Source organism: Neopsephotus bourkii, unplaced genomic scaffold (genome assembly GCF_033783945.1).
Source record: "Neopsephotus bourkii isolate Nb327-2 ecotype Australia unplaced genomic scaffold, CSIRO-AGI_Nbou_v1 NB_580, whole genome shotgun sequence".
In the NCBI taxonomy this organism is placed as follows: Eukaryota; Metazoa; Chordata; class Aves; order Psittaciformes; family Psittacidae; genus Neopsephotus; species Neopsephotus bourkii.
Window position 1 is genome coordinate 1,204,349 of NW_026901081.1, and position 220,961 is coordinate 1,425,309.

The 220,961-nt window shown below is 47.9% G+C and overlaps 2 protein-coding genes across 6 annotated transcripts; both read left to right on the forward strand.

Annotated features, from left to right (window-relative positions):
- The first annotated feature begins 3,990 nt into the window (after positions 1-3,990).
- GDPD5 (glycerophosphodiester phosphodiesterase domain containing 5) lies at positions 3,991-172,360 on the forward strand. Of its 5 annotated transcripts, none has more exons than XM_061351406.1 (17): positions 3,991-4,068; positions 63,932-64,106; positions 122,273-122,376; positions 127,818-127,911; positions 128,636-128,695; positions 131,966-132,064; positions 133,238-133,331; positions 137,377-137,522; positions 148,665-148,747; positions 151,785-151,935; positions 152,732-152,950; positions 155,001-155,158; positions 157,895-158,042; positions 161,842-161,924; positions 165,044-165,058; positions 168,677-168,789; positions 169,898-172,360. In XM_061351406.1, exons 2-17 carry the CDS (start codon positions 63,990-63,992, stop codon positions 170,011-170,013), a joined length of 1,800 nt encoding a protein of 599 aa, XP_061207390.1. In that variant the 5' UTR covers positions 3,991-4,068; positions 63,932-63,989; the 3' UTR covers positions 170,014-172,360. The 5 variants fall into 5 exon arrangements, with proteins under 5 accessions (XP_061207390.1, XP_061207391.1, XP_061207389.1 ...); XM_061351407.1 differs by lacking the exon at positions 3,991-4,068 and adding an exon at positions 6,409-6,510; XM_061351405.1 differs by lacking the exon at positions 3,991-4,068 and adding an exon at positions 6,805-6,913.
- A 5,163-nt stretch (positions 172,361-177,523) lies between these two features.
- On the forward strand, positions 177,524-187,152 carry KLHL35 (kelch like family member 35). The gene is made up of 7 exons (XM_061351363.1): positions 177,524-177,693; positions 179,553-180,443; positions 182,570-182,754; positions 183,268-183,386; positions 183,892-184,080; positions 184,703-184,891; positions 185,898-187,152. Exons 2-7 carry the CDS (start codon positions 179,554-179,556, stop codon positions 186,084-186,086), a joined length of 1,761 nt encoding a protein of 586 aa, XP_061207347.1. The 5' UTR covers positions 177,524-177,693; position 179,553; the 3' UTR covers positions 186,087-187,152.
- Positions 187,153-220,961: the final 33,809 nt, after the last annotated feature.

Sequence of the window (220,961 nt, forward strand, 5' to 3'; positions counted from 1 at the left end):
GATAGACGCATGGATGGGTCATCAGATGGCCTTAGGCAGGTGATTCTCCAGGGAAGCCGTCCCTCCTATGAGCCTGGAAGTAGGAAAAGGAGGTTTCCCCTACCTACTTCTGTAACTTCTGTACTTCTGAAACCCCACTTTTTCTTAGAGGATGCTGATGCTGTGGTCAAAGACTGTTCATTCCTTTCCCTCTGTTTCCACCCCCTGCAGCATCTCCTTCACCATCCCCATACCCCAAATAGCTCCGCACCGCCTCCTCTAAGACTCTGCACGTGATGCCCTTTGCATTCCCACATCTCCAGTCTCGTATTTCCCTGCCAGAACACAAAAATATTCCCTTCTGGACCCATTTCTCCTTTCTATAAGTGTGTAACGAAAAACGCTTTCAGGACGCGGTGTGAAATCTGCCTACGCCTGGTTTAAAGCATCAGCGCTGAGCTGGGTCCTCATGGAGCGGCTTAGAAAGTGATCACACACTGGGAATGTCACAGGAGTACAAAGGGGTTTAAGGAGGGGTTTAGAGGTGCATCGAATGTGGCTGGGGATACACAGTGAGGAATGAGCACAGCAGAAATCCCAACCGTGCCAGACGGAGGCATTTAAAATAGCTTTGAGCATTCAAGGCTCTGAGCACGATAAAGCGCTTTTAAACCTGAAAACAGCATTCCCAATCCAAAATTCCATCTGTTTTCCTAGAAGCTGCCTCAAAATTCCAATGGAATTTGCTTCCATCGGCTGCTCCATGACTATCTCCATCGGCTGCACAGGGGGCATGGGCAGCCTGCTCTTCATTCCTCTCCTCACAGCTGCTTGGAGATGGCTTGAAAAGGAAACCATCCCCATCCCTGCATCCCTGCAGGAGCCTGCGTGGGATTCAACAGGCCAAGTGGAAGAAGTACGCTGAAAATGTGCAGACTCTGGTCCTTTGTGGAGGCATTTTGCTCAGCAAATGGATGCTAAAAAGCAAATCCCTGCCTGACTCCCCTGCTTCTGGAACCTCACGACTTAGAGGAGGGTTTCCTCCTGGTGCCAGAAGAAGGTATTTTTCCCTTGATACTCCCAATGGCTGGACTATTTCTGCTTGGAATGAAAAGGAGACGATCCCTAGGCAGACACCCAAGCCTGTACAACTTCATCCCTGCTGTCTAAAGTCACAGGGAGTCATGACTTTGTTATGTGCATCAAGCCCATACCCCCCCTGTACATCCACCTGTGGGCAGATACAGCCTGAAGCTCTGCCATGGCCCCAGCAAGCAGGCGAGCAACTAAAATGCTCCCATGGGATGTATTTCCATCAGGATTTCAGATAACCACAGCTCTGAGGGACTCTGGAGTTTGAAATGCCTGCTGTCAGCAACACTGTAAGGAAAAGCAGCTAGCAGCACCACTGCCTGTAAGGCAGCCCTGCATCTCTTCTGCTTAGGGATGGGAATCTCTACTTCAGATCAGGCTTTAGACATTGATTTTTCAGCTCCTCTTTTCCTTCAGGGGGGGTTTCCTGATGGTGGATGCAGTTTCTTGGGTTGTTTCTATGTCTCTTAGGAAAAGAGAGACAGCGAGCCGTTGGATAAGGATGAGCCTGGATCTGTCTCTTGCTTATTTTGAGGGCACATCCCCTCCTTTTCAACCTTCTCAGGGCTGGCTCCATGCACAGGCCCAAATGGTGGAAAATGGCCAGTTTCCATGGAAAAGAAGAGATTTATTGCCACCTCGCATCAAGAAGGGCAAAAGATTCATGTCAAGGAGACAGTTCACTTTTGCCCATGGTACTGGGTGGCCCTGGACATCCTTCGTGCCCTGATTCACCTGTGATGTTAGTGTGCAGAAAACAGGTCCTGAGCGTGGTGTAGACACAACAAAACGCATCCTTTTACCCCAACTTTCCAAGCTTTCCTTTGTCCCATCTTTCCCCCCCACCTTTCCCAAGGCCAGGTTAGACACAGGGGCTTGGAGCAAGCTGCTCCAGTGGAAGGGGTCCCTGCCCGTGGCAGGGGTTGGAGCTGGAGGAGCTTTAAGGTCCCTTCCAACACAACCCATTCTATGATTCTCTGACTGCATGAAGCTGCTACAACTCAAGGACCCTGCACCAGGATGGCCACAGTGTGCAGATCAGGTCCAGAGGGGTCCCATCCATCCAAGCGGGAACCCCTGCTGTGTAAAACATCCCTCCTAGCGGGCTTTGAGACACAACTGCCTCCGATATGGTGCTGAGGCACTGGAATGGGTTGCTCAGGGAGATTGTGAATGCTCCATCCCTGGCAGTGCTCAAGGCCAGGTTGGACAGAGCCTTGGGTGCCATGGTTTAGTGTGAGGTGTCCCTGCCCATGGCAGGGGGGTTGGAACTGGGTGGTCTTAAGGTCCTTTCCAACCCTAACTATTCTATGATCCTATAAGTACCCCAAAACTAGAAATGTGAATGATGTATTTACCCTCCTGACCACTCTGCTCCCTGCTGCCAAGCAGGGATTTACTGGTGCCCAGTTAAGAGCAGCTCGGGGTGTACAGAGCCATATATTCACTTGTGGAGGTTTTCCAGGTTAGCTTTTTATTTCAGCTACACCCTCTGTGTGTGTATGTACACCCCGTGTGTGTGTGCATCCTATGTGTGAATATGTACACCCTGTGTGTGTGTGTACATCCTATGTGTGAATATGTACACCCTGTGTGTGTGTGCATCCTATGTGTGAATATGTACACCCTGTGTGTGTGTGCATCCTATGTGTGAATATGTACACCCTGTGTGTGTGTGCATCCTATGTGTGAATATGTACACCCTGTGTGTGTGCATCCTATGTGTGAATATGTACACCCTGTGTGTGTGTGTACATCCTATGTGTGAATATGTACACCCTGTGTGTGTGTGCATCCTATGTGTGAATATGTACACCCTGTGTGTGTGTGCATCCTATGTGTGAATATGTACACCCTGTGTGTGTGTGCATCCTATGTGTGAATATGTACACCCTGTGTGTGTGCATCCTATGTGTGAATATGTACACCCTGTGTGTGTGTGCATCCTATGTGTGAATATGTACACCCTGTGTGTGTGTGCATCCTATGTGTGAATATGTACACCCTGTGTGTGTGTGCATCCTATGTGTGAATATGTACACCCTGTGTGTGTGTGCATCCTATGTGTGTGTATGTACACCCTGTGTGTGTGTGCATCCTATGTGTGAATATGTACACCCTGTGTGTGTGTGCATCCTATGTGTGAGTATATACACCCTGTGTGTGTGTGTGTGCATCCTATGTGTGAATATGTACACCCTGTGTGTGTGTGCATCCTATGTGTGAATATGTACACCCTGTGTGTGTGTATGTACATGCTGCTCCTCGGGGTGAACAACTTCCAGACATCGCGATTCAGAGGAGGAGGACGGTGGTGCTGTGTGACAAAGGCCAGGCTGGACACAAGGGCTTGGAGCAAGCTGCTCTAGTGGAAGGTGTCCCTTTGGAACTGGATGAGCTTTAAGGTCCCTTCCAACCCAAACCATTCTATGCCTCTATGTGTGATGCAGCCGGGGGTTCGCTGCCCTTTTGGGGCTCATCATTTCCAAACCCCACAGTACATTACCAAGCCCCCCCCGGCTTTCCCACCCCTTCAGGGCTCCCAGCGCCGAGCTTTGGGGCATCACCCCCATGTGGTTCAGTTACCCCCTTAGCAGGGATGCCCCAACCCGTGCAACCCCCAAACACGAACCCTTGTGGCTTAGCTCGCACCCCCGCACGGACACCCCAGGACTCCCCTTTGGGTGCATCCTGCTTCTCCTCCTCTTCCTCCTCCTCCTCCTCCTCCTCCTCCTGCCGCCGCTGTCCGGGGCGGAGCCGCCCGCCCGAGCCCCCGCCCCGCACCCGGGAGCGGGCGGCAGAGCCGAGCCGAGCCGAGCCGAGCCGTGCTGCAGGACCGGGGACACGGGCACGGTGGTGCCGGCTCCATCCCTCCCTTCGCTGTCCCTATCGCACCCCTGCCACCGGGAGGGGGGGTAAGGGAGCAGCAGGGGTGCCCCCTCCGCCCCGATCCCATCCCGGGGCTTAGAGACCTGGAGGCTTTCCCAGCGGCGGCAGGTAAAGGGTCGGAGCGGTTGGACGGGGAGGAAGGGGTGGCCCTTAGCATCCCGCATCCCCCCTGTCCCCCGGGGTGGGGGGGGTGATGCTGAGCAGGGGTGTGTGTATTGTGATATTCCGGGTTTGACCCCCGAAAGGTGCTCTTGTTGTCCGAAAAGGTGGTTCTTTACCCCAAAAGATCGTTCTTTGCCCTCTGTGCCCCCCCCCAAGAAACGGTGCTCCCCACCCTCATGGGTGGCACCCCTAGCAGGGAGCATCCCAAGCAAAGTTATGATGTGGTGGGATGCTGCTGTGCGATGGGGGATATGAGTGGGCGCCCACCCTAAGGACAGGTCTCAGGGTACCCCCTTGGGGCTCCAGGATCCCCCAAGTTTCCAGGGTACGGATCCAGCCACCCCCTTTCTCCCCATTAAACCCTGCTTGTTTTACAGGTAAGGCTTCATTTTTATACATGGCTTTCAAAAGAATGGCATCTGCAGTGTCCCACAGCCCCAGGGCTTTCCACTGGGATTGTCCAGCGTTGTAAAACCCTGAGACAGCAAAATCCCAAAGGAATTTATTGCTCCTTGCCCTGCTGCGTGAGCACCCTGTGCCTATCCAACACCCAAACTTCCCTCGCACGCTCTGAGGATGCGATAGGGATGTCCTGGATGGCTCTTAGGGACAAAGCCCCATGTTAAGGTCCCCTATTTCTTCCCAGCCCTGAGCAGAGAAGGTGAATATAAAGGGTATTATTTTGTCTGGATGCTTGGCAAAGGAATTGCTTGGAAAAAGGAATAATTCAGGAAAAAGAGGGGGGAAAAAAAGAATCCATCTCATTGCTGTTTTATAGAAGCTCTCTCCCAAGTCCTGTCTGTTCACTGCTTGGAAAACTGGGCTTGGAGGAGTTGCAGTGGAAATGTGAGCCTTTCCTCTGGAAAAGCTCTGGTGTAGCAATTCCTCATGTTGGAAGCTGTGAAATTTCACCCCATGCGAGATGGAAACGGGGATTCTTCAGCCAGGCTAAAACCCTGCCTGTGTCAAACTCTCCGTGTGCTGGGTGTTTGGGGTGGGTCTGTGTTATTGCTGCTCATCGTGTTGGCTTGCGGGTTATTTTGGGGCTGGGAAGGGATTACGGGTAGATAATGGGAACGGTGGTGACCGTGCTGCATGTGAAATGAAGCAGATATTGAGTTATGGTTCTCTTTGCTGGCTCTTTGTCCCTCTGTGAAGGGAAATGAGTGTTTGCTCAGTAAGCCCATGTGGGTTTTCCTCTGGTAGAAAGTTAGGCTGTGTGTGGAGAACGTTAAACCCTATTGCGCTGCTCGGATGCTGTGTTCTCATTGGGGTGCTCCCAGCAGCCAGGGCATTTTGACTTGTGTATTAGGGAGCAAAGTTAGACCAGTGCTTAGCCCTAAACAGCTTGTTTAGGGGTTGGATTCACACAGTGGTGTAGGATAAATGCCTTTTACCTTTGTTCCTTCATATCTATTGCCAGCTTGCGCTTGGCAGGTGGGGCTGGGGAAAGCTGAACTAAATGGATTTCCTGCCTTGCATTTTGCCTGTGTTCACCAGTCATCAGATTGCTACGGGAAATGGTCCATTAATACATTATACAGCCTTCATCCACCTGAAGCGATGATGCATCCTGAATCCTTAATCCTGCTATTTTAACCCCTTTTCCTCCATCATGACGTCTTCACACCAATATCCCAGCACTGTTTAGCTCCGGAATATCTCTCTTTGCTTTAGAAGGTGTCAAATATAAGCTCTGCTTTAAGGCAGAGTTAATTTTAGAGTGGGTGTCTCTGTCAAGCTGTACTTTCTCTATCAAATCAGTGCATTCCTCTCTTCCCTGGGATGAATCCTGTACTTGAATGCGAAGCATGACAACAAGCAATGAAATGAGTTCTGCTTGGATCCATCTATTTGGTGTCAAGTTGTAGGCTCAGCGACTGCTGGCTTGGAATTAATGATAAAGGGGCTTGGTTTTGCAAGGCAACAAATTGCTTTTATGAAGCAGGGAGATCATAGCAAGATGCTGAGCCGGTTGCAGAGGGCAGGGACTATTTGTTGTAGTTTTATCCATGGGAATTCGATCCTGCATTAAAACTGATGCAGTTTTTCATGCTGTTCAATGCCAAAATCAGTATGTTTAGGGTTTTGATGTGTGTTTTCTTAAGGTACGGGTGACAGTAACTCAGTTCCAAATGGTCTCCCAGGTTGAGCTGAAGATGCTGGTAGCAGATGGCTCCTTCACCCTGTTGTTTGCTATGAGGCACTTTGATGCTCGCAGGTGGTGGAAGTTAGAGCTAGGTCCCCTTTTAACAGCTACACCTACAGGGGATATTGTCCTTTAACTCACTTTGGAAGGCTTCCTGAGGGTGAAGATGCAAGGATGTGGTTGTACCTTTGAAATCCTCATGGCATTGCTGCTGTAGAGCTGCGGGCTGCTGTGTGAAGGTGTGGTTATCACTGACATTAAGGGTGTTGTGGTTGGATGGAGGTGGGTGCTTAGGGCTCCTCCTGAGAGCAGCTTTCCTACAAACATGGGGTGTAGGAAGATGCTTTCCCTGGAGGCTGGTTTGGAACTCCTTTCTCTTGAGAAGATGCACCCAGAAAGGCTGTTGCCCTATCCACAACCCCTTTAATGGGATGCTTTGCACCTTCGTGATATTGAGATGAAGGAATGGGATCCACCTGGGAGCCACTTGGCTGTGGCCATAAAGAGGCTTTGGAAGGCTGCAGCAGCTGATAATTAAGCATTAAGGAGACCAAGTGGTGGTTGCTTACCCTTGGGCAGAACGAAGCTAAGTCCTTTTGGTGTGAGGAGGCTGCTCTGGGCTCTGCTGGTGCCGGTTGTGGGGTGAGTGATGTTTGCTCCCCAGTAATCATTGTATGGAGCTGGGTGTGAAGCTGAGCAGCTCCTTCTGCTCAGGAGAGGGCAGTGTCACACCAACGAGCTGCTTCCTTACCCATGCTGGAATACATGGAGGGGAAAGCTTTGCCCACCCAGGGGTCCAAGAGGCTCTTGTAGGGGTGCAGTGTTAGTGTGTATGTGGGACCCAGGCACCTCATTCCTTCTCCATCCCTCCTCAAGCCAAACCTTCCTCTTCCAGCTCTTCTCCCTGATGGTTTTCCCTTACCCTGAGTATGCTGCTGGTGTTTAAGAGACCTTTGTAGGGATACTCTAAGAGTGATGCTGGGAAAAGGGATTTAAAAGGCTGTTTATAGCAGTTGCTTTCGCCTGCCAGCCCCTCTATAAACAGTGATTAGATACAGCTACTTTAATGCATGCCTCGACTTTCCAAACCTATGCAGAAGCTGAACGCTGGTGGTTTTGCCTTTGCTGCTTTTCCCTCTTTAGCTCACCACGGCGTTCTCCTCTCTTCCTCCCCAAATACCCACAGATAGTGGCAGGCCACTGTGTGTGTGTTGGTTCAATAGCTTGTCATTGCTCAATAACCTGAGAGAAAAGCCTTATTCTTATAGGGAATGAAACAGTTGGGGAAGCTCTCTGCCAAGGAGGGGTTTCAAGGTCCACAGTGCTCCCCTGAAGGGTATTCAGTGCAAACAAGGACTTTCATGGGTGGTAGAGGGGAGTTCTTCCATGCTCACGTCTATCTCCATGCATCGTGTGTTGTCACATACTGAATCCGTTGCGCATCGTGATTGAGCTCTGCCTCTTGCTCGCTTTGTCTTTGGGCAGATTCAGCTTTCTAAAACTGGGGGGTTTGGTGAATATTTCTTGCACTGATTTATTGGGTTTTGTGGCTGCTGCTCCAGGTGTTGCTGATGTGGGCTGTTGTTTCCTTCCCGCTGGATAAAGGGTGGGATGGGGATAGGAGGGAGGCAAAAAGCCCCTTTCTTTGAGTGATGCACAAATCTGGGCTCCCACATCTGTGCTGCTGGCAGCTGATCTCCGTCTTGGAAATAGCTTGTCCTGGTTTTACTGTAATTCCTTAGTCATGACAGAACTGAATCCTCCTGTTCCCGAACCACTGCATCTCTGGCTGCTTGGGAGCCAGCTTTTGGGTCCAGGCTGCTGGATCCCAGAGTACTTGGAGGTGATGGGCTGGAAGTTTCTGCTGCTGCTGGATGGGAAGGCTCAGGATGTGTTTCACTTTCGGATTTACCATGTGGCACTGTGCTAAAGCAGCTTTTATCTTGTGCTTTTCCCCCTTCAAACAAGCTTGCCTTTGGTTCTTAATCTTTATTTTCTTTATATCTTGCCATTTCTCTTAAAACTGCTGTCATTTGTACAACCTCTTTATAAATGTCTGATCCCCACGTTTTTGCCTCCCTTTCTGAGCTGAAATGAAACTTCTCCCTCCCCCAACCTGAGGTTAGATGCAGTTTTGGGCTCCTATTTACACAGCTTGCTCAGGGGAAGCATCTCGCATCTGACTTAAATAGCACAAAGCGAAGATGAGTATTTCCTTTAGTAGGTATTTTGGGTGTAGCATTTAAAGGGATGTAATGGACTGGCTGTACCCTTCAATGTCCAAGTGTTGTTCGGAGCCACTCTAATAGATTATATCTTGGGCCACTTAACCTCATATTGATGAATCTCTTGAGTTGACAGTCACCTCATCATAAATCAAATTGCCCGAGTCTCAAGTCAATGGGCCTGTTGCCTACTGCAGAATTGCAGCAAAGCAAATAAAATAGATTACATTCTCAAGCTTGGAGATGGCTACAGCACTGTGGATGCTGGTTGGGAGTTGGTACCCGAAGCTGATGGGGTGATGCACTGAGGGCTCTATGAGGGTGTTGGGAGGTAGGTGTAATCCTGGAGCAGGTCATTGAGGAGCAGGGGGAGGGTTTGAGGCTTGTACATAGGGTTCCTTCTTGGATCCTGTGCTCAGCTCTGGGCCCCTCACTGCAAGAGAGACATTGAGGGGCTGGAGCGGGGCCAGAGAAGGGAATGGAGCTGGTGCAGGGCCTGGAGCCCAAGTGTGATGGGGAAGGGCTGAGGGACCTGGGGGTTCAGATGGAGAAGAGAAGGCTCAGGGGGGACCTGATGGCTGCCTCCAAGTGCCTGAGAGGAGGATGGAGCCAGGAGGGGCTGGGCTCTGCTCCCAAGGAACAAGGGATGGGACAAGAGGAACCGGCCTCAAGCTGCACCAGGGCAGGTTTAGATGGAGCTGAGATCTGTGAGCTTCCTGGATCACAGTAACTGGAGGCTCCACTGGTGCCTAAACCCTGTCTCTGAGAGGGATGGGGAGGGTTGAGGCTTGTTTACAGGGACTTACCATGGTGGTGAGGTCACTCCTGGATATTTGGGTGGATTTAGCATGTTTGCTTTTTATTTAAGAGGTAATTAATGCTTTCCTTGGGATTAAAATGCTTCCTGCATGTCTCAGCTGCTGATGTAGGAAGGAGTCATCCAACCCATTGACCTTTCTCGGAGACAAGAAAGGCCTCTTGGAGAAGAGGTCTATGCACAAACCCAGCCTCTCTTCCTCACTCAACTATTTCCTTGTATGAAGAAGCCCCATAAAGAAGTTCCTTGAGGCTGAGATCTCTTGTAGGCAGTGGCCTGATACAGCAGTGATTGTTTGCAGGTATTGTGGGCATGTCGGTGTCAACCTACCCCCTGATTATTCATGGGTCTTGTCAATGAGGCTTGAAACTGCCAGTTAAACCTATTGCAGATGGAAAGGGAGCAAACAGGCAGTGATTGCGGCTTGGGCTGGGTGTCCAGGCAGGAATCCAGCTGAGTGATTCGCTCCATTTCTCTCCAGCTTTTTGGGTTATGATTTTTCCATCTGTGGCTATTGCTTGAGCTTGGAGAGTCGCACTGTAATGATGGCTGAACAGGCTTTGTAATCTGTGGCTGGGTTTGGAGCCCTGCAATCCATCAAGCCAAGAGGTAAGGTGAGACCCGTGGCTTCTCAAAAGGTCTATTTTTAGCCGTGTTCCTGTTCACATGCAAATGATGTTTATCATGAAGGACTGCTCTGCACTTCATACCCTCAACTTGGGGGCTGTTTCCCAGCTTTCACCCAATAGCAATGTATGGATATTATTGTCTCATCTTTCCCTATGCTCCCAAGCTGAGTCCTGTGAGCTCCTGAACCACTTGCTGTGTTGCATTTGATGCTCTGTAAGTATATAGTGGTGGGTGGCTCTTATCTTAGGGGTGCGTTACCCCACTCCTTGTCCTTTGTCATTAGCCTCAAGAGTTGCTGGTGCCCGAGAGCCTGCAAGCTCCTTGTAGTTCTTGTCTCCTGTTTCTGCTCCTGCCTGAAACCTGGAAGCAGAATGGGTGTTAAAGAAGCAACTCAACTCATTTAGCTCCAAGTTAATCACTGGAATGCAGAGTGCTTATGGCCCTCATTAAAAGCCTAATTTAAAGCACGAGGTTGACAGCTCGGCTGGAGATACTTTCCCTTATCACAAGTGTTTCCTAATCTGTCTCCTTTGCATAAGGATTCTGTATGTGTGTGTGGATCTCCAGCCTCTTGCTGTCGGAGAGCTGTGTGTTAAAGGAATGTGGTGTATCTGTGGGGAGGACAGCTGTATATGTTAAAACGTTAATGTGATGGGAATAAGTGGGCTCTGGTGTGTCAGGAAAGCCTTTGTGCCTTGCAAGGTCACGCCGCTGTGTGGATGCTTGTTGCTGAAACACAGACTGTGTGGGTTCTCCTTATACAGCTTTGCTTTGCAAAGGGAAACAAAGCTGCTTGGGGGTTTATAGCAACAGAGATGCTGTCCCTGGGAACTCGGGCAGGAGCGATGCTGCTGAAGGCCAGCGGGTGAAGAAATGTCCTTCCTTGAGTTGGTACCCGGGCACGCAGCAGCCCTGCAGCGTGCTGTGATTGGAGCTGTGCTCCTGAGCTTGCATGGGGTATGGGAAGTAACAGGGGTAGTGAGGAGCTTAAAACTTACCCTGTGGCGTGCTAGGCCTCTAGGCTGGAAGGGAGGCTCTGGATGCAAGAAGGTCTTGGTGCAAACCATTCCAGAAAGCCCCTCTGGGAAGGGTGAGCATCACTCCTGCTGTCACAGGAGCAGCGTGAAGGCAGGGGCCTGATGCTTTAACGTGCTCAACACATCTAACTTGGAACCTTTAAACCCCAAACTGAGTAGCCCACCCAGAGCACCTTGTTTTGGTGATTGGGGTTTAGCATCCACCAGACCCCTTCTTGTGCTTTGCTTAAGGCAGAAGTATGTAACTGAAGCAGTTGGAAGCTGTGAGCATTGTCTGAAGTGAGATCGCAGCATTGGAGTGGTTGTGTTGGAAGGGAGCTTAAAGCTCATCCAGTTCCAACCCCTGCCACAGGTAAAGCCATTCCCCTTGTCCCAAGCCTCTCTCCACGTTTCCTGTAGCCCCTTTAGGCACTGGAGCTGCTCTAAGGTCTCCTCTTAAGGAGCCTTCTCTCTCCAGTCCTTAAATCCAAGCTTCTTGTGTAATAGTCTGGCTGTAGCGAGTGCTGTATTGGACCCCTGAGGCCATCATTCTGCTCTCTTGGCTTCTTCCCCCAGCTCAGGCAAAACGTTGGCTTCTTCCCTATTTCCATGAACTTTGTATCGTGGCTGCATGTTCCCTGGAGGGACGTATCGGGATGACCCACTGAAGGTCTGGAGTCCGCTCTGCTCCTGACGCAGTCTATGGGGTGGATGTAGGGCTGTCCTTGTCTAGGGGCTGTGGAGCCTCCGAGGCTACATGGGGTGATGAACAGGGAGCCCCTGAGGTCATGAGCGTGGTCAAATGGGGTCAGAAGATGACGTGTCCACTTGTATTTGTGCGCCTTCCCTCCCCAGGCATTACGTGCTTCTCCCTATCTGCTGTTATTTGCAGCAGTGATAAGGGAGGTTCAGAGCACACAAGTGTGCTCTGCTGCAGATAAAACTGTGTGCCAGAGCCTTTCCAGCTGAGAGCTCATCAGCCCCATTGAAACCATCAGAAAGCTGGAGAGATGGAGGTGTTTTGGGTCCTTTAGTGCGGAAACATCCACCAGGGAATGGTGCTGGAAGTGCTGCTGCTCCGTAAGTCCCTCTCAAATGTGCTTTTCATAAAGGAAATGGGCAATTTGGGGGTTGAGACTTGTGAACTGGTCAAGCATGCGTCTGAAATGCTTCTGTGCTGTGTGAGCGTGCATGTGATGAGCTGGGGATGCTTAGTGAAGGTGGCAGTTGGTCTCAGCGTGGCTTGAAATGGAGGGGTCTGCCTTCTTGCATCTTTCCAGGTTGCCCTTTGCTTGGAGAAAGGGTTCTTAGAGCTTCTATACAGCTATTGAACACTAGTGCAGGGAGGACAGTTCTCCTCTTTGATGCTCTTTTAGGGCACTGGCTTTTGGAAGGATAACAGAAACATGGGTTGAAAGTGGTAAAGGGTGCAGTGGTGTAGATCTGGGCCGGGAATCATCTTAATTTGGAGGGGTGTAATTCCCAGGAGCTCCCATGTGTCACCTGAATGCACTGAGATGAATGGAGGGGATGCTCCAGTGTGAGTGTGGGCATGTCTTGTCCCCCTCAAATTGGGGCAGCTGACTCCATGCTTACGCAGGCATCCCCATCCTCTTGGGATCTGCAACACGGAGCCTTCTCCAGACGATGGATGCCCACAGCTTCTCTCTGAAAGTGTGACCAGGGTTTATTGTGCTGAACTCCCCAGGAGGGAGATGTGGTGATGCCTGCTTCACAGGAGGGTGGTGTGATCAGAAACTGCCTTTCCTTTTGGCATGAGGAAATGAATCTCGATGGAATGGAATCTTCAGTCTCTATAAAGCTCATTCCCCATAAGTGATGCAGTGTGGAGGTTGAAACCAGGCAGCCAATAGCAAGACAAGGGACCTGGAAAGGGGAACCTGTTTCTTTGGCTGCTCTCACTAGGAAGTGGAGCCAGGATGGGAAGGGACGTTCCTTGTTTGCTTCCTTGTTGTTATTCATGACTCCTGCCAGAAATGTACAGAAAGTCATGGGAAAAGAGGGTCAAACCTGATGTTCATCTGCTTTGGTTATGGCAGGAAGGTCCTTTTAGGTTGTTGCCTTCTTGCATGAGCGTCCTCTCTGCTGTGAACACAGGACAAATTGGTCCTCATTCTTGCCATGTGTATTAGGCCAAGTGATGGCATGGCAGGTGATGGAGGAGGAAGGAGCTGGGACTTGGCAAGAGGGATACTTGTATAGCATGATATATAGCAGAAATATTCCCACCTCTGCAAAGCCATGCTCCAGGCTTTAGTCTGGTTGAACCAGGGTTGGCATGAGGAGCATCAGCCCTCGTTGTGCTGCAGATAGGCTGAGCTGTTGAAAGAGATGGCTTTTGACAAGAGCGGGAGCAAACACCCATTGCTGTTATGTGCTGCTGTACACAAGGTCACTGTGACCGTCTGGCTCCCAAACTGGGCAGTTGGGTTCACTCTTTGAGCAAACAATTGCTGCTGCTCAGCCGTGTAATCAGCTAATAGGATTAAACACAGCATCCAGTGCTCCGAACGTGGCTTTGTGATAGCAGCATCATCCCAAGAAGCCAGAGATAAAGTGGAAATGGGAGCTCCTGGGGTTATCCAATTGCAGTACTTCATGTAGCAAAGCCATCTGACTCCTACCAGAGTTGATACCCCAATCGTTATACCTGAATTGACTCGCAGTGTTGTGAAGCTGGGGAGAAGGAGCATCTCTAGGTACTGATTATGGCTCAAACACGCTGTGCTTGAGGCAGTGTCTCCTGGGAAGTTTCTCTTGGTTAAATACTGCAGTTGGGAAACGCAAACCAACCTTTTGCATTGAGAGAATGTGATTGCAGTGATCCCAAACCCTCTTTTTTACCTTGAGAGCTGTTATCGGGATCCCTGACCCATTTCATGCTACTTATAAGAAGTTCTCTGCCTCAGGTTGAAAGTGAAATACAGTCATGGTGGGGCCTGGGGTTAGATCTAGGAGGAGTGTAGCAAGTGCTAGTAGGAGGAGGCAGCAAGAACAGCTTAAATCCTGTTCCATGCATGCCATCTCGCCTTTAACCTTTCAGGCTCTGGCATCAGCTCTGGACCTCGTGCTCATTTATTTGCTCATGCGGGATTGTTTTTCCAACCCTTTATTACGCTCCAGAAGAGGATTGTTCATAAACATAGTGGTAGGACAAGGAGTAATGGGTTAAAACTTAAACAGGGGAAGTTTAGATTGGATCTAAGGAGGAAATTCTTTCCTGTGAGGGTGCTGAGGCACTGGAATGGGTGCCCAGGGAGGTTGTGAATGCTTCATCCCTGGCAGTGCTCAAGGCTAGGTTGGACGAGGCCTTGAGTAATATGGTTTAGTGTGAGGTGTCCCTGTCCATGGCAGGGGGTTGGAACTTGACGATCTTAAGGTCCTTTCCAATCCTAACTATGATTCTATGACTATATAAAGGCAAGAGGGGCATCTGGGAGAGAGCAAAACTTGCCTGAGTGCTGCTGCTCCAAGTGCTTGGTCAAGAAGCTGAATGTTGCATCCTCCTTGTACATGTCCCAGGCACTGTTGCCTTCTGGTTGCTTTTGCCTGGCCACCTAAATCTTACTGGTAGGGACAGGCCAAGGGGAATGGCTTGAACCTGCCCGAGGGGAGACTGAGCTGAGCTCTTAGGCAGAAGCTCTTCCCTGTGAGGGTGCTGAGGCGCTGGCACAGGGTGCCCAGAGAAGCTGTGGCTGCCCCATCCCTGGCAGTGCTCAAGGCCAGGTTGGACACAGGGGCTTGGAGCAAGCTGCTCCAGTGGAAGGGGTCCCTGCCCGTGGCAGGGGTTGGGGCTGGTTGAGCTTTAAGGTCCTTTCCAACCCAAACCATTCTATTATTATTGCTCTGTTTCAGCATTGCTTGAAGCTGATAGGATGTCCTGCAGCCAAACTGGCATTTTTTTTCCTGACGGGCCCCCCTATAGTTTGGGCCCCCCCTATAGTTTGGGCCCCCCCTATAGTTTGGGCCCCCCCTATAGTTTGGGCCCCCCCTATAGTTTGGGCCCCCCCTATAGTTTGGGCCCCCCCTATAGTTTGGGCCCCCCCTATAGTTTGGGCCCCCCAACCCCCCAACCCCCAACCCCCCAACCCCCCACCCCCCCAACCCCCCCACCCCCCCAACCCCCCCAACCCCCCCAACCCCCCCAACCCCCCCATAGTTTGGGCTTTCTTTGGAACTAAAGGTATGAGACAAATATTACCTAAACCACTTGTGGCTGCCAGCTCTCCTGAGCCAGCTCTTGGACAGGGGTGTGAATAAAACCCTGTTGTGTCTCATGCACCATCAGGTTTATTGCTTGTAACATGGCAGAGCTGTGGAGAGGAATCATTGGGCCGAGACGATGTAGCTGGTATTAAAAGAACAAATATAGCAGGGAATGGCTGAGCTTGGAGATAAATTAGGCTGTGGCTGTTTGAGGGGATCTGCAGGGATTGCTGAGGTGTCTGGATTCCCCAGGCTCATTGTTACTTGGGATGCTTGGGAATTTGGCCCCAGTGCTGATCCCTGGGAGCATGACTTATGACTGGTCACCAACTGCTTTCCATTAACCCACGCTGACTGGGCCTGGTCTGCTTATAGAGTGCTTCATCTGCCTCTTCATCCTGGTTGGGTGGTCTAGAACAGATTCCCACCATGACATCTGCCTTGTTGGCCTTCCCCATGATTATTATCCATAATCTCTCAACCCTATCATAGAATAGTTTGGGTTGAAAGGACCTTAAAGCCCCTCCAGCCCCAACCCCTGCCACGGGCAGGGACCCCTTCCACTGGAGCAGCTTGCTCCAAGCCCCTGTGTCCAACCTGGCCTTGAGCACTGCCAGGGATGGGGCAGCCACAGCTTCTCTGGGCACCCTGTGCCAGCGCCTCAGCACCCTCACAGGGAAGAGCTTCTGCCTTATCTCCAACCTGAACTTCCCCTGTTTCAGTCTGAACCCATCACCCCTTGTCCTATCACTGCAGTCCCTAATGAAGAGTCCCTCTCCAGCATCCTTGCAGCCCCCTTCAGACACTGGAAGCTGCTCTGAGGTCTCCACACAGCTTCTCTTCTCCAGGCTCAACAGCCCCAATGTTCTCAGCCTGGCTCCATACAGGAGCTGCTCCAGCCCCTGAGCATCCTCGTGGCCTCCTCTGGACTTGTTCCAACAGCTCCATGTCCTTCTGATGTTGAGGACCCCAGAGCTGCACATAGTGCTGCAAGTGGGGTCTCACGAGAGCAGAGCAGAGGGGCAGGATCATCTCCTTCAGCCATCATTAAGCTGTAGATAGTCAAAGCACTGTCTAACACACAGGGGTACCCCACCACCTCTCTTTCCTTGCCTGTCCCTTCTGATGAGTTTATAGCCATCCATAGCTGCATTTCAGTAAACTCAGTTTTCAGGTGCCTGCTCCAACGGGTGAGAGTCTAACTCCAGTGACAAGTTCCCAGTACTTTTAGCAGCTCAACTGATGGGAAGGCAACAGCCCCTCCTGCAGAGCAGAGCTGCAGCTCACTGTTGGCAGCCCTTCAGATGTGGGTGCCTTTTGAATTGCAGACACAAGGCACTCAACCACACAGCATCCTCTTTTCTCTCTGTCAGGGTGAGATGTTTAAACCAAATCTACCCAAGTATCTGTACCACTGAGCTTGTGATGAAGCTGAGATTTAAAGCCTTGTCTTGCAGTCCCTGTCCCCAAGTGCATTCTGCAGGTATGCTTTCCTCTTCCATTAGGCACAGATGTTCTCCAAGATCTGACATGGAGAGCTTGGGGGGTGGTTGAAGGATGCTATGGAAGGATCTGGGTGGCCTTTGTGGGAATGGAGGTGATTTGATGGAGGTTCTTCTTTGGTGATGGGCTGGAATGGGTAGATGGCAATGCTTGCATGGAGGTGGTGGGTCATGCATGGGAGCTGGGAAGTAGTGTAGGCTGAGATGGTAGAATCAGCTAGGTTGGAAAAGGCCTTTATGATCATCAGGTCTGACCATTACAGTGAGAGAGGGTCTGGTAAATGCTGTGTAGGAGCTTTTGCCTGGCTCCAACATTTTAGTACATAGTTTTTGTTCCACTATGATGATAACCTCAGTGTAGTGTCACTGTTTCACATGAGCAGCTGTACGGATCTGATGGAAAGAATGGAATACGGGGGATGGGACAAGGAAAGGGAATCTGCAACGGGTTTTTTCTCCTTCCCTTTTCCTTTCTAACAGCTTTTCTCCAGTGCAATAGCCAAATAATGAGCGCTTGATTTGTGATTCACACACACCCCAGTGATGGATAGTAACTACATACCATAAATACCTTCAGCTTTGGACATAACCTGCCCAAAACAGCTGGGAGCTCTGAGGGTGCTCGCACTTGGCAAAGGGATCTGCTCACTTTATCCCGATCATGCCAATGGGATGAGTTCACGGAGCATCTTTGGAGTCTGCAGGGTGTAAAGGTGATAACGGGAAAACCTTCCTGCAGTGACACAGGGACTGTTTCATCTCATGGGATGCTCATGGTTTGTGGCTGCAAACCATTACCCAGGCTTTTCATTCCAAGTGCTTTTTGGTACTCGGGGATTGGACTGGGAATATAACGGAGCTCTTCAACGGCAGCATCTCCCTGCAAAAGCAAGCTTGTGATGATTTTGATGTGTAGAGGAGGCATCTATCCCAGTAACATCAGCTGGGGTGGGAGTGAGTTCCCAGTCGTATGGGTCTGATTACAGGACTTGAGCTATCTTTAGCTGCTTTTCCCCTAGAGAAGCATTTGCACATGGTGCAGAAGTGTCTGGCAGCTGAACCTGTCTCGGTTTCACCCCCACCAGCCTGGCTTAAAAGAGACTCTGTGGGTTGCTCTGTGAATAGTCTGGAAGGGGGGCAGCAGGGAATGTGTTGGCTCCTTGTGTGCAATATGGAAATGGCACTTTCCCATGTGGAGGTGGGAATCTGGGGGGGGTATCACTGCATGGGCGGTCTGCTTAGCTCTGGAGGCCCAGCTTTGTGCTGGTGCTCACAGGCGGATCTTAAGGTTGATGTAATAAGCATCATTTTCATGGTGCTTATTCACACACGTTCCCAGTGGAGGTGGGAGCAGCATGGGGGTTGCTGTGAATGGTATGACTTGGTTTCTCCCAATACTGCTGGCAGAAGCGTGGTTTTCTGACTCAACATGGGTCGTTTTAGGACAGCTCCTGAGCTGTGATGGGGTCAAACGCAGAACAAAGTGAGAACTGGTTTAATCAGGGAGAGTTTGAAGCAGTTCTGCACCCTTACCTTGACCCATTGCTACTGACCTGAAGGGGCTGTGAACCTGGTGAGTACCCCCATAGCATAATACACAGTGTTGTAAAATACAATGTGATGCTGATGGGTTAGGGTTAGGGTGGGATGAGAATGGGAAGTGAGGGGCTGCTGAGGGAATATTCAAAGTCCTTGAAGTACTTGGTCCATCTGGAGCAAAAGGGGTGAAGAAAGTAAATCTTCTCTAAGATGCCATTTTCCAAAGGGCTTCCTTGTTCAGGAATTGATGTGCTGGCACACGGGATGTTAGTGGGATTTGTCTGCTGTGAGATATGGGGAACTTTGTTACTCAGACTTGTGGTTTTCTGGCAATGCAAGAGCTTGCATTGCTGATGCCTCACTCCTTTTGACAAGGAGTCCTATGGGAAAGGTGGGGGGTGATGGGCACAAGTTAATCCTGGGGAGATTCCCAATGGACACAAGAGGAAAATGTTTCCTATTAAGAATAACTAGGCATTGGAATAATGTCCCCAGGGAAGTGGTGACTCCCCAGCATTGGACGCTGTTAAGATTGGGGTGCACAGGGTGCTGAGCATCCAGTCTAGGTCATGTTTTGCCTGGAAAGGTTGGACCAGATGACGTTTGAGGTCCATTCCAACCTGGGTTTCCATGATTCTATCACTGTATCCTGGGTCTGATGCTGCACAGCTCACAGATCAAAGCCAGTTGATGGGGCAGTGGTTACCTAAATGGGGTGGCTGCTGAAAACATGGTTACAAATGTCAGTGGTTATTCTGGCTTGAAAGAATCAAGTGTACAACACAACTTCCCATGCAGTGTCTGCCTGGTTGACTGGGGCTGAGGAAGACACTGGTGACCATTCCAGTCTTGGTGGCCCTGTTCCTGCCCATTGGCTGTAATGGAGACAGCATCAAACTGCATCCAAGCTGTCACTCAGCGCAATCACTCTGCAGTCAGTCACTGGCCTCCTCATGCTACTTTTGGCAGTGGGGTAACTTGGCTTCATAGCCTTTATTCAGCATGAACAGATTTGTCACCCAGGAGCTTAATCACTCATAATTACAGTGTTGAATATCACATTTCTGATTTCCTGCAGGCCTGCCTGCTTGATGTTTGCCTTTCCATCCTCCTCCAGCTCACTAATGCAGCCTCTCTGCTTTGAAGACTACTGATAGTGCTCTAGTATTCCTCATAGCACTTCTTTAGGGGTGAAAGGATCAATGCAGATGTGGCTTTTGCTCTCCCACCCTGGATATTAGTTGTGGATGCTTGAATTTCCCTCTTTATTCCAGATGTTTAAGACTCTTACTTAGTGATGAGACCCTTAGTGACATGGGTTAGTGATGGACCTGGCAGTCCTGGGGTAATGGTTTGACTTAATGATATTAAAGGTCTTTTCCAACCTGATTGCTTCTGTGGTGCTGTGGATCACACTGGACTTGCTGCATGGGTCTGAGCACCTGAATAGCACAAGGATATTGCCTTGCACCCAGCTCAGAGTAACCCTGAGCAAATCCAGGCACTGGTTTTGCCATCATTTACCTCTGTGCTCCTGGTGTGGGAGAGCTGTGCTGCAAGGCAGAGCAGCAAAGTCGCAGGTACTGAGCAGAGGGACCTTGGAGGAGTCTTTATCTGAGTGGAAACAGATGGAGTTTGACTTTGTTCCAACGATGAGACTGGAATAGCTCAGTTCCACAGCAGAGGAAGTGGAAAGGTCCAGCGCTGCCACAGCCTGGATGCTGCCGAGCAGGAATTGAGCTCGGAGGAGAGCCAAGCTGCACATGTCATGTACTGTCTGGGCATCCATTCTGGAATGTGCTAAGCAGGGCATTATAAAGCATCTTAATGAATGTCTACCTGGTGACAGATCCCATAGCTGAAGGCTTCCCTTGGAGAAAGGATGTCGCAGCTAGGGTTTGAGTGAGGATCTAAAGGATAAGCCTTAAGAGGTCCCCTCTTCCCGTGTCACTTGCTCATTATTAATGCACAGCACTTGGCCAGTTGTCTATTTGGGGTTGAGTGTGGAAGTGGTATATTTTATGTGGTCTCTTTGTCTTTTTTCTTCCTGCATAGTTAGAGCATTCTGCTCACCATGTATTTTGGACAGGGGGGTTCTGGAGTTCTCACACAGTCACTACTGCCTCTATTTAGCCCCTTTGTACCACTTGCCCTGTAATTTCCAGTCTCTCCCCTTCTTTTCTCTGCTTGATGGATGAAGTTTGTTTTGCAGAAGGGTCAGAGCTTGGCTCTTCAGAGCACCATTGCATCCAGGGCATCCAGCAGTCACTTAGACTTCAGTGGTCTTCAGAGGTCTCAGCTTTATGCCTGGGTGAAGGATCACAGTGCTTTGGGTCATGGTTAGATAGTGGCAATCCATTGTATTGTGGCCAGAAAGCTGCCTGTTGCTATTTAATCACAGAACACCAGGTTGGAAATGACCTCAAGGATCATCTGCTTCAACCTTTGCAGGTGAAGCATGACTGAGACTGGATGCCCAGCACCCTGTGCAGCCCAGTTTTAACAGTGTCCAACACTGGGGAGTCACTGCTTCCATGGGGAGATTATTCCAGTGGCTGCTTGTTCTCATTGGGAAACATGTCCCTCTTGTGTCCAGTGGGAATCTCACTTGTGCCCATCACCCTTTGGCTTTCGCATGGGACTCCTTGTCCAAAGGGAATCTCCATCTTCTTTGTGGCAGTGTTCAAGACCAGGTTGGACACAGGGGCTTGGAGCAAGCTGCTCCAGTGGAAGGGGTCCCTGCCCATGGCAGGGGTTGGGACTGGATGGGCTTTAAGCTCCTTTCCAACACAAGCCACTCTGAGATTCTATGAAATAAAGACGTGACTTGAAGATTGCTACCACATGTGGCTGGATCTCAATAGCCCCTTAATATGCTGCAACTATTAACTAGTATTAAATCCAGGTCTCCTGCATCAGCAAGTGTGGGCCTCTCCCAAGCAATAATTAATGTTTAACCCCAGTAATCCTGCTAATGTTTGCCTTTTGCCTTAGAGGAAGGAAATGTGATCCTAATCTTTAGATCAAATGGCATCTGTCCTTCCATTGACAAAAGTAAATTTGTAATGTGCTTAATGAAGCCTAGGAAAGATGTTTGTGATAATGGGCAGAAAAGATCTGCCTTTATAGAAGTTTTGCTTCCCAAAGTTATTGTAAGAGTTCCTGTTATGCTTCATAATTGTTTTGTCATCCTTTGAGCTTTCAGAAGAAAAAATACCCTTGGAAAGCAGATGTCAGAATTGAATTCATAGAATCACAGAATGGTTTGGGTTGGAAAGGACCTTAAGTTAATCCAATTCCAACCCCCTGCCATGGGCAGGGACACCTCACACTAAACCATGGCACCCAAGGCTCTGTCCAACCTGGCCTTGAACACTGCCAGGGATGGAGCATTCACAGCTTCCTTGGGCAACCCATTCCAGTGTCTCAGCACCCTCACAGGGAAGAGCTTCTGCCTTATCTCCAACCTAAACTTCCCCTGTTCCAGTTTGAACCCATCACCCCTTGTCCTGTCACTACAGTCCCTAATGAAGAGTCCCTTCCCAGCATTCCTGTAGCCCCCTTCAGACACTGGAAGCTGCTCTGAGGTCTCCACGCAGCTTCTCTTCTCCAGGCTCAACAGCCCCAATGTTCTCAGCCTGGCTCCATACAGGAGCCTCTTCCCTTAGCATTTGGGTTCAAAGTGTTCCCTTCATACCCGTCTCTGGCTCCGTGGGAGCTGCCAATGAAAAGCTGCAGGTCAAAGAATTGGAGGGTATTTTGCCTTTCCTTTTCAAACCTTGGTTGTCATCCTCTATAACTCGAGACCTGGGCTGTGTTTGCTTGCATGGGAAGCTGGTTGCTATAATGGGATTCTCAGATTCCTCTAGGACTTACCCTGGTTACAATACTCCAACTTGGAGCAGTGGGTGCTGGAGAACAGCTTCTCTGGCAGCTCTGTTGCTCCTGGGTTTGGGTTGTGTGTGTGTGCTGCAGGAATAGCTTTTAAATACAACTGTCTGTTGGTAACTGGGGTGGAGGTACCTGGATGCTGGAGAGGGACTCTTCATTGGGGAGTGTAGTGATGGGACAAGGGGTGATGGGTTCAGACTGAAGCAGGGGAGATTTAGGTTAGATATAAAGAAGCTCTTTACTCTGAGGGTGCTGAGGCACTGGACAGGGTGTGCAGAGAAGTAATGAATGCTCCATCCCTCGCAGGTTTTAAAAGTTAAGGGTTTCTTCCAACCTTGTTGATTCTGTGATTTGTTCTGGCAAGATGTAAGGTGAAGCGAGGGGTTATCTAGGAGAAGAAGTTGGTAATGTGTCTGATACCCGGCTGCAAGGACAAGAAGATTAAAGGGAATATGATTGCTTCCTATCAGGCTTTTGCACTTCCAGTTTTGGGCTGAAGTCTTGGAGAACTACACAAGAGGAAGGATTTTTATCTTCATTTAGAGATAAGGTGATTTAGGTTCAGTTGCAGAACATCTTTCCATTGGTAGTGATGTGCTGGGGCATGGCTGTGGGGCCTCAGCAACACTCCAGGTTTTGAGAGCCACTTGGACAAGCCTCATGCATGACTGACAAATTAATCCCCTACGCAGAGGTGGGTGACATCTCCATGCTCTCCCCAGCATGGTGCTTCAGATGCATCCCTCTCCTTGATGCTGCCAGGACAGCTTAGATAAGTCCATCCATCTGGTGACTGCTGGCACCTTCTGCAGGGGAGATGGAATCAGATGATCCTTAACATCCCACCTAAAGCATTCTGCGACATCTCATGCCCAGAGTGTCTATAGGAACCTGTGAGAAGATATCGTTAAGGAAGGATCTCTTACTGCTTCTGTAGCATTGAAACACACAGGGGTATTTGTAGGAAAAAGCTTAAAGATAATGGGGCATGTGAAAGATAACAGCTTCCTTTGGGAAGAGATGTAAAGATGTAATGTTTCTAGCACTAAAATAGCAGATGGAGAAGGGTGCTGTGAGGCTCTTGCACCATTTGAGATCATTTAAAGTCTAAGCACACAAGTGCTTTGCCTCTGCCAGCCACCACTGGGGGGTGATTTCTTTAACCATCAGTTAAAGGCTGCCCTGAGCTGGGATTTGAGAGGGATTAGGAATGATCCAGCGTTGTGAAGCTGCACTCCTGGTTGGTGGGGTGGGACAGGGCAGAGAGCTGAGATCCAACAGTGGGTTATAACATTGTTGATAGAATCATAGAATAGTTTGGGTTGGAAGAGACCTTCAAAGCTCATCCAGTTCCAACCCCCCTCCAATGAGCAGGGACATTGTCAACTAGATCAGGTTGCCCAGAGCCATATGAGTGTCTCTAGAGATGGAGCATCCACCACCTCTCTGGGCAACCAGTGCCAGTGTCTTACCAGTAGTAAAGGGCAGGGTTGCTTTGGTGGGATTAGCACTAAATGCTGTGTACAGAAGGCTGCTTTGAGGTTTCAGATGCTTTGAACTTACATTTGAAGGAGAAGGTGTGGTAATGTCTTTGCTGAGTGTCGGTAAGAAAAGGAGCCCCAAACGTTATGGTTATTGCGTGGTTGTTATGTGCTAATAGGATTTAATTTCGGCAAAGCTTTTGATGAGAGGGGAAAAAAGTACCTCAAAGGGCCCACAGGTATTTTGGGAAAGGCTTAAGTGGAATAAAATTCAGTTGTGATTATGTTACAGCAGGGAGTTAACTGAGCCGGAGCAATGAGTTTTACTATTGCTAAATAGGATGTGCACAGCCCTGTTTCTTCTGCCTGTGTAGATATCCTTGGGGTTTTCCATGCTGGGAAGAGGGAGATCTCAATGAAATGGGGAATCATACAATCATAGGATAGTTAGGGTCGGAAAGGATCTTCAAATCGTCTAGTTCCAGCCCTATAGAATGGCAAGGAACATGTTGGGTGTGCAGATTTCCCCACTACAGCTCCTGAAAAGCCTGTGGATATCCTGGTACCCCACACTGGGGTTGGATTCATGACCCAGCAATGAGCTGCTGCCTTTTCCTCCTGTCTCCTCACACCACCAGGGCTCTTGGGAGCTATTGAGCAATGGAGCAAAAGCCTGACCCCGTTGTCCTGCGGCCTGTTTTGCTGCGGGAGGTGGAATAAGGAGCCAGGTTCAACTTGGAGGGGAAGGGGAGCATGGAAGGTTTCCTTCCTGGGGAAAAGGGCTGGGAATACAGCTTGGGAAAAATCAAACAAAGCAGCTTCTCTTCCCTCCTGGCTCCGAGCGGGAGGAGGTGATGTCAAGGTGGAGCTGAGCCTTCCCAAAGCCTGTGTTGTGGGGCTTTTCCTTCTTTATTTGAGGGTTGGGGGATTCGTGTGTATGCTTTTCTGTTGAATCTCCCAAACAATGCTGCTTCCTCTTCCTTGGAGCAATTGTTCCCTGTGCGCCTGACTTCCTTCCTTCCCCTTCCTCTCCATCGTGGGAAGCGCTTGCCTGATGATGTATGGCCTCAGCTTTAGTCTCTGGTTTACTTTCCTTTGTCCTGCTCAGGTCCCTCTTTATTATTGTATAATTGCTGTCTGGATCCTCATCACAGGGTCCACAAAAACAGATGCAGGAGTGAATGCTTCATCCCTGGCAGTGTTCAAGGCCAGGTTGGACAGTCTTGGGCAATGTGGTCTAGTGTGAAGCATCCCTGCCCATAGCAAACCTCTACTTCTGAAGTATATCAATTCTGTAAACCACCTGCTATACCCAAAACTAGTAGAATTGCCTTGAATACTATTGATAAGAAAGATATGGAGCTGTTGGAGCGAGGCCAGAGGAGGCCATGGAGCTGCTGCGAGGGCTGGAGCAGCTCTGCTCTGGAGCCAGGCTGAGAGAGCTGGGCTGGGGCAGCCTGGAGAAGAGAAGGCTCCTGAAGGGGAGACCTTAGAGCAGCTCCAGTGCCTAAAGGGGCTGCAGGAAAGCTGGAGAGGGGCTTGGGACAAGGGCCTGTAGGGCCAGGCCAAGGGGAATGGCTTGAACCTGCCCGAGGGGAGACTGAGCTGAGCTCTTAGGCAGAAGCTCTTCCCTGTGAGGGTGCTGAGGCGCTGGCACAGGGTGCCCAGAGAAGCTGTGGCTGCCCCATCCCTGGCAGTGCTCAAGGCCAGGTTGGACACAGGGGCTTGGTGCAGCTTGGTCCAGTTGAAGATGTCCCTGCTTATCACTAGGGGGGTTTGACCAGATGAATTTTAGAGGTCCTTTTGACCCAAGCTATTATTTAATAGAATCACAGAATGGTTTGGGTTGGGAAGGTCCTTAAGGCCATCAATGAAGGTAGCATTTGTTTTCCTAGGAAAAGCTGCCATCAGTCAGGCCTTGACAGAGCAGCATGAGAAGATGCTGGTCTGTTCACTGAGACTTCACTGCGGGTGCATTGATTGACTTGAACCTGCGCAATTCAGTGCCATATGCAGAAGTAATAAACCCTTGGTATTACAGGCTGAAGGATGCAAATAACCCCCTGATTATGCAGTTACTTTGCTATGACCTAATTCTTTTTCCAAATATCCCCTAAACTCCATGACACAGCAGATAAGGACTTCCAGGTCCTTGCAGCATTTATCAGAAGAGCTTCCTGCAGGGAGCTGCTGTGATTTTTGTTGGGAAGGAAGAGGAAAGGTGGCTGGTGTGACTGCTTCATGATAGGCTTTGGTTGGCTTGGCTCATGGGGTGAGCTAGGAAAGGCAGACTGGTGGGGTTTGCCCTCTTCTGTGAGGTGGAAATCACACGGGCTCATTAAGCAACAGCAGTTCTTGATAATGTGTTTGGAGGGATTATATCATGTTTCAGCAGAGCGGGGCAGGCATCCAGGACACATTCATCCGGGTGATAAGGCCAACACCCACTGTAAACACTGTTTTTAACAGTCTGAGCCTGTGCAAAGTGCTCTAATGGGAGGCTGGGAATAAGCAAGAAGCTCAGAGAAGCCCATGGTGAGTATTTAAAGGCAGTGATAAACTACCTTGTATGTTCCTTAGGGTAGAGATAAGGAAGCTCTTCCCTGTGAGGGTGCTGAGGCGCTGGCACAGGGTGCCCAGAGAAGCTGTGGCTGCCCCATCCCTGGCAGTGCTCAAGGCCAGGTTGGACACAGGGGCTTGGAGCAAGCTGCTCCAGTGTGAGGTGTCCATGGCATGGGTTGGAACTGGATGAGCTTTAAGGTCCCTTCCAACACAAACCATTCTATGGGGTAGTTTTATGGTGAGAGGTGAACCTAAGTCCTTTCAGTTGCAGCTTGTATGCAATGGAGTGATGTATTTGTGTGTTAAAGACATTGGGATGGTGTTGATCTGTCTTCTTGCATGTACGTTTTGGAGCTTGATGTTGACCTTGTGCAGTTCGTGGCTTGCTTTGTGTTCTCATTCATCAGTTTGCAGAGCAGCAGCAAAATGCTGCAGTTACACGGCTCCTTTGGTGCAGAAAACACCACTTCTAGTAAATGAGAGCCTTGGGGTTGGAATTCATAAGGAAGAAAAGTGGGAAGTGAGAGCACATCTGTACTTCCCTACTGAATATTACTAGTGCAGGGGAGGAGAGGGTGTTGTCTCCCTGGAGTGCAAAGCTGATGAGCATCTGAAAGCCTTCCCCTTGGCAGAGCTGGAGATGAAGTTATCTGGTGGGGTGGGTGAGTATTCCACTGCAGGTGATTTAGTCCAGCTCTGCTGCAGAAACTCATCTTCACGGGACTGGTTACTGCCATAGTTATGGTTTTGGATAAGGGTTTCTCTTGGAAACCTCAGATTTATGCGGGGTTTAGGAACTGGGGGTTTCTGTGGTGGAGGTTTGCACTGCTGGATGCTCTATGGGAATGTGGTCCTCTAAGGAAAATACCTCATGCACTAATGTGGAGGATGAGGCCAGTTCTTCTGGAAGTTGTTAGGATCTGGCTTGGATCCTACAGCAGATCTCAGTGCTATAACACGTGCTGAGGACTGTGATAGAGCTGTAACAAGTAATCAGCCACATCTGGGAACTTATCACTAGCTTCTGCTTCCAGTCCAGTCCAGAGGGTGAGTCTGGGATGCAGTTATCACTGCAAAGCTCCTACTTTGACGAGGAATGTGCAATTCCTGTTTTCTGGCTTCAGTGGCATTACTGATAGCTTGGTTGAGTTGTTTCTAGATCGCTTTGGTCTCATGGATGCCCTGCCAAAGCCAATGCAGCTAATGAAGAGTGGGGAGGAGTGGGGTGACTAACTAATGTAAGAGCCATCAAAACCCACCTATGGCAGAGCGCAGTGCTGTGGTGTATATACGTTTAACTCTGTATTTGTGGAGTCATCAGTTCTAGCATTTCTAAAGGAATTTGGGGGTTTGATTTAAAATGGTTCTTTTTAACCTCCTTTTTTCACACATGAAAAGAGAAAGACTAGAAATACCAAGGCACTAACCAAGGCATTGGGCAGTCCACGTAAGGTGGAACCTCACCTAAACATGATTAGTTTAATATCTTTAGAGAAGCAGATGAAAGGTTATAGGGGTGTAAATATGTTGCCTGGCCCTAATGTGACTTTCTGCATGAGTAGAGGACAAGAGACTGGACTTGCCCAGGCCATAAAGATGAGTGTAAAGACTCCTGAATGAACTGTAGTAGTTTCCCATCCCTGATCATGTTCTCTCTCATGCCCCAGGTTGTGGCCATGCTCACTACCAGGCACCCTGGATTTTGGGAATGGGGAGGAGATTATGTTTTTGGGAGATACCAATGGATGGATGCTGCATGGGGCAGGCTATAGGGAGGCAAGAACATCTCTAAGTCTTTCTGGGTCCATGGGAGTGGAAATTACATCCTAACACACGTTTTGCCCCCAAAATATTAGGTGATATTTATGTTGTAGAAATGCTACAGAGCAAATCTAATGCTTGCCCTGACCAAGGTGTTTCTTACTGTCTTATTTCTCCTTTGGGTGCTTGCCTAACTGGCCACGGGTACCATGAGGTGCAGGTGACTTCCCTCCTACATGCACAGGAATTGAGGTTGCTGTGTTGTGAAGAGTTGGAACCCATGCCCATTCTCCTCCTGACTTCTCCTGTGAGCTGTTAATGAGGCATCTGGTTTTGTTCCCATTTATTTAAGGAATAAAGGGGAAAGAAAGACCTTTTTGTGCCCTTCTCAAAGCACGTGGGGATTAGGAATTGCAAGTAATCCTCTGAAACGATTATTGACGGGGAATTGCTTGGAAATGATGCTGTTTGCTGACTTGACAGATAGGCCCCTGACACAGTGCAGTCTAAGCTGTACCTAAGGATCTGTCCTTGCTATGTCACAGTCACTGCGAGGCTTTACCTGCATCTGCAGTGGTCGAAAGCCAGATGTATTTTTAGGCAGGGTTTAAATAGACATTGTCAGAGCTGTTTAGTGCTGTCTCATGGGGACAAGAGTGATTGCACAGAGGACTTTGCTATTGTACTGAGAGCTCTTGGGCATTGTGGGAAGCACAGAGGGGATGCTGATGCAATGGGAACTGGGACTGCAGCACCTAAAATGCTAATCTTGACGGTGCTGAGAAAAGCTGTTGGGTTGTTCTTTGGTTCCTTATCACTGCTTTTAATTAAATAAGGAACATGGAGCTGTTGGAGCAAGGCCAGAGGAGGCCATGGAGGTGCTGCGAGGGCTGGAGCAGCTCTGCTCTGGAGCCAGGCTGAGAGAGCTGGGCTGGGGCAGCCTGGAGAAGAGAAGGCTCCTGAAGGGGAGACCTTAGAGCAGCTCCAGTGCCTAAAGGGGCTGCAGGAAAGCTGGAGAGGGGCTCTTAATCAGGGAATGTAGTGATGGGATGAGGAGTAACGGTTATGAAGTGAAAGAGGGTAGATATAGATGAGATATAAGACGTTCTTCCCTGTGAGGGTGCTGAGGCCCTGGCACAGGGTGCCCAGAGAAGCTGTGGCTGCCCCATCCCTGGCAGTGTTCAAGGCCAGGTTGGACACAGGGGCTTGGAGTAAGCTGCTCCAGTGGAAGGGGTTGGAACTGGAGGAGCTTTAAGGTCCTTTCCAACCCAAACCAGGCTGGGATTCTATGATTCTATGAAATGGATTGCATAGTGAGGAGCTATGCAGGTGCTTGGTTCTGTGCTAGAGAATCTCCCTGGTTCTTGCATTGACCTTGTGCTGGCCAAGCTGGACTATCTGGGGCTTAAGACACCTCTTGTTTGACTTACTCTTGGAGGTGGGCAGAGATCTCCTTCCTCTTAGGAGGTGATTACATGATGCTTATGGCATCCCTTGCTGGAGGTGGATGGCAGAAGTTGGGGGAGAAGTCCTGTAGGGATCACCTTGGGCTCTCTTCTAAGCCCTGCATGTACTGCTCTGCTTGTGTGCAAGGAGCAACCTCACTGCCTCACCCAGAAGTGTCCAAGACAAGCTCCTGTGTCATCTGTAGCGGTCCTTGGATTGCTGGAGCCTGGATTGAATCAGCAGTGCTCCATGGAGCAGCCCTGCGGAGAAGGACTTGGGGGTGCTGGTCGATGAGAAAATGAACATGAGCCAGCTTCAGTGTGCACTTGCAGCCCAGAAAGCAACAGTATCCTGGGCTGCATCAGAAGGAGCGTGACCAGCAGGGCGAAGGAGGTGATCCTGCCCCTTTATTCTGCTCTCGGGAGACCTCACCTGCAGCACTGTGTGCAGTTCTGGGGTCCTCAACATAAAAAGGACATGGAGCTGTTGGAAGGAGTCCAGAGAAGGGCCATGAGGATGCTCAGGGGACTGGAGCACCTCCCATATGAAGACAGGCTGAGAAAGTTGGGGCTGTTCAGCCTGGAGAAGAGAAGGCTGCGTGGAGACCTCATAGCAGCCTTTCAGTATCTGAAAGGGGCCTGTAGGGATGCTGGGGAGGGACTCTTCATTAGGGACTGTAGTGATAGGACAAGGAGTGATGGGTTCGAACTGAAACAGGGGAAGTTTAGATTGGGTATAAGGAGGAAATTCTTTCCTGTTAGGGTGCTGAGGCACTGGAATGGGTTGCCCAAGGAGGTTGTGAATGCTCCATCCCTGGCAGTGTTCAAAGCCAGGTTGGATGAGGCCTTGGGTGATATGGTTTAGAGCGAGGTGTCCCTGCCCTTGGCAGGGGGCTTGGAACTGGGTGATCTTAAGGTCCTTTCCAACCCAAACTATTCTATGATTCTATGGATACAGCTGTAGTAGTGGTGTTGTTTCAAAGTGCTGAGCCGCTTCCTTCCTCCCTTCCTTCCCAGTTCCTCAAAAGAAAACAAGGCAGTTGATGTAGGTTCCAGATCCGCTGCTGACTCTGCACGAGTTGTTTGCTCTTCTCCTGTGTCCTTTCTTTATTCCTTACCTCCATTGTCCCTGGAGTTTGGGCCCTCGGGAAGGTCCTTTTGGAAAGCCTTCAGTGCAAAGCGGATCCAGAGGCATAGGAAAGGGCAGAGGAACAGAGTCTATAATGCTAATATCAGATACAGATTTCCAGCCTCCATGCTTGTTGCTTGGATACCTCTTGCAGTAGTTGTATGAAACTTATATTCCTGCTTAAATACAGATGGTTTATTTATTGATTACAACAGGTCTTGGTGGAATTTGCTCTTAAAAGTATCTCCCTTGAAAGTCTATAAACTTGATCTCCCCTTGTTGTGTTTTAAGCCCTTCTGGAAACTCGGACACCCCATTTAGGTTGGATAAGCCCACTGAGATCTATGGTAAGGAGTTTTGCAGGTGAGCTGTTTGGTGTTGATCACTTCGTGTTGGACCTTCCACTCTTGGTAGAAACATGTTGTAAGGAGCCCTAGAGGCTTTTTACCTCCTTGGGTGAGCTTTGGACTGCTACATCTGTGTTTTGGTCCCCAGATGGACCATGTGCAAAAGCACCAGCCATAGATTTGTGCTGCTATGGATGCAGCTATGGATGACCTTTGTGTCATGGCATGGAATCATACAATGGGTTGGGTTGAAAAAGACCTTAAAGCTCATCCAGCTCCAACCCCTGCCATGGGCAGGGACCCCTTCCACTGGAGCAGCTTGCTCCAAGCCCCTGTGTCCAACCTGGCCTTGAACACTGCCAGGGATGGGGCAGCCACAGCTTCTCTGGGCACCCTGTGCCAGCGCCTCAGCACCCTCACAGGGAAGAGCTTCTGCCTTATCTCCAACCTGAATCCCCCTTGTTAAAGTTCAAACCCATAAACCCACGTCCCTTGGGATAGGGACTGTGGATGGTATGGATGCGGTTGGTGCGTGCTGCTGCTGCAAGCCTGCCTTCAGCTCCCGTTCAGCCTGACCTTGCTTGTCTGAGTCACCCCATTTAATCCCTGTACTTATTCCAGTCGGTGTCAACAGCCAGTGTCTGAGCAGAGATTAGCAGCGGATGAGCGAGTCTGCCTGCAAAAACAGGGGAGAGAAAATGCAAGGCTTTCCAGAGCTAAACCTTACCCCCAAGCTCTTGCTTTGAGCTTTGTGTCTGTACCAGCTACTGAGGAGAGCTGCCCCAAGTGATATCTAATACAAGGACTCCTTCATCCCGAAGTAAATCACTTCGGTTCACTGCTGACCCCTCTTGCTGGGTGCCTTTGAGGTGACAGCCATGGGGTGGCCCGGCTGTGTGTGCTGCTCCTGCTGATCCATGCTAATGCTCTGTTTGTAGAGTCCAGCCTGGCTTGCTAATAATAGGCAGCTTTGTGGGAGATAAGCACCAGACTGACCTTATCTGTGCCCATCGCCTTTGGCCTGAGGGGTGCTTGTTATAGCTTTGCGTTTCAGCCCATGGTGCCTGTGTGTGGAATAAAGAGGGAACATAAAGGTTTTAAACTATAGGAGGGACATTTGGAAGGGAAGGGCTGCTTAAGGATGCTTAAGGGTGGGTATGGCATAGCTGGAAGCACCACTGAAATGCCATGGTGGCTTGTGCTGGCCCAAGTCCTGTCCCCCTTGGGACTTTCTCACCCCTTTGGGGTAGATGGCAGTGATGTGACATGTGCTTGATTCTCTGCATCACATTGGGATCTCAGCGAAGAAATGAATCTCTGCTCTGGGGCTGTGTTGGCCAAAATGGATGGTAACAAACCCCGTTGTCTTTTAGGTTGCTCTGCATCAGAGGCTGCGCTGTAGAGTCCTGCTCATTTTAAGCACAAACAAGCTGCTGGTCCTGTGTGTTCTTCTGCATTGATCCCTGTGGCATGAGGGGTTCCTGTGTTGTACAGATGAATGGGTAGAGGGACAGAATCTGTTTTGTGCAGAATGAGATGATTTAGCCTCTGTACTACACACTAAACACTGATGCTTATAAGCACCATGTGTAGGCAGCTCTTTGCCCCCTTTATGGTGAAGAGCTGATGCTCAGCATCCAACACTATGTATTTAAAAGGGAATACTCAAAGGAGAGGCTGGTGTTGACTTCTCATTAACACCAGCTCTCTGCACCTGAGGTCATCTGCTCTTCTAAGTGCTTCCAGTGCTCCATGTGCTTGCTTTGCTCCATGTGTTCTTTCAGTGCCTGTGCCTTCTGGGTATGAATTTAGCATGAAATAGTGCTTTTCAAAGGGTTCAAAAGCTGCCTATGGAAATACTGGGAAGAAAGCTAACACGAGGACAGGCTTTGAGAGATGGGAGAGTGTTTGCTTCTGCTTTTCCTTTGGTGGAAAGGATCTGACTGTGTTTGTAAAGCTGCGTGTTGGTTTTATTAATAGAGTCGGACATCTCCTGTGCTGGTGGGATCTTACTCGTCTGCTTTCCTAGGTGTTTGAAGAAATAAAATGGGAGGATTGCAGCAAGGAAAGAAATGGATGAATATTCATCAGGAATAATGCCTTTATTCCCTAGTGCATCCTCCTTTCTGTTATCTTGTTCTTCCTCTGCTTATTCTCGCAGCAGCAGAAGGTCGCAGTGACATGTATTAAGATGCCAGCCGTCGTGTGTCTTGGTTGCACAGTGGCAGTCCTTGTAGGCTGATGCCTTGAGGAGTCTTTTATGGCTACATGCTGCTGTGACAGCAGTGGTGCCTTTGCAGCAAAGGGAATTTTGGATGTGTTTAAGGATCTTGGTGTGGTGCTTATCATGAGTGAACTGGCTTCTGTGGATGCTCTAGACAGGTGTTGGTCCAGGGATACCTTGGAAAGCATTGATCTGTATGCCTCAATGTGTTTCCTGGATGCTTGGGCTGATGGGATGCTTTACTCATGGAATCATAGAATGGTTTGTATTGGAAAGGACCGTAAAGCTCCTCCAGCTCCAACCCCTGCCATGGGCAGGGACCCCTTCCACTGGAGCAGCTTGCTCCAAGCCCCTGTGTCCAACCTGGCCTTGAACACTGCCAGGGATGGGGCAGCCACAGCTTCTCTGGGCACCCTGTGCCAGTGCCTCAGCACCCTCACAAGGAACAGCTTTTGCCTTATCTCCAACCTGAACTTCCCCTGTTTCAGTCTGAACCCATCACCCCTTGTCCTATCACTGCAGTCCCTGATGAAGAGTCCCTCCCCAGCATCCTTGCAGCCCCCTTCAGACACTGGAAGCTGCTCTGAGGTCTCCACGCAGCTTCTCTTCTCCAGGCTCAACAGCCCCAATGTTCTCAGCCTGGCTCCATACAGGAGCTGCTCCAGCCCCTGATCATCCTCATGGCCTCCTCTGGACTTGCTCCAACAGCTCCATGTCCTTTTTATGCTGGGGACCCCAGAGCTGCACACAGTGCTGCAAGTGGGGTCTCACCAGAGCAGAGCAGAGGGGCAATCCTGGTCTATTACTTGTCATAGAAGTGCTGGGAGCTGTTAGCATCAAAGACTTGTTTTTACCCTGTGAATGGAAAACTGGGGCTAGAAAGAGAGAGGTGTCACAGTTTATGTCCCCAGACTGGGAGGAGGATGGTATGAGGGGACTACAGTGGCTTCAGAAGAGGCAGCCCCCGTGTGTACCCACATGTGTACCCATGTTGTACGGCTGCCTGGCTCCCCAGAGCTCCTCCTGAGCTGTAAATGCCTGACGTCAAGTTGGGGGTCAGGCGAGGGCACTCTTTACATCCTGTCATTAACATCTGTGTGGTTAATTACTGGTGCTGGCAGACCTGGAGACGCTGGATGTGGTTGGATCCCTGTCCCAGGGATGACAGGAGCCTAAGAACAAAGATGTGTTGACTTGGACTGTCTGTGCTAATGCCGCTGCCTCCTCCTCCTCCCCCCTTTCCAGCATATGTTTGCAGTGTATAAATCAACATCTTTATAAATCAGTGCTTTGACTTTAATTTCTTCCTCCTCTTTGGCCTCTTGGAAAACAAGGTTTCTGCAACGCTGTGGCTTTTCTTTATAGTACATGGAGCTGGGAGGCAGATTAAGGCAGATCCAGAGGTAGAGCCTTGAACACAGCATCTCTGTGCAAGCCGGTGCTTGGTGGGGCATCAGAGCTGCTCACAGGAAGCCAAGCTGAGACCTTGGGAGGTTGCACAAGCATTTCTTTGACTCTTGTGGACTTGAGGATCTCTATTACTGTTCAGCGCAGCCCAAAATCTAATATTGGGCAGGTAACTGTGTTTTGAAATGCGTTAATAGCTTGCTGGTGTGATTAAACTTGCAAAGCAGGAACTGTTTGTGATGGATTGATTCCCCCCTGCCACCGCCTCTTGTTTAGTGAATGCTATTAAGGCTGCAAAACAGAACGTTGGCCCTGCCTGGTTTAATTCAACTTAAGCATTCAGAGGATGCAGTTACTGTATTTCACAGAAGGATGGAGGAAGGCAAATGGTGATGATGACTTGAGATCTGTTCTTCCATTGCGTGCACTGCAGAATGTGGACCCAAGATATCCCTGGGCTCCCTCAATCCTGTGTGAATCCCAGACACTGTTAAATGCCACTGGCTGCTGTTAGAAGTGAATCTGCCTTTGCTGTGAGGATGACTTTGCTGATATGAAGATTTAAACCCTATTTGTGTGCTTTGCTTTCTCATTTTGATTGATCGCTGTTAACCCTCCCTGGAGGTGAAGAGAAATCCATGCACTCTCTTTCATCTCTAAGCTGTGTATTAAGACTTTAATTGTGAGCCTCAAAAGAGGTGGTGAGGAACAAAATACTTCTTTTCTAGCAATATAGAAGTGATCTTGTTAAAACCAGAGGTGGTTAAGCCTCCTAAACCAGCTGGGTCTGTAAGAGCAGAGGCACAATGAATGAACACTTATCCAAATGTCCTAGGGAGCCAATTTATACCCTTATCTCATTAAAAATGTTATGAAAGGGTTGAGGTGCCCTCGTGTCCCACAGTGGTGAAGAGGAAGCAGGTTCTGGTCCAGAAGCTGTGGGGTAGGGCAGTGTTGAAGCCATTTATGAGTCCTGCTTGCCAGGGTGTATGTGACTCTTGCCACTGAAGATGGTACAGAACATCCCTGGAACAGGTTGTTGATGGCTTGTGGTGTGAGGTTTCGGGATGATGCCCCAAAGGTAGCCCATGTGCATTAGTGCATGAGCCCGTATATATTCAATGCATTAATAAAAGGTTTCTGGAAGAGGCCAGGAAAGGATCCCAGCTCAGTTATGGAGAACTGGGAGAAGAGGAAGGATGACCAAGATCTTATTTCCCACCTAACTATTTGCCTTGCCAGCATGACATTGCAGGAAGAGAGGCCAGGGGTGATATGAAAGAAGGAACAAGCGTCCAGCCTTTTGGGACACATTGAGATGTGCTCATAGCTCTAATTTCCACCTACCATTGCCCTTTTGAGCCTGATGGGGGGCTGTTGGGGTATTCTGACATCTCCAGTCTGAAGTCCACAGCAGCCTGGGAATTTGTCTTCAGAAAAAGCTCTGCCTTCAGTTATGAGGGAAAGCTTGAGGACATCAGTAGAGCAAAGTGACCCATGGTACCAGTAGTGCTTTGTTCAGTCGGCATCACAGCTTGTATGTTGGATTTCCTGTGCTTTTCCTAGAATTGCCATGTTCCTCAAAGGATGAGGGTTTTGAGACCCCACTTGTGTGTAGTTTTGGTGTCCTCAACATCAGAAGGACATGGAGCTGCTGGAGCAAGTCCAGAGGAGGCCATGAGGATGCTCAGGGGCTGGAGCAGCTCCTGTATGGAGCCAGGCTGAGAACATTGGGGCTGTTCAGCCTAGAGAAGAGAAGCTGTGTGGAGACCTCAGAGCAGCTTCCAGTGTCTGAAGGGAGCTACAGGGATGCTGGAGAGGGACTCTTCATTAGGGACTGTAGTGATAGGACGAAGGGTGATGGGTTCAAACTGAAACAAGGGAGATTTAGGTTAGAGATAAGGAAGAAGTTCTTTACTGTGAGTGTACTGAGGCACTGGAATGGGTTACCCAGGGAAGCTGTGAATGCTCCATCCCTGGCAGTGTTCAAGGCCAGGTTGGACAGAGCCTTGGGTGCCATGGTTTAGTGTGAGATGTCCCTGCCCATGGCAGGGGTTGGAACTGGATGATCTTAAGGTCCTTTCCAACCCAAACTATTCTGTGGTTCTATGAAGGATGGAGAGCAGGGTCAGCATGAACTCAGTTTGCCTGCTCCTGGGTTGTTTTGTCTGCTGTGTTCCTGCAGTAGCTATTGCTGTTACAAGAAAAAAGCCCCTCTAAGTTAAGATACATTTCTACCACTCTGCATCATAGAAAACTAAAGTTCCTCTGCTGGGCCCTCTGCAAGCACATGGGGAAAGGCCATTCTTTCTCACAAACAGCCTATGAGTGGTCTGCTGAAGACTGGGACTGGGTCCTGGAGCTGATGTGAAGCTGTGCTTGGGGCTGATAAAGGTAGAAAGTGGTGCAGGAGAGATCCTGCCTAATTTTCCTGCTGCCCATCATGCCCTTCACAAAACCAGTGCAATGTCAGAGGTGAGAATTGGGTTCCTTGACCAGTTCCTGTTGATATGTGATCAGGCATGTCTCTACTTCTTATCCCTGTGGATCTCCCACCGTCTCCTTGGAAATGGAGGCAGCAGAACATACTTATTTCTTTTGAATGTCTGCTTTTTGATTGGCCACACTAAGACTTGGGCCAGCTGCTTCATTTGTCAAGTGCTCTCCTATTCCCATTGCAGTATCTGCCATGTTCAAACCACTTGACTGCTTTTGTTACACTTCCCTCCCTCCCATTCCTCTTTATCCAGAACTTGGGTGTCTTAAATTCCTCTAGACTAAAGAATATCAGCCCTAAAGGTCCTTATTGCCCAATAGATGTCTATGGGAGCACCATGCTGAACGTCTCTGAAACAGAGGTGTCCACGTAGTGCTGGATTCTTTTCAGGGTGAACTACTTAGACCCTGATTAAAGCCTCTCATCAGCTGTGTTGACTTGCTCAGATGTGGCTTGAGACCTTGCTGCATGTATGTGACAGCAGAGGCAGCAGTGTCCTGCCTGCAGCCTTGGAGGACCTGCCAAATCCTTGTATCCATGTGAAGAACAGCCAACAGCAGCCAACAAACCTGATGGGACTCGCCTGGTTTGGTTATATGGCCAAATGGGTTTGGCAGGTGGCTGGCAGGGCAGTAGTGATGCTGGGGACAAACACTTTTGAGTGTTGAAGTATTCCTAAGTTCCCTGTCCCTGTGCTATTGGTTCGGATGAGGCGCTCTTCTAACATCCTCTTGCTACCTAAACCCAAAGCAACAGGGGCAGAATGTGCTTGGTGACTGCATCCTGGTGCTGAGAGCTCTCTGGCTCTTGGCTTGAGTAGAAATGCTGTTGCTGGACCAAGCAAGAGGCTCATATGGGTTGTGAGAGGATGACAACACAGATTTGAAAGTCTGGTGCACATCCCAGGTACCTGCCTAAACCTGTAGCCTCTTTACAGACTGCTTTTAGTGGGGAAGATTGAGTGATCCCAGCTTTTTCTTCTGTGGGGTGGGAGAGGGAGATAATTGCAAGCTGCATGCCATGAAGCTAAAGAAAGCTGTTCTGCTTGGTGTGCTGAACTGAGACACAGCCAAATATCCCTGCCTGCAGCCCTACAGGATAGAGATGGGCAAGTGAATTATCCAAGTGGTGTTTGAATATTCCGATCCCTGGGGAAGAGGCCAGAGAGAAATGATGGATTGCGTGGCAGGCTGTGCTTCAGGTGCTCTCATAGGTGGTGAGGAGCAGGATAACCCTCCAGCAGGCAGGATGTGGTGTTTGGATGCTTGGGAGGCTGGAATAACCCCAAATACCTTGGTGGTTCTTGTTTATTTAAACCTCTGAATTATACCAGAGATGCCTCCAGAGCCCAGGGTAGCAGCATCTATTAATGAGGGATGAGAACTCTGAGGACTTGTGCTGATTCACCTGCTGTCCTTCAGGATGAAACCAATCTCTCCTTAATCGGTGCTGATGAACAGACTCTTTCTTCACATCGGAGTTATCCGATTCCTCGTAAATGGTTTCCTTCCTCTGTTTTCCTGTAACGCAATTCCTGAACAACCCTTAAATCTCAGCTGCCTTTCTGCTCAATGCTCCCATGATGCTGATAATCCTCCTCTAGTTTATAGCCCTTCACCCCCAACTATTTATGTGCATATAAACAGAGGAGCAACAAATCTGACTTGCCACCGCAGGCCCCTGTGACCATTTCAAACATAAACTTGGATTAGCTCTGGGTCCTCTCTTCCTCTTAGCTGCACGGCTGGCTTTCCACATAATAAATTCCCAGCATTTATTGGTCTTCTGACACAGAGGTTTCCCAAGGGAAAGGCAGGAGATTGGCTGAACAAAGCCTTCTCTATGATGGGAGTTTGCAGTAGGCTTTGGTCAGAAACTGTGATTGCTGGCCAGGACAGCAAGGGTTTTATGGCTCTGTCTATAACCACATATATGGCAAACAAGAGGTTTGGGAGATGCTGAATAATAAACCTTGTGAAGAGATTAATGTGTATAATATATATGATAGTATAATATATATGATTCAGTTTGAAATAACTCATTAGAAACCAGTGCAGTTCTGGGGAGGCATCACTGGAGGCAGTTTTAGAATCCCAGACCAGTTTGTGTTGAAGGGACCTTAAGGCTCATCCAGTTCCAACCCCCTGCCATGGGTAGGGACACTTCCACTGGAGCAGGTTGCTCCAAGCCCCATCCAACCTGCCTTTTAGGCTGCTGTGATGTGGGACTGTCAATGCCTCTCATGTTCCCATTGCTTGGAATCTGGGAGCATCTTTACCCCCCTTGTAGGCACCATGTACCTTTGTGCTAGCACTGCAGATGTGCTGCTGGAGAACTGCTTCTCTGCTTGTCCCAAGTTCTTTCCAGCTGGTAGCAATAAGCAGGAACATCCAATAACCTGCACCCAAGCCTTGCTCTAGCAGCACTAGCACCAGATGTGGATCATTGGCGAAAGCCATCGTGTGCCCTGTGTGATTAAATGTGGCTGTATAAGATGAGCTGGACCTCTGATTGATGTGAGATTTCTAGCTCTTGCTTCCTGGTTGCATTTGTTCTGTACCACCTTGTGCTGAATGAGCTTGGTGCTTTAAGGAATATAATTTACGCTAACACATCTCAGACTCATCTAACCTATGCTGATGGTCAATCAGCTTGTGTCTGTGTGAGATCTGATGGTTTTCTTTCATCTGAAAGGTGTTCTCCCATGGAAAGGTACATGGAATAGCTTGGGAGGAAGGTTTCTCATTACTCTTAAAGGTCCTGCTTAATTTTTCTGCAGGTGCGTAGGAAACTTGAACCTTCTGAGATGGAAAGGGCTGGAGAGTGGGCCTTGTGTAAATGCCACTGCTGCTTCTTCACCTCTGGTTGCAGTAACTGGGCTGACTGGGGTGAGAAGTGGCTAGAGGTCAGTGACTTCCCTGCAGTCTGGCCTTGCAGAAGGTCGGTAGCTCAGCATGAAGACCTGATTTGGGAGCCTTATCTTGCATAGTAAAGTGAGGAAGTTCCTCCAGTGGGGAAGCTGCTGAGTGAAACTCTTCCTGTTCTGACTCCCTGTTCCTCTCCTGATATTTTCCTTGCATCATTGGCTTGTTACACTGGGAAAGTGGATGGCTTTCACGTGGATCTTGGTCAGAGAAGACACCGCTGTCTATGGGTGTCCAGTTGGTCTTGTAGTCAGGGCAATGTGCCTATCACCCCAATGGCTTTGTCCCTGTACCCCTTCCCATCTTGTAGTCAAGGCAATGTGCCTATCACCCCAATGGCTTTGTCCCTGTCCCCCTTCCCATCTTGGAGGCTGGTTTTGAGGCATGCTTTATGAAGGCATCTGACCTACCTGGAAGATGCTGCTCTTCCCCATCCTGCCTGAAGCAGAATGGAAGCAGGTGCTGGCAGAGGAATCCAGTGGGAAATACTGTTGGTATTAGAGATGAATGCAGGTCCTTAGGACCATGACTCCATCTCCTTGTGGTCTCATTGCCTGGGCAGGAGGAGGATGCAGGCTGTGTCTGGAAGAGGCATCACTGCAGAGGTTTTGGCAGGGCTCCTGCTCATCTCCTGTGCTTGCAGAGCAGCAATAGCAGCTGCCTCGTGCCCTTTCCCAGCCAGGAGGGAGAAGTAGGTCAGGATTTGCATTCTCTGCCTGGTTTCTCTGCATAACTTCCACACTTTTGTCTTTTTAGGTCCTCTTTTGAAACAAGCTGTTCCTGTATGTACGTGTTCCTTGGGCTCCCCTGAATCAGAGGGCAGAGACTTAGATTCAGATGTGTAATTGAGCTTTAATGTATAATTGGGCTTTAATGTCTGTCTTTCCTCCAAGAGCACTTCTGGGAGGCTCCAAAGGGCTGATTCCAGCATGTAAAGATCTGAAATAAATGCTTAGGGCAGTGTCTTCGTTTCTGGCTGTTGTATTGCCTGGATCAGGATTTGAACGTCCTCCTGTAGCTCTTTTTGCATGACAAGAGCAAGTAATTGGGATGAAATCATCTGTGCTGCAAATGTGATGGTGAGATTGCTGTTCAGCACTTCCCTGGGTGGTTTAGTGCTGGTTTGCAGCGTCCTGATGGTGGGGGGAAAAAGATGGAGTGCAGCAGGATTGTGGCAACCGGAGAAGCACCTGAAGTGCTGCAGGGCAGTCAAAGGGCTATTTTGTTGTGGCTTTGGGCACTGGGAGAGAAAGCTTTGTTGCAACAATCCTCTGAAAAAACAGGCGTGCTTGGGCTGATGGTGATGGGGCACCTAATGCAGAGGCTGGGACAGGAGAGGGGTTAGCTCATGGGCTGCATGGTGGGGAGCATCCTGGAGTGAAAACTGGGGCTGTTGAGCCTGGAGCAGAGAAGCTGCATGGAGACCTCAGAGCAGCTTCCAGTGTCTGAAGGGGGCTACAAGGATGCTGGAGAGGGACTCTTCATTAAGGACTGCAGTGATAGGACAAGGGGTGATGGGTTCAAACTGAAACAGGGGAAGTTCAGGTTGGAGATAAAGAAGAAGCTCTTTATTGTGAGGGTGCTGAGGTGTTGGCACAGGAATGTGCTGAAATCGGGTGATTTTTTGCATGGGGAAGGTTTCAACCTACAGTGGAAAGAAAAACCTGTTGCATGGTTCTGGTCTCTCTTCATCTGTGTAGGTGATTTATGCTGTGGACTCCTGTGCTTATAGTCTCTAGGGGCCTTGTTAGCTTTTTGTCAGTGTGGAATGAAGCCGCTGGTGTGGCCTGAGGACAGATGTATGGGTAAAAGTGATAGAAACTGTATTAATGCAACCTAATTGTTTTAATGGATTTTCATTAGAAGTAGGGATAATACTTTACTGAGACCTCAGCTTTGTATCTTTTGGAGCATGCACAGACATCTAGCCAAAAACTAACCCAAGGAAGCTTCAGGCTGGTTAACCTGCTGTATCTGCCTTATGCAAGTAAAACTGCCACCTGAATCTGTCTGGGGCTTGTGCAAATAGCAGCCGATGTCAAGTCTCTTCCTATTTGTGCCCTCCTTTGCTAATGTTCAGCTGCCAAGAAGTGTCGGCAGCTTGGAGATGTTTCTGCACAGGAGCAACCTTTTGGGAGTTGAACTTCTCCCCATCCTGCCTTGCTGTTTGATCTCTCTCCTTGAGGCTGTTGCATGTCCAAGGCTTGATAGGAGGAAGGCTGCTTGAATACGAATACAAGATAGAGTCTGAGTCTTTTTACAGGGTTGGAAGAGCTTAATTTGAGGGTGGGTTTGGGAATTGCAGTGATTGCAATGAAAGCACCTTTGATTTCTTTGTTCCCACTCATCCAGCCTGCCCTTTGCGTTAATCCGTACGGATGTCCTATTGCTCCCTCTGGGTATTAGGTTTTTGATTGTGCTGTTGTCTTTTGAAAGCAGCGTGTCTACATGCTGAGAACTGCGATTCAGTGTTGTGGGGCACGTGGGTGGATGGAAGATCATCTGGGGAGCAGAGGTGTTGCAGAAAGGAGCTATTGTCTTCTACTTGGAATACCCTCAGAGACGAATCGCATCCTGCACTTGTGCGTGCATGAACACAGCTAATCCTGCCCACTCGGGGCACTCATCTGTCCTGATTTATATGCATTTTCAAGGAAACTTGGTTTTGAGGCCGTAATATGCCTCCTCCATTACGTATTCCTGCTTCCAGCAAACAAAGGTGGGGTTGTGTGTTGGTTTTGCAACAGTGGGATGTGGATGTAGTCTCTGGATGATGCTGTGGTCAAGTAAGAGTGCTGCAAAGGTCTTATTACCTTTTGCTCAATGTCCTTGTGTCTGTAAGGAGCTGTTCTCTCCATATTATGTTGCATCTGACAAATTTACCACCAGTTGTGGTCTGCAGTTCTGGTGTGCTCAACATCAGAAGGACATGGAGCTGCTGGAGCAAGTCCAGAGGAGGCCACGAGGATGAGCAGGGGCTGGAGCAGCTCCTGTATGGAGCCAGGCTGAGAACACTGGGGCTGTTGAGCCTGGAGAAGAGAAGCTGTGTGGGGACCTCAGAGCAGCTTCCAGTGTGTGTGAAGGGGGCTGAAAGGACGCTGGAGAGGGACTCTTCATCAGGGCTGCAGTGACAGGACAAGGGGTGATGGGTTCAAACTGAAACAGGGGAAGGTCAGGTTGGGGAAAAGGAAGAAGTTCTTTACTGTGAGGGTGCTGAGGCGCTGGCACAGGGTGCCCAGAGAAGCTGTGGCTGCCCCATCCCTGGCAGTGCTCAAGGCCAGGTTGGACACAGGGGCTTGGAGCAAGCTGCTCCAGTGGAAGGGGTCCCTGCCTGTGGCAGGGATTGGAGCTGGAGGAGCTTTAAGGTCCCTTCCAACCAAAACCACTTTGTGATTCTAAATAAACCAGTATTACTCTGAGCTAAACTTCTCACTCAGCTCTGTTCAGCTGCTGATGCCCAAGTGATATTTGTACATTCAGTCAGTACCACAGAGATTGCTGCAAAGAATGACTGGGGAGTCTATGCATTAATCTGCCCTCCTTTGCCTAGATCTGGAGTCTCTTCTCTATGTTGCATGGGGAATGATGTTTGAGCTGTTGTGTAGGTGAAGTCTTGGCCACCTCCTGTTTCTAGTTTTGCAGCAAGTTTCCACTTTCTGTTGGTTTAAACCATCTTGGAAGGGGATTTCAAAGCTCTGCAATATTAAAAGATCCAATGAGTTTCTTCTGCCTCCAGGACCTGATTCAACAGGAAATCAATGACGAGCTTTGGCTTTGTTGGGCTGTCTTGTTTGCAAGTAGGGGGGTGATGAATGGATCCCATTTCAGTTCCTTGTAGGTAATAACTGCCCTTGGAAATCCTTTTAGCTAATAAACTGCATTATAAATTAAAGCAAATCTTTAGGACTGTCATAATACAAGGATAGAGACCATCAGGAATACAGCTTATGGCTGCTAAGCTGAACATAAAGAACTTGGTAGTGAGAAGCTATTCTGAAGAGTATTTGTTCCGTAAAGGAGGAGAAAAGCTGCTGACAGCTCCTGTCTTTGAGGAACAAATACTTCAGCCTCCACAGCAGAGGGTCTTCATTACAAAGTGTGAATGTGCAGCTAAAAGAGACAAATCTCAGCCTCATTGGCAAGGTTATTGACTCTTCCCTTTAAAGATCTCATTTCCTTGTGCTTCTCATGAGCGTTGCACTGGGATGTGACAGGCGAGTTACCTGTCATAGCAGTGACAAAGGTTAACGCAGTAGAGCTGGTAGGGGAGAATGATGACATTTGCCTCCTGAAACTAAATTCAGATGTGTTTGAATGGCGTTGTTGAAGCTGGGAATGTCTGTTTGGTGTTTGCACTGGATCTCCTGAAGCTCATCCTGTACCTGCTTTTTAGCTCTATGGTGAAGTGGTCAGCTTTAGTAGATGGGTTTTATTTGGCTCTTCAACAGGGCCTGTAAGGACAGGCCAAGGGGGAATGGCTTTAACCTGCCAGAGGGATTCTCACGTTTACTGTGTTGCTATGGGATGGATGTATCTTGATGTGGTCCTTCTCTATAGAAGAAGTCTCTTGGGACGGACAAAACAAGCCGCAGGGAGTTCACTTGTGGTAACATGGCAAGCAAAGCTTCCAAGCAAGCCTGGGAGATCCTATTACTCTGCATCTTGTCTAGTTCGAGTCTCTCAACAAGGGGTCAGGAGCTGAGGAAGCTGATGGGAAAACTGGTGGCACAGGGCTGGGGTTTATTAACTAAGGGTCATAGCAACTCCTTGGAGCTACAGAAGAAAGAAAACTGTTTCCCTGTATGAAATAGTGTCTGAAATATGGCATGTTCCCCTCTGTGCTTCTTGCCTTAGCAGGGTGATGCAAGCTTAGTGGCACCACCACTGAGTTTGTTCCCATCTGCAAGTGAGCAGTCTTATGTTTTGGAAACCTCCATAGATAAATGTGGAGGCAGTGACTCAAGGGTGGGGCGAGACTAAGCCAGTGTTGTGAGCATCAAATACATCCTATGGCATCCAGCTGTGTTTTGACCTCTGCTGCAATAGCGGGATAGTTGGATTAAGTTGGCCTCAATCCAGCACACAGTAGGGAGTTGCCTGTGCAGTGACTTTACAATGGGCCCTCAAGCAGCTTGTTTTGGCTGGATGTAAGGCTGGGTTTACCCTGGGTCTGGTCTGTAGACAGCAGAGTAGTGTTGAGCTGTACTTATTATCCTGAAGCTGGGTGTAATCTAGCTACGTACTGGTTGTGGAGCTCTTGTAGCCATGAGCAATCTGCCAGCCAGGGTTGTGTCCTTATACAATGGTTTGTGTAGGAAGGGACCTTAAAGCTCATCCAGTTCCAAGCCCCTGCTATGGGCAGGGACACCTTCCACTAGAGCAGGTTCCTCTTGCCACGTGGCAAAATTGTTTTAGGCAAAACTTAATGACTTTCTATGAAGCTTGAGAGCTTGAGAAACAACTTCCCTGGAGCCCTATTCGGAAAGATCCCATGCTAGGGAAAGGTGCTGCTTACTGAGCACCTCATTACCAAAGAACTGGCTCTACCCCTCTCAACCATGTCTAAAACATGTCTATATCTGTGATCGCTTTGTGTCTATACATGTGATCATTTTGGTGCTTGGCCTCCAGGCACGATGTTGGGCTTGTCAGATTTGCAGATGTTTTAGTAAAGAGCCTGGCTTTCCATCTGCAGGCTTGAAACACAACAGCTTTGCCATGTCAGTTAAGGAGAAAACCCAAGGGCTTTTCAGCGCCTGTGTTTCAGTGTCTACTGTGAACTCAAGGAGAGATTGAAGAGAAATCACTATTACATCCCCATAAAAACTGAGCAACGTGTTGTAGAGAGAGCTCTTAAGTTCGGGTGTGCCGAGCAAGCTGCATATGCTGGGTTCAAGCCCACAGTCCTAAGCGGCAACGATGCTTCTGCAGCAAAGGGAACAAAACCTTATTAAGCTGATAAAAGAAACATGAACAGCCCATTGAAAGACAGAGCTAGACAAGACATGGAGTTGCCTTTGTGCTCTCACTCGAGAGGGATGCTGTGAAGCCAAACAGATTGAGGACCGCAGCGTAGGTGGTGTGCGAAGAAGGCACTTGCGTAACGTCACCGGAATAGGAACGGATGTGTGATGCTCTGCTCTCATCCCTGGTGCTGGAAGCAGGTGGTATCAGCTGTTGGCAAAAATAAGGGAAGGTTTTAACAGGCTTTGGTCAATCAGTACTCAAGGGAAGGGATAAAGGCGGAAATGTGGAGCTCTTGAGGGCTTGGCAGAACATTGAACAGCAAACAAATCAAATTGAAAATGCTTGAAATTCAAGTTGATTTTATGAGATATTAGTAAGATCTAGGGCTTGGAGCAAGCTGCTCTAGTTGAAGGTGTCCCTGCCTATGGTAGGGGTTGGAACTGGAGGAGCTTTAAGGTCCCTTCCAACCCAAATCATTCTGTGATTGGGACAGTGTGTTTTCTACGATACTCTGAGGGCTGGAGCAGCTCTGCTCTGGAGCCAGGCTGAGAGAGCTGGGCTGGGGCAGCCTGGAGAAGAGAAGGCTCCTGAAGGGGAGACCTTAGAGCAGCTCCAGTGCCTAAAGGGGCTGCAGGAAAGCTGGAGAGGGGCTTGGGACAAGGGCCTGTAGGGACAGGCCAAGGGGAATGGCTTGAACCTGCCCGAGGGGAGACTGAGCTGAGCTCTTAGGCAGAAGCTCTTCCCTGTGAGGGTGCTGAGGCGCTGGCACAGGGTGCCCAGAGAAGCTGTGGCTGCCCCATCCCTGGCAGTGCTCAAGGCCAGGTTGGACACAGGGGCTTGGAGCAAGCTGCTCCAGTGGAAGGGGTCCCTGCCCGTGGCAGGGGTTGGACTGGATGAGCTTTGAGGTCCTTTCCAACACAAATCAGGCTGGGATTCTAGCCCAATGAAAGGCTTTCCAAGCTGAGGAAAAAGGACTTTCTGAAGTCTCACAGGCTACTCAGCAGCTTTCAATTGCTGTGCTGCTAAGGGCTAAACAGGCAGTCCTGGAAAGCAGCGTGATCCAAACCCCCAACTTGCTGGACTATCTAAAATTGCTTAGGAAGAATAACAAGGCTTAAAGAGGGAGAAAATGGCTGTTTACAGCAGCTTGGCCAGCATTGCTAGCTGAGGGGTTTATGCTGGAAAGGACATTTCCAGAGCAGCCACACTCTTTTGGAGCTCATGTGTTGGCTGTAAACCTCAGGCTGTTTTACAACGTGGTGAAGCGCTCGGTTTCTTTAAGGAAGCATTCATCTAGAAAGAGAGGAAAAAGGGAAGAATGCTCCATTGTCCTGAGTCCTATTTCCAAGTCACTTCTGAGCACAGTGTCACCTTTCCCCAGGTCCTTGTGATGTGCTCTCCATAGCCAGGAGGCAGAGACACCACTCCAAAGCTCCTTTCCCGTATGGAAGCTGCCTTAGCATGGATCCATGAAAGGAATGCAACACTTCCAGGTTTTCAGGTTCTGGAAAGCCTTTTTTGTCACCTTGGCCCATCAGCAGTGGTTTGTTCTATTTGCTTCCTCTTATACATGGAGGTGGCAGGTAGACCTGATATCGTACATCTTACTGTCCCCAGCGGAATGTTCGCCTAACTGACCTCCAGTCTGTACTGCTGAGCCTGTTGGATGCTTAGGAGCCTGTTGCCCTGCTAAAAACCTGCTTATTTTCCCTCCTGCCCTGTCACAGAGCTGCTTAAGAAAAATGAACTTTCAGCCTCTCCTTTTTCTGAGGCCTTTTCCTAGAAAGCGGAGTGTTTTACGGGAAAAGGAAGGGAAACATTGGTGCTGTTTTCATCCTGGCGTCTGGGCTCCTGTGGGGCTTGTGCTCAGCTGCTCCAGATGTTTGCATAAGCTGCTCTGGGCTGGAAGCAATGCCCACAAACTGCATAGCTATGTATTAATAGACCCCTTGGGGTCTTTCCTCAGGAGCATGGTCTCTATAGCATGAGGCTGAGGATTATATTCATTGACCTAAATGGGCATTAGTGCTTTGAGGCGTGCCCAATGGAGGACTTTCAGCCAGAATCCCCAGACCCACCCCCCTCCAGGCTCACTGTGACCTGGCCACAAGTTTCCCATATGAAGATAGGCTGAGAAAGTTGGGGCTGTTGAGCCTGGAGAAGAGAAGCTGCGTGGAGACCTCAGAGCAGCTTCCAGTGTGTGAAGGGGGCTACAAGGATGCAGGGGAGGGACTCTTCATCTGTAGTGATAGGACAAGGGGTGATGGGTTCAAACTGAAACAGGGGAAGTTTAGATTGGATCTAAGGAGGAAATTCTTTCCTGTTAGGGTGCTGAGGCACTGGAATGGGTTGCCCAAGGAGGCTGTGAATGCTCCATCCCTGTCAGTGTTCAAGGCCAGGTTGGATGAGGCCTTGGGTGCCATGGTTTAGAGCGAGGTGTCCCTGCCCATGGCAGGGGGGTTAGAACCTGATTATCTTAAGGTCCTTTCCAACCGAAACTATTCTATGGTTCTATGATAATACTTTAGCCTGACTGGTATCAATCCCCAGATGGGTGTGAATAAGGAAGGGGAAAGATGTAGCAATGGCTGTAAGGATGAAGAGTGATGCTCAGCATTCCATAGAATGGTCTGGGTTGGTAGGGACCTTAAAGCTCATCCAGCTTCAACCCTGCCACCGGCAGGGACCCCTTCCACTGGAGCAACTTGCTCCAAGCCCCTGTGTCCAACCTGGCCTTGAACACTGCCAGGGATGGGGCAGCCACAGCTTCTCTGGGCACCCTGTGCCAGTGCCTCAGCACCCTCACAGGGAAGAGCTTCTGCCTTATCTCCAACCTGAACTTCCCCTGTTTCAGTCTGAACCCATCACCCCTTGTCCTATCACTGCAGTCCCTGATGAAGAGCCCTCCCCAGCATCCTTGTAGCCCCCTTCAGATACTGGAAGGCTGGTTCAGATATTGGAAGGCTGGCAGCATGTTACAGGATACCCCTCCTCTTTATGATTTACTACCTATATAACTCCTGTTTAGCTTTGAGTAGAGTTTCACTGGAGGCTAGGTGTAGGGAACATGGCTACAGCTGTCCCTGTTCCACTCTAATGATTATTTTCTGGGGGTGCTGGGATGGAGTGGGTTAATGCTCGTTGTATTAAAAGCCCTCTGAAATGATTGAAAGCACTTTGACAAATAGGTCTTGGATTTGCATCACTAAATGAGTTTATGAATCCCATGTGACTGGTCCCTTTTATAAGGAAAACAAGATAGTAGCTGATGTAACTGGCAGATGGAGGGGTTTTGTTTTGATTAGAACAGGACTCTCCAGGCATGGGTTTGAAATGACTGAGTCCTCTGTTAACTGTGGGAGTCAACCTACGGAGGGGCAGTTTCCTTCCTGCCTTTGCCCTCTCCCCTTCCCTTGACGTGCCACTTCTAATGTCAGAGTCACAGTGACCTTGGCCGGTGTTTTGAGATGCTCATTGGAAAGCCAGGAGCATTTGAGGCTTTCAACCACTTGCCAAGTCAGTTGGGGAAAATTCCCTTTTCCTGTAAGGTTTATGCTGCTGCAAACAGAGTAAAATCCTTATTCATGTCAAACTGAAGATGAACACCACGTTGTGAAAGAGCACACATCAGCAGTCAAGACAAGTATTTACCTGGCATTGAGTAACTGTGTGATGGGGTGCCTGTAACCTGTCTCTTGCTACCAACTTCTTCCCTCCAGATGCAGTTTTCATTCACTGCTCAGTGCTGGGGTTGAGTTTGTAAACCCTCTGCGAAGGGAACTCTCCTGTCTCCCTCCTTGCATTGAACACACAGATTCATCCAGAACTGGAAAGAATCCAGTAATACTTGAAAGGATGCTTTAGGAACATGAGACAAATCTGTGTTGTATTGAGCGTCTTTGTAACAGAGGAGGGGGTAAACTGGATGTGTTAACCTTTCCTTGGTCAAAAGCCACAGTATTTGCTGTGCAATAGTGATGCAGGAAGGGATGGGGGCTGTGTATATATCATTCCTTTTGTTGCCATGTTTTTCAAGTGATCAGAAAGCTGCAGTGAAGGCGATGAAATGGAAACAGCCAGTTGTATATGTCTGCCCTGACAGCTCGTGAGAAGGGGGTTATCTTCTCAGACTGGAATAGCTGTGGGGGGTAACTGCTAAAGTTGGAATCACTTTATGGGAAGGGCTTCCAGGATGTGCTGTAGCTGCTTGCTTGAAAACACACAGATGTTCCTGTCATTGTGGAGCTGAGGCTCCTGCGGTGGGTGGCACTTGGTATTTCATTGAATCTTAGACCCATCAGGTTGCCTGGGTGCGAGGGGGCCTCAGGAAGACGCTGCTCCATCGCACCCTGCTCAAAGCAGGGTCAGCACTGAGCTCAGACCAGCTTTCTCAGAGCTTTGTCTTCATAACCTCCAAGGGTGGACTCTGTGCAGCCTGTCAGAGACGCCTCTGGCATCGAGAGCCTTCAGGAGTCGGAAGTGGTGTCTTCAGGTTTGGGGGATGCGGTGCCTGCGTCCACCATGCACCTCTTAAACTGTTTTCAGCACTCATGTCACATCTGGTGTTGATAGAATCAGAGTGGTTTGGGTTGAAGGGACCTTAAAGCTCCTCCAGCTCCACCCCCTGCCACGGGCAGGGACCCCTTCCACTGGAGCAGCTTGCTCCAAGCCCCTGTGTCCAACCTGGCCTTGAGCACTGCCAGGGATGGGGCAGCCACAGCTTCTCTGGGCACCCTGTGCCAGCGCCTCAGCACCCTCACAGGGAAGAGCTTCTGCCTAAGAGCTCAGCTCAGTCTCCCCTCGGGCAGGTTCAAGCCATTCCCCTTGGCCTGGCCCTACAGGCCCTTGTCCCAAGCCCCTCTCCAGCTTTCTTGCAGCCCCTTTAGGTCCTTCCATCTCCTAACCCAGGCCATCTTTGCTTGTTGAACTCTCCTGGGCTGCTTCAGTTAGCTCATAGCTTTTGAGAGTGCTCTATCCAAAAGGGAATACCTGTAATGCCTCCCCAATGTCAGGTAATCTGTTTAGATTGCTCTGAATCAGTCCAGTTGCAATGAGAAGGAAACGAAGCGCAAGAGTCAGAATAGCTCCGAAATCAGGGAGACAGAATTGACTTCCTGTTCTTTCACATCACCAGATCCTGCTGACTGTCTCCTTTTTGATTACTTTGGCCACAGCACATCCAGTGTGCTTATAGTAGGAAGGAGTTTACTGTGTGATTAGAGCCTTATCAAATGAATTTATGCATTCTCAGTGTAGGAAGCCAAAACAGCGTCTGGCTTGTAGAACAAGGGAGCTACAGAGGAGCCGCTAACCCTTATGGAGCAGTGAATATTTGCCTTGGAAACGGAAGGAGAAATGACATGTTGGAAGATGTGGAGGCCTTGTTGTGGGTGTGATCAGTGAGGGTACTTTAGTGCTGCGTGTGCTGCCCGTGTGCAGAATGGGAGGTAGCAGCAAGTATGTGAAAGCAAGTTCTGCTCCTTCATTAATTTGGCTTAAGAGCAATGTTTATTGAAGAATGGTTTCTTCTTGCAGCCGAATGGAAGGAATCAATCATAGGAAACAAAGAGCTTGTAATGCATTTAACTAGGACCTCTCATTAAGCTGGAGACATTCATGCTTAATTCTCTGGGTAGCAGTTGCACAGCAGATGTGCAGGGTATCGATTGTAAAATGAGGCTTGCTGGTTGTGTTCCCCCCCTCTTACTGTTTCAGTTAGCATGTGCAGGGGGTGTGGAGGCATTCTGCTCCTTCTGAGATGAGTGCTGGTGGTGTGCTTCATGCAGGTCTCCTTTCCTTGCTGGCGTGAGCCAAGTTTACAGCAGTGAAGCAGGGAAGGCGTCTTAGGGAAAGCAGATGACAAACCCTCTACAGCAACGTGTTGGACAGGCTTCTGCTTTAGCTGCTAACGCCTTCCAGAGAGGACTAAAGCTGCCCCTTGGAGGGCCAGCTAATGGAATCCATGTGTGCGTACAGTGAACTCTTCAGGGGTGTGTGTAGGAAAAGGGTCGTCAGGGAGGTGGAGCGGAGAGAAGCTTGTCTGTAAAGGAAACTGCTTGTCAGGGTGTGCATGTTGAAAACCAGCTCTGTTTCCACTTAATTCCTCAGCACAACCGCACGTAAAAAGGCAGCAGGCTCGAGGTAAACTTCTGTTTCACAGCTTGGTGAAGGAGTCTGTGGGGAGGAAAAATATTATGCAGTCCTTTTAATTTCTTATGCATCTTGCAATTCCTTGTCTGTGTTTGAGCCCCTTCAGTGCTCTTCAGCATCCAGCTGTGCTCTTCTAGGTCTTGTTGTCTCCTTCCACTTATGGCTTTTCCTTTATTCTCTCGCCTTGGCTGTGTCTGTGCTTATCCCTGCTGATGCGGTTTCATCACCCAGACCATGCCAGCATCACAGTGTGTTCTCCTTTATATGATCTTTAGGCAACAGAGGTTGAACATGGGGTCTTTTAGTCCAGACACAGCCTCTCTACCCTTCCAGTTCCTCCCAGATGTATTTGGTGCTTTTCTGCATGTCTCCCTGGTTTTGTGGTTCAGATACCTCCTCTTCCATGTCTTCTGATAAGATCAGCACCCACTCCTGGTGCTGTCGGGGTCCTTGTGTTGTCTCACCCCGGCTTTTAACTGTTGAACTGGTGTGTTCTTATCATAGAATTGTCATAGAATTATCCCACATTGGTTTGGGTTGGAGACACCTTAAAGCTTATCCGGTTCCTACCCACTGCCATGGACAGGAGCATCTTCCACTAGAGCAGGTTGCTCACCTCCCACTAGGTCACGAGCTCCTTGGGAACAGAGTGAGATGGAAATGAGCTGAGCAAAGTGTGCTGGTCGGAATGTTTCTGGCACGCTGTGACTCCACCAGGCATGGTGCCAAGGCAATGCTCATCACTGCTCCAAAGGGGTTGTGCTGTGATGATTTAGTGTCAGCCACGTGTCTTCCTCCTTGGCTTCGCTGATCATTCAGGACCAGACATGTACTGGAGCCACTGTGCCTGGGGAAGTCAGAGGCACTTGGGATAGTGCCTAGTAAAAACCCTCTGCACCCAGCCTATTTCTGTCGTTGGTGTTGGCTGGAACCCAGAGGTTCCTCCCTGTGGCCTCTCCACCGGTTACCGGCAGTAGCACAAACAGTTGACTGTTGCAACATGGAAACTCCCGACTGCTGCCCTCCCTCTTCCCAAACATCACCATCCCTGCTGGCTGGAATGCTACTTGAATGCAGGGAATCCTTAGCAGGGTGACTGGCATCTCTTGTGGTTGATTTAGCTTAGGGTTTTAGAGTCCTGCTTTTGAGCAGCGCTGGGATGTCCTCGCCACTTTACTATTTAAGGCATCAGCACCTCCTGATGCCTGAGTGAACTTGTCAGTGTAGTCTCCAAACTTTCTTCTTCTCTTTATTTCTTCCTATATTCCTCTCCTGCCCCCTGTTCTCTGGGAGCTTCATTCCAGCTTTGCTTACAACTAGATTCATCATCATTCCATTGCTGTTGCATAAATGTTCCTGTGCCTGCCGAACACAAGCCTGTCTTGCCTGATGTTTGATGGCCTTTCTTGTCAAGCACAAGAGATGCTCTCCTATGGAACTGGAGCAGGCTGCCTAAGGAAACTGTGAATGTTCCATCCCTGGTAGAGTTCAAGGCTGCGTTGGGAGTCCTGGATGACATGGTCTAGTGTGAGGTGTCCCTGCCCATGGCAGGGGGTTGGAACTGGATGATCTTAAGGTCCTTTCCAACCTAAGTTATTCTATGGGTACTCCAACTTGGGCCTCCCTATGACATAGACTCAAAGATGGAAGCAGACTTTTACAGACCTACCAGTTACCCTGAGGTGCAATCAGCGCTATCCGTGCCCCTTAATGCATTTTTCTAGCTTCTTTTGGGTACTGTGGACTCCCCCAACCATCTGTCTCTGTAGCAGTTAATAGCTGGCTTTTTCTTCCAGGAAGAACAGGGTTTTACCCCTCTTGAGCTGCTTAAAACTCCTCTTCGCTACTTCTAAAAGCCAAGAACCTTGTTAGACTTGTAGATGTGAGCGATTCATGGGTTGTTGCCCATCTCTTCATCAGCCTGCAGAAGATCAAACTCCCTTCATACCGGGGTTGCCAAGAAGTCTTTGGCAGAGGGGGCCAAAAGTATCCCATGTTTCCTCTTAATGAAGTCCTTGTGTTCCATCTGTGTTTTGCCTCCTTCTTCAGTAACTTCAGAACCTGTTTGTGGTTTCACCTGATTCTTTAAGCTATTACTTAGGTTTAAGAACAGTGGAGATGCGAGATAAGGCTCACAAGGCTTGTTAAAAAATAGAGGAAATGAGCCAAACAAGGCAAAAGGGAAGCCGTGTTTTGAGGTCTCTCTTGGTGAGCCACAAAGGTTTATTGCACAAGAACCACTCCTACAGCAGGAAAAGCTTTGAGCACGGTTTGTGTTTTGGCCACTCAGAGCTAACCGTGAAGCTGAGGTTGGGAAGATGGTCTCTTCTGCTGCATTATCCTGCTTTCAGAGCTGTTGTGCTTCAGGACATCAACCATTAAACTCCAAAGCAAACAGCGTGGGCTCTGTAGACTTTTCCAGCTAGGGAAGCCTGGGAGATGTTGGACATCTTATCATCCACTATTTCCCAGTCCCAAGTGACTTTAGCTTCCTTTGAGCAGAAATCTTTGGTCTGCATTACTACTTGTTTCTGTGATTCTGGGGCTCTCTAGACAAGCCAGCATTCCAGGTAAGATCATGTGGAGTAGCCTCATGGCTTTTCTGTCTACATCCAGCATTCTGTTGGCTTTTTAATTCCTGGGCATGAAGTGGAACTCATTTCAACTGGTTGCTCTGATTTCCAGTCAACAGGCAGGCACGGCTCATGGGGTTCCTTGCATGTGTTTGTCAGCGCTCACTGATTATCTGCTGGGTCTTCATTTCTGAATATCTCTCTAGGAAGGATATGAACTGACTGGGAGCTGGATTTTTTGCCTTCTCCACCTCTAGAGATCTGCCAAGACAAACCAAGTAGCTTGGTTGTCTTCTTGGACATCACATCTGGCATGTGGTGTTATGGCAGAACCTTACTCCCGCTGTCTTTTGAGGGTGTATGGATGCAAGCTCTCTAGATAGAAATGGAACTAAATGGGGAATGCTCTAAGTTTGCAACATCATCTCCTTGAGGACATGCTTGTGGGATAAGTGTGCTGTGATGTGCAAGTGCAGGTACAACCTGAAGTTAGGCAATGTGTGACCAACATCACTGCCATCACAGACAGAAATGGAGCATGTTAGTAGTAATATTAAGATCTGTGTTAATGGGTACTTGTTGCTTCCCTGCATCAGGGGAGGAAAGAACCTTTCCCTTCTCAATGGCTTTGACTGTCACAGGTGTTAAAGAGGAGAGATTTAGGTTGGAGGTAAGGCAGAAGCTCTTCCCTGTGAGGGTGCTGAGGCGCTGGCACAGGGTGCCCAGAGAAGCTGTGGCTGCCCCATCCCTGGCAGTGCTCAAGGCCAGGTTGGACACCGGGGCTTGGAGCAAGCTGCTCCAGTGGAAGGGGTCCCTGCCTGTGGCAAGGGTTGGAGTTGGATGAGCTTTAAGGTCCCTTCAACCCAAACCTTTCCATGCTCCTATGCTGGGTTTTCAGAGTTGTATCGAGGCCTTGACTGCAGAGAATGCAGAGATTGCATTTGGTTATTGCTCTTTGAGATGCTTGTACAGGTTTTTGCAGTGTCCTGTTCTGCTTTTCAACCCTTCCAAAACTCTGGGCAGCCAATATATCCCTTAGCTTGTGGAAAACGTTAAGGAGTTGGATTGCAGAAGGCTTTAGTCCACACTGTGCTTATTTATTTAGGCAGATTAAAGTCTAAGTTTCCCTTTTGTAATCCCTTTGAAGTGCTTATCTTTTGAAGTCTGAATTTTCATCAACTGGAAGCGTACAACCCCTCCAACTACACCATGCCCTAGTTTCAAAGCATTCAATGGAAGAAAGAGAACTTGAAGAATAATAAACAACAGAGCAGACCCATAGGGGCAACACGTCAGCCAGATCCTGAGTATTTGGGTCATCACTTGCCACTTTGTGAATCAAAGTGGCTCTGCGGGCTGTCTCTCTGGATTAGGATGTAGTCATAGGGTTCTGGCACCAACAGGCATCAGGGTGAAAGTGATGTTCCCCTTTGGAGGTGATAGATCAAGACATGGCCTGTGAAACTAAGTTACTTTTTTACTTTATTAATGGTTCCCCTTATTTTCTGTCACTGGGGCAGCAGCACTTGGCCTTTAGGACAAGGGTGTTTTGCCGATGTGTGCTTCCTGCCTCAATTCTCAGCCAAAGGACTCCACTTATGTATTACATATATGTACTTCCCGTGCCTAAAGGGGCTGCAGGAAAGCTGGAGAGGGGCTTTGGACAAGGGCCTGTAGGGACAGGCCAAGGGGAATGGCTTGAACCTGCCCGAGGGGAGACTGAGCTGAGCTCTTAGGCAGAAGCTCTTCCCTGTGAGGGTGCTGAGGCGCTGGCACAGGGTGCCCAGAGAAGCTGTGGCTGCCCCATCCCTGGCAGTGCTCAAGGCCAGGTTGGACACAGGGGCTTGGAGCAAGCTGCTCCAGTGGAAGGGGTCCCTGCCTATGGCAGGGGTTGGACTGGATGAGCTTTAAGGTCCTTTCCAACCCAACCCATTTCATGATTCTATAGGCACATAGCAAGGAACACTTTGCTGCACATTAGCTTTATTGTCTGTTTGCCAGACAGTGGCAACTTGCCTTTTAACCCATCTTCTGCTTTTATTTGTGCAGAGATTCTTCAGTGTTATCAGTATAAACCTGAATGTTTTTAGCCTGGGAAAAGTGAGTGGGAGACCTCTAACCCAACCCAATTTCCAGTGGGAAATAAGAAGGCATTGGAAAGAATAAGCCCAGTGAGAGAGTGACCCCATTGGGTCATCCAGAGATATTCCATGATCGGGGGGTCATCACTTAGGCACCTTCCACCACTGAAATGCATCATCTCAGCCATGAGGCTGTTTATGGCTTTGGGGTGTTCTCAGACCATTCCTGCCTTGAAATGAAATCTTCATCTTGGAAGTTGAGATGCTCTGGGTTTGGGCCAACAAACTGTGGAAAGTAGTGCTCAGTGCGCGAGTGTGCATTTAGATTTCCTCCTGTGGGAATGGCTGGAGCAAACATCCCTCTGTAAGAGCTGTTCTGTTATTAAACAGATGGGAACGTTGTTCCTCTTCCATTTTCATCTTCCAAGTCAGGGAAAGTGAAATTGCATTACTTGGGATGAGCTCAGTATATTAAAGATTATGAGAACCATGAAGAGTCCATGGAAGTCACGAGAGTTTACATCAGTTCCTTCTAATACTTTAAATCGCTTTAGCTCTGGCAATAAAGGATCCTTGCAGTTCTTTTCTGTGTGTAGAACCAGAGGGTTTGCTCTGGAAGTGCTTAACTTCTATTGTTTAGAAAGTACTTAAGGAAAATCAGGATTTTCCAGTATAATTAATGGAACAACTGACAAGAAGGCTTACAAGAACACCAGAAGGGATAATGGGTTAGCAGTTATGTTCTCACCTAATGGGTATAGGTAATTATTTGCTTAACAAGGTTTGAAGCATAACTAGCTTGATGGAAGATTTAATAGGGATGGAGATTTAAAAGTTGTACAGAGATGCCTGAGAGTGATCCCATGAGTCACCACTGGGAGGAAAAAAGCTTCTTTTAATGTGAAAATCAGTTGAATTTGTCAAAGCTCTGTTAAAATGGGATAGTTAAAAAAGATAAATCTCTAACAGCCTCAGGATCTCTATTTTCTGCATTTATTTGCATTGCAAGTGGGGTAAGCTGCCTTGCACCTGGTTTTATGGGATACCTTGGTTTTGAGTGCCTGCTGCTGCAGTGGCATTTGGCCTCTCTAAATATGGGGGTTGCCCATGTGATGGTATTTCTGTTATGTGCCTCACTCTCCCAACAAATATGCCTCTGAAACCTTGGGAGCCTCCTCATGGAAAGCCAAAGCTTTCCATTTGGTGTGTCTTTCCAGCCATGTCTTGATAGATGGAGACGTGGGAAGACCGCGAATGTCCTCCATGTATCAATGGATGGAGATGTAGGAGGTGTCTTCCTATTCCCAAGTGCTTGGGTTCGCACATTCCAGCATCTCCATAGACTTCAGAAATCAAAGCATCCTTGGCTGTGTTTTGCCTCTTTCTTGGATGTGCTGATCCGGTTTAGGAGTAGTTTGCAGGCTCAAGTAAGAAGTTACGTGCTCATTGTACCAAACCAACTAGGGTATCTGAGAGATGGCTGAAGGCAGCAGGTCAAGGTAAGGCAGGCAGGAGCCTGTAGCTCTCATACCTCCTTCCAGCTTCTCCAAACCATGTGGGTATTCAGAACAGTGCTGTGGATGGTGTCACTGGATGTGCTTTACTCTGCTTGTCTCTGGGCTATTAAAAGACTTGTCCCAAGATCCTGAGTGAGCTCAGTGTGGCCTGTGTGAAACTGGGTTGATAGGAATAAAAACCCAGAGGGAATGGCTTGGACTGTACCAAGCCTTATGGAAGGGTTGGATGCTTCCAAACCTGCTGTTCCATGGCTTCATTCACATTATTCACTCAGTACACTTCAGGCCTTGTGCTGCTGCTCTTCCCTTTGCTTAAAGTGGTAGCATTGAGGTGGTTTAACAACGCTCCTGATTGCTCTGTTCCCTCTCCACTCCAGGTCTGAGCATGGCTCTAAGGCCACAGGGCTGGAGGAGTTAACCTAGACAAAACCCAACGTTTTTTAGGCCAGATCTCCCCAGAGAGCTTCCCTTTTAAATCCGCCACTTGAATTCCCTCGTCTCTTTTCTCTCTGATGCTCTTTGGAAAGGAATAACGTGTCACGGGGCTGTAAGGGATACCTACAGCCCAGTATCTCAGGAATGCAGCGTGTGCTAATTAGGCATCCTGGAGCCTTCAGGAAATGCTCCCATTGTATTTGCAGATGGATTCTACCCTGCTCCTCCTTTTTGGCCAAACTCTCTGGCAAGCTCAGTTATTCAGCTCGGAGAAGTTTGTAGCCGTTGGTGGATGATGCATCTTTGAAGCCAAGGTTGATTGCTTGTGTGGGTTTGTGTTTTATCCCTCCCCTCCCTTCTGGTGCGTGGTGCTGAATGTGAATAATTAATGTATGTTGTCTTGCTTCCTGTTTTCATTTCTGTATGTAATGCTAACCAGCAGAGGCTTGAATCATTCATAGCCTGCTCTTTCCACCTCAAAGCTGTAGATGTCATGGGAACAGTGATTCTAAGGTGGTACAGGCTTTCTGCTTCTCACCATTAAATCCATTTCTGGAAGCAGGAGAAGTAAGTATTCAGTCTAGCATCTAAGCCATGCAAGGATCTCTAGGCAGATGGGTATCAGTGGGGTTTCTCTCGAGCAGCATCTTGCCTTGCTGTGCTTCAGTCTCTTCCTTCATCTCCTGTTACTACTCAGGTGTCTGTGTGAGCGGTGGGGAGGATGGGTGCTCTGTGTGCTTTCCTTTCCATCGTGGGCTTCTATGCATCTGCTTATGCTCCTTATGGAGAAGAGGGAATGATTTTAGGCTTCCAGGCTGTGGCTCCTGCAGTTCAACTGCATTTAGGAATAGTCTGTTTTTTTAAGGTCATCTTGGAGTTCTTCTCTTTGTCCTTCTCCTGACTGCTTCCATGGAGGGCAGCCTGAATCTATGGGTTCCCTGGAGGAACCAGGATGGGAGCTTCACTTGTTAGCTTATGGAGCCTTCTCAGCTCTGTTTTCCCTTGGTTGTTTTCAGTGGTTTAGTTGTTTTAAGCTGCCCTTAAAACCTTCCAGCAGTGCCTTGTAGTGATGATACTGGTGGGCAGGCATGCTTTTGGTTTGGTTGCCCTTTTGCACTGAAGACACTTATGTCCCTCCATCATGCTGCTAGGAGTTTGGGAGATGCTGGATTAGATGCTGCTGTGGGAGGTTGGTAGATGCTCTTCAGAAGTGAACAACAAGCTCAAGGCTTTTGCCTCGACCCTGACTGTTGGTGTTCCTGGTGGGATTCACCTTCAGGGTGAAGGGTTAATTGCTGGTCCCCCTCCATTCTGAAGTGCACTTATACCTTATTAAAGCCATGCCATTTCAAAAGGCTTTGGTGCCTGCACTACCTCTGGTTGTGCAGCAAAGTTTATGCCTTTAGCCGATAGCTTTGGATATGCAGTTGTGAGAGGGATGTTGGTGTCTTGAACAAGTTGAGTTAGGGATCCTGGTGATAGTCCTAAGATGAGAACTCTTCGTGTACCTCCTAACTTGTGGGGCTTGCCCAAACTCACCCTATTCCCTTCCCAGCCTTACCAGTGGCCTCCTGTGAGTTGTGCTGTGAAGTTTCAGCTAAGGACTAAAGTGCTTGAGCATCAACTTTGTTAATGGGATGATGGATTCGTAACACAGATTATATTATACCTGAAGGGCAGCCTCTGCTCCAGGCTCCTGGCACTTCAGATGAATGGGATTTCTGTTTGAAAAGTCAGGGTTTGCTAGCTTTGATATCCTGTATGCATGTGGCTGATATACAGGATTGCTTCTCAAGTGTCCGGACAATAGCTAAGGCCTTCCCAGAAGAATGGAGTGATAAAGTGCTTGAGTGTGCTCCTGGTGTTTGAGTTTGCAAAGCAATTCTTGGAGGCTAACAAATAAAGTACATGGTCAAAGCTTTTACACATAGAGGTGGTTTGTCTGCCCTCTTGCCTTGCATGAAGAGGTGGGAATCAGGAGAGATGCTGTCTTTTGGAGTTTAATTCATGACGATGTGCTTGTAACGCCTGTAGCTTGCTGGCTTTGCAGGTTGGTGATATGGGGCTTGGCAGTGTAGTTGTTAATAGGCTCTGATAACTTTTACATCATGCTTGCATCCTGCAACATCTTGGACATCACTTGCTCCTTAGGATCTTCAAGGCAGAGATTATAGCTTTGTCCAAGACCCTTAAATAGCACCAAACTTTGCATGCCCTCAGTGTTTCCGACCTATTCTAACTGACAGTTGTTCCTGCCTGCAGCGTGCTGCTGGCACATGGGGAAGGCAAACCAGGAAACTCGTCTTGTAGGGACAATCTTGAAGCAGACACAAGCTGAAGATAGGAAGCAACTTGTGCAGTGACTAATGCTGAGCTTTATAAATAGCATGAGAAGGGATGAACTGCAGGCGGGGAGGTGTCCTCAAGCATGAGGCCATGGAGGTGGGACAGCAACGCTTAGGGGCAGATGAGCTGGGAGAGCATGGGGCGATGTGATCAGCAAGCAGCTCTTGCTTCAGACTGGATGTGCTTGTGGCTCTGTCCTGCATATTCTCCCTGAGGGGCTGAACAAAGGGATCTGGATCAGCAATGAGCTGATGTGCAAGTCCCGTGCATCTCGTGTCCTCTGCCTGGGTCAATGTCTCAAGCAGCACCAAGAGCATCATAGAGAGGTTTGCTGAAAGGGTAAAGCAATGTTCTGTGTGCTTGTGTTAGAAGAAAGCAGAGGACCTAAGGGTTTTGGGCTGTGCTAATGGTCTGGTGGGCTTTGAAACTACAACCACCAGCTAGCAAGATCTGTCTGCCTTGAGGATGCTGAGTCCTGATTAGAGCAAATCAGGACAGGGCTGTCCTAGGCTGTCAGCATGGAGCACTGAGTGTAAATGGATACAAGGAAGGACAGAAGCTGGAAGGGTTGAGCTGTCTGTGTCCTCACTGGCATTCCTAGACTCAGCCACAGTGATTGCAATGCCCACGGCATCCCCTTATGCATCGGCTGTAATGAAAGGTACGGCCAGCCCTATTCTTCGGTGCTTCCTTCCATGGGATATGGGTGCCTCATCCCTGGCAGTGTTCAAGGCCAGGTTGGACGCAGGGGCTTGGAGCAAGCTGCTCTAGTGGAAGGTGTCCCTGCCCATGGGAGGGGATTGGAACTGGATGAGCTTTAAGGTCCTTTCCAACCAATTCCATGATTCTATGACATGAGCATTACAGGCTCTTAGGTGGCTAGGTTACCTCCTCAAGCCCTGTCCTGCTTTGCTGATGGAGTGAGGGTGTCGTTACTCATAGCTTTATGTAAGACCTTCACATTGATGGTGCTGTATATAAAGGAAATGGGGTGATTCCCCTAGAGAGGGGCCTTACTGCCCACAGGTCATGCATGCTCTGGAAAGGAAGCCAAGCACTTTGCAAGCTCAACTGCTGTTGAGCATCACTCACAGTGCACCCACCACAGCTGTGGGTGTACTCATGTACCAGGAACCTGTGGAAAACCCCTGGTAGATGCCATCAGACAGGCAAATATTTGCTTTGAGGTTTGCTATCCCCATGCACTGACTCTATGAAGAGCACACAACTACTTGATCTGGTCTTGATATGAATCTCACCAGATACAAAGCAAGCATCTAACTATATATATATGCATATAAAAAGCCTTGTGACGCACAAAGCATGTAATTGATGGAGCCAAGTACTTTCCCTTGAAACAGTGATAGAATCACAGAATCATTTAGGTTTGAAAAGCCCTTTAAGCTCATCCAGTCCAACCATTCCCAGCACTGCCAAGGCCACCACTGCCCCATGGCACTGAGGCCTCATCTCCACGCTGTGTGAACCCTTGCAGGGCCGGTGCCTGCAGCCCTGCCCTGGGCAGCCTGTTCCAATGCCTGAGCACCCTCTGGGGCAGGAATTGGTCCTCAGCTCCATCTAAACCTGCCCTGGTGCAGCTTGAGGCCGGTTCCTCTTGTCCCATCCCTTGTTCCTTGGGAGCAGAGCCCAGCCCCTCCTGGCTCCATCCTCCTCTCAGGCAGTTGTAGGGAGCCATCAGGTCCCCCCTGAGCCCCAATTCCCCAAGCTTGGAGCATTGCAGGGGGTTGTTGTGTCCTAAGTGCAGGGTCCAGCACTGAGCCTTGTTGTACCTCATCTGATTGGCCTTGTCCCTTTGATCCACCCTGTCCAGATGCCTCTGTACAGCTTCCATATCCTCCAGTAGACCAACGCTCTTGCCCAAATGGTGTTCTCTGCAAATTTACTGATGTTTCCACTCATGGCAATAAGAGCACTTGCGCTGGAGTCAGCCTGGTCCTTTGGGAGTGAGTGCTGTTTAGGGGAGAGGGGATCTTTCTCCGGGATGAAGGCTGCATCCAGCTCACCTCTGACTGCTTGTTTGAGATGCTTGCAAAGGGAGAAGGAAATATCTGCCTTTGCAGTGTGCACAGGAGTGCGAGTTCATCATCTGGGACTGTTTTGCAATGCTTCATAGCGTGCTCAAGATAAACTGATTTAGCTGGGCTGGATTTCAGCTTTGCAGAAGTCTCTGAATCCATTTTCACGTTGTGCTTGCAGGGGCTCTGGTTCTTTACATTTCAGTCACTCATAAAAATCTAATCATCCGGGGTGTAAATTATCAGCCTACTGCTCTTGTCCTGCTGTGGCTTTTCCCACTGATACCTCCTGTGAATCCATTTCCTTTTAGTGCTGTGGGAGAAACTGCACAAGGAAATGTAACTTGCAAATTGAAACAGGCTGAGAACACTGGGGCTGTTGAGCCTGGAGAAGAGAAGCTGCGTGGAGACCTCAGAGCAGCTTCCAGTGTCTGAAGGGGGCTGCAAGGATGCTGGAGAGGGACTCTTCATTAGGGACTGTAGTGATAGGACAAGAGGTGATGGGTTCAAACTGAAACAGGGCAAGTTCAGGTTAGACGTAAGGGTGAAGTTTTTTCCTGTGAGGTTGCTGAGGCACTGGAATGGGTTGCCCAGGGAGGTTGTGAATGCCCCATCCCTGTCAGTGTTCAAGGCCAGGTAGGACAGAGCCTTGGGTGCCATCGTTTAGTGTGAGGTGTCCCTGCCCATGGCAGGGGGTTGGAACTGGATGATCCTAAAGTCCTTTCCAACCCAAGCCAGTCTGGATTCTATGATTCTCATCTTGTTGAGTAACAAACCAGAAATGGTGACAGGGCTGGCAATAGATGTAATAATCATTCAGTAGGCAGAGGACATGGTTAATTATTAGATTGCTTTTCTAATGCATTGAAATATTACTTTAGCATCTTAAATCTCCTCCTTTTTTCCCCCCTTTTATTTTTTCCTCTTGCAGGGCTCTCCCACGACCTGATGGATTTCTGATACCCCGCTCCTGAGGGGCTGGAAGGAGCATGGTTAAACACCAGCCACTGCAGTACTACGAGCCACAGCTATGTTTGTCCTGTCTGACCGGGATCTACGGCTGCCGTTGGAAACGGTACCAGCGGTCACATGATGACACCACCAAGGTGGGTAGTTGATGTTGATGTGACCAAATCACCTCTTCTTGGTGACTTTGAGTTCTGGATGGGTTGATATTTGATTGTTTGTTGGCTGGTGTAGACCATGGAGATCATTGGGTGAATGGATGGAGGTCTATGAGAGACCATCACCATGTGGTTGATGATGGGTATGGTGATCAAAGGGATTGAGTGATGTGGTTACGATTGTCCATGTTTTCCTTTTGGTACTGGGAGTGACTTCTCTTTTGCTTGTGTCTTACTGATGTGCTTGCAGTTTCTTTGACTATGTAGGACCTGCATTGCTGCAGTGCCTCTAGTTTCTGTGTGTGAAATGAGTTTTGTAGGTAGGGAAAGGCAGAAGGTGAGAATTAGCTAGGGATAAATGGGGGAGATGTTAAGAGATTGCTCTTCCCTCCTCTGGATAAATGCAATTTTAATGAGATCTGGTAGAGGGAATTTGGACAGTGGGGCTGAACTTGCACCTTCTCGGTTGTCTGGAGCTGTGAGATGGGGTTTCATGAGACCTGATGTGTTTATAGGAAGAGGCATGAAAAATATGCTGTTACATCTTTTGCATAATGGTTGTGTTTTACTGTTCTTCTGTGTTCTCTCATTCATATAATCATGCAATGGTTTGGGTTGGAAGGGACCTTAAAGCTCATCCAGCTCCAACCCCCTGCAATGGGCAAGACACCTTCCACTAGAACAGGTTGCTCCAAGCCCCTGTGTCCAACCTGGCCTTGAACACTTGCACCCTTGCCTGTTTTGTTCTTATTTAGTGTTCTTATTACTTAAAGAAGAAGAAAAGACCCCAAAGCTAAAACTTAGCTCATTTCTTCTAGCAATGCTTCCAGAGATCTCTTCATTGATTTTGAGGGTTAGTTTTGCTCCGGTGACAGCTTCTTTGCTTTGTTTTTAAGCCTATAACCAGAGATCTTCCTGTCTGCAGAGTGCTTTTCTTCTGGGAAAGAGGCTGTTAAGGAGAAAACACTTCTAGGCAGCAGATCCCATGCCAGAAACGCTCCCGGTTCTGAATCGCATCAATTGTTGGTGGTGCAGCTTGGCCGGGAGCTCCCGTGTGGATTGAGGAGTCATGGCTTGTGTTTGTGCAGCGTAAAACATGTTTCCTTTTGCAGAGTACAAGTGTTTGTGCTGGTTTTCCTCTGCTTCCACTCTGGCCAGCTCAGTCTGTGTCCACTTCAGAGCCAGAGGAAGCTTCCTTTGAGCAAACACCCGGGTACAGCCGTAATAGAGAGAATAAATGGGATTTAAAGACTTTGTCAGGAAAACAGTGGGACATAATGTCTTGGCATCTGTGCCTGTACTAACACTGACACTCAAAATGCCCAATCCAATATGCCTTATGAACCAGAACACTGTGCTTCTTAGAGAAAAATCCATAGTAAAATTACCATTGACTTAATGTGTCAGTGAAAGCTGCCTCCACTTGCACTGATTTATTTCACCAGTGGCAGCCTTCCAGTTCTGCTTAGAATTCCAATTGTTTTTCTAGTGTTAAAATAGTTTGTGTGTTTAAAGGTGCCTGATCTAGGCTTAAAAATATGTGTAGTCTCTGAGTTTGTCTATTTAAGGCCATGAGGCCTCAATGTCCACTTTGTTGAGCAGAGGCATAGAGATAAAAGCTGTTTGCAGGAGCAAGAGAGCAAAGTCTATAATTAGCTCCAAGCTGTGCAAAACCAAGGTATGAAGAATCTCTTCCCATCTTGCTGTCAATAAAGTGCCTTGCAGGTGTTGGTGCTGGAATGAGTGATTCTAGCACTGTATTTGGAGGGGAAAGCTGCAAAAGAAGGCTAATTGTCCTCTGGACGTGTCTATTGGCATGTGCTTGAGTACTGCAGAGCATGGGTGGGAACTCTAGAGTATGTGTAAGATCAGTGAGAGACCTTTTTCTTCAATTATTTTCAATTTCTTATGTTTTAAACTTAATATTTTTTATTAAATTAATTTGAAATTCTTTAGATTTTTATTTTAATTAATTTTGAGTTTTCATTTTTGATTATTTTTTAATATTTTAATTTTGTTGCAAAATAGCCCTTGGCTGTTTGAACAAGCAGGTAACTTCTATAGGCTGCCCGTCAGTACTTGGCATCCCTTGGCCTCTCTCTGGTGGGAGGGAGTTTCATGGTATCGCTCATTCAAGACCACTTGTCCTGCAAACTCCCATCTCTGCTGTTGAGTGAAGCTTTGAATCATTGATGGGCATACCCCAGCATACAGGGTGCTCCCAGTATTGGTGCTGAGTGATCTCTGCTCTGCATCAGAGGACTTATGGAATGTGTGAGAACACTCCCCAAGATCCCAAGGTATTGGATGGAGATAGGAAGCTTAACAAATGCTAATTGTCTCCAGCTGATATATATCCAGCTACAGCACTTGGGTATGTCTATAAAGGATAAAAGAGGAAAACACCATTCTGTAACTTAGGTGCCTATTTGCTCTATACAAAGGCAGTGGTGTGTTGATAATACCTGTTGTATTGCCCTGTATCTGACCTGTGTCTAACCCAGCCACTGCAAGCCAGGAGTAGAGGCAGTTGTAGTATAATACATGTTTTCCTGTGTGTGGTTACCATAAAAAGGGGGTATGGCATCTGAGAGGTTTTAAGGCTTGCAAAAACCAGGGTTACCTGAGAAGGAAGGAATACATTGCCCAGAGAAGTGGTAAATGCTCCATCCTTGGCAGTGTTCAAGGCCAGGGTGGACACAGGGGCTTGGAGCAAGCTGCTCTAGTTGAAGGTGTCCCTGCCCATTTCAGGAGGTTGGAGCTGGTTGAGCTTTAAGGTCCTTTCCAACCCAAACCACTCCATGATTCTATGAATAAGGCATGCACATGTTATGTTTCTACAGTTTAATTATCAGAGAACGTGTCATGCATTCAAAGAGCAACTTTTTTAGTGTAGGCTACAGCATGGTTGTTATCTTTCTTTTTAAAAGATCAAACTTTCTAGAACAAAAGGCTTTCCCCTAAATTTGGGGTTTGAGCCAACTTTGCATCCTTGAAACCTTCTGTATGTGAATGCTTGTGTTCTGAATTGTGCTGCAGCTCAACAGCCAGTTTTAATGATTCCTTTGCTTTTCCCCCCAGATATATGCAGGTCAGGCTATATATGTTAAAATTTCCATGACAATGAGAACTGTAACTGTAAACTTGAGCTCTCAGTTTCTTCACGAGGATGCTTGCTAGAATTGTAATTATCTTTGGCTTTCCTCTCTCCTTTTGAGGATGAAAGAGGGGGCTGAAGGCACCCAACCTGCACGCTTGGTCTCCTCTTTGCATTTGGAGAGCTGCAGAACTCCTGTGTCTCTTGTGTGCGTTCAGCTTTAATGGCAAGAATCCCATGTTTTTTTGAATCTTTAATGTGGTTTATTTGGGTTTATTCTAATGAAAGGTGTATAAAAAAGACGTGGTCTTGCTAAGGTTCAAACCATTATAATCTCTGTAGCTAGTATGAGGAAGCAATTTCTGATCTAACTACAAGTATTCAACCAAACAAGTTGTTATGAAATCAGTGCATCATCTTAGCAGAGCCTTATTGCCCTGAACACAAACCGAGGGACAATAAGCTTTGGCATGTAGTTGCCATATGTTCTGTTAATGGTCGGAATGAAGTTCAGGTGGCGGCTTCCAAGGTACCTCCCAGACCCTGTTGATGGATTGGCAGCAATTAAAGCACAGCACTGCTAATTGCAGTGTATAAGCACAGTGCTCTGCACACAGTTTGCGTGCCTCACCCCAAATGAACTGCTGCTGGGGATTGCAACACCACAAGAGCTCGTGCCCCTGGGGTAGAGTCTAGGGCTGGCTGCATCCTCTTATAGAATCCATCCAGAGATGCTGCAGGATCAGTATCCACGTGGGAGATGTTGATGGGTTGCATTATATAAACATGAAGTTGAATCTATCAACTAGTTCTTATTGCAGGGGTTTTCTTTTATTGCTTCCCAAACCATGTTGTCTGTACACAGGAAATGCCACACCTGGGAAATCAGCCTGGGTGGGAGTGGGGAAAGAGATGTTGTATGGAAGAAAATTGCCATGATGTTTTTTTCTCTATCCATCTCTATCTATAGGCTCTCTGGCTGCTGGGTTTTTGCAGTTACTGTGTATTGAAAACTCTTGGGATCTTTATCTTATTCAGTTCCCTGCCATAGAGGATAAAATACTATCACCATTTACTAAGGACTTGGCTTCTCTGCTTAGTGAAAGGCATGGCTGCTGCTGTGCTTCCCAGCATGAACCCTTCTGGGATAGAGGTTGAGGCAGGCAAAATGTAACTGGGATCTCTTTGTCTTACCCACTTCCCTTGGAAGCTTTCTATCTTTACAAAAGTACCTTTTCCCTCCATAAAATTGCCAAGAATAGGCCAGGATCGGTGCCTGCTTTGGTTACATGTGGTGGGAAGGGCCATCATCACCTGGGAATGAGCCCAGAATAATGGCATCAACCAGGTTGGAAAAGACATTTAAGGTCAAGTCCAACCTTTACCCCAGCACTCCCAAGGCCACCACTAACCCATGGCACTGAGGGCCTCGTCTACATGGTGTGGAACACTTCTAAGGATGAAGATTCCACCACTTCTCTGGGAAGAAAACTGGCAGGTCTGGATCCCAGATGACTGAAGGTACCGGAGCGGGGAGGGTGTCTCACTAGAGGGGGATGCCCTGCATCAACGTGCTGGCCACTCTCCTTTTGATGCTCCAGTGTTAATAAATGGGACTGCTGCTGGTGACATACAAAAACCTGTGGTCAACGCAGCCTCCCATATTTATCTTGCAGCGTGTGAAGTGGCATAGAATCAGAGAGTAGTTAGGGTTGGAAAAGGACCTTAAGATCATCCAGTTCCAAACCCTATCTGTTACCTTGTTGGTTTTCTCCCTATAACTGGGTAAAGTGAGGCACAGAAATCAAGCTGTTGAGAGGACTTGGTGGTGGCCACCACTGATGAGTTTGGAATCCCAGGAGTCATCCTAACACAGGCGCTTCTCCTTGGTGCATGTGAATGCCCTTAGGGGTTTCCTGATGGCCCTGTCTCTTGACCCTTTGTTTGGAGGTGAGGAGCTAGGAACAGGATCTCCTATGGCACTGTGGCCAGTGCCACCAGGAATTGCATCGAACTCGGTGGGTCTCAGTCGTGTTCTTGCAGCTTTAACTTGTCTGCCTGCTTATTAATGCTCTGGGTAATATTATAAGCAGCCCCTAGGCAGGGCTGACCTTTCTACAGGTGATTGAGTAGCTCCTATAGCAATAGCCCACAGAGTTTCGAATGCTTTGTCATTACTACTTTATCCAGAACCTTTGAAGCAATCCATGTGCAAGGTCCCGGTGATAAAGAGCCAGACCAGCCCCCCTTACAGACACAAAGGTGCCTTGTGGCTTTTCCAACATCATGGGCCTCCAGGGCTTTATTCCGAGTGTGGCATTTCCTCACTGGAGCTGCCAGATGTGCTCCCTCCAGCTGCTTTTCTTTATGTGTTTCACTGATCATCTGGGTGAAAAACTGTGTCACTGGAGCCCATCATCCTGCTCCCTGTTTGCTCTTGCACCCTTACAGGAGGATATAACAAATGCTGCTTTTCCTGTTCTCCTTGAAGCAACTGTGTTGCCCTAAAGTGTAATGGGGGAAGGTGAGCTCAGTGTTACTGATGTCAGTAGGTTGTTTGCCTAAAGAAGCCTACTTACTTGCAGCACTGTGTGCAGTTCTGGTGTTCCCAACATCAGAAGGACATGGAGCTGTTGGAGCAAGTCCAGAGGAGGCCACGAGGATGAGCAGGGGCTGGAGCAGCTCCTGTATGGAGGCAGGCTGAGAACATTGGGGCAGTTAAGCCTGGAGAAGAGAAGCTGTGTGGAGACCTCAGAGCAGCTTCCAGTGTGTGAAGGGGGCCTATAGGGATGCTGGGGAGGGACTCTTCATTAGGGACTGCAGTGATAGGACAAGGGGTGGTGGGTTCAGACTGAAACAGGGGAAGTTCAGGTTGGAGATAAGGAAGAAGCTCTTCCCTGGGAGGGTGCTGAGGCGCTGGCACAGGGTGCCCAGAGAAGCTGTGGCTGCCCCATCCCTGGCAGTGCTCAAGGCCAGGTTGGACACAGGGGCTTGGAGCAAGCTGCTCCAGTGCGAGGCCTGTGAAGGTCCAAATTCAGAATAGCAAATCAAAAGGAGGTTGTAGGGATGGGTCTTTACCAAACCCAGTTTCATCTTGGGTCCCAATGAAAACCAACCTGGAATTAACAGCTTAAACCTGGCCTCAATAATTGGTGTCTGTAGTCTGTGTAGGCAAGCAGATCTGATGGCCAAGTGCTGACTGTGCAGGAAAAAGAGGCTTTGGGCTACGGAGGATAGGATGGGGAAAGAAAAGCAGAATGGCACCTGAAATTCAGAGAAGGTTATAAGGATAAATGGGACCCTCAAACCCTTTCAGATCCCCAGACAAGCTAGGACAAAGCTGGCCCTGTGCTGTTAGTGATATTCCAGATACGTCCATGTTTCTTTTGTCTTTATTCCAGCAGCAGCAGCCTGAGGAGGTGGCTCTTGTATTCCCCACCACCCTCCTCCCTTTATCTTTGGTTTCCAGACAGAAGTGTGGGCTGCCTTTGCTTCCCAGGAAACCCATTGCACGTTATCAGGGGGTGTAGCCAAGCCTTTCCTAGAGAGTGTATATGGAAAGAGATGACTTCAACCTTGCCGTGCTCAGCCTGGGGAAGAAGAAAGGCTGAGAGCAGATAGGGTGGGTGTCTTGAAGCTGTTGAAGATAAGCATTGCTGTAGGAAGGAACTAAAGGCTCAGAGAGCTGGCTATGAGGGTACTGGCTTCTGCTCTGTTACTGGAGTGAGCTTGTGGAGATGGAGAGGGCTCAGAGCTTGATGGTTTCCAGGGGTGGCTGATGGAAGAGATGGGAAACTGCAGCCTCTTCCATTGTGCTCTGTGCTGGGAAAGCTGAGCTGAGACTTGGAAGCTGTGGCTGCTGCCAAAACAGCATCCAAAAGTGACCTCAGGTGCTCTGTTTTACATGGATACGTTCACCTTGATAATGTAGGCTTTTCTCTCTGTATTCCTTCTTGGATGTTTATGACTATGGAAGTGTTTCCATGACAGTTTTAGTACTTGGAGAAGAAAAGGCTTGATGGATCTATTGCCTCCTGTCTTAGTCCATTGACCAGCTATAGATGTGTTTAAGGATTCTTCAGTTGATTCATCCATCCCTCTACCACCTCTTACCACTAGACAAGTGATGGAACAGAGCAGTTAAAGCAGTCCAGGGAGGCGTAGAGCTACCTCTAGTCTCTGCTCACAGTACTGATGCTGGGTTGCAGAGGGTGGTGATGCCAGTATAACTGGTACATGATAAATGTTGTAGGTGGTGTTATGGCATGTATCTGCTGCTGTTGAGATATCAAAACATGTTCTTTTATGGGCATGTTGTGGTCACAGCAACGAGATGGGGACTACTGGAACATGTGAGAGCAGTGGAGAAATACAGCAATGCCCGGAGCCAGATGCATCTGTCCTTTCTGCAGGCAGCATCATTTAAGTATCAGTGGTGCGCGCTTAGCAGGAGATATTGAAGAGCTGCTGTAATGGAGATTGAAAACCAAATTGCCCCTTATGGTTTAAATCAGTGTTTCATGCAGATGCCCTGGTTGGCATGTGGTATGAGAGGTGAAGGCAGTCTCTTTGTTATGGCCTGTGGGGCAGTTGACGATGCTCACTGGAAAGCAGCAGCATCAGTGGAGTTGCTGCACCACTGTTGCTCTCCTGGAGATGGTGATTTTACATCATCCATCTCCTAATCCTATGTTTAAGTAAATGCAAGTTGTCTGAACTGGATAGATACAGAAGGGGAGATGGGGGGGTATGTCTAATACTTGTAATGCTTCTCCCTGCCTTCAAAGTATCTACTGCTGCTCATGTAGCTACAAGCCAGCGTAAATGAGATACCAAACCCTTCCTGATGAATTGGGCATTTACTATGAAAACTTACTCCCTTCAAGTGGAACATGAATGATTCGAGATGGTCCATCTGGTTCTAAGCATCACATAGCCTTGAGCTGAGGCTTCTGATGGCTTTTTTAGGTCCTTTTGTGAAAAGGCAAATGAGGAGCTGTGATCCATCGACAGAATGGATTGCAGTGCTGTGATATGTGTATTAATTCACTTCATAGTGAATTACTCTTGTAATTCCCACTTGGCAAGAGCTGTTCAATGACCTGAGCAGATGATCTAAGCCACGTTGGTGTGATTTATCTGTGTGGCTATAGGCTTTGGAGGTGGCTCTTCATTGCTAATCCCCAGACAGCCAAAGGTCACTGGTCACAGAAATTGCTTGCTTTGCTGAAAACCACTATTAAAGGATGGGTTAATTTGCCCGTTTCTATGCAGTTTTGATTTGTTAATGCTCATAACCACAGTATTGGGTTTTCTTAATGGAAAGAGGCTCTTTCAGAAAAGCCTGTTTGATTTAAGGGTGGGTGCTAAGGCATTGGATGCTGCATGTTGGATGTGATCAGTGATGCAGAGCTGAATCCCCATGAATGGATGTGTCTGATTTATAGGAGTGATGGGCTGAATGCAGGAAAATCCAATCATCAGATTAAATATTGATTTATGTTCTTTTTCATTTTCCTTCATTGAAAGCAGATCTACCCTGTTTCCAGGGCTTTACACATCACTTAAGCATCCTTTACATTCACCTTTGAGCCCTTCATTTTACAGGGGGGGCTGTGAGACAACCCAGGGTGAGTGATTGTGGAGGGAGGATGTTAGAGATGCTTGTAGCTGCATGTGACAGCTGAGCCAGGCAGGAGCTGCACTGGCTGTGCAGGGTGCCATTGGAGCAGACCGGGTCTATCTGGGAGTGTTGGTCTTCTATGAGAGGAGCAAGACTTCTCATAGGCTGGGCAGGAGTCCCATGGTAGGCTGGCAAGGAGCAGAGAGGTGTGTTAGCCTGAGAAACTGGGCTTAACCTGCAAGGAACTTGCTTATCATTGAGACCCACATCCTCAGACAGCTCTAGGAAGGTTAGGATGAACCTGCCACAGGGTGATGCTCAAGCCATTGCCCACTTAAATGAGCCCTCAGAAGACCATTCCTGGTCACCTCTAGATCCTACCATGGCATTACAAGCCCAGAAAGCTGCTGTGTTCATGACTGCTTGTCCAAAAGGCCAGCATTATAAATTACACACCATTCAATAAGTACAATTTAAGCCTTAATGGGTTTGGATTGTGTTTTTCCTCCAAAGCCATTCTTCAGTATAGTCGGCTGTTGACTGCAGGTATTGTGGCCTCCATAAATCCCCACTTGCTGCATGTGAAAGGTGTTTCTTACTTCATTAATGCTTGTTTGAAAGATGGGGAAATCCCAAGTGCTTGACACCCCAGGAAATCCTTGGTGTTTGATAACTGGGCTGCCTGGTGCAGCCTGACACTGTCAGGGTGAGGATGTTGGATGCTATATCCTTTAGCTTAGTCCTGATGTAGGCAAAATGCCTGTGGCAGGGAGTCTGCAGAACCCATTAGTTGTTGTGCCTGGGTTAGTATTAGGGGCTCAGACTGGGTGATTAACATGCCTTGGGATTTATAATGCTTTAGAGGTGTCAAAGGCTTTTACTGCAGAGCATCTGCTCAATGTGTTTCAGGCTATAAATAGCCAGCATTGAGCTGGAGCTGGGGAAAATGAGGGAGGCAGGGAAACATGGAAAAAGAGGGAGAAAAGGGGGATTTTGGGCCATGGTCCCTTAGACTCAGCTCTGTGCTTTGTGAACAAGAGCTGGTGCCTCTGTCAGGTTTTCCCTGGGTATATGGGTACAGCAGTGTCCTTCCAGTCTACAGACAGTGGTGCAACCACTGTCCTAAAGTCTACACCTTGAGAGATGCTGGGTGAGAGATGAGGCTCAGATGCTCAATCAACTCGTGGGTTTAACCCATTGCTCCATGTGGTAGAGCCTTTCCAGGCTGTCCTCATGAGTCTCCTTGTGCTGTTTTTGGCTGGGATGGAGTTAATTTTCTGCTTAGTAGCTGGTACAGGGCTATGTGTGCAACTCTGCAGTCCTCAACGTAAAAAGGACATGGAACTGTTGGAACAAGTTCACAGGAAGCCATGAGGATGAGCAGGGGCTGGAGCAGCTCCTGTATGGAGCCAGGCAGAGAACATTGGGGCTGTTGAGCCTGGAGAAGAGAAGCTGCGTGGAGACCTCAGAGCAGCTTCCAGTGTCTGAAGGAGGCCTATAGGGATGCTGGGGAGGGACTCTTCATCAGGGACTGTAGTGATAGGACAAGGGGTGATGGGTTCACACTGGAACAGGGGAAGGTCAGGTTGGACATAAGGCAGAAGTTCTTCCCTGTGAGGGTGCTGAGGCACTGGAATGGGTGCCCAGGGAGGTTGTGAATGCTCCATCCCTGGCAATGTTCAAGGCCAGGTTGGACAGAGCCTTGGGTGCCATGGTTTAGTGTGAGGTGTCCCTGCCCATGGCAGGGGGGTTGGAACTGCATGATCTTAAGGTCCTTTCCAACCCAAACTGTTCTATGGTTCTATGTTTTGGGTTTGTGACCAAACCAATGTTAATAATAAAAGGATTTTTTAGGTGAAGAGGGCTTACAATGCATCCAGGTAGAATGTTTACTGAATCCCTTCTAAAACTGGGGGAGAGGTTGTTTTTCTGCTTGCTTTCCAAAACAAATGTCTCCCCTCTCGCCTGCCTCGTTGGTGTTAACACTGGAGTTAGATTTTCTCTATTGAGTTGTGTAAACCCTGTTACGAAAGAGGTAATGGGAACCCGTACTCTTGCCAGTGTAAACACCATTGTTAGTAGCTGCGCTAGCACAGATTAATTTGGTGTGTTGCTGTTTACTTAGATATTTAGTCTTTTCCTGTGTCTAGAGCCATAAAAGTGTAAAGTTTGAAGACAGCAAATGACAGAAGTGAAATATTAACACCATGAATGTTTGACTTGTCTGTTCTGGTGTCTGAAGTCCTCTAATCTCAACAAAGGTAGTGGAAAATGGTGCAGTCATAGGATTCCAGCCTGGTTTGTGTTGGAAGGGACCTTAAAGCTCCTCCAGTTCCAACCCCTGCCACGGGCAGGGACCCCTTCCACTGGAGCAGCTTGCTCCAAGCCCCTGTGTCCAGCCTGGCCTTGAGCACTGCCAGGGATGGAGCAGCCACAGCTTCTCTGGGCAGCCCACTCTTTGTGCAAGTTGATCAAGGATGCTCATGGGTCCGAGATGATCACCAAAATCAATTTGATGAGAAGGAAACGTGGCACCAATGAACGTAAATGATTGAAATGGAGCATATAAGAAGGAGCAGGGTGAGCTTGTGAGGATGCTCCTTTGCTAAGTGCATGCAGAGGGAAGTTACACAAGCAACAGTCTTAGTAGATGTGATCTCCTGCCTTCCCCAGCCTGCGCCCTGTAACTTGGGACACAGCCTCCTTCTCCATTTCACTACTGTTTGGCCCCATCCCAGCTCCCAGCCAGCTGTTCCCACCAGAACTGTGAATGGCTGAAAAGCAGCATGTGAGATGTTGATGGAAACGAAAAGGCTGCGTTCCCACAGGGCCCTGCTTGGGGACTGCTGATGAGCTGTGCTTTACAAACAGCCTCCCTGGGTGTCCTCTCTGTTTTCAGCACTGCGTTAGATATTTATAAGAACAATTTAGACTTGGCACCACTTTGGTGTTAGTTTTAAGTGGCTGTGAATAGGAGCCTCCAGGGAAGGGGAAGACGAAAGTAAAGACATCTCTGTGATGAAGAGGTTGAGCTTCCGTGGAAGCCACGAGTGGAGCATGAATGGTCCAAGACAGTGGTGTCCGTCAGCTATAGCCCTTCTTGGAGATGCACATTGGTTTCCAGTGGAGATATGTGAGTGGGTTTGAGTGCTCCATGGGGGCGCTGGTACTTCGCCAGCAGAAAGAAAGATGCAGTGATGGAGAGCTCAGTTCTTGCCAGATGTGATGGGTGGGAGATGCTGCTTTGTAGATGACGGGATATAAGCTGATATATAGGTTGCTGTTGTGGGGAGAAGCAAGCTTAGGGTGGGAAGGCTTCAGAATAGTGATGGGTTGCCAAAAGTTGGGGAGAAGAGCATGCTTTGGGGGGTGAAAAGGGAGAATTAGTGGGAGAAGGTGAGGCTTGATGTAGGAGAGATGCTTCCATATCCTTTATCATCAGGGAGAAACCTGCCTAAGTGTCTGCTGTGCCAAAAAGCTTTTTGGAAGCTCAGTGCAACTCTACAAGGGTGCTCGAGTGAGATAGTGGAATATTTGCTGCAGGCTGCAGAAAGGCACAGATTTGAGCCTGCCTAGTGTTTATTTCTACTGGTTTCTCTGCCCAAGGATATGTGTTGTCCTTCAACCTCATCCCTTTGGTATTGGATTAATGCAGGGTTGACAAGAAGACTCGAGAAGAGTAAATTTTCAGTGAATTACAGTTAAATAAACAGTTCATTTTATCAGCTGCTGCCATCCTATGTGTTTGTGGAAGGGGAGAAATGTCAATATAATGGGAAGGAGAAGGCCTACACCAATACCTTCTTTTCTCTCACCTCTATCATAAAAGTCCCATCTCTGTGCTGCTGGTAACTGATTTAGAGGTGTTGCGACAGTTTCAAGCTCCTTTGCAGAACGTGGTGGTTTGCATGTGGGAAGGTCCATTGGCTAAAAATGGCAGTGAAAAAGCAAGTCCTTTTGCAGGACTGTTGAATTGTGATTAATGGAGCCATGCAATGAGCCTTGCTTGGAAATCTCAGCAGGTTTTGGAGCCCTTAAGTTCCTGCAGATGTTGGAAATGAGCATCTGAGAAGAGGGCAATGTATGGTACTCATATGAGAGAACCTGCAGTAAGGAGAATACTCTTCTGTCTGGCTTCTAGCTCATGAGCATAAACCCAGCTAGCAAGGGGTGGATATGCACTCATTCCATCCAAATGCTACACCCAAATAGCCATAGGATTTTCCTCCTCTTGTCCAGCACAAGGACTGGTTTATCTCAGTGCTTTGTGCCTTAGACCAGAAGTTGCATCCTGGATTTAAGAAATCTCATGATGAAAGATCTTGCTTTTTCCTCAAACTCCCTGGTTTTGGCACCTTTTTTTTTTGATGGTTACATGAAAAGTCCTGATGTGCTGCTTTCTTTTAAGCTTACTTTGATTTATTTTTATGGTTACACTGAATCTCTTGGCAGTCGAGCATGCAGGCTCTCACAGGGTGTTTGTGGGCTGTAGCTCTAAGTGAGGCACATCTTGCCATGCCTAAAGATGAGTGGCATCTGCATCCTGCTACAGACATGGACCTATTAAGGATTAACTTGTAGGTTCTGGTGCTATGTTCTTGAGTGGCCCTCAGTGGTCTTGATGCTATTCTGCATAACAGGATAGTCTCACACTATGTTTGACCTGCTGTTTTAGAGAGTGGATTGTGCCACATATCCTCTGTGGCCTTAGGAAATGCCGCAGGGATGGTTTCAAATCTGCAGAATCCATCTTTAATTGCACTGATGGACACAATTTGGCTTGAATGGGACCTAACAACTTGCAAAAGTGGATTACTTGGATCTATTTCTTGTTTTACTGCAGGCAATATTGAGGATTCTTCATCTCCAAAGCCATTACATGCCTTTCTGGAAAGTCTGCCTAGAAACCATGTTTAGCTGTAGCACAGTATTAAAGAGGGTGACAAGCAGTGTACAAAAGTCAAGCTAGATGACTTAATGGTCCCTTTGGTTTTTAAACCAAACGTTGCATGTGTTTCATTTTGTGATGTAAAAAGCTTCTAAATTGAGGGCAGAGGTTACATTGCTAAATACATTGGAGCTGCTCACCCTCATTTGGATGGGGAAGGTGCTGGAAGTCCTGGAACGGAAAGGCTGGGAAGCAGAAATGCATAATAATGTCTTTTAATACAGATATTCACAGTCATAGTTCTTTTCTGGGAGTAGGGCCAAGTTTGTAAGTAGAGGAATTGCACATAGCTCCCGGTCCTGCCCTTCACCCCAACAGCATCCCACAACAGGTACAGCCTGAGATTAATTTCCTCGCTGGAGTTTCCAATCCATTTATTAATAACTCAAACTATGAGCTGTTTCCGACACGTGGTTGGGTTTGCATTAAAGGGGGCAGAAGCCATGTTTCCCTATGGGGCAATTGCTCTTTGGAGTTTAAATAAATCTCATTAAATTAAGAAAGCCACCACAAACCGAAACTCCGCAGCTTTCTTGCAGTGCTTGTGTGGGATTGAATCTGATGGTTGTGGCTCTGCCTTCCTCTTCACCAGAAAAAGGCTGTAAGAGCTCAGCAGATGTGTTTCATACATGTGCTTATTGCAAGCAGTTGTGGCTGCCCCATCCCTGGCAGTGTTCAAGGCCAGGTTGGACACAGGAGCTTGGAGCAAGCTGCCCTAGTGGAAGGGGTCCTTGCCCATGGCAGGGGTTGGAACTGGATGAGCTTTAAGGTCCCTTCAACCCAGAGCATTCTATGAGTCCGTCTGGAAAAGGGGCCTTGAATTTAGAGGTTTTTCATTGCAGGTTCAGCCTTTTTCTCCAGATTGTTTCCAGAATAATTACTGCTGTGCTCCCTAGTGTGATTTTAAGGCTATAAGTGGCAGCTGGGGATGTGCAAAGAGAAGCTGTGCTTGTGTGTGGCTGGAGGTTTTAAGGGCTTTATTTGGTGGCTGGTCCTTGTAGCTCATCTCATCCCTGAAAATCAGTCTTTTGCTTTGTGCCACCTCTGAGCTGTTAAAGGAGAGGAGCTGCTGAACTGGTCTGGACCCATCGTTTGTCATGTTCTTCTTGACGTGTAATTTTGAGCCTTTATTTGGCAGCAGGCTTATTTGCAGATGATGTCAGCTAGCACTTGAGAATCAATTGACCTCAGTGCAGTCAAAAGAGGCCCTTTTTCAGGGACAATTATGGAAAAGAAAAATGAAACAAGGGAGGCCTTGTTTGAGGTCTTCTAAACTTGGAGCATTCCAACTCTTGAAAGTTGAGTCAACTTCCTTGTGTGCTTTGCTGAGGCCTCGGTGGCCAGTTGTGAAGTTGAAGTTTACTTTTGGGTGACAAAACCCGGTTACCATCAAATATGACTTGGAAGGTTGTTCAAATCACTTTGTATGACCCGAAGTTGTGCCCGGCTCTAAGGAGAGTAGCTCTTACCTCCCTGCCCATCAGTTGGGTGTCTGAGGTTGCTGGGGTCATGCTGTGATAGCCAGCTCTTGACTTGAGGGTGATGTGACTAGAAGAAGCATGGTAACCTTAACCTCACCTTATGCATAAGTCTTTCTTCTGGGCAACAGTGGTGGAAAACTCAACCATTTAATGGGATCAAACCAGTTGGCTGCTTAGCAAAAGGGAGAGGAGGTAGACCCAGCTTCTCTTCTAATCCATTGAAGGTGAAACCAACCGTTCTCTTGGTCCCAGATGCTGGTTTCACCCCATGACTACCGTTTCATTCTTGCTAGCTGCTCTCTCTTCATGCTTTACATTTTTTGATGTAGCTATGCTGGTCTTCCTGGAAAAACAAGCTACCTCCTGCTTCCTCTAACACAGAACACGTTGCTGTGCCTTACTTTAGGGCTTGCTTAGTTTGCAACCACCTAAACCACATATCCTGAGCAAACCACACTGCTGCGAGCTGCGCCTTGTTGTCTTGGGGCTTTCCTTCCCCAGTAAGGTCAAAACCTGAAGTTGCATTGTGTGGGGTGATGTAGCTTTTGGCTGAGTGATATCTGGAAAGGATGTTTCATTTCATTGCTTCTCTTCCTGAGGTTGATGTGAATCTGTGTGTGTTTGCAAGGGTTATCAACAACGCACCCATGTCTGAACAAGCTCTTCTGCTGCAGTGCTCTGCAGCCATCAGGGGTTCCTGCTTCTTCAGCAGGAAGTGAGTGATAAATGGCGAAACACGAAGTGAAACCTGCCTGGATGCTGCTGTGTTATTCTGCAGTGTGTTTTATCTCTGCTTTAAGTATAGCACTGCTGCAGGTACAAGGCCTTGAATAAGCTATTGTGTGATGAGCAAATTGCAGCACTTAAATTATTCCCATGATGGCTGATTGAATTTTTATGATTTTTCCTAACATTTAGCCCTTGAGAGGTAAAAATATTAAATCCTTAAATCCTGCAAGGAAAACTTCTGCTTCCTCTGTGCACGGATGCTGGCTTTGATAAGTCGGCTGCTTCTGCAGCTTGTGACTTCATTTGGTTTCCCTTTGGCAGTGCACTGAACCCATTTCAATCTTTTACAGGGACAAATAGGTAAATCCATTCCATATGTCAAGCATTAGAAAAAGACATGGTTTCTTTGACTTGCACAATGTGTCCCGTTGTCTGGCAGATACAGAAACAAGTGCACCCTTGTTTCTGGGGAAGCCAAGCTCTAACTTCATGCTGGTAGATCTGACATGTCACTGTCCGCTGTTTCAGATAGTCTCTGTTCACATCAGCTGGGTATGTGGAGGCTGGGGAGAACCCTGATCTTATTGATTTTCCCCTTAAAAGAGAGGCTTCAGTTTTACCCTGCTCTAAATCTTTCTATTATAGTCCTTCAGGTCACTGGGTTGCTGCCAAAGAATAGGAGCGAAAGCATTTTGCCTATTAGCCTGCTCAATAGCTTTTGTTAACAGATGTGTCTTTGCCCTCTGGCTCTCATCACGTGGGATAAATAAGCCTGTGTATTGATGGGGCAATGTCTCGTGGAGCAAAGTGCAAGCACATAGGACTTGCCAACCAGATCAGACAAAAGGTCGCCTTGCTCAGCATCCTGTTTCTGCAAGGGCCCAGCAATAGGTGTTTGGGAAGAACAAGAGAGCATCCTGTTTGAGAAGAGCAAGGCATCACCCTGTTTGTGCTCTGTGCTCCCTTCTTCTCTCTCCTTGCATCTAGCAAGAACAATAAACCCAGCATCACTCCTTGAAGCTGCCTGTGCTCATCAGGAGGGACCTTGTGCCAGCAGCTTGCTCCAGAAATGCTGTAAAACAGAAAATGGCTTGTGATGTGAAAAATGAACCTTGCATCATTTTGAAGGTTTCCTGGGACACTGGAAGCTGGCTTAGGAGTCATTGAGTGAAGAACTCCTGGAAAACTGGAAGATGGAGACCTCATAGCAGCCTTCCAGTATCTGAAGGGGGCCTATAGGGATGCTGGGGAGGAACTCTTCATTAGGGACTGTAGTGATAGGACAAGGGGTGATGGGTTCAAACTGAAACAGGGGAAGTTTAGATTGGATATAAGGAGGAAATTCTTTCCTGTGAGGGTCCTGAGGCACTGGAATGGGTTGCCCAGGGAGGTTGTGAATGCTCCATCCCTGGCAGTGTTCAAGGCCTGGTTGGACAGAGCCTTGGGTGCTATGGTTTAGTGTGAGGTGTCCCTGCCCATGGCAGGGGGCTTGGAACTGCATGATCTTAAGGTCCTTTCCTACCCTAACTATTCTATGATTCTGTGGCTGAATTGGGGTCTTTGTTAGTGGATGTGCTTTCGCTCATAGGGCTTGCAAGGGTGTTGCTTTCCAGCCTGGTATCTCTTCCTTAATGGCAAATGATAAAACCAGCGGTCAGGCAGGTGAGGGAGAGCTCAGGCCTCTTCTGCTGGTGAACAAGCTTTCAGAGTAACTGGAAAGGAGCACAAGCATCTGTCACTACCCACTGGTCCCCTTAGGGATGCTGTGCAGTGATGAGTACATGGGATGAGATATGAACCTTGAGCATCTTCCACTTCCCAGTACAGTGGATGGTTAGTTCATCCAAGAGGAAGATGACAGCAAGACAAACAGGGCCTTGGGTAGGAAGAATAAACAGGGGTGGGAATTTTAAGGGGGTTATGAGCAGTGTTCCACAAAAATTCTGATTAAAGATCAGAATTAAGATCCATTGACCTAAAACACCCAAACCAACCAAAAACCCTCCTGACCAACCCAAACCCCCCCAGAATGCAGCAAGAGAGGGGAGGAAGTTTGAGTGTAGTGATGGGAAATTCTCTTGGTTAATTTGAGTCCTTAGCAAAGAAGTTTTCTATTTGAGAGCTACGTGAATTAATAGATCACAAAAGGATGAAGGAGCTACAGGCTGTCCACATAGAGCTGAGCATCAGCCTTGGACCATGTAGTCCTTAACATGACTCCTGTAACCAAGGCATGGGCAGTTGGCTAAGGGAGCATGGGTTGTGTGGTGTTATGTTTGAAGGGGGAATGAGTGCTAGTCTGAGGTTTCACTCCCTCCTTCCCTTTGTGGCTCTCTTTTTGCTCCTTTATAGCAGTTTTTACCTATATGGTTGGCTTGAACTTCTAGTTCTTTTTCTTGTGCTCATGAGATTGCTTTTCTTTTCTATGTGCTTGCTGTCCTGATGCACTGAGACTTGTAAAACCTCAAGGCAACGCTGGGGAAGAGGAAAGGGTGGATGAAGGGCAAGGAAATAAAACAGTAGTGAGGAGGGATGTGACTGATCCAATAGTTGACTGCACTTTCTGACTTTAATTATCTGATGTCCATCAACTTGCCTGGAAAGTGAGTGGAAAAACCCTTCCAATTGAATAGATATTGCTTGGCCGTCTCTTAAAACTGATAAACCCCCCAGTGTTTCCTATTGAGATTGATTTGGATGGACACACAAACTTCTTAGAGTAATAAAATGGTCTTAAGGTGATTTCTGAGTACACTCCTCCTGAGGACTGGAGAATCAAACAAGTGGTTGGAGATGGTCCCAGGGATCTCCTTCAGTAGATGGTGTTTTCCCATATGTCTCAGGGTGGGATATTGTTCTGCTGCTCTGAGCCTTCCTGTGCTGTGCAACTCAGGCAGAGCTTACATGGGAGTAGAAACAGGTTCAGGATCATCACCTCTTGGCTGTGTTTTGCTGGATTTCTGCTCTAAGTAGTTTTTAGCTCTGCTCAGGGGTGCCATGCTGAAATATCTTCATAATGCTTCTAGGGAGCACGTATATTACTGAGTCTGGACTTGTGGATAAAGTGCTTTTTCTTCCAACTTCTTGTTCACATGTGGCACAGTCTGATCTTTGCATCTTCTTTGCTCAGAAGCATGAACTGGGTACCCAAGCTGCAGGTGACCTCATCTAAATCAGTGCAGTTCACACCCAGCCTATACCCAAGCTGTAAGCTGCTCGTGAGTGGTTTGACTTGGTGTTCTAAGAGAGATAGTGCAGGTAAAAAGGATAAGGTTGTTGGTGCTGTAATGTGCAAATTATATGAAATAAACCTAAAATGTTTATTTCATGATGGATTTGCCCAGCTGGTTGAGATTTTGGGTCTGGATCAGTTCTCCTTTTGACCTGTTTTTTGCACCCACATTTGTCCATACCCAAAGGATATAATGCTCTGATGTCCTGAGACTATATATATAGTCTAGATAATTTTAAGGTCCTTTCCAACCCTAACTTTCTGTGATTCTGTGATTTTTCCCATGTTTTATAAGTATAGGGGAAGGCTGCTGTTGCATCCATCCTGATTCCTTAGGGATGCCATAACAGGTCTGGTGTAAAACAGTTGTCTTGAGGGGAAAGTGTCATGAGACTGTGGGAGAGGTTGACTCCAGGGCATGACCAATGCAGAGGCTTCTGAGTATTTATAGGTCTGTTTTCAGTGGAAGTGGTGGTTAGTAACAGCAACAGCTTGGATCATGCAGGAGAACTTAGTGGCTGAATAACTCCCAAGAGGCTGATAGCATCAACACATTTAGAAGCAGAGATGAGCGGTGTCTGCTGGCCTGGGTCATCTTTGTAATGCTTGGCATGAAAAACATCACAAGGCACCATCAAATGTGTGATGTGGGCAGCTTGACTCCTCCAAGAGTGACCAGCCCATTTCTCCCTTGCAGTAGAAATTGCCTCCAAAGTCATAGACTTGGTTATTCATCTTTTTCCTGTTTAATCTCTGTTTCCAATTCTGGAATACAACTCTCACTCTCAGCAATATCCCTTTCAAACTTCCAGCCAACCTGGGAAATAGTCATTACTTTTTTGCTCCCCATCTTCCTTGGCTGGAAGAGGGCTTTGCTCTATAATTCAGTGGGTATTCTCGCTGGGTTTAATTTCATCAGTTCCTCACTGAGAGCCTGTCACTGTTTCCATAATAACCCACAATGTTTATGGGCAGCAGATAAAGCTGTGAAAGGTTTTCTGTGCGTATGTACGAGCCTTCAAGCAGAGATCTAGGAGGAATTTTATATCTTTAGTTATTGAAGTTAGAGCCAGAGGAAAAAGTTATCCATTCAGCATCTCACTTGCAGCACTGTGTGCAGTTCTGGTGTCCTCAACACAAAAAGGACATGGAGCTGTTGGAGCAAGTTCACAGGAGGCCACGAGGATGCTCAGGGGCTGGAGCAGCTCCTGCATGGAGCCAGGCTGAGAACACTGGGGCTGTTGAGCCTGGAGAAGAGAAGCTGTGTGGAGACCTCAGAGCAGCTTCCAGTGTCTGAAGGGGGCTGCAAGGATGCTGGGGAGGGACTCTTCATTAGGGACTGCAGGGATAGGACAAGGGGTGATGGGTTCAGACTGAAACAGGGGAAGTTCAGGTTGGAGATAAGGCAGAAGCTCTTCCCTGTGAGGGTGCTGAGGCGCTGGCACAGGGTGCCCAGAGAAGCTGTGGCTGCCCCATCCCTGGCAGTGCTCAAGGCCAGGTTGGACACAGGGGCTTGGAGCAAGCTGCTCCAGTGGAAGGGGTCCCTGCCCGTGACAGGGGTTGGAGCTGGAGGAGCTTTATGCTCCCTTCACCCCAAACCATTCTGTGATTCGTGATCAACAGTCCACACACTATACAGTCACCACTTGTTAGATAATGCTAAGCCAAGTGCTTGGATTCGGTGGTTCCTTATTCAACTTTCAATTCAACCTAAGTTCCTTATTTGACTTTCTGGTTGGGTTTTGGATCTCTGTGCCCTGCTTTGTGCTGTATTTATTACCCAGGCTGTTGCATGATCAGGAGCTTATTTCTGCCAGGGTATTTGGTGGTACCTCAGTACCCCTGGAATAACAACTCCATCGCTCCTTTCTCTCCTCAGTGCATTACAGATGGGCAGATAAATAATCATCACCTTACATAGCTTGGTTTGTCTGATGGAGCCTGAGGTGAGGAGGTAGGTGACTTTAGAGTGGATTTGTTAATGTAAAATACAAACACATCTGGCTCATCAGCTTTCCAAAATCAATGTGTCCTGCAAGGTTTGATCAGGTTCCTTTACACCAGCAGAGCAGTGGTGCCTGATTTTGTCTTCAGAAACTAAATGGATTGCTATGAAACAAAACCACCCAGGAGGTTTTATAATGAGCTTATTCCTGGCTGGGGAAGCTGGAACACCATCAGGAGCTGCTGCTCTTTATTCATGCTTCTGTCTTTTTGAATGAAGTTAACAAATGATGTGTCTATCAAAAACCTTACCTGCTTTCACAAGAACATCCCCATCCCAAACTGCAAGGTGTTTCCTTGGCTTAAACCTTGAGGCTGCTCATTCTTCATGGCACGGGGAGCTCCTTGTTTTGTGCAGGAGTTTTCCTAGCTGAGATGCAGAGTATTGATGGTGGAGCTCATAAACCATGGTTCAGTGAATGTCACTGTGCGTGATGACTTAGAATTCATTGAGGGATAGAAACTCTGCTTTGTCCAGAGGTTGGGTTTCTTTTGTAACCTTATCCAAGAGCCTCGACTGTGTTTGTTAATCTTGCCTTCATATTCTATCATTCCTGTTTGTGGGTTTCCTATTGTAATAAAAGCCCTGAATGATGGATATGATGGGGCCTTGCCTTGCCAGTCTTTCAAGGTATAAATGTACCGTTTCTTCTTCATCTGCTGATGGGGAACACTGGCCTGATATCAATGAAGTGATGTTTAACGCTGTCAGTGCTCTGCAGCTGTAACTGTGAAAGTGCTGAGGTGGTGGTGAGCTGGTGAATGTGCGCATGTACCATTGCTTGGGGAATAAATGTTGCGGTAGCCAAAAGGGTGTGTGTTTTGCATGTATTGCATGTATTCCATCCCTGGAAGTGTTCACACACCATGTAGACAAGGCCCTCAGTGCCACGGGTTAGTGGTGGCCTTGGCAGTGCTGAGCAGTTGTTGGACTTTATGGTCTTATAGGTCTTTTCCAACCTGGTTGTTTCTGTGATTGTATGAAGTGAAGCTGTAACTGGCTGTGTTCTAGGCCACCCATGGTGAGGCTGGAAAACGAGTTAGGAATGCATATAACCTAACTGTCAGTAGGCAGGTTATATGCACTATGCAACACCTATTGAACACCTAAGAAATGAACACCTATTGATTTCTTTTGGCTTTTCTAATATTTGAAGTAGAATGTATCTCACTAAATATGTGCATACATGGAAGGTCATGAGGATTCCTTCTGCTTCCTCATGTAGCATGTGGCCAAATAAGCTTCTTCCTCTTGAATTCTTGTAGTGAAAGTGTTCAGCATCCTCCTGGCATATAAAAGGGAGTAGATGTGGATACAGAGCAGCAGGGAGAAGTGATACGTTCTGTCTCTGAACATGACAGTAATGCAGTGATGCTGCAAAGGCTCTTCAAAGGCTGTTGGAGAACAGAGTGGCTGCAGGAGGATGCTGATGTGTAAATGCACTTATGTGTGACGTATGGGATACAGTGTACTAAAGGGCTGTCGTATGTCCTGGAGCAACTTTCCAGGCCTGATGTCTTCACACTGAGACCAAATGCCCTCTGGGGAGATGCTGTGGTTAAATTGCTGCATTGCTATTCTCAGATAGAGGATCAATGGATAAATAATCTCTGTGGAGCAGTCTGGCTAAATTATTTGATGTTATCTGTCATTCCATTTCCCCTTTCCTGGAAAATTATGCAAAATTCAAGGAAGGACCTTTTCCTGCTCTGGGAATCAATGCTTTCCCATGCTGAGCTTGTTCCTTAGCATCAGATTGATGTGAGAGCATCTCAGCAGTTACAACTGGGGAAGAGCAATGAAGGGACCATCTCCCTCCCTTTTCTCTCCATCTTCTAGGTTGATAGAAGCATAAGTGGGTTTCTTTGTCTGCCCTGGCTTTACCAGGTAAGGAGTTGGATTGGGAGCTCTGGCTGAGGACAAGGTGTCTGGTGCATTGGCCGCACCAAGCTCCCAGCTTGGTTTATGGCAGATGCTCCCTGAAGGCAAATGCATCTTGTGACTCACTTGCAAACCTGCAGCAGCCTTGGAGAACGGGATGCTCCAATTATACTTATTGTCTCTTTGGCAAAGCACAAGCTCTTGGGTCTAAATGAGAGTCCTTGATTGTGAGAGCCTGTCCTCATTAACATTGCCATTGCAAATATGTAGTGGTTGTTTGCTGGAACAGGGTCTAGGAGGGGAGAAAGCTCTGGCTGAGGCTCCCTGCTGTTGACTTGGTTCAAATCTTCCTTTTGGTGAGGGTTTTTAGCCAGCTTGCATCCATTTAGCATGTTTCTCCATCAGTTTTCTTCCCCGTGTTGCATCCTCCTTGTGTTTCAGCAATTTCAGTGTGAAACGAGTTGGGAAGATGTTCTGTTTTAGTCCTGGACCATGGCTAAAGGGATCTGTGTGTTGGAAGGCTCATCTATGCTGATGCTAGGTGTGTTTTAGTCTCTGTATGTATTGATCTGTCAGGATGTTTTAAGGGTTTAAGGCAGCTGGAGCTAAACAATTCTATTTCACAACAGGGTTAAGGTTCAGGAGAGCTCTCCACCCTCTCTGTCTCGGTGTGATTCATGGGGTAATTCACTGCCTGTGCTCCCAAATTGTCTTCCTTATCAATTACCACTTGTTTTGCAGCCTGTCATTACATGGGGTGGAAGCTGGGCTTCCCCAAGGGAACGTGTTTGCCTCCGAGGCTGCCAACAGTGATGAATGGGTTCACCTCCAGTCGGGTGTGGGCTAGAAATACTCCTGCTGCTTCCTTTAAAATGATGCTGGGCAAGCATATTAAACGTGATGGATGGTGGCAATCTGTCACTGCAGGTATTAGGGTGACAATGTGAATTGCTGGTTGTTTTTCTATGACCTTTCAGTGTTCATTTTTCTGTGTATGAGATGCTCTTGGACCTGTTTTGTTGTCAGGATTACCTGACTCTCATCCCTTCTGCTTATTGAGGGCTGTCTTATAAAGCATTCTAGGACATCTTTGGAGGTGAAGACCTCTCTTCCTCTCCTCCCTTCACTCATTCTGACTTGTCTGCAAAGGGGGATAGTCATCTTGCCCTTAAGATGCTACTCTTAAGGGTGTTGCTTTATCTTTGCTTTGTAAATGACTCCCATCAGCAACACTGGAGGGTGAACTGTGGAAGCATCTGCTGGTGTTTGCGCATTAACTGGTTTATGAGCAGTCAGTGCTGAGAGTGCATTATGAGAGGCCAGTGCTCAACTTTTTATTAGTCCAGGGCCTTTGTGCCTTGAAAACAAATTAAATTTGAGATTCTCAACACTTGCAAACAATGTTTAAAGCTATTAGAGAGTCAGAGGAGGCCGAAATGGCTGTGAAAGCCCCCATTATAATCCTTACCGCTGATTGAAGTGGTTTCAGAGGTGCCTTGTAATGCTGAGTGTAAGGGCTTAATAAAGCAAACAAAAAAATGTGATAGGCTATAATGGGTTTTCAAGCAACTTCTGGGCTTTCCTTTTTCCTGCCATGTGAGGAAAGGCTGAGAGAGCTGGGACTGTTCAGCTGGAGAAGAGAAGCCTCGGGGAGACCTGATCCATGTGCCAGAGGTAAAGGGGGGCTACAAAGATGATGGATGAGGTATTTCTACAAGAAGTCCCATGGGAAAGCCCAGGGGTGATGGGCACAAGTTACTGCTGCGAGATTCCCACTGGACACAAGAGGGAAACTTTTCCCAATGAGAACAAGCAGCCATTGGAATAATCTCTCCAGGTGGTGGACACTGTTAAGATGGGGCTGCACAGGGTGCTGGGCATCCCATCTAGGTCATGCTGTGCCTGGAAAGGTTGGAGCAGGTGATCCTTGAGGTCCCTTCAACCCGGGTTTCCATGATTCTGTGGCTCTTCAGAGGTGTGCAGTGTTATTGACACCCTGAATGTGGTGCAGGAAAACAGGTCTCCAGCCCCACTGCTGATGGTCAGTGGTACCTTCTGCAAGGATGGCTGTGGATAAGGGGACATTGTCTGTGCTGTGAACAACCCCTTGGAAGCCTACACTGCTACTTCTCCTCCCTTCTTCCCTGCTCGGTTTTCCTCCCTCTTTCTGTGCTCTTCTTTCACCATTTCTTGCTTACAAGGAGAGAAATAGCCAAAATCTCTCTCCTAAGACCTGCAACGCAAGTAACATCAGACTGCTCAAACGCAAACCCTTTCTCTCCGATACCTCATTTGCACTGGAGCTGCTGGGGATAATGAGTTCTTGTTCTCTTCTACCTGATGATGCTGATTTTCAGACACCACCAAAGTAAGCATGTTTTTCCCCTGCTTTGAGCTCTATAAAGAAAAGCACTTTGACATCGATAGCTCTTCTCACAAACAGGCAAAGTGCTATTCATATTTTTGTATTTGAAGTGTATGAGCAACTTCTTCAGGCCCAACTTAGATGCTGGTGTCCATAGGTGTTAAAAGTGGGTGGAACATCCTGAAGAAGATAGATTAAATAGGTTGTCATTGTTTCTTCTGTCTATGTTTGTGTGCCTTCTTTGCAGCAGATTAAAACCAGTCTGAGGTCTGCAGTTCCAGCTTCCCCTCTCCACTGACCTGCAGTGCCCTGTGTATCCCTTTCTCCATGGTGAAGGGAAATGCTGATAACAGCATTAAACCCCCCCTGTGTCAGGAACCAGAGGAAAGACAAGATTTAGCAAATACAGCTCGAGGGGTACAAGTGAATTGAAGTGATTAATGTGGTGTTAGACTTCAGTAGGTATTAAACATCCTGAGCTCTTTCATAAATGGAGCTGCAGGGCACAAAGAGTGGGTTCTTCCTGCTGAGGGCTGTGTTGCTGCAGTGAATGCAGGGGTTGGCTTTGGCCAGCTGTATATTTGGAAGGGTCAGGGGTGACTGTGCCAAACTGGGGCTCTTTCAGGACCTGTGACAGCAATGAGTCCAGCTGTTGCATTATAAATATTATGGTGGGTATTATAGAGTGGGTAGTGCCACCCCCATCGCTTCCAGGCCTGTCTGTGCAGCTGCTGCTTGTGCCCAGCTTTAATTATAGCACTGATATCTAAAGATGAGCACGTCCCTCTTTGTAATACCACCCCCAATCAGCGCCCACAGAGGAAATTCCCCTTTTTCCTCCTGCTAAATGTGTGACTGTCAATTGAGAACTGTGTTTGCTTCCCACATAGGGCAGCAGTGGGAGCGAACCAGTCCATCGCTGTGTGCAGGGAGGTCAAGGACACGGGATGTCCGATGTCATCTTTTGGATGTTTGGCACATTTGAATGGCTGTACTTCCCCAAAGAGCCTTGGAGATTTCAGAAGGGATGGGGGTAATGATGTCTGTATGCTGAAATGCTTGTATGGGGAATAGAAATGTCTGTATGATGAAATGTATGCTGAAATGCCTGTATGGGGAATAGAAAGCTTGTAAAACCAAGGCTGTCCACTCAGCAGAATGGAGTATCAAGTTCATTTTACAAATGGCAGTTGGACCATTTAAAATCATTTCTTCTCCATGAAGAAATGCATGAGATACAGAGAGCAGTGACAAAACAATGCATTTAAAGACATCTTGGAAAAGGAGGTGGATTTGGGATCAGGAGAGGACTCTAAATGTGGAGCTGAAAGGGGACATTTGCAAGTAATCGTCTTCAAAATCACGTCTCTGCTGTCGATGGAGGAGGCCTTTGAGATGAGTGATCAGCAGATGCATTAAAGGCCACCCAGGTACCCTGGAAGTAAGTTTCTAGGTGAGAAATTGCTGTCTTTTGAAGGATGGGAATGATTGATGCCTTTGTAATGGAGGCTTTGATCGTGGCAGGTTCTTCTGATGTCTCCTATAAGCTTGAGGCTGGTTTACAGGCTGCTAGGACTGGTCACAGGGTTATGAGAGGTGTTTGGTTGGAGGCTGCCTGCAGTACCTACAGTCTTTGGTACCATATGGATGTTCAGGAACATGTATAGAGGAATTGTAGTGTGTTTCTTGGCTGAGGTGTGCGTCCCTGGCCAAGGGAGGAGCCTGGGGCCACATTCCTGGATGGGAGAGCCTAGGGTCTGGCTCAGCATAGGAAAATAGGAGCATTGCACAATGTCCACCCTCTCCCTGGAGCTAGCTGGGAATTGTTCATCTCCTTTATAAAGGAAGAAGCTGTGGCTGCCCCATCCCTGGCAGTGCTCAAGGCCAGGTTGGACACAGGGGCTTGGAGCAAGCTGCTCCAGTGGAAGGGGTCCCTGCCTGTGGCAGAGGTTGGAGCTGGATGAGCTTTAAGGTCTGCTCCAGGCATGGGGCTGAATGGTCAATACCAGAGTTCTTGTCCTGTTCTGTCCTAGTATAACATGGTGTTTGCATGCAGCTGTGCAAAATGTATCTCCTGGGCTGGTGCATGATAACATCTGGGTAAAAGCTGTGTTCTTTCCCTCCTTTATGTGAACAGGGATCGAGTGTTGTCCCAGCCCACAATGGCTGGGTTCAAAATCCCAGGCTTAAATAAGCTCTATGCTGTGCCGTTCTCTACATCCCGGCCCTGCCTATTTCATGTCTTCTGCCAAATAGGCTTATGCTCAGTTACGTGTTGACTGACCTATGTTTTAGTAGCTTAAAGCTCTGGCTTTTCTGGAAAAGGGCCAGTGAGCATCATGGAAATGCTGCTGTTTGTTAGCTGCACTGTGCTGGCTGGTGGCTCTGGTTCTTAGCTCCTGATTTGTCACTACTCTTAGAACAGAATGATAGAACAGTTAGGGTTGGAAAGGACCTTAAGTTCATCCAGTTCCAACCCCCTGCCACGGGCAGGGACACCTCACAGTAAACCATGGCACCCAAGGCTCTGTGCAACCTGGCCTTGAACACTGCCAGGGATGGAGCATTCACAACCTCCCTGGGCAACCCATTCCAGTGCCTCAGCACCCTCACAGTAAAGGACTTCTTCCTTATACCCCACCTGAACTACCCGTGTTTCAGTGTGAACCCATCACCCCTTGTCCTATCACTACAGTCCCTGATGAAGAGTCCCTCCCCAGCATCCTTGCAGCCCCCTTCATACACTGGAAGCTGCCCTGAGGTCTCCACACAGCTTCTCTTCTCCAGGCTCAACAGCCCCAATGTTCTCAGCCTGGCTCCCATACAGGAGCTGCTCCAGCCCCTGAGCATCCTCGTGGCCTCCTCTGGACTTGCTCCAACTGCTCCATGTCCTTCTTGGTTGAGGACCCCAAAATTGCACACAGTGCTGCAAGTGGGCTCTCATGAGAGCAGAGCAGAGGGGCAGGGTCGCCTCCTTGGACCTGCTGGTCACACTCCTTTTGATGCAGCCCAGGATACGGTTGCTTTCTGGGTGATCTCTTGTCATCAAGAGTGGTGATGTACCTCAGTGCCTGTCTGTACATCCAGCCTGCCCCTGTTTTAGTTGCAAGAGGGTTTCTTCTCCTTCCTTCCTCTTTCTGTACCAAGTTTCTCCTTTTCTGTAGTGTTATGCTCTGGGGGGAAGCGTGAATGAGATACTGGTCTCTTCTACAGCTTTTCTCATCTGATGTGTGGTCAAGGCTGTTGGAAGTGCAGCTTTCACACCCTTTCTTGGTGTTCACTGTGCTTATCCCGTGGTTGATGGATCTAGTGTCACCCTTTGAGTGCACAGGAGCAGATTTGCCAGGCCTGCAAGAAATATTCAAGGTAAAAGGCTCCCAATGAACCTTTTTTGCCCTTATGGTTTTATGAAGGCAAAAATCTTGCAGGATATACGGAATTTGCTTCTTCCTGTGCATTGACTCATTCTTGACTCATACAAGAGGACTTCTGTGTTCTGCCTAGCTGATTGACTGCAGTGTTTTAATGTAACAGGCTGCTTTGGGGTTATCAATGAGCAGTCTCCAGCAATGTGAATGCTGGCCTGTGTGCTGTGTGAAGAAGGCAGGACACAGATCCTGGTGTTTTTTAACACTTTTTGGCTTTATCTATATATAGACACGTCTCCCTCTCCTGATGCTATAAGACTTCAGCTGTCTCAGCTGAATTATAAGTATTAGTGCCCTAAGTAGCTTATTGCTCCATAAAGACCTTGCTGTATTGTCCTTCGTTGGATATCACCAGTGCATGCTTGAAAGGTGATGGGGGCAAGTTTTAGTCATGAATGGGCTGTCTTCTCTAAAGACAAGACAGTAATAAGTTATTTTTTGGATGAGTTGAGCAGTGATGGATGGTTTGACCCCTCAAAGTCCAACTGTAAGGTCATTTGGCTAAAGAGAGTTAACATGTATATGAGGTTGCAGGTTATGCTCCCGGGTGTAGGCTTGTTTGGCCATGCCAGTATCCTCTCCTATGAGACATGTACTCTAGACACCAGATTGGAGACTGGGGAACGTGTTTCTGTCACCCTAGGGTAGAATCATGTAGTACCTGGAGTTGGAAGGGACCCATAAGCATCGTTGAGTCCAACTCCCTGTTCCTCGCAGGACTGTATAACACTAAATGGCACAAGATTACACTGAATTCAGGGGTTAGACCCTCATACTCCAAGGACACTGGGGCGTTCCCAAGCATCTGAGATTGTGTCCTAATTTAAGGTAACCCACAGGTCATTGTGGCTTCAGGAAGATGTTAGGATGCCTGCTTGTTTCTGAAGAGTGGGTTGCTGCCTATATGGATTTGGATGATGGTTTCACTTCCCATGTGTGGAAACAGTTCCCACTTTTCCCACTTCAGTGCTGTGGGGTAAAACTTGGAAGAGATACCATGGAAGCTGCATTAATAAACAGTTTTAAAGAAGAATCCTAGCTCTTATTTAGGACTTTTGGGGTTTTTTGTTTCCCTCTTCCAGTTGTCTATGGAGAAAGATGTCATCTTTGAGCCTAACTTTAGTCCACTGCAATGCAATTAGTTAAAGTAAGGGTTCCCAACCATAGGGGAACCAAAGGGTTCCAAGTGGTAGGGAAAAATGCCAGAAGTCCGAAGGGCAGGTCTGAGTATCATAGACAAATAGAAGAGGCAAGTAGCCTAAATTCACTGGGATTTTTATTCTATATTGGACTAACCACAGTTGCAGAACTGCTTCTTGTATATAGCTTATCTTAATGGGATACCAGTTGCAGGCATCGGCTGGAGAGGCATGTATCAGATTGGGCTGACAAATGCCATGTTGCACACTGAGACTAGATGTCTAAAAGAGATAATGATAACCAGAGATGTGTTTAAAACCACAAGTGCAAATGTACCTGCCTTCAGTTGGTGCCACATATTCACTGGAAACACTTGTGCACAACCTGCCTGGATGCTGAGCCGAGTTGGTGTGATCCAAATATACAGAGAGGAGGGTTAGGGTTACCTAACCTTCAAAACCAAAGGTGACCCTGAATAAAAGCAGTGCCCTTGACTTATCACCATGCACCCAGTGCTGGAGCTGGTGAGTGGATTGGCATGGGATCAGCTGGGTGCATCCAACTGGGTCATACGGATTAAGATGCACTCAAAATAATCAGGCATCCTTCAGAAGCAGGGCAGTAAATAGTTGAAAAGACTAATTTAATCATTTCCTATCTGATGAAGACCAAAATCTTTTCTCTTTTGAAGTAGGGATCATGGTAGTTTAACAAATGCATTAAGGCAGCTTAGGTAAATGTACCTATAACTGCAATCACTGCACTGCATTTTAGTCTCAAATTGTGCTGCTTTATACTCTGATGGATCAAAATTGAGTGCATTAGGTGAAGTCCAGATACAGCTTGCAAGCCTCTTAACTTCGGATGTAGCTGCTCAAAATATCACCTAATGGAAAATGGGTTCTTGTGTAGCACTGGCACTGTGTCAGTCTTTCTGCTTGGTCTTGGTTAGAGTGGGAAAATGCAGCTAAATCTCCCTAAATACTTAAGTTTTTGAGAACTGGTAGAAGGAAATGATGTTTAGACAAGAATTCATCATGATAAAGTAGATATGATTATTCTGACCTCTTAAATATGCAACAGTGGTCATTCTGGTGACTCTGGAGAAGTAAAATAACATCTCAAGTTCAGAGAAGGGAATACAAAGTGTGAACGATACTTTTCTGTGGGGTTCTAGGAAATATCTGCCTTGAAAAAGGAACTTGGGAACCTGGAGTTTTGTTTTCCAGCCCTACATCTCAGTTTGGAGTTTTGGGGTTTATTTTAAGAATTATTATTCCTAGAATCAGACCTTGCCTTTTTGGGTGAATTTGCATAGATTGGAGAGGATGAGCCACTGCCCATCCTCCTGAAGAGCATGGTGTATAGAGAAGAGGTCATAGAATCACAGAATGGTTTGGGTTATAAAGGACCTTAAGATCATCCAGTTCCAACTCCCTGCCATGGGCAGGGACACCTCACACTAAACCATGGCACCCAAGGCTCTGTCCAACCTGGCCTTGAACACTGCCAGGGATGGAGCATTCACAACTTCCCTGGGCAACCCATTCCAGTGCCTCAGCACCCTCAAAGTAAAGAACTTCCTCCTTATATCCAATCTAAACTTCCCCTGTTTCAGTCTTAGTGATTCATGTATTACCATCTTGAGCTTTGTTTAAACACTTTTGTCTATGATCATCGTGCTGCCCTAAAATAGGATTATGGGCTGTTTTTCTTGCCTTCCTGGAATTTTGCTTCAGAAGGATTTTAGCTCTGTTATTAAGCCCTATTTACGGTGTAAGGACACTAACATCGATGATGGAAACTTGTGAAATAACTCACGTGCTGCTTGTGTGTTTGGCTACTGCTTTAGATTTGTTCTAGCTTTCTACAGTAGATTTGTCTTCATATAATTTGGTGGCAGGAGGGTTATATACATATGCATCTAATTATCTGCAGTGGTAGGGAAGGAGTCCTCCATCACTGCGTGCTCTGTCATTCCTGTCTGCAGGACTGCAGCGATTTATCCTCCATGGGATCCTATTGCAGTCCAATTCCAGATGTCAGAATTTGCTGGAGTTTAAAAATGGTCTTAATTTACTCAGAGGTCCAGAGAGGGCGTTGGGATTGATTTGCTGTCTGTGAATAGAGACTTCCGTGGGCTGTAAGCTTGAAAGACAACTTCTGGCCCACTCTATCTTTTCAAAGGCTTGGTGAGCATTGGAAACCAAGCTATCCAGATCAGTCTCTTCTGGAAAATGTTGTTAATCCTGTAGAAACATTGGGAAGGCAGTGGGGAAAATGGAACGTGTTGGTTATCTACTGTGAATGTGCCATTCCTGGCAGTGTTCAAGGCCAGGTTGGACACAGGGCTTGGAGCAAGCTGCTCCAGTGGAAGGGGTCCCTGCCCGTGGCAGGGGTTGGAACTGGATGAACTTTAAGGTCCCTTCCAACCCAAACCGGTCTCTGATTCTATGATCTTGATGCAACTGCTTGTGCCTACAAAATGCACCTACTGCTACCATCAGAGAGCCAAACAAGGGCAGGTATCTGGTAATAGGCTTGCTGTGAGAAGCAAATATTCCTAACAGCTTTCAGATCTCACAAGCAATGAGCAAAGGCGTGTTCAGGGTGTTAAACCTGGAAGTTTTCAGGAGTCTGCATCTTGTATCCCTGTTCCTGAGCTGCAGGTAGGGACAAAAACCAAATAGAGATGCAATGGAGGTCTGCTTGTTTTTTACATGAAGTTGCTAGTTATGATTCCTCTAGAAAAGCTTTCCTGGCATTGGCTTTTAGGGAAAATGGGCTGTATTTGTATCATTTGTATTTGTATTTAGATTGGATATAAGTATGAAATTCCTTACTGTAAGGGTGGTGAGGCACTGGAATGGGTTGCCCAGGGAAGTTGTGAGTGCTCCATCCCTGGCAGTGTTCAAGGCCAGGTTGGACAGAGCCTTGGGTGCCGTGGTTTAGTGTGAGGTGTCCCTGCCCATGGCAGGGGTTGGAACTGGGTGATCTTAAGGTCCTTTCCAATCCAAACAATTCTATGATTCTATAATCAGTTGTACTATTTACCCATGTTCCCTTCATCTCCTGTAGTTACTGCTTTTTACTTAAGTGCCAAATCTGGGTTTGCTCTTCTTACTGCACTCATTAAGCAAAAGTAGTTATGGTTGGGACTGAATCCTTGTACTTAGAATCATAGAATTGTTAGGGTTGGAAAGGACCTTAAGATCATCCAGCTCCAACCCCCCTGCCATGGGCAGGGACACCTCACACTAAACCATGGTACCCAAGGCTCTGTCCAACCTGGCCTTGAACACTGCCAGGGATGGAGCATTCACAACCTCCCTGGGCAACCCATTCCAGTGCCTCAGCACCCTCACAGGGAAGAACTTCCTCCTTATATCCAATCTAAATGTTATGCTAAAACACCTGTGGTTGAAGAATACAAACCTGCTGGAGCAGGTACCCATGGTGATGGGACGTTAGATGAACTGAAGTACTGGGGGGGGCTTACAAAAGGTGGAGAGCTGGCCAGGTTATGGACTAAGCAAGCAGTTTATATCCTTCCAATGTCTTCTGTGACAAGGCCGACTGTATGAGGTTCACCAAGGCTCAGTGCTGGGTCCTGCACTTGCATCACAACAGCTCCATGCAATGCTCCAGGCTTGGGGAATAGCAGCTGGAAACTGCCCATGGAAAATGAGCTGGTGGTGCTGATGGATGGAGCTGAACATGAGCAGCTTGTGCCCAGGCAGCCAGGGAGCCCTCAGCATCCTGGCCTGGATCAGCACCAGTGCCGCAGCAGGGCCAGGGCAGGGATTGTGCCCCTGCACTGGGCACTGGTGAGGCTGCACCTGGGATCCTGTGCTCAGCTCTGGGCCCCTCACTGCAAGAGAGACATTGAGGGGCTGGAGTGGGGCCAGAGAAGGGAATGGAGCTGGTGCAGGGCCTGGAGCCCAAGTGTGATGGGGAAGGGCTGAGGGACCTGGGGGGTTCAGATGGAGAAGAGAAGGCTCAGGGAGGACCTGATGGCTGCCTACAACTAATTGTACCACAGCCCTTTTAAAGTAAAACTAAAAGCAAATACTCAATGTAATAAAGCATAAAGCATGGGAGGTGCTGTTGTCACTGTTTATGACATCATGATAATTATACTTCCAAAGCAGAGTTTTAATTTGTACCTTGTGAGAGTTATTGACTTTAGTTTATAACCCCATAAACCTATTTGATAGCTGCTCAAGGCAGGTGGGTATGTTATTTTCTAGACCTAATGATTGAGAAAGGGTTTAGTAAGCTCAGTAACATCTTCGGCGCAATTGCTTTTATGGGCTGGTTTATCCCATTTGGTGCTACCTTGTTTGTTCCCAGTGTGCTGCTGTGTTCTGAATGTATTGCCACAACCTGAGAATAGCTTGCCTGCTTTCACTTGATGGGGGAAATGAGCCTGTCCATCTGGTGCTATCACTGGCTTTCTAACATCTTTGTGCTGGAGGGAGGTGACTCTTGGGAATAGGTGTGAGATGACAGTGATGGAAGGGATGCTGTGTACTCTTCGGAGTGGGCTGATTTCTGCCTTGATCTGTACCTTTGTACATCCTTTTGCTCTGTAAGTTGGCAGCCACAGCAGAGCTTCCTTTGATGCTCTTGGATGCTTTCTGGGAAGTAGCTTGGTGGAAGAAACTCTTGGAACTTTTTGTTCTGAGGACAGGAGTTCTTATGCTCCATAGGGATCACAGCCAAAGCTTTCAGTCACCCTGACCGCATAGCTCTACTATGAGAGTCTGGAGATGATGCTTGTGCTGTTCACAGTCCATCATAGTGAGGGTGTGTGAGTTAGCTTGAGGAATCAAGTCCTTGAATGATCCTGAAATCCAGAGAAGGATGGGACTAGGTTGTCTGACCATTGATATAGGAAGGCATGAACCTTGCCCTAAAGTCATGTCCTGTTACTTTCAGAGGTGTTTGGGAGTACTTAACCCTTGCAAACAAACTTTCTGCAAAGTATCTGTGTGAGCCTTTCTGATTCCAAGTCTGTAGCTGGTGTAGAAATGGAGTTCTGCTCTTTATAGAGGCTGCTTTGCCCCAAATCCAAGATCTGTCCCTCCTTTATTAGCAAGAGTTTAGTGTCTAACCTAGGACACCAACCAAGCAATGGTTGGTCGAGGTATAGACATAGTGGTGACTAGTGAAAAGGTGAAGCTGAAGTACTTGGAAGAAAGATGGGCTCATCATTCTGAGCCCTTCCTAATCCATCTAAGGGATGCTTCGCCTCAGCTGGAAGAGTTCACATTGCACTCTGAGCCTTGACCTCCCTGCATAGAATTGAGTATTGAGATGCTTAACTCTTGACTCCATCATTCCATGGCAGGGGTTGGAACTGGATGAGCTTTAAGGTCCTTTCCAACCCAAACCAGTCTGGGATTCTGTGATTCTGTTGCGTGATTCTGACACATTTATTTTATGGTCTTCCTTGCATGACCCCAGGCAGCTACGGCATGGGCCTGTTTCCTACATACACATCTGCTGTGTGAAACAGCAGTCACTGGGGAGCACTGTGTGCTAATAACTCAGTTTCACAGACAGCATTAAGCATATCAAGAAGACAAAGATTTGACCATAAGAATAAATCTGCCAGTTCCTCTGAAGTCCAAATTGTTCATTGGAAACCTTCTAATGCAGCCTACTGGTACCTGAAGTGGGCTACAAGGATGCTGGAGATGGACTCTTCCAGGGACTGGAGTGATAGGACAAGGGGTGATGGGTTCAAACTGAAACAGGGGAAGTTCAGGTTGGAGATAAGGAAGAAGTTCTTTACTGTGAGGGTGCTGAGGCCTTGGTGCAGGGTGCCCGGGGAAGCTGTGAATGCTCCATCCCTGGCAGTGTTCAAGGCCAGGTTGGACAGAGCCTTGGGTGCCATGGTTTAGTGTGAGGTGTCCCTGCCCATGGCAGGGGGGGTGTAACTGGATGATCTTAACGTCCTTTCCAACCCAAACCATTATATGATTCTATAATGCCGACGATTCACAAGGAGAGAGCTTCAGTCTGTCTAATGAGTACGAGTCAAACTTCTGGACAGGAGTTGGAGGACCACCACCAGCAAGGAGAAAGCACTGGGGCATTTTTTTCCCAGCCATTCAAATGGTTACTGGATAAATCCAGTGAATAGTCCATTAGCCCTGGGCATAATTGAATGGAAAATTGGTCTAGGCTGGTTCTGTTCCTAAAACTGAATTAACCCCTGGGCTTTGGCTGAGAGGTGAGGGAATTTGGCTCATTATTTCCCATTCGTTTGGTTCGTAGTTTCCCATTCAAGCAACCTTTACCACTGGGTATTTCAAAGCTGAAAAGGACCTTTGCATTCCCTTGTTGCATTTTTCAGGCATGGATGTGTCAAGCCAAAGGGAGATGTACTCCAAGGTGTACCCAAGAACATGATATGAATCATATAAAGGACCAGAAAGCTTTATCTGTTCATCTTAATGGTCCTGCATCAGTTAAAGTGGAGTCTTGCCTAAACCGGTTATTTAAGTACCCATCTCTGGCCACAGTTCTTTTCTTGGGAATACTAACATCCATATGCAGTTCTCCCTAATATCCATATGCAGCTTCCTAATTTAAGGTTTGACTGCGTGTGTGGGTCACATTCCACCTTTTCCTGTCTCACCTCCTGCAAGCTCAACTGTAAATGAGGTTGGGCTGTGGTCACAGCCTGCTTCCAGGCAGCTGCTCTGTGATTTATTAGCAGTGATTTATTAGCGGTGATTTATTAGCAGTGATTTATTAACACTGTTTGTTATTTAGTTTTGAATGGCATACTGCAATCATTTCCTTGGGTGGGACTTTTGTAGGCATCCTTGGCTGGAGAAATTAGTTCTGATTTTATTTCTTTACTGCATTAACCTTAGACAGAAAAGCTCATCAAAGTTTCATGCACTTTTGCTGATGGAAATGATGCTTGTAATGCCAGGCAGGAGCTGGCTGCATCTTTTTATCCTTTGTGTTGCTCCCAGGGCTACTGGCCACAGCTATCAAATGCTTTGGAAAATGAACCCTTTGAGATGAGGCAGGTAATTGGATATTCAGCTGTCTTTTAGGTGCAGGTTGATGGTGCTGGCAGTACTTGGACTTTCAGCATGTAATGGAGATCATCTGGAGCTAGGGTGTCAAGGGAGGTGATGGAAGAGCCTTTGCTTGAGTAATTCAGGCAAAATCTGAATGAAGACCAGTGGGGAATAATCCTATGTTACGGGAGATCACAGTCTACGTGCATGTGATTGGTGTGCCTGAGGAGATGGGGCTTGGGGCCACCTTGCTTCAGGGACCAAAGCTCACCCTTCAATCTGGCTTTGTTTTCTCTTTGTCATGAGTTTCCTAATGAAGCATAACCAGCTTGTGTCACATTAAATGTGATGAGAAGATTGCATCCCTTTGAGTCAGGAGATGCTGTTTGCACTTAGCTCTGGAGTTATTGCCTTTCCTTTTACTAGCCTCTTTTAGTGGTTGCAGCATGTTTGGTACTGGAGTAAGTCCAAGGCAAGTCTCTTGAGCTTGTAGACTTAAACAGCAGATGCACCTCCTACCTCCGAGCTTCCTTGCCTGTTTTTTAGATAGGAAGGAACAAAGAGTCCTTATAGATCTCTGCAAAACACCCGTGCTAATCTCTTAGCAGATTGGAAACATTAATAACCTGACTGCTGGAGAGTGATTTTTATCACTTCTATTAAAGAAGTCGGAAATATGGCTTTGCACATGCTATATTTAGAGGTTCCATCAGTCCCACTGAAATGGGAGCTGAGGTGCCACAGATAATCCTGATATATCCTGTCACAAGGAAACTGGATTGTTTGGACAGGCATCCTGCAGGCAGTTGACAACCTGGTGTTTGGCTGCGGGTTGGTAAATCAGGCTTTACCTTTCCATTGCCCTACTGTTTGCGTAGGCAATGTGGACTGTATTGTCGGTATGAACAATAAGCAGATGTCTTACACCTGACATGCCTTGATATAAATAGTTGTAATTAAGAACCCTGGCTGCTGTAGCTATTAGCTGAAATAGGAGGCATACTTTCCACACCAACTCTTTCTTGCTGGAAGAACTTGGATGCTCTGAGCTGCACTGAAGACCTCAGGGCCTGAAAAAGCCCAGCTAAAGAGTAAAGCCAGAGCTATGGCCTGTTGTAGACCATTCATCACCCAAAGCATCTTCTTCAACAATACAGTCTTCTATATAGGGGTTTTGACATCAAAGCCCACAGAGATGACAGTGTGCACTCACAGCCCAGAAAACCAACTCTATAGTAGGCTGTATCAAAAGCAGTGTGAGCAGCAGGCTCTGCTGAGACCCCACTTGTATTGTGCACACTTCTGGTGTCCTCAACATAAGAAGGACATGGAGCTGTTGGAGCAAATCCAGAGGAGGCCATGAAGATGAGCAGGGGCTGGAGCAGCTCCTGTATGGAGCCAGGCTGAGAACATTGGGGCTGTTGAGGCTGGAGAAGAGAAGCTGCGTGGAGAGCTCAGAGCAGCTTCCAGTGTCTGAAGGGGGCTACAAGGATGCTGGGGAGGGACTCTTCATCAGGGACTGCAGTGATAGGACAAGGGATGATGGGTTCAAACTGAAACAGGGGAAGTTCAGGTTGGGGATAAGGCAGAAGCTCTTCTTTGTGAGGGTGCTGAGGCGCTGGCACAGGGTGCCCAGAGAAGCTGTGGCTGCCCCATCCCTGGCAGTGTTCAAGGCCAGGTTGGACACAGCCTTGGGTGCCATGGTTTAGTGTGAGGTGTCCCTGCCCATGGCAGGGGGTTGGAACTGGATTATTTTAAGGTCCTTTCCAACCCAAACCATTCTATGATTCTATGTCTTTTCAGTGACTCTGCCGATAACTTCCCTGCTGCACGTTCTTTTTTGTACAAGCAATTATAATTGTGCAAGAAGAGGAAGAGAAATGCTTTGGAAAGGTTTATCGGGGTAGGCAAATCTTAAATGAAAATCCAATATTTTTTTTTCTCTTTGCCATGCATTTATCTCCTCTTGTTATTCCTTCAAGTCCAAGATATTCGTCATGGTCTGAACAGAGTAGGAGGAGAAACAACTGCTTCTGATAGCGATGTGGTCAGTCGGCCTTAGAGCATCTTGAGTGTTTGCCAAGGTTCCCATCCACCGTGTAACAAGAAATCGATTGAAGAGCTGCTTTTTAGTTTTCTGAAGGGGAAAATCTGCCTGTAGCAACCTGGATGACCAAGCTGGATGCTTGGCCTCTCTGTAACGCTCTTTCACTTGAGGAAGGTACCTTGAAGGGTATCCATGTCCTGAGGTGTTAATGCCTGGATGGGGTTTCGCATCCTTTGTCCTTACCTGGCAATTCTGTATCTGGACAAGGGGGATCAAGTGCTTCCTCAGTATGTTTGCAGATGACAGCAAGTTGGGTGAGAGTGTTGATGTGCTGCAGGGTAGGAGGCTTGGTCTTGATGATCTGAAAGGTCTTTTCCAACCTGTTTGATTCCATGATTCTATGTCCAGTGAGACATGAGGATAGATTAGTGCCATGCAAGCAACAGCCCATGGGGAAACTTTATTCCCATTAATCATCATGGGAAGCTCTAATGAAAGACCAGCCAGATAAATTGTCTGGTAGAGCTTTCTAGAAGATGAGAGAGAAGATGATACACCAGGATTTGTGCTACAGGGTTGGGATGCTGCTGGGATGTCCTCTCCTTTTCCCCCTGTTGTTTGTACAGCTTCATGGGTTGGGTTCTCCTGCATCTCTGATTCATTGCAAGGAGCTAAATTATGGGGAAAGCGCCATTCCCTACCTGTCTGGTGCATTCATGAATTGCAGGTTGGGTTTATGGGTTGCAATGTGGTGCCCAGTTGATGAAAAACAATATGAATGATCGTAAGGTCCTTTCCAACCCTAACTATTCTATGATTCTATGAAGGGGAAATAATTGATCTCCTTTCCTGCCTTACTCTGTGCAAGGACGAGTCAGCACATCCACAGAACAGTAATGCATGCAAAGCCTTGCAGTCTCTGCCTCTGCAATTGCACCCTGTACCCATTAGCTGCAAACATCAGTATTTACACCCAAGGAGGCCACTCCTGCTCTTACTGAGCTGTTTGTTATGCTCTGGTGCTGGTGGCATTTAGGCCCCTCTATAAATGATCTTGTTTTTATGCCAATAAAAGCCACTTTGTGAGCTCCTAAGTGGATAGTCGGGGAAGTGAGTAATGAATATGTGTGTATCTATATAAAAGTTCTCTGGGCATGTTAGGTTTGGGAAGAGCTCAAACTCTGCTGTTATTTATAGAATGATGTAGGTTGGAAAGGACCTTAAGATCACCTAATTCCAATCTGCTGCCATGGGCAGTCTCAAGCTAGACCGTGTCACCTAATGTCAAAGAAAGACTTTCCTTTGCTCCATGAGAAAGCTGGTGAAGGATCATTGAATGCAGGCTTTATAGCTTTGTACAATGAAGTTTGTGCCTAATTTGGGGCTCCAAGCAAAGAGTCTCTTCCACAGCAGGAGAGGGGTTGGTTGTGTGTGGTTTTGGTCAGAGGACCTTTGGGATGGTATTGTTGACACTGTGGGCAGTGCCTGTCATGATCTATTCCTGTGCTTGGAAATATTTATTAGCATGCATCCTAGATGGGAAGCCAAAAGCCATGTTGTTTGGCATCTGTCAAATCCCAGGCTGCAAAACAATGATGCTTTGGGAATTCTTTCCTTGCATACTTCCCCAAGCTGTTTTTCCCATGAGTGGTATCTCTCTGGTCCATCCATATCCTGGCCAAAACTGGCTTTGTCTGCAGCTTGATAAATACCAGTGTTGTTAGGGATAATGTGAAAGCAGGTTGCTCATGGAATATGTCCCATGTCATAGAATGATTTGGGCTGGAAGGAGCCTTAAAGCATCTCCAATTCCAATCCCTGCCACAGGCAGGGACCCCTTCCAATGGAGCAGCTTGCTCCAAACCCCTGTGTCCAACCTGGCCTTGAACACTGCCAGGGATGGGGCAGCCACAGCTTCTCTGGGCACCCTGTGCCTTACCACCCATGTCATGTAGAAGAGCTGCAAGATTAGCACATGGTGTATTTTACAACCAGTGAGTGGTGAACCAGGAGAAATCCTCACCTTTGATTCTCTGGGTTGTTTTCAATGCGAGCTCTTTTGAACGTCCAGGAAATGTCCTCTTCAGGTCAGCTTCCTAAAGGAGAAAGGAAAGTCAGGCTGGCTGCGATGCTGCTTTGAAAACCCTCTCAACTACAGCAAGCTGCAGAAACAGCGGTAATGGCAGACGTGCTATTTCTGTACCACCTTCCATTGGAGGAACTGAAATGCTTTAATCAACGTGCAGCTCTTGATGAGAGGGATAATTATTCCCACTTTTAAGGAGTTGAGAATGAGAGATTCAAATGCCATTTCTGATGCTGCAGACTGTTTTATGGCAAGGAAATGAACTGAGCTTTCTCTCCAGAGAGCATTCTCCCAGGGTGCTTTGGTTGTCTCCAGGGCCAGAAACGTTAAGTTTGAATTGGAATGGTTTCTGGAATGGTGAATCAGGAATGTCCCTCCCCTGGGGGGCTCTTGTATCTCATCTCACTTGTGATGTCCCCTCCTTGTTGCTTGTCTTTGTGCTTTTTGCTGCTGTTGGTTATGCAGTAAATGAGTAAAATCAGATTTAATTGGGCTTTACTATTATTTGGGCATTTAACAGCTCACGTGCTGACCCTACCATTGGGAAACACTGGGAAACAAAGCAGTTGCAATGCTTTTTCAGCATGTTCATAGAGAAATCAGGGTTTTGTTCCTGCATGAAACAGGATGGACATGATTGACTTATCTGCAAGTTGCCTGCTTGCATTTTAGTCATGGTGATGGGTACTGAAAGCATAGAGCTGCATGGGGATCTCTTGGCTTCCCTCTAGACAAGCGTGACAGAGTTGTTCTTACATGATTCGACTTGGTTATGCCTGAGTTATAAACATCACAGAAAATGCCTATTCGCAACAAATGCGAAGTGTGATTTGTCAGGGATGCTGGAAAGCAAAAAGGGGACCTTGTGTTAAGTCAGACCTTCAGTTCCTTTGCTGCAGCTTTTATTAGCCAGTAATCTTTGCTTCCTGTCATTCTCATTTCAGAGAGTGGTTTCTGGATATCAGAAGCATTTAGATACCTACTGCTTTATGGCTTTCCTTGGTCCTGGAGTCCAGCTGACCCATGAGGCAATGCAGCTGGATAGTCAGCCCTCGCAAATGCCTTTTTAAGCTGTCATTGCTTGTCATTTGTGACCCTGATTGAGAAAGAAGAAAGAACCAATGTGGGTTTGCACATGGGGAATTGTTCCGGTTTGCCTTTTGGGACCACTTTTGTTGATGCTCCAGGTTTAGTTTTCTCCCTCTGTGTCTGCTGGTGTGGGCATGGGCTGTGCAGGTGGAGCAAATGACCACTGTGAGGGCGATGGTCATAAAAATGATCACTGTGAGGGTGCTGAGGCGCTGGCACAGGGTGCCCAGAGGAGCTGTGGCTGCCCCATCCCTGGCAGTGCTCAAGGCCAGGTTGGACACAGGGGCTTGGAGCAAGCTGCTCCAGTGGAAGGGGTCCCTGCCCGTGGAAGGGGTCCCTGCCCGTGGAAGGTGTCCCTGCCCATGGCAGGGGTTGGGACTGGATGAGCTTTAAGTTCCCTTCCAACCCAAACCATTCTGTGATTCGAAGGTGAAGACACCTCACTGATATAAAGAATGCCACTCACTGCCTCCTTTACTTAACAGATTTTCTTCCAGCACTGGCTGGTGATGTTATCACCTTCTCAGCTAGCAAAGAAATCCTTGGAGAGGGGTGTTTGTGCCAAGCATCATGACAAAGCAGCAGGTTTAGATTCTGGTTTGCAGACACTTGCTGCTAAGGGTAAGACACAGGAGAAATAAACTGTCCGAGGAATAAGCTTAGTGGCTGTTTCTTCTCCTAGTCCAATCCTTTGCCCTTGAGTCTGTTTGCCATCTGTTGCAGACCATATGGGATAGGACTTTGCTCTGAACCAGAACATTTTACAACAGAATTCCTGTAAATGCTCCTGAAACACAGTCATTCTCTTTACATAGGGATAAATATTCAGTATTTATCTTATCCACCATTTTTCCCAGTGAAAACCATGCTTATTAAACTCATAAATACTGAACTTTAAAGAGCTGGAGGCACATCAGAGCCTGGGATAAGACTGATCTGATCAAACTGCAAAAGCAGTCTGGGTCAGCTGAAATAGGGTCAACAAAGATGAATGCAGAGCTATTTCCTCTGGTGCTGAGTGACCTGTTGAGATGAGGGTGGTTGGGCTTTGCTTGGAGGTGTTTGGGGTTTTAATGACTGCAACCTTTCTAGGCCTGGTATAGGGCCCAGCTAGCCAAATGGCTCATTTCCAACCAGGGGCAGAAGCAAACCCACAAGAAAAGACCCTCCAGAACCCCCAGGATGGGCCCAAAATGATCCTCATTCTGGTAATCTGTGTTTCTGCTATTTCTTGAGTAAGAGGTGGTACTGAGGCCATTGCATGTAGTGGTCTTCATTGTCTCTATTCTTAGTTAACTTACATGGTCCTTTTGATTATGAAACCTGCTTTCACTCAGCCCATTTTTAATCTTAAACCCCATTGCCTCAGGATATTGGTGCTTTAATTAAAAAGTGAATCATAAGCTGAATAAGCAATTCAACAGCATCATGTGCCTGTGAAAAGGGCTATCATGAGGCTGGCAGGAATAACATCCTCAGGAGACACTGTGGATGCAGTCCTGCTGCTTGATGCTGATGAGAGCTCAGCAGGGATGCTGTGCCCAGCAAGGTGCTCACTTCAGGTGGAGCTTGGACCCCATCCAGTTGGGCTGTGCAGAAGTGATAGGCTGTACTAGTTTATTTTTCCTATGTGAGGCTCATCAGTAGAGGCTGAAAGAGCTGGTCCTATTTAGACTAGAAAAGATAGCTGCCTCCCCTTGGCTTCCATATAGGCAGAACATTCGGTAAAGAAGAAGGGAATAGTGCGTCGTTAGCATCAGTAATAGGTTTGTAATACTTGAATCCTTCCATTAGTATGGCCAGAAGCATTGGGTGTGTTGTTTGGGAAGGATCCAGTAGATTAGATTGGATATAAGGAAGAAGTTCTTTCCTGTGAGGGTGCTGAGGCACTGGAATGGGTTGCCCAAGGAAGCTGTGAATGCTCCATCCCTGGCAGTGTTCAAGACCAGGTTGAACAGAGCCTTGGGTGCCATGGTTTAGTGTGAGGTGTCCCTGCCCATGGCAGGAGGTTGGAACTGGATGACCTTAATGTCCTTTCCAGCCCAAATCATTCTGTGAATCTATGATTAAAACCACATTGTCAGGAGCTGTGGAAGAAGAGTAAATCATGTTGTGAGGGGTAGGTTGGGGGAACCCCCATTGCTCTGTCCTGTTTTCCCATGAATTGGATGCTCCCTAAGGGATTTCTGTTCACCTCTGTGCTGAATGAATGAGGGAGGATATAATTGCAGGAGGCAGAGCTGGTCCAGGACATTATTATTCCTGCAGGAAGTCCTTTGGGTCCATTAGTAGCCACAAACAGCCCTGGCTGCAGCTGTGAACTGTCTCTGGAATGGCGCAGGAATTCCCATTGTAGCACCATCAGGAGTTGCCAGTGTTGTTTCTGTGATGAATAAAGCTGCTGGGGGGCAGTTAGATGTTGTTTCTGTTCAGTGAGGCACACCTAGAGAGAAACTGGTCCTCTATGAAGAATAAGGGGGGAAGGAGGGACATGCAAGTATGCGTTACCCCTTAGTCTGGATACCTTCATCCCTTTGCTTGCAAGCAAAACTCAGCTTTGCAAGGCTGCAAGCTCTGAATCCTGGAGGGAATTAGTGGTCCTGCCTGACTGCCATTTGTGGTGGTATTTTTGGAGGCTGGGAGGTGTTTTACCAAGAGTAATAATGTTATTTATAGAGATTTGGCTCTCTCTGTTACATCTGTTACCTACATGACGGCAGCCCCAGTAGGAGCACGTATTTCAGTAATATGGTCCCTGCCACATTCTTTGACCTGCTAAATTGAATTGTAAATGGAGCATGTCACAGCTCGGCAGCCTCATTCATGGCCTTCTCTAACAAGGTGTGCAGCGAGCTATTAGCTGATTCTTTACAATAATCAAATGAGATTTGTCTAAGATATGCAATGACTTGCTTCAGGAAGCATCTGGTTAGCTTTTGAAGCCTCAGCAGCCACAATGGCAGGTGTATTTATTCTTCCTTTTTCAGACCCGTTGTATGTTAGGCCCAGTTTCTTCCTTTTTCTTCCCATTTATTTATTTATTGGCAGATGTAGATGTATTTATTGCCAGATATAAGGCAGAAGTTCTTCCCTGTGAGGGTGGTGAGGCCCAAAGAAGTGGTAAATGCTCCATCCCTGGCAGTGTTCAAGGCCAGGTTGGACAGAGCATTGGGTGACATGGTCTAGTGTGTGGTTTCCCTGCCCATAGCAGAGGGGTTGGAACTGGATGGAAGATGGAAAGGAACTAGTCCTTTCCAACCCTGATCATTCCGTGATTCTATGCCTCTTCTGCAAGACCACATTGTGTTACTGAGGAGCGCTGCATCAGCCAAAACCGTTGTGGTGTTTCTAAAGTGGCCACACTGGATCAAATCAGTTGTGTTGACTAATATTGCCTTCCAATCAGTCCATGTCCCACTTGGAGAAGACTGTACCAAATGGAAGTAAGGCTCCATAGAATCATACAGTGGTTTGGGTTGGAAAGGACCTTAAGCTCATCCGGTTCCAACCCATGCCATGGCCAGGGACACCTCACACTAAACCATGGCACCCAAGGCTCTGCCCAACCTGGCTTTGAACACTGCCACAGATGGGGCACTCACCACTTCTTTGGGCAAACTGTGCTAGTGCCTCCATACCTCATGAGATTTGAAGTTCTAAGCAATGGCAAGGAGAAGAGAGAAAGCTGAGGGTGTGTTCAAGTGGAGTTTAACACCAGATGTTCATTGTCTTGGTTGTTCGATGGAGAGATAATGAAGCCTTTGGCAGGATACAGAGTCCTGTGAGAGCTGAGTGATGCAGCACAAATCGGTGTAGGAATTGCAACATAGGTGCCTTGCTTCTGTTCCTGATGTATGTAAGGGCTGGTAGGTCAACATCTGCTAGTCAAGGATATTGATTTTTCTCACTGCTTTGAATCCTTGGAGTACAAAGTACTTTCCCTTCGTTATATCTCTTTGCAAAACAAGTTTCAGCCATTAGGTGTACTTTTGGCAGTGAAACCAATTACATCCTGGGCTGTAATAGTGACAGCCACTGGAGAGATGTGGGTTTTCCTTTTTACCAACACTGAGAGACCACATCTCGGTCTGGTTTGGGGCTCCATAAAACCAAGGCAGGCAATAAGAGACTGAAGTGAGGCCAGTGGGGCCAGCTGGGATGTATGAGGAGAGGCTGAGAGATGGGGTTGTGCACCAGGAGAAGGGAAGATCTTGCTGCTCTTTAGAACTATCTAAAGAGTCCATGTAGAGAAGATAATGGCTCTTGGCAAGAGGCAATGGATGTAAGCTCCATCAAGGGAAATTCCTGTTAGCAGGAAAGCTTCCTCCCACGAGGGTGGCCAAACCCTGGAGCAGAACCAAGGGGAAAGTGGGTATTTCCATCCTTGGAGACATTCAGACCTTGCTGGGACATTGCCCTGCAACAACCTGAGTTGGCTTTGCTTTGAGTGGGAGTTTAGGGCAGAGCCTGCCAGAGGCTTTAAACATCTCTAAATGTTTATTGGGGTTTGCATTTCAGCTTTGACACTGATCAGACACCTCAAACTAAACCATGGCACCCAAGGCTCTGTCCAACCTGGCCTTGAACACTGCCAGGGATGGAGCATTTGCCACCTCTATGGGCACCCTGTGCCAGTGTCTCAGCACTCTTACAGTAAAGAACTTCTTCCTTATCTCCAACCTGAACTTCCCCTGTTTCAGTTTTAACCCATCACCCCTTGTCCTATCACTGCAGTCCCTGATGAAGAGTCCCTCTCCAGCATCCCTATAGGCCCCCTTCAGACACTGGAAGCTGCTCTGAGGTCTCCATGCAGCTTCTCTTCTCCAGGCTCAACAGCCCCAGAGTTCTCAGCCTGGCTCCATACAGGAGCTGCTCCAGCCCCTGCTCATCCTCGTGGCCTCCTCTGGCCTTGCTCCAGCATCTCCATGTCCTTTTTATGTTGAGGACACCAGAACTGCACACAGTTCCAGCTGATATTTGTTCTTGTTTACCCTCAGTTCCTGGTTCTAAGGGGCACAGCTGGGAGATGCTGTCATCTTTCATTTTCCGAGTTGATTTAATAACCTGCTTGAAGATGACGTTCTGCTGTTTGTTCCAATGAAGTCCAGTTGGGTAATCTGGAAATGAGGAATCACGCCATCAGTTTTCCTTTTGTATTCACTGGATAAACGTTAGCTTGTCTCCTTTCTCCTCTAAGCTAATGCTGACAAATGCCTGCAGGGCATTGAGTCTCGAAAATGTCAGAAGAGCATAGTGAAGACTCCTTAGTAAACTCCTCATTGTATCCGGGAGTGAATTTAGATAACCTGAAAACACACTTGAGTAATGGTGGTGCTCAGTTTGAGTCCAGCTCTTGTGTTTGCTCTTGAGGTAAAGAGCAGTTATTTAGGACTATGTGGCCTTGCTCCTTTGACAAAACCCATTCATTTCCTAAGGCAGGTGCTCGGGCTGGTGGATATTTAGGGACTCGAGGATGTGTGCACTGCAGGAAGATAAAATAGCTTTTCTGTCTTGCTGCAGTTGCAAGTTTTGGATGTCTTTGTGGATGCTGTCTGAATTAAAGCCTTCAGCATGGAGATTTACAGTGTCTTAAGGGAAAAGGATAAGTAAGTTGTGGCAGGGAGATGGAAATGAGGTTCATCCACAGCAGTTGCTTAGCTGCTCTGGTTAATAGAGCTTAGCTCCTCTGAAAGCTCTGCATTTTATCTGGTAGGTCCTTCAAGAGATGAAGGCTTGAATTTAAAAGGAGTGATGGGAGAAGTGTTTAGGTACATAATGATGGGGCCAAGGACAGAGGAGGGACTCAGGGAGGCCTCACTGTAGCCCAAGAGGAAGCCAGGGGGCATCTCTACATCTGATCTATGTGGAGCTATGGAGGTACTAATGTAACTTGGCTGAAGTTACTGCTTGCTGTAGTGGTTTTGCTGTAACTCTCATTTGCTCCTGCATGATACCCTTAAATAATATGGGTATCTGTGCCATACACATGGATATGTCCCTGCCTGTGGCAGGGGGATTGGAACTAAATGAGTTTTAAGGTCCCTTCCAACCCAAACCACTCTCATTCTGTGATCCTTAGGCAATAGGATGGTATCCTCAGGTAAGCGGATCTGACCAGGGTGTATCAAATCAGGCAGTCTAAAATAGCTGTTGTCCAGAGATCCTAGTTCTGGCAGGGCAGAAGTGATGCAGGGTGGTTTTCTTCAGCTGTGCGTGTGACCTGTGGTGGGGAGAAGACTGAAGCCAACAGAGCATGGACCCGACATTGAGTTGTGTGCTAATAGAAACCAAATGAGGTTGGTGGCAAGGATTATAATAGGAGTCAGTTTGAGAGGCTGAGGTCTGTCCTGTCACTTGCCCCTGTCCTCAACATCAAATCAACCAGGTTGGAAAAGCCCTTCAAGATCACCAAGTCCAACCATTCCCAGCCCTGCCAAGGCCACCGCTGACCCATGGCATTGAGGCCTCGTCTCCATGGGGTGTGAACACTTGCAGGGACGGTGACGGCAGACTGTTCCAATGCCTGAGCACCCTTTGGGGAAGGAATTGCTCCTTATGTCCAGTCTAACATGTCACATCACCCCTCCAGACTTCTGTGTTATCCCTTTTGACTTTTCCATACCGCCCAGTTTGCAGCTTCATTTGTTCCAGTCCCAGTGCTGAATGGGTGGAATTGATATCTTTGTATGTATGGTCAGATATATGTGCTGTTGCTCTCCATCTGCCTGTGCACATCCTGACCAGTCTACTGCCAGCTTTTGCAAGGGCTCAGCCTCTGTCCTGTTTCCTCTGACAAGAAATTCCAACAGCCTCAAGTTGAGATGCCCTTTAGCAAGAAATTGCTTTAAAATATGGTATTTCCTATAAAAGGCTTCTCTTTCTTTTGCAACTGGAATTTTCTGACAAGAAAAAGGGGAAAGGAGGGAGGGGAGACATTGTCAAAAAGCTTCTTCCTGCCCAAGCTTGACTCTTATTCACTTATTTAGTTATTTTTAATGAATGAACAGGAGGGTTACTGTGCTCAGGAGGCAAAGAATGGGTAGGGGTCACCCTGAAGACTGAAAGCTATGGATTCCTAGAGGCACTTTGACTTGAACAAGAGCCCTCTTCATGTGGGATGAATGACAATTCCTAAATCCCATTTATCCTTCCAATTGCTCCTTTATTTCTAGCTGGGGAACACAAGCTATGCTTGGGAGAGGTTCTCCAGGAGGTTCATCGGCCACCTTACGTGGCATGCTGTGGTCCTGGTTTGAATGGTGGTACTTGTAGAGATGCTGGATGTTGAGGTTGTTAACACCCCTTGTACACCAAGTTACTGTAGAAACCATCTCCGGTCATGGGGGCTGGAGGTGGAACATGTCTCTACTAATGTTGACAGCAAGAGACCCATGGGGTGGATGGTGAGGAGATATTCACACTGTCTAGTGGAAGGTGTTGAAAGTGAGAAGATGGCTTCACAGGCTCTTTATATAGCCAAAAGGAGGAACAGCTCCATCCAGAGCAAATTTAGACCATTAAATCCAAACCTTTGTTTGGAGCAAACCTCTGGTTGAGTGCACGTGGAGAACCACTATAGCCTTAGATATATGTGTAGGTAATATTTTTGGCCAGGGTAGCTCTGGATAAATACAATTCCTGGTTTTAACAGTGTGGAGAGATTTCCTGCTGTGTTTTTTCAGTAACTAGTTCTAAGAAACAGCCTTAATGTCTCTGATCTCAGAAACCTCTGACCAGAACACAGATCCCATCAGCAGGAGAAACGGAGGACCAGTCTTAACTAGCTTGTTAAATTGGATTATTCTGCCCAATTTTCATTATAATTCAGTGTTAATGTGGAGAAGTGAGTCAGATGATTTTATGGCTTGTTCTAAGCATGGGACTGTAGAGTTTTGGATCTGGAAAGCTGACTGGTTTAAGAGGTTGTTGAAAGTACAGGTGTTTAAAAGGAGGAATCCCAGACTGGTTTGGGTTGGAAGGGACCTTAAAGCTCATCCAGTTCCAACCCCTGCCACAGGCAGGGACCCCTTCCACTGGAGCAGCTTGCTCCAAGCCCCTGTGTCCAACCTGGCCTTGAACACTGCCAGGGATGGGGCAGCCACAGCTTCTCTGGGCACCCTGTGCCAGCGCCTCAGCACCCTCACAGGGAAGAGCTTCTGCCTTATCTCCAACCTGAACTTCCCCTGTTTCAGTGTGAACCCATTACCATTAACAGTGGTTTATCCACTGTTCTGAAATAATGAATCAAGCAATAAAAGGTTTCTTGGTTCAAAGCCAGAGTGCAGGGAAGAGAGCTGGAGTTTTTCTATTGATTTCAGTGGCTCATCTGATCTTTTGCCCTTCAGCCTCCCCGCTGTCATGCTGCCTTTCCGGTTGGTAGCAAATGCTACCTGTCTTTCCTGTCTTTGCTCTTCAAATGAAGGTGGGGTCTTCACGTCGTGGTCTGTGGTGAAAAGCTATTTTTTGCCCTTGCTCTGTGGTTGAGGGTTTTGGGCTTCTCTTTGTGATGTTTCTTGATGTAAAACCCTCTGGGCTAAGGAAGCTTTGAGTCTGAAGGGAATCAATAGTTGTGTATTTTTCTCTTTGTCTTCTTTTTAACTGAGTTTAAAACTGTCAAAGTTCAAATTCCTCTTTCGAAGAACTGTCTTCTGTTACTAAAAGACCAAGGTATACCCATAATTGTAGAATCCCAGAGTGATTTGGGTTGGAAAGGACCTTAAGAACACTCAGTTCCAACCCCCTGCCACGGGCAAGGACACCTCACACTAGACCGTGTTGACCAAGCCCCTGTGTCCAACCTGGCCTTGAACACTGCCAGGGATGGAGCATTCACAACTTCTCTGGGCACCCTGTGCCAGTGCCTCAGCACCCTCACAGGGAAGAGCTTCTGCCTTATCTCCAACCTGAACTTCCCCTGTTTCATTTGAACCCATCACCCCTTGTCCTATCACTGCAGTCCCTGATGAAGAGTCCCTCCCCAGCATCCTTGTACCCCCCTTCAGACACTGGAAGCTGCTCTGAGGTCTCTACGCAGCTTCTCTTCTCCAGGCTCAACAGCCCCAATGTTCTCAGCCTGGCTCCATACAGGAGCTGCTCCAGCCCCTGAGCATCCTCATGTCTTCCTCTGGACTTGCTCCAACAGCTCCATGTTCTGATGTTGGTGACCCCAGAACTGCACACAGTGCTGCAAGTGGGATCTCACGTGAACCCATAAAGCAAACTCAAATTGTGAATATATGTTCGTTCTTGTCTTCTTTCAAGCCCCCTTATGCTCTCTGGAGGGCTTTCATGGGGCACTGTGAAAAAGGTCATGGTAGCCCACTTGCTTCACTCATCTGACTTAAACTTCTTCCACAAAACAGTAGGTTTTTCCCTCTGGCTGGTCTCAGTGGTGGCTTAGTGTGAAGTTGTTCCTGTTTTCTGGCTTTTAAAGGAGAACATATTTTAATCAGGAAAAGAAATCTGCTTTTTTTTATGCATCTCCATTTCCAATCAACCACATCCTCACCTGTATATTTAAGGCCCTTGGGGTGATATTTTGTTCGCTGTGGTTTCAGCTGCTTTGGGGACCAAATGCCACAGAGGGTTTGTTGTGAATGTTGGCACTATCCTCACAGTTGGATGTGAATCAAAAGGGGGACTGTGAAGCCCATCTGTTTCCATCTGTGGGCTGCCATCATTAGCTCTACTGGTATAAACTGGAGTGAGCTTGCAGCAACGCTGCAGCATTGGCATTTGATTTCCTTCCTCGGAAAGCTTCTAGGGATGCATGAGTTGGAAAGGACCCGACTTCACCCATGTTGATTGATTGCTGGAGAGTCGTTTGCTATGAGCTAATCTGGGTAGGAATGGAGCTCTAATCCATGCAGTGCTGGCGTTTCCTCTTACCCAGTCACAGTTCAAAGCAGGCTTCTCTCTTTCTAGTTCACTTTGACGCTCAACATTGCTTCTGGTTGCCAGAGAGGATGTTGGAGGCGGTGCGTTTGCTTTAGGGGGGTCTTCCAGTTGTATCCCAAGGCCAGAAGGTGTAGAAGCATCTCAAGGATGCAAATCCTGCTGTTAGCTTGGGATGAGCTGACAGATGTCAGCAACCACCATAGGTGGAGGAGGGCATTTCAGGACTAGGGTTGACTGGGGTGACTCCAGCAATATCTGTGAAGCAAAATGTTTATGCTCTGCTTCACCCATCTGCAGGCTGCCAGGAAATGATCTGGCTCCAGCCTTGGCTTGAATGGAGCAGCCCTTGAGCCAACAGTGCTCTGCCCCTTCTGAAAACGCAGCCTCCTCCTCCAGCTGGGTGCAAAGAAAGAGTAAGAGGGGCTGCTTAGCTCATTGACCAGCATTTCAGTGGCCTTTGGGAATATCTATGTTAGGAAATAAGCAATTTAATGTGGTCTCACATGTTGTATCCTTTTGTTTTGCCTCCATGCCCCAGACAGGGCCTGGGACATGCTGATAGACCCATCTTAATTATGACAATGTTTAAACCTCATGACCAGGGACATGTGTGAATGTAGTGATAGCCACTTCAGATCAATGATGTCTCACCCTGGGCAATCATGATTTTTAAGATCTTAAATGCTCTTTCTCAGGTCAGTGTCCAAATTACACTCTGTTTACATCCTGATGTTGTGCTGATCTGCTTTTTGGGAAGATAATGGGTAATTTGGTGATCTGCAGGCTTGATAAGTACTCAAGTAAATCATCAAATGGACACGGTTCTGGCTTCTTCAGAATGGCACAGAATTGAGTTGGGTTCACTCCATAATTCAACAGGGAATGACTGGGGCAGGCAAATGTGCATCAGCTCTGCGTGTGGCTGGTTTTGGCAGAGGTTTGATTTTCTGGTGACAGCCAGAGAACCTCCTCTAAAGGAACCTATTTAAAAGCATGGCTTTGGTGGTTAAAGAACTTATTTGGTTTACAAATGCTATTGTGCAAAGGGTTGTTGACCTGGCAGTGTTCAAAGCCAGGTTGGACACAGGGGCTTGGAGCAAGCTGACCTAGAGGAAGGTGTCCCTGCCCATGGCAGGGGTTGGAGCTGGATGAGCTTTAAGGTCCCTTCCAACACAAACCACGCAGTGATTCTATGAAACAGTCCTTGTAGGTGGCAATGTGCATGCGCACGAACTCCATAATCCCTTCTACAGATCCTACAGGAAACAATCCTCCTAAGCCTCTACTCTCCTGCTACCAGTACCAGGCTGTAAATAATGATGCGACCTCCATCTAGGTTGGGGAGTTGCAGCTAAAGAGGCTCGTGCAGCCATCAGTTAACCAAAACTAATCCCCAGATAGGGAAATCTCTTCCCTGCGCTGTGATATGACTTTTTTGGCTGTTTCAAAGAGCTCAAACTAAAGCCCGCATCACAAAAGCAGGTAAAATGCATGAGCCAACTTCACAATGAGTCACAAACTGCATCATTGTGTGGTAAATTCCTTTAATTGGGTTTGTTTTTTCGCTGTTATCCCTTACTTTGAGAATTGGTTATGTTCCCACCTGACACAGGTGGGGATTGGGAATGCACCAAAGTGGTGGAAAACGTGGCTGTAATGCTGATTCTTTTTAATTCTTATTTTTTATGGATCCTGTGATTTTAATGAATCAAGAAATCCCTGACAGACTGAAACTTGGCGACAGGTCTCAGTCTTCATTTTCTTCCTTTTGGGCCTCTTCTCATTATGTCTGTAGATAATCTTGGAATAAGAAATCACATTTCCATTGCTAGAAGTGGCCTCACAACAGACCTGAGGTCACAAGCACAGTGGTACATGTAAGACACCTGGTTTTGGTAGCTCTTCTGCAGCACAAAAAACTTCATTTTGTGCCTGATCCTTTTAAATGTTCTCATTTCAAGATCAGTTTTTCCTTACTTTAATTGATATTCTCTCCATTCTTCTTTGGGCTATGGCCATCTCATTGGGTGTGCTCTGCAAAGGCTTCATCCATGCACTGGTTAGCTCTTTCTGAGGTTAACTGAGTGCATGGTACATGTCCTCTGTAGACATTTAGCTGAAGGATAAAGGTGACTCTTCATTTGTTGTTTTTCCTTTAAAGTTAAATGTTGATACAATGAGGTTAACACCATTTAATGCCATTCTGTAAGACACAGCTGCATCTTCATTAGTAAGTGGTATGGCTCAAGAGACGAGGTTTGTGGAAGGAGATAGTTGGTGCTGAAGTCCTGATGTCCACACAATAGTTAGGGTTGGAAAGCACCTGAAGACCATCTAGTTCCAAACGTTTTGGAGGTGGTGGTGTAGTCGTTTAGGATTCGCTTCAGTCTGGAATGAGTGCCCATTGGTAGTTGATATACATTGAGTTCACTCCTGGAGCACATCTGGTTTTGCTTCACCCAAAGCCCTTTAGTCGTGTGAACCAGAGTATAGAAAACAGGACAAAACATGAAGCTACTTCCAAATTACATCCTGGTAGGAATGAAGGTGTAATACCTGTACTTGGTCAGGTTCGTTTGCATGACAATACTGAGTGCAGTGTGAGCTGAGCATGTTTAAGCTTAGCCCAAATAATTGGTAACTTGTGAGAACATCCATCATATCCTGGTGTGAAGAGGGATAAACTGAAAGAGAAGGAGGGAGAGTTTTCTAGAACTGCCAAAATGTCAGTGCTGACATTCCTATAAAATCTCATGGAGCTGAATATGGATGTCTTCTGCAAGCACCTTCAAACCTTCTAGTGGTCCTGTTTGAGCTTCCATAGGTGAGGTGGCACCATTTCCTCCTGCTTGCAGCTGTGATTGAGTGATCAGGATGACCCCATTCTTAGCAGTAGAGGCTTGAAGCTGTTGAATGGTGCAGATTTCACCTTGCTTTAAAGCATGTGGGAGCTTGTGAAGTAGGGCCCTCTAAAACTCTTCTGATGAGGGGTAGTTGAGGAGGTTGTAGAGGAGCCAGGCCACATCCAATATGTTGTATACGTAGGTCAGGTTGATGTAGGTTCGGATTTGGGCTCAGTCTGTGCTAAATAGCATCAGTGGTGCTGGGAAGATGTTCCCTATTCTTGACCTCACTGAAGTATGCCAAACCTTAAAGAATTGGACTGGGTTTACACAAAATCAGCCAGGCAAATATATCTGGCAAGTGCAGCATCAAGGACAGACCTAAAATAGCTTTTGGAGAGCTTTGACACAAGCTCTGCTACTTGCATGTAAATGAAGGAGAAAAAGCACAAAAAAAATAGATACATGAAACTTAAAGCCCAAACATGTTCTGAAATGTTTTCCCTTGGCTTATCAAACCACTGTCATCCAGTGCATGAAAGCTGGCCAAGCTTATCCCATAATGACCTTTAAAAAGCTGAACGATTACTATGTTTTATATAGCAATATTGGTCCAGCATTTGAGATACTTTAAACATCACTCGCCTTGCAAAACCTGTCCAGTTAACTGATGTAGCCGTGTTGCTGATACGTGCATGGTGTTAGACCCAAATGGGGAGGCAAAACCCAGCTAACTATAGGGGAAAGTGAGGTTTCAAAGCTTGGAGAACCATAGACTGGAAGGCACCAGGAGAAAATAGTCATAGTCTGCTGAAAGGGTTAGGAATTGCTTCTTCCTGGGGAATTTTGGTGGGATGGGGTGAAGGTGTGAGTGGTTTTAGGTTGGGGTGTTTATATAATCCAGATGTTCCATGGATTATAATGCAGAACTCCTGGGTCGCAAAGGGTTGGCTTGGCTGTGCAGTGGTGGTTGGTGTGGAGGAGGCTCATCATGGAGAGATGCTGCAGCCTTGCTGTTGGATTTGGGACTGGGGAAAGCTAGTGCTGGTTGGAGGTAACATAGGTGTTGTAGATGGCATCCTGCTACCAAAGGTGGGGTGTTCTGGGGTAACTCTGCATTCCAACCACAGTGCTTTCCTTCCAGGAGGTCACTTAGAGAATCGTAACATCCCAGACTGGTTTGGGTTGGAAGGGACCTTAAAGCTCATCCAGTTCCAACCCCTGCCATAGGCAGGGACCCCTTCCACTGGAGCAGCTTGCTCCAAGCCCCTGTGTCCAACTTGGCCTTGAACACTGCCAGGGATGGAGCATTCACAGCTTCTCTGGGCACCCTGTGCCAGCGCCTCAGCACCCTCACAGGGAAGAGCTTCTGCCTTATCTCCAACCTGAACTTACCCTGTTTCAATTTGAACCCGTTACCCCTTGTCCTACCCCTCCAGTCCCTAATGAAGAGCTGCTCCAGCCCCTGCTCATCCTCGTGGCCTCCTCTGCACTTGCTCCAACAGCTCCGTGTCCTTCTGATGTTGGTGGCCCCAGTGCTGCACACAGTGCTGCAAGTGGGGTCTCACCAGAGCAGAGCAGAGGGGTAGAATCACCTTCTCTGACCTGCTGGTCACTTGTGAGCGTAGATGCAGATCTATGGATAAGGTGGAGAGAGTATAGTTTTTGCAAGTATGGCAGAGCAGTTTGGCCATGTGGTTTTGAATGCACCCAGTAGTTGCCCTGTACAATTCCCATTTTACCTCCTTCTGGTCCCATTTATCTGAAACACGAAGACCCTCATGGAACGGAGCTGGTATGGAGGTTTGATAGAATTTGGCTTATAAACTTGAGCTGAGTTGAAAAAGATGTTTCAACCACAACCCCAGCCAAGAATTGGGAATTTCTAGCAGAAAACATCACTTTTGGCAGAGCAAAAATGAAATAATTCCAAGCCTTTTTGTTGCTTTCTTTTTTCTCTTGGCACTTCTTATAAAACAGAGCCTCCAAGGAAGAGCTGTATCACAAGATAGGTATCCAGGGCGATGCATGATGGAAAACAGTCAATATACAGTTAATAGCTTCAGCCCTTAAGATGGAAAAGGAAGGCAAGGACTAGTAGTATTTCATATATCACTAAAGCAGTGTTTGTGTTGGTTACGTTGTTCTGCATAATTGGAAAGCCATGAGAATAGAGAAAAGGGCATTTTCAGAAGAGATTAATGTTGTGCTCAGGGTCTGGAAGGAAAATATAGTAGTGGAGTTACTCATTCACTTTGTCAGTTTGCATCCCTTCTTGATCACTCTGGGAAGAGAAGCTTCATATTTTCCATAAAGGATGTGTTTCAGTGGTTTGTTCCAATCAGACAGGATGCTGGGTGGGAACAGAAACATGTGTGGACTATTGAATGCCTGCAGAGTAAAACCAACAAGTAGAACGTGGAAATGGGGCTGGTTAGAGAGAGTTTGCAGCACTGTTCTCTTCATGGATGTCGTTGTGTTTTGGGATTTCACTCATGCTTTTGGATTAGGGCACTGACCACAAGTTTGGGGGGTTTATTGTTTTGTTCTCTATGTGTGTGTGTAGAGTATTATTTGGGAACATTCATCAAAGCTGAATGGTGGTGTAAATCTCCATTAACCAATGCTGCTGTGGTCTCTCCTCCTGGAAAACACTTGCATATGTGGTGGTGGTGGGAATGAATGAATGTTGGGGATGGGTGGTTGGCTTTGCAGGATCTGAGTGTCCTAGGGAAGGAGTAAGGAAGGGTTTGTATATGCGCATGTAGTAGCAGCATCCATAACCTGCTGTGTAGACTTTGCCATTTGATAGCTACTCGGTCATTTAGGCTGAGAGTAAGATGTCAAGTTGCACCTCTCACAGGTGAATGGGAAAGTTAATTCAACAATTGCCTATAAAATACCCCAAACACAAACAAAAAAGCCCAGCTCTGTATCCAAAATGTTCCCTCATTCCATGTGCCTGAAGAGCTGGAGATGCTGAACCAGCGCTACATAACATGGATCTACATAATGGACCTCTCTGCCCAGGCCGGGGAGCAGGGTGGCATCTCCCACCTCCCCCAGGTTAAAAAGGTCCCAAATCTACCCTTGGAAATACCTAGTTAACTCCATCCAACCTCCACAGCTTCTGGATGGAATGTTGGTTAACATGGGGGCACTGGCCCTGAAATGGGCTAGTATTAATGCTCACCTCTCTTTCTATCCACAGTGGGAGCGGCTCTGGTTCCTCATCCTCACCTCATCCTTCTTCCTGACCCTGGTTTGGTTTTACTTCTGGTGGGAAGTTCATAATGACTACAATGAAATCAACTGGTGAGTAGAGCTTCCCCATTAGAGAAGCAAGCCCTTAACAATTTTGGCTGCCATCAGACCTCCTTAAGAGTTGTTTGACATTGCTTTGGATGCATTTGAGTCTTTCAGGTGGAGCTGTTAATGACAGTAGGGAGAAGTGAGTCTGCAGGAGAGCATCTATTGCTTATCATCACTGATAGAATAATGGAGTGGTTTGGGTTGGAAGGGACCTTAAAGCTCCTCCAGCTCCGACCACTTCCACTGGAGCAGCTTGCTCCAAGCCCCTGTGTCCAACCTGGCCTTGAGCACTGCCAGGGATGGGGCAGCCACAGCTTCTCTGGGCACCCTGTGCCAGCGCCTCAGCACCCTCACAGGGAAGTTTCTGCCTTATCTCCAACCTGAACTTCCCCTCTAACAGTTAGAACCCATCACCCCTTGTCCTATCACTCCAGTCCCTAATGAAGAGTCCATCCCCAGCATCCTTGCAGCCCCCTTTCAACACTGGAAGCTGCTCTGAGGTCTCCACACAGCTTCTCTTCTCCAGGCTCAACAGCCCCAATGTTCTCAGCCTGGCTCCATACAGGAGCTGCTCCAGCCCCTGAGCATCCTCATGGCCTCCTCTGACTTGCTCCAGCAGCTCCATGTCCTTCTGATGTTCAGGACACCAGAACTGTATAGATATAATGTGTGTTTCCTACTGTGTGCTTTCACAGATGTAATGTGTCCTCACATCTCTGTTGCATGCCTTTAATGGAGTTTGGGATAGGTGTTTTCCCATAAGGAACCAAAGTTGGGGCTGGAATCACGTTGAAGCATTTGGTTGTGTTCAGTGTGTTTGTTTCTCTGGCCTGCTCTTTTGGGAGGTTCCTGAGCAATTTGGCTGCAACTTTCTGCAGAATATAAATGACAAAACCTCAGCCTGAAGCAGAGACGGGTGTGGAAAACTTGGTAACGTTGGAAGGAGCTGAAAACGAGCTTTCCAGAGGGATCTGATGTGGAGTTCGGGTGTTATCAGCTCCCTCCAGTGCTGGAAATGATCCTCCCTTTTACTGTCTCCGCAGCATCTTAAACCACTTTGACAGTACCTCGGTCTCTCTTCTAACCAGGCTGCCCTGACATCATCCTCTTGTGGGCTATAGCATGTAAACTGTGGTTTGCACCACAGTGGGTAGTTGATCCCTTAAATACATCACATGCTTTAGATGCTGACATTGTGGGAGGGAGGGTGTTCACCAACCCAGTGTTCACCAACTCAGTGACGTGAGCTGGCTCCTCCTAGGAATGGGGTTTTCCTCTTTGCTCAGACCCCCACTCTTAGAACTGAAGCCATCACCATTGCTCTTGGTTATTTGTAAGGCTAGAAGGAAAAAACCCCTTCTTTTAAAGGGTATTTTGGAACTCCTTTCTCTTCCAGTTTATACCAACAATAAAGATGTGAATGCTTCTAGTCCACTCCAGTGCAAAGCCAAATCTGTCTGAGCTTAAAGTTGGATAAGGCCTTGGATGATATGGTTTACAGCGAGGTGTCCTGCCCATGGCAGGGGGGTTGGAAATGGATGATCTTAAGGTCCTTTCCAACCCTAACTATCCTATGATTCTATTCTAAATAAAATCATGTGGGGATGAAGTAAAGCTCTGGGGATGCTGTGAATGGGCATTGCAGCCGCAGTGCTGCAAGGGTTGGGTTCCCAAATACTCATGCCAGAGTAGGAGGTGATGTGCAGGTCTGCTCTGGATGCAGGATGTACTGGGGCTTTGAAATCACAGAATCCCAGACTGGTTGGGTTGGGAGGGACCTTAAAGCTCCTCCAGTCCCAACCCCTGCCACGGGCAGGGACCCCTTCCACTGGAGCAGCTTGCTCCAAGCCCCTGTGTCCAACCTGGCCTTGAGCACTGCCAGGGATGGGGCAGCCACAGCTTCCCTGGGCACCCTGTGCCAGCGCCTCAGCACCCTCACAGGGAAGAGCTTCTGCCTTATCTTGGTTTGGTAGTTCTCCATTGGAACCTTCCCACATCATTCTTGACCTGGGAAGCCAGTTTCTTAACCCAGCTGTGCCAGAGGTGGCTTAAGAGGTAGCAGAAACCTACAACTGAACACAGCAATCACTGCCTGTGATTCAGGCAGCAGGTTTGGTGTCCAACAGTGGATGCACCTATCTCTATAAAACCAATTCGGCCTAATTAAACTGTGGCAGTGATAGGATTTAGCTACATAAAGATGGAAATTTGGCCTTTCAATTTGTGAAGACTTAAGGGAATATTCTGCGATTGAAATGGGCTTTAGAAAGACAAGGAAAATTATAGGCTGACATGTATTGCTGCAGGCTTTAACCTTTCCCTGTGAAGCTGAACATGCAAAGAGGTCCTTGTGGACCTGAAATTTCGGTAAATATCTTCTTTTTATAATTCACTGCCTCACCTTTTTGATGTCCACATTTAATTGCGTTGTACTTCAGCTCTCCAGTGTGCAAGTGATGTACTACAATGGGAAGCTCAGCATTGATTAATGAAGGATGTGGGAGATGCTGCATTTGGGAACCTGGCTGTGTTCCCTCTGGAGCAGGACTACAAATACAAGTCTGTGTAGCAAATACCTTGTTCCTTAGTCATGGAGAAGGCTCATGTGCTTCATAACTGCCATGGAAACAGTGTTTTAAAGCAGTCATTTGCACATCAAGTGAAGACCTGACACATCAGAGGGCCACTTGAAGGGACATCAGAGCAAAAACTTAAACGTACTGAAGCTGAGCTGAGGAAGCTTTTAATGGTGTCATAAGCAAAGACTTCAGAGGAGCCCTCTTCTCTTTCTTCCCTCTTTTTTAGTTATAGCATATCTGAATCCCTCCAGATCCCTTTTGTTACAGCTCTTTGAGTCCCTAAGCAGAACCTGAATGATGGCCATCTTTGGACCCAAGGATTTGCTCTGTAGGTGCTATCTGAGAGCATTACTCCTGGACAGCGTAGATGGAGCAGTTGCCAGGCCAGAGTTTGTGGGTGATGAATGATGCTGGATTTGAGTAGTGGGGTGTAGTTGAGTCTTCAATGTGCTCACACACAGCTTTAGTCTGTTGTAACCAAAGAAAGGCCATGAAAAGCCTGGGTGCTCACCTTGGTCTGTTCATTAGATGAGCTGATGAGTGTGGTTGAGGAAGGCCAGTGAGACCTGAGCCCCACATTGACTGTGAGGGTGCTGAGGCGCTGGCACAGGGTGCCCAGAGAAGCTGTGGCTGCCCCATCCCTGGCAGTGCTCAAGGCCAGGTTGGACACAGGGGCTTGGAGCAAGCTGCTCCAGTGGAAGGGGTCCCTGCCCGTGGCAGGGTTTGGAGCTGGAGGAGCTTTAAGGTCCCTTCCAACCCAAACCAGTCCTGCTGCATCATCCACCCTGTAGCCACCCTGTCCTTGCTGTACCAGAGGATTAGCATGGAGATGAAGTTAACCCAATTCAAGTCAACCCAGTGATGTTTTCCTTAAAAATCCAGTGGAAAAAAAGTCTAATCCAGGTCAGGCTTGAACTCTAAGAGGTTGCCATAAAGGTTCTTGGGTTTGGCTGCCTCTCTCCTGATGTGGTCGGGCGTGGGCATCGTTCTGCATTTCTGGCCAGGGAAGGTAGTTGACTGAGTCTCTTGCATCTTGCTTTGCTGTAATGTGCTTTAATGTCTTTTTAATCCATCTCCAGAACAGTTTTACTGGGAAGTGTATTGCTATTCACACGCAGATTTGACATTTGAGACCCAGTGCTAGGCACAAAGGACAGTGTTGCTGCTGTGATATCTGGTGCTCCTGTTCATCAAGCTTTTACTGCCCATTGGCTTCAAGGAAATGATGAGAGGCAGGATGCTGAGCTGAACCTGCCTTCTGAATATAGGGTTGGGAAACCTAGTAGCTGAGAGTGGGAAGGATAAATAGAGGAGAGGAGGGAAGAAAAACCACCTTCAGCAGGAGGATGAAGCCTGTTTCTTTGCCTGTGGGTTGGAGAGGTGGTGGGGAAAGAGCCTTGTGGTCCCAAAAGCTAAGGTGGGGAGTGAATGTGGGTTTCTCTGTTCCTAGAGCAGTGCTGTGACCACTAAGCTATAGGAAAAGCATTTGGCTTCTATGGTTTGCTGCTGCTAAGCTTTGAGGTGGCAACTGTTCTTACCTGTGTGCAGGGAAACTGGGGAATTCACTGGGGAGGGATGGCCTAGAGGAACCAAAGAAGCTGTTTTGGAGGTACATGCTTTGACGATATACCTGTAGGATGTCGTCTATGCTTCGGTATTGCTTTAACTGTGCCTAAGTTCCTGCTCTGACCCTCCAGTGCATCAGGGCATGGCTGCTGCCTCTTGCTGAGGCTGGACCACAAACCCATTGAATGGTCCATCTCTTACTTAAAGCTTTAAGGTAATCACAAGGACCAGGAGAAGGGAAACCACTGAGCCAACCCCCCTACAAGCATCCTTCAGGCTGGGCAGATGAACCCTTTGGTCAATTGAAGATGTGACCTCCCTACAACTGCCTGAGAGGAGGATGGAGCCAGGAGGGGCTGGGCTCTGCTCCCAAGGAACAAGGGATGGGACAAGAGGAACCGGCCTCAAGCTGCACCAGGGCAGGTTTAGATGGAGCTGAGGACCAATTCCTGCCCCAGAGGGTGCTCAGGCATTGGAACAGGCTGCCCAGGGCAGGGCTGCAGGCACTGGCCCTGCAAGGGTTCACACCCTGTGGAGACGAGGCCTCAGTGCCATGGGGCAGTGGGGGCCTTGGCAGTGCTGGGAATGGTTGGACTGGGTGAGCTGAAAGGGCTTTTCCAACCTGGCTGATTCTATGAAGAAGATGCATTTCCTCCAACGAGCCCCATTTGGGGAATCTTGAGCCCAGTTCCTGACGATCTCCACTCTTGCAGGGCTGGACCTTAGCTACAGCCCACTGGAATAAGAAACACCATCTCCAGTAAGTGCAAGAGGCCCAATTTCTTCCATCACTTTGTCCCTCTACAAAGAGCTCTCACCTTGAGGATACACCAAAGCTTTGCACAGCAATATTAAGTTTCCTTCCCTGCCCTTGCCACCATCTCTATATTGTATTTATTAGTCTAAAAGCACGCGGGACAGTGTTGGATCTATTGTTTAGGCCATGGATGGTGTTATTTTTCCTCTTGTTTGTAGGGAATATTTGTGGGAAAACTCAAGCTCTGATTCTATATGGAGGTTGTATTGTTGTTTTATGGTGGTTTTTCCTTTTACCAACATACCCTTGTTGCTGTGTTTTGACAGACTTGTCCAATTCCTCTTTGCAGAGTTAATTTACCGTGAGGAATCAAAGCACAAACCCTGGCTTTTATTTCAGAGTGACTTAAGCTTTTTGCTGCCTATTTCTCCTCTGTAGAGTGGGAGCAAAAAGACCCATTTTCTAAAGGTTTACCTGAATCCAGGTGAAGCTGCTAGGGTGTTGAATCTCTTCTTAACCTGTCCTTCACACTTCTCTTTCAGGTTTTTATATAACCGAATGGGATATTGGAGTGACTGGTCCATTCCAATACTTGTGACAACTGCTGCTGGCTTTACTTACATTACAGTGTTATTGGTGAGTAGAAGGAAATGTCATTTCCTAGAGAACTGGGTCCTTGTTGTTAAACGCACGTGAACTTCTCTGTCCAACTCTCCACCTTGAGCAGTTTTCCTTTCAGAAGTGATTTCTCCTCCTCTCTTTGCCTTAAGTTGCCTAAAATCAGTGGAAAGTGAAGGATATACACTTTGATCTCAGATGATCAGGAGCGAAGACAGAGACCCTGATGTCAGTGATGCAGTTGGCCTGAGGAGAGATACAGCTCTTGTTCCCCTTAGTATGGTTCAGTTTCCACTCTGGTGTCTGGCAGTCACAAGTGCAAGTTGTTTCCCCTTATCCCCTCATTCCCCTCATCCCAGCATCCAGAGGGTGCTGGGACCTCCAAGGTGATGTTCATTCAGGTAGCATCCTGGTACCTGGACACAAGTAGGCGCTGATCTTCAAGGTGATGTCCATTGAAGTACCTGGCCCCATTCAGGCACTGCTCCCTATGGACCCATGGACCAGCATCCCAAATCCCTGCCTCTTGGAGGTGTGTTTCCCTTCACATCCTTGGTTTTGTAAAGGAACTGTTGGTACAACTGAGCCAGGTGGTGTCTTCTCAACCATCCTCGTGCCAGCCCTGCTTTCTGTACTGGCCTGTTTGGTTATCTTTATGGATGGTGATATCCATGTTCCTATATGTTCAAACCCTTGAAGGTTGTGATGTGCCTATGTCTGACTCTTGGTTTCTTCCTCCCAGATACTAGCACTATGTCACATAGCTGTGGGACAGCAAATGAACCTGCACTGGCTTCACAAGGTGAGTGGACTCTTCTCAGCTTGGAAGTGAGTGGGAGCTCTATAAAGCAGGAGTCTCAGGAGTACGTGGAGCTCACTGTCATGGTCTTGAGAAGAGCATATATTGTAGATGTCTTTGGTTCATGCGTCCTCATCTCAGAGCAAATTGCACAGTTGGATCAATCAAAGCCTAGGGACAAAGGCTTTGGTGAAGTGCTTTGGGGTCCCTGCTGACAGATAGGGAGCTGCTTTTGGAGACGGGTACACACTGAGTCATCAGGTCAGCCTGGCCTTAGTCTCAGCTCAGCATGGTTCTCCATTATGAACCCCTCTGGTACTCCTTTCTGTGCTGAACCCAGCCCTGGATGAGGATGTGAAGCTGTTGAGGTTGTGCTTGGAGGAACTGAGTGGAAAAGCCTTGGGAGAAGAAGTAGGTGTTTAAACTGGGGGTGTGCAACGTCCAGGTTGTGCTTTGGTGGAACCCAAGGAGGTCCTGGTTTGTGTGTAAAGCAGCTTGAAAAGCATTGCTGTGAGGTGTCCCTGCCCATGGCAGAGAGTTGGAACTGGATGATCTTAAGGTCCTTTCCAACCCAAACCATTCTAGGATGCAGATCTGGTGTTAGGAGCACGGAAGGGGAGAGGAAGGGTATGTAGCAAGCTGCAGGGAGACATGGTGCCAAAGAAAACAGCTTGGCAGCATTCCATTGTAACTGGCAATCTGCTATAAGAGGTAATTAAAGGACCAGTCCTGAATGTGCTGATTACACAGCTCCTCCTGAAACTGCTTGTTCTGCACGTGACAAGGTCTTGCAGGATCAGAGCCTGAACAGATGTACCAGCTCTATCCGGTACACAGGGACAGGGAGAGCACGAATATCCCCTCCCTCTCCTTTCTTTTGCCTCGAACAATAGGAATTATGCTTCCTCTGGAGGAGGGGATGCAAAGAGGGAACAGGGACTGTCTGGAAAAGAAATTGCTGGTTCTTGAGCTTAACATATGTTTCCCCATTGGGAGAAGTGGTGTTTTTCAGACACGCTCCAGGTGGCGGGTGGGTTTGGATGAGTAAGTCCTGAAGAGGATTGTGTTGGTGGAGATCAGTTAGTTCTTGCCTACAGAAACCCACCTTTCCTTCCCTTCTTCCAAATAAGTCCACTTTCATTGCAGCTCTCTCTTCCCTTCCCCACACTTCCCTCTGCTTTCTAAGGAGGTTGAGATGAGAAACTGGGATAAGTTAATATTCTTCCCTGCAACCGTGCTGAATTACCTTCAAATATAGAATAAAGCCTGTGGGAAAGGCTGGTATGTGCAAACCACATGATTCCTCCCAGTTTTCTCCTGTAATCCTGCAAAAAAAGAGCTGAGGATTGTAAACCAAGGTGGAGAAGTATGAGCAAAAATAAGAAGTAATAAATAGGAGCTGATGGGAGGAGGAAATGATGGAATGGAGACACTTCTGTCCTGACATTTCTGTGCCTCACAGGGCAGTGATATTGAGGGGAATTAGGGCTGTGCTTATGATCTGGCATCTTTATTGCCACCTCTGGACTCACTCCAACAGCTCTACATCCCTCTTGTACTGCTGCCCCAGAGCTGGATGAGGACTGCAGGGGGGGATCTCATGAGCAGAGGGGGAGAATAGGGTCAGAAGGTGTCTTGAATGCAGCCTCTTAGCTGGGGGATCCTCTCCTACCCATTGCAGTTGAAACTTCAGCTGCTCCATGTGCTTTGGTCCCCCAGAAGCTGGAGGCTCAGGGTAAGCTACTGCTGTCCTTTGGACACCTCTTGTGCTGTTGGCAAGTCTGCTTATAGAATCATAGGGTTGGAAAGGACCTTAAGATCATCCAGCTCCAACCCCCTGCCATGGGCAGGGACACCTCACACTAAACCATGGCACCCAAGGCTCTATCCAACCTTGCCTTGAACACTGCCAGGGATGGAGCATTCGCAACCTCCCTGGACAACCCATTCCAGTGCCTCACCACCCTCACAGTAAAGAATTTCTTCCTTATATCCAATCTAAACTTCCCCTGTTTCAGTTTGAACCCATCACCCCTTGTCCTATCACTGCAGTCCCTAATGAAGAGTCCATCCCCAGCATTGCTATAGCCCCCCTTCAGATATGGGCATTTAGGAAAAGAGCAGCAGGTATGAACTGATGCTAAACTAGAAAGAGAATTCCTATCCTCGTGTACAAAAGTGATTTCTGTAAATGTTGGGGGTGGGGGGTTTTATTTGCTTGCCAAATTCACTCAAACTGAAATGGATGTAGAGACGTCCTATGCGTCCTAGCTGATCAGTTCATTGCTGTGTGTCAGTCAGCCTCTTCTGCCCACGTCTCCCACACAGATTTGGGAGCTAGACACTACATGAGACAGAGGCAGAGAACAGCAGCATCCTTTGAATCCAGCAGAGACTGAGATACCAGACTGTGAACTGTTTCTTGATAGACAGCCCAGATTTTGGGTCTCTACAGCTGGAGTTATTTCGATGGCAGCTCTTGACAGCTTGAACTTTTTACCTTCAAAACGGAGATGACATTTTCTTTTTGAATGCTTTGCTCAGGCTCTGAGTGCTTCCATGTGGAAGGAGAGGGAGACTGGGAGAAGGAGGCTGATGGACCGGGTCTTGGTTTGCCATCTCAGTTCAGCCACTGTCTCATCCATTACCTCTTCTTAAGCCACAATACCTATTGTAACTGCTCTGTCAGCATGGCTTGGATGCTGTCTGCACAGATGCAGGTGAAGCCACATCCGTGCAAAAAGCTGTGCTTGAGCCATCTGTAGATGATTTAGTGATGGAGATGCACAGCCTTGCTTAACACATATGTTCTCCCTTTACTGATGCTAAGTGTTCATTGTGTTGGGTGTGCTCAAGCTTTATGTCTGAACAGAAGTGTTGGGCAGCCAAGCTGAGCAAAGTCCACCAACCTCCCATAGCACTGGTGCATCAGGGACTGTTGTAGCAGGGGCAAGAGAGTCTGTGACCACCTCCTGAAGTTGCCCAGCAGAACCCAATCTCTATTTAAGCTGGTTTTGATCCAGCTCGTTGACAAAGGAAATCACTTGATCTTTCCATACTACTGGCCAGAGTAAGGGATCATCCATGAACTGTGTCCTCCTGTGACCATTCAGCTGGGTTATGCTGGGACAGCACACAAGCCTTGTGGGTCTTAAGGCTAGTTGGTTTTAGACCTTTTATTATTGTTAGATTTTATGTTACTGTTAGATTTTATTTTAATATCAGATGATAGTGATAGGCTGCAGGATGTGTAAATACTCTCATTTGTTGCAGATTGGCCTGGTGACGACCTTGATAACTACCGTGGTGACCATGTCATCGATAGCACAGCTTTGGGATGACGAATGGGAGATGGTATTTATTTCACTACAAGTAAGTTATCTGCAAGGATGCTTCTCAAGTGGAGAAAGGGGCCACATGCAGCTTTCTACTGTATGAAACCCTGTCTTGATATATGTCACTTCCAATCTTGAAGTCTTGGCAATGAGAAAGGTGGCAGCAAAACTCCCATGGAGTCCTCAAGACCACTCTCACTTTGTCTCCATCTCCTGGGCTCCTAAACTCAAACCAGGGCTTGGCTGCAGACTTTGAGGTGGAAAATACTGAGTGTGACTCATAGCTGCTGGAGGGAGGGGGCAGTTTCTCCCCTTGTTTTGGCTAGCAGTGCTCTGGATGCTGGTGTCCAGCCTGGAGCGTTATGCTCATCCCAGGCTCATGGGAGGAGTACTCTGGGTTTGTTTTCACATCGTACATAAGTTTGTATATATCTAAAAATGAATGCAACTGCTGTGTTCTTGTCCTGTGGGGTGGGGAAGAACAGCACTGACACGAGTGACTAATGCTTCTGAGAAGTGCTTCCCTTCCTTGGTTGGCTTTTGTTGTTGTTTTGAGTTTAAGATTTAGGCAGACAATTGGAGAACAGAAGCATGACTCAGAGGATGCTTCTCAAGCTTTCTCTCACGGTGATACAATGTGATGATACACAATACAGTATGTTCATAGAATGGTTTGGGTTGAAGGGACCTTAAAGCTCATCCAGTTCCAACCCCCTGCTATGGACAGGGGCACCTTCCACTAGAGCAGCGTGCTCCAAGATCTTCCTAAGAAGATCCTTGTTACTGAATCAGCCCAGCTTTCTTAGCCTGGCTCCAGAGCAGAGCTGCTCCACACCTCGCAGCATCTCCATGGCCTCCTATAGACTCACTCCAACAGCTCCATGTCTCTTCCTGCTTTGACTTCTGAGCAACCTGATCTAAATGGAGATATCTCTGCTTATTGCATGGGGTTTGGACAGGTGAGCTTGGAAAGTCCCTTCCAACCCCAATCCATTCTATGGTTATTAGAGGTTTGAGTACCAAAGGCAAAGGTAGGATTTGGAAAAAGAGATACCCAAATAGGATGCAGGAGCCTAATGTAGGAATGGTGCAACATCCAACTGGAAACGGAATGGTTTGATGCCCTATGGAACCTGAGAGATCAGTGGATTTCCAAGGTGTTGTGTTTGTAATACCTTTTTTTTTCCTCTCCTTTTCTTGTGTGCTGCAGGCCACGGCCCCTTTCTTGCATATAGGAGCACTTGCAGCAGTCACAGCCCTGTCGTGGTTGGTAGCGGGGCAGTTTGCACGCACGGAGAAAGCCAGTGAGTACCACTCGTGTCCTTGCATGGTGGTCAGGGGCTGCTGGGGCATTGGGTCCTCTCCTTGGGGGGGCAACACTGGTTCCTTTCCAGGGCTAAGCATCCTACACCTCAGCCACAATGGGGAGGTGGATGCTCTGCTAGAGTGATCTGTGTGAAACTGGAGTGGTGCATCTGATCTGGGAATAGAATAATAGGATGGTTTGGGTTGAAGGACCTTAAACCTCATCCAGTTCCAGCACCCTGCCATGGGCAGGGAGACCTCCCACTAGACCAGGTTGCTCCAAGGTCTGTCTAACCTGGCCTTGAACACTGTTGAGGATGGAGCACTCACAACTTCCTTGGAATGCATCCAGATCCCATAGCTGTCAGTGTGTAGTCAGAAGCACACCTGGGCTGGAGACAAAAGGGCTATTTTAAATGATGAAGTGAATAAAAACATTGATATTTCTATCAGTCTGCTTTAGCAAACATAAATGCACCCTCTGCAGCTAGCATGCAGTATTCTTTCTGTCTCATAAGCACTTCTTCCTTCCCCTGGCTTCTTGTTCATCTGCATTTCTGGCTTTTGAAAGTCTTAATGGACTTGTTGCTTGTGGTACGGTAGCACCCAGAGGGCTCGGTAGAGATCTGGTCCTCTGATGGTTAGGTGCTTACTTAAATGCATCTAAACACATGGTCAAAGGTCTAAGGGAGGAGAGCTGTGGAGGTCACACTGAACCCAGCTCATCTTGTTGATGGTTCTCTCCGCTGAAGCTCTGTGCGTCTCCCCTGTCCCACCCCATTGCCAGGGGCTCTCCCAAGCCTCAGCTGCTCCTCCAGGTTTTCATGTGAAATAACTTGATCCTCTGTGCCCTCAGAAGTGCTTTTCTTCAGAGCATCCATGGATCTTCCCAGACATTAGTGCCAGCTCCGGAACAATGCATTTGAATGGGTATTTAACCCCCAGTGAAAAACAAGCCCTGCAAGGATTTGGCAGCACTTCCAAGAGGTGGGAGTAAGGAATGAGGAAACGGTGTCTGAAGATGGAAAGGTTTTGCTCACCAGAGAGACCTTTTAAAGCAAGAATTGCTCTGCCCTGATTTATAAATATGCCAATAAAGTTGTACCCAGTTCTTCTTAAGTATGGCCTAGCATGTAATTATGCTGCCAGTTGAGGGGAGGATTTGTGGTTATGCCTACAGCAGAGATTGCATGTGCTCCTTCTGAATTCCTTCTGCTTTTTAACTAAGCCAGGAAGCTGTTTCCCTTCTCTTCTTCTGCTCCTGGCTTTGTGGGCTTTGGTTTTTATGGAAAACATTTGATCTTGAAGTCATTTTGGGGTCATTTTACTTGTGAAGCGCATCTAACCTGGAGGAGTTCACAGGCTTTTGGGTGCAGATACACTTGACGTGGCGGTGTTAAAAACAGAAGAGAAGAACTTAAATCTCTGTGAGAACCCACAGTCACTTGTAATGGGAAAATAAGATTTCATTCACTAAGAGCAATCCTCTGGAAATAGCTGGTGGAGCTGCATTGGTGCAAGTCTGTTCTTGCATCGTCTCATTTGTTTGAGGTGTGTGACAGTCATGAGCAACCATCTTCTTTTCTGAGCAAATTCATCTATTTTCTTTTAATTTATGTTCATTCCCTCTATGCTACTTTATTCTGAACATGGAGAACAGATGCTTTAAAAGTCTTTTCAAAGATAGTATGCACTGGAATGGGTTGCCCAAGGAAGCTGTGAATGCTCCATCCCTGGCTGTGTTCAAGGCCAGGTTGGACAAAGCCTTGGGTGCCATGGTTTAGTGTGAGGTGTTGGAACTGGATGATCTTAAGGTCCCTTCCAACCCAAACCATTCTATGATTCTATGATAGTAGCTTGGTTTCAAAAGCTTGCTTCTAAGGTCGAATAGAGAACATTGTACTCAAAGCAGCCCTTGAAGCCTTGAGCAGCAAATGTGTGTGTGAGAAACCTGCTTTTCTAGGAGCCCAAAGTAGGTTGAAATGGTCACTAGGAGCAGGAGGAGTGGGGAAGGAAGGCTTGCAGCTAAGTATAGTGGTTGTCATGTTGTAGAGAGTGGGAGATTTATCTGCCTTGCTTGCTTTTGGTGGTCACCAAGAGAGCTTTTTCCATACAGACCATCAAACTGTATATATGAGGCATGTATTTCATTTGGGGGGTTTTCTGTGGATGGTCTCAGTTGCCACGTATGTGTGGCTGGGTGAGTCTTCAGCTCCATTTTAATCCTACAATCCCAGACTGGTTTGGGTTGAAGGGACCTTAAAGCTCATCCAGTTCCAACCCCCTGCCAAGGGCAAGGACACCTTCTACTAGGGCAGGTTGCTCAAAGGCCCTGTCCATCCTGGTTATGTTAACATGACCTGTGCTGGGGCATCCTCTCCTTGTGGGTGCAGTCCAGTGAGCACAATTTTTGGAAGCCCATGCATTTCACGTCGTTCTTGCCTTTAGTCTTGAATCTGAGCCAGGTTGGATGGGGCTTGGAGCAAGCTGCCCTAGTGGAAGGTGTCCCTGCCCATGGCAAGAAGGTAGGAACTGGATGATCTTTAAGGTTCCTTCCAACCCAAACTATTTTATGATTCTATGAGCTGTTTAGTCCCTTAGTTTCAGTGCTAGGATGGAAGGAACCGAGGTCTTTGCACAGCTGAGATTTCCTGACAATGAGGTTGATTCTTTTCAAAGCCTGGTTGGTGCATGGTGCTCTTGGGGTGAGCAGGAATTGGGTCAGGACCACATCTTGTGTCCATCTGGAGGTTTTGATGCTGGTAGAGCACAACTCCAGGGCACCATGCCTTTATGGTGTAGGACACAGCATGAGCTCATGATGCCATTCAGTGCCTGGAGTGCTCTCTGAGTGATTGATTTCTCTTCCACAGAGGAGGAAAGATTAGCTGGCAAAGGTACTAGTGTTACTTTCTGGCTCATAGGAACATGTTTGAATGAGGCTATCAGGTAATGGAAGCAGAAAGCACCTTATTTATGGGTGAAACCAGATCAGTTGTGATCAGGACCAGAGCCGGGCATCTCTGTCCTTCCCCTTTAAAACCCCACCTTCTCCATCATGTACCCATTGCAAGTATTTGTTTTAAAGGATATTTTGGAGGCTTTCCCTCAAGTTCCAAAGCCTGAATGAGTTTTCAAAATCAATCATAATTATTAAAATAAGAATTGAAGTATTTTGCTTTAATATCTGTGGTTTCAAGTGACTCCAAGTAGCTCAGGAGTTCAAAGGTGCCTGTCGTTCTTTGTAAGGAACACATGTCTGTTGGGTACAAAGGTGTCTCTGTTGCACTGTCAGCACCTTTGAGAGATTCCCAGAGACTTTGGACCTTGTGGGAAGTCACTGGTAGCTGAGAGCTGGGAGGCAGAGCTATTCATCTAGTCCCAAGCATTGCAGCTGATACCCTCTTAGCTTCATTTGCTGGTGCTGTAACACAGTTGCTTGTGGAGACCCTGGGTAAAGCAGCACCATCACAACCCAAGGATTTCTTTAAGCTATCCAATTTATTCAGTAAATTATTATTGCAAGTTAAAAGCAGCTCTGCTGGCACAGACCTTAATGCAGAAGCAGTTAAAGTGGCTCTACCCTTACTGAAATGGGTGGTGTTGGTGAACCACCAATGTAGACGTTAGTGGTATAAACACAAGTGATAAATGCACCAACATGATGCCATGGCTTATTTATAGGTATGTTTATCTGGTGCTCTATTTCTGCTGTCAGGAAGGGCAAAGCTTGGTGCTGTTCCACCCAAACAGCTGGAAATCAGCAGTATTTTGGGCTACATTGCAGGGACCATAGGAGGGGACATGGAACTGGGTGATCTTAAGGTCCTTTCCAACCCAAACGCTTCCATGATTCTATGACTTTAAGCAACTCACTTAACTTGTTTCTCCAACACAAAACGAAGTGAAAACGTCCCTCAGGACTTGATGAGCAAAAAGATCTCTTCTGTGGAGGAAGATGAAGGTGCATTGACTTCTCTCCTGTGGTGTGAGAAGGTCAGGACCAAGGTTTTCACCAGTTCTTTCTCTCTCTTTCCGTCTCAGCTTCTCAGATGCTGATGTTCACGGCATACCTCGCAGTTGTAGTTGCACTTTACCTCGTCCCCCTCACCATCTCATCCCCTTGCATAATGGAGAAGAAGGCTCTGGGACCAAAGCCAGCCATCATAGGTCACCGCGGAGCACCAATGGTGAGTAGTCTGATATTGTTAGTACTTGTTGTCTGGTTCTACCATCCTTTACACAGGCAGAACTGGATCTGACGGTCTCCAGGCTGCTCTCCAGAGAATCTATATGACAAATACAGCTTTAAGGTATTCCTCCTGGCTAGGATTACAGTGGTGGTAATTCAGTGCATGAGCCCAGAGTCAAGTCACGCCCCAGATGTTCCAGATGCCTTTCAAACAAAAGGCCAGTCCTTGCTTTGCTAAGAGTGGTTTGTGCCACTGCATCTTTCTGGCTGCTGGTTCGGCTGGTTTTTGCTCTCCATGCTTGGCCCTTGAGCTGCAGGAGGAGAAGTTCGTTATGTTCTTCATTACTTTAGAGCTTGAGGGCTCTGTCTCCATGTACTTTGCAGAACCTCACCAGCCATGGTTAAACTCAGCTCCCAGCAAGATGCCTCAAGTATGTGGCAGTGTGCAATAAGATACAAACAAGCTGTGCTTGACCCTACATGACTGCATGGTGCTCTTGCATTGCAGACCATCATGAGACGGGGTGAGGTGATGAAACATTCCTGTCATCTACCTCCGGGTAGAGCTTGAAATCGTAATCATAGAGCTCTTCTCTGAAGTTTCTGGACATGTCCAAGCTAAATATGGAGTGTATTGGCTTGGATAAAGTTGTCCTGTAGAGTTTGGGTGCTTCTGTACCGAGGTGTGTTGAATGGTTGCACCTCTATCTCTTTCTGCTGGTTGATTGCCTTCAGACTAGACAGCCTACTGTAGAGTAGGCAAATGTACTTTATATATGTATATTTTAAGGCATCTAACTAACTTTTTTGCTGACATTCAAAGCAGTAAAAATATCTGTATGGACTGTCAGAAGCTATTTGGCACATTGGAACGTTCTTGAGCTCCTCTCCAAGCTGAAGAGTGCGTGCAAAGAGTTTGCTAGGGGACATAAATGCCTATCACGACACAAGTATTTTAGTTCACTTTAATGATGTCTTTCTTTAAGCAGTCCCTTGAAATGCCAGCTTAATTTGTGTCACTCTTTACTACATTGCCTCTGGGTGGTGAAATGAAGTTCTAGGCATGGTAAATGGTTTTTCTACCCATGGTTTGTACCAACCATGAAGGCCAGAAGCAGCCAAGTGAGAACCTGGGGTCCACATGCTTCCTGTGTATTAGGAAGTCACAAAAGCTGTTAGATGAGCTCTTAGGCAGAAGCTCTTCCCTGTGAGGGTGCTGAGGCGCTGGCACAGGGTGCCCAGAGAAGCTGTGGCTGCCCCATCCCTGGCAGTGTTCAAGGCCAGGTTGGACACAGGGGCTTGGAGCAAGCTGCTCCAGTGGAAGGGGTCCCTGCCCGTGGCAGGGGTTGGAGCTGGAGGGGCTTTAAGGTCCCTTCAACCCAAACCAGGCTGGGATTCTATGGTTCCAGTGGCGTTTCCAGGCTTGTGTGCCCCTCATAGCCTTCTGAAGAATGATTTCTTCTGCTGTTTAGTTTTTGTCTTCCAGCTGGTTTACATAAACCTTATCTGGAGCTAGAATCCCAGCAGAGTTTGGCCCTTTGCTTTGCTTCACGTTCTTTGGAGCCAGCAAGCACTCCTTGCAGGGTGGAACAAACCTACCTAGGAAGATGCTGCCTAATGTCAGGGTACTGAGTTGCATAGGCTGACCAAGAGCAGGGGTGGAGAACAGTCAGTCCTGCATGTGGAACTGTGTCGTTCATCAGGGTGCTGAACCTCCCATTCCCTTCACTATTCCCAGTACACAGAGCCAGTTGTCCATTAACAGCAGATGATTTGCTCTGACACCCACAAAAAGCAAGATTGGAGACTACAAAGTCTTGTTCCAACCTCCAAGCAATAGTCCACGTGTCCCATGATGAGTTGGCAATGGGTTTATCCAGCTGCTTTGCCTTTGCTGTATGTGTGGTGAGTGCTTTTGAGTAGCAAAGCTGAGGTGGGATGAGAAAGATGAAGCCCAGAGATGGTCAAAGCTTCCTTCTACTTCCATCTATGCTCAGCTTTTCCCTGTAGCAAATGACAGCTTGAGTTTGAAGAGCTCCACGTGCAGTACAAGTCCTCAGGTGGTACTAAGTCATATTTGCTTAGAAACTAGTGATTTTCAAGCCTTGCCAGAAAGCATTTCTGCTCATTCGGTCTCGTTTCACAGGGCTTCTTGCTTTGCTTTTGCTGTTGAGGCCAACTGTCTGTAGATTGTGTTTGGAGAAATGGAGCCAAGTCAAGCTGGAGAGGAGGAAATAGCCTGGAGAAGAGTCTGGGCTGTAAGACACAGACCTCCTCCCTTGGGCAATGTCTGCATCAAGTCTGCAGCACCTGGGAGTTTGGGGCCTGAGGTGAAGTTAGATCTGGTGGGACTGGAGAGGATAAAAAGCAGTGCAGTATTTGCCTTCAAATCCCCTGAAGCAAGGCAAATGTGTTTCTCTGTGCAGACAAACGTGCTCTGATAGAGCTTGACAGCTGGTTGCTTCACCCATCTGGCAGGACTGGGTCCATAATAGAATCATAGACTGGTTTGGGTTGGAAGGGACTTTATGTTGCGTTTCTACATCCAATGTTCTCATACTAGAAAGACACAAGTACAACTGAGTGCTCTTCTGACAAAAGTCTGTGAAGGAGATCCATGGCATGGTTGAAGATGCTTGCTGTCCTGAAATAAAGGGGGTTGGGGGTACATGGTGTATTGTACATGAGGCAAAGAGTGGTGAAAAGGAGTTTCCTAGGAAAGCTGTGTGCACTACCTGAGGGATAGTGATCCATCAGTGCATGCAGCCTTGCTCCTCAAACAGGGGCAATGATATTCCTCTGTGCTCCTGTTTCCCTCCGTGCATGCACACACCCTGTCTCTCTTCTCTTGTCCCTTTAGGGTATTTAAGAGCAGCATTCATGGTGTCTGTGAATGCAACTCAACTGCTGTTGTTCTGTGGAGGAAAGAAGTGAGGAACAGAGGTCATACGGCTCGTAGAATTTGTCTTGGAGCACTGGAGGAGGGAGAAAGCCCTGCATTTGGAGTACCAAGAGAAAATATCTCCCGTATGAAGTTAGGCTGAGAACGTTGGGGCTGTTGAGCCTGGAGAAGAGAAGCTGCTTGGAGACCTCAGAGCAGCTTCCAGTGTCTGAAGGGGACCTATAGGGATGCTGGGGATGGACTCTTCATCAGGGACTGCAGTGATAGGACAAGGGGTGATGGGTTCAAACTGAAACAGGGGAAGTTCAGGTTGGAGATGGGGAAGAAGTTCTTTACTGGTGCTGAGGCACTGGAATGAGTTGCCCAGGGATATTGGGAATGCTCCATCCCTGGCAGTGTTCAAGGCCAGGTTGGACAGAGCCTTGGGTGCCATGGTTTAGTGTGAGGTGTCCCTGCCCATGGCAGGGGGTTGGAACTGGATGATCTTAAGGTTCTTTCCAACCCAAACCATTCCATGATTCTATGAAAATCAGAAACCATCCTGGCATGTGTACCCAGATGAAGTGTGTCTTTGTGGTACAGGAGAGCTGCTGGTCCCACACTGGCTAACCCTTTGTTATAGCAGTACTGCTCCTCCAAGCCACATCCCTTCATTATCATCCTGTTCCCCCCTCCCAAGCTTTAATTCTCTGTTAGAAAGACTCTTCTGCTTGACTCCTTCTACCTTCCCTTGCCTAAATGTCATCCTGTCCTGACCACCATTTGCTATGCTAAATGTCCATTGCCAGCAGGGTGCTAGCTGAAAACCATTTCTCCTGGCAGGTGCCTAGTTAATCAATCAGTTTCTTTTCAAAGGCTCTCTTAGAATGAATTATTCATCCTCCAGATCCATTTCTGCCCTTCTGGACTCCCATGAGGAGAGCATCAAGGTCGCAGCAGGAATGTGCTTGGAATTGAGGGTTCGTTCTGTCACTTGGTGTGTGTTGGTTGGAAAGGGTCTTGTCCTGATGGGTACAGCAATTGCCTGACACCCCAAAACATGAAATGTCTATTTTGCTCATCAATATATTAAAGTTTTGGGGTGATTTCATGAGGAGGTATCTGTTGTCTTTGGTCTTCCATCTTTTTTTATTCTTCTTCCAGATATCTAATTCCTTTTTTGTCTCCAATGACAAATAGACTTGACTGTGTTCTCCCTGTGCTGGCACATATTGTCCTTATGCTGAGAATAAGCAAAAACAAGGGTGGAAGGTAAAAACTGGGACCAAGTCTGAGATGGGAATGAGGAACTGTCATTTGCCATTTAAAGTCTTCTCCCAGGTGTCTTTCTTCACATGGTGCTTCAGGTTGAGGCATGTTGTCTTTGCTTTTGGGATCTGAAGGTGATGTCCAAAGTGTTGATTCCTACCTGCTTTTAGGTTGTTAGTCCTGTATACATTCCATATAAAAATCATTAAGCTCCTCATGATGACCTTTGATTTCCAATGGTAGGTAAATCACCCAAAGGATTAATGATAGCAAGGACTGCATCTATCTCCTTGGAAACCTTCACGAAGTGTGGAAACTCACATCCCATTACTGGGACCAAAAGGGTGGTGGGTGGTCCAAAACCTGTGGAAACCATTCAGACATGTCAGAGGCAAGAGCAGCTCTTGATTTCAGAGCTGGAGGCTACACATAGCATCAACATGAACTCTTTTGGCAAACCACATGTACAGCTGGGTTTTGGCATGTCTTAACAGCGACGGATGCGGTGCTCATGCTGTTGAGCTCCTTCGTGCACTACACATGATGCCCATCTCCTTGCTGAGCATGGACACTGTGTGTGGAGGAGCATTTTCAGCCATGCTGACTCATTGGCTTTACACAATTCCAGAGTGGAAAAGTACCCATTGAAATGGGACAGAGTATGTTGGTGGGGAGCCAGCGTTCAATTGCACTGAGGGTTGCCTGTTGGGCTATTGCATGGGAATGTTTTGCCTCAACAGGGAGCATGTCCTGCTGTTCCTGGGATAGTTCCAGCAAATATGGCCTTGCACATGTGGAGTTCATAGGATCCCAGCCTGGTTTGGGTTGAAGGGACCTTAAAGCTCCTCCAGCTCCAACCCCTGCCATGGGCAGGGACCCCTTCCACTGGAGCAGCTTGCTCCAAGCCCCTGTGTCCAACCTGGCCTTGAGCACTGCCACGGATGGGGCAGCCACAGCTTCTCTGGGCACCCTGTGCCAGCGCCTCAGCACCCTCACAGGGAAGAGCTTCTGCCTAAGAGCTCAGCTCAGTCTCCCCTTGGGCAGGTTCAAGCCATTCCCCTTGGCCTGTCCCTACAGGCCCTTGTCCCAAGCCCCTCTCCAGCTTTCCTGCAGCCCCTTTAGGCACTGGAGCTGCTCTCAGGTCTCCCCTTCAGGAGCCTTCTCTTCTCCAGGCAAACCTCTTTCAGTTTACGGACGTTTTTGACACCTGAACTAAAGCCTCCAGTATATGTTGGTGTTCTCACAGAGATGCCTTTTTGTTGTCTTGTGATGCCAGCTATAGATAGAAACAGTAATGAAGACTTCTGGCTCAGATCGTAGCTTATTGGAGAGCTTTCAACTGTTGAAGAAGAACCGGTGGTTTCTTTCTGTCATTTGAGAGGGGATTTTCCTCTTGATGGTTTTGAGTGCCTTTATTTCATCTTATTTTGTGTGCGAAAACTTTGCTGCCACCTCTTTATGATGGCTTTGTTTGAGGGCTCTGAAGTGCTTTGGTTTGTACAGCTTGTGCTGATGAAAAGCATTTGCTTTGCTGTGTATCTTGTGTACAGCCACCTATTAAAAATATGGCCAGTTAACCTGTCTGTTGGTCTAATTGGTAGCAGCAATCACAATTAGCATCTTCTGTCAGACCTGGAGAAAGGCTTGTGTTCATTGACATGCAACTACCTAAGGTTAGGAAGTCTTTCGTTAAATCAGACTGCAGCTTTTTGTGTGTGCAGTAAAACAATAATGGGTTATCTCCTGTATCTAGGTATATCTGAAGGTGACTACAAGGATGCTGGAGAGGGACTCTTCATTAGGGACTGTAGTGATAGGACAAGGGGTGATGAGCTCAAACTGAAACAGGGGAAGTTCAGGTTGGATCTTCAGCAGAAGCTCTTCCCTGTGAGGGTGCTGAGGCGCTGGCACAGGGTGCCCAGAGAAGCTGTGGCTGCCCCATCCCTGGCAGTGTTCAAGGCCAGGTTGGACACAGGGGCTTGGAGCAAGCTGCTCCAGTGGAAGGGGTCCCTGCCCGTGGCAGGGGTTGGAACTGGATGAGCTTTAAGCTCCCTTCCGACCCAAACCAGTCTGGGATTTCTGCTTATGAATGCATCCTGTTGCCCAAAGCAATCCTTTTTCATTTTCTCTTTTTGTGTTGTGCTCTTGTCACTTCCTTTTGGTCTACTTGAGCTGTTCCCAGAAACGGTAGATGAGGATTTCCTCTAAAATACCTTGAATTCCTGGGGGTTAAAGACATATTTCATTTTCTGTTTTAAACAGTATTGTTATTGCCTCATAGAGACCTGATATGATGGGACACTAACGCTGAAATCCAGCCTCCTGGCAGATCCCACCCCATACAGGGAACACCAAAGCATGTCTTTTTATGGAAGGAAAATTCAATTTTCCAGGTATTACCTTGTGTTATCAGCCCAGTTATTGTCTCACGATGAGATTGAGACTGGAAAGGAGAGATAAAGAACATGAGAACACTGAAAACAATGCTCGTGTTTACAGGAAGATGAGAAAGTATCTTTAAAGCCTGTTGACGGAGCGAGCATCAAATCCTTTAGTGCAGCACAGCACACCATGCAGGGGAATGAATTCAGTTCTCCTGTGCAAGCTTCTTCGTTAGCATCCCCAACAAATGATGCAGTGATTTGTGATGGTGGTTTCTGAAGGCCTGGCTAACTAAAGGAGAAACACAGTGTAGTGATGTCCACCTCTGGCAAGGCTCCCCTGCCCTTACTAGCACGCTATAATCTTCATTAAGGAAGGTCCAAAGCTCTCGACTCCATTTGAATACACTTGCAATTGACTTCTAAGCATAAAAATAGTTAGAATGAGTCAATTCATGGGTAGGTCTCTAGAAATCACTTGCTGTGTCTCTGTGAGCAGAAAGCAATGAAAGTAACCCGAGTTTTGCAAGGGATGAGCCTATCAAACCAAGTGTGAACAGCCACTAGAAACCCTGCACAGGGTCTGTCTGGCTTGCAGTGGGTGTTGGTGTGGTGTACATAGGAGAGAGGTTTTGGGGTGAAATCCTTGCATCGTGTCCCAGGGCTTCATTCCCTTCAGCACTGGGTTACTTTAGTAATTGATTGCATCCAGTCAATGCACTGATGCAAACCTGGGTTTAGGTTTTAGACACTAGAATGTATTGGATCAAGGAGGAAACCCATAAAACAAACTGGAGGGAGCCAGAGAGTAATCTAAACAGGAAAATTATGCATTTATTTATAGTTATTGCAGTTTTGCTGTGAAGCCCTTTAACAAAAGCTTAACATTCAGCAAGTAATTCCTGTGCCAGCAACTGTCCCACTTGGCTGCATCTCGACTTAAAACATGCTGATCCGGGGCTTCACTCCCTCCTTCTTGTAGGGAAACAGGCTGGGATGATGGAAATACATCCCAGATTTTCCCTTTTCACAATAGATTCATATTGCAGGGGATATGGACCCCCAGCACAGAGAAATCCTGCCTCCAAAGTAGTGCCAGGCGCACCTCTGGGAATAGGGACAGGGTTAAAACTGCTTTCTGCTTGACCTTTACTAGGTTACTCACTCATTGGTGAGTGGCTTGTTCAGTCCCCTCAAGGCTAGGATTGACCAAGAGGCTTGGAAAGCAGGGAGGGCAGCTTTCTGCATCAATGATGGACTCATTTGGAGATGCTATTATTTATATCAAGATAAGTGGCTCTGGCCAGGTTAGGAGCTTACCCACCACATGCTCCCAAGAAGATGACGTCTTTGCCTGTGAGGCTTACATATAATCTACTTTCCAAAAGCTTCTGACACACAGGGAATCAGGCTGCCAAGTAATAGCATTGTGGTGTTATAGAGATTGCCCAGCACACACAGGGCATGGCATTATGGAGAGTGCTTCTGCTGACATCTGTGCTCTTTGCTGATTCAGAGCAGACAGAGATGTTCATCCATCTGTGATGCTCTTCACTTCCAGTGGTCTTGCCATGAAGATGAGCCAGCCATATGTGGAAGTTTGCAGTGCAAGTGTGATATCTAAACTATGAATGCAAGATCAGTACTGTGTCATCAGAAATGGTCATAGATGTGTACTGGAAGCTTATGCAATTCATAGTTGAAGTTATATACATAAAATCCTAAAGGGGGGAAAAAGGGAAACTTCAAGTACAATATAAACATATGTTTTATATATAGCAGCTTTCCAGTACCTAAAGGGGCTACAGGAGACCTGGAGAGGGGCTTGGGACAAGGGCCTGTAGGGCCAGGCCAAGGGGAATGGCTTGAACCTGCCCGAGGGGAGACTGAGCTGAGCTCTTAGGCAGAAGCTCTTCCCTGTGAGGGTGCTGAGGCGCTGGCACAGGGTGCCCAGAGAAGCTGTGGCTGCCCCATCCCTGGCAGTGCTCAAGGCCAGGTTGGACACAGGGGCTTGGAGCAAGCTGCTCCAGTGGAAGGGGTCCCTGACCATGGCAGGGGTTGGAGCTGGAGGGGCTTTAAGGTCCCTTCAACTCAAACCAGGCTGGGATTCTGTGTTGTTACAGCTTCAAAGTGTGTGTTCCTATAGAACGGTTTCAAATGTTGTTTCCTCTGCACAGCTGCATTTCCAACCCGTGTCTGGCCAGAGTTTTGTAGGTTTATTTATCTCTCATTTAGTGTTATATTCCTGGGAAAGGAATAGATGTATGTGCCTCATATCTGAGCAGCCACACGCAGCCCATTCAGGGATCCAGTTAAGTTTCACCCTTACTAAACAGTGAAGCTTGCTCTGAAAGCTCTGTAGGGGCTAGAGATGAGGCAGGAGTGGAATACTCCACTCCTGGGGCTGGGATCACTTTAACTCCATGGAGTAAGCTCAGTAGCAACTGACTTGAGTGCTGAGGATGATGGGACTGTTATAGTGCACTGGGTTTTAAAACTCAGTGAGTGTCTCAGTTTTTGGCTCACTGCAGGCTGTATTATAGTGTTACATGCATGAACATCACTACTATAGGATCATATAATCAATTAGGCTGGAAAAGACCTGATAGATCATTAAGTCATGTAAAGAAATGGTGCTCAGGCATTGGAAGAGGCTGCCCAGGGCTGTGCTGGAGTCACTGTCCCTGCAAGTGTTCACACACCGTGGAGATGAGACCTCAGTGCCATGGGGCAGTGATGGCCTTGGCAGTGCTGGGAATGATTAGACTGGATGAGCTTAAAGGGCTTTTCCAACCTGGTCAATTCTGTGATCCTATGGACTTGTGTTGCTTCTACCCAGCATCATCCTGACAGGCTGGTGGTCTTGTGGTTTCCCTAGCTCAGCTCTCCATTGTTTAAAGACTACTCACTTTATTGCCCTGTGATTGCTGCCGTCTCCATAAGCCAACATTGGCGTTACCCTGTGGAGAGGGCATCACCTTGCCCTGTTATCCCGAGGGAACTTGAGCTACTTGGAAGGGGAAGCCCAAGATGCTGAAAGCAACCCAAGGAGATAGAGCAAATCGGAGGGGATCTTCAGATCTTTGTGGCTGCTGCTCCCTGCTGACAGCTCTGAGCATCGTGCAGATACTGCAACAAGCTCTTTTAGGCCGACCTTGTGTGACCCGGCGCTGGGTTGTACCAGTGTGTGTGATGGGGCTGTTGACTCTGTCTTCACCTACGCAAGCCAGGCTTTGACTGGGAGCCTTTCTGGGAAGATAACGTGGCTCTGTGTCGCCTTGGAACAAACAGAAATGAACCAGTATTGATGGTGGCTTAAGCCAGAGGAATTGAGTGGGGAGATACCGGAGCTATGCGAAGGTTGTTGCTGACATTTGGTCTGATGACTGTACCCTAAAGCTTTGCTGACCCAAGCACTGAAGGTGATCAGCTTATAAAGAACAAGAGACACCTTAAACTCTTGAGCAGGTTTTTATTGTGCATGTTTCATGGTGTATTTAGGCCTTAGTTCTAATTATTCCTCTTCCGAACCCCATAAAAATCATGGCTTGTGAATGCTCCTTGTGTCTTGATGGGAACCTACTGATGCTGGTGGCGCAGAGATGGGTGGAAAATGGGGTTAGAGGTGCCCTAAGCCTGAAAGCAAATTGGAAACCAGAAAAGCTTTAAAACTAGCTTTATTTTGATGTGCTTGTGTTTCAGTGCAGAAAACTTGCCAGTTATTCCCTCCATAGTTGTGGTGGTTTGTATCTGGTGTGCTTGGTATTGGTTTATGGCTATTTTGGGGCTAGCTACTGTATTGGTTTGTAGAAAACCAAAGTGTTTGCTTTCACACTGTGTTGCTTTTAACCAAACCCAAATCTTGTTACCATCTGCTCCATTCCACAGGGTGGAATACGAGCTAAGTTCTGAGTCCTCATCCACGATAGCCATGGGTATACATTTTCAAGGCTTAAAGCTATTTTTCTAGTTGCTAAACTAACTAGACCATTTGTTATTAGAAGAATGATCTGATTTTGAGACTGAGAAATACTTGATTGAATGAGTAGATGTGGAAATAAAGCATGCTACAGAACCCTTGTTGTAGTTGTTCTCCATGGTATGGATAATACTCTGGTTTATGGGCTTTCTTCTTGCTATAATGGTATTGTAATCACTGTTTACGTAGAACAGTAGGAGAATGAAGAACTGTTAAGGTATTTTAATAGCTGTAGATATAGCCCATGGATAGAGAATTGGCATCACATTAACAACTGCTTCATGGGGATCTCCAGCAAGCCACTGTTTGGGAACCATGCTGGTGAGCAAATCTCTCATACACTAACATTGCACCAGACCTTGAGCTCATGGGTTTTTGGTATTGCAGGTTATAATAGCTCTGCATTGAACTCTCTGTGTGAGAAGACCATCAATGGAATTAAATGCACTGGTCATCTTCAGACTTCAGTAAGATGCAATCCTGCCTGAGGGATGCTGGTACTCCAGTGTAACTGGCTGCTATGGAGTCTGCAAACCAAGATTGTCTTGGCTCCCTAGTATCTCTAAACCTTCCTCTCAGCATCCACTACTTCATAAACTCTCTGCTATTAATTTTTACTTCCCCCCATAGTTGGCACCAGAAAACACTCTGATGTCCTTCCAGAAGGCAGTGGAGCAGAAGATGTATGGAGTCCAAGCTGATGTTGTACTGAGGTAAGCCAGTGCGCTCTTCGGTCTGAGACTCTCAATGGATGGTCCAATCCACGCAGATGGGTCTTTCCTATCTGGTTTGTGTCTGGTTTTTCCCCATTGAAGAGGGCTCTCGTGGTGAACACCTCTGATAACTCCTAGCTGTGTCTCCATTTGTAATGCACAGAGGATGCTAATGGTTTCCTTGAGATGATGATTGAAGGTGAAGTTGTCCAGGTGGAAGAACCTGGACACCTTTGCCATGAAACTCATCTTCGTTTGCAGGAAGACAAGGCCAATTTAGTGAGATTTAGTGAGGGTTATTTCAAGATCTGTTCACTGTTCCAGGAGTCTGATCATTCTTTAATACTCTCATTCCTTTTCTGAGCTGTGTTTTTTGAATGAACTACATGGATGTGCAAGAGGGCATAAGTGGTACGAAGGGAGTTGTAATGCCTTATCTTGGTGATCACAGAATCCCAGACTGGTTTGGGTTGGAAAGGACCGTAAGCTCATCCAGTTCCAACCCCCTGCCATGGGCAGGGACACCTCACACTAAACCATGTCACCCAAGGCTCTGTCTGAGGTGGCCTTGAACACTGCCAGGGATGGAGCATTCACCAGTTCTCCGAGCATCCTGTTCCAGCACCTCACCACCCTCATAGGGAAGAATTTCTTCCTTGTATCCAACCAGAACTTCCCCTGCTTCAGTCTGAACCCATCACCCCTTGATTCCTCAGTTTCTTTCAGTTCCAGTTATCAACACAAGAAAGCCTCAAAGCTCCTATTTTTCCCTGACCACTTTAGAGGTTGGTGTTGATGGAAAGATCTTTTTGCCTGGTGGAAGATGGGCTTCTGAAGGTTAAATGTTATGTGGCTTATTTTTATCTTTGTATAATTGAGAACAAAAAGTAAAGTAATTTCTTCCCACTTGGGAGCGGAAGGTCGCTGTGGAAGGATGAAGTGTGAATTGGGATGTATGTGATGCAATTCCTGTTCTTTCCAAAGTTAGTTCATTAACAGTTGTGAAGGGACAACTGCTTGCCTGCCCAGACAAGCACTTTGCTCACGTGGCTGAATCAGTTGCTTCCATTAGCTCAGGCCAAGGAGGAAAGTGGACTTCTGGGAGGAGGAGAGCTGGAAAAGCTCCAAGAGCTTTCCCTGTTGCCACTCATCAGCTATCCCAGAGGAGCACTCCAAGCATCCATAGCTTAATGCTCTTGATGGCCCAGTTATCTGAGGCCCTCTCAAGGAGAACTCTATAAAAAGAGGACTCCATTGACCTTCAGACCAAAAAGTGAGTTATCCATACAGCTGGCATCAGCTTTGGGAAGGGCTTGTGGCACAAGACCTATTGCTCTCCTTATCCCATTGAGAGATGCTCTTTGTGCCTGTGTCTGGATGGGTCCAGGATATCCCTCCTGGGATGTCTCCATGTTCTTCTAGGCATGTATTTGCCATGGGTGAGCTGCTCGGACATGCACTCAGACCCATCACATCCTGCTCCTTACAGACATTAAACTGGGTGGCCATGGTTATAAAGCCAACTTCGCTTCAAGCAGCAGCACAGCATCCCTGTGTGTTCCTCTTATCCTCTACCTCCCCTCACATCTCTTCTTCTAAAGCTCTGATTTCTGTCTCTGAAGTACTTTTAGCCAATCTGTGCCTGTAATAGCTTGTGGTTAGACTTGAGTAGTGCTGAGTGACTCTGTAAAGGGAAGGATTAGAAAGGAAAGGAGCAAATGTGAAGTCCCCCCATAGGTTTTCCACGCTGCGGTTAAGGCTTAACAGTATCTGACGATGCTCTGCTATGCGATGCTAAGACTTGAGCTCCTATCTCACTTAAACACTCCACACTTTTAATTCTGCAGTTGCTTAGCTTATTTTCTTCTTTTTAACTGTATTTATTAAAGCCCCTTGTGATTGCAGCAGTGCAGTGTGCTGCTGAGCATGGTATTGCTGTGTCAGCATGGTGCTTTGGGTTGGGGAGGAAATCAGCACAGTGCATGCTTGAAATAGCAAGCAAAGATGCCAGTGACCTTTGTGATAAGGGACTTCTGCAGGCAATGGTGAAGCAGAGGCAGCATTTGCTCCATCATCTACAAGTGATGTTTTCCTTCTGGCTCTGGGATTGAGTGCTGTGACTTGGCTCCTCATTCAGGTTGGGTTTGCATTGAAACCTTATCTCATTTCCAGACCTTATCTGAGTCTCCCATGATGAAGATGGGTTCCTTGCTTAGGAAAATGTCCTTGTAATCAGGCTGGGTTTATCTTGATTTCTGAGTGCAGACAACATTCCCCTGCCCTGGATAGAAACCATCACTGGCCTATCTAGTGTTATCACTAATTCAATCACAGAAAATGGAGTGGAAGAAAGCTTAAAGAGCTCTTTTGGCTTCCCCAAACCATTTTTAAGCCATCTGCATGGCTTATAAACCACAGGACATGCATTTGGCTCTTTAGTTCCATCTGAAAGGTGGGATTTCTTTCAGATGCATGGACTTGCGTGAGTGTGGTGCTTCCTGAAACCCATTTTCAACTGGGAAGAGGCAATTTCAGAACCATTTTGGTAGCTTGGAACCCTTGCATCTTGCTGAAAGCCTGTCACCACTTTGTTCTGTGTAGTGTGAGAGCCTCTGAAATCTTTCTCATCATCTACTATTAGCAATTTGGGAATAGATTGGGGGTGTGTCTGTGCAAGCAGGGTATGGAAAACCTCTGATATTGGGAGCCACAGATCCTGCAGAAAGCTTTGGTTCATGTGAGTGTTCAAAGTGGATGTTCTTGTCCAAGCTACTAGAGTTTGGCACTCTAGTAGCCATCTAGAGATGGATGGGGTCAGTCAATGTACGAATGACTGCAAACACCTAGCAGGTATCTAAGAGGCTTTTCCCTCTGGGTGCATCAATGGATATTGAGGCTGCTGGGGATGTGTTGAGTTGGTTGAGATCTTCACAATGATTGTGATGTGAAGCTGGAGTGGGAACAGGTATTTATCTAGTACCGTGTACATGGTTGTGTCTTCTAACCTTGTAATAGGGCCTTCTGCCTGTCTTTGCAGCTATGATGGAGTGCCGTTTCTGATGCACGACAAGACACTCAGGAGAACAACAAACGTGGAGGAAGTGTTTCCAGAGCGGGCCTACGAGCACTCCTCCATGTTCAACTGGACTGACCTGGAAAAGCTCAATGCTGGAGAGTGGTTCCTACGGGTGCGTATGGCCATGGAGAGGGTGTCCTGGAGCCAAGCATCATGGAATCCCTGACCAGTGTGGGATGGAAGGGACCTTCAAACTCGGGGGTTGGAAGTGGATGAGCTTTAAGGTCCCTTCCAATGTAAGCTTGAACATGGCTTGCTGAGGCATTGCTGCAGGTACTGGTTTTCTATGCCTGCTTGGACTTGCTTGGGTCCTTGCTCGGTAGAAGCCTGTCTCCACCATGGCTTCATGGCCATTCTGATCTGAGCTGATCTGGAGGTGTGATGGGGATGTTTATATGGTATGTTGCACAGAAACTTGCACATGTGGTTGTGGGAATGCAGGGAAACTGCTCCTTGCCAAATGAGAAGAGCCAAAACACGCTCTGGAAGGATACTTTTTGGGATGTGCTTTGATGTTGATGTTCCTGAATGTCCTTAAGACAGGAGCCCATCTATTCTAACAGCCCTTAGCTGCTCTCTGGTCACTTGGTGACTGTGAACATGGTGTGAGAAAGTACAGTTTGAGTTCACTACCATGGAAAATGACATTACTTGCCCTATAGCTCTGCTCTTCCTCTGGAAATGCAGTGACCTGTCCAGAACACCTTGCTTTCAGTAAGGATCTGCCACTTCTCCTTATGTAGGGGAACTGAGGCACAGAGAAATACTTGAGTGAGCTGCAGTATGAACACCAGCAGTAGCTGTCCATGTGGCCCAGTGTTGCCAAGGTGGGGTAGAAAAGGCCCTTCACCTGTACTGGGGTAGTGTGGAGTTCATGGCACTAAGACTGGGACGTGCTTTGCTTCCAGAATGACCCCTTCTGGACGGCCGGGTCTCTCTCAAGGTCTGACTACTTGGAAGCGGCCAACCAGTCGGTTTGCAAGCTGGCAGATATGCTGGAGGTGATCAAGGACAACACATCGCTCATCCTGAACTTCCAGAACTTGCCATCAGCTCATCCCTACTACAGCACTTACATCAACGTCACCCTGGAAACCATCCTGGCATCGGGAATTCGGCAGCAGGCTGTGAGTTCCGTGAGGTTGGGTATGGTCCCAAAATTGCCCTCCTTATGGGTTTCCCTGAATCCTTGAGTGGCTTCATTTGGGTATCAAGGCTGGTGGGATCCATTTTGGAGACTTAATTGGAAATGCCACCCTGTGCTGGGAAGTCATGCTGGTGGCCCTAGAACCTGGGGTTACCATGGACCTCTGAAAGCTACCCAAGGTGACTGCTAATGCAGCAATATACCCTGGTAGTGAGAAGCCTTGATAGCGTGTTGTACTAATGTTAGTATAGCTGGTAGATGGAGGGAAGTGATTATTCCCCTTACTCAACAATCGTGTTCAATGTAGGGTTCACTGATACCTGGCCGATAAGCTGGGGTGAGACCTGCAGAGGCCACCAGCTGGGTTAGGGGGTTGGATATAGCAAGAAGCGCTGAGGGAACTGAGTCTCTTCATCCTGGAAAAGACAAGACTTTGAAGAGCTGCTATTAGGTCTCTCCAGCACCAGCAAGGAGGTTGTTGAGAAGTTGGACTGAAGCTCTTCACTGAGCTTCATGTCAGGACGGGAGGCAGTGGTCATAAACTGGAATGGGAGGTGTTCCTGCTGCGTATGGAAATGAGCTTTCCCTGTGAGGGCAGGCAAGTGTTGAGAGGGGCCCTGAAGGACCCAACTAGGCATTAGCTGGATAGTAGGAAGATGTTCTTCCCTGTGAGGGTGCTGAGGCGCTGGCACAGGGTGCCCAGAGAAGCTGTGGCTGCCCCATCCCTGGCAGTGTTCAAGGCCAGGTTGGACACAGGGGCTTGGAGCAAGCTGCTCCAGTGGAAGGGGTCCCTGCCTGTGGCAGGGGTTGGAGCTGGAGGAGCTTTAAGGTCCCTGCAACCCAACCAATTCTATGATGATTCTATGATGAGTGTCACTAGATTATTAAACAAGCAATGTGGTGCTCAGTGATTCTGCAGAGATCATCAGGTTGGGCCCAGCCTCTGCATGGCACAAGCCATAGAATCATAGAATAGTTTGGGTTGGAAAGGACCTTAAGATCACCCAGTTCCAACCCCCCTGCCATAGGCAGGGACACCTCACACTAAACCATGGCACCCAAGGCTCTGTCCAACCTGGCCTTGAACACCGACACTGCCCAGCTTGGTTCCTGCATTCACTTCACATCCATCAGCTGAGCTTGTGAGCAGTAATTCATCTGACATACTTTCAAAGCATGGAATGGATATAGAGAAATCCTTGCCCTGGGCTGCAGTAGACATAGACCCTGATGAAAGAGGGTGAATAAAACTAGTTGTAACCATGGGGTTATGGAAGGTTTCTCTTGTGGATCCTGTCTACACTGTCAATTTTAGCCTTGTGTCCCTTGTGCCCTGAACTGTCCCATATGAAGACAGGCTGAGAAAGCTGGGACTGTTCAGCCTGGAGAAGAGAAGCTGCATGGAAACCTCAGAGCAGCTTCCAGTATCTGAAGGGGGCCTATAGGGATGCTGGGGATGGACTCTTCATTAGGGACTGCAGTGATAGGACAAGGGGTAACGGGTTCAAATTGAAACAGGGGAAGTTTAGATTGGATATAAGGAAGAAGTTCTTTACTGTGAGGGTGCTGAGGCACTGGAATGGGTTGCCCAGGGAGGTTGTGAATGCTCCATCCCTGGCAGTGTTCAAGGCCAGGTTGGATGAAGCCTTGGGTAACACGGTTTAATGTGAGGTGTCCCTGCCCAGGACAGGTGGGCCTGGAACTGGATGATCTTAAGGTCCTTTCCAACCCTAACTATTCTATGATTCTATGATGCTCCATGTCTCCTTATGAGCTCTTGGTGTAATCCCTTCATACCTCAACCCTTTTTATCTCTGAGTGAGTTTTGCACATCCTTTGTGCTCAAGAATAAACCTGAAACGCATTTGATTCAAGATGTGGGGGCTGTAATTGTCTCCTACACCATTTGTCTGACAAGCGAGGCAGTCCCTCCTGTGATTTAGCTTGTGGCTTGGTGTAAACTGGCTGCCTGTGATGCTGCCTCGTGTGAAGAGCTTCGTGAACCACCTCTTCCATGCTCTGTGTTGCAGGTGATGTGGCTGCCGGACACGGAGAGGCAGCTGGTCAGACACATAGCACCGGGCTTCCAGCAGACTTCTGGCCTCAAGCTGGATGCAGAGCGCATGAGGGAGAAGGGCATCGTCAAGCTCAACCTGCGTTACACCAAGGTCACGAATGAGGATGTCAGGTACAGCCCCTCTGGTGGGATAGCCCATGTGCTCCACATAGCTCTGAGCATCCTCCTGCATCCCTGGCCCTGCAGCATCTTCTCTGCTCATCCCAGGCTGTTTTATTATGCATAGAGGTACCTTTTCAGATGGATGTGCTGTTGACAGCTTGAGCTGTGCAAGCTTATCCCTACCCATCACCTAGAATGTTCCCAGGAGCTGATTCTAATTCATTATATGATGATCCTGTTTGAAATAAAACATAGGAATTGTCTGGTTCTTATTACCCTGTCAGCTCTGGGGAAAAGTGAAGGCTTTTCACACCAAATACCTCCAAGTGCTGTTTCATCCTCATTAGCTCCTGACCTTTGCTTGTCTTCATCTGCTCCAGAGTTGCTATCACAGCATCTTGGTTTGTCCAAAGTCTGGGTATGCTTTCAGGAATTTGTTATCGTGGATTATCCATCCCTTTCATTATAGTCCTGTGGCATCTACTGAGACTGCTCCAGTCTCCTCTTTAATGAGATTGGCACATTGTGGGGTTCCTCCCAATACCTCCAAAGGAGCTGGTTTATTTGGGAGCATGTTTGGGCTGGAAGTAGGGAAGAGCTGAGCCTGAAGCTGTTTGGGTGTGTGGTCCTATCCAGTGTCACTCAGTGGTGTTTTCCCATGGCTGCCGGCAATCAGCCTAGCTTTTCACCCTTAAAACTAATGCTGTGCTTTAAGTGCAGGATAATCCCTGCCTAGTTTTCATCCTGTTTAAAGGAGAGGACTATATTGAGGTGCTGGAGTGGGGCCAGAAAAGGGTAATGGAGGTCGTGCAAGGCCTGGAGCCCAAGTGTGATGGGGAAGGGCTGAGGGACCTGGGGGTTCAGATGGAGAAGAGAAGGCTCAGGGGGGACCTGATGGCTGCCTCCAAGTGCCTGAGAGGAGGATGGAGCTAGGAGGGGCTGGGCTCTGCTCCCAAGGAACAAGGGATGGGACAAGAGGAACCGGCCTCAAGCTGCACCAGGGCAGGTTTAGATGGAGCTGAGGACCAATTCCTGCCCCAGAGGGTGCTCAGGCATTGGAACAGGCTGCCCAGGGCAGGGCTGCAGGCACCGGCCCTGCAAGGGCTCACACCCTGTGGAGACGAGGCCTCAGTGCCATGGGGCAGTGGTGGACTTGGCAGTGCTGGGGAAGGGATGGACTGGATGGGCTTAAAGGGCTTTTCCAACCTGGTTGTTTCTACCATTCTGAAATCCTTGTGGTGCCCATCAGCGTTGCTGCAGTCCTGCAGCACAAGCCAGAGTGAGCTCAACAAGCCCTGGTTTAACACAGTTCTTTCAATCATGCAGAAGCCAGCCTCTGGACTCTTCATTAGGGACTGCAGTGATAGGACAAGGGGTGATGGGTTAAAACTGAAACAGGGGAAGTTTAGATTAGATATAAGGAGGAAATTCTTTCCTGTGAGGGTGCTGAGGCACTGGAATGGGTTGCCCAGGGAAGCTGTGAATGCTTCATCCCTGGCAGTGTTCAAGGCCAGGTTGGACAAGGCCTTGGGTAATATGGTTTAGAGCGAGGTGTCCCTGCCCATGGCAGGGGGGTTGGAACTGGATGATCTTAAGGTTCTTTCCAACCCTAACTATTCTATGATTCTATGGATGTAGCATTACTACAACCACCCCTGAGCATCCCTTAGCCTTCGGAGCAGCTTGATTATGTTGTGAGCACTGAGATGTCCACATCTTGTACAGTGCCCTTCCACCTCCAAGTGCTTTGCTGATATTAAATTGCAAGGATTAATCTCTGTGCTGCCCGTGTGAGGGAGATTAGTGATGCTTCTGCTGCATAGAGAGGGAGACAGAGTAATTAATGCAAATCGTACGGGTACAAGCTGTCCACTGTCAGTGCTTGGTTTGCTGCTGACAGCTCCTGTACTGCAGACTGGGGCTTCAGCTGCTTGGAAAATGACCTCAGGAAGCTGGAAACTCTGCAACTGTCCTCAAAACAAGGGCATGGAAGTTGTAGGAATTGATGTTGGAAACGCATCTGTCAGTTTTTAATTAAGCAAATTGCCAATGAAGTGTTACAGATATCTGAGCCAGGTGTGGATTTTACATCAATGTGATGAGGTGCTTTGGTACACCAATGCGCTACTGCATAGAATCATAGACTAGTTTGGGTTGGAAAGGACCTTAAGATCATTCAGCTCCAACTCCTGCCATGGGCAGGAACACCTCACACTAAACCATATCACCCAAGGCCTCGTCCAACCTGGCCTTGAGCACTGCCAGGGATGGAGCATTCACAACCTCCCTGGGCAACCCATTCCAGTGCCTCACCACCGTCACAGGAAAGAACCTCTGCCTTAGATCCAATCTAAACTTCCCCTGTTTCAGTTTGAACCCATCACCCCTTGTTCTATCACTACAGTCCCTAATGAAGAGTCCCTCTCCATCAGATACGGAAAGGCTGCTCTGAGGTCTCCATGCAGCCTTCTCTCCATCATTCATAAGGAAGTATCTGATGGTTTGTGGCTTGGGTTGGAGAGCATCCAAGTGGTGAAGAAACCTCTCAAGTTCAAACCATTTGCTTGCAATGCCCTTGGGTTGCTTATGAAGTGACTCTGCTCTGTTATAAACCTCTTCCAAGCAATTCAAACCCAATACATCTGTGATAACAGCAATGTCTGATGGCAATGGCTCCACTCTTGGAGACGAGGGTCTGATGTTTGCTGGGGGACTCGCATCTCACCATTGTCTGTCTCCTGGCAGGGACTACACCATGGCAAACCTGAGTGTGAATCTCTACACTGTGAATGAGCCCTGGCTGTACTCCATCCTGTGGTGTGCTGGCGTCCAGTCGGTCACCTCCGACAGCTCCCACATCCTTCGCAAGGTGCCTTTCCCCACCTGGCTGATGGTAAGAATGATGGGATGCAGTGGAGGGATGTGGAGGTGGTCACTGACCTCTGCAGCCACATCTCCATCGGGTTTGTTCAGAAAGGTTTGGTTGGGTTCAATGTGCTTTTGTGCTTGACTGTTCCCCCTCTGTATGCTTGAACCCCAAGGTGGTAACAGATCGTGTTCCTCTTCCACAATCCTTTCCATCCGATGGCCTCGTACAGGGTTTGTGTGGGATTCTTGGAGATTGTGTTGCATGCTCCATTTAACCCACGTGATTTTTCCATTTGCTCCTGATGGAAGAGCATATTTCCAGTTAGTTAGAGTTGCAGCAGAATCAGACGTAGCGGTGAACCAGCAAACCTGGCTTCTGTGTCTTGGTGAAGCTGCAAAACTAGCTTTTTTACCTGGTTTTAATACCAAATGGGGCCAAGTCTTACCTCTGGCTACCCCTTTGCTGGACAAGGAAAAACCATCACATTGCCAGTAAATGCTTTGAAAACACCCCTAGCACCCTTGGGTCTCTGTTGGACAGGAGAGAGAATGATGGAATAGTTGCATCAAAGCATTCCCAAAACCAGAGCTCAGCTGCAGAGGAGTAAATGTGTGTGATGGAGGGGTATTTTCTGCTGAGAGATCCTACCAGGAGTAGGACACAAGGCTGCTCTGGCAAATCTGCTTGGGAAAGAGGACTAAGATGAGCATAAGGACGGTTTAATGTTGATGAGCTATGTGCATCTTTAGCTGGAGGGAGGATCTCAAGGTGGTGAACATCCATGCGTGATGTTCAGCTTAACCTACTGCTTGTGTCTGACTCCACAAACTCACACTGGCGTGTGCTGAAGCTGGAGACTGGAAATGGTTTTATAAAGACTGAATCTGCTGGCAGCAGAGATTATCATAATGTGAATGGTGCTGCTGCCAACATCTGCTCCCCACCACAGCTGGCAGCCTCACTGATGATACTTGGAGCCCTCCTCTAAGGGGTTTCCCACCAGCTCATCCCTCAGCTGCAAGTGCACACTCTTACATCGCCAGCAGCATAAAGATCCCTTGATTTCCTGCATATTGAAGTGCCTGGGTGCTGTAATTTAACCAACTTTGCCATCTGAGCCACTTCCATACAGGGCATGGTTTGGGACCTGGAACAGAGCATTGCTCCTTACAGGCTTTGTATGCCCAGCGCCCTCAGGGGCTCTGTTGGGCTTTATCACCAGCTGAACAGTGCAAAGCTGTTCTGCTTCACTCACCCAGGGCCCATTTGCAATGGCAAAAATACATTTAACTTGTGCTGTAGTTAAACAAGAGGGAAAATTGAAGCAAAAGTGTCTCTCTTCCCTCTGTTCTTGATGGAAAGCTGCTGGCAAGAAGAGAGCATCAAACATGGCATTAAAGGAGGGCTTTGTAAAGCTTGAGCTGGAGTTCAGCCCCCAGTCTGATGTTTGTAAGCAAGTACCCAGCATGGGACCCCCTGTGAGAGTCCCTCAGAGCAGGGGTTTGGGTTGCTCTCTGCCCAGTTGCATGAGGATGATCAGGAACTGGAGCACCTCCCATATTGAGTCAGGCTGAGAACATTGGGGCTGTTGAGCCTGGAGAAGAGAAGCTGCGTGGAGACCTCAGAGCAGCTTCCAGTGTCTGAAGGGGGCTGCAAGGATGCTGGAGAGGGACTCTTCATTAGGGACTGCAGTGATAGGACAAGGGGTGATGGGTTCAGACTGAAACAGGGGAAGTTCAGGTTGGAGATAAGGAAGAAGTTCTTTACTGTGAGGGTGCTGAGGCACTGGAATGGGTTGCCCAGGGAGATTGTGAATGCTCCATCCCTGGCAGTGTTCAAGGCCAGGTTGGACAGAGCCTTGGGTGCCATGGTTTAGTGTGAGGTGTCCCTGCCCATGGCAGGGGGGTTGGAACTGGATCATCTTAAGGTCCTTTCCAACCCTAACTATTCTATGAGTCTATGAATTGATGAAGGGTTTGATGGGCTGCAAAGGGGGGGATTACAGAAGTAGGACTTATATTGAGTAAAGCTTATAAAAGCCCCAACGTAATCCCTCTGGAACAGCCTTGTTTAAAGAAGAGGAATTGCAAGAGGAATATAAGAGATTCCAGAGCAGGCCTTGCTTTGGATGGAGCAGGACAAGTTGCCTCCTCAATAGATGTTCGCTGACCTATGCTCCCTCTGCAGGACCAGGGAGGCATCTTCTCACTGGGCACTCTCAATAGTGATGCGCGCAGGGTGAATCTTTGGAAAAATGTGGTTTTCCTCGTTTTATCGCCTTGAAATTCCATTTTTGTCAGTTATAAAACCTCAATTTGGTACCAAAACCTTCTAACTTTGAGATTTCTGCAGGACTTTAAAATATGTATGTGGAACACCTCTTATCAGATGTTGGCCTCTGCCCAGCAAACTGATGTCTACCTGTTGCTTGGGGTATGTCATAGGAAATCCAGCTTCTGCCCCCCAGGAAAACCTGCAATTTGGGCTCTTGAGTTGTGAAATACCAGTTGCATAAATGAAAGATGTGGATGGGTAGATTTTGTTCTAACTTAAAACTTCAGAGCTTTCATTCAAAACAGTTCTGATGGCACTTTCCCGCCTAGAAAATGTCAGGAGACATCAGTTTTGTGTCTGCTCATCTTAACAGACCCAATAAATGTAACGTTTAATGTCACCCTTCTGTAATTCAGCTGGAAAATACAAGTATTAAGTCTTCATCAGCAGCACTGGCTAATTAAACCATTGTCATGCTAATTCCATGGTACACTTCCACAGGATAAATTGAGACACACAAAGATTCACTGAGTGGGGGGGAAAAACCCACATTGATCTCTGCTGGGAGACAGACGTAGAGGAGTTGATGGCTCCCAACTGGTTTTATCCATATCACGCTGCCATTGTGTGAATTCATCTTTATGCATTATGTATTCTGTGTCTGTACTGAAATGTTACTGTGTGCTTTAATGGTGGTGGTGGTTGTGATTGATCTGTCAGTAACCTTTTCCTGGCTGGGAATAGTTCAGGTTTGGGATAGGAGAAATTCATTAGCTTCACTCTCATGATACCGCATCACCCATGATACCGCATCACCCACGCAGCAGCTCAGGGAGGGGATCCTGCCCCTCTGCTGTGTGAAGGGGAGACCTTAGAGCAGCTCCAGTGCCTAAAGGGGCTGCAGGAAAGCTGGAGAGGGGCTTGGGACAAGGGCCTGTAGGGACAGGCCAAAGGGAATGGCTTGAACCTGCCCGAGGGGAGGCTGAGCTGAGCTCTTAGGCAGAAGCTCTTCCCTGTGAGGGTGCTGAGGCGCTGGCACAGGGTGCCCAGGGCAGGGCTGCAGTCACCATCCCTGCAAGTGTTCACACATCATGGAGATGAGGCCTCAGTGCCATGGGTTAGTGGTGGCCGTGGCAGTGCTAGGCAGGAGTTGGACTCCATGATCTTAAAGGTCTTTTCCAACCTGGTTGATTCTGTGATTCAGTGTGCACTGTCTGTATGCATCCGTGTTTTCCCACAGACTTCAATTTCCCAGCAGCATCTTACCCTCACCTCAAGCAACAGCTGAGATAGAAACTTTCAGCCCTCTAAGATCTTCAAGAAAATGTCAGCACAAGAAAGGAGGGAGCGTTTAAAATTGTTCCTGTTTGTGGCTTTTCCTGATAACATCATTTTTAGATGATGCATGTTAGAAATGTCATAAACGTTGTGATTTGTATGCGACTCCTGCAGCTCTTTCTGCCCTGGTGGTAGCTTTGCCATTGTGTGGTCTGTCTCTGATTGAACAAACCAGAAGGTTCAAGTTCTGCCTCTGTTCTTTGTCTTCCAGCCTCCAGACGAGTACCGCCTGATCTGGATCACATCTGATCTCATCTCATTTATCATAATTGTAGGAGTTTTTATATTCCAGAAGTAAGTAGCATTGTTACAGCTCGATTGTCGTGTTACTGGTGACATGTGCTTTTGTTCAGAGCATGGGGTGGAGGTGGGAGAGAGGAGCAGCGTGCTCCAAAGGTGCTTGGATTGCAACAGCAGGGAAAGTCTTTGTTATAACCCCTTAGAGTGACTGCAAACGGTAATTCCATTTCTGAGATGTGGCATTGAATTGGAATTAGTTGCTACTTTGTGGGAAGAGAGAGATCTCAAGGTAGTTGTGGTAGACACTTTGCTTTACTCATAAATGCTTGTGGGAGAGAAACTAAACACTTCAGCGTAATAGACATTGAGAAAGAGATTAAAATGTATTAAAGGAAGAGTCATAGAAACATAGAATAGTTTGGGTTGGGTTGGAAAGCACCTTAAACTCATCCAGTTCCAACCCCCCTGCCATGGGCAGGGACACCTCACACTAACCCATGGCACCCAAGGCTCTGTGCAACCTGGCCTTGAACACTGCCAGGGATGGAGCATTCACAACCTCCTGGGCAACCCATTCCAGTGCCTCAGCACCCTCACAGGAAAAAACTTCTTGGTTATATCCAGTCTAAACTTCCCCTTTTTCGGTTTGAACCCATCAGCCCTTGTCCTGTCGCTCTAGTCCCTGATGAAGAGGTGATGTTCTGAGATTCCACCATTATACTCTTCAAAAAGAACATGCTATAAGTTTCTTGTATCAGTTTGTTCCTGCTGGGGTGAAGAAATACAAATATGATTTAGCAAATCAAATCAGTTGCTTAGTTTGATGCCTACAGAAAGTCTCTCCGTTTTCCATAGAAAAGGGACAGCAAGGATTTGATGAGAGCCTTGCAGAAGCCTCTCTGTTAGTCAGGGACCCTGCAAACAAACGTGGAGCATAAAGCCTAGAGGCAGAACAAGTTCAGACCGTGGTAAATCAGGAGGAGGTAAATCAACTTCCTAATAACAGAGGTGGCAAAGCTGCTCTCCTCCTGATTGCACTGGAGGTGTCCACAGTGTTCCTACCAGTGATGTGCCTTTTCTCCTAGGGAGGCATTATAGCTGTCAGTGGTGACAGGGTAATAACCCTCTCTGGGAAGAAGTGTGAGCTCAGAGATGCAGTCCCTGTCACTCTGAAATTGCATCCCTTATTCCCCTGGCTCTATAATCTCACCTGCTTTGGCATGCACAAACGACTGTCCTGAAGGCATCAAGGGACCTCCGCTTCCCTTCTGTCTTGAGATCCAAACTGCCTTCACGTTAGCAGCAGCAGTTTAATTTGCTCCAGCCTCCCGAGCTAGTGATTTTGCTGTCACGTTGTCCCAGTTCATCTGCTCCCAGCAATCTCTTTCCTTCCCTGGGTACAGAATTACCCATGTACTTTTGCTGTGTTACAGCAGGCTATTGCTCCTGCCAGCACCTTCTATGAGTTGGACTTCAGGCCACATGTTGGATCTGTTTATAATGGTGTCTAAATGCACAGTCCAACGCTGTTACCTGTACCCAGCAGGTCCCCATTCCAGCATGTGATAAAAGAGTGAGCAGCAGATTCATAACTCAGATTAGATTAGGTTTCCCAGCAGTTCATGAAACCACTAAGAGGAGATTAAAGCTTTCCTAAGTAGTCTTGTGATCTGAACTGTGGCCCATTAAACCTCTCCTCTAGAAGTTCACTGGGGCTGTGTTGTCTGGAAGCTTCCTCCACTCCCTCAAATACATCAGTTGCTTTAATAAGAGATGTCCCTGTTCTTTAGACCCTGTATTTCTCTGTCAGATGCACCAATGCAGGGAGGAGTCTGGAGGCAGGGAATAACCTCTCTGAAGAGCAGGATTTGAAGGCCAAGCTGATATTTGCAGCCATTTCCATCACCTCCCATAGTCAATTTTAGAAGGGTTTCCTGAATGGAACCCAAGAGAGCACAGCTGAAGGAATTAACCTGATTCAACCTCATGAATGGGAGCTATAGGTCTCAGAGCACAGTGAAATGATGCATGCTCAGAGAGGGAGCAGACACAGCTCTATGGACTTTGCAGTTGTTGGTCTTTTCCTCTCTGTACATACATAATTTCTTCCAGTTTGGGAAAGGTTTGATGGAGTAGGGCAAGAGGAAGCATGATAAGGAAGGGAAGCATTATTGGAGGTTTCTCTTCCACCTTCAGCGTGTGAGAAGAGCTGGAAACCACCCCCAGCTTTCCTCAGGGTCCATCAGAATGGAGCACTGAGCTCCCAGCCTCTGGACCTCACATGGAAAGGCAGTTGTTCAGAGAGGCCTGGCCATGTCCATCATAGCAGGGCTGAATGTCGTATGTTGGATCTCTACCTTAGGACAGCTCATAGGATGAATCATAGCCTGGTTTGGGTTGGAAAGGACCTTAAAGCTCATCCAGTTCTAACCCCTGCCATGAGCAAGGACACCTTCCACTAAAGCAGCTTGCTCCAAGCCCCATCCAACCTGGCCTTGCAACTCTTGAAGGTTGAACTAGACGACCTTTGAAAGGTCCCTTCCAACCCAAACTATTCTATGAACTCAACCCCAAGTAAGCAGGAGGAAGAAGGAGACACTCTAGTACTAGAAGTTGGACTTTCTGCAGCAACAGGCTTGCTCTTCCAAGAGCCTTGTGCAGGGCAGACCCATTTCCATGCCATTGCAGTTTCTCCACCACATGAAAGCATTGGTAGCAGTACTGGGGATCTATCAAAACCAAATCAGAGTTGCCCAACTACTACCTGCTGATGTGATTCAGCTCCAGGAAACGGGGTTTGGCATTTGGCCTTCAGTGTTGTGGTTTCTTGTTTTGTTGTGTTATTCCAAGTCAATTTTGGGGCAAACCAGAGCTGCTTCCTTCATGCAAGGATGGAGGGGGTGGGTGGGAACAGAGCCACCGCTTCGATGTGCTCGTCCTCTCCCCTACGCATGGCTTGGCTCTCCTGTGTAGCCATGGGTAGGGATTGCTCCTGCTCTTCTGCTTCAGCCCTGGTGACAGGATCGTGGCAGCCTCTCCGAAGGGGGAATACCAACTGTGATGACTTCTAACTGATCTCTTTTTGCCTCTTTGCATTGGTTATTTTCTTACTGCTCTGACTGTTGTGCATGTTCCTCCTCTTTCTCTCTCTGCTGCATTCTGGCATCTCACAGCTATCACATGATCAGGTAATTCTGGTGCTTTCCTCCTCTTTCTCTTTTCCATTCAACCTTCCTTTCTCTCTTTCTTTCTCCCTCTTTTCTATGGCTTCACTGCAGATGGACACAGCTTTTTGTGATGCTTTCAAACATCTACCTTCACATGGGGGACCATAGGTGTCTGAACATTGCATAGCCCATAGCCATGAAGCTGGTGGATGTTTTGAAGGCAGTCTGACCTGATGCAATGATCTAAGTTGCTGCCTTTTAAAACAGCCCTATCCTGAGGTCCTGCAGCATGTCATGACTGGGAAAATCCCATTGGATATAATGCTTTCTCCATGGAAATGATCCCATGCAAAACATCCCCTTCCTTCCTGCATTTACCAGTGGGTTTTGGCACCAACCTCTTCAAAATTGGCCACTTCCAAAGAAAATAATATAACTTGTTCAGTATATAAAGCAGCACTTCTCTAGCCCTGGGAATGAATTGATAAGGTTAATAGTGGAAGGGTTTGACTCATCAATTGCTGCACTCGGAACTTGGGATCTTTGAGTCTCTTTCAAGTTACACCACTGTGAAACTGGAAATTCAGTGTGAAAATAAATAGGAAAAGGAAGAGAATGAGCCTGGGATGGTGAATGGGAAGTGTCACCAATTGGAAAACCAGATTTCCCCTTGTATTGGCTGTTTTCTCACGCGGTGTTTGAGTTTCTCCTCTCCTTGGAGGGAAGCGCTGTCACTTTCCTGCAGTAAAGCCTTCACCATGTCCATACTGGGACCAAACTCTTAATGTGTTTCCTTCTCCATTCCTTCTGCTGTGTGCCATGGGGTTGGATTCCTGAGGACTTGGCTTCTCCTTGTCTGTGCTTATCTGACCCTTTCCCTCTGCCCACCCATAGCCTCAGGGGTTGGGTTGGCCATCTGCATTGCCTGCTCCATGAGGTTCCTTGGACTCAGCGTTATGTCCTCAAAGCATCTCCCCAAAGCAGGACCTGGCTATGGGGCTGAGCTGAGCCCTTCTGTGGGTACAGGGAGGTTGGGTGTTTTCCCCTTTTCCCCTCCTTTTTGCTCCCTGGCTTATGGATAAGTAGAAGACAGGCATGGAAGAATTGGGCAGGCTTTAGGCAAGAGCATCGCAGGATGGGGACTCTGGTTGCAGCTGGCTTGGCTCTTTGCTCGCTCCATCTTATCACCTTGGTACCAAACTACCCCATTTTCTCCCCTCTTTCCCACCCCATTTAGCATCTCCCCTCCAAAGCAAGGGTCCAGCCGTGGCCCTAACACAGTGTGTGCTGTCTCTGTGTTGTTGTCCCAGTATTTTTTAGTCTGTTCCCACCCCGTGTCCGTCTGGTCCGCTTTGACGCCAACCTCCCAGAGCAAGACCTACCTGCTGTCTGTCTGGCCTTTTTGCACGCTGCTGTCCTAAACGTGGTCGATCACAACAGAGCCCAAGGGGGTAGGAGAGGTGCTGTTTTCTCTTAAACAAGCTTTCTTGGAGACCCAAAGGCTACTGAGCACAGCAGAGGGTTTTTCATATGGTGTTGATTGGAGTTGCGTTGTGGTTAAACGTACTGGTGGCTCTTCTAAGGTGGTATTTTGAGCTACCATGGGGTTACCCTCTCCTAGCTTGGTCAATCAGAGCAATACACCCCTATGAGAAGTCATTGGCCCCTTGTATGTATTTAACTGCCCTGGGTCTCACTGCAGCCACCATAAGAGAAGGAGAGGAGGAGAAAAGCCCTTGGTCCCTGCACCCCTTTGAGGCTGGGCTGTCCGAGCCTCAAAAAGGCCCATGTCCTCCATGGGGTGTCTAGGACCTCTGGGCAGGAGATCGTCATGCCTTTGGGCTGTGCTACCCAGCCTAATGCTGAAAACCCTGATGTGGTGGGCAAAGACAAGACTCATAGCAATATGACTTGACCCTGATTATAGTTTAAGGAGGGTCTTATCCTGTGAGGTCCTATGCACTTGCAACCACGTTCATCTTAAAGGGATCTACCTGCATGGGACAGTAAGGGTAAAAATAGTCTTCCAGGTCAGAGTGGCTCAGTTTAGATTATGATAGAAGACAAATATTGGGAAGGGGTTATTTTTAGTTCTACTTTAATGTCTTGGCCTCCTTGTGCTTCCTCTGTGTTGCTTCTGTCTGTGGGTCTGTGACTTGTGTTGTGTTGCCATCCCACCCCTTCTTTTCTCTGTAGCAGGGCATCCGCCTTCATCTGTACCCCACTCAAAGCCTGATGGTGCAGTGTCACCCATGGGATTTGGGAAGGGGATGGAAACCCCATGGAATTGATGCCAGCTAGGTCTTCCTAGGGAAAGTGCAGAACCTCTTTTGTGGCTGTTGCTTTGTCAGGCTGATGCTGTGGATGCAAACTGGAGATGTGTGGGGTTTCTCAAACCCTCTGCTCCTGGGGGCTGGGGAGGGAGTTGAAACTTTAAGAGAAGGTGGTTGTGACCCTTTAAATAAATAAATAAGTAGAAATAGTTTGACAAATCACCTCCTTTTATATGGGGAAGCCACTAGATGGTGCCAGAAGATCAGAAACCCCATGAACCACCTTAAATCGTTGCTGTTCATCAAACAGCCTCATAGCATCCCTGGCTGTGGCAAGGAGAATGGGGTTTACCTCAAAGCCTTCCTCGGTGAGAGGAGGATGAATTGGTGGGGTGTGGGCTATGAAAGCCTGGCTTAAACAGCATCCCTTTGCAATGGGATCTTGGGAACGGCTGCGTTGTCTGAGCCCACCAAGCCCTGTTCTCCCCTATTGCGGCAGCTTACGCTCCCAAGGGTCTGCTACAGGGCTGCTCTTAGGCTGAAAAACAGCTTTAAAAGCAAAATTCCCCTTAAATTTGCTGCCATTTCTTGTTGCTATCAGTAATGCTCTTTACACACGTTCAGTAACGAGAATGAAAGTCTGGCTAATATTAAGTCAAGCCAAGTTCCCACCAGCCTCATATTGTTCGTATGGTGGAAACTTCAGGTGATGCTGAGTTTCACCAAGACGTAAAAAGTGGCAGGTTTGTGTAACAACATTGAAGTAAAGACTTAACATTTGGGGAGACTTAAGTGACACTTAAAGGCACTGTATGTGACCAGCTCCCTGCATTGGGACTGCTTGTGTTTCCCTGCAGAGCAGCTCATGGTGGTGTCTCTGCTGTGTCTCAGGTTTGAGACCTTAACTTGTCTTTGAGCTCTCTTCTGCATAGAATGGTTTGGGTTGGAAAGGACCTTAAGATCATCCAGTTCCAACCCCTGCCATGGGTATGTCACTCAATGAGGAACACATTATGTTTTCTTGGTTTGATGTCTTGTTCTCTTCCCGTTTTCCAACCCTAAGAGTCAAAGTAGCCCTCCTTCCTTTGGGCAGATGGGTAGCTGATGTGATAGGGGTTTGGGGCATCTGCAGTCCTTGGTGGAGTTAGGGTGCTCAAGGTGGTTAAAGATGGCCTGCTTGTATGTCTGTACCCCTTTGAGATAACATCCTCATCTCTAAACATCCTCCTGCCATGCGGGGTTGCGTAGGTGCAAGGGAGCGAGGGGTCTGGGGGACTTGCTGGTCTCTACGTTGGTGGCCACTTGCACTGAGGATGCTGCTGTGGTTGGGGGGGGACCAGTCTCTGATATCTCCCTTGTCTTGCAGGTGGCGCTTCGGAAGCATCAGGACCTACAACCCAGAGCAGATCATGCTCAGCGCTGCTGTCCGCCGGTCCAGCCGGGACGTCAAGATCATGAAGGAGAAGCTGATCTTCTCGGGTATGGATGGGGCTGCTCAGAGCCTTTTGCTCCATCACTCAGCTGACACCCTGCTCTGTGCTGGTGGAGGAGGTGCTCTTGATAAGGGTGTCATCCCCTGCTGAAGACAGGGGGACTGGACTGACCCTGCTGCACTGAACCACTTGTGGGATATGGTCGTGGTCATTCCAAAGTAGTTCAGGTCTGAGCACTGATTTGCTCAGAAATCCTGCATTTTAATTCCAAATTATGCCATACAGCTCTTACAATCTTGTAATGGCTGAAATCAGAATCAACTGGGTTGGAAAATACCTTTAAAGATCATCAAGTCCAGCCTTAAACCCAGCACTGCCAAGGCCACCCTCAACCCATGTCACTACAGGCCTCATCTACAGGGCTTTTGAACACTTCTAGGGATGGTGATTCCATCACTTCCTTGGGAAGCCTGTTCTTATGCCTGTCCACCCTTTTGGTAAAGAAAATGCAGACATAGGCTCCAATTTGGAGGCAGACCCTGTTCAGAACTGGTTTTGAATGGGTGCAGTGTAATTAAACCTGGGGTTAAATCTCTGTAGCATCATTTTAGGCTGAGAAAGTTGGGGCTGTTCAGCCTGGAGAAGAGAAGCTGTGTGGAGACCTCATAGCAGCTTCCAGTATCTGAAGGGGGCCTATAGGGATGCTGGGGAGGGACTCTTCATAAGGAACTGTAGTGACAGGACAAGGGGTAATGGGTTAAAACTTAAACAGGGGAAGTTTAGATTGGATATAAGGAAGTAATTCTTTCCTGTTAGGGTGGTGAGGCACTGGAATGGGTTGTCCAAGGAGGTTGTGAACGTTCCATCCCTGGCAGTGTTCAAGGCCAGGTTGGATGAAGCCTTGGGTGCCATGGTTTAGTGTGAGGTGCCCCTGCCCATGGCAGGGGGTTGGAACTTGGTGATCTTAAGGTCCTTTCCATGCCTAACTATTCTATGATTCTGTGATCAGATGGATCCCATGTGCTGGAATAGCATCGCTGCTCAGTGCCTCATTTTCACCACCATGGGGTACCTTCTAGCGGTGCTCACTTGGTGTGACCTGCTGGGCTTTGCATCTCTCTGACCATGTCCCTGCTTCCTCATTGCCTCCCCAGAGATCAACAACGGCGTGGAGACCACGGACGAGCTGTCTCTCTGCTCCGAGAACGGCTATGCCAACGAGATGCTCACCCCCACGGCCCACCGGGCCACCAAGCTGCGGATGAACTGAGGGGCTCCGGTCCAGCCCTTGGCGCGTGGCATCCCCTGTGCTCACTCCGGCAGCGAGAGCGGTGCTCTCCTGCTCGCTGCGGGATGGGAACCTGTGAGGAACTGCTGGTTGGGCAGAGATCCCTTCCCATACCCCATCACTCGCTGCTCCACCTCCCTGGTTGTGAGGTTGGGGGGCTCCTTTTTTGTAAATATGTAGAAAATCCGGACATTTTTGTGTCTCTCTTTTTGGGGTTTTGAGTGTACGTTTTCCAGGGCATGAGTGGAAATTCCGTGTTCATTAAATCCTCAACCTTGAATCTTGACCTGACAGCCTAAATCCTCTTGGAGGGTGGGGGGACGGGCTCTGGGAAACGCACGTTGGACATGTCTCTCTTTTCTCCCCATTGCCCTGCTCCTTTCCTTCCCTTGGTGCAGCGACTGTGTAGCTGAATGTTGTGATGTTCTTGTGAAGTGTCGTTTTGTTATGGGTTTTCTCTTGATTTCCTTCCCTTTCCCCCTTTCCTGGGCAATGAAGTTTTAGCTCTAATGCAACAAGAAGCTGTTTGGAGGAGAGAAGCTTTCCTAGGAGAGGAGATAGCACTCAGAGCCAGGGAAGGGGTTGCACTGGCTCAGTCACTTGGGCACCTTCTCCTTATCCCATCCTCCTTTCCCCAAAGCCTGGATGCTCAATGATGGCTTGCAATAAGCAATGCCATGGGCATCATCACCACTCGGATCTGGCTAAAGTGCCTGCCACTCCAAGTGGCATCTGCAGTCGCTCCTTGCTTCCCTGTCCTTGCACCCATATAGGAATAGGAGGTGACGGTGCAGTGCGAGCTTCCCCTTCTCCAGGCCAAGGAGATGCCCATGGATGAAGGAGCTGTTTGGAAGATGAAGCAGCCCCAGAATGTAACTTACTCCTGCAAGGAGACCTTTCCTCCTTGCTTTACAAGCAGGATCTTTAGAGCTGCATGTTCTTGTCCTCCAAAGGAGCGATGGTCTTGCAGCAGATGCTGACAGGCTCAGGAAGGTGAGAGCTCTCATCAGCATGTTTCCAATGCAAAAGGCTTTAAACCAAACTAAACTAGAGGTTAAAAGAAAACCTTAGAAACCAAGTAAATGACAACTGAATTTTATCCCCTCTCTGAAACAGCTCAAGGGCAGCTTCAGCTCTTGGAGACCTTCAAGTCCTCATGGAGAAGAGCCTGTTTTTGGGTCACTTTGCTGTTCACACAGAGCCGGTTCCCAAGGCAGCTGAAGCCAGCTGGAAGGCTGCTAGAGCTGTGAATGGGTCTTGGCTCAGTCCCCGTGGCCTTTTGGTCTTGGGTTGCTTCCTTCCTCGCTGGATCTCGGTCGAAGCAACGTGAGAATTCCCACTTGAGGTCAAGCTTCCTTTGAAGCTTGACGTGATCTGCCTTGAAAACAATGGGACCATCAATGCCATTCACCATGGGGGAAATGGGAGCTGAGCCTTCGGGTGCTGGCCAAGCTGGGAGAAGTCACCTTGCAGAGGAGAAGGTGGTCTTGGGGATGCTGATGTGCATCATGTTTGATACCCAAAACAGGCTTGGAAGGGGCAAGAATAAGCCACAATAAAAGCAGCTTTGAGCAGTTTTGGCAGCACTGAACTGCTCTACCTTAAGCTGTATTCAAGTAGCATTTTGAAACCTTGACGTCTTGGGTTTGCTGTGTAAGAATTGGGGGAAAAAGTGGCCAACTTACCTATGTAAAAGAAAAATACCCCTATAGATAATGGATAAATATGGATTGTGATGCTTTAATAAGCAGTGGAAATCAAGACTTTGATTCTCTTGCATCTCCCCTGGGTTTACATGAATGTAAGTGGAGTAAGACCCTGGCCCATGCTCTTCCTTTCCTCAAATACCTTCCTTCTCTATGGTACTCTGAAAACCAGTGTGGTTTTCTGATGCAGGACTGCAAGGTTTTGGTGGCTTTGAAGGTGGTTGAGAACAAAGCTGCTTCTCCCTTTAATGTGGTGCTGTCTGAAACATTCCCGGTGGATTGTCATTGCCAAGTGAGAGATGTTCAATCTCAGCATCTGTTGATAATCACCTGCATGTTCTGTTTTTATCCTTGAAGGTGATGTTATTGAGAAGTGCTTCAAAGCTTGGAAGTGTTAAAAGCAATCCAACAAAGACTTAAATTCACTGGTTTCTTTCCTTATTCTAAGGGCAAGACCCAAACTTCATGCGTGATGCACTGACTGTGGCCATTATCATCCTCAGTATTTGCTACCTTTTCTTTTTTTAACAGAAAAAGGATGATACTTTTGGGATGAAAATAGAGCTAGACCAAAATAAACCCTGCGATGCTCTGTGAAATAAACTGTCAGTATTCCCCTGCCAGCCTGTGGTGATGTTTTGTGTTCTGGGATCGTTTGTAACATGGTGATGCCTTGATCTTCGTGCTGTTGGTTCTGCTTCATGAGACCTTCATAAAGGGGAGGGGTGGCGATGCACCATGAGTGGTACAGTTATAGTGCATCTCTTCCTGATGGATCAGAGCTGAGCGGTGCAATTCACGTGCCTGAGGAACTGGATCGCATCCAGATGGACCTGGACGAGCTCGAGAAATGGATCCACATGAACCTCATGAGGTTCAACAAGGCCAAGTGCAGCGTCCTGCACCTGGCAAACCCTGCTATCCCTCCAGGCTCTGGGATGAAGGAACTGAGAGCAGCCCTAAGGAGAAAGACTTGGGCTGTTGGGTGAAGAGAAGCCCCCCATGACCCGGCTTCAGTGTGTGCTTGAGCCCAGAACCCCCCCATGTGCTGGGCTGCACCCCCAGAGCGTGAGCAGCAGCTCAGGGAGGGGATCCTGCCCCTCTGCTGTGTGAAGGGGAGACCTTAGAGCAGCTCCAGTGCCTAAAGGGGCTGCAGGAAAGAGGAGAGGGGCTTGGGACAAGGGCCTGTAGGGCCAGGCCAAGGGGAATGGCTTGAACCTGCCCGAGGGGAGACTGAGCTGAGCTCTTAGGCAGAAGCTCTTCCCTGTGAGGGTGCTGAGGCGCTGGCACAGGGTGCCCAGAGAAGCTGTGGCTGCCCCATCCCTGGCAGTGCTCAAGGCCAGGTTGGACACAGGGGCTTGGAGCAAGCTGCTCCAGTGGAAGGGGTCCCTGCCCGTGGCATTGGGCTGGAGCTGGAGGAGCTTTAAGGTCCGTTCAACCCAAGCTGTCCACTGTTTCTCTGGTTCTCTCCCATTCCAGTTCTTTAAGACAGTAACTGTAAAGCAGTCACGTAGAGAGGAGACATCTGCAGACCTGAGCTGTGAACAGTAAATATAGACTAACTTTTCGGTGTCTGTGGCCACATGGGGACAATGATGCACCCACCGAACCCATCAGACAGCAGTTTTAAACCCCAAAATGGCTTAAAAATGGGAAGCAGTTTATTTCTAACACACATTATGTACGTCGTGGCCCTAGGGTGCAGTGAGAGCCACAAGCCATAAGCAAGTTCATGGCGCAGTAAATGGCTCATACATCCATTAGCACTTACAAAACACAGGAGTCCGGATGCATGGCCCTGCTTGGGGATTCCCTGAGCAGTTCTTTGGTAATCATGGATATTAAGGGAACTTTTGCTCTCTTTGGCCTATTCTTTCCCCAGTATCTGCTCCCAGCTGCACGCAGAGGGTGCTTTGGGTGTGAAGAGGATCATGTCTGGGTCAGTGTGGGGTTGTTCTTTGTTAAGCATGTGTTTTCTCCAGCCCCTCAATGGCTGCGTTTGACAGATAGGCTTGGATTTGCCTTAATCCCTTTCAGCTATCTCCCTGGTTGGTGATGGGTACTCAGTAGTGTGTCAGGAATTTGACTGGCTTTGGGGCTATCATTGGGGTTTTACATATGAAAGTGCCCTAGGGGAAGAGGTAGAGCTCCTGATATCACCACTATTGAGTAATCCCTAACTGCGGACTGTGGTTGCTGTACCCTAGGGAAAGATACTGAGAAGGTGAAAGGAGGGGAATGAGAGGCGTGTAAACTGTGTCTGCTACTCAAATAAAGGAGCTGAGGATTGGTTGCTGGCTTGAAGCCCACATGGAATGGGACAGCCAACATTGTGCTCTTTAACTCTTTTTCTTCCTTTCTGAACCTGTCCTTATTTGTTAGAGCTTAGTGGTACAGCTGGGATAGTTCCCGTGGTGTCTGGGAACCCTTCCAGCCCTTTACATTTGGCAGTTGCAGTGCTGGGGTCTGCGTAGTGATGCTGATGTGACCATACCCTAGGCATACACAGTTATATGGCATCAGAAGGATCTTATGAATATATATATATATATATCTTATGAATATATTATCTACAGGAAGACAGGCTGAGAACATTGGGGCTGTTGAGCCTGGAGAAGATGCGTGGAGACCTCAGAGCAGCTTCCAGTGTCTGAAGGGGGCTGCAAGGATGCTGGAGAGGGACTCTTCATTAGGGACTGTAGTGATAGGACAAGGGGTGATGGGTTAAAACTGGAACAGGGGAAGTTCAGGTTGGATAGAAGGAAGGAGTTCTTCCCTGTGAGGGTGCTGAGGCGCTGGCACAGGGTGCCCAGAGAAGCTGTGGCTGCCCCATCCCTGGCAGTGCTCAAGGCCAGGTTGGACACAGGGGCTTGGAGCAAGCTGCTCCAGTGGAAGGGGTCCCTGCCCATGGCAGCGGTTGGAGCTGGATGATCTTAAGGTCCTTTCCAACCCAACCCATTCTATTTCTGCTCTAATCATTCTATGATCCCATCTCTGCTAAAACCTTCATATGATGCAGTGGGTAGGAGCTTTCAAAGTTCAAATGCAACGTGAAACGTCTAGTCGTGATGTGAGCAGCAGCAGGAGGCTGGAGGCTGGTTCCTCTTCTGGACTCTCGGTTCAAGCAACCTCTTCTTGGCTGAAGCTCCTGACCAGGTTTCAACTTCGGTGTAAGTATTGACTGCAGGTGAAATAGGAAACTAAGTTGGGCTTTTTCCCTCTCTTAAACCTCTTGTTTTCTTCCTGCTTTCCTTCTGGACCCTGTTTCTGTTCTAGTTAATTCTCTGCCCTTACTCATCTACTGTGGCTGTCCTGCTTCACTATCTTCCCCTGGAGACTGGTGCCTGCCTTTCACTCCTGCTGCCTGGCTGATGGTCAGAAGAGGGTCTCCTGACTCTCTCCATGGAAGGTGGAGCCTTGGATGATGATGCCAGGAATGCACAGACAGCTATCCTGGATAGGTTGTGCTTCCTTCTCTTGGGCATGTGGTGGGTAGGTACAGACCACAGCCTGTTCATCTCCATCAAGACGATTCCATAGCATCCTTTACTTGATTTACCCCAAACTCTATATTTCCTCTTATCTTTGCCATTCCTTTTTCCTTGTTTTCAGCTTAGCTGTATCACAGTTGGACATCTTGAAATTACTCTCTTTATAATTTCCATTTGTGTAATTATTTTGCTTACCCATTTAACACTGCTCTCCTGTAGTTAAAGTCATTTTTTTTCTTTGTGGTAGAGCATTGTCAGTTAAAAATGAAGCTGTTTTCCCCTGAAGTACTGAGATTAGGCTTAAATGGATGCTTATTACTGGAATAAAAGCAGGGCTTAGAGCAAGCTGCTCCAGTGGAAGGTGTCCCTGCCCATGGCAAGGGTTGGAACTGGATGAGCTTTAAGGTCCCTTCCAACCCAAACCAGTCTAGAAATAATTCAGGAAGATTGGAATAACAAAATGGCACCACAGGGCAACTGTATTAGTGCACCCTGTTGGGTATTCATGCTTAAAACTGAATCTAGTGATAGGCTAGTGCCATGGGTTAGTGGTGGCCTTGGCAGTGCTGGGAAACAGTTGGAGTTGGTGATCTTAAAGGTCTTTTCCAACCTGGTTGATTCTGCGATCCTTCTCCTTCCTATTGCTTTCTCCTCATACATGCACACTGCTCCTTTGGGCAGCTTCGGTCCTACATTCACACAGAGCTTTCCCCAGCAGATGCCTGGAGCTCCTGGTCTTGCATCCTTGCAATTCCTGTTTGCACCTCTTTAGTTCTCCTGGCTTTCTGCCTTTTGGCTCCTATGTGCCAGGGGCTGAGGTTTTTCAATGCGAATAAAGGATTTTAGAGTCCTAATTCACTGTAAGGTCACTGCTTCTGGTGTCTGTGTCTACCTGGAGACAAGGCCCAGAGCACTGGGAGGAAAGGAGAGGTCAAGCCCTGCCCCTGTATAAGGTGTCCTTCCCCTGATGTTGGCCAACATCCCTTTCATCCCTAGCATCTTTTTATCCCTCCTATGTCCTGCAGCTATGAGGTATTTAATGCTTTTTATTCCACATCAAAAGGCCACAAATATGGGTGCAGCACAGCCTTTGCATAGTGACAACCACTTTGGGCACACATGGGGTTACCCAGGGCCAACTGCACTGCAATCTGGCTGTAGAAATCTCCTCCATAAGCAGCTTGGCATGGTCATGGGGGCATCTGCACCCTGCAAAACCTTCTCATTGTGGGAACTGTGTGTTTGCAGCTCTCAGTAGCCAGTTCCCCCCATCCTTGGGGTGCATATACTGCTTGAAGCTGGGGTTGGTAGCCCATGCTTTATGGCTGCAAGGAGGTGATAGCTTTGCAACCTTGCCAAAGAGATTCCAACCCTCTGGACACCTTTTTGTTGTGCCCCATAGGGCAGGATCAGTGTTGTGCTGCCCCACTGGGTCCTGGTCATCTCTATCCGCATCCAAGCACAGACAGGGTCGCAGTGCCAGCTCTATCAGGGTGGAAGGTGCTAAGAACAAATGCCCCAATCCTCCCAGCCCTCTGCACATGCTGGGAAACCTCAGTCCTTTCCAGGTTGCCAGTGATTCATATGCAAATGGTGGGAGCAAGCAGGATGCCAGCTTGTGCCCTGCATCCCAGCGATGGGAGAAGAGCAGAAAGGAGCCAGCAAGCAAATGTGATGGTGGTGATTTCGGTGGGGTGCAACGTGCAGGGGCTGGTTATTGTTAGTGTTTCTCTTCTATCTAGTGAGAAATACTACAGGGTGTTCCAAGTGATGCTGGGCAGGGGAGGGAGGGCTGGCTGCATCACCTTAGAGCTGACAAGGGTTACTGCGTGGAGCTTCCCCAGGGCTGCTTTGATCCCTTCTATGGGCGCTTCAAAATGGGATGGAGTTAGAGGGGAGGGTGCAGAAAACCACCTGGGACCAACCTCCCCTTCTGCTCTCATCATCCTCAAGGACCTAATTACACTACGTTAATGAGGGGCACTGCAGCTCCTCCCTGAGCCGCTCCGTTCCTGCTCCAGGAGCCCTTTTGCTCATAGAGCCGTATTTTATCATCTTTAGTGAGGTTTCCAAGTGAGACGGAGCCTCTATCCAATGAATCGCTCCACCTGGACCTCAATGTGTTCTCCAGATGGCTCAGCCCCGCTTAAGCTGCCCTGGTGTAATGTATTTTCCCTGCTCTGGGATGGGTTTTCCCTGCATCCTGGCTCCTCCCTGCCTGGCTGTTACTGACAGATGCATGGCTAATGCCCTGTAGCTGTCTGCCATGTCATTCAGGAGAAACAAAAGCAGCTCTCAGCAGTCAGGATAAAGGGGATGCTTTTGTGCTTCCCCTGCAGAAGGGCTCAGTGTGCTTTGCGGAGGGGACCTGGCTCTGTTCAGAGTCCTAATGCGGATGGGAGCGCTCCAAGAGTGAAGTTGAGTCTTTGCTAGGTCCGACCTGGAGAACTCAACTTGTGAGCAAGGTAATACTGGACTTCTTGCACTGGGGAGACTTGCAAAGTGTGTGTATATATATATATACACATATGTAAGCGATGCAGGATTTGCTTGTGTGTATTACTCGGATGGGGAGGGTGTCCTAAAGAGGAATATGGGTGATGGTGAAGGGGTAAACCCACTCTTTGGCGCTGGCATCATCTCTCTCATGGGTAGGCTGGAGGGATGTGAGCTGGGAAAAAGCATTTGGATTAGCTGGGGAGGGAAGGGGGGAATGTCTCTTTGTAAACTTAAGCTGCTTCTTCCCAGCATGGAGCTATGCGTGACCAGATGGATTGGAATGTGTGCGGATCAGGGACAGAAGTGGGGATAGCAATGTTTGCTTCTATCCTGGTTGGAGCTGCATGTGTTAGGAAATGTGGAGTCCATCCCACTCTTTGCAAAGGCATCTCTGGAGACTTGCCTTTGTTGTGACTTCTCTAAAGCACTTTGAACCAACCATCAGCTGGTCCCTTCCTTATGCAGGCCTGAGCATCCATAAGAAGAGTTTGGGATGTTTAGAGCCTTCACCCACTCCCATGGGATTCCTTAGACATTTCATTAGGGGTTGTCACTCTGCTTCACTGCTCTTTAGGTCTCTGCAGCATCCCTATGGTATTGGCAGAGGTGTTTTCCCACTGCTGGGGGATGCTGGAGGCACAAGGGATATGGTGGGGTGAAGATCCTCAGGACCAGGTTTGGTTGTTCCACACACAGACAGGAGGTGTCCTCTGGAGCCAATCTGAGCATCTTTGGGGTCTGTGGTCAGATGCAAAGGCTCAATGGGAAATGCAGGTTTAGGAAAGAGATGAAGGAGTAGAGCTAAGAGAGGGGGTTTGGCTGATGAGAACTGCAATGTAATCCTCCTCAAGGGCTGTGCTGCCTGCCTTCCTGCAGGGGAGTGTATGAACACCATTGATGTCCAGCACCTTGTCACCGCAATGGGGACTCATGCTCCTGCCAGAGGCTCGTGGTGAGATGCTCCAGAGCCTGACTTAAGGGGTCCTTAGGAGCAGAGCCTGAACACCCCCCAAATGTCTCTTTGCTGTTACAGAGCCTCAGAAAAGCAGTCCAAAACCTCCATGGCCATGGTAGGAGCTGTGATCAGGTGTGCTCTGATGGTCCTCACTGGCACCCCTCTTCACTTAATGAGTGGTGCTGACTCTGTCATGGTTTTACAACATGAGCTGTGGCACTGCTGTGCTCCTTCGACATAAATAAATGCTGGAGCAGCTCCCATATGGAAACAGGCTGAGAACATTGGGGCTGCTGAGCCTGGAGAAGAGAAGCTGCGTGGAGACCTCAGAGCAGCTTCCAGTGTGTGAAGGGGGCCTATAAGGATGCTGGGGAGGGACTCTTCATCAGGGACTGCAGTGATAGGACAAGGGGTGATGGGTTCAGACTGAAACAGGGGAAGTTCAGGTTGGATCTTAGGCAGAAGCTCTTCCCTATGAGGGTGCTGAGGCACTGGCACAGGGTGCCCAGAGAAGCTGTGGCTGCCCCATCCCTGGCAGTGTTCAAGGCCAGGTTGGACACAGGGGCTTGGAGCAAGCTGCTCCAGTGGAAAGTGTCCCTGCCTGTGGCAGGTTAGAACTGGAGGAGCTTTAAGGTCCCTTCCAACACAAACCAGTTTGGGATTCCGGTGTTGAACATCATAGTAACATGGAATGGTTCGGGTTGAAGGGATCTTAAATCTCATCCAGTTCCAACCCCCTGCCACAGGCAGGGACACCTTCCACTAGAGCAGGTTCAAACCCCATTTTACTGGACCTGGTTGACCTGACATCTCACTCAGGTGTTTTAATAGTGCCCTGTTCTTGTGTCTCCTCCCCTGCTTCCCCACCAGGATGCATCGAATGATGAAAGAAGAATCAAGTTTCAGGACAAGCAGCCTGGAGAAAGTGACGCGGGACCCAAGCAAAGAAAAGCTGCACATGAAGCTCTGCAGTGGGTCCTGCCACGCCGAGCAGATCCTCCAGACACTCAACTCCTACAGGCAAAGTGGCATCTTCACTGATGTGGTGCTGTTAATTGATGGACAAGAGTTCCCCTGCCACCGTGCCACTTTGTCAGCCAACAGCACCTACTTCAGGGCCATGTTTGGTGGCAACCTCAAGGAAGGCCACCAGGATATCATTAATATCCAGAAGATACCTGCTTCCACTATGTCTCTCCTTCTTGATTATATGTATGGGGGCAGCATCATCATTCAGGAGGACAATGTCGAAAGCATCTTGGAACTGTCTGACTTGCTGCAGATCTCCAAGCTCAGAGATGCCTGTGTCACCTTCCTCGAAGGCCAGCTTCACCCATGCAATTGCTTGGGCATCATGAAGTTTGCCGATTCGTTCTCCATTGCTTCTCTGACAGAGAAGAGCAAGAGGTTCATGCTCGAGTGTTTTGTGGAGGTGTCGTGCCATGAGGAGTTCCTGGAGATGGATGTGAAGGAGCTGGTTGAGTATCTGTCTGATGAGGAGCTGGTGGTCCCCAAGGAGGAAGTGGTCTTTGAGGCAGTCATGCGCTGGGTACAGCACGATGTACCTGCCAGGAAGGGAGCCTTGAAGGACCTCCTTGAACATGTACGCCTGCCCCTCCTCAACCCCACCTACTTCCTGGAGAAGGTGGAAATGGATGGGCTCATCCAGGACTCTAAGGAGTGCATTCCTCTACTGCATGAGGCCCGCAAGTACTACATCCTGGGGAACGAGGTCAGCTCGGTGCGATCAAGACCCAGAAGGTAAAACTCAGCATCATCTTCCCTAAACCAGCATGGCCTCAGCTGATGGATCTTAAAGTCTGAGGGGAGTTCTTGGGTTGTGCTATCTTCTTTTTCGTCTGATTGCTTCTTGTTTAGAATCACAGAATAGAATCATAGAATGGTTTGGGTTGGAAAGGACCTTAATATCACTCAGCTTGAACCCGCTTGCCATGGGCAGGGACACCTCACACTAAACCATGGCACCCAAGGCTCTGTCCAACCTGGCCTTGAACACTGCCAGGGATGGAGCATTCACAACCTCCCCGGGCAACCCATTCCAGTGCCTCAGCACTTTGGTTTCCCTGCTTCCAAAATGAAGGCATTGGAGATATTTGCCTGGCTTTAAGGATTCCTATGAATTATAATAATGCATGTGGCACTTTCTGGGGGACAAGGAGGTTTCTAGTTACACTGCTCTGGGTGTGCAATGATGCTATCCAGGTGTCTGTTCAGGCTGTGGAGAGGAAGGGCTGTTTTTAGCTCTTGATCTGCTGTCACCAATGGGTAGAGCATTGGGTTGAGACCTGTTTCCCATTCCCAGCTCTCCTCTTATTTCACCTCTTTTGGTTTCTCTCCCACCTTCTCCATGCTGCAGGAAGGCTCGGGCCACACCAGTCCTTCTGGCTATCAGCATGGTGCCTCACTCAAGGGCATTGCTACAGGGTCAGGAACTAACGTCCAGGGATCAAAATCAGTTACTGTCCGAGATGTTCCCAAACTATTGTTCTTTGCATTGATTTATTGATGAGCATCAAGAAGATAAAGAGATGCTGCCCCAGGCAGCTGCCAGTGTAAAGTGGGGGAGGCAGAGAAAAGTGATTTAACACTGTGTGTGTGTAGAAATCAGTACATTTTAGTGACTATTTAGTTTGGACTTGACTAGCCACAGTTTAGGTCTCTGTTGTTTCTTCATGGTGCTGCAGGTTCCTTATGATGTGCTTGGTAAGGATGGTGATGGACACCTCTGCTCTGGGATGGGTTGTCATATCAAACCAAGTTGGTTTGTGAGGCTTCCTATGCTTTTCCAGAGGACACCCATGATCACGGAGCTACAGGGCCAGTTTCCTGTGCTCTCCTGCTCTTCAGCCCAAGGAGTGCAGGGTTTTATGTCGCTCAGTGAAGCATCCTGGGCAGAAGGATGGAGATTGCCCCAGTGCACCTCAGAAGCCCCAGTCTGGCATTTAGAGCACATTTCTGGCAGGTGGAAGAGGTGGTTTGACACATGTTCCCTGTGCCTAATACCAGAACAAGCTCAAGGCCAGATTGGATGGTGCTCGGTGTGAGCTGCTCTAGTGGAAGGTGTCCCTGCCCATGGCAGGGGTTGGAACTGGAGGAGCTTTAAGGTCCCTTCAATCCAAACCAGTCTGGGATTCTATAATATACAAAATTGCTCAACAACAGGGTCACTGCATCCTTAAGGATGCAAACAGCTAAAATCCCCTGTGGATAAATCCTACCCCACAGCATCCACTTTTTACCTCCCTCCTTCCACAGCTTCAGTCTCAAGGGAATTGCCTCAACCTGCACAAACCAGGGCAGAGATGGGAATTGCTCCAAGTCTTTCAAATCCTCTTTCATCCTCCTCCTTCTTCTCCCTCCTCTCCTGCAGAACCGTTCTCTCTTGCCACCTACTAATGGCAGGATTTCCCTTCCTCTCATGTCTGCCTTCTCTGCTCACTGCTGTTAGAGCTGGGGAGAGATTAAGATTTCTTGGAAGCATTCTCTCTCTGGGCAGAGAGCTTGCCCAGGCAAGATGCCAGGAATGGCTTTCCATGCCTGTGGCTGTGCCTTGAAGATTACTAGGTTGGATTCTGCTGGAAAGGGGAGGGTGAGTGGCAGGGGGCAATCTCATGAGGGGCTTTTAAAGGTCAATCCCGTTTTCTTCCCCTATGCAGTTTGGACCTCTTCCAACCTAAGCCTTTGATCTTGTCATGCAGATAAAAGGGAAGATGCAGTGGTGAAATGATTTGCCCAGAAAATCAGTAGTTGATACAGGAGAGGATCTTGCTCTGTCTGTGCCACCAGTGTCCTGGATAGGATGATGGAAAGGGAGGGATGATGGAAAGATCTGGTCCAGAAACTTACCCATGCCTTTCGTGGTCTAGGTTCATGGAGCTGTCAGAAGTCATCATTGTCATTGGTGGCTGTGATAAGAAAGGGCTTCTGAAGCTGCCCTTCACTGACCTCTACCACCCAAAGAGCAGGCAGTGGACAGCACTCTCCAGCGTGCCTGGCTACACCAAGTCAGAGTTTGCTGCCTGCACACTGAAGAATGATGTTTACATATCAGGTGAGACACTCTGGACCAAATGGTCCTTTCCTGGTTGCACCTTTGCTTGGACGCTGCTCCTTAGGTCTATTCACTCGGACTCATTCACACGCATCCAGCTTTGGAGAAAAGCCACTTCTTGGTGAGGTTTATCCTTAGGTGGTTTGGATTATATCCAAAGGAACAATATCACTTTTGAGTTGGAGGATGGCAGTATGAACAAAACCTTTCCCTCCTGTTGGGGACCTATCAAGAGTGTTTAGCTGGTTTTGGTGTGTGCCAAACTTCCTAAAACATCAGTCTCCTGCCTCACTTAAATATAATGCCTATCAGATGAGCTCTATGTAAAGGATGGATCTGTATAACAAATGCCTTGAAGTCCACAAAGTATCTCTCTTTGGAAGATCATTTTACATGGCCATAACCCAATAACCACATTCTGAGTTGTTCCATTGCATGGAGGACTACTGTGGTGTAGTGAGGTGATGGGGCTGTCCTTGGGATCACACCAACCTTCCATCCCTCTGTTTTTAGGAGGACACATCAGCAGCAACGATGTCTGGGTGCTGAGCTCCCAGTTGAACGTCTGGATCAAGGTTGCTTGCCTACAGAAAGGCCGATGGAGGCACAAAATGGCAGCTCTTCAGGGCAAGGTAAGTGATGGCCTGAATCTGGGAAGAAGCCACATGGAGCACCCCAACTTCTCCTGCTGCCCAGTACAATGAGAAGCTGTCCGTGTGTGTTTGTCTTCTGGGTCATTTAGAGTTAGGTTTGATGGGAGAACAACTAGGACATGATGTTGTCCTAGTCTAGGGCATGTTGTAGTCCACAACTAGGACTCTGTGTGTATTGCCACCTGATGTAGCCACAAAGGAAGTTGTAACATTCATATTTATCATGGTGCAAGTCTTCTACAGACAGCTGTGTTAAGTCTTTGGGTGAAAGCTTTACACTTTGGGGTAATTCATAGAATCATAGAATGGTTTGGGGTGGAAAGAACCTTTAAAGGTCATTTAGTCCAACCCCAAGGTTTTACCATGGCTTGATGTCCATCTTTCTGGCCAAGTCCTGGTCTCTCCTCCCATACACCATGACAGCATAGCCCCGTAGATGAGTCCAGGAGTCTCTAATCCACTTGTTTTGCTCCTCTTGTGGCAGATCTATGCTGTGGGAGGCTTTGATGGCTTTTACCGCCTCTCCAGCCTGGAGTGCTATGACACCTTCTCCAACACTTGGTCAACCTTGGCCCCGCTGCCTCAGGCTGTGAGCTCGGCGGCTGTGGTCTCCTGCCTCAACAAGCTCTATGTGCTGGGAGGTGCTGTGGATGACACTGCTAACACCGACAAGGTATTGCTGGGGCACCAAGGATGGATGGGGACATGGAAAAGAAGGTTTGCCAGGGAATGTGAAGGGAATGGGGTTGTCCAACCTACCAGGGCACCTTTTTTAGAAGACTAATGAAGTCTCCCTTATAAAAAGATGGGAAGTCATGCATTTAAATGGAAGGCAATAGGACTTACAGATCAGAGAGGGAAGGTGTCAGGAGTTAGAGTATATTAGGCATGGTTTCAGTAGAGCCTGGTTAGCCCTGAGCAACCATGGAACAAACCTCCAACAGTGTGGACATCCATTCAGATAAGCAGCTACAACAGTAACTTCCTGGAGGAGACCTCTGCAAGCCAAACATGGTGTTTCTGGTCTCCTGAGCTGCAGGAAGAGCCATCAGTGCCCCTAAGCTCCATCTCCGAACACTTAACCGTGTGCAGTCTGAGAACAGCCACTCTAGGGGCTTATATTTGTCTGGGATGCAAGAAGCAATGCTAGAACCCCCCATCCCTTTGCTCTCTGGGTGCTGGAGCTCCCATCCATGTTTCTGTCCCTATGCCCTGTTGTTCTAGTGAATAGCAGCTTCATCCGAGCAGGGAGATGTGGTAAATCCATGTTCCTGGAGCTGTGTTTCTCCTTCCAGGTCCAGTGTTATGACCCAGAGGACAACAAGTGGACGCTCTTGTCTCCCACCCCTTTCTATCAGCGGTGCATCAGCGCCGTCTGCTTGGACAACATCATTTATGTTGTGGGTGGACTCCTCAGTAAGATCTTCAGCTATGACCCAAGGAAAGACAGCTGGAGAGAAGTGGCCGCCCTCCCTGGGCCTCTGGTAAGGAAGATCAGGAAAGAAGCTCTAAGCTCTCTATACACAGTAGCAGCCATTTGGGCTTTGCTGAGATTGAAGGCAAGGAAAATACATTGTGGGTTCGACTCTGAACATGTGAATGTGCAGAGCAATTCTAGCATATTTGAACAGGTATTCATGATGTGGTGAGGCACTGGAATGGGTTGCCCAGGGAGGCTGTGAATGCTCCATCCCTGGCAGTGTTCAAGGCCAGGTTGGAGGAGGCCTTGGGTAATATGGTTTAGAGTGAGGTGTCCCTGCCCATGGCAGGGGGGTTGGAACTTGATGATCTTAAGGTCCTTTCCAACCCAAACTATTCTATGATTCTATGATTCTATGTATTCACCATCAGTGTCCATACTGCTTGGAGGAGGTATCTCACACAGCAAACCCAAGTTTTCTTGCTGAGGCTGGGTCTACACTAGCTATTAATTCTAGATGAGTGTATCTGTAGGGTGAAACTATTGGTGTTGAAGACCGAGCTATGTGTTTCAGGGTGAGGGTTATACTGGCTTTAGTCTGGTCCATGGACTGAACACACACTCATGGTGGCTGTATATCTTGTTTTAATGTCATCATGGTTGACACTAAACATGGATCTCCAAGGCCATGCTGCAATGTGAGCTGTGGCACAGTGAAGAGCAGTGATGGGGTGCACCCCTTTAAGTGGCTTTGATGTGGAAGTGGTGGATGCTCCTCTGGGCTCTTGCTGTGCTTATGAGTCTGTGCTGTCCCTGGGGGGCTCCCGGAAACAGCAGTGGTCCCATCACTGTCTTGAGGCATGTCAAATACCTGAACTTTAATTGAAACAGTAGGATTGCAGCACCCCAAGAGCCAAACATCACTTATCCTACTGCCTTTCCCTTCCTTTTCCCTTTCCCCTTCCCCTGTTCTGGGCAGGTGAGATTTGAGCCCATTGTGATGACTTAACCTCATCACCTAAATCTTGAGGCTTACTCCTTATCTCTAGGGCTTTCCTTCTGCTTTCCAGGAGAGCTGTGGCCTGACGGTGTGTGGAGGGAAGATCTACATCCTGGGTGGCCGGGATGAGAATGGGGAAGGCACGGACAAGGCATTTACTTTCGACCCGGTGACTGGAAGTGTGGAGCAGCAGCCACCACTGCAGCGCTGTACCAGTTACCACGGCTGTGTGACCATACTGCAGCACACCAACAGATGACCACAGGGCTTCAACCGCATCCACTTCCCACCCAGAGCTTCCCCTTGAGACAGTGGCCATGCAGCATGTCGACAGACCCCTCGTCTTTGTATGGGGAAGGGCAGTAGAAGCCACTGAAGATGCTCCAGCCAGCCCCTGATGGTGGCCTGATGATGCCAATGGCTTTGATGCTGATCTAGGTGAGAGGATGAAAAGGTGCTGGGCTCTGTGAAGCTGCATTGGAGACCTTGCCACAGCAGGATTCAAGCATCCTTGCAGCCCTTCTGACTGTTGAATTTGACCTTTACTTAGGTTTTTGTGGCTATAGATGACACCTTTCCTTTATGCTGGCAGCAGAGGTGCACAGTCCTACAAGGACATATAACTGCTGCTTTCTGATGCCAAGACTGCTGCAGTAACAAATTATAGTTACAGGATCCAATCCTTTAGCTAAAGCTATCAGGTATTTATCTCTGTAGAACCCTGGTTCAGACCATGGTGGTGATCTAAATGGTCATTAATGTCAATGAGGAATTAGACCCATCACAGTGGAAAGCTGAGATTGAGACTTCAATACTATGTTCCAAGAAAATCTCTGCACTCTGTTCCCAAAAGCCTGGTTAAATAGTGGCTCCATTCTGCATGTGCTGTATGAGGGTCTATTCCCTTAAAGCCTAGATTTCTGTCTCTTTTCATATATGCTTTGTGGTTGGGTTGCTCTCTCACTGTGTCTTTGTCATTGAGAGGACAAGTGGATGATGTAGCCAAGAGTTCCTTCTTCAGAAAGCAGAAGTAGGGGGGAATATTAACATGAAGGAATGAAGCATGAAGACCTGAAGCATGGTAGCCATAGAATTGCATCTGGCTCATTTTGGCTCTGCAGTATGCTAGCAAGTATTAAAATAAACTCAACAGATTTGATACAGAATCCCTTGGAGCCAGAATGTGCAGCTAATTCGAAGGGCGAGTGTTTAATTATACACACAGTGCTGCTCCAAGCCAGTTGGTCTCAGGTCTAGAAATGATCCTGAGTGCATCTGATAAGGTAGAATAACCATAGATTTTGATGTCACTGTCTTTACTCCAAGACTGGATATGATAAATTTGGATGGCTCCATGTAAATGTTCATTTACAGTTGTTCAAGTCACTGCTAATTGTAGAGTAGGGTCTCTTAAACTCCCATTACCTGTACACTGTGAGGTGTACCCCCTATAGGAGGCTGCTGGCTGGCTGCTGGCTTCTCTGCACCTTCCCTTCCTCACCCCAACAATGGCTTCTTCCTGAAGTAGGGGAAATGACTTTGTCCACTGGCCCAGATGCTCCCCTTTCAGGGCCATTAATTGTCTTCAATCAGGTTTTGACTGTTCCCCCCTATAGCTGGTTTCTATGAGGTCCTCTTTAGTACGCCTGTCAACTCTGAGAAGTTCACCTCTTCTTCGTGATGATATGAAGGTTACTTGTACATGGCAAACAGAAGTCCCTGCTGAAGAACCAAAACTGGTTGTACTGGGACACACTGATAGCTTCTTCTGTTTAGGAAGTGTACGCTCTTCCATTGCCCAAGAGACAAGCACAGTGTTTCACTGCATAAAATGTACCTTATGCTCTTCATAGTCACATCTGGGAAGTCTCAGGGCTATCAGACTAGGTGCACTATTTGGATGTTTTCAGCCCCAAATCTCCTTAAGGCCCAAATCTCCTTAATCTGCAGCCCAAATCTCCTTAAGAACTTTTCTCAGGTCATGAGCAGCATAATGTGTTTTTTAAGCAATATAAAGGAGAATCAGTGCTCATATAGGTTATTCCCATGAGGGGAGAAAGGGAAATTTGCGCTGGTAAAAGGCAATTTTATTGCAATCAAATTGCATCCACAGTGGGGTGTTTAATGGGAACGGAGATAAGGGGAGAAACTGGCATCTTTCCCTCTGTTGGTTAAATTGGCACAGAAGAAAGCAAAAGCACATCAACCCATGCTGTGATAGCCCTCAGGGCCAAAGGCCTCTATCCTCCTATAGCCTGATCTCCCGAGGACCACAGTCCGTATTTCCTCCTCATTTTTGCCTCTCTTACTGTTCCCCTGTGCCTTAAGCAATTCACTGCTTTGGTATGGGCACCCTGTCAAAGTGTGTGGCTTGGGACCCCCTATCACCACCTTGACCCATGATTCATATTGTAGAATGTTTGGTGTTGGAAAGGATCTTAAAGCTCATCCAGTTCCAACCCCTGCCACGGGCAGGGACCCCTTCCACTGGAGCAGCTTGCTCCAAGCCCCTGTGTCCAACCTGGCCTTGAGCACTGCCAGGGATGGGGCAGCCACAGCTTCTCTGGGCACCCTGTGCCAGCGCCTCAGCACCCTCACAGGGAAGAGCTTCTGCCTTATCCCCAACCTGAACTTCCCCTGTTTCAGTCTGAACCCATCACCCCTTGTCCTATCACTGCAGTCCCTGATGAAGAGTCCCTCCCCAGCATCCTTGTAGCCCCCTTCAGACACTGGAAGCTGCTCTGAGGTCTCCACGCAGCTTCTCTTCTCCAGGCTCAACAGCCCCAGTGTTCTCAGCCTGGCTCCATACAGGAGCTGCTCCAGCCCCTGAGCATCCTCGTGGCCTCCTCTGGACTTGCTCCAACAGCTCAATGTTCTTATGTAGAGGGCACCAGAACTGCACCCAGTGCTGCAAGTGGGGTCTCACCAGAAAAGAGAAGAACCTTCGATCATTCCATTCAGCTGAAGGATGGGGAAACTCTTACTCCTCTTTTGGCATGATAGAAAGAGTATTCACAGAGAGAATGACAAGTGATTTGTCTTGGCTGATTCTTGCCTTCCTTGTTGTGACAGAAGTACACAAAGCACGAACCTGTCTGCCCCTACAATCTGCTTCTATGTGAGACAGCTTTCCTCAGACTACATGTAAAGCACCTCCTTGCCATGTTTACAGCAATGCACATTCCTGGTGTGGGTGCTCTGTATAGCAAAAGATGTAGAAGGAAGTAGTGATCATCTGCAAAGCATGTGCAGGAATTCCAGCTTTGTGTATTTAAGCTTCTAAAAACAAAATAAATGATTCATTTTGCACTCCAAAGCAGCAACTCGATCACTTCCAAGCAGCATTTAAACCACCCCTTCCTCTCCCCATTCCTTTGGGTTTTCCTGCTGCCTGTCTCAGCAGTTGTGTTATTTTGGGTACGTTTGCATTTTGAACGGGAGCCAGAGGGAAGAAAAAGCTTTCTGTGCACAAATCACATGGGTGGTGTAGACAGCAAGATCCTCGGGGACTGATAACATTTATCCATGACAGACAAACTAGACAAGTTATAAATAACCCGGCAGACAGGGCTGCTGTGAAAAGCAAGCTGCAATGCTTCATAGACTTTGCTGCCTCATAAAGAAATGCCTTTTTCATGATGGTGAAGGAGATGTCATGCAAGAAATAAATGCCACCCAGAGCTAAAGGAAGGTCCTGTGAAGCAGTGTCCAGAGGGGGTTTGGTGGCTACAGTGGAGAAACAACTAAAGTAGTTCCCAGTGTGACACTTGGAAGAGATGTGATAGGGGGATGTGTGAGCAGAAGGATGGTGCAGAGGGTTGCACTGGGTCACTGCTGTCATTGAAGAGGAGAAGGGACCATGGGAGCAGATCATAGAAACATAGAATGGTTTGGGTTGGAAGGGACCTTAAAGCTCATCCAGTTCCAATGCCCTGCCATGTGCAGGGAAACCTTCCACTAGAGCAGGTTGCTCTAAGCCCCATTCAACCTGGCCTTGAACACTTCTAGATCACTTGCTGGAGCATGTGGAAACTGGGAGGAGCAGAGTAGAGCCATAAGAATTATTCAGGAGTGGAATTACATCATGATATTTAGCAGAAAGAAGGCACAGCCACATTTGATACCAAGTCTGGCCATGAATGTCATGACCATGAGTACCTTCACAGACACTGCTGGGCCATTTAGCTCCCCAGCAAGCAAAATCCAACCATGGGAAGGTCAAGCCATGTAAATCTAAATAGGTGTTTGTGTGCCTGAGCTGAGGTTCATAAGCTTCAGCTTTCAGCCATTGGGATGTTCAGTGTACTCCGAAGAGATAGAAGCTGGAACTTCCTCCAAAGTCACTATGGAAAAGGGATCCCTTTAAAGAGCGAGTCAAGCCGTTTGCTTTAGGTATGTCTCTCGGAGCAAAATGGGCTGGAGAGAGACCTTAATGACCACTTTAAAGTACCTACCTTTAGTTGGAAAAGGTTTCTTTTAGGATGAAGCCTCTTTCGTACCCTGCAAGTCCTTTACATCAAGGCTAGAGGCATTTTTGAAGGAGATGCTTTAGTTCTACCCAAATAATCACCCTCTTGGGAACTGTGAGAAATGAAACACTTGTCTTAAATAATTTCATCACAGTTTTAATTTTGTGATAATTTTAACATTTGTCTTAAAGCAAGTTTGAGCCTGCTGTTGTGTAGAGCCAAACCATCTGCTTCCAGCTCGGGTCTACTGAGGCACCATGGAGCAGTCGCTAGTCTGTGCTTTGGCAGGAGGTGCAAGCCACCAGTGCTTTGCTGTGGGCACCCTAGGGAACATTTCTCACCACCCACTTCTCCATGCATAGTGCAAGGCTGCGATAGCTGCATTCAGGCAGGAGGCTTACTCCAGGCTTACTCATTGGAGATAACAACAGTTCCCCATTGCTTTGCCATGGCCTGGCTTGGGCTAAGCCCACCAGTGACTTCCACAGACCCAGATGGCCGCCAGTTTTAAGACCACCATTGACTTGCCATCTACTTGGTCATAGAAACTACTTCATCCTCTCACTCATGCTGTGTTTTTACCTCTCTTAAGCCCAAACCTTCCTTCTCTGATTTTATCTTGTCACATACAGGCTTGACCTCCAGCAATGCACCTCTTGCCCCATGACATCCCCCTGGCCTGTGATGGTTCATCTATTCCTTTTCCTTCTTGCCCAACCACTTCAATCCCAATGCATGTGCTGTCTCTAATGAATCTTTTTACTCATATGGTAATCATTCTTTTCAATTCATAGAGCTGAAAAAAAACCAACTTCCCAGCATGAATGTGGCAGCAAATCACTATTCTCCAGCCCCTGGAGATGCTGAAGCTGTCTTTGCATTTAGCTGTGCAGCTGGCAGGAGACGATAGCATCGTGGAGCAGGAGGAGGGATGCAAGTCCCATCTGAAAGGATGAGGTAGTGCTGATTAGCTCAGATTAAGGGTCACATCAGCCAGCTGGGAACTGCTGAGCAGAGATAACAGCAGCTTCAGCGGCTGTCTCTCTGGCTTTAGATACCCCTGCAAGAAGGAATGGGAGGAGGGAACTGTGTCAGATTTATTGTGACCAGATTTACTTCCTATTAAATGCAAATAATGGTAGGAACAGCAGGGTCGGTCAGACCCAGACCTGGCATTGAATTCCCTCTTCATGGGGAATAAGATGTTTGTAATGTGTCATGGTTTAAGCCCAGTTGGCAGCTCAGCCACACAGCCCTCGCTCACTCCCCCCTCTTCTTCCTCTTGCTCCTGGAGGGATGGGGAGAAGAATCAAAAGGATGTAACTCCAATGGGTTGAGATAAGAGCAGTCCAGTAACTAAGGGATAACACAAACCACTACTGCTACCACCAATAATAATAATGATAAGGGAAATAACAAGGGAAGAGAATACAACACCCCATCACCAGGTGGCCCATACCCAGTGATCTCACCCTTCCGGGTAACTGCCCCCAGTTTATACAGTGGGCATGACGTGCTGTGGTATGGAATACCTCTTTGGTCAGTTTGGGTCAGGTGTCCTGTCTCTGCTTCCTCCCAGCTTCCCCTCCTCCCTGGCAGAGCAGGAGGCTCAGAAAGTCCTTGGTCAGACTAAACATTACTGAGCAGTAACTAAAAACATCGGTGTTATCAGTGCTGTTCCCAGGCCGCAAGTCAAAACCACAGCACTGCTCTAGATACTAAGAAGGAGAAAAATGACTGCTACTGCTGAACCCAGAACTTAATGATAAGGATTGAATCCTGGTTTTGGGACTCATACACACACTGCAGCTCTTCATGGGAGTGAGCCCTGGTTTGTGTGTATAGAATCAGCAGGGTACGTCCAGCTGTTGAGCTTCGTGTGTCAGTTCTCAAATGCTTCATCTCAGATGTGGTGCAATTGCACCTGAGTGAGCTTGTATCTGAATGCAAGGAGAGCGCTTCAGGGATGGTGATTTCACCACTGCCCTGGTGCAGCTTGAGGCCAGTTCCTCTTGTCCCATCCCTTGTTCCTTGGGAGCAGAGCCCAGCCCCTCCTGACTCCATCCTCCTGTCAGGCAGTTGCAGGGAGCGATCAGGTCCCCCCTGAGCCTTCTCTTCTCCAGACTAAAACCTCCCCAGGGCCCTCAGCTGCTCCACCTTACCCCAAAACCCCACTACAGTGCAGAAGGGGTGGTTGGAGTTGGGGTTGTCCCTAAGGACCGCACTGGAACAGGTAGGCAGAGGTGAAACATCTCTGAGAAAGGTAATCCTTGTTGCACAGAGCCAACCAAGGGTACCCACTGCTCCGCATGGGAAGGTTGTTTGGGATCCCATCCAGCCTAGGCTTGGCAGACACTGGCCATTGACAGCCTGTGCGGGGTCTCTCTGTTCGGTTCCCATTAATCTCTGCAGAAAGGGGTTTCAGACGCACGCCTGGGCTGTGGCCAAAAGCCTTTGTGCCACTGCTTTGGTGGCAGGGCCTGCTTGCAATGAGCTGCCAAGACACCAAAGGAGACTGAAAGCCTGTGTGCAACAAGCCCCACCGGCAGCAGGAAGCAGGGGCTGCTCTGCATGGAGGAGCCACCACTGCTCCAGAAGGTTATTCTATCCACGTAAGCTGCTTGGGCAGCCCTGTCCTCCATGCAGGGATGCTCAAAGGAGCCGCAGGAGCTGGGTGCAAAGGCTGAAGAGGAGGGTAAAATCCAGGATGTGGAGTTAAATGAAGGTAATCCTTTGTGGTAAAGTACAATGAGGTGGATAAGAGCTAAACTGTGGTTGATTCAGGAATTAAGTGGGGTCTGCCTAGCACTACAAGTGGCTTCCACTGTCAAAATATGCTTTGCTCCTTTTAATACTCCTGTGGGATAGGGAAGTACCCCAGTCAGGGATGGTATTGGAAGCATAAAACATAGGTGAAGACCCAGCTTTACAAAGCTTTTGGGTGCCCAGAAGTATTTCTCCAGTCACTAAGGCCAGATAAAGGCCATAGTGGCTTGTCCAAGGGCTCAGGTAGGAAGCAGAGATGCAAAAAGAGTTTCTCCACCTGAGTTAAGCTACTTTATAGAGGTACTTGTAGGAAAATCCCAGAGTCAATAAGGAGATCTGGATCTCTTTCTGGTGACACTTTTGTCTCTTCACTGAATGTAAAAGTGTGAGTATCAGATAGGGTAATGACTTACAATTTCTCTATTGCTTCCAGTTTCATCCATCAGGGTCTGTAGTGAAAGGACAATGGGCAATGGGTTTAAACTGAAACATGAGAAGTTCAGGTTGGAGATAAGGCAGCTCTTCCCTGTGAGGGTGCTGAGGCGCTGGCACAGGGTGCCCAGAGAAGCTGTGGCTGCCCCATCCCTGGCAGTGCTCAAGGCCAGGTTGGACACAGGGGCTTGGAGCAAGCTGCTCCAGTGGAAGGGGTCCATGTCCATGGCAGGGGTTGGAGCTGGAGGAGCTTTAAGGTCCCTTCCAACCCAAACCAGTCTGGGATTCCATGATTCCAAAACTGATGTTTAGTGTTACTACATTTGACCATCTATCCTGCCCCTAGGGACCATTTCTCTCTGTCAGCAGGACCATTTTTAGTACATCGTTGCACACATACATAGATTAAAGCTGCTATGAAAATTGGATGCTGTACTCTTTGGGCACATCCCCTTAGCCCAGGAAGAACAGAAGTCTGCAATACATGACCTGGGTATATTGTAAAGTCTATGGATTGATCCCAAGCAAACCAGGCTGCATTATATTCAGCTCTAAGTAAAAAACATCAACCAAGAGAAGTTTCTCATAGAAAGTCTACATATTGCCTATTTCACTCCCTTTCTTTCCTTTTAGGAAGACTATTTCAAGGCCAGGTTGGACAGAGTCTTGGGTGACACAGTCTAGTGTGAGGCACCCCTGCCCATGGCAGGGTGTTGGAACTGGATGAGCTTTAAGCTCCCTTCCAACCCAAACCATTCTATGGTTCTATGATTACTGGGATCCTTTTAAGCAAGAAGCCAGGATCAAACCAAGAACCTGTAAAGAAACATAAGACAAGAGAAACAAAGCCAACTTTCTCAGGGGAAGAGGTTTTCTCCTCCTTCCATTCCAGTCAGCGCACTCCAGAGCCCTGGTTTCAAGAAGAAACTATAGATACTAGAGGAGATTTATGCTTTTGGGAGTCACTATGCTCATTCCTCCCCTTTTCCTCTAATTAAGGCATTCCAGGAGTTATTACAGGAGGTGTTAGCAATGGTATCAAAGCTCTTCATAACGACTAACTCAATCCCCCTCAATGACACTTAAGGCCTACTGCAGAATATAGGAAAGTTATTAAAAAGCCTTTTACTGACTTTTGTTTTCATAATAACACAAGAGGGAAAAAGAAAAATACCTGTCAATGTACATGGATAGATTCATATTTAGACCATGACATAGTAGACAATGGGGACTGTATGGTGAGCCTTTGGGGTTGCCTTAACCCCTCTACACCAGGCCCATCAATCCAGTATCTATCTGAAGGGGGCCTATAGGGATGCTGGGGATGGACACGTCATTAGGGACTGTAGTGACAGGACAAGGGGTAATGGGTTAAAACTTAAACAGGGGAAGTTTAGATTGGATATAAGGAGGAAATTCTTTCCTGTTAGGGTGGTGAGGCACTGGAATGGGTTGCCCAGGGAGGTTGTGAATGCTCCATCCTTGGCAGTGTTCAAGGCCAGGTTGGATGAAGCCTTGGATGCCATGGTTTAGTGTGAGGTGTCCCTGTCCATGGCAGGGGGTTTGGAACTGGATGATCTTAAGGTCCTTTCCAACCCAAACCATTCTATGATTCTATGCTAAAATAGGCATCCACTGCCCCACATCTATAATGCCTTTAACATCTCAATGCCCCTCTTTTAGTGGAGTTTGTCCATGCAATGAGAGTATGATAACTCCATAGCTGGAAATACTTGTCTCACGTTGAACCTGATGGGATATAGGTGCGCAAGGGATTGTTGTTCTGCCTTGTTTGCTCAGGGCTGCCCAGCAAGTCAGTGGCAGAACATGGGTTTCAATGCACATCTCCCATAGTTTGTGCCAGGGCTTGTGCAGTCGCAATTCTCTCAGGTCTTGTAGTCTGCTTCTTGCATTCAAACACAAGCTCGCCTGTTACAATCCCTCCCTCTGTCTGCAGTGCCTTGGCAAAGGAGACCTGAAATGGGCTTTGCATGACCCCAATGCAAACCCACAGGCTGGCGGGGGGAGCTGGAAAAGACACCACTAAACAGGCAAAGGCATTTTAGCCTTATAAAGAGAAACGTGGTGGTCAAAAGTGGTAAATAAGCCAGCCAGAAGTGGTTTAAAGACAGTAAATAAGGAATGTTTGGTCATTTTCATAAAGCTATGAGGTCATGGAATTAAATTGCCAGGTTGAAGCTACAAACATACTTGATGATCTTAAAGGTCTCTTCCAACCTAGTTGATTCTAGGATTCTATGCTGAAGTAGATATTCCCCTTCATGCCATTAACCTGTGAAGCTATCGCCACAAGACAAGGTGAATGTCAAAACTTCACATGGGCTTGGTGAAGCAAATGGGCAAAGTTCATGAAGGGAGAATTCTCTAGGGAGTGTTAACACAGAGATACCATTTCCTGCTCAAGAAACCCAGGAGCTGCAAACTGCTGGGGGGATGCACAGTGAGAGCTCTGGGGAGACCCCCCTGCAGCCCTGATCCAGCTCTGGGGCAGCAGCACAAGAGGGACGTGGAGCTGTTGGAGCCAGTCCAGAGGAGGCCATGGAGCTGCTGCGAGGGCTGGAGCAGCTCTGCTCTGGAGCCAGGCTGAGAGAGCTGGGCTGGGGCAGCCTGGAGAAGAGAAGGCTCCTGAAGGGGAGACCTTAGAGCAGCTCCAGTGCCTAAAGGGGCTGCAGGAAAGCTGGAGAGGGGCTTGGGACAAGGGCCTGTAGGGCCAGGCCAAGGGGAATGGCTTGAACCTGCCCGAGGGGAGACTGAGCTGAGCTCTTAGGAAGTGGTTTCATTTGGTGGTAAATGCCCCATCCCTGGCAGTGCTCAAGGCCAGGTTGGACACAGGGGCTTGGAGCAAGCTGCTCCAGTGGAAGGGGTTGGAGCTGGAGGAGCTTTAAGTCCCTTCCAACCCAAACCAGTCTGGGATTCTATGATTCTGCATCTCCTTGCACCTTCTAATCACCCTGAAATATTGCATTAGGAAGGTGTTTAACCTGAGCCCAAACAGCTGCTCTTGGGGTCTGAAGACTGAGATTACCGATGGCCCATGTAATCACTGCTCCAAAGACCCAGAGCATCCTTTGTTTCAGCCTTCACTCTACGTGCAATATGAATACTGTAATGTCCTGCTGGGCTGAGCTGAATTTGCCTCAAAGAGATGATTTGCCCTTAACCAGCTTTTCTGCCAGAGATAGAGGGACGGGGGTTGTACAATGAGATATAAATCAGCCATCTCCACTGCGCCCCTCAGATAGATGAGGTGAGGGGACTGATCCTGCTTATGGCCCTTTGATTTGAATGCAGCGTAAACAACACAGATTTATTCAGGCCAGGGGAATACTGAGCAGCTGATCACATGCTAAATATTAATGCCCAGCTGGGGGATTCCTGGGAATGGTGTTTTTCCAGCCCTCTGTAATGAAGTTGGCAGCAGACGCTCTCCGGAGCTCATTGATGGGGTGGGAACGTGCCTATAAATCCAGACTCACATGGGGAGAGGATGGGGCTGGATTTGCTTTGGCTGCAGATGAGGGGGTTTGATAGTGGAAAGGAAGCTTTTCCAGCTCTGAACTGGTGAGACTATCCCCGTTGCTCTGTGACCAAGGTTCCTTGGCTGGAGACAGTTTGCTTTCTAATGGGGGGGGCAGAGAGGAGAGCTGATGGCTTTGAGTGCAAGTCAACAGTAGGTAAAACTGATGATGGAGGCTCAGGGCATTCCTTCCCTCTTTCCCTGTCACCTGCTCAGTCCCCAGTACCAGGCCTTGATGCAGTGTTTCTGTTTCCAAAAGGAATGCCCTCTCTATCAACCTGGGATGATGGTGACCTCCGAGAGAAGCACTGATGCTGCCTTGGTCAGCATCCAGCTACCCTTCTCAGACAGACAGGAACATGATCAGCACACACTGTAGTATATGAAACACCTTTCTATAGGGCTTTCATACAACCTCACTCCTTTCCTGGAGTGGATTTTATCTCAGCCTGTTCCCCCCTGATGGGGGACGATAGATCTTGATTTGTCTTTGGTTTAGCTGCTGGCACATGGGTGTGCTTAAAGCCGGCTATGTTATAATCACTTGTAGTAATAACACAGCACCTTAGGAACTGCTCTGTCCAAGGCTGACTCTTTCAAGAGGTCTCAGCCCATCTACTGAGGCCAGAGGTGGGTTTGGAAGAGAATTATTGGAAGGGTTTGGCCAACCTCCATCCTTGAAGGTTTCCAAGCCACAACTGGATAAATCCTCAATCCAAGTCCCAGAGCTGTGAGCAGAAGGCTGCAACAAAGCTCCCTTCCATCCTGCGTTGACTGTGATCCTAAGGGTCAGCCATTGGAGTTTGACAGAAGAAGCTATAAAGCAACACGAAGAGCATGTAGGTAATGTAAATGTGCAAAAGGAGACCCTCCATCCACTGCAGACCAAGGAGTGACCTACAGGTACAACTTGGGGTTAAACGCCTCCAAATATATATGGATTCCATGCTGGAATTCCCACTTTCTCGCCTTTGTTCCACTGTTATTAGTCATGCTGCCTCAACACATTCCACTCCGAGGCAGATGCATTTTCACTTCTGTTAAAGGCCTTTCTTCTATGGGAGGTTTAATCTTCCCCCACCTCCGCCTATCTATGTCCCCAACCTTTATCTACCCCTATAATTACATAGATACCATGGAGAAATGTTGCTTCCATAAAGGCCAGCGAGGTCAAAATGGAAATGCAGGGATCTCAGCGTGACATTTATTTGTCCATCAGCTGATACACATGGAAAGTGTCAGAAAGGTGATTGATGGGCTGAGCATCGCCCAGCCATGTACAGTCAGAGGCAACAGCCTGGGGACTGCTTTTTATGTGCAGACCAGTCTCCAAATCACTGCTAAATAAAGGCACATGCAAGTAAACAAGAGAATTCCCTATGTGTGTATTCCAGATGAGAAGGAATAGATGTGTTTATTCCTTCCTTTGTCAGTCTTTAACCAATTTGTTCCAAGGAATACAGAGGGAGTGAGGAAAACGAAGTGAATAATAAGAAGGGAATGGAGCTACTCCACTGGGAATTCATCCAAACAGATGGATCTCTCACTATATGAATATCTGATCGTGTTTCTTGCAGGGAATGAGGACGGAAGAAGCAGGAATAGCAGCAGATCAATACCTGGCTCCAAGCACGGTGCCACCAGCAGAATATGGGGGGTTTGATCATGGTTTGGTTTATATGGCACCAGGCCTGTTGGTAGCAGACAGGATACACGTCTCAGTGGGGAGAAAGGGGTTTTGTACAGGAGTTTAGCTGGGCTCATTAGAAGAGATTTGAATTAGATTTGAAGGGGGAAAGGGATAAAACCATGCTTAACAGAGATAAGCCTGAGGGCGGCATGCCAATGTCTGATGGTGTGCTAGTGAGGTCCTGTGATCTGCTGTCTCAGTGGAGGTAGGGGATGGAGATCCGTGCAGCAGCAAAGGTGCAGGGTTATTATGTGTTAAACACCACAGAGGTACCTGAGAACAGTCACATAGGAATTAGGGCTTCTCCCCCAAAAAGGTGGTGGGATCAACAGCCCAACTGAAGTGCATCTACACAGAGGCAGGCAGCAGGGGCAATGAACAGGAGGAGCTGGAAGCCATTGAGCAGCAGGAAAACTGATGCACTTGCCAAAGGGATCTGGACAAGATGCACCAATGGGCTGAGGATAATGGGATGAGGTTCACCAAGGCTCAGTGCTGGGTCCTGCACTTGGGACACAACAACCCCATGCAATGCTCCAGGCTTGGGGAATTGTGGCTGGAAACTGCCCATGGAACAGGACTTGGGGGTGCTGATGGATGGAGCTGAACATGAGCAGCTTGTGCCCAGGGAGCCCCCAGCATCCTGGCCTGGATCAGCACCAGTGCGGCAGCAGGGACAGGGCAGGGATTGTGCCCCTGCACTGGGCACTGGTGAGGCCGCACCTCGGATCCTGTGCTCAGCTCTGGGCCCCTCACTGCAAGAGAGACATTGAGGGGCTGGAGCGGGGCCAGAGAAGGGAATGGAGCTGGTGCAGGGCCTGGAGCCCAAGTGTGATGGGGAAGGGCTGAGGGACCTGGGGGTTCAGATGGAGAAGAGAAGGCTCAGGGGGGACCTGATGGCTGCCTCCAAGTGCCTGAGAGGAGGATGGAGCCAGGAGGGGCTGGGCTCTGCTCCCAAGGAACAAGGGATGGGACAAGAGGAACCGGCCTCAAGCTGCACCAGGGCAGGTTTAGATGGAGCTGAGGAGCAATTCCTGCCCCAGAGGGTGCTCAGGCATTGGAACAGGCTGCCCAGGGCAGGGCTGCAGGCACCGGCACTGCAAGGGTTCACACCCCGTGGAGACGAGGCCTCAGTGCCATGGGGCAGTGGTGGCCTTGGCACTGATGGGGGTGGTTGGACTGGATGAGCTTAAAGGGCTTTTCCAAGCTGGTTGATTTTAGGATTCTGTGATTCTATGAAAGTCAGTTGTGTTCAAGCAGGAAAAGAGAAAAGCCATTCAACACAAATCTTGCCCCTCTTAAGGAACAGCAATTAAAGGAGAAACACCCCACAATTATAATGCAGAAGTGTTCAAGGAAGAGCAAAAATGTGCCAGGAAATTGCATTTTTATGAGTCACTGGGGCGCAGCAGCAGTTTATTTGCCAGGGCACATCTGTTCATACCCAGCCTGATCTGCCAACAGCACTGGTGTTAGCTTGGGTACAGCCAGCACTGTGCAGACGGATGCTTATGTGGTTACTCCATCTTGTGCTTGGTTTTACCCTCTTCTCCTTAAGGAGAAAATCCTTATTATGTACAAGTCATCCTGGGAGCATCCCTGGAATTCTGCACATCCCTCCAGCACACAACACTGATTTTTAATTCCTCTCTCCAAGCAATTGCTATCGCTTGTCTAAGTCAAGTAATGAGCTTGTCATCTGGTGCATCCTCGGTACATTATTTCCCAGTGCTGTTGGGAATCAATGTAGGGTTCATGTGTGTGTGCATGTAAATCATAGAACCGAACCATAGAACAGTTAGGGTTGGAAAGGACCTTAAGATCATCCAGTTCCAACCCCCTGCCATGGGCAGGGACACCTCACACTAAACCATGGCACCCAAGGCTCTGTCCAACCTGGCCTTGAACACTGCCAGGGATGGAGCATTCACAGCTTCCTTGGGCAACCCATTCCAGTGCCTCAGCACCCTCACAGTAAAGAACTTCTTCCTTAGATCCAATCTAAACTTCCCCTGTTTCAGTTTGAACCCATCACCCCTTGTCCTATCACTGCAGTCCCTGATGAAGAGTCCCTCCCGAGCATCCTTATATAGGCCCCCTAAATGTATATAGATTTTGCAGTTGCTTTTGACCTATGTTTTTATTGGACAAGCCCCCAGAAAGGCCTTAAAAAGTGTAAAAAGATCTCTTAATGAAAGCGCATTTAGTTGCTCAGGAAGATGAAAATATTTTGCTGTATTTTTCATGCAAATACTATATTCATCAATTAATAATTCAATCCAAACTAATTTTCCTTAAAATTTTGAAAACACTACTTCCAGCTCTAATAGCCAAATGTGATAGTCTGATTTCATTGGTAGGTTCATCTTCCCCTTCCTCTTCCCCTTCCCCTTCCTCTTCTCCTTCCCTTTCCTATTCCCATTCCCTTTCCCTTTCCCTTTCCCGTTCCATCTTCCCTGGCCAGCAAGCCTGAATTTGGGGTATTTGCAAGGTACACTCCCCATGTCCAATGACCAATGCTTGGGAGCCACTGCCTTGCTCCAGTCACTGCCCATCGGACCAAGAAGTCTATTCCCAGCCTATTTCCTAGGCAGAAGCGCCATCTACTGCAAGATAACACTTCTCCAGCCACAAAGTCCAAGGTTTTCTTCAACCCCATCAAGTTTGGAGAACCCTAGGAAAGGAGAAGGTGTTTTCCTGTCCCCTGGATGAAACAGGGACTCAGTACCTGGCTATGAGGCACCTCTGCAAAATAACCTTTGCTTCTAGGGAGCAGCCTGGAGAAGAGAAGGTTCCTGAAAGGGAGACCTTAGAGCAGCTCCAGTGCCTAAAGGGGCTGCAGGAAAGCTGGAGAGGGGCTTGGGACAAGGGCCTGTAGGGACAGGCCAAGGGGAATGGCTTGAACCTGCCCGAGGGGAGACTGAGCTGAGCTCTTAGGCAGAAGCTCTTCCCTGTGAGGGTGCTGAGGCGCTGGCACAGGGTGCCCAGAGAAGCTGTGGCTGCCCCATCCCTGGCAGTGTTCAAGGCCAGGTTGGACACAGGGGCTTGGAGCAAGCTGCTCCAGTGGAAGGGGTCCCTGCCTGTGGCAGGGGTTGGGAGTGGATGAGCTCTAAGGTCCCTTCCAACCCAAACCAGTTCTATGACAATCTTCCCTGGACTCACGTATTACGGCTGCTCCTGCTGGAGCTATTGTCCCTGTTAATGTTTTTCAATGATTCATCCTTCTCCCCCTCCTTTTTTTGCCCATGTTAATTGTTCTTCATCATAAGCTTTCTGGGGCAGAAACCCACGCACTATGCCACCTGTGGGAGGAGTATATATGACCACCTAGCACAACTGGGCATTAGCAGGACTCTTGCCTATGCCTAAGTCTGTTAAACGCTCTGCTGCTACACACAACAGTCTACATTTCCCAGTCAGAAATGGACATTTATGAAGGTGGGAGGGACACTCTGTCCCAGACCACCCATAAGCTGCACTTCAACGTGCACTCACTTTTTGGGGTATATCTTTTGGTGTTCTAGGTAAATCTGGTCTCATAAGGACAGTCTGCAAGACTGAAGACCCACCTCAAGGTTCTTCCAATGCAGTGTGGCCAAGGCACCTCATCCTTCTTGCAGTGTTGATCCTCACCAGCGGGTGTCATCTCAGAACCACCAGTCCTAGACTTCAGCTGCATCCAGGTTGTATTTCAGTCCGCTCCTGCTGTGTTATCCAGTAGGATTTTCTCAACCTGGAAAGGATGTCGTCCTCTTCTCCCTGTCCATACATAAGGTTACAAATGCAGGCAGAGTTACTGCAGTCTGGGTTTGCACAGCAGGGAGCATGGGGATGAGTCCTGGTTTAGCTGTCACTGTCTGGGGCTCTGGTTGGATCAGTAGCAGTCAATAACAAGACAACACAGCCCATGAACACACCAGTTTTTACTCATCTTCTCCTTGCAGCTTCCTCTTTTATCCCTGCCCTGCAGCCCCGGCTCCTGCTGGACCTGGGTGCTGCTTCCAGAGGAAAGGAGCTAGGACCATATGGCTTTGCAAATGCTGAACAATGGGGTTTGAGTACATGGAGAAGATGTGATTCTTTAGGTTCAACGTATCTAAATGTAGTGAGGAGATGGGTAGAACACAGAGGGTAGAAGGCTCTGGGAACACCTTATTGCAGCCTTTCAGTACTTAAAAAGGGCTTATAAGAAAGAGAGGGAGAGACATTTAGTAGGGCTTGTAGTGATGGGATAAGGAGCAATGGTTTCAAACCAAAAGAGAGGAGATGGAAATGAGCTCTTATGCACAAGTTCTTCCCTGTGAGGGTGCTGAGGCGCTGGCACAGGGTGCCCAGAGAAGCTGTGGCTGCCCCATCCCTGGCAGTGCTCAAGGCCAGGTTGGACACAGGGGCTTGGAGCAAGCTGCTCCAGTGGAAGGGGTCCCTGCCCGTGGCAGGGGTTGGGGCTGGAAGAGCTCTGGGCTCTGTACTGCATTTTAAGACCTTGAGCAGACAGACTTGGAGCTGAATTACATCCCTGCTTTGCAGCACATACGGGTGCAATGACATCATGGATGTGCTACAGAGAAAAGGAGTTTGGTTACAGACCAAGATTCCTTCCCCAAACCAGTTCAAGCTCACCTCTGGTCACAACTGTCTAAAGGCACATGGGGAATCAGGGTGGCTTATAGGCTCCTAGGAGAAGCACTGAGGCTTAGCATCCATCTCCACTACAAACCATCCACCTCCCTTTAGCCAAAAAGCCCTCAGCCTCTCTGTTGATGGGTCCCCACCTTCAGAATGAATACTGCCACAACAGCATATAGGCACCTTGTAAAAGAGAATCCATCTATAGTTTAACAGAGCTTCTTTCCAGGGAAACCCTCGATTTTGCTTAGAAGAGGGGTGTTATAGGGATAAATCCCCTAAGGATTGAGACGGGACAGGTTGCACGTTGGGGAGGCATCTCAGGACATGGCATCTGCTTCTCAGTTTGTTTCCAGCAGCATCCCACTGCCTTGGGAAGCAGGAGCTCCAACAGCATCCCACGGTCGCTCACCATGGAAACAGCAGAGCCAGTCCCAGCAGCAGGGGGGTTAAGCCGTGTGTGATGCTCATACACAGCCCTGGGTGACCAGGTTTGGAAATGGCAATGAAGGTGAGTTTGTTGCACAGGCTGGGGCTGTAGCTGTTGGATTGCTGTCTCCGATGGTTGGAAACCTCTAAATACATATACGATTCCTCCCTTTTTCCTTTTCCTGGGAAAAATAGGCTGGGATGAGGATGCAATATAATACTGGTTTTAACTGCACACTGCACACAAGGTCAACCCAACCATGATCACTCTTGAAAGTGGTCTCAGTGCTTTCCTGTTCCTCAAGCAGCCAAGCAGCATATCTGTGATGAGAGCTTTGTTTTGAACACTTCTTTGATCCTCTGGCTTTGAAGGAGAGCCCCAATCGGGCTCTGACCCATGGATTATCCAGAACCATCCCTTAAGCAGACAAGATGCTCTGAGCACCTCTTCCTAGAAACAGTGGTAAGAAATAGAGTCCTTCAGGAAGATGAACTTGTGGAACACCTCTATGTCTCCAAGTATTACTAGCAAAGCACTAGGCCAGCCCCATGGTGTCCGTGTTTAGGAGCCTTAGACCAAAGAATCTCCTTGACTTGCTGTTTTCCTTCCCCTTCCTGCCCTTATTCCATAACATTAAATGGTACCCCCAACCTCCTGGATTTTGTAAGGAGGATTTATGGGGTTGTTTGCACTATAGGAAGGCTGAGCCTTTGTCCTTGTGCCTGTTGTGTCTAAGAGCCCATCCATCCCCTTGATGAGACACTTCTTGTCTGGTCCTCTTTTCCAGCCATGCCAATGACAGAGCATGCTCTGGGCAAGCACTAAACCATTCAGCTGGGTTGGATGAAGAGCAGGTCTTTGTTTTGTATAGGGTAAAATGCAGTGGGGATTCCTTCTGGCTGGGGGACAAAGCTGCACTATGGTCTTTCCCTTGTGTGCTAGCCCAGGCTCCAGCTCAGACCATGTTCAAGCAGCTATGGGTCAACTCCAGCAGATCTTTGCCTTGTAGACCCAAAGCTCTAGATCATGGGCACTGATTCACCTCCCCATCCACAGCAAAGCTCAGCAGATGCCCAAGTCCCTTCTCTAGTAACTGAGATGCCATTGCAGGATATGGTGGACCCGGCAAGGAAGCAAAGCACACGTTGGTCCATTGCAGCCAAGAGGTGATTCCTGGAGCAAATATAGGACCTAAATTGGCAGCAGGGTGTTACACCAATGGCTTTTTGTCACAAGGATGCCAAGGGGGTCTCAGCTGTGCCAGTCTGGCTGTTCCTAACCCCTCACTAGAGATAATGAGGGGGTTTTGGTGTCCTCAGAAGCTTCCCCAAGCCATCAGGAAGGGAGGGATTTGCTTCATCCGTGTATTATTTCACAATGATGAGGTGAAGGCACCTGCATTAAGCCTTTGCATCCCTCACCCCTCAATTACACTTCAACTGATTGACTCCTCTCTCCTCTTTCCTTTCTAAAGCATGCCATTAATGGGCAAGAGGCCGATTGCACTTCACATTAATCAGTTGGCTGGGCAAGAGAGTAGAATGAACATCATCTGAGTTAGATTTACCCCCTTGAGAGACCCTTCTCCCCCTTCCTCCCCTCCTTTTGCCATCTGCTCATGACGAGGGCTCTCGGCTCTCCTCCCATCCACCAGCACGCATCCATCCATCTCCATCAGCTCAGCTACCCGTGCTGAGCATGGTGCATAATGAGCTCTCTGCTCTCAAACTAGCCCTGTGCATAGTGGTTGGAAGGGGCTTTGGACAAGGGCCTGTAGGGCCAGGCCAAGGGGAATGGCTTGAACCTGCCAGAGGGGAGACTGAGCTGAGCTCTTAGGCAGAAGCTCTTCCCTGTGAGGGCTTGGAGCAAGCTGCTCCAGTGGAAGGGGTCCCTGCCCATGGCAGGGGTTGGAGCTGGAGGAGCTTTCAGATCCCTTCCAACACAAACCAGGCTGGGATTCTATGATTATCACCTGCTTCATGGTGCATATGATTGTTATCCCTTCATTTAATGCTTGCTCTCCCTCTCTCTTCAAGCTCCCTACCTTCTCCTGTGTATGCATTTTTGTGGAGTGCTAAATGCAGAATAAGGGAGAAGATTACAGTAAGAGGTTGTAATTAGGACATGAGCTCCATGTGAAGTACCATACACGTAATGGGTACGGCTGAGGACATCAACATGGCCTAGGGAACTGGAGGCGTGTTTTGGGAATAGGCAGGTTGAGACAGAGAGATCAAAAGGCTCCTTCCTTGTGGCTACTAAACCACAGGTATGTAAGGAGAGGGAAGAGCCCAGAGGGGAGGCTGGGGTTGGTGGCTCCCAACGTAGAGGCAACAGCGAGGACATCCCCATCCCTTATGGCATATGGGTGGCTCTTTTCCACCAAGGCTCTGCAGACGTGAGGCTTTCCAGCTCATCGCCCAGGCCTGTCCTGGTGCAGAGCCTGCAGAAGTCAGGAGCACTGGGCAGAAACCAAGCCACATCTCTGCTGGTTTTTATACAGATGATGGGAAAATAGAGCCACTGAGTTGCTGGGATTTGTAGGGGGCCTATAAGGATGCTGAGGAGGGACTCTTCATTAGGGACTGCAGTGATAGGACAAGGGGTGATGGGTTCAGACTGAAACAGGGGAAGTTTAGATTGGATATAAGGAAGAAGTTCTTTACTGTGAGGGTGCTGAGGCACTGGAATGGGTTGCCCAGGGAAGCTGTGAATGCTCCATCCCTGGCAGTGTTCAAGACCAGGTTGGACAGAGCCTTGGGTGCCATGGTTTAGTGTGAGGTGTCCCTGCCCATGGCAGGGGGTTGGAACTGGATGATCTTAAGGTCCTTTCCAACCCTAACTATTCTATGATTCTGTGATGTCCAAGGATGAATGGGAGAACTCATGGCCTCCTCCTTGCATCATGGGCATGTGTGCAGTTTTGGGACCATCTCTACACAGAGGCCACCATACCCTTGCATTTCATGTTTTTAACGTAACTTGGAGCTTACCCAAGCTCTTTGAATTCTACCAGGTCACAAGCACACGTATCTTATCTGTGAAAATGAGTTTAGAGAGCAAACAGGGAACAGAGCATGGCCTCCAACACTGATTTAACCAAGTTCATACCACATTCCTGGTACAGATTGCTCTTAGTTTTACTGAGACAGGGCAGATAAGTGCCTGGACTGGTGCTTTGGTTCTAATCCATCCTGGAATCCTGAAGCAACTGAGGGGGATTCCCTTTGAGGAGGAGACGTTTGTGAGCAGCTGTTTGGTACTGAGGGTATGTTGAGGAATGGCAGATGGACTGACAGATGGAAAGAGACTAACAGCATGTTTTCATCGTGTCTGCTTTTACTTTGTTTATTATACTTGTTGTTGTCAGTGTATATATCGTGGAGAAGCAAAAGTCCTCTCCTCAGATGGGGGAGCATTCTCTGCAAGCAAACCATGGTTAAAGCAAAGGAGGGTTTGGCTTCTCGTGCTGGGAGTTGGTCTTGCTGCAATAGAGCTGGAGATGCTGCTGAGTGCAGACTGAAGAGTGAGTTGCTGAGGAGGTGATGAGAGGGTTCTAAATGCATAGAGGAAGCCTGATGAGGGGTGAATGGGCTTTGTTGGGCAAGGACATACTGCAACCACCAGACCTCATGGGATCACTGGAAGAGCTGGAAGTGACATCAGAAGAACAGCCAACCACCTTCTCCTGACACAGTGAACACTGTGGCCAGATGTGTGGTTTTGTGGTATCATTACAGTGCCTGAAGTAGTTTTGTGGAGGGAATGACCATAGCCTAAAAGGGGCTACAAGAAATGTGGAGAGAGGCCTGCGACAAGGGCCTGTAGGGACAGGCCAAGGGGAATGGCTTGAACCTGCCCGAGGGGAGACTGAGCTGAGCTCTTAGGCAGAAGCTCTTCCCTGTGAGGGTGCCCAGAGAAGCTGTGGCTGCTCCATCCCTGACAGTGCTCAAGGCCAGGTTGGACACAGCGGCTTGGTGCAAGCTGCTCCAGTGGAAGGGGTCCCTGCCCCTGACAGGGGTTGGAGCTGGAGGAGCTTTGAGGTCCCTTCCAACCCAAACCAGACTGGGATTCTGTGCATCCCTGGCAGTGTTCAAGGCCAGGTTGGACAGCGCCTTGGGTGCCATGGTTTAGTGTGAAGTGTCCCCGCCCATGGCAGGGGGGTTGGAACCTGATGATCTAAAGGTCCTTTCCAACCCAAACTATTCCATGATTCTATGATTACCGAAGTCTTTACAGAGAGTTTCCAGTACAACCATGAGGAGATCACCAAAACTTTCTATCCCTCAGCTTATCCACTTAAGCAGGGCTGGCCTCAGGCTGTTCTGTATCTAATAATACTGAAAGGATCACTCTTCTTACCTCACAAGCCTGAAAAACCACCTCATCACCACCAGGATGTGGCACACTTGATAGCTGTTAAGTTTTGAGTCATATCCTGCCATCTGCTTGTTCATTTTCCCCACTGACTTGTGCAGAGGGAAAACGAGGCCACCCTTGTTCGAGCACCTTGACTGCAGTTTCCAGCCTTTGGATATAAGTTTCTCCATGACTTTTCCTGAAAAGCCTCCTGGTTATTGAATCCATAAATTGTGGCTGGTATCTTAAGCCTGGTCCCTCACTAAAATGGTCTGAAATGTGCCTTGTTTCTGCTCCACTAGTCAGTCGAGTGCATGTGCTGGTTTGCCACATCACCTCTCTTCCTGGCTTCTGTGATCATCTTTCCATAGAAATTAGCTTCCATAAAAGCCATTTCCAGTTTCTCCATGTACAAAATGGGAATTTGAATAGCTCTCTTGGAATATTACCCAGTGCTTCAGCTTCTGCGCAGACATTCAGTGTTATGTCTATGGGGTGAAGACCACGTTGGGGTGAAGTTACAAGATTAGAAAGCTAAGAGAGTGCTACAATCCTGACATCGCAAATAATTATGGGTTGTCAGCTCTGGGATGACCAGCTCAGGAGTTCCATTGGTGTTTGAGGCTGGGTGAGAAGAATCACAGCAAAGCTCTGCTCTTAGGAGAGGGCCACATGTATGCCCAGAGATGTCCAAGCAGGTCCTTTGCACTAGGAAATGTCTTTTTACTTATAGAATCATAGAATAGTTTGGGTTGGAAAGGACCTTAAGATCATCCAGTTCCAACCCCCTGCCATGGGCAGGGACACCTCACACTAAACCATGGCACTCAAGGCTCTGTCCAACCTGGCCTTGAACACTGCCAGGGATGGAGCATTCACAACCTCCCTGGACAACCCATTCCAGTGCCTCACCACCCTCACAGTAAAGAACTTCTTCCTTAGATCCAATCTAAACTTCCCCTGTTTAAGTTTTAACTCATTACCCCTTGTCCTGTCGCTAGAGTCCCTAAGGAAGAGTCCCTCCCCAGCATCCCTATGGGCCCCCTTCAGATACCGGAAGGCTGCTGTGAGTTCTATGGCAGGTGTTCCTGGTTTTGAGGTTATATGGAGAACCTCCACATGTCCCCAGGGCTTTTATGAGCCAGTTGCAAGCAGAACATCTAGAACAGTTGGGAAAACTCTTTCTGAGGATGCTCAAAAAGTGCTTGTCCAAAGAAGTGGTGAATGCTCCATCCCTGGCAGTGTTCAAGGCCAGGTTGGACAGAGCCTTGGGCAACATGGTCTAGTGTGAGGCATCCCTGCCCATAGCAGGGGGTTGGAACTGGATGAGCTTAAGGTCCTTTCCAACCCAAACCATTCTATGATACTATGCTTAGGGCCAGTCCTAAGGGATAGAGTGGACATTGCATGATCACACACTTGGCTTCTCTTCATTTCCTAGCATATCTATAACAAGTATTAATCATATTTGATCCATTTGTTAAAATGGACAATTCTGGGAAAACCCACACCTATAAACCAGAGATTTGGTCCTTGAGGATTCTGATCCAACTGTGCTCCAGGCAGGCTGATTCTCTGGGCATTAGGATTGTGACTCATTTCCTTTTGATTGCTGTGATTCACTAATATCTGTGGTCTGAGAGCTGCCTGCTTTTGTCTCCAGGTTTCCTTTTTGCTTCCCTGCAGCCCCGTTTTCAATCTGGCTCCAGCTCAGAAGAAAAAAATCAAATCTGAAAAGCTGGCAAATGGCTTGAACTCAATTAAAGCCGTGATTTATGTGATGCTTCTGCTACCTCAAGAAAGGCCATACATTTTCCTGGTATTAAGGGGAAATTACTTTGTTCTTATGCGGAAGCCAAGTTCAAGTTATTGTTATTGCATATTTCTATTCACAAGGCTCTCTGCAGTCAGATTTGTCTCCTCCTTTGCTTAAAGAGATGAGAACGTTGGGATGTTCACACCTTGTCACAGAGTTTGGTGCTCCCTGACCCCACATGCACCCACCTACCTTCAGTGCTGCAGGAACTATGTCGCTCCACTCCAAACCCACTATTTGCATATTGCCTTTAACCCTTTAGCTGAGATTTCCAGGACCTTTAATAGTCTTTATTTTTGAGTTTCAGCCTGTTTCACCCATTTCTGAGGAAGAGACAAGAAGAAAGATGCTGTCTTGATGCCTACAGCTCCAACCACCATCTCTTGAGCTGCTTTCCCTTGCACACCAAGATATCAATGTGCACTTAAGTCTTGGTGCTCAGACCTCACAACTGAAATCTCTGCTCTTCACAGAATCATGGACTGATTTGGGTTGAAGGGACATTAAAGATCATGCCATAGGCAGGGAAATACCCTGGGAGACAGGCTAAATTTGGGGCAAAACCACAAGATTTGCTTCACATATTTTGCTCAGTGGGAAAATCTGGCTGCTAAAGCCTTCCAAGATGCCATCTTTGAAGGACACGTCCCACTCCCCTTGTGATTCCATGTGCGTGGCTCATTCCCCTCTCGATGTAACAACCAAATCCCTTGGGCACATCATGGCACTGATTCCATCTCTCCCCTCTTCACCCCTCTTTTAACTCCTGCCCGTGACAATCAGACTGGGTGGAAGAAGATGCTTTCTCCATTTAAAGGTCGTGTATGAGTAGGGCATCAGAGATTTCCCAGACACCTAAAGAGCATCCAAGCAATATGAAATACACTGCACTTTGTACCTGATGTTTGGCAATCAATGAAGGAGTGTGTGTGAATGTGGGAGGAATAAGCAGAATATTCTCCCTTTGCAGAGATCAGTTTATTTCTCTAGAAAAGCACGATTTTACAATGATGACTATAAAAACATAGTTAAAAATTCGATCATAAAGATAACTGGTACAATTCCACATCAGCTTCCAGACACTGATGGTTGTCAGTGTTTGATGATGTCTCTAGACCTTCAGCAATGGGGTTGTATTAATGCACAATACACGTGGTTCCTGCTCTGTGAAACACCTTCTCATGGCTTTATAGCTCATGAGTGGTCCATGAACCACAGGTCAACAGTGAAGCAGTGCAGCAGAGCCTGTGCTTTACCACATGAGCCACTTCTGGTCATATCCATTCATTGCTGGGGGTAATTTCTTTGCTGGTGTCTAGGAACAGAGCCATAAATCACCTCCACATGCTATTAAACAGAGCTGACATCTTCACAAGGCCTTTCATGAGCTGAGCGCTTGCAGCTTTAATGACTGAAATGGTCATTGCTTTTACAGCCAGGAGTTCCCCTCCCTTTGTAGGAGATCAAAATTCAGCCTAGGAATTGCTTCTGCTGACACCACAACAGAAGGCAAAAGGGAAGCCTTGACCCAGCAGATAAAAAGCACATGGATCTGTTGGAACAAGTCTAGAGGAGGCCACGAGGATGCTCAGCGGCTGGAGCATCTCCTGTATGAAGATAGGCTGAGAACACTGGGGCTGTTGAGCCTGGAGAAGAGAAGCTGTGTGGAGAGCTCAGAGCAGCTTCCAGTGTGTGAAGGGGGCTGCAAGGATGCTGGGGAGGGACTCTTCATCAGGGACTGCAGTGATAGGACAAGGGGTGATGGGTTCAACTGAAACGGAGGAAGTTCAGGTTAGATCTTAGGCAGAAGCTCTTCCCTGTGAGGGTGCTGAGGCGCTGGCACAGGGTGCCCAGAGAAGCTGTGGCTGCCCCATCCCTGGCAGTGCTCAAGGCCAGGTTGGACACAGGGGCTTGGAGCAAGCTGCTCCAGTGGAAGGGGTCCCTGCCCGTGGCAGGGGTTGGAACTGGATGAGCTTTAAGGTCCCTTCCAACCCAAACCATTCTATCTATGATTCTGTGATTCTAAATGAACAAGGGCTGCCAGCACACACCCTGCAAATCCCCAACAGCTACAAACCCAGGGTAAAATGAGATCACGCTGAGCACTTCCCCAAAAAGCCGCTATTAACAAGGTTTTTCTCTTTACACACACAGCCCCTGCCTATTCCGAGTGGCAATTCGCATAACAAACCCTCTGTTTTGATTGTGCACCATATGGCCTTCCCATCCCCATTCCCTGACACAAATCTGTTCAGATTGTCTCAGCTGCTCGAGTATTTGGTCATTTGTGCTGGCACAACCAACCTAATTGTCCCTCTTTGTCACGGCTCTTCGGGCCGGGATTGGGTCTTGTCAGCAGCATTGAGTGAATTTATCCATCAGAGCATCTGTCAGAGGCTGGAGGGAGATGAGTGTCAGATGGGGGATGGACAGATGTTTGCTCATCCCTAAACCCATGATTGGCTGTCAAACTAAGTCGCAATTCATTCCCATTACAGCATCCCAGCTCCATTTGAGCTGGGAATATAGGGAGGCAAATAGAAAGCTCTGGCCTCTAATAAATCCCTCCACTCCTCATCAGACAATTCACCTTGGTGGCTTTAGAGATTGAAACTGCAGCTATTTTATATGGGTTTTAACAAAGAACGAGCCTATTTCTGGACTGTGCAATGCTCTCTTTTGATCATCTACCCAGCTCCTCTCAAAGAGCCACTTCTTTCCTGCAGTTTTCCACACGGTTAACTTAAATCACAGTATTTCTCTGAAAGCAGGCCCATAGAAACACTGATTGGAGGTACAGCACATGCAGGTGAACCCCCTCACAGGCTGATAGTGGCTCTGCCTGCCCTCTATTTACCCAAATTAAATGGAAGCAAGTTAATATCCCTCATCCCTAGACAGTCATCAGCTTCCAATCAGTAATTCATCTTCACCGTCTGTCCCAGGAAGCACAAAAGGAAAGGACCATTAACTCTCATTTCAGAAACTCTACTGATGGGTTCTTACCAGCTCTGTGAGCTCGCATGGGTATGGCTTTCTCTGAGCTTCACACAACTGTGATTCGCATCATTTAATTAATGCTTCTTCACACAAAAGACTGAGAGGACTTAAGAAATCACTTGGACCTCGACATGAGCATCTCCTGCATGGAGACAGGCTGAGAATATTGGGGCTGTTGAGCCTGGAGAAGAGAAGCTGCGTGGAGACCTCAGAGCAGCTTCCAGTGTCTGAAGGGTGCTGCAGGGATGGTGGAGAGGGCTCTTCATTAGGGACTGCAGGGATAGGACAAGGGGTGATGGGTTCAGACTGAAACAGGGGAAGGTCAGGTTGGAGATAAGGCAGAAGCTCTTCCCTGTGAGGGTGCTGAGGCGCTGGCACAGGGTGCCCAGAGAAGCTGTGGCTGCCCCATCCCTGGCAGTGCTCAAGGCCAGGTTGGACACAGGGGCTTGGAGCAAGCTGCTCCAGTGGAAGGGGTCCCTGCCCGTGGCAGGGGTTGGAGGTGGAGGAGCTTTAAGGTCCCTTCCAACCCAAACCAGTCTGGGATTCTATGATTCTATGGCTGGATGGATGTTAGGTTGTGATAAACCCAGGTTAAATCCCACTGCACACTTCTGCAGCTTCTTGAGGTCCTTAATGTCTCTTCCCTCCCAGCCCACCTAAAACTTCCATCTCCTCTCCAGTCCTGCCCAATGAAAGGCATGAGCACTTCTGCTGTGATTAAACCAGTCTGTTCCAGTGAACTGGAAGGAGAAATGCACCAGTGCTGGCAGAAGGCAGCAGTGGGTCTATGCATGTGAAGCACCTTCATTAGGGATTTAGCTGCTCTCCAGAGTCACCTGTGTGGCTGGAAGGGACTGGTAGCAGGTAGAATGGCTTCACAATGTAGACATCCTCCAGCTACTGCATGGAACATCTATTCCAAACCCCCTTCATAGCCCCAGCCTTCAACAGTAGCAATGCACAATGAATTGCAAGCATCCTGTGTGCGAACATCCATGTTTCGAGCACAGAAGAGGTTTGCAAATGCTTCTGCACCAAAGACTCATGCAAATTGGTGCCAGAGAGATGAATGTGCTCATTTGGGAAGTCAGGTTCAAGCATTCTCCTGTAGGGCTGAGTGGTAGATACCTCTACCAGAGGTTAATAAATCTTGGAAATGAATAGACTTCATGGCCTAATAGCTCCCCTTTCATTTCTGAGTTCTATGGTTTTAGAGGCTGTTTAATGGCTTTGAATAATAAACAACAGCTCTCCAAATGGAAAAGGAATTCTTAAGCAAGATATAGATGAAAGCCATTGACATGTTTCATAGAGGGGGAAAAAAGAAAGGAGGAAGAGAAAATGAGCTTGCTCTCTGTATTTTTCCTCCCCAGAAACAGCTACGTTTTCTACTGTATGTCCAAAACGGGTTCACATTTATGCTGGACTCAGTAACCTGAATGAGCCCCTGTGTCCAACCTGGCCTTGAGCACTGCCAGGGATGGGGCAGCCACAGCTTCTCTGGGCACCCTGTGCCAGCGCCTCAGCACCCTCACAGGGAAGAGCTTCTGCCTAAGAGCTCAGCTCGGTCTCCCCTCGGGCAGGTTCAAGCCATTCCCCTTGGCCTGTCCCTACAGGCCCTTGTCCCAAGCCCCTCTCCAGCTTTCCTGCAGCCCCTTTAGGCACTGGAGCTGCTCTAAGGTCTCCCCTTCAGGAGCCTTCTCTTCTCCAGGCTGATCTGTCATCTTTATGTCAGTCACCCAACTGTGCCTGCAGATCATGGGCACGGTGCACAAGGGACAAAGCAGGGTCTAGGTGGGCAAAGCTATCCCCTATAAATACATATATACAGGTGTATTCACATATGTATATACATATACATAAATACGTAAGGACATGTCCATCATCCACATCCCAACCTTTCCCCACAGGGAGAGCCACCGGCTGTCTCTTGCTTCCAGATGGGAATTGAAAGGGAGGAAAGAGTTAAGAGCCGAGCACTTGCTGCAGTAAAGCATCTGCCTGCTGTGAATCAGTGAAACCTTCATCTCCATTCATCACAGCCAGAACAGCCTGTGCCTGTCTGGCTCCAGCAGCAACAGCCAGCAGGCTGAGCAGCCCGTTCTGCTCCACAGACAGGCTGAGTGCTTATTCTGCTTGCTCCATGATCTCATTTCTATCAATGAGGGTCCATCTCTCGTTCTTGTCTCATCAATGAAGTGTTCTTTATAGACCTTGTTTCCTAAAGAAGGATGGATGAGAGTGGCCTCCACAAAAGGCTCATGGGACAAGGGACCTCTGAACACCTTCAGCCCATCTTAGAGTAGGATTAGCCCCAACCTGAGGCCAGGGTGCACACGTCTTAGTCTTGCCATGTCTCTTGGTGGCAGTGCCAAGAGCAATAAGGTGGCACGGTCATCCTATTGCTCCTTCCAAGTGCCTGAGAGGAAGATGGAGCCAGGAGGGGCTGGGCTCTGCTCCCAAGGAACAAGAGATGGGACAAGAGGAACCGGCCTCAAGCTGCACCAGGGCAGGTTTAGATGGAGCTGAGGACCAATTCCTGCCCCAGAGGGTGCTCAGGCATTGGAACAGGCTGCCCAGGGCAGGGCTGCAGGCACCGGCCCTGCAAGGGTTCACACCCCATGGAGACGAGGCCTCAGTGCCATGGGGCAGTGGTGGGTTCTATGGTTTTCATCCATCTCAGACCAATGCATGCAACTACCTACACTTCCTAAGGAGAAATACAGGCTCTTCCAATGGTAAACATGAATCTCCCACGTCTGTGCTTTTACATTGCCCACTTTCCACCAGCCATATTCCTTAAGTTCCCCCCTTCTTCCTCTCCCAGCTGAAAAGAAGACAAACAGAGGCCATCCATTTGCTTAAGCTGATGGGGACAGTGAACTGGTACAGTCAAGGGACAGGGACAATATTGCCATCAAAGACTTTGTGTGGTGGGACCAAGTCTCAAAGTAAGCTCAAAACTTGTTTTCTACTATAGGAACCTGTGTCACTTTGGGAGAGTGTATAGGATACATGCATGGCTGTTGGACTTGATGATCCTTTTAGGTCCTTTCCCATTGAGATACTGACCCATGGAGGGGAAAACAGGGCAGAAAGAGCTGTTTGTCAACACCCTAATGGGGGCTGGTGCTGCTGCCTGATTGCTGCAGCTGCAGGCAGTGATTTTTGTCATCACTAAATGCAATCTTGTCACAGACTCCAGCAGCCAATGCTGTGCTTTTCTCATGGATAACCCCGAGTAATTATCAGCCTTGAACACTGATTAATCCTCATAACAACATCTCACAATAGAGAGGAACAAAGGAATAATGTCTGCTGTATGTATATGACTACTGAAGCAAAAAGATCCGGTAACACTGCCAAGACAAGGCACAAAATGAATGGCAAAATAAGGAACAGATTTAGGGGTTTTCTGGCTTCCAGGTCAGGCTTTGCATCATATTTACAGCATTGGTGTTTCTTTAGAATTAGAAAGGAAAAGTACATTAATATGGGAGAAACAGAACTGTAAGAAGAAGTGGGTTTAAGCTGAAACAGTGGAAGCTGGATATGAATGAATAACTGAGTCCTTCTGCCACGACGCTAATTCCTACCGGGCAAGCACTGCTATCATCACTGCCCTGTGCAGTGCACTTATCCTTAACACAAAACCAGCTCAATGTTTGCAGCCTGAGAGTTGTGGTTGTGTTGTTCCATAAAGACACATTCATCATTCTTGCTGAGGAAATACAAGCAAGGAATAAGCTCATCAGAAATGAGCTACACAGAGGAAAATCAGTTATGTTCTCCCAAGCTGCTTTATTTAGTCTATGAAGATTTATATATTCACATGGTAAATGATGAGGAACCAGGCAAAAAAGAATCATTCCTTTCATGTTTACCTCTATGCAAAAATGCTCCTTTGTGGTTTTCTCCTAGGGGTAAATATCTCTGCTTGCACTGGTTTCAAAGTGTGTTTGAAGAGAAAAGCTTAAAGAGGTGGGGGGAGAATAAAGGATGAAAACACAGAAAATAATCCAACATCAGCTTTAATTGAATTGATTTTAATTGTGAGCTGTGGGTGCGTGAGATGAGATGCTTAAATATTTAGGGGTTTGGTGCTTTGAATGAGAGAGGGATTCTTCATCAGGGCCTTATGTAGGGCCAGGCCAAGGGGAATGGCTTGAACCTGCCCGAGGGGAGACTGAGCTGAGCTCTTAGGCAGAAGCTCTTCCCTGTGAGGGTGCTGAGGCGCTGGCACAGGGTGCCCAGAGAAGCTGTGGCTGCCCCATCCCTGGCAGTGCTCAAGGCCAGGTTGGACACAGGGGCTTGGAGCAAGTTGCTCCAGTGGAAGGGGTCCCTGCCTGTGGCAGGGGTTGGAGCTGGAGGAGCTTTGAGGTCCCTTCCAACCCAAACCCGTCTGCTATGGTTCTAAGACCTTCCTGAGGGATGGGCTCCAGCTGCCAAGCCTGGATCCAAAGCTACGTTATTCCATTGGTTGGGATCATTAGGGTCTAGCAGTTGGGTTTTGCTGAATGTCAGGAAGGGACAAGCTGCATCTTTTGGATCCTTGGTTTGATAACCCCAGATCTTTTACTATGCTAAGCCATCCACATTCCAAACAATAGCATCTTCTCAGTTATGAGCTTTCTCCTTCCACTGAAACTTATGTCTGATCTTGTACCAGAACACCATCTGGGGATAGGACCTTTGAGCCCATCTCTCTTCTATTGCCTCGACATGGAAAAGCCATTTCAGGCTGGTGATTTTATTATCCATCATTGATGGGGGATAAATTATTAAAGCAGACTCATAAAAAATGAAAGCCATTTTACACAGAGAAAGAGTCCTGACAATAACCTAGATATGTCACAGAAGCTGATTGCCACCAAATGGGAACCCTGCCCCTTGCCAGAGCACAGGGGGGTAAACTGAAAGATGCATGAGATGATAGAAAGAGAAATGGAGTTATTGAAGTGACAGAGTGGGAGATAAACACGTCAATGTAAAGGAAACAAAGGAGCAAAGACAATGGAGGGAAGGGGGGATGAATAGAGGTTAAATAATTCAGGTCAGGAAGAGCCTTGAAGGAACAAGGGAGCATAAGTTGTCTAGGGATCACTGACAAGGGAAGCAGCCAAACCCAATGTGTTATTTACAGCATCAGAAAGAGCTGTTGGATACCATTTGGACATACCTTGGCTGGTGTAAATGAGTAAGGAATCAAGCCAGTTGGGGTATTTACACCCTTCTGAGAAGCTGTGGCTTCCCTATCTCTGGAAGTGTTCAAGGCCAGGTTGGATGGGGCTTGTAGTAATATGGTCTGGTGGAAGGTATCCCTTCCCAAGGTTGGGATTGGATGAGCTTTAAGGTCCCTTCCAACACAAGCCAGTCTGGGATTCTATGATAAGTAGCCCATAAATCAGAAGGGTAAATCCAACAGATGCACCAGTTTTGGCCACTTCACACTATGGATGCTGTTGGCCTCAAATCCTTTTCTGCCCTGGTCCTTGATGGATCAGTCCTGGAGCTCTCCCCCTCCACCAAGCTCCTTCAGTCACTGCTTTATTAAATGGAGATAACCCATCAGATAGGGAGTTTTGCAGCATTAATCCATGTCTACCATGATCCCACTGGTGGACAAACATTTCTTGTGAACTCTATACATCATTTTAGCCCTGGGCAATGCTTTTCTTTGAAAATCAGCTATGCTTCTCAAAGACCAGGACCTACAAAGGGTGAAATCCAGTCTGAAACACTCTCCTGAACACCCTACCCTTTTCTAGCACTGCTGCTCCTCTTCTCCAAGGGACAGATCCTTCCTGGATCAGTTTTATTACCCAGGTCTTGGAATGAGGGAAGCAGAAACCTTTGCTTCTTGCCTCCAAATCCCTCCATTGCATTTAATTCCTGATCTGGAAACATTCCTTTTCTTTCTTTACTCTACTTTCTGGTCTCTTGTGTTCTCCTATTTTAACCTTACCTTTGTTTGCTTGGGGGGATTCCCTTCTCTCCCTCATCCTTACAGCTCTGTACTGCTGCTGATACAGAACACACCCATAAGGGTGTACCAAGCACGCTACAGGTGGAGGCAGTGATGCAGAATTCAGCTGCACTGATTTAAGCTTGCTGGTGGGAGGATAATTCCCGTTAATCACTTCTACTACACTAATACCTCAGGATAAGCACAAGATGAGCAGAACAGAATGAGGGAAACTGCCAGCCACAAATGCTTTGCAATTTAAACAGAGAAGCTTGGTAGGAAATGATACACAGTACAATGGGTGGGCAATACAACAGTAACTCCATTCACTTTGAGAGTGGGAGGTACAAGAAACTGGAGAGGGGCTTTGGACAAGGGCCTGCCAAGGGGAATGGCTTGAACCTGCCCAAGGGGAGACTGAGCTGAGCTCTTAGGCAGAAGCTGTTCCCTGTGAGGGTGCTGAGGCGCTGGCACAGGGTGCCCAGAGAAGCTGTGGCTGCCCCATCCCTGGCAGTGCTCAAGGCCAGGTTGGACACAGGGGCTTGGAGCAAGCTGCTCCAGTGGAAGGGGTCCCTGCCCGTGGCAGGGGTTGGAACTGGAGGAGGTTTAGGGTTCCTTCAACCCAAACCAGTCTGGGATCCTATGATTCCATGAAAATGAAAACATTGAGGTGAGAAGCAGGAGATGCTGCATGAGATCAGAACTCTGCAGTTCTATATGAAATTAAATAGGAATCTTTTTTTCTTGGTCTGAAATACCATTCCCAGTTTGGTGGAAAAATATGTGGTTATTTATGAGCCGCACAAATGTTCTCTGAAGTTCTTCTATCCCAATTTGGGTCAACGTTTGGTGGTTTCAAAACCCATCTCTGTGAAATTTCACCTTCCTGCTTCAGGCACATTCCCTCTCAGTTCCCACTGGTGAAAGGCACGCTGGTGGCTGCTTGTTCCTGCTCTCACCTTGTGCTGAGCTGCTTCAGGGAGCTGAAGAGGCAGAAATGGCTGTATTTTGGTGCATGTTAGGGTTGGCTTTTCTGCCCCTCCCTGCAGATCAGCTACCGATGGGAGAATAAGCCTTTTTCCTCATGTTTTCCACCATGGATATCTGGTTTATTACAAATAATGGCATATAGACAAATCCTTGGCTGACTGCATCTGTGGTGGCTTTTTCCTATGGGTGCTTCTGATTTAGACACAAGTGATGGGCCCTGAGACATCAGAGTGCAACAGACGCTCTCCGATAGAACATCAGCAGCTCCATGGATCCGGACCAAAACCTCCTGCAGGCCACCAACGTCTGGCACTGAGCTTTAGACTGGGCTCCTCTCTAATAATGATGCAATCATTGTAATTATACACAAAATCAAAGTTAATTACTTAATTACGTGTAATAAGGACCCTTCAGCTACTGAGTGAGACACGCACTCGGTGTAATTACTCAGAGCCATGTAATCTACTTGCCTTTGTACTGAATACTCTATTAGTTACTATTCACATCTCTTTGGAGGTGCTTTGCAATGGTTCAGTGATTGGATTTACTCTAATTTTCCCTTGGCTTGCACAAACTGACAGCAAATATTCCTCTGTATGTGTTCCCTTTAACAAAGTTCTTCCCAACCTTCCTCTTGCCAAAGAGAACTCACCACAATGGGAACATGGAATGGTTTGGGCTGGAAAGGACCTTAAGATCATCCAGTTCCAACTCCCTGCCATGGGCAGGGACACCTCACACTAAACCATGGCACCCAAGCCTCTGGAGCTTGAGGCAATTTGAAGTTCCTACAAGGTCCTTTGGATGGGTCCCTGTGTTTTGGCCAACATCTGTACAGCATCGAACTTTGGCCATCACAAGGTGCCTTAGCAATGGAGTGATGGGACAAGGGGTAATGGTTTAAATGGGGAAAGTTCAGGTTAGATAAAAGGAAGAAGTGTATTTTTATATTAAATAGGAATATATATATAATATATAGAATACATATATGCCCCATCCCTGGCAGTGCTCAAGGCCAGGTTGGACACAGGGGCTTGGAGCAAGCTGCTCCAG

Excerpts from the sequence above, each read along its gene's own strand:
- GDPD5 (XM_061351406.1), top strand. The coding sequence starts at position 63,990 with ATGGTTAAACACCAGCCACTGCAGTACTACGAGCCACAGCTATGTTTG. Across the intron at positions 128,696-131,965 it reads ACCTGCACTGGCTTCACAAG|ATTGGCCTGGTGACGACCTT; the intron begins GTGAGTGGACTC and ends CATTTGTTGCAG. Across the intron at positions 168,790-169,897 it reads GGAGAAGCTGATCTTCTCGG|AGATCAACAACGGCGTGGAG; the intron begins GTATGGATGGGG and ends TTGCCTCCCCAG.
- KLHL35 (XM_061351363.1), top strand. The coding sequence starts at position 179,554 with ATGCATCGAATGATGAAAGAAGAATCAAGTTTCAGGACAAGCAGCCTG. Across the intron at positions 182,755-183,267 it reads GAATGATGTTTACATATCAG|GAGGACACATCAGCAGCAAC; the intron begins GTGAGACACTCT and ends CTCTGTTTTTAG. Across the intron at positions 184,081-184,702 it reads ACACTGCTAACACCGACAAG|GTCCAGTGTTATGACCCAGA; the intron begins GTATTGCTGGGG and ends TTCTCCTTCCAG.